General features: G+C 43.9%; 1 protein-coding gene across 1 annotated transcript; it reads left to right on the plus strand.

Moving 5' to 3' along the window:
* Positions 1-24,217: 24,217 nt before the first annotated feature.
* Positions 24,218-217,688, plus strand: LOC126190738 (UDP-glycosyltransferase UGT5-like). Its single transcript, XM_049931231.1, has 7 exons — positions 24,218-24,296; positions 52,161-52,416; positions 91,535-91,789; positions 100,864-101,184; positions 115,347-115,569; positions 130,267-130,486; positions 216,974-217,688. Exons 2-7 carry the CDS (start codon positions 52,174-52,176, stop codon positions 217,260-217,262), a joined length of 1,551 nt encoding a protein of 516 aa, XP_049787188.1. The 5' UTR covers positions 24,218-24,296; positions 52,161-52,173; the 3' UTR covers positions 217,263-217,688.
* The last annotated feature ends 43,426 nt before the right edge of the window (positions 217,689-261,114 follow it).

Raw genomic sequence — 261,114 nt, forward strand, 5'->3', positions numbered from 1 at the left:
GCCTTTATACTGGAAGAGTTCCCGTGAAAAAAGGTGGAAAGTGAACACGGCGAATAATTCATCGGATGTGGATAAAGACCGACACTGCTTCTTCGTAACTTCCTGTGTTTCATAAACGAAGTTGATGGATATTTTCTTTCACTCGGTGCAATTTTTAGCCACAGTATCGGAAATGGATATATAGCCGGAAAAAACGCGAAGAGATTGATTTTCAACTGCTACCGTGTACTATCACCAGACTGGCTACGACGTACATCAACGAATTACCAACAGGAACGTACAACGGATGAGTTGCACGCGCTATAAGTTCACGTCAGTTCAACAAATTATTAATGAAACTCAAAATAGATACAAAATGGAAGCTACAGTGATTAAATCCTTGCATTCCGAAATGTGTATCAACGATAAGGGAATTTTGACAGTCATACATAACGTCTTTTACATTTCGTCTGTTTACGAACTGCATAGCACAAAAAACCACGCAAATCGACCCGCATTTCAAGCAAAGAAATAACGACTACACCGTGTTTCAGTATCTTTGTCTTTCATAATCAGTAATATCGTTGGATGTAACTTCCAACGTCGCTGAGTCCGTTTTAAAGTCGTTTTATGAAAGAGGAGCGGTGCACACTGCATCCGAATTCTGTAGCTTCCAATCTGTGCACTTTCCACTGCTACGGATCTTACCTGAAACCGTGTGCAACATATCACTTACCTTTCCGTACTCGTGCCAAGGCACGTAGTACGGCTTCCGCTTCGCCTCGGGCACAGCGACAGGAACACTTCCGACGCGCTCCGACATCTTGAAGCAGATGAAAGGGTGCGTTTCCGCGGATATGATCTTAGCGATCGTCAACTGTCATTCATTGTTGCGTGTGCCGTCTCTTCTGCAATATCGATCGATGTTATTGTTTCTGGAGGATTAGAGGCGAGCCGTCACACGGACTGCATGCCCATGAATAGCGCCTGTAATCATTTCAGAGTGTTAAACCGGAGTGGAGATTTTCGCACGTGACATGCTAAACCCTCATACTTCCACTCAGGAAGTATTTAAGGCTTCTTTTACGTTGTTTGTCTGAGTTGTTTATGGGAATAACTAACCACACCCGTTAGCAAAATGTGAGCTTCGTCGTTAATTGACATCCAAATATAATATGTGTGTCGAAAAATGAAAGTAACTTTGAAGTAAATAGGGTCGATCTAAAATCGTTACCAGTATCCGAAAAATTATTAGTTGTCTTCTGGCCGACGCGTTAAACAGCATGTAATATTTAATAGAACCATATATATAAATTGCTTTCTATCCGATCTTTACATTTTAAAAAGATAGTTTCTGGATAACTGAAACTGTTCATTCGAAAACTTATTTTTTTGGTTGTAACCACGTATTTTATCTCACTTATTTGATGTTTTTCCTTTGAGAATGCTATATGCCTCCATCATCACCTAGAAAGAGACGCACGGCTTACGAATAGTTTGAGGTAAAGCCATGAAACTTAGTTTTTGAAATGATTTTCACTCAAAACAGTAAGTGACCAGAAAGAGGTATCAAATAAATTTTATATGTAAATCAAATTCTGAGTAAAAAGTAACAATAATTCCACTTTTCCTTTCACATGGGAAACGCACCGTACTCTAAAAGTTTCTACTAATCATTCTACAAACGACGACCTAGAGGTGAAGATAATAAGTACAATCATTCCCGTTAGAATATCCAGTTAGTTTAGCAGGGGATACAACCCGTCGGCTTTGACCAATGACGTCAGAATTGCCCAGAGAGCATGTATTACAAAGATGAAAGAGCTGAGAAGAATGTTCAGAAACAAAGGAATGTAAGAGAGAAAAACTGTACTTCACATATATATAAGGGCCAGACGCATTTTCACGTTAACGATATCGCGCGTTTGTATCTTAGTATTTCTCCGCAAAATACAATGAAAAGAAATGAATGAAATATATTACTATCAAAGGATACATCGCATTACATATATGTCAGTTGTATCTCGAAACTCTTTAGAACCGTATTGCTTAAGTTCAGTACGGGATACAAGTTCAGCGTACGTCGATTTCTTAGTTTCAACTAGCATTGCTGTCCTGTTGTTCACTTGAACTATGTATCCCCTGCTTCACTAAACCGTAAAGGAAACACCGGATACAAATTAAAGGCTCACTTGAAGTGTGTTGCTTAAGTACAGTACGGAATATGAGTTTGTCGTAAGTCGATTTCTTCGTTTTCGCTAGCATTACTGTCCTGTTCTTCACTTGAACGATGTATCCTCCGCTTCAGTAAACGGAAAGTGGAACACGGGATACAAATTGTAGATGTGTTGTTTATTTCGTCTCTGCTATTACTAACAGTCCTTTCTTACGTACATATCAGTACTACTGATGACAGAAGGACCTACGTATGTAATATATGTATACCAGACTTCCGTTGACCTCTATATATGTACACTCGTAACGAAAAGGTGGAAAAAGACGTAAGTTACATTTGCAACCTGTACCATAACTGAACTACACGGAGACAAGAAGACGACACATGTAGAATTTGTATCCCATACTTCACTATGGGGTACAGTTTTCTTGTTGCCTTGGACGCTAATAGTATCCCATTCGTTACTTGAGCTATACAGCTATACGCAACATTTGTATCTTGCTCGCCAATTGACATATATAGTGTCGGTGTAAAGGCGAAGTGAAGGACGGGATACAAATTTCGGTTGTGTCAGGGGTTTCGCCTGTGATATAGTAAGTACACATTCGAAAATGTCGTACTGATGCTAGTGCTGGGAAACGAAAGAAGATCGACAGCTGAGAAATTTCTATTACGAACTTCACAACACGAAAATACACATATTTGTGGAATAAAACAGTGAAATATGTCAAAATAGTGAAATACAGTGAAAGAAGCAAATGGAAAAGTGAACTTACCGTGTGCATGGAAATATTGAGACCTATAAAAGAAAATGGATTTTCTGAATGTATCACAATACACTGAACCTAAAGATAATTTTTTTCTATGTCTGACCCATATGTACTTGTAAATATCTAGTTTAATGTTATTGAAAAATGTAAAATATGTATATGTATTACCAAACAATGTAATGTAAATGTATAGGTACATGTTTCACAGACATTTTTTTATATCTATGTAAATATGTAACAGAAAACTGTACTCAATGTGAAGTGATATTTGTTATGTTTTGTGCTCTCTGTTGTGAACGAACATTTTGTTTTGCAATGAACCATGTATGAACAAGTTTTATGCAAATTTTTAAAAAATGGTTCACTGAGCTCATGATGGGACACTATAGGTGACGTGATTCGCAAAACCATCGCACACTTTTCGACGAAACGACGACACAATATCCAAGAGACAACATACACCTTTCTTAAGACGAAATATGGAGATTATTGAGTAGATTTAACACGGACTGGTCAGTATGGAACCACTCACACCATGAATTCCTACCCAGACGAAACCACATTTTAACTACGTCTTCCAAAGCACGCTTCATTGCGAGATTCTTGATCTCCAACTTATTTCTTCAAGAACTTTCGTCTCAATGTAAACAAAACGTGTAACACGTGACATTTATTTTAAAGTTCAAACTGCAAAGACTTAAGCACAGTATAAACCTTTACTAACAAGTGACATTCTAAAGAGAATATGTTCACATATCTCTGAATATGCACAAAACCATTAATTAATTTTATTTATTGAATGAACATGTGTAATAACATTTTGAAGTGAAAGAAAACAATGGACTATATGTCCAACAATTTTTAGAAAGTAACAGCACAAGTGAATACGAACTGTGAAATTTGTTACAGTCTCTGTAGAACTGTTATATAATAGTGATAGCCTTACGCGGATTGGCAGTGATAGCACTGAGCCAGTGCACTGGACTTTGGTTCCCGGGTTCATTACCGCTCGAAATCAAATTTTCTTATTTTTTCTTTTCACTTTCATTTATCTTCTATGTAAATATTACTTATGTATTTGTATAGATGTATGATATTTATGATATTATATGTATGTTGAATCTGTGAAACATGATACGTAATAACTCATGATTCATGACATGACAAATAAAGAAAATACGTCAACAAATTGCTCAGCTGGAGGTGGTACACCTTTGCCTTCGCAATTTGGGGGGCAATTTAAGGAACCATTTGAACTCGAGCACAGACAATATTTAATTTACTGCACTTAGAGTATATGAATCGATATTTTAAGACAAGAGAAAGCAAAATAAAGGAATTAACACCGCTCTCTTGTCGCAGCCAGTAGACATCAGCACACTCTGATGTCATTCGTTGTCTTAGAAGGACATAATATTTTGTGCGGCTCCACGGTTAGCCATATTGGTATTTATTAGCAGAAAAGAGGCGCAGAATTAATAAGTCGCTCTCATTTGTGAATGATCTGCCATTATTTATCTAGAATTTTACGTAAGTGTCAGTTATCTCGTAATGTACATGTTAAAATGAATATATGTTTTATTTAATCGTATGCTTTTCTTTGTTTTAGTAGTTTTAGTCACTCCATTTTCATGATTGAAGCTGAGGTCAGATAGCAGACTTTGTCCACCAAAAAAAAATATATAATGAGCCCTGGTTACGTTCCGTACATCTTCGGACGTGCGAAGCTCGATAAATTCACGGCGTAAATTTTAATCTCTCAATTACTTACTTATCCAAAACAATAATTACAATTATTATATATTATTATTGCATATTATTAGTATAAATTATTATATTATTACTTTATTTTTTATTTGTTAAAACCCTCTGGATTCCGGATCAGAAGGTGGCATGACGTTTTCCCTCATGAAGTACTACATGTCCAAGCCATTCTCACTACCTTTACATTGACAGTGGCTATCAACACTGTTACAGTGGTTTTCCAAATTTATACAAGCTTACCAATGACCAATTGGGAAACTCATCGCCACCTGGGCTCTCCTCCACTCTAGACATTTTCCAAACAACGCAAGAGTTACAAGGATACAATCTCAGTCAAGGTCCACTCTACTGTGCAAGTCCAATACCAGACAGCCTCATTCATTGCATGCCTCCTTGCAGGTGATGCGATGAGGGCTACAAACATTCTAGGGTTAGCCTGTTTTAATACCTTGGGGTCTGAAGTCAGTAATTCAATTAACTTCTGTAACCTTGGCTGGCCCATCTGCCAACCACATAGTACTGTGCCATGTGTTGCAACCCTTCCAAGATTGCAGGACGTCATGACACCAGCAGCCACTATGGTACCTGGTGGCGCTGTGTTCATCATATGTAGCTCTGCTGTCATCAGCACTGCTTCGCCTCTGCAAGTCACGTGCCACTATCACGTTTGCTGGTACGCTTCTGATGGATGGCTTTGTAGGACCTCGCCCAGTCACTGGCCAAACGGTCGACATAGAAAGTTCACTGTTTATCTTTGTCTGGGCTTAGCCAAAGCCGCACAAGTGGCCTCACAATCAGAGTTACGTTCGCCGAGCGTGCAGTGCCCATCAGTCAGAACCTATGGCCTTGCATATCACGTCCTAACGGTCGAGACATCGTGAATACATCAGCGACAGGACTACATCCATGGCCAGCCGGAGTGGCCGAGCGGTTCTAGGCGCTACAGTCTGGAACCGCGCAACCGCTGTGGTCGCAGGTTCGAATCCTGCATCGGGCATGGATGTGTGTGATGTCCTTAGGTTAGTTAGGTTTAGGTAGTTCTAAGTTCTAGGCGACTGATGACCACAGCAGTTAAGTCCCATAGTGCTCAGAGCCATTTGAACCATTTTGACTACATCCATGTACAAACGTTGCCTGGCTATGTCTGTGCCACCCTGTTACGACGGACAGTGTACTCTTGGGTGTAGCAACTATCCTGTGTACTGTGTATGATGTCAAACTCTCATCAGACCAGAACGTTTAGTTATCTTAATTAGGATGCTGCTTTGCACTGAACTTGCTTGAGGCGTTTTGTTATTAAAGTTGTATTGTTCTTTGGCAACTGGTTGTATCTGTTCATTAGCAGCATGCGGTATCCCCAAAGGAATGTAACAGAGACGGTGAGGATTTCTGGTTTCAAGAATTCGTTCCCAGTGTCTTTGTGTACAATAGGATAGCCTCCATCTCTGCGTTCGTCTGCGCTCCACGCGGTAATTTGCATGTTCCGCTCCACAGTCGGGCGTCGAACAGTTGTTGTTGTTGTTGTTGTGTCTGGCGCTTACCAGATGATGGAAAAATTTGGAAATTTGTGGTAAGGTCTAATGGAACCAAACTGCTGAGGTCATCGGTCCCTAAGCTTACGCACTACTGAATCTAACTTAAACTAACTTACACTAAGAACAACACACACACCCTTGCCCGAGGGAGGCCTCGAACCTCCTGCGGGGTGAGCCGCGCGGGCCGTGACAAGACGCCTCAGACCGCGTGGCTACCCCGCGCGGCATCAGACGATGTATGTAAATCGTTATGTTCCCGGGTATTGTGGCTCATTGGTTGCTTCTGAGTTACTAGCAGTCATTGCATACCTCGTGCTTTCCAGTTCTATTTCTGTTACAGACAGTGCTTTGTGTGAATTACACATACTTGCTACTTCCTCTTCAGTCAGATGTGCCAAACTTTTCATATGTGTGTGCACACTTCTTGCTCTTTCGCGTTCAGTGGTTCCATATCACGTTTCTGTTTATTTTGGCTTTTTTCTGTCTAGTGGATCTACATCTAAATCTACAGTACATAGATACTCCGCAGCCACTGTACGGTGCGTGGCGGAGGGTATCCTGTACCGGTACTAGTCATTTCCTTTCCTGTTCCACTCACAGATAGAGCGAGGGAAAAACGACTGACTATATGACTCCGAATGAGCCCTAATTTCTCGTATCATCTCTTGGTGGTCCTTATGCGCAATATGTTTTGGCGGCAGTAGAATCGTTCGTCAGTCAGCTTCAAATTCAGGTTCTCCAAATTTTCTCAATAATGTTTCTCGAAAAGAATGTTACCTTCCCTCCAGGGATTTCCGTTTGAGTTCGCAAAGCATCTCCGAAACACTTAACGTGTTGTTTGAACCTACCGGTAACAAATCTAGCAGCCCACCTCTGAATTGCTCGATGCCTTCCTTCAATCCGACCCGGTACGGATCCCAAACGCTCGTGAAGTACTCAAGAATAGGTCGCACCAGCATCCAGTACGCATTCTCCTTTACAGGTGAACCACTCTTTCCCAAAATTCTCCCAATGAATCGAAGTCGACTATTCGCCTTCCCTACCACAGTTCTCACATCTCACTCCACCTCACATCGCTTTGCAACGTTAAACGACTTGACTGTGTCATGCAGGACACTAGTAACCCTGTATCCGAACGTTATAGGTTTGATCTTCTTACTCACCTGCATTAACTTATATTTTTCCACATTTAGGATTAGCTGCCTTTCAACACACCAACTTGAAATTTTGTCTAAGTCGTCTTGTATCTTCTAAACTCACTCAACTTCGACGCCTTACCCTATACCACGGCATCATCAGCAAATAACCGCAGACTGCTGCCAATCCTGACTGCCAAATCATTTATAGAGGACAACAGAGGTCTTATCACACTTCCCTGGGGCAGTCCTGACGAAACCCTTGTCTATGATAAACACTCTCCATCAAGGGCAACATACTTTGTTCTATTATTTAAAAGTCTTTGAGCCACTCACACATCTGTGAACTTATTCCATATGCTCGTACGTTCGTTAGCAGGCTGCAGTGGAGCACCTTGTCAAATGCTTTCCGGAAATCTAAAAATATGGAAACTGCCTGTTCCCCCTCATCCATAGTTCTCAGTATATCATGTGAGAAAAGGGCAGGCTGAGTCTCGCACTAGCGATTCTTACTAAAACCATGCTGATTCGTGGACAAAAGCTTCTCAGTCTCAAGAAAGTTTACTATATTTGAACTGAGAATATGTTTAACGTTTCTGCAGCAAACAGAAGTTACGGATATTGGTCTGTAATTTTGCGGGTCCGTTCTTTTATCCTTCTTATCCTTCTCCTGTGAGAATGATATCTTGAACATGAAATTTAAAACTTTGGCTTCCGTTTTGCTATTTTCAATTGCAACACAAGGGCCGGCCGTAGTGGCCGTGCGGTTCTGGGTGCTACAGTCTGGAGCCGAGCGACTGCTCCGGTAGCAGGTTCGGATCCTGCCTCGGGCATGGATGTGTGTTATGTCCTTAGGTTAGTTAGGTTTCATTAGTTCTAGGCGACTGATGACCTCAGAAGTTAAGTCGCATAGTGCTCAGAGCCATTTGAACCATTTTGCAACACAAGACTGGTCAACAAGAGAGCTCTTCTTCATCCAACGTTTCACAGTCTACAACCCTTCGAAGCTTTTATTTTGTCTGTAGATGCTTCGGAGTACCGCTTGGGAGCAGTTCTGTCCCATGAGGTTGATAAGATGGAATGTCCCTTTACGTTCACCTCCAAGACACTAACGCAACTGCAATGTAATTGCAGCCAAATAGAGAAGAAAGCAGTGGCTTTTATCTTCACCATGAAGAAGTTCCACAATTACGATTACTGCAGACATTTTACTCTGTTAACTGGCTGTAAACACCTTCTGCCATCTTCAAGGCCAATTCTAAACAGAACAGTGCATTGTCTCCAATGATAGGCGTTGTTCCTGTCATGGTGTACTTACGACTTACAGTAAAGATCCACAAAGCAACACACCAATATCGACATCTTCTCAGGACCACTCCTTGGACAGTATCTGGAGTTCATTTCAGCACCAGAGGCCTCTGTTTCCTTATGGACACTGATGCAGAACAGGGAGTGACCAAATCCGCGTGGATTCAGCAGTCGTCACCTGCTGATCTCTAGATGATCCAATCATCTTGGTTATAATTCGAGTGGTGAGTCATGGTTGGCCAGTGGACTGCAGAAAACTGGACCTCTCTAAAGTGTAAGCCTACTGATATCAATGAAATGAATCATCCACTCTCAGTCACATCCTGTTGCCTTAGAATGACAATATTCACACCTGAGTGGTGATTCCACAAGCCCTCAGACATCGCATCCTGACACTTCTCCACAAAGGTCAGTGGGGAATCGTCCTGACCAAACGACTGGCTCACCAACATTTATATTGGAGAGGTACTGACAACAATACTTCCAAAATGGTTGCAGCATGCACTAACTGTCAGTGATATTTTGCATGGTTGGACAAATCATCGTCAGTATAGTCTTGTCCCCACGTAGACTTTGTTGGCACTTTCCTGGAATACTTCTGATTAATTTTCATTGATGCAGTCAGCAGTTTCTTGCATGTGTCTCGAATGTCTTTGAGAGCCTTGGCGAAAATAGTCCAAGCGCTGACTTCCATTTTTGCAGTGAAGAGACTCCTGGAAGCCATCGTGACAGATAATGGCGCCGGGTTTACATCCGCTGAATTTGTCATACCTTCTTCAGAAAATGGCTCATTTGTGTGCTCTTGGCACCCTTCCACCGAGCGTCAAATAGTCTTCTGGAGAGTTTTGTCCACATGTTCAGGATAACAATAGCCAAGCTGCACCAGGACCATGCATTGGATGAGGAGCTCACGTTTCTCTTAGCCTCCTGCCGCTTCTTCCCACAAGGTGGATATAATCTGGCTAAGAAACAACATGGCAGGCTGCATCGATCACAAGCCACAATTATTCATGCAAACTGCCCTTTGTCCCCCTTCCCGATGATTGTGTGGCCACCAATACTCTGTGTAGGACGAGGTGCTTGTCTTCTCCAGTTCTCCAAGTGTCGCGTACATTGGATGCCAGCAACGCTCGAAGTAGAAGTCTAAGGTGGTTCCTGATGCCAAAGACACGTAAACTTGTCCCCCACAGCACATTGACCCCTTGGACCGAAAATTTTTCACAGCTTTTTGTTCCATAATCGGACACCTTGACCCACAGCACGATTGGCAGCAACATCCAGCCGTCATTGGAACAGGCTGTGAGGTCAGGTGCCAACGACATCAGCACTCCTACGACCCATTTGACCTGACCCATGGGTGTTGACAGCAGCGCTCTGAGTTCGCAAGTTCTGCAGTTCGCTGGCAAGGACATCATCGCTCCCTGGAACTTTGAGATGTGCCGCACCCTCTCGCTCGTCGTAATGGGGGGAGAGGGGGGGGGAGGAGAGGGAGACTATATTTTGGCGCCGTTGACCTTCTCAAGCAGTCATAGAACATTAAGCGTGTAGCCAACGCAGGAAAGCTGCAGGGGCGGCCCCTCCAGCAGACCACGGCCAGAAGGTTTTGTGCACTTACTCGGCCTGCAGGTAGCAGCCTGATCGCGACAAGAGGTCGCTGGCCCCAAGGACCCACTTTCCTCTGTGGGGTCTTGTGGCTGCGATAAACCCAGCTGTATGCAGGCGCCTTCATTGTGTATAGGCCAGCACCCGTGCTGTGCCAGGCAGTTCATTCCTAACGAGCTCTCTGGGCCAAGTGGCGACGACAGCAGCGGTTCATCAGTCAGTCTCAGCCAGAAACCATCAGCAGCTCCAACGCTGTATGCCAGCCAGCAGCCTCATCTGCATGAAGCAGCCAGTGGCATCGCAAGGCTTCGCCGAGACAGCGCCTCTGCACTGGGGACAATGTATTGGCCATTGTTGTGATACATGTTACTAACTTTTTCACTACAGAGTGAGACGAGAAATTAACTTTGATATTTATTGGTGCCATAAGTGCAACAAACAGTGATTGTGCCATCCAAGTGGAGCTCTGACTTAACCGTATATTGTCAATGTAAAAACTTATTCCAAGGAGGAGATTTGAGTTCACATGTTTACTAATAAACTTGTTTACTTGGACTATATTCTTATTGCGCCTCCAGCGGTGTAGTAAATATTAGTTCTCCAGGAATTCGCCAAACCCAAACCCCTCTATCGGGTTGCCACAAGACACACCGTGATAAGTCACGCCGGATCACTCGTTTCCAGCCGCCTACTGTCCCGTGGCGGTTCTCTCGGTACTCTGCTTCCAGCGTCGCTCAGCACTGGTTGGTTGGTTGGTTGGTTTGGGGAAGGAGACCAGACAGCGTGGTCATCGGTCTCATCGGATTAGGGAAGAAAGTCGGCCGTGCCCTTTCAGAGGAACCATCCCGGCATTTGCCTGCAGTGGTTTAGGGAAATCACGGAAAACCTAAATCAGGATGGCCGGACGCGGGATTGAACCGTCGTCCTCCCGAATGCGAGTCCAGTGTCTAACCACTGCGCCACCCCGCTCGGTCGCTCAGCACTGAACACACAAATATGTGGCTTATGGTAGACCATTGTACCCCATTGCTTTTAACAACCTACACGCAGTCATTGTGCCAGGTGGAAACTGGTAGCACTTTGGAACTCGCTACTTATTCCTTCCGCTGATTTCACGCTGTACCATGATTGTACTTAGTCACCAATGTACACTACTGGCCATTAAAATTGCTACACCAAGAAGAAATGCAGATGATAAACGGGTATTCATTGGACAAATATATTATACTAGAACTGACATGTGATTACATTTTCACGCAATTTGGGTGCATAGATCCTGAGAAATCAGTACCCAGAACAACCACCGCTGGCCGTAATAACGGCCTTCATACGCCTAGGCATTGAGTCAACCAGAGCTTGGATGGCGTGTACAGGTACAGCTGCCCATGCAGCTTCAACACGGTACTACAGTTCATCAAGAGTAGTGACTGGCGTATTGTGAAGAGCCAGTTGCTCGGCCACCATTGACCAGACGTTTTCAGTTGGTGAGAGATCTGGAGAATGTGCTGGCCAGGGCAACAGTCGAATATTTTCTGTATCCAGAAAGGCCCGTACAGGACCTGCAACATGCAGTCATGCTGAAATGTAGGGTTCAGCAGGGATCGAATGAAGGGTAGAGCCACGGGTCGTAACACATCTGAAATGTAACGTCCACTGTTCAAAGTGCCGTCAGTGCGAATAAGAGGTGACCGAGACGTGTAGCCAATGGCACCCCATACCATCACGCAGGGTGATACGCCAGTATGGCGATTACGAATACACGGTTCCAATATGCGTTCATCGCGATGTCGCCAAACACGGATGCGACCATCATGATGCTGTAAACAGAACCTGGATTCTTCCGAAAAAAAGACGTTTTGCCATTCGTGCACCCAGGTTCGTCGTTGAGTACACCATCGCATGCGTTCCTGTCTGTGATGCAGCGTCAAGGGTAACCGCAGCCATGGTCTCCGAGCGATAGTCCATGCTGCTGCAAACGTCGTCGAACTGTTCGAGCAGATGGTTGTTGTCTTGCAAACGTCCCCATCTCAGCGATCGAGACGTGGCTGAACGATCCATTACAGCCATGCGGATAAGATGCCTGTCATCTCGACTGCTAGTGATACGAGGCCGATGGGATCCAGCACGGCGTTCTGTATTACCCTCCTGAACCCACCAATTCCATATTCTGCTAACATTCATTGGATCTCGACCAACGCGAGCAGCAATGTCGCGATACGATAAACCGCAATCGCGATAGGCTACAGTCCGACCTTTATCAAAGTCGGAAACTTGATAGTATACATTTTTCCTCCTTACACGAGACATCACAACAACATTTCACCAGGCTACGCCGGTCAACTGCTGTTTATGTAGGAGAAATCGGTTGGAAACTTTCCTCGTGTCAGCACATTTCAGATGTTGCCACCGGCGCCAACCTTGTGTGAATGCTCTGAAAAGCTAATCATTTGCATATCACAGCATCTTCTTCCTGTCGGTTAAATTTCGCGTCTGTAGCACGTCATCTTCGTGGTGTAGCTGTTTTAATGGCCAGTAGTGTAAGTCAGTTTCTGGTGTTGTGGGTAAGCAGTTCACCTAGTCGAGTAATGACCAAACTGGTTACTCATCAATAGCTAGATATAACATGATCGTGTGACAGGATACAGTCACGTTTCAGCTCAAAGTATCACATATTGTCATCTCGCAGTGAATGCGAATAGTGATAACGGAAAGTGATCGGAACGTAAAATCACAGGAAGGTATGACAGCTTGTTGTAAACGTCGTTAATTTTACTCACAGTGACAATGAGATGGTTATTAAATTGCTGACACAGAAGCCAATGCAAGGCGCAAGCAAACGTAGACAAACAGAAGTAACACAGTGGTGTGCAATGAAAGGAGGGAGTGGAGCAAGATTCAAGTATCTGCCCCAAAGCACAATACGTAAAACGCGTACAATATATATTTCGTTTATGATATAGATAAATGTGTTATTTGAGAGCAACTTCTGTGATATTATGAACGATGTAAGGAAATACCATTTTTGCCACAATTTTACAGCTTTTTTCGCACAGAAGTAACTTCCAGGCTAGCAAGGAAACTGAGAAAAACTGTTCTATCTATGGGATGTCCGCCCCTGCTAGCTGAGTGGTCAGCGCGACGGAATGTCGTACCTAACGGCCCGGGTTCGATTCCCGGTTGGCTCGGAGATGTTCTCCGCTCAGGGACTGGGTGTTGTGTTGTCCTTATAATCATCATCTCATCCCCATCGACACGCAAGTCGCCGAAGTGGCGTCAACTCGAAAGACTTGCACCAGGCGACTGGTCTACCCGACAGGAGGTCCTAGCCACACGCATTTCCATATGTCTATGGGATTTGGTTTTAAAAGGTGTCACAACGAATGAGTTATTAATTGCGCTCGAGAGAACATACTTGCGAAAAAGGGAATATTTGACAAAGAAATGAAACATTAGAATTAAAGGGCTCAGTGATTTATGTAGATAAACAGCGGATTCATACACTCTATACTGTGAATAAATTTTACAGTGTGACAATGTGCAAATATAATTTGAAAAAACACTGCCAGGCAATGTTTAGTTGTTGTGGGTGGACACTTTTGTTTCGTCTTCTCTTCTATAAGAGAAATACTTGGGACTATCGTGTTGAATGGACAGAAAAAATTGAAAATACGTAGAGTCAAAGAAGCCAAACTTTTGACGTTAATGAAGGTGTACAAACTTTCTCATCTTTGTTCCACTGACTAAATTTTGTAAGTCATGGTTCTCTCTCTACGAACTACCGCCGTACCGTCGAGACCTAAACCCCACACAACAGGTCTGGAATCTTCTTAGAATATCTAGTTGCAATACGTCAAGCATCTCACTCTCTAACCTGACAAAATATCGGTTGAAGCTTTTGCTGCAAGTAAGTAAGTGCCGTCCGTCAACTAGCCTGGTGCAATCTTTTGATGTAAAACGCTACTTCGGCGAATTTCTCTGCTTTCATATTCAAGCAGCTTCTCCGTTGGAATCAGAAGGCAGAGGTGACCTCCTTCCAGAGGTTTCCACTAGTGAAAAATCTGAGGTGGTCACTGGGAATCAAACCCTGGACCTTAAAGTTACCAGCCAAAACAACCACCTGCTACACTATGTAATGTTAGCTTTTACTGTTATGACAATAGCCCAAAAGACTATGTAATATGCCAAATAAATATGTGATGACTAATGTAGGAGAGATCCTTTAATGGGCAACGAAACTTAACATACGATAAAATCAGTCGACATACATTCAAACAGAGAGTCAGCATTGTCATCTATGAATGAAACATCAGACAACAAACTGAGAGCCACAACTCAGCATGCTAGCAACATCTCTGAGCAAGCTAGTTTTTCAGATACTGCCAACAACTTATCATGAAAAGCCAAGGTGAGTGGTACTGTATGCCCTGTTTCCATTCTTGTTATTAACAGATACTTCATTCAGTGGCTGGTAGCATACAGCATTGGAGCATATTTGTGTTCAGTGCTTTGTCATAAATCAAAATGTCTAAAATAATATTAAAATGGAGGTTCATCCTACTTTTCTGCTGAAAGCTTTCACAAAAATATGAGAGAATAATGGAAAACCTATTTTTTATTATAAACTTTGAAACCTGAATCCCATTGTCACTGACTATTTCGACTTAACAAGTGAAAAAATAAAATATTCTCATATAAAGTGCTAATATCTGAGCTGAAAAATATACCTTACCTATCACACCAGTTAAGTTTGCAAGAATGTATAGATGATTCATATGAGAAACATGGACATTTTCTCACTACTCTCACAAATAGTTTCTTCCCATTGTAGCTATCAGGCAGGTTGAAACTCATATAGGGACTTCCAGAAATACCACCTTGGTTCAGTGTCAGGCCACTTAGAGCACTGCAAGTTTATCAGATCATCATTTTGTTTTCTTATTAGGTGGTTTAAAGTCAACTACATTTGTTTTGTCTCGTAGAAAATAAAATCTGGTTTCATTGCACTGTGTTCCTAATTGCTGCTTGTAGTGTGTACTACACTCTTTGAACTGCACTGTAAATCTGTTGTTCATATCCTGCTTTGTTTTTGTGCACATCTGTAATACTGGGTGGAGTAAATGATCCCATATTTGTCTTTGTTTCATATACAACAAAAGCTAGTTTTTTATGGTGTTCTGAACAGTCATGAATATTTGTTCCTCTCTACAAATCTGTTTGTGAATTGCTCAGTTTAAATGTATTATTACTATTTCGCTCACATTCTACTTTATTTTTGTTTTCATTCATTTTTCGTATTTGCTCGCATTTAATGAAAAACTCCATGTTATCAGCTTTTGACAGACTTTCTATTCAACTTTATTATACGTTATCATGCAAAGAGTATGTAATTATGATTTGAATACTGTTGCTTCATGCCACTGAGTATGCTTTATAGTATTAGTGACTAAGTCTGACAAAATATGCTAATACGGAGCTCCCCAACAAGAGTGAGAAAGTACAAAAACATGATGTGAAGACAATTAAAGTACAGTACAACGAAATTCAGTCAATAAGCCCACACATGGATTTGTAGGCAGAAACAAATGTACTTACAATGCAACTGAAACAGTGCAATACACCAAGAATGTGCACCAGGAACACAATGCATTAAACCATCTTCTGTATCATGTTACGTTACATGATTTTTTGGTTTCGATATGTGCTAAAACGTGATTATTTCCAGCTGATAACTGCCACACTTCCGAAAAATCAATATTATATTTTACAAATAAATAATGAAAAGGGGACCACAACGTCACTTACAAAATTTTACATGAGTTATGACACATTAATCTTTGTTTTTGATATGTCGCTGAATGAAAATGACGAGTGCAATAACATTATAAGTAAAATTAAAAATTACGATGGAAAGTGCATAGTGTGAGAAAAATCAGTACTTATTGTGATAATAATTGTCTGGCATGCTATATTATTAAAAAATGTTGATGAAAGAAGAAGCGCGAACACGGGAAAATATGAAGGTGAACTTGTGTGTGCAGCACTAACAACTAAGACTGAACATTTGCAAGAAAATGGGACGTCTTACCACTGCTGTTGTGAAAAACGCGCCGACAAAGGAATAATGAGTGTAAAATGCGAAACAGTTTACCACTATAAAAGTGCAAACGTAAATTCAAAACGAATGACTTGGTACTGTTTGAATTGCTGTAAAGACGAAAAGCACAAACATTTAAACAGCCAAGACACTAAAGACGATATTATACCATTTCTATTATATGAAATTTGTGGGTTAAAACTAAAAAGCGATGAACTTAAACAACAGAAAATAGAAAATTTTACTAGTAATAATACAGGCGACAGGACCAATGAACATTGTTGAAAATGCCAGAAAACTGTGAGAAGTGGTTCTGAGTGCACAGAATATGGAAACGTATTTCATTTTCGACGTGGAAAAGTATATTCCTCACTAAAGGGAGAGGAGACAACCATAAAAAACTGGAACTGTGATAAATGTAGGTCGAAAACTATTAGGCCTAAAATATGTAACATACCCAATTATAATGGACCTGAAGATAATGAAATTCACACAATCACATCTGAAGCCAAACACACAAAGTAGAACAACATGGATTGCTTCACAAATAGCGCAGATATATTTAAATTATCGAATAAAAACCACAGAAAAGAATCTTGCAGATTTTATGGTGCCTGTTATGAAATTGAGTAAAAGAAACAATGAATCAAATGCAACACATAAACAGCAAGATGGATCACAGAGTCAACAAATACCGAGAGAAAAGACAACATTCATCCGAATCTACTCTGATGGTTTTGGAATAGAGATGGCTACAAAAACGAAGACCCTGACAACTCAAAAAAACATTAAAATTGAACGCATAATGAAACCTGGAGCAAGATTCAACCAGATCCTCACCAACACTGAAGATTGCAGTAATCTGACAACGAGTGACCTTGTAGTTCTTATAGGTGGTTCCATTGATGTATACCATAATGGTACAGCTGCAGCAACAACAGCTATGAAGACAACACTGGGCAAGTTAACTAATACAAATGTTATATTATTTAAAATACCTCATCGTCATAATTTAATTAAAACATCATGTGTAAACAGAGAAATAACCAAAGCTAACAAGTATTTTGAAACAATTTGCAAACATTTTAAAAATGTAATGCTGTTAGATATTAAGGAATGTATCAGTTGTAACCATCAATGCTCTGACAATTTAACTGCTCAAGAACTTGTCATACAAGACATGATCAAGGCCTAAGTGGTTTAGGAAAGACACCATTGGCCCAAAAAATATGTAGTATGGTAAATAAAAAATTATCTTGCATCACCAATTTGGAACATATGTATCAAAACTCAGAACCAGATCAAGGAAATGTATAAGGCTGACCATGCCTGAAATGCATCAGACTTGGTCAAAACAAAGAGCTTCAGATCACAATACAAAAAGCACACTTGAAGTAAATAATCAGCCTAAGCCCAACATAAGCAATGTACCACCTTGCAGCAAAACTGAATTACTTTTGTTACATATAAATGTACAGTCCCTAAAAAACAAAGTCAGTGAACTACAGTACTGGCTGGAGGAAATTCAGTGTGGCACTCTCTATGTGAACCAACATTGGATTAAAAGTGAGGAAATAAGCCTATTTGTACCATTTGGCTACTCACTGGCAACAAGCTACTGTAGACCAAATAATACCCATGGTGGTGTGTCCATTTATATCAACAAAAACTTGAATCTAAAATATTCAATCATAGACTCACAAGTCTGTCGGTTGAAGGACTATTCGAAGCATCTGCCTTGGTTATACACACTCAGAAAAGCATTATTGCAACAGTTTACCAACCACCAGCTTCTGATGACTCTCTGAATTAATCTTACTGACTACCAAATACAAGCAGTATAAAACATTTATCACGGGAGACATTAATATAGATGTAAGAGTAAAGAGAAAAACTGTGGTATACATCCTAAATATCTTGAGATCAATGAATTACGACTGCTTAAATGAAAAACCGACGAGAATGGAGGCATGCCTTGACAATATAATTAGCAATGTGTGTAGGAATCAAGTAGAGTGGGATACCATCAAATTAGGACTATCTGTCCATGATGGGATATGGCTCAAAATTGGAAAGCTGACACTTGATGATACCAGGATGCTAACTATATAGAGAGCTCTCAAGGAAGAGAACATCAAAGTAATGAGAAATGAACTGAGTAGAATAGAATGGGCTAGACTGCTAACCATTGACAAAGATATAAATGAAAGCTTTTCTGTATTCATATCCAATATAAAAAATACATTATACAGTAACTGCCCTCTAAGTACTGAGAGATGTAACTGTAGCAATATGCATAAATCACAACACACAAAAGAATGATACACCCTGCACCTCAATAAAATTAGAATCCTTCTACTCATGCTGTAGGGCAAAATTGAAGGCAGTCAGAAAACAAGAATAGATATATAAACTTAAGAAAAAATATACAAATCTGAAATTTAAGCAGCAAAAATGAAAGCAAATGAGGAGTATATTTTAAATTCTAAAAACAAATGTAAAGCTGTCTGGAACATAGTTAAAAGTGAGATAAACATGGGGAAAGAAAATATTCGGTAACCTAATTAATTGCAACACTCTCAACAAACACTTCATAAATTCGGTAAATGCCCATGTACCAAAAAGTGACGATTTAACTGATGCAGAACCTTTCTTTCGCAATCCGAGAATAAAATAGATAAAAGATTTAACTGGAGTAGAACAACTGCTACAGATATAAATAACTCTTTAAGTGAGTTGAACAACTCTAGAACAAGAGACTAGTATGGATTCAGTAACTTTGTAATAAAGGCTATAATTAAGGAAATTAGAACTCCTCTACTCTCCAATATCAGTTGTTCCTATACTGGCTAAAATCATAGAGAGCTGCTCACACACACAGATTTACATGTATTTTGAGAACAATAAATTAGTTAATGACAGCCAATTTGGATTTAGAACTAATCAGTCAACCAAAAAGGCCATTAAAAGCCTGATCCAAAAACGCTTTTCAAAGGAAACTGACCACCTGTGCTGCACTCAAAGACTTAAGCAAAGCATTTGATTTAGTATCACATGAGATAATTGTTAAAAAAATTAGAATATTATGGTATTGCAGACAAACCACTTAATTTGATTAATTCATACCTAAATAATAGGCAACAGTTAGTGTATGTGAACAATGAAAGGTCAGAGCTAATGAAAATTAAGAGAGGAATTCCACAGGCCTCTCTTCTTGGACCCTTCCTCATTATTATCTATCTTAATGGTTCTCAAACTATAGAACCTGCAAAAATGTTTTATATGCTGATGATATTACCATGATCTACACAGGTGAGAGTATGCAAGACGTGTTAAACAAAAATAATGAACTTTTTGAAAAATGGAGGGTGTGGTGTCTTGCTAACCAGTCACGTACGAACAACACAAAAGCAGAGGAAATTTATTTTAATCTGAAGGTACAGAAAGCAGAGAATCACAGTGTCAAACTATTGGGACTAAAAATATACCAAAGGCTCTCATGGGATGACCATATAAGCTATCTGACAGGCAAACTTCACGTGTAATATTTCTGCTGTATAAACTAACATATTCTGTCAGTAAAAGTTTATTGATGCTTTACTACTATGCATTCTTTCAGCCACAGCTACTGTATGGTATTCTGTTATGGGATAATTCACCAGGCACAAACTGTGTATTCAAATGGCAAAAAAAAAAGCAATTAGATGTATACAAGGACTGGGTCTAAGATAAACCTGTAAGGAGCACTTCAGTATATTAAACATAATGACACTCCCAAGTCTCTTAATATACATAAAAGAAAATATACAACAACTTACACAGAGAATGAATTTACATTTGCACAGAACCTGAAAAAACTGCATGCTTGACATACCGTATTCTAGGCTGTCACTGACACACAAGTCAGAAACACCTAAGTCTAGAGTTATATAATAAACTGACACAATCCATCAAAACCCTCACCATCTTTAAATTTAAGGAGGTATAAGACACATGGCTCAAAAATAAAGCATACTACTCAATTGATGAATATCTTGGAAGTAATTTGGAAGGAATGTATAACCAATGAAATAATGTAACTATCATTAACTAAATGTGTAAAACTGTATAATTAATTCTTGAATGTAAACTGTATAATGATTATTGCTGAAACTGTCTGATTAGTAATAAGTTTATGTATTTATATGCATATGTAAAATGATGATGTGAGTAAAATGTATAAAATATTAATTACTAAAAAGATGTATGTATATGTATGCATAATGTATAATGTAAAAATTACTAACAATGATACTTTTATGAAATATGTAAAATGTATTTTGACAAAGCCAATTGCATGGTAAACATATATTGACATTTCTCAGGTATGATACTTTGAAAGGTCACGATAGCCTTTCAGTTTCCAGGTATGCGCTTTACTACTAGACTAATAGGCCCACCCTCGAAGAATAAATGAAAAATATTATTATCTGATTCGCTTATTTCGAATTAAAATTCAGATTTTTGCGCCATATTTTCTAGTATTCCAAGTTCACTGCTAGACCACTTGGAGCACTGCTGTCATTCTCTGGTTTCATATCTTATTTCGTGATCTGTGGTAACGATTTCATTGCTGTTGTTCTTCAAAGTTCTTTAAGTTTCAAGAATATTTATTGTGAAGTCAAAGTTAATTCCAGTTATTCCACTTTTGGAGATTTCGTCCTTTTAAGGGTGAAATATCTTACATTTTGTGTTGTTTGTGGCTATTTCATTTTAACAGGAATTTAGGAATATTTGGGGTAAAAGTGAACTTAATTGGTAACCCATATTATTTACAGTAGGTGCCACTCAGCTCTATGACCTACCTACCTCAAATTCCTCTCGAATGTAATCCATATAATTTTAGCTTACTATATTAATCCCACACAATGTTAATTTTGAGATGTTTAATAAAACGCAAACTGGTAATATTGTACAGGTTATCATTGAATTATATGTTATTTATATTTGACTTTTCAGAGTTAGCAATATAAACTAATTACCCAAAAATTTATAAACTAATTATCCACAAATTTTTGACATTACACCTTAACTTTTTTGTTTGAAAAAGTAAAAATCAGGTAAAACACCAAACAAAATTTAATTATTTCACTGCATGTAGCTGATGAACCACAAAAACTTATTTTCCCATCATCTTCATCATCTCATGAATTTATTGACTCATTTTCATTCTGAGAGCGTTGTCATTGTTGCTGCTGCTCTTGTGTTTGTTGATCTGTTGCTTGTCTACCCTGTAGTTTGTATGGTGTAGGCATTTTGCTCCTCAACCCAGCATAAAATTTTCAATGTTCTTCAGCTAAAAATGGGCACAGTTTCCTCAGGTCTTTCAGCTTAGCTTTCTTGATTGGTAGGTGTACTGGTGGAGAGGCACATTGTGGGTATCTTGCCTTTCTTTGCAATGTTTACTTCTTTGTATTTTTCTATTTGTGGATTGCAGAGCAGTGTTTTCCTCGTAAGTGTTGGGTAATCATGATGCATGCAGCCTCTTGTATTCTCAGTGTTGTTATCAGTGTCTTTCTTCCTAAATATTAGATAGTTCTTCGAATTTTCAGAGGACACAAAGTAATCCTGGTCCATCTGTTACACATGAAAATGCTGTTTCTTCTTGCACGTTTCTCCTAATGTGTACCAACCTTCTGGTGTATATAAAACAGGTATTTTCCATTTCTTCTTTTGTAATTTGTATGTCATGGTCACAAGATAAAAATGTATGCCCAGGCACAGAAAATTTGCATTCTGCTGTATGGAGTAATATCCATACTTGAAAAACATAATACCAAAAAGATATCACATTGATATTTTTGTTTTGGCCTCCACAAGATTCTGACCAAGCGATCAAGTGTTTAGCTTCTGGTAACCCTTCTAATTCTTTTAGATATGAGTATAAACATGATAGTGCTTTTTGTGATCCCTGATCAGCAGTACCTTCTGACCACATATGCATGTCAGATTTTCCTTTAGAATCAAGGGCTCCAAGATTTCGTGCCACAACCGCCAGGAATAAAATGCAGCACTAGTAAATGTGTGGAGTTAGTAGACTTTGCTGCATATCAGATGCTACTGTGTAAAGTGTTTCACTTCCAGCAGCATTCTCAAAAACTATTTTCATTTATACTTGGGCTTTTTCAGCTTCCTGAAGGTGCAGCTCTTTATCTCGTAGGCTGTTCCTTTTCTCTATTTCTGATTTAGTATGTCTTACAGTCATTTCTAGAACATCACACTGCTTATATGTATCGAGACTAGATTCACCAAAAGGTGAATTAAATTATGTTATGAAATGTGTCTGAAGAAGTTGAATGTTGTTGGTTCATGTCTGCTGCCAGTACAACTCTCCATATATAAGTCATATAGCTTTCTTTCAGAGTGTTATAGACACAGATACTTTCTAATAGGATTATGTCTCCTTGTGTAATGACTCTTGTATTTGGGTGTTCTGTTAATCATATCATGAATAATATTCCTCCATTCTTCAGATACCTTGTATGTCATGACTGGTGTTTCCCCCTCTTGTCTTCTGTTGGGGTTCCATTCACTTTCATCATATCAGTTGTAAAATTAATTTTTGCTATTTTAATTTCAAGAACACTGGCTAGTGCTTGTTTACAAATTGTAATGTTTTGCACACTTACAATTAGGCTACATATCGTACACTGATAGGTGTTTTTTGTTCACTAGCTTTATAATGCCTCTTTGGTCGCTAAAGAGTAATGCATTTAGAGAGAAATAATCTCTGAGCAAGTCACATTGGGATCGTTGTAATATTAAGATGTGATATTGGACCTCACATGTCCTTGAATGTTCTGGAAGCATTTCTTTGAGCAGTTACATAGCTTAGTCAACTGACTTCGTAGCAGCTGAGGAGAGCTCCGCCTGCCATCCTAAGGGAACCATGGGTCTGATTATGGTTGTGTAAAAATAACCGAAACCGGTTACCTATATCATTGAAACATAAATGGTGTGATCAAGACTGAACTTTAGTCAAAATATAATAATCTATAGATCACTGTTTCCCAAAAATGTTTACCAAAATTGTACCATTTAATTCACCTTGTGACATTACATGCCTCCTACAAAGTACCTAAAAATTTAAAAGTTTTTTGCTGTAATATCCCTGCATACTTTCATATGAGACCAAGTGAACAGAATCATTAAAGTAGTTTCAAGATTTTGTTGAAAACTGAGCAACAAAAATTACTTTCTGCAGCTAGCACGAGATGGCTGTCGCTTCAAACTTGTATCTAGAGGATACTACTTAGAGAGCTGTGATGTCCTGATTATTTTTCACGAAAGCAGTTTTTGAGGATCCTTCTAATACTAATTATTCTATCTTGAACAATCTTAAGTTACGTCGTCTCTGCAAAAAATGACTTTAATTCTTCGTTTCAATCAAAATCACCATAGTATTGCCTGAGATGGTTTGGAAAATGTTGCAAGCTTTTCTGTGCAACTTGTTCAAAAACGAGTTCTTCTTATTTAAACAGACTCATGAAATTGTATGACACTAAAGCAGAAATTCACTTAAATAACGATCATATTTAGGCTGTATTGGACTCGAACCATATCGACACTGGAAGATTTAAAGAGAAAAGGTCCGATAGAAGAAATGAACAAATTTTATGGGAGTGCACTAGGTTGTAGGTATTTTATGTTATTAAATAAGTGAAATAATACGTCGTTTTTATTATAATTATACCCGCTAAATCTAGCTTTTTTTTCTGAGATTTTTAGAGTATTTTAGGGGTAATTCCGAAAAAACTAGAGTAAAACCAAAATCCTAAGTGGCAACTGGTAAATTCCGCAGAGCAACAGGTGTGAAGTTGGTAGCAAGAAGAAGTGTTTTTGTTTACGTTCCTGTGTTTACTTTACACTCTCACCGAGAAACAAGATCTGTGGGTAAGAGAAATTTAGCTTGGTGATATGCAGTGTTCGTAACAGAAGAAATTTTTATGAATCCTAGAATAAAGTCATCGTTACATTTTTCTTTACTGCATCGAACAACAAATATATCAGCTAATTTTGGAGATGGATGATATCAATAGTCTTTTCGCCGGGTGATGCCGGTTACCAAATAACAGCAATCGTATTTCTGCGTGAAATAACGATAGTATTTTTTTTTAAGTACTGTGTGATAATGTAAAGAAATATTGCGATAACTGTTGCTAAAGTTGAATTGTCAGAGAACGCGATCAAAGTTCAAACTGTAATGCAAAAAAGCTATTTGAATCTATTAACTTTCTTGCGTAATAGTTTGTCAGTGTTCATGCAAAAATCAAGTCATATAGTGCAGAACCAACTTTGGTAGCAAGCTGGGAATTCTTTGATTTTGATGTTGAACATTGGTGTTTTTCCCTAATTTCCGTAATTGCTAATAATTAACGTTCGCAGCAGAAAATTCCGTGTAACCCTTTCTTCAAACTGCAACTGGATTGTGGTAGGAGTGTAAATTATACAACAGAAATTATTATTCTGAGTGGTTTGCAACATTCTTGCTGTAGCTGCCTATTAAATGGATAATGCGTGACAGCATCTCTAGATCAAGGTTTTGATGATCCGCTCTGTAGTGTAGTTGGTTGTTAGTGGAAAGTTTGGTTCCTCAGGTTGTTTGTCTAGCAGTTTCTGTTCACCTTGTTCATCATATTTTTTGTGTTTTATTATGTTGTCTTTATATGATCAGTACCTGTTGTGATGTACTTTCTAGGTACTGATAATTTACACATTATTTATATAGCAACATTGTGTATATGGCTTAATTTAAAAACAGTTTGAACAGTTTTTAGTGATAGTAGTTTCCTGTTTATAAATATCTACAAAGTGTGTTTCTCCTCAGCTGGTTATTCATTTTGACAGGGAAGGCTGCTTCTTGTGTTATGATTAACAATTTTTACTATGCATTCACACTCCACTCATTCAAACTGGTAAAGAGTACATGTTAGGTGTTTTGAAAATATGTTTTTTAGCACCTATGTGTGTGTGAATATAATCTGTTTTAGTGACACTGAGTGACATTTTATTAACAGTGTGGTGTTAATCTTATATGGCATCTTAATAAACAGTAGTCAATAATATTATGCATTGTGTGTCGGAGTCTGTCCATGTTTTGTGGATTGTTTAGGATAATTGTGTATGTACTCAGAGAGCTACACTCTTAGCATATGATGCTTTTTACAAGACCAGTGCACACTAGCAGCAGGATGTCATGTTATTGGTGTTACAGACATGAACAACAGTTTAAAAAATGCAGAACTTTGCTATTGGATTGAGAAAAACCATTCTCTTCACATTCTTATGTGCAAGGCTTACCTTTTAGTGTATGCGCATAAAATGTGCACTTGTTGGTTAAAGTTAAGTATTTTATGCTCTCTCTTCTTAGATATTTGTTGTTGTGACAAACTAATCTGTTGTGTAGCCTAGGGTCTAGCTGAGAGTTGAGAGTTGGCAAAGGCAACGAATGTCAAAGCAAAATGTCTGGCTGTGGTATCAAATTGACCTGTGCTGAAAGCTAATGTTTACATCCATGCCATGTTGTAAAATACAAGAGGGTTCCAGTACGTAACTATTACCATCCTTCATACACTGCTGTTCACAATTTTGAAATACTATATGTTGATTTAGGATGACAGCTGCAGTGTGAAACTGCAAAAGCCAGGATGGATTAAACATTCACTTGCCCATTATCAGCTTTACTACTGTCTTTAACTGACCAGTAGGTTTTTTTACTGGGAAATGTTCAAATTACTGATACCACCCACCTGCTGTGATCGTTATAACAAAGCGGCGAACATAAACCACTCACCAAAGTTCAGCTTGCATAAAATAAACATCATCACAAAAATGATTAGGCTATTCTATCTCGGTTTGCACATGTCATCACACCCTGCATCATCATTTTTTTCATGTGCCATATCCAATGTTTGTTATTGGTAAGTTCAGCTCCTCCTTGTACTGAATTGTTTAATGCTGCCTAAGATGACATAATTTGTTCTCAGAATTTCTGTAGCTGTTTACTCTTTCTGAATGTAACACCAGTTAAGATTAGTGAAACTATATGGTTTTATATACAAGATGACTTTAAATCCAACTAAGCAATAATAAATATTCACAGATTCTGCTGAATCATTATGCGCAGTAAAAGTGTAGTTGCGTAATGCTCTGTCTTTACGGATTTACTTCATCTGAGTAGGAAAATAGGGAAATACGGAAGCGTCCGATCCCGCCCGTCTGCTTTGACCCATGACGTCACAAATATGGCGGAAACAACCATAAACCACTTTTCCAATATGGCGCATATAAAGTCGGTACGTACACATTATGAGAATGAAAATACATCGAAAAACAAACACACACACTTTTCACAAAAAGCCTAATGACACTAATGGGACAAGCGCGGGAAATGGGGTGTTTTTGTGTGGGGGCAAACTAAATATAAACAAATTTAGACACCCACCCCCATACAAACCACACAAAACGACGAAAAAAACCATCATCACAAAACTCCACAAATACCACTAAACACAATATCATATGGAATCGGATACTTTCCTTGACCTATATAGCTCAATAGCAGCTCCCGATCCCATAAGTTAGGATCAAACACTTCCCTTGGCCTATATAGCTCAAAAACATCTCTCGACACCAATATCAACATACACAGCCACACACTGGGATCGAACACTTCCCTTGACCTGCGCACTGTTAATTTTATCCGTCATATCCATTCGTGAACAAACAATAACAGCTTAATTTTACTAAAATTACCACACGATGTACAGCGAACAACACTAAATTAACCTTCACACAAAATCGTTAACTCACTGAAATGAATTACACTACAAACACAGCCGACACTCGAACAATTCTGGATAATGAGCAAAAGCAAACTGAGGCCATTACACCACACAAACGAAAACCCTGAACATACCACCAGAGAGCACAACAAACCACAACACGACGAAATCTACAAACACGCCACGCTCACAAACCTAACTCCGCGCCGTCATGACGTCACACGCGACAACAGCCTTACGACACGGGTCAAAGCAGACGCGTGGGATCGGACGCTTCTGTCGACCCGAAAATAGAAATAATTTCCAGTGTCAGTAATGTTTCATACATTTTGAAAAACTTTAGTTTCTTTTCTTCAAGAGTATGTCTTCTAGAAAGACAGAATTATTGAACAGTAAATGAACATCCTGCAATCTAATGTTAAAAAACACTGCTTTTAAATCTGTGGAAATATTTTTGGCAATGTTGACAAACAGGAAGCTTGTTCAAACATCACTTTGAAATGAATGTAGTACTTGGCTGATTTTCGGAGAAGAATTCATAAGCGCATCTGAGAAAGCATTCATTCACACTCTTTTAAAATTATATTACCTTACGCACAGATAGAGTATAGTGATTTAACAATAGTCAGTTGCTAATACCCTTCATTAAATTACTTTCAAGTAGCTACTTTCATCAGTACATGCTAGTCTTGACTTGTTTCATATCTTTCAAGATGAAAATCATGGCACTGCTAGTCATATATTCTAAGTGTGAAGCTGTGGAACCCTACTGACACTCCATTTTAAGATTAAAGGGATAAAAATTTAGTGTTAGTCTGTGTTTGCAACCACAATAGAGATATGATAGTGTCAGGATTTCAGTAACAGGCATCTGCGTGGAGGTTAAGAAGGGACACCTGCCCCCTTCTGGAATCTTGATACAGCCTTCTTATTTATTACATAATTTGCTCAAATTTCTAGCAGTCTTTTGTAGCTCCACTAAACTGCAGATTTAACACAGCAAGTGATGATATGAAACATTGCAGCCTCAGCACCAATTGTATATATATTGGGTTTTCTTAGTTGACAGGAAATTATGGTTGCATCTGCAGTTTTGATGCTGACTTGCAGTCAAGATGGTACAAGCCTTCTCACCAGACCGTGACAAAATAAAGTCTTCAACCTTTTTCTGTTACTTCCTTGTCCAGGCCCTACAAAGCTTCAGAAAGGAGCCAGTCCGTGACACCCTGGCACACAGATTCCGCCACCAATTCTGAAGACAGAAATATTGCAGCAGTATAAGTGCCAGTCATCTGTCCCAAGGTCACATGACTACACCTCCTCCGCCTAATGCAGAGCGTAATCACAATAGTAGTTTACCATCTGTCTTTGGAAAACGAAAACCCATTATGGCCTGTTGATGAAGTCAGTTCTACACAACAGAGCTGTTTTAGTACATTCAGAAGAACGCAGCATACAGCCGTGCCGTCTGGCAGGTGTGCACATCTGTACTTTATCCCAAATGCATCAGTTGGAATTTTCTGTTGTGGAAAATAGGGGGAAAAGTGCAAAATTTCAGGATTGAAAACATGTTCATTCCAGGAGTGCGGATTCTTCTCAAAGTCTATGTATCTAACACAGTGCCACATAAAGTAACAAAATTACAAATTCTGTATTTCAGTTGGCATGCTGGACAACAACTGGAGAAAAAAAGGGAGTACCTTGGTCCAGTCCTTGGCTGCTGAAAGTTGATTCTATCACCCAATTTGAGGATGACTTCATGATGTTCCTACATGCATCTACTCCTATATTGGCCCTGGGGTAAACTGTGCTAAACCAACCGAGAAGAATGTAGCTTCTAAAACAAATTTTGTTCCATGTCAGTTACAACAGTTGACACTAAAAAATAGAAATCATGAAAGTAGTACAATGAACCCTTAATGTGAACATACGTGAAGTTTTATAAGCAAACAAAGTGTTACAGGTGGTCTTTTTTAAAATGTATGCCCTGTTCACCACTTCATGTGGTTTTAATATAGCAGCATTTTTGTTGATATCCAGCAGAATTTTCTCAATCATTCTGATTTTTTCTCCTATTTCAAATGTTTCAACGTAACATTATCAGAATACGAATAAATAATTTTTGCGAGTATTTTCTAGCTATATTTGATAGGCCATTGGATGCCTTGGATTTAATTATCTGAGGACATGGCATCCATATTCATTTTAATTACAGAAAAAGATTTACTTTGAATGTGCTTTTGAAATATTCTTACCATTTAGGTACCGAAGTGATCTACCTTGACAATACTAAGAATATTATGAAGAGAATAGATTGCTGCTCACCATCAAGATGACACATTGAGTTGCAGACAGGCACATTGAAAATGCTGTTCATTTCAGGGCATCATAGCCCTTCATCACTCAGTGCCACCCCATACTGGAACAACTGAACCACATTCTTCATGATGGCTTTGTTACCCAAGATCCTTCCCACCCACTTTAAGTGGTGGTGTGTCACCCAACAAATCTCCACAACATCCTGGTCAGTCTCTGTGCCAGTCACAGTCCAAACTCCTCACCACAGGGATCATATCCTTGTAGAATACCCAGGTCCAAGACCTGACCAGAACACCCACCCAGCACTTCCTATTCCAATCCTGTCACATGTTTATTGTACCCCATCAGAGGTCATGCCACCTGTGAAAGCAGCCATGTTATTTACCAGCTCTGCTGCAATCATTGCACAGCTTTTTATATTGGCATGACTACCAACCAGCTGTCCATCAGGATGAATGACCACCACCAAACTGTGGCAAAGAGCGAAGTGGACCACCCTGTGGCAAAACATACAGCTGAATATTACATGCTTGATTTCAATGGGTGCTTCACAACCCAGGCCATCTGGAACCTTCCCTCCACCACCAGCTTTTCTGAAATTTGCAAATGGGAGCTATCCTTACAACACATTCACCACTCCCAAAGTTGTTCCAGCCTTAACGTTGGGTAACCACTGTCCCCACACTGTCTGCCCAACAGTTTACATTCTCCCTGTCCTATCATCTCCTTCCTGTTCATGTCCCCTCATACTTGTGTGCCCCCCCCCCCCCCCCCCCTGCCATTACTCCATCTGTCTTTCCTATTCCCTGCTCATCTCCATTTCTGTTTACCATCGCCCCCCCCCCCCCAATCTTGTACCCCCCCACTTCCATCGCCCCCCCCCCCTCATAACACGCAGCTGCACAGCTTCCTAAAGCTGCACCTAGCTGTCTTGTCATGCCTCCGTCTTGTATTCTCTGCCATGCAGCACTCTTCTCAACTCCCACCCATACCCTGTTATCCCTCTGCCATTGCACCATCTGTCTTTCCCATTCCCTGCTCGTCTCCATTTCTGTTTCCCATCCCCCCCCCCCAATCCTGTACCCCCCCCCCCCCCCACTCCCATCCCCCCACTCCCATCCCCCCACCCCCTCGTAAGACACAGCTGCACAGCTTCCTGAAGCTGCACCTAGCTGTCTTGTCATGCCTCCGTCTTGTATTCTCTGCCGTACAGCACTCTTCTCAACTCCCACCCATACCCTGTTATCCCTTCCCTGCCCCACTCCATATTGCTGTTTTCGTTCAGTGTGGCAGTTGCATTCTGATCTGTGCTGCCAGAGATGTTGGTCATGGGTGCACCAGTTGTGCTTGCTTGTGTAAATGTGTGTTTATTTTCTTTTCTGGAGAAAACTTTGGCCAAAAGTCAAATGTGTAATAGTCTTTCCATTGTGCCTGCCAGCAACTCGTCTTTACAATGAATAGGAATCTATCCTTGTCCTAATATTGTTGACTCTTCAACTTGGAGTTTCCATTGTTTAAAAATAACAAGTAGATAACTATCAATCTTTTGAGAAACAGTAAGTTTTATGTACTTGGGCATGACATGTTTTTAGACCTATCGAATCAGTTATTTCAAAACTGACAAATTTGAAATTTTGCCACCACTTTGAAGAACTTCTGCAGACACCCATGGTTTTAGTGTTTTATTATTGGAATCATCCAGTGAGAGAAAGAAAGATGACAAATTCCCAGAACATAAGAAAATGACAAATTCCCAGAGCATAAGAAATCAGGGGAATGTAATTTTGCTTCAGATGTCACTTAAATGGTGTATGGTTTACAAGATTAATGGAGATAGTCTTCTAGACAGTGGTATTTTAGAAGGTGTTGGAGCAAGAAATAGATAGTTACACATATTTCATAGTTAATGGTATAGTCCATGTGTAACTCAGTTTCAGGGAGTGGGACACTGGCTTCATGTTCAGGACGACTGTAGTTTTAAGTCCTCATCCATCCATATAGGTCTAGGTTTTCTGTGCTTTCCTGAAATAACTTAATGCAGATTCCAGGGTGGTTCAGTTTGAAGGGAATAGCTGATTTGCTTCTTTATCCTTACCCATTCTAGCTTGTGCTCTGACTTTAATGAGTTTGGTGGTAATGGAATGTGAAACCCTAATCTTCTTTCCTTTTATGTGTATTTCGCCATAAGTGACTGGAAGTTTATGAAGCATTTGATAACTCTTACACTTCCCTATTAATATTTGATAGTTGCTTTGAAAACTTTTCTTTAAAAGTACCAGAGCCAAAAATATTTTGTTTGATAAGCAATGATTATGAGTAACGAAGGACTATTTGCAAATAAAGACTATTATGGAAAATGCTCTACGAGCTGAATTATCTGTTTGTCCCTTCAGTTTATTCCACATCTCCCAGCTACTTCTCTCCTGAAATTTTTTGTTGTGCGCAGCAAATCTTTCTCTACAAGATAAATTATTACAGAAATACCTTTCGGAGATGGAGATCCAGTTTGACTCTTGATTTACCACAAAGTTTTAATCAATCAGGTTCTCAGAAAAAAATTGTCAATGTAAGCAGGTTTTTTTTGTTTTTTGTTTGTTTGTTTGTTTTTCCCTGCACTAGGGCAGAATTGTGATATTTTAGCATATGTAATACTTGAGCAACACATATTTTCTCACCTGTAGGTCAATTTATTTTTCCATAAGCTTTCGTCCTTCTGTTTTATACATCTAAAGCTGATACGTGAACATCTGTGTTTGTTGTTACTGGAGACTTGTTGCATCTGTATGAGTTAATTGTTTATGATCTGATGGGTTTAACCAAAAAAAAAGAAAAAAAAAGCCCAACAGTTGTAGCAGTAGTGCATATTGCACCCAGCAATTACAGAGTGGAAGTACAATGCCTTATTTGTTTGTGCTGTAGCCTTGTATGGAAGTGAAACATGGATGATAATCAGTTCAGACAAAAGAAACTTTTGTAACACAGTGCAGCAGAAGAATGCTGAAGATTAGATGAGTAGGTCATGCACCTAATGAGTAGGTACAGAATAAAATTGGTGATAAAAAAAAGTTGCATAATCTGACTAAAAGAAAGGATTGTTTGATGGGACACAACTTCAGATGATGAGAGATCACCAATTTAGTGTTGGAGGGAAGTGTGTGTGGTAGAGGGGCAGGGGAGAGGGGGTGGGGATAAAATTTGTAGATGGAGACCAAGTGATAAATACCATAAGCAGGTTCAAAAGGATGTAGGTTGCAGTAGTTATTCAGAGAGATCAAGAGGCCGCTCACTGTGTAGAGTAGTGTGGAGAGCTGCATCAGACCAGTCTTTGGAATGAAGACTGCAGCTATCCATGAGAGTCTTCAGTAGTATGTGGTACACATGAAGAAATTTGAAACTTCCTGGCAGATTAAAATTGTGTGCCAGACCAAGACTTGAACTCTGCTAGTTCTGCAAGGTTTGCAGAAGAGCTTCTGTGAAGTTTGGAAGGTAGGAGATGAGGTACTGGCGGAACTGGAGCTGTGAGGATGGGTCGTGAATCGTGCTTGGGTAGCTGAGATGGTAGTGCACTTGCCCGCAAAAGGCAAGGTCCTGAGTCTCGGTCCAGCACACAGTTTTAATCTGCCAGTAAGTTTCATATCAGCGCTCGCTCCACTGCAAATTCTCATTCTGGATGTAGAAATTTGTTAATTCTGTTCCTTACCAAACAGCAGCAATTATCAATGCTGTGTGCAGTTTTACACAGCTGTGATTGGCATGGTGTCTCATGGGGATGACCAATTTTTTGTCCAGCATACTTGTTATTTTTATGGACCAAAGTAAGGATAGAAGAAAGCACATCCAGCAGGTGGTAGTTTCTAGTACTGTGTACATGCACCATAACGTCTCATGTTCAGTATATCCATATTTTATCTAGCATATATTAAACAATGTGCTGTCATTATGTTAAGAGATTTGTATGTCATTTCTGTAGGACTCTTGGTGCTTATTGTAACATGCATCTGAGTGCTGTATTCCACCATCTGGACATAAACTTCACTCCTGAGTAATTTCAGCAAAGCACTATTCTCTGCTGCAAATGAGAGTGGAAGAGAACTGAGCAAGAATAAAGTAAGAACAATCTGATGTCACTGCTTCTTAATTTACACAATAAAAAAATATGTGAACAAGTCTGGAGCATTGACAGTTTGCATCTCATACCCATAAGTGATTTTGTTGTTGGGAAATAGCTACATATTTGTTTATTTTATAAACAAAACAGTCTAGATCACTTTTTTGTTAAACATTTATCACTGTTCTCCACCAGATGTGACTATCTGCAAATGTAAAACTAAAAAAGTTTCTGTTACAACTGGCATCAGGTGCTGTGAGTCAGTACAACAATTTTCAAAAACTTCGTGTGACTTGTAACAGCAGCTACATAAAGATGAGGAATTTGGTTGCAGGAGGCAGTGCTTATCTTGTCATACCTTGCAAGAGGTAACTAAGGATGCATTGTTGGTACACATGATTGCCCAACTGGTTGTATTGTGGAAGTTACATGTGTATCTGAGGCAACTACAAAAACAAGAAGATATCAACAGGAAGACAAAGAAGGTCTTCATACTCACAACAAAAAGCAGAGAAGTGTAAAGCAAGTACAATAGACCAATATCGAGACATTTTATGTGCCACTGTGTAGAATCCATTCATCTTAGTACAGAAGTAGCTTCAGTTCCCAGTAAGTGTGATTATGGTATGGCAGTCTCCATCACCACAAGCCTTCAAGTACACAGGAAATTACATCTCATCATTAAAAAGCATCAATAGTGTTTGGCCTTTAATACCTCACAGCTGGCAAGGACTTTGGAGATTTGATGCTATGGTGCAGCAAAGTCTTTTTGTTCAGGCAAGGGTGACAGATTATCTTTGTCAGAACCAAAGAACAAGCACAATTCTCCAAATGGCATTGCTGAGCCAGCCAAAAGGTGAAAGATCAAAGCAGGAGTGGGAGAATTGGGTGAAGTTTCATTTAAGGACATGGACGAATGCACTCACTTAGAAGATGGTATGGTTCCATCCAGTTAATCTCTTTATCAAGCAGAGGAAGTGCACACCATTATGCCCAATAATAACAGCATGAACAAATCCAAAAATTGAATAGGCAATAAGAAGTACTGGTGTTGTAATGAACCATAAAGGCTTCAGACTTAAATCCTTTCAAGCCCATTTGAGCTTTGACGCTTCAGGTCCGGCTGATGTGTCAGGAACACACTCAAAAGATTCTTGGCAATTATGTTTTTGCCATGAGAGAGAACATGAGGCAAAGTCAATGTATTTTTAGTTCCCGCATCTTCTGCATCTCAAAGAACCAACAAAGTGTTGGGCAATGAGGGATGATGGACTTCACATTAAAAATCAAGTAAGCCTTTCTCTTCTAAATTCCATCATTTGTATAACTGACATTTACTCAGATGACTGCAGTACCGTTCATATCCCTCAGATCACTACAGTCCTGGAAAAGGTGGTCCTCATGTATAAAAGAGAGAGGATGTAATTTATTTTCAATTTTTTCTTGTACTTTTCTTTCATTTGTAATTGCTCTGTAATTATGGGCTGTTAAATCCCATCAAAAAAGACTCTTTTTCTTATCGTTCTTATATCTTTATGCAATATAGAAAATATTATTCTTTACATGGTCATTTTATTTTATAATTAGATATTTCATCTCAGTGTATGACATCCAAGGAGATGCAAGGTTTCTTGCTCCAACCTGAATAGTACAACTTTATCAAATACATAAAACAGGCATTTGATTTCTGGAGAAATATCTTTCAACAAGTTACTTTCATGAAATATTTACTGCAAAACAATTTTCAGCTTTGAAAGCATATAAATATGACTTTCTCCCCTCTTAAGATGGCATTGAAATTTAAAAAAAAAGTAGTGTGTGTAAAACAAATATCTGACAAACTTGTTATCAGGTGCATGTGCCAAGCTTCACGTCATTATGTGATGAAAGACTATGGACGTAAAAAAGTACAGTATATTATGTGAAAGGACAACTTGAAAAATGAGGAACGTCTACCATTAATTATGGCTTTATCTCTCCATAGCAAAAGCAGCTCAGTATGGAGGCTGGGAAAAGTACATATAATGTGGTGGGCTTTTATTAATGAATTATCTGTGTGGTAGACCCACTTGGAAATTACTGTCATCACAGGTGCACTTTTTCTTTCTTGAAAACAAATTCTGGCATGTCAGAACATGCTCCATTAACATGTCTACAATCAAGTATCATATGGAAAAAGCTGCACAAATGTCCAGTCATGTTTTGGTAAGACTTCAGAGAGGTGCAAAGATTGGCACCTGGCTTTAAATCTATAGAAATGTAAAATTGTGTGTTTCACAAAATGCAGGAAAGTAATTTCCTGTGAATGCAACATCAACGATTCACTGTTGGAATCAATTGACTCATATCAATTCCTGGGTGTAATAACTTGGATGGTCATGAAATGGAATGAATACTGAGGCTCAGTAGTAGGTAAGGCACATGCCAAGCTTTTCGTAACTCATAGGATACTGGGAAAATACAATCAGGTGCTTAAAAAATTGCTGGTGTATCCCATCTTAGAGTATTGTTCACGTGTCTGGAATCCCTATCAGATCACTGAAATGTATTCAGAGAAGGGCTGCATGAAAGGTCACAGATTTGTTTGACTTACAGGAGAGCGTCACGGAAATTCTGGAAAACCTGAATAGGCCTGTGGTTGACGATAGACCCTAGGTACCCACTGAATGCATATTTACTACATTTCAAGAAGCCCTATTAAGTGTAGAGTCTACAAACATACCTCAGTCCCCTCTGTATTATTCTTGTATGAAGTGTGTAGACAACAGTACACTAAATGATGTTGTGAGAACAGAGACATTTTAGTTGTCAATCTTTCCACACTCTACATGCAATCAGAATGGGGCAAAACTCTAACATGCAGTACAATATTTGAAGCACCTGCTGCGCACTTCACTGTGGCTTGCAGAGTATGTATGTCGATGTAAATTTAGAATATTAGTCTAACATCTTTTGGCAAAATTTACACTTGTCTTATGTGAGTTGTGCCTAATGTAAGTTAGGAAAACAAACTCCCAGCAGTTGTCTTGTAAATGAGACCACTACATTCCCTTTAATTGGTTTCACATATTTTTGATGTGAGTCTCACAAAGGATTCTGTATCCCTCTAACCTTCCTGTGATCTCAAAAATGAGTTTCCTGATGTAAGCTATACCCGTGCAGAGTCTGAAATACCTTATTCTGTAACACCACTCTCAATATCTTATCTATCCAGTACTTCAGAAACAGGCCAAAATATCTACATAAACAGTTTATTAAGAGCATGACCTGTTCTTAAAAAATAGAATATTGTCATAAATAATCATACTGCATCATCTTTACAATACATTGCTGCTAGAAATGCTCTGTTATCCTAAGTCAGATGTGTTTGTTGGCATTATTTCTTAGTGCCTGGTGTTGTCAGCATCCCATGACTGTACCATGAATAACAGCACACTGAACTCAGAAAAAATGGAATGTGATCAGGAAAATGCTATAAATTGTGTTAGCAAGCAATAAACACATTTAATAGTGGGAGGCATGTTCCACTGAGAAAAGATGTAACATTTCATGGAGGATATGTTTTGCTTGAGGATGATTATCCTTATATTCAGAGCTGTAGAAACTGTTGTATGAAAGTTTTGGATGATATTGTGTGCTTTCTTATAGAAAGCTGTATCATGCATATCTGTGTGGAAACTATGCTCACTTATTTCATAATTATGAATATGGTTGTTAGTAAACAGGTCAGGTGCCTGCCAAAATATGTAGACAAAAGTGTCAAAATTTTAAGTTGCTTGAAAACTCCTTTTGGCTTTCTTCGTGAGTTGGGGCGGTGGTATTTTCATACTTATAATACAATAGAAATGAACCCAGTATATCAGTGGGCATTGTACATTCTGTGTTTCTATAGGGCCTGTTGGGGGTAAAACAGGTATAAAAATAACCCATTTTTAACTTTGACATCTTGTAGTAAAGTCCGTTGAACTTTTTTAAAAATGATTCCACTTACCAGTATGACCTTTCAGAATAGTGGCATGTATGTTACTGGTTAATTAACCATTTAGTTATTAGATGGCTACCATTTTTATTTTATACCTGTTTTACCCCGTGATGGGGCAAATAGGTATAGTATCCCTTTTCAATAGTAAAACTTACTTTTAACAAGTGCTATACCTATTCTACCCCACTATATGTGTAAGGTACACTATGTGATCAAAAGTATCCGCACACCTGGCTGAAAATGACTTACAAGTTCATGGTGCCCTCCATAGGTAGTGCTGGAATTCAATATGGTGTTGGCCCACCCTTAGCCTTGATGACAGCTTCCACTCTCACAGGCATACATTCAACCAGGTTCGGTGTTCCAAAACATCCCAAAGGTGTTCTATAGGATTCAGGTCAGGACTCTGGGCAAACCAGTCAATTACAGGGATGTTATTGTCGTGTAACCACTCCGCCACAGGCCGTGCATTATGAACAGGTCTCGATCATGTCGAAAGATGCAGTCGCCATCCCCAAATTGCTCTTCAACAGTGGGAAGCAAGAAGGTGCTTAAAACATCAATGCAGGCCTGGGCTGTGATAATGCCATGCAAAACAAGAGGTGCAGGCCCCCTCCATGGAAAACTCGACCACACCATAACACCACCACCTCAATTTTACTGTTGGCACTACACACACCGGAAGATGATGTTCACTGGGCATTCGCCATTCCCACACACTGCCATTGGATCGCCTCAATGCGTACCGTGATTCATCACTCCTCACAACATTTTTCCACTGTTCAGTCATCCACTGTTTACAGTCCTTACACCAAGTGAGGCGTTGTTTGGCATTTACCGGCATGATGTGTGGCTTATGAGCAGAAGCTCGACCGTGAAATCCAAGTTTTCGCACCTCCCACCTAACTGTCATAGTACTTGCAATGGATCCTTGATGCAGTTTGGAATTCCTGTGAGATGGTCTGGATAGATGTCTACTTATTACACATTACGACCCTCTTCAACTGTTGGCAGTATCTGTCAGTCAACAGACGAGGTTGGCCTGTACGCTTTTGTGTGTACCTGTCCCTTCACATTTTCACTTCATTATCTCATTGGAAACAGTGGACCTGGGGATGTTTAGGAGTGTGGGAATCTCACATACAGACATATGACACAAGTGACACCCAATCACCTGACCACGTTTGAAGTCCGTGAGTTCCACAGAGTGTCCCATTGTGCTCTCTCACGATGTCTAATGACTACTGAGGTGGTTGTTGTGGAATACCTGGCAGTATGTGGCAGCACAATGCACCTAATATGAAAAACGTATGTTTTGGGGGGTTTCTGGATACTTTTGATCACATAGTGTAGGTGTAACAAGAAATAAATATACATTAGGACATACTATTGAAAATTATTGAAAAATATTATACTGTGAATTGTGCAAATATAAACATGAGCTGATTTCTAATCAGAGTCATTCTCACAGAAACACTTCACACAAACTTGAAAAATCTTCCATTGTAATCAGGAATAGGAAATATGACAGCAATTTGACCCACATCAACCCATTCAATGTCATCTTTGTCTGGCAAAATGTAATGTTCAGCTTCTCCTTTGCATTTAGTGAAATATTTAATGGAGTTTTTTTTATTATGAAGGTTCTGAGTAGTTGTTTGTCCTCGTAATTTACTGTTTTACCACATTAAAACTGGTAATGGATACATACACATGACCCTGCTTTCATCTCACTGACTGAGCTGGAAAGGTTAGGCCCATCGTCTTCAGCTTTGATTTACTTGTGTTCAAACAGTTTCTTGGCTTCTTTAGAAGTTCTTTTCTTCCTTTAAACAGGATCAGTCATCTCTTGTTTGATTTTTTTTGCCCAAAAATGTAGACTTAAGGGACCATTGGTTTTTCTTTCTTTCCTCCTCCCTTTCTTCTTCTTTTAATCTTTGTTCAACTTCTTGTTTGGTCAGGACTTTGCCACAACTTCCTTGAACTCTTCTTCTCTATCCCCTAGAACTCATCAATGCAGTTTTAACATCTGAAGACAGTTTTGGTGATATTGTATCCAAAATAGCTTGTCTTAGTTTCTCTATTGGTGAAGGAATAATTTCACCTAGGCCTACTCCAGAACTTGGATTAGGAATATCAGGTGATGATATTCATTTGGGCTGTACTTTGCTAGTTATAGGCATATCTTGTTGGACTGAAACAATCCTTTTTTACAGAACAGATGTATCTACAGGAAAGATACCAGAGCCTTTAAAACCACCAATGATTGTGTTCGGGTTAATGATCTTATTACAAGTTTGTTCAAAAAGCTTGGAAAAATAGTTTTGTCTACATTTTTGAGACATGACTCATGATACCATGTCTTTGGAATATCTGTCGATGTACCTTTCATTGGCCCACATACAGCGACATACAAAAGCTGAAGTGTATGAGAGGGATGCGGAGGAACACATAGAATAATAATTTCATTTCCCTAGGTGTATGGGTTACATTATAAGTGAAATGACTCCCATGGCCATCAAAGAGTCTGAGAACTGGTTTTTCAAGGGTTTTTTACCTGGCTGACAAAAACAATGAGTCATTTCTCAAAAATGTAGTCCCACACCTAGCCTGAGTCAGTAACACCACATAGTGCACCATTTGGTACTCCTTGTACCCATGTGTTCTGCAAATCTCCTAGTCCTTTAAAAACAACACAAGGGGAAAAGAATTCAGCGAATGCACTACCTATGAACAGAACACTATATTGAAGTCTCCCAGCACTTCCTGATGTTGAATAGGTTACCGTTGCTCTTGGTGGGACAAACACCTTACTTTCAGTAGGTTCCATGCCTAGGCCAGTTCCATCAAGGTTGAAAATCCTTTGTGTGTGGTTTGCTGAAATGTTGTGCTGTAGAATTTTCTTATATAATTTTTTAAAAAAATTGTCTGCTACAAAAGTAGACAGTTATCACTAGTTCATGTATTCACCTTGAGAGTTCCCCTTGTCTTTTATTTTTATTTATTTATTTGTTTTTTTTTTTCGAAAGTTACTATCAAGTCAGAGCCTAGTGTATCATTCTTAAATGGTGTCCTCCTACCCACAGACTGTATGCATCTATGCACCATAAATAGTAAATCTTTTCTGTCTGATGGATACCCACATACAGAAATTCTTCTATATACTTTTCTTCTTGTTTTGATAGGACTTGTTTTCCTAGAGCCTTGAACTTAGGAAGATTTTTACACCAATGCCTTAATGTTTCATAAGGCATTTTGTGTTTTTTTTTTACTGCGGCAGAAACTGTGCTCCCATTTCTATCTTCATCTGTAGCTTGTGCTATTGCATCTGCATCATACGAGGGTGGTTTGAAAAGTTTACCACGAGAAATCAGCGCTAGTACAATGAGTTGTTCACAATATATTCATTGGAATGTTGCCTGTAACCACGTGCCACTTCAGTGCTCTTGGAAGAGAGCTGTGACAGTGACGTGGCTCTGTTGTTGTTCCCATGTAGTGATTTGTGAAGATGGAAAAAAAATCGAGATTTGAGCAGCGATTAAGTACTTCATAAAGAAAGGTATGAAAGCAATGGGCATCCATGCCGATTTCCAGAATACACTGGGAGACTCTGCTCCTTCATATTCAACTGTTGCCAAGTGGACAAATGAAAGAGCTTAGATGATGATCCGCACAGTGGTAGGCCAGAATGTATCACTACTCCAGAAATCACTACAAAAGCGCACAAAATAGTCATGGAGTATCACTGATTGAAAGTGCGTGAAATTGCTCTCACTTGGCAGATGTCATCTGAAAGGGTATATCACATTTTAACTGAAGAATTAGAAATTGAGTGCCACAACTTTTGATGCACGTCAGCACACTTGCTGTCGCTTTGGCAAAATTAGACGAACTAAGGTATGAATTGTTGCCACACCCACCTTATTCACCTGATATGGCTCCATCAGACTTCCATCTTCCCAAAACTGAAAAGATTGAACGAAGATTCATTTCAAACGAAGAATTGATAGCTGAAGTTGACAACTATTTTGCAGGTCTGGAGGAAACCAATTTTCGAGATGGGATTAGGCACTTGAACATCTTTGGATCAAGTGCATTAATGTACAAGGAGACTACATTGAAACATAAAAAAAGTTTCAGTGATGTAACTGAGAACTTTCCTCACCATCCTTGTATATAAGAGGTTTCTTCTTTACATATGTACGAGGCATGGTCTGAAAGAAAAAGTGAGGTTAGTTTTTGGTTAAACACACACTGTACGCATTTTACTCCATGTTTTTAAATCATAAACATTATAAAAACTTTACAAAATTGTACCTCTAAACTAATATAAACTTAAAATAGATATATGTAATGTGTACATACCTGAATTTTAATCTTCAGTTCTTGCAGGTTAACTGTAAACAATGATTTGAAATAGTTTTGTTTATTCTTTTAGTTGTAAAAACAAAGCAAAAAAATATTTATTGCAACTTATAAGTGTTGCCAACATAACTTCAGTATAATATAAAATGATTATGCACATGTATGAAAATTTTTTCACATACATGTTATTAACAGTAAAGGATATATTTAAAAAAAAATATTGTTTATATGTGTTTTACCCCACTGCACCCATTTTACCCTCATAGACACTAGATATTTTGTTGTTCTTAGAAAGTGTAAGAACCCAGTTTGTGTTGAGGGCATGAGCTGGTTTTGCGTAATGGATCGGTTCCATTACGGCTGTCCTGGAAAAGCAAAAATGCGACAATTCTGACATCCTGCAATGGACAGAAATCAACAATCTGTAACAGTGGTTTTGTGGATGAATTCTGTCTGTGAGTATTTGTGTAGATTTCTGTGACTGGTATTTCCCTCTGTTCATGGAAATAGTTTATGCAGAAGAAATGGTAGTGAATATGGCCACGAGGAGAACTACTCCAGTTTGACACTTGAATAACACTATGTCACTTAGATGAATGAAATATTTTGGAGCAAGCAAGCTGATGCAGTGGTCAGCAACAATGAGGTCCAGGATTAGATTTTCTGTAGTTTCCATAAACACATTAAGGTTAATACTGGGATGAATTATTTGTGAGGACACAACCCATCCTGTGTTTCATTCTTACCATATACCAGCTTGTTCCTTTTTCTAATAATCTCAGTAGAATGCTAATCTGAAGCTTTCCTTCATATTTAAAACAGGTTGGTGTCAAATCGACTATAATATTGGTGGTGTCTCATATTTGGAGGCTGCATATTCCTGTTACCTCAGTAACTGAAATACTTTTATATGTATATGGGCTTGAGGCTTTCCTGCCTGGTACACTAATTGCTTAAGAGGCAAGACTCATGTGGGGCATTCCATCTTTAGCATATTTCAGGCAGAGGCCTTCTCACAGGTACCATGTCAAGGATGAGATGTTTGAATATAAATTCATGCAAAAATTGATATCATCAAAATCAACTGCCATAAGCAACAACGTGTGGACAACACCATATTAACATGTGTGCATCCATAACATTGAGGATCTTCTCCTTGGTGTGTGATACAGAAGCAGTGGTGCAACACAAATCTTTGTGTTAAGCTCATGCTACAGCACACAGACAGTGAACACTGTACGTTTAGAAACACCAGTAAGAGTGCTTATAGGGGAAGCAGTCACAGTACATGCCAATGCATGTTGATAGCAAGTAATAAATGTTTGATAAAGCATCAGTGGATGGTTATATTTTTACATCAGTCTACATTACACAAATTGAGCCACACTAAGATGCTCTTGAAGAGGGTGGGTTTGCCTTAGACCATGCTTGAATTGGTGTTTGTGAGTAAAACGTACATGTTGAGTGCAGTACTTCACATGTCATGGATTCCATGCCATTAGAAATTGCTAGCATCACCTGCGTATTGGTAGAACTACATATAACTAGAGATAAGATCCAAATTTTTTATGGACAGGGTATTTTTGTAGTTTTTAGTGAAGTATATGGTGTGATTATATGCGAAACAGTGACGCTGTGCATCAGATGGGAATTGTATCCAGATACCTGACTCTTGTGGACAGTGAGTTACAAGTTATGTTACTCCAGAACATCTCACTTACTCAGAGTTTCAGTTTGCTACAGGAGCATCCCAACTACACAGCAGCACAGTGAAGAAATAGCATGGACCTCAGAAGAAAAGTTTGGGTTCAGATTTTTGGATTCATCAAGGTGTGCAAGGTCAGCAACGATACTGGACAGCCTCCATAGGTTCTGTTAAAATAAGAGAAAGGTTACTGATGTAGCAAATCATTTGTTAACAGTACTTACATTGCTAAAAAAAAAATTAGCATGTTGCTCATAAGAGGCAAATATTTTGTCTTAGATTTCCACTGCAGCTTTGACTCAACCGGAAAATTCAGGTTTCCTGTGGTAGCACTAAATCTCTTGCTTGTACAAAGTTGCAGAGAGTTTCTTCTCCTGTAACTTCATCTCATTTCCTTAAACTGTGTTTCTCAGCTAACACAAAATGGAACATTTATATATTGTCATAGGAATGATCCATTAATTCAGTTCTTCAAAATCTGAATTGATTAAGTTAGTGTAATGACTTAAGTGAAGGATCTGCATTTTCTTCAGGCCTGTGATTATTGAGCTAAATATTTCATGTCACAGATTGGTAATGTTAACAGTATAAGGAAAAGCACAACAAAAAGATATTTACAGATTGGCTGTCAGTCAAAGCTTTTTTCAGGAAACACACACACACACACACACACACACACACACACACACACACATGACCACAATCTCGGCAGCTTGGTGATGTGCACGTGAGGTGAACATGGTTTTTGTGTGTGTGTATGTGTGTGTGTGTGTGTGTGTGTGTGTGTGTGTGTGTGTGTCTCTTTCTGATGAAGGCTTTGGCTGAAAGCTAATGTGTAAGTCTCTTTTCATTGTTCCTGCCTGCAACTTAATATGTCATCTTTATGGTAAGCAGATATCCTATCTTTTCCTTATATTGTTGATATTCCAACCTTGAGTTTCCATTGTTCGATTTGAACTGACGTCACATTAAAATTTTGACCCGTGACAAAGAAAACAAAATTTAACTTTCAGAGCAAAAGTGTCACTCATGTATCAAAGTACCAGTTGAAATGATAATTATGAAGCTAATTGTGCCACAGAAATTTCCACACTGCCTTGTGTTGCAGTTATTAATGGTGGTATTGCGGCCAGAGATTTTGTCACTGTCATCCGAAACCTGATTTTTAAGATCAGAAATTTCCACTCTAAAATGTTTGCTATGATCTGACAGTCAATCTTTAATGTCACTGTTCTTCTTTTTTTTTCTTCAGTCATTTGTATTCAGTGAGCAATTTTCATGTCTGGAGAATATATTTTGGGGAAATGCTTTATACATCTAAAGCCCATGTGTAATTTCCTAATTCGAATAAAGCTTTTTGTCTCTATACTTCTTCTGCAACTGTTCATTGTATGTTTTTTTTTTAAATTAAATGCTCTCATTGGTAATTATGGTGTAGTGTTTTTCTAACTACCAGTTTTGACTCAGTCATGAGTCATTCTCAAGTGTTTGTCCTGTATATGACATGGTGTTGTCCTTAACCTAAACATGTTGTGCATTCGAGAATGCCTGTAACTCAAGTGACATGTGATAAGAACCAAATATTACAGGAGTTCAAAGAAATTGTGATTGTTATTGATATATAATGGGAATGATACTTTGTTAAATAGTAATGAAGATGGCACACCTGTTAGCATTAAAATACATGATTCTGACAGTACAAAAGCAAATATGTTGACCCGTTTGGATACGTAGAAAATATCAGATCACTTGGAAAGATCTTGCACCAGTACCTGTAGTGATGTGGGTCGAGCAAATGCCCAAACTCTGGGCATTTATAAAAAAAAAGTACTTTTTAAAGTTTTTACTGCTAGAATGTACAGTCAGTTACGACTGACTTAGCCGCTGCAGCGCGCCTATATATATTTACTAGACTATGTTGCGCGAAAATCAAGTTTGTGATTGCGCAATGCTGTGTTATTCTTATGGAGGTTTACCGGAAGTTCTTGACTGATAAGAGAATATCAACGAAAATCGAGAATCAAGTGCAGCAACAGAGTCTCTAGTATTACTAGGACTCTGTTGCACTTAAATCATTAAAATAAGGGCTGGGACAATACTCCAACATTAGAGGTTAGTAAATGTTTACATTTAAACATATGTATGTCATTCAGAGCCTTTATTGCGAAGAATGAAAGGAAAGAAGAGAGAAGCACGTTTTTTTACTAACATTCCAACTTGCTGTACCAAGGAAAGGCTTCTTATTTTTACCAATTCTACTCTTCTCCCTCCCTTGCTCCCCCCCCCCCCCTTTCTCTCTCTCTCTCTCTCTCTCTCTCTCTCTCTCTCTATTTTTGGTTCAAATGGCTCTGAGCACTATGGGACTCAACTGCTGTGGTCATCAGTCCCCTAGAACTTAGAACTAATTAAACCTAACTAACCTAAGGACGTCACACACATCCATGCCCGAGGCAGGATTCGAACCTGCGACCGTAGCAGCAGCTTGGCTCCGGACTGGAGCGCCTAGAACCGCACGACCACCGCGGCCGGCTCTCTCTATTTTTCTGTCTGTCTCTTGCATGTGCACACCATCCACACAAACACCGCATGAACAGCTATGTAGTGATAAGACAGTATAAAAAATAAGAAAACATTGTCCTTAGGTCATCACTTTGTGATGTAATGCAGTATACAATTTATCTCAAATCTCTGATTGCTACCAAAGATTGATTGATTATTGATAGCAGAATTATTACCGAATGTATTAAACAGGTGGCATGCATTTCGTGATAATAATGGTATTCTTAAACGTTAAACTGTTTACAGTGAAAAAACAAAACAAAAATTCTTTATTATCAGATGCAGCAACATTTGAGACAGTCTATAGTTTTCTATTCTACTCCTTTCTTTATCTGCTTTTGCATGACTACACTGTTGACAAGATAAAATGAGAACACTAATATAAAAAAGATTTAATAACAAAGAATCAATGCCCATGGAGGTGGAATTGTTGAATTTCGATACTAGTCAATTCCTAGAGAATTGGGACAATTCTTGGACTCGTGGAATCAGAATCAGCACATGACTCATCCCTAATTAAAATCATTATGGATAAACTTTTTTACTCTTAATTTTTTTACACTAGTATAGTATAAGTAAAAATACTACCTACAGGCTTCCTATTTAATATAAACTATACTTTAATTAAGAATTAATTTGAAACTTGTGTTTTGTTTTATTTTTTTATTATGTACTGTCCAATGAGCTTACCTCATTAAAAATGTACAGTTATGTATGTTTACAGTCCAATTTATTTCCCCTAATAACACTTCCCTAACCCTCAAGCAGCTTTTTCAGCTTGGTTACCAAACCACTACAGAAGCAGTGTTGCAAAACACCTTTTCCAATACAGAATATCAGTTTAATTTTTTTTATAAGTACTGCTTTTCAATTCAGCATTTAAAATGCATAAATGCCTAGGCTTTTATGAGTTTTGGGTGCCCAGCATAAATGTCTGGGCATTTGGCCCAACTTATAAATGCCTAAACATTTTGCATCACTAAGTAGCAGTACAGAGCTCTAGTACATGTAAAGGAAATGCAATTCCTAACCATTAGAACAGGAAACATCATTCTATTATTTAAAAAGAGTGCAGGAATTAGTACACCAATAGCAGACACATAACTGTAACATCCATGGACTGAAACTGTGTGAGTCCACCATTCTGGATAAAATAAAGAAAGCTGTTGAATCTACATTTAAACAGCAGCAGTGTAGTTTCTGATCTCAAAGATTAACTACCGACCTCATTTTTCCTCAAGAATTTTCCTTGAAATTTACTAGGAGCAAAATAAAACATTTTTTTTCTGGATATAGAGAAAGTCTGTGGCCATATACTGCTTAGGCATATATGGAAATGTCTGTAGCATCAGTAAGTTCTTGATAAAATTATCAATCATCACACAAGTTGGGTAATTATGGGTTGAAACAAAGAGCTGTATGCAGATTCAAATTTGGATGCCAGGTTGGTAGAAAACAAAGAGAAGAATCCAACAAGGCAGTTGTGCTTCGTCGTGCCTATTCTTCATCATAATGGATAAAGTTTTAAAAGCAATCAGAAGAAGAAAAATTCCATGCCATAGATATAGTTTGGTTTGTACCTTCACTTTTGTCTCCCCCAAAATCATTACATTTTCAGGAAGAACTTCATAATTGTGGGGCAGAAATGAAAGTACAAACTAGTGTAGGTCTTCGGCATCAGTAATTCACAAAATAGGTCTTAAATCAGCAAAACAAAGACAGACTGTTTGGTATTGTGTAGGACCTCTTCAACAGTCCATTTAAGAATTCAAGATGGGTGTTGCCAATTGGCATCAGGTAAACAAGCAACAACTGTGGAAGTACAAGAAAAGCTGAAGGCATCTTATCTGCAACTGTTCTAGAGTGTTGCATTTCAGTAAATATGAAATCTTGTTGTCTCTGACACATGGCTCAGTCACTTGCTCATGTTAAGTGGCTAAATGAAATCACTCTTAAATGATAACAAAGCAATGGTTTCCATTTTATGGTATGCTGTGTGACAAGACGTACACAGATAGAGATGAAATAAAGGTAATTCTGTATTTTGTGTCATAGTCCCCTATTGAATTATGTATCACTTGGAGAATAGAATGAGAATCACTTTGATGGGTAAGTTATGCATATTGTCAGATACAGATGCATTTGGTAATTTCTGGTTCACCCTTCTTACTGAATATGATAGTGTTGGCATTTCAATTGTTAAGCATACATGGCTAGAGAGAGTACAAGATTTTATCATCTCGTCATCACTGAAGTTACACAATATGGCCTATAACTTCATCTGATTGTATTTTATTATTACTTCTCACAGCAATTTAACAAAATGTGGCCGGCCACTGTGGCCGAGCGGTTCTAGGTGCTTCAGTCCGGAACCACGCGACTGCTATGGTCGCAGGTTCGAATCCTGCCTCGGGCATGTATGTGTGTGATGTCCTTAGGTTAGTTCAGTAGTTCTAAGTCTAGGGGCTGATGACTTCAGAAGTTAAGTCCCATAGTGCTTAGAGGCATTTGAACCATTTGAACAAAGTGTGGTATCAGTAGTAAATAGCCCTGTCAGAGAAGACCAAAAAACTTTAAAAGTGGGGGAAAAAGTTGGTGTAGTTTCGTCATGATCAAGATACTAAAAATCCTGACTAGTAGTGTGTGAGCATAGGGATGGGGATGTACGTAAAGGTGGCTTGTTGAGGATTCTCCTGAATGTCTCAGAAACCACAGCATCTAGCAAAAATATTTCCCAGTAAAATATTACAATGCATTAAATTCCCTACAAAAAAGGTCCTATTAATTTTTTCCTCAAAGGTTAATAGTTTATACATTTTGGTGGATGGAAAAAATGCAGATTATGAAAAGCAGTGTTTCAGTGGCATGAAACTGATGTTTATTGTGAACAAATATGAGGTTCATCCAGAAACTAAGTTCTAATTGGGTCCAGAAATTGCACGACTTGTCGGGCAGGAATGTGCACGGGCAGGAGTAAAGAGGAGGTGTGTGGGAATAATGAAGTGAAATTTGTCTTGTGATGGCAGTGGTAACTGCACAGTGTTAGGATAAAATGACTACTCTGATATTGTCTCCCACAAACTGCAACATTCCTGCAGTTCTCAGATTTTTGCATGGTCAGAACCAACTTCCAGCTGATGCCCATTTCCGATTGCGCCACATGTATGGACATGACAGTATGAGCAACAGTATGGTCAGATGATGGTGCAGGCTATTTATTGAATGACGAACCAATATTCATGACAAGGACTGTAGTGCTTGACAGTCACTGGGGACACCAGAACTAATGGAAAGTATGCAGTGAGCAATTTGCAGAACTGGCACTCGACAATTTCAGAGCTCTCTTCAATTCCCCCAAGATGTATATATTTATGTGGTGTCTGTTCTCTTGGACATGTAAGCAGCAGACCAGGGCTCAAATCCTGGTTCAGCACAAACTTTAAACTTACCCCATTGATTTAGATCAATGCCCACTCGCAGCCAATGTCTGTAATTCATTTGTGTCCCTCCAGATATCTTGCTCACAACTGCACAAAACTGTCTCCTGGTGGCTTGGTTGATGTAAAATGTGTGCAATATGCGTGCGAAGGAAACAAAGAGGTGATGATAAAACTAAACATATGACCTCAGCACTGACATTCATACAGTGGTACGCAGAGAAAGGTGACGAGCTTCTCAACTATATTGTCACTGGTGATGAAACATGGGTGTCACATGCCAGACCAGAAACAAAACTTGTTCACCTGTGAAGACCAAATTCAAGCAGGCACACACTGTGAAAAAATTACATCCACTCTCTTCAGAGTTCGACCTGGTGTCCTGTGCGAGTTTTTACAGCAATGGGAGACCGTAAATGGTGATCGGTATTGTCAGACATTGAAAAATCGGAGGAGGTTGAACCAGAACAAGAGACATGGGATATAGACAAGTGACAGTATTCTTGTGCATGACAATGCAAGACCCCATACAGCCAACTCCACATGAAATGTATTGAATCAGTTAGGATGTGAGATATTGGACCATTCATCCATCCTACAGCCCAGATCTTTCTCCAAGTGATTTTCTTCTCTTCCATCTCATGAAGCGTTTTCTGTCAAGAAAATCTTTCCACAACAACACTGAGATGCATATTAAAGTGGCTTTATGGCTCTAAACATTGGCGATGGACTCCTATGATGTGGACATACAACTGATGGTGCAACGTTATGACAAATGCCTCAACAATATGGTGACCATTGGGAAGTAGTCAGTGAATGTATGTGAATATTGGTTGGTTAGTTGATTTGGAGGGAGGGGTCATATAGTGAGGTCATCAATCCCATCGGATTAGGGAAGGATGTTGGCCACACCCTTTCAAAAGAACCATGCCGGCATTTGCCTGAAGCGATTTAGAGAAATCACGGAAAGCCTAAATCAGGATGGCCGGACGCAGGTTTGAACTGTCGTCCTCCCAGATGGATTTGCTAACCACTGCACCACCTCACTTGGTATGAAAATATTCCAATCAATATTTCTTTCTTAGTTAATTCATTAGAACATAAGTTCTGGATACACCACACATTGTATGTATGCATGTATGTATGTATTAAACTGGGAACCTAGAAACGACGGAGAGGATTTGTTCCGCTGTAGCCCTCACTGGTTCTCAACCCCACAAGAGGCCACAGCAGTCCACCCACCCCACTGCCACCCCACACTGAACCCAGGGTTACTGTGCGGTTCGGCCCCAAGTGGACTCCCCAGGAACATCTCGTACCAGATGAATGTAACCCCAGATGTTTGCGTGGTAAAATAATTATGGTGTACGCGTATGTGGAAACAGTGTTTGCACAGCAATTGCCGATACAGTGTAACTGAGGTGGAATAAGGGGAACCAGCCCACATTCGCCGAGGTAGCGGGAAAACTGCCTTGAAAACCATCCACAGACTGGACCTCAACACTAACCTGATGAGCGAATTCGTGCTGAGGACCAGAACGCCTTCCCGCTCAGGAAGCAGCGCTTTAGACCGCGTGGCTATCCGGGTGGGCCCAGTCACATTAATGTGACCACCACATGTGTTAGACGTCAACGTCCACACAGGAGGTGGCAGCACTAGCAGTGGAGAGTATATGAAGCATATCGGTGGACACGGAAAAGAGTGCAGTTGTTGTAATGTGGAACTGGAACGATTTATCTGATGTCCAAAAGGGTATGAACATGGTTTTCAGGCCGAGGGTGGAAGCATTTCTGAAATGGCTAAGTTTGTAAACTGTCCGCCTCATGCATACTCAAAGTATACTGTGCATGGGAAAGTGGCACTATCTGAAGCCAGCACAGTGACAACTATGGTGTACCATGGGCCACGATAAAAACAACAAGAAAAAATGTTTAAATTTTATTTCAAGTTTTTGGAACAAAGTTTCCGAAACGATTTTATCTGACATGCATGATTTTACTCAAAAAAAAAAAAAATAAATACTGGAAGTAAGCCTAAAGACGTAAATATAAGTAACTATGCGTTCAAACTGCGTGGATTTTGCGCTTGATTGGTTTGTATCCCCTTTTACAGTATCATGCCGCGCGGGATAAGCCGAGCGGTCTGAGGCGCTGCAGTCATGGACTGTGCGGCTGGTCCCGGCGGAGGTTCGAGTCCTCCCTCGGGCATGGGTGTGTGTGTTTGTCCTTAGGATAATTGAGCTTAAGTAGTGTGTAAGCTTAGGGACTGATGACCTTAGCAGTTAAGTCCCATAAGATTTCACACACAACATTTTTAGTATCATGCCAAAGGTGAATGCTTCAGCGCCACCATATCACGTAGGAACAATCTGAAATGTGGAGCACAACAAACACCATTCACTTGGCGTGGCTAACACGTAGATTCACTGTTCCTGCTGAGAAACATGGAATTATGCATTACGATGGATTGTACAGCAACTGTTTTGTGTTCATTGCAGGTGGGAGCTCGCCATGCGCCACCTTTCGCTGCTCGCCGTCGCCCTGCTGGGTGGGCTGGGCTCGCAGGGTGCCAACATCCTGGCACCCCTCTGGTTCTCGGCCCCCAGTCACTTCGTCATGTTCGACCGTCTGTTGTCGGCGCTGGCGGAGAAGGGCCACAACGTGACGGTGCTCAGCTACTTCCCAAGGAAGGCACCTCTGCACAACTACCACGACATTGCGCTGCACAGGGACGAATGGCCCCACCTCAGGGGAGTGAGTGTCTCGCTGCAGCCTAACGAATTTAAGGGTTTTTACAAAATGGTGTACTACACCAGTAAAATATTTTAAAATTTTTATTGGCATTTAAGAGCATACGTGCATGTTTGTAGCTGAGTGGTCAATGTGACTGACACTCATGCAGGGAACCCGTTGGGGATCCCTGTGATTGAGAAGTAGCGCCTCCGCGGTCAACCTGCCTCAGTCGGCTGCCTCAAAAGTTTTTGAGTATTGTAGTAGGATTATCGAGAATAATAAATGAGTAAATTGTGACTGCAAAGTGCATATTGTCTGTTTAATCATCTGCAATAAAAGAAACAAATGTCTTATCAGTTATTCATAATAGCTTATGTTGATTGTATTGAAAATTATAATATGTTAATCAGTGTACATGGCAGTTATCTTACACACTCTGAACTGGCGTCAGCGGTTTCACTGTTGAATAGTTACTGCCTTACCATGTGGAGCGTTACTAGTATCCACGTGGTTACGCCACCTACAAGTATGGAGTTAAGTAATTAGCCACATTATTCCTCTCGTTAAATTAGACAAAGTGATTAGTCATCATATTCTTTCGTTAAATTGCCCCAGTCTCATCTACATATTGGCCTTCTCCCTTCGGGGAGAGAATTTTCTAGGATAATGATAATATCTCTGTCCATAAAAAGGAATTGTAGCGATATTTTCAGGTGAAGGACGCTGGGCTGGAAGCCGTCTTCAAAACACTGTAGATGTGCTTGTGGCGATATGACGAGTTGTAATGGCAAAATAAGCTGTGAGTTGAAAAGAGGGGGCCAGGGGAGGGATACGTGTTCAATCAATATTTCGAGGTAAAACACACGCTGGGTTGCTCTTATATATCTGGTAAGAGCTTATCTTACGTTAACTGCGCCCCATTGTAAGAATTTAGCACTGAGTGCTCTGTATAGCGACTTGTGAAGTCGGCGGCGTTGTGTTGAATCAGAAACTGAACCGACGCACATGCAGGCGCAACGGCAGTGGACCTGTCCTTATTGGCAACATAACATCAGTTATTATTCAAGTTACTGTATAAAATGTGTGAGAGACTGCAGACATCTTCGCACTTCCCACACAATCCCGAAGATATTAAAAGAAGATAAATGCGACAACTACGTCAGGATCATCTCGACAGCTCAGGCTTCTAACTCGCGGACCAGAATAATGAACAAAACAATGGAAAATAAAATTAAGAATCTGTTAGAAGGCCGTTAATCTGGCTTTAAAAATGAGAAAGCGCCAGGCATTAACAGCTGCTAATGTAAGCAAAACATGAGAAAATGAAGGTATTTCATAGGATTTGTCCACCCATCGAAAGCGCTCGACAATTTAATGTGGTGACAGATGTTTGAAATCTACAGAAAAAGGTTATACACAATAGAGAAAGATGGATGGTGCCCAGTATGTTAAGAATGAAGAGGGAGCAGTAAAAATGGGAGAAAAAAAGCAGTGCTCGGAATGCAATCATTCTCCTCTAACGTTCTACCTGTATACTGAATAAGCCATAAAGGAAATAGAAACTACACTACTGGCCATTAAAATTGCTACACCAAGAAGAAATGCAGATGATAAACGGGTATTCATTGGACAAATATATTATACTAGAACTGACATGTGATTACATTTTCGCGGAATTTGGGTACATAGATCCTGAGAAATCAGTACCCAGAGCAACCACCTCTGGCCGTAATAACGCCTCGATACGCCTGGGCATTGAGTCAAACAGGACTTTGATGGCGTGTACAGGTACAGCTGCCCATGCAGCTTCAACACGATACCACAGTTCATCAAGAGCAGTGACTGGTGTATTGTGACGAGCCAGTTGCTCGGCCACCATTGACCAGACGTTTTCAGTTCGTGAGAGATCTGGAGAATGTGCTGGCCAGGGCAGCAGTCGAACATTTTCTGTATCCAGAAAAGGCCAGTACAGGACCTGCAACATGCAGTCGTGCATTATCCTGCTGAAATGTAGGGTTTTGCAGGGATCGAAGGAAGAGTAGACCCACAGGTCGTAACACGTCTGAAATGTAACGTCCACTGTTCAAAGTGCCATCAATGCGAACGAGAGTTAACCGAGACACCCTATACCATCACGCTGGGTGATACACCAGTATGGCGATGACGAATACACGCTTCCAATGTGCGTTCACCGCGATGTCGCCAAACATGGATGCGACCATCATGATGCTGTAAACAGAACCTCGATTCATCCGAAAAAATGTTTTGCCATTCGTGTACCCAGGTTCGTCGTTGAGTACACCATCGTAGGCGCTCCTGTCTGTGATACAGCGTCAAGGGTAACTGCAGCCATGGTCTCCGAGTTGATAGTCCGTGCTGCTGCAAACGTCGTCGAACTGTTGGTGCAGATGGTTGTTGTCTTGCAAACGTCCCCATCAGTTGACTCAGGGATCGAGACGTGGCTGCACGATCCGTTACAGCCATGAAGATAAGATGATGTCATCTCGACTGCTAGTGATACGAGGCCGTTGCGATCCAGCACGGCGTTCCGTATTACCCTCATGAACCCGCCGATTCCATATTCTGCTAAGAGTCATTGGATCTCGACCAACGCGAGCAGCAATGTCGCGATACGATAAATCGCAATCGCGATAGGCTACAATCCGACCTTTATCAAAGTAAGAAACGTGATGGTACGCATTTCTCCTCCTTACACGAGGCGTCACAACAACGTATCACCAGGCAACGCCGGTCAACTGCTGTTTGTGTATGAGAAATCGGTTGGAAACTTTCCTCACGTCAGCACGTTGTAGGTGTCGCCACCGGCGCCAACCTTGTGTGAATACTGTGAAAAGCTAATTATTTGTATATCACAGCATCTTCTTCCTGTCGGTTAAATTTCGCGTCTGTAGCACGTCATCTTCGTGGTGTAGAAATTTTAATGGCCAGTAGTGTAGGTTCATAAGTCTTATTAAAGTCAAGGTGAAAGGATATCAAAGCATAATATTGGCTGATGGCATTGCTGTCCTGCCTGAAATTGAGGGCAATTTAGAAGACTGTTGAAAAGAGTGAACTATCTCCTCAGTACAGAATATTCATCTTGGATGGACTAAAATGTGACGAAAGTATCGAGTTTACACAAAAATGAGATTAACGACAAACTTCACGTAAAATTTGGTTACCAGCTTGTTAGACAAAATTAAGAAAGTCTATTAACGTGGAAGCAACATAACGAATGATACACGAAGCAAGGAACATATACTGACGGAAAAAAATCACAATATCAAGGAAGAGTTGAGCGACAGAAACAGAAGTTGGTAGGCGTGTTTCTACATGTGAAAGATGATGATTGTTCAAATGTCGTGCCAGTCCCATAAGAATGGCGCTAGTAGCGCCACTGTGAAGATGCAAACAGCTTTGCGTTTTAAATACACGCTGCAACGGTCGTGAGCGTTAGTTACCGTTGAGATCGGACGTGGTGAGTTGATGTTACTAAAGAATCCCTTAAGACGACATAGACGCCATCATCAAAAACTGAGTGAGCATGAACGAGGTCGTGTAATAGGGCTACGAGAAGCTGGATGTTCCTTCTGTGATACACCAGGAAGAATTGACAGAAATGCAGCCACTGTACGTGACTGCTGGCAGCAGTGTTCACTAGAATGTACGGTCGCAAGTACACTGGACTCCAGACGGCCACGTGGCCCTGCCAAGAGGGAAGACCACCTTGTTTGGTTTATGGCTCCGGCATGTGGTACTACGTCTGCAGCACAATTTGAGGAGGAGTTGGCACCACAGTGATACAAGGAACTGTTACAAATAGGTTACTTCAAGGACAGCTTCGGATAGACATCCTGTAGCGTACATTCCACTGACCCCAAACCACTGCCATTTGGGACTTCAGTGGTGTCGAGTGATAGCTCTTTGGAGGAAGGGGTGGAGGTCTGTTGTGTTTTATGATGAAAGCTGGTTCTGCCTCGGTGCCAGTGATGGCCGTGTGTTGGTTAGGAGCAACCATGTTGAAGGCCTACCACCAACCTCTCTGCATACTAGACACACTGGACCTACACCTCGAGTTATGCTGTGGGTTGTGATGTCATATGACAGCAGGAGCACTTTCGTGGGTATCCCACAGACCCTGACTGCAAATTTGTACATCAGTCTAGTGATTCAATCTGTTGTGCTGTCATTCATAAACAGCATTACAGGGGGTGTTTTGCAACAGGATAATGCTCGCCCGCATACCGCTTTTGTAACCCAGAGTGTCGATGTGTTGCCTTGGTCGGTCTCTAGTCGAGCACTTCGTCGGACGACAACTCCAGCGTCATCCACAAAAAGCAGGAACCGCCCCTGGATTGACCAACAAGGTGAAATAGACAAGGAACTCAATCCCATAACCTGACATCAGGCACATGTACAACACAATACATGCACGTTTGCGCATGGTTATTAATGTACAAGCATTTCACATTTGAAATGGCTTATCTCGCGCTTACATTAACCTGTGAACTTGCAGTGTCAATCATTTAAATTTTTACCTAGACAAAACGTATTCCCAAGGTTTCATTACTGTACGTTAATTATTTTTCGAACTTGCAAGTTTTTCCCGTCAGTGTATAAGAAGCAGATCAGCACAGGGAAAGAGGGAAACAAGTCTACTAATGTCAAACTTTGGCCATAGTTTGAGGAAGACATTTCTGAAAATGTACATTTGGAGTGCAGCATTGTATGGAAGTCGCCCATGGAACGTCGGAAAACCGCAATGAAAGAGGAACGAAAAGTAAGAGATTTGGTGTTACATAAGGATACTTAGTCGACTGATAAGAGAAGTTCCCTGCAGGATATTGTTCTGACCTGGGTCACATTGTGTGTAGGAGGTCGGGAACAGTCACGGACGATTCTAGGTGTCGGTCAAGGGGGGGGGGGGCTAATGGGTGAAGGGGAGGGGGTTTGGGGGAATAGAATATCGCTTAACAAAAGGAGAGTTGGGGTCCTCCACCGGCAAATTGGTAAAATTTGGTTTTGGTTAAAGTATTTTTTGGTAACTGTTTTGGAGTTCAGGGTAAAAAATGTTTATTAATAAATAATAAAACTTCCATTTTAAGTCAAATGATATTTATTGGTTTAGATAGTAAGCTGTTTGCCGCTCTTATTATTTTCGTAAAATGTGTCTGAAATGTATTGCAACCTATATTTGCTACATAATTATAAAAAATTATCGAATCTGTTGGAGTAATATAGTCGCTGATTGCTAAAGTCATTTTATCCAGTGTAATGTGATACTCGATTGTGGGGGGGGGGGGGGGGGGACGTCGCGCTATAGCCCCCATGTCTCCCCCTTGCCACAGCCCCTGGGTACAGTATGCGAGTGAGTGGAGCAGTTTACACCTGGAGACGTCGGTGACGCAGTGGTATTATTTCTTAAGTTGAGTTTACAGAGTCATAAACTGGCTGGCCGGCCGGAGTAGCCGTGCGGTTGTAAGCGCTATAGTCTGGAGCCGGGCGACCGCTCCGGTCGCAGGTTCGAATCCTACCTCGGTCATGGATGTGTGTGATGTCCTTAGGTTAGTTAGGTTTAATTAGTTCTAAGTTCTAGGCGACTGAAGACCTTAGAAGTTAAGTCGCATAGTTCTCAGAGCCATTTTTTTGTCTCACGGCGTCGGTCGGCAGCCGGGCTCAAGCGCGGTCCATGAATAAGTTTTGCTGCCTCGTCAGTGAGCCGTGACGTCGCAGGTCAGACAGCCACGTTTATATAGGGTGGGGCCCCTCCACGCCCACACCGACGTGGTGAACAAAGCAAAAGTTCTACTGTCACCTCCGTATATCGTGTTAGTTTTCGAATCAGGAGTCACAGGATGCGGGCTGTGATGTTGTCCATGCGTCTGGGTAGGATTACTCATTGGCATGGTCCATCAGGAGACGGAAAGTGAACGAAAGCGATCGAAGGGTAGCGGTTTGTAAGAGCAGAGGGGAAAAAAGTGCCAAGGCAAGAGCCAATGGAAAAAAAACCTCTGCGCCAGTGGGAGGGGTAGTAAGGGGAGTAGCGGCTTGCTGGCTGCGACAGTGCATGCAAGGTGAGGTTACGTTAGTGCGAGGCATCGTGCATCGTTACCTTTGTCGCTGCGGCTGCTCGTGGTAGATGGGTCAGTCCGGGTGCTGCAGCTGGGCTCCTGTGAATTCTCCTGGGCCTGCCGCAGCGGCTGCGTCCCTGTAACAGTCCGAGGTCCTCATACATTAGTGGGCGATCGGCCATAGGTCAGCTCACAGTGTAGGGTGTGTGTGTGTGGCTGGTTTGCGTGTTGTGTACAATACGGCTTCCCTACGAGTGCCTGTTTTTCGGCGGGTCGAGCATCTGGGGTTGCCAGTAGTAGCTGTTTGCAGGGGCGTAGAGAGCCCAGTTGCGTGCTGCTGTACGGACGGGAAGTTGACCCCCACGTGCACGTTCTGCAGCACGGTGCGGCTGCCGCCTCAGCGCGCTTGTAGACAGCTCCTCACACACCCAGGCGAAGACAGCCGGCTGTGGTCCAGGATGTGAGTTGTTGTGGAGACTGGATCCCAGATCATCCGTTGTTGTGTAATGACAGAGACCGAATTAGGCGATGAGAAATGTGCTAATTCGAGATGGATTGTGTACATCAGTTGTGTTAACAGTGTTTCACGGCACAGACTGTAGTTCAACGAATTCCACACTATGTGCACTTTAGAATTAACGTATTTGCGGCAGCGAAAGAAAGTGACAGAGAGAATAAACTCTTGAGTAGGCGATGCTACTCTTTGCTGATGTAGCATCCTTGACTCTGGATTAATAATACTTTTTACTATGCCTGGAGATACTGCAGTATAAACACGTTGTCGGACCGGATCCAGTTGTATTGTTGCAGGACAGCCATTAGTTAGATAATTAAGTTCATTTAAACACTGAAGGGTAATATCTTGTGAAAAGAGATACGAAAGTAGTTGTTTTGTCAAAGAGAACTATCGTGCAAATAAATATTTTGTCAAAGGTGAGTAGTTTCATCATTTTAATAACACTGGAAATTTGTGCTTCAAGTTGGCATACACGCAAAATTAGACATTCGTCACTGCGACTTTGTGAATGTTACACTACTGGCCATTAAAATTACTACACCACGAAGATCACGTACTACAGACGCGAAATTTAACCGACAAGAATAAGATGCTGTGATGTGCAAGTGATCAGCTTTTCAGAGCATTCACACAAGGTTGGCGCCGGTGGCGACACCTACAACGTACTCACATGAGGGAAGTTTCCAACCGATTTCTCATACACAAACAGCAGTTGACCGGCGTTGCCTGGTGAAATGTTGTGATGCCTCGTGTAAGGAGGAGGAATGCGTACCATCACGTTTCCGACTTTGATAAAGGTCGGATTGTAGCTTATCGCGATTGCGGTTTATCGTATCGCGACATTGCTGCTCGCGTTGGTCGAGGGCCAATGACTGTTAGCAGAATATGGAATCGGTAGGTTCAGGAGGGTAATACGTAACGCCGTGCTAGATCCCAACGGCCTCGTATCACTAGCAGTCGAGATGACAGGCATCTTATCTGCATGGCTCTAACGGATCGGCGGCCGGAGTGGCCGAGCGGTTAAAGGCGCTACAGTCTGGAACCGCACGACCGCTACGGTCGCAGGTTCGAATCCTGCCTCGGGCATGGATGTGTGTGATGTCCTTAGGTTAATTAGGTTTAAGTGGTTCTAAGTTCTAGGGGACTTATGACCACAGCAGTTGAGTCCCATAGTGCTCAGAGCTATTTTTTTCTAACGGATCGTGCAGCCACGTCTCGTCCCCTGAGTCAACAGATGGGGACGTTTGCAAGACAACAACCATCTACACGAACAGTTCGACGACGTTTGTAGCAGCATGGACTATCAACTCGGAGACCATGGCTGCGGTTATCCTTGACGCTGCATCACAGACAGGAGCGCCTGCGATGGTCTACTCATCGACGAACCTGGGTGCACGAATGGCAAAACGTCATTTTGTCGGATGAATCCAGGTTCTGTTCACAGCATCATGATGGTCGCATCCATGTTTGGCGACATCGCGGTGAACGCACATTGGAAGCGTGTATTCGTCATCGCCATAGTGGCGTATCACTCGGCGTGATGGTATGGGGTGCCATTGGTTACACGTCTCGGTCACCTCTTGTTCGCATTGACGGCACTTTGAATAGTGGACGTTACATTTCAGATGTGTTACGACCCGTGGCTCTACCCTTCATTCGATCCCTGCGAAACCCTACATTTCAGCAGGATAATGCACGACCGCATGTTGCAGGGCCAGAAAATGTTCGACTGCTGCCCTGGCCAGCACGTTATTCAGATCTCTAACCAATTGAAAACGTCTGGTCAATGGTGGCCGAGCAACTGGCTCGCCACAATACGCCAGTCACTACTCTTGATGAACTGTGGTATCGTGTTGAATGGGCAGCTGTATCTGTACACATCATCCAAGCTCTGTTTGACTCAATGCCCAGGCGTATCAAGGCCGTTATTACGGCCAGAGATGGTTGTTGTGGGTACTGATTTCTCAGGATCTATGCACCCAAATTGCGTGAAAATGTAATCACATGTCAGTTCTAGTATAATATATTTGTTCAATGAATATCCGTTTATCATCTGCATTTCTTCCTGATGTAGTACACGTAATTTTAATAGCCAGTAGTGTAGTTTGTGCTTGCAAGCGGTCTGGTTCCGTCACAATAGGCAAAGCTTTGGAAATTTGTGGTAACTTCTTATGGGACCAAACTGCTGAGGTCACCGGTCCCTAGGCTTATACACTAATTAATCTAACTTAAACTAACTAACGCTAAGGACAACACACACACCCATGCCAGAGGGAGGACTTGAAACTCCGACGGGAGGGGCCGCGCGAACCGCGATAAGGCGCCTCGGACCTCGCGGCTACCCCGCGCGGCTCACAGTAGGCCATCTTGGTATTGTAACAGTAATTTACTAATATTTTCTTCCACAAAAACTAAGACGACCACATTCATATATCCTAGTGTGTGCTGCGAGTGCAGGTGACCACGGATGTCTAACGTGAGAAATAAATAAGCTTTTCAGGAGAGTGGCGTCCAACAGCAGAGATGCTGAGAGGAGAGGCTACAGCTTTGTAATGCTATCATTTGATCATTACAGCGAGTGTACGAAGCTACATCATACAAGCGGACCTACGAAACATAGCCGTAACTGGACAGTCCTGAAAGCTTAGATCCATTTAAAGACACTCTTAACGAGAAAATTTTCTTTGTGAAGCACATTAACGTTTAACTTAACATTCAAGTAACATTCATTCCAAATTTAACATTTCAAGTTTAATATTGATTGAACTAAATCGCAGTTTAGTTTTCTCTCCCCTTTATTTTTCTGTTGCCATATAAAAAAGTGGCGACTGTGACAGGACCTCCCTTCTTCCAACTTCTAGACCTTCGAGATCCTCATCTTCCCTTGCCAACCATCGTGCAGCTTTGCCAACGGCACCTTCGACTCCCACCAATGAGATCAAGAATCGCATTTTGATCATCCTTAGTTACATCCAACTCTCATAGTACATATGAAAGGGCACTGACGAATGCTATAAAAATTTATCTGATTAAGTAAGGACAATTATTGTAATGTAATACCGATATGTCTGTAACTGTTATTTCAAAGTTAACTACTCTTTCAATTTAAAGTTGTGTGGCTTACCAATCATTTAAACTTATCAGCTAATAATCTTGTAAATTCATACGATGGTGACTGGTTTGGAGACGGACAAGCAGAATGTTGGTGGGTCTTTCTCCGTGTTTTTCAAGGTTTTCTGGTGAGGTCAGAAATGGGTCAAATGGCTCTGAGCACTATGGGACTTAACTTCTGAGGTCATCAGTCCCCTAGAACTTAGAACTACTTAAACCTAGCGAACCTAATGACATCACACACATCCATGCCCGAGGCAGGATTCGAACCTGCGACCGTAGCGGTCGCGCGGTTCCAGACTGTAGCGCCTAGAACCGCTCGGCCACTTCGGCCGGCCTTTCTGGTGAGGCTTGCCCAAATGGGAGGGCCTTAAAGTTAAACTGCCATGGCAAAACTGGTTGTTCTATCGTACCCAAACAGCTGGTTTAGTCAGCCTTACCGTATGGTAGCTTGTTGTTTTATGCTACCTTTAGTGATTGTACCCCCCATGAACCATGGACCTTGCCTTTGGTGGGGAGGCTTGCGTGCCTCAGCGATACAGATGGCCGTACCGTAGGTGCAACCACAACGGAGGGGTATCTGTTGAGAGGCCAGACAAACATGTGGTTCCTGAAGAGGGGCAGCAGCCTTTTCAGTAGTTGCAGGGGCAACAGTCTGGATGATTGGCTGATCTGGCCTTGTAACATTAACCAAAACGGCCTTGCTGTGCTGGTACTGCGAACGGCTGAAAGCAAGGGGAAACTACGGCCGTAATTTTTCCCGAGGACATGCAGCTCTACTGAATGATTAAATGATGATGGCGTCCTCTTGGGTAAAATATTCCGGAGGTAAAATAGTCCCCCATTCGGATCTCCGGGCGGGGACTACTCAGGAGGACGTCGTTATCAGGAGAAAGAAAACTGGCGTTCTACGGATCGGAGCGTGGAATGTCAGATCCCTTAATCGGGCAGGTAGGTTAGAAAATTTAAAAAGGGAAATGGATAGGTTAAAGTTAGATATAGTGGGAATTAGTGAAGTTCGGTGGCAGGAGGAACAAGACTTTTGGTCAGGTGATTACAGGGTTATAAATACAAAATCAAATAGGGGTAATGCAGGAGTAGGTTTAATAATGAATAAAAAAATAGGAGTGCGGGTTAGCTACTACAAACAGCATAGTGAACGCATTATTGTGGCCACGATAGACACAAAGCCCATGCCTACTACAGTAGTACAAGTTTATATGCCAACTACCTCTGCAGATGATGAAGAAATAGATGAAATGTATGACGAGATAAAAGAAATTATTCAGGTAGTGAAGGGAGACGAAAATTTAATAGTCATGGGTGACTGGAATTCGTCAGTAGGAAAAGGGAGAGAAGGAAACATAGTAGGTGAATATGGATTGGGGGGAAGGAATGAAAGAGGAAGCCGCCTTGTAGAATTTTGCACAGAGCATAACCTAATCATAGCCAACACTTGGTTCAAGAATCATAAAAGAAGGTTGTATACCTGGAAGAATCCTGGAGATACTAAAAGGTATCAGATAGATTATATAATGGTAAGACAGAGATTTAGGAACCAGGTTTTAAATTGTAAGACATTTCCTGGGGCAGATGTGGATTCTGACCACAATCTATTGGTTATGAACTGCAGATTGAAACTGAAGAAACTGCAAAAAGGTGGGAATTTAAGGAGATGGGACCTGGATAAACTGAAAGAACCAGAGGTTGTAGAGAGTTTCAGGGAGAGCATAAGGGAAGGATTGACAGGAATGGGGGAAAGAAATACAGTAGAAGAAGAATGGGTAGCTCTGAGGGATGAAGTAGTGAAGGCAGCAGAGGATCAAATAGGTAAAAAGACGAGGGCTAATAGAAATCCTTGGGTAACAGAAGAAATATTGAATTTAATTGATGAAAGGAGAAAATATAAAAATGCAGTAAATGAAGCAGACAAAAAGGAATACAAACGTCTCAAAAATGATATCGACAGGAAGTGCAAAATGGCTAAGCAGGGATGGCTAGAGGACAAATGTAAGGATGTAGAGGCTTGTCTCACTAGGGGTAAGATAGATACTGCCTACAGGAAAATTAAAGAGACCTTTGGAGAGAAGAGAACCACTTGTATGAATATCAAGAGCTCAGATGGCAACCCAGTTCTAAGCAAAGAAGGGAAGGCAGAAAGGTGGAAGGAGTATATAGAGGGTTTATACAAGGGCGATGTACTTGAGGACAATATTATGGAAATGGAAGAGGATGTAGATGAAGACGAAATGGGAGATAAGATACTGCGTGAAGAGTTTGACAGAGCACTGAAAGACCTGAGTCGAAACAAGGCCCCGGGAGTAGACAACATTCCATTTGAACTACTGATGGCCTCGGGAGAGCCAGTCATGAAAAAACTCTACCATCTGGTGAGCACGATGTATGAGACAGGCGAAATACCCTCAGACTTCAAGAAGAATATAATAATTCCAATCCCAAAGAAAACAGGTGTTGACAGATGTGAAAATTACCGAACTATCAGTTTAATAAGTCACAGCTGCAAAATACTGACGCGAACTCTTTACAGACGAATGGAAAAACTGGTAGAAGCCGACCTCGGGGAAGATCAGTTTGGATTCCGTAGAAATGTTGGAACACGTGAGGCAATACTGACCGTACGACTTATCTTAGAAGAAAGATTAAGAAAAGACAAACCTACGTTTCTAGCATTTGTAGACTTAGAGAAAGCTTTTGACAATGTTAACTGGAATACTCTCTTTCAAATTCTTAAGGTGGCAGGGGTAAAATACAGGGAGCGAAAGGCTATTTACAGTTTGTATAGAAACCAGATAGCAGTTATAAGAGTCGAGGGGCATGAAAGGGAAGCAGTGGTTGGGAAAGGAGTAAGACAGGGTTGTAGCCTCTCCCCGATGTTATTCAATCTGTATATTGAGCAAGCAGTAAAGGAAACAAAAGAAAAATTCGGAGTAGGTATTAAAATTCATGGAGAAGAAATAAAAACTTTGAGGTTCGCCGATGACATTGTAATCCTGTCAGAGACAGCAAAGGACTTGGAAGAGCAGTTGAACGGAATGGACAGTGTCTTGAAAGGAGGATATAAGATGAACATCAACAAAAGCAAAACGAGGATAATGGAATGTAGTCAAATTAAGTCGGGTGATGCTGAGGGAATTAGATTAGGAAATGAGACACTTAAAGTAGTAAAGGAGTTTTGCTATTTAGGGAGTAAAATAACCGATGATGGTCGAAGTAGAGAGGATATAAAATGTAGACTGGCAATGGCAAGGAAAGCGTTTCTCAAGAAGAGGAATTTGTTAACATCGAGTATAGATTTAAGTGTCAGGAAGTCATTTCTGAAAGTATTTGTATGGAGTGTAGCCATGTATGGAAGTGAAACATGGACGATAACTAGTTTGGACAAGAAGAGAATAGAAGCTTTCGAAATGTGGTGCTACAGAAGAATGCTGAAGATAAGGTGGGTAGATCACGTAACTAATGAGGAGGTACTGAATAGGATTGGGGAGAAGAGAAGTTTGTGGCACAACTTGACTAGAAGAAGGGATCGGTTGGTAGGACATGTTTTGAGGCATCAAGGGATCACAAATTTAGCATTGGAGGGCAGTGTGGAGGGTAAAAATCGTAGAGGGAGACCAAGAGATGAATACACTAAGCAGATTCAGAAGGATGTAGGTTGCAGTAGATACTGGGAGATGAAGAAGCTTGCACAGGATAGAGTGGCATGGAGAGCTGCATCAGACCAGTCTCAGGACTGAAGACCACAACAACAACAACAACAATAGTGATTGTACCTGCTGCTATTGTGTTCTTTGCAGCATTTGATGCTGAGTACATTCCATGCTTGTATTTAGTCGACCTTAGTAGTAGTGAAATCAAATCTCAGAATTTTAATGGATCGACCAAGACTGTAGCAAATATTCACTAGTTGTTCTGGGGGCTGTATGAATGCGCCACGCCTGGCCAGTGTGGAGCTGACGTCTTGCGGATTATCTGAGATGTCACTCGTTGGAGGAGGGCTGGCCACCCACCAGTCTTCTCCTCAGCTATGATGTTCCAGTAGACTCCAACAGCAGACCGCTGTTGTCGTACGCATTAGGTGGGCTGCGTCTCGCTGTTGAAGTCAGCAAACAAGTAGCAGGCAGACCATTGTCGATGAGCGTGTCGTGGTTTCACCCAGACTAAATAGACTGCCATTCCCTCTGGTTCTAGCAGCATGGACAATGTGGCAGCATGACTGGATGTATTTGTGCTCCAAGAGCTACTTTATTTAAGAGCTCGATCGCACGCCTGTGACACGAGAGCTCTGGGTGTGTGATCACATTTGCCCTCATTTATTGGTCTCCTCTGCGCCCCTTGTCTCGCTGCAGTATTTCAGTAATCATTCTGGGTAACCACACTCGGGTATTTTTGCAACGTTTGGCTACTGCAGTGACGCTCTGGTGCAAATGTTACAAAGTGTTACTTCATACTACCCTGATATGTAGTGCTGCGGCATTTGTGTTTATGCTTTTTTTGCATGAAGGTTGTGTGGCAATGTTCGCCTGGTGCCCTGATGTCCGTCACTTTGGTGATGTATGTTGTTGATATTCCACTTGGCATACCAACTCCGAATTAGCCTTGCTCTTCCCTGAGCTCATTGGGTAGAACATTAAAAAATTTAAGCATGTAAGACAAACTTATTCTGCAGCATAACAGTACGGAAAAAATGAATTAGAAGAAAGGATATGATGATATTGCGTAATATATTAAGACGTGGATAAATAACACTCGGCACCAGAGAGAACTTTACTGACCAACAATCATAGCGGAAGACAGAGATTCCTGCTAGCATTCCTGTCAGTCGTGTGCTGTGAAAAGCATACGAGAAACACAGTGTGTATTTTGATGTAATCGAGCTACAGTTGACATAATATGCAAGTCCAGGAAAATGGAAGAGGAAAGAACCTTCTCCTTTGTATGGTCGTCACAGATATCTTCAAAGAAGTTGATACTCTTGATAGACAGACGCTTTGTGGAATATTAGCTTCAGTTTCATGTCTCGTGAAATAACATGTGGTGACACACGTGACACACGATAACATGAATGGTGCTGTTCCTTCAGAAGGTAGGCCTGTTGAGTGTTTGAGTGTCACAAAAGGGATGAAACAAGAATGAGTAGTGGCAATAAATTTCATTCTATTTCTCTTCTATAACGATGCTTCATTTTCTGAAGGGAATGCTTTGGTCTGGCGTTGAAATACACTCCTGGAAATAGAAAAAAGAACACATTGACACCGGTGTGTCAGACCCACCATACTTGCTCCGGACACTGCGAGAGGGCTGTACAAGCAATGATCACACGCACGGCACAGCGGACACACCAGGAACCGCGGTGTTGGCCGTCGAATGGCGCTAGCTGCGCAGCATTTGTGCACCGCCGCCGTCAGTGTCAGCCAGTTTGCCGTGGCATACGGAGCTCCATCGCACTCTTTAACACTGGTAGCATGCCGCGACAGCGTGCACGTGAACCGTATGTGCAGTTGACGGACTTTGAGCGAGGGCGTATAGTGGGCATGCGGGAGGCCGGGTGGACGTACCGCCGAATTGCTCAACACGTGGGGCGTGAGGTCTCCACAGTACATCGATGTTGTCGCCAGTGGTCGGCGGAAGGTGCACGTGCCCGTCGACCTGGGACCGGACCGCAGCGACGCACGGATGCACGCCAAGACCGTAGGATCCTACGCAGTGCCGTAGGGGACCGCACCGCCACTTCCCAGCAAATTAGGGACACTGTTGCTCCTGGGGTATCGGCGAGGACCATTCGCAACCGTCTCCATGAAGCTGGGCTACGGTCCCGCACACCGTTAGGCCGTCTTCCGCTCACGCCCCAACATCGTGCAGCCCGCCTCCAGTGGTGTCGCGACAGGCGTGAATGGAGGGACGAATGGAGACGTGTCGTCTTCAGCGATGAGAGTCGCTTCTGCCTTGGTGCCAATGATGGTCGTATGCGTGTTTGGCGCCGTGCAGGTGAGCGCCACAATCAGGACTGCATACGACCGAGGCACACAGGGCCAACACCCGGCATCATGGTGTGGGGAGCGATCTCCTACACTGGCCGTACACCACTGGTGATCGTCGAGGGGACACTGAATAGTGCACGGTACATCCAAACCGTCATCGAACCCATCGTTCTACCATTCCTAGACCGGCAAGGGAACTTGCTGTTCCAACAGGACAATGCACGTCCGCATGTATCCCGTGCCACCCAACGTGCTCTAGAAGGTGTAAGTCAACTACCCTGGCCAGCAAGATCTCCGGATCTGTCCCCCATTGAGCATGTTTGGGACTGGATGAAGCGTCGTCTCACGCGGTCTGCACGTCCAGCACGAACGCTGGTCTAACTGAGGCGCCAGGTGGAAATGGCATGGCAAGCCGTTCCACAGGACTACATCCAGCATCTCTACGATCGTCTCCATGGGAGAATAGCAGCCGGCATTGCTGCGAAAGGTGGATATACACTGTACTAGTGCCGACATTGTGCATGCTCTGTTGCCTGTGTCTATGTGCCTGTGGTTCTGTCAGTGTGACCATGTGATGTATCTGACCCCAGGAATGTGTCAATAAAGTTTCCCCTTCCTGGGACAATGAATTCACGGTGTTCTTATTTCAATTTCCAGGAGTGTAGAATTCGGGACTGGTAGGTTGGTTATTTATCTTCAGTACTTAATTCCAAAATATTTGTAACATCTACACGGTCCTGTCACATTAATGTGACCAGTGCCTGTGTTCGGTGTAAATGGGCAATAACCGCACACCAGCAGGTGGCAGCACTAGCAGTGAAGGGTATATAAAGCATTTTGGGGGATTTGGGAAACAGTGCATTCATTGTTGTAAAACGGAAACAGAGCATTTGATGTGTTGCCCAAATGGCATGATAATTGGCATTCGGGTCAAGGGTGGAAGGATTTCTGAAATGGCTAAGTTTGTAAAGTGGTCATGTGCCACCGTGATTGAGTATACTGTGCATGGCTAAATTGTCCTATTCAAAACTGGCGCGAAGGCAACTTTGGTGCACCATGGGCCACTGATGACAGGCGTCAATGACGACTGTGGAGATTTGTATGGACGAACAGACATGTAACTGTTGAGCAACTGACCAGCCAGATGCTACCAACAATGTATCCTGAAGATGACCATAGTGCTGCTGTGGTGTAATGTTCAGCATTTCTGCCTAGTAAGCAAGAAGACACGACTTCGAGCCCCAGCTGTGGCACAAATTTTAATTCATATTTTCAGCATCCAACATTATCGTAGATAAAGATGAGACTTCATTGTCTCGGGGAAAATTTAATTATAAGATCAATACGTTCAGCGAATGTTGCTGCAAAGGGGCCTTCACACCAGGCACGTGCTTCATGCACCCATGCCGAATGTTGTTCTCGGTAACGGAGGCTGGAATCTGCACACCAATACCGCAGCTGGACGTCTACTGTGCGGTGAGAGGTGGGCTTTTCAGGTGAATCATGTCCTATGATCCATTGGACAGATGGCCGTTGGCGTCTGAAAACAAAGACCCTGAGACAATCGCCAGAAGCGTCCTGGCTGGAGTAGGGAGTTGTTGGTCTGGGGAGTGTTTTTGTGGCTTTTCCAGGGCGATATCATAATTCTGAAAGCACAGTCGACCAACACATATATGCACCTATCCTTGGGGCCATGTCCATCGCTACATGAAGTTTGTTTTTCTTCAGCACAATGGTATCTACCAGCAGGACAATGCAATTTGTCACACAGCTCGCAGTGCATGTGCCTGGTCCAAAGAGCATCAGGATTAAGTACTCCCCTGGCCGCCAGGCTCCCTGGATTTAAACCTAACAGAGAATCTGTAGGACCACCTCGATCAGGCTGGCCACAGCACTGGAACCGACGTCGCTCCACACCCGTGTCACTAGCTACCAGAATCTCACTAATTCTATTCCTGCACGTCTGGCAGTGGTCCGCACTGCAAATGATGGTTATTCATGTTGTGGCGTATCAAGACAGCCACGCCACTCGGAAGTAGCCGAAATGCACGCGTTACACACGCCGGCTGGCGTGATGTCTGAAACAGGATAGGTAATGAATGCTATAAAGAAAAGTACGTAGCTTCTTTAATACTTAACTTTAATCCATCATTTGTATACAGTATTCTTGATGATACAAGTGAGACTCTCTCTATAAATAGTTAATGGCGCCTTGCTAGGTCGTAGCCATGGACTTAGCTGAAGGCTATTCTAACTATCTCTCGGCAAATGAGAGAAAGGCTTCGTCAGTGTAGTCCCTAGCAAAGTCGTCGTACAACTGGGCGAGTGCTAGTACGTCTCTCTAGACCTGCCGTGTGGCGGCGCTCGGTCTGCAATTACTGACAGTGGCGACACGCGGGTCCGACATGTACTAATGGACCGCGGCCGATTTAAAGCTACCACCTAGCAAGTGTGGTGTCTGGCGATGACACCACAATTCAGCCTTCTGACAAGTGGTCACACCTGTGTGATTTAACAGTACGTTACTGAGCATGATAACATTGTTTTCAAAAATGGTTCAAATGGCTCTGAGTACTATGGGACTTAACTTCTGAGGTCATCAGTCCCCTAGAACTAAGAACTGCTTTAACCTAACTAACCTAAGGACATCGCACATATCCATGCCCGAGGCAGGATTCGAACCTGCGACCGTAGCGGTCGCGCGGTTCCAGACTGTAGCGCCTAGAACCGCTCGGCCACTCCGGCCGGCTAACATTGTTTTGCTAAATCCAGAAGTGGCCCTCCAAACGTTGAGGACATTCAAAATTTCGATCGTTTCCCTTATCTCGATAGGAAGCTATCACCAAATATAGTGTTGATGCTGAAATTCAGTATCCCCTGAAATGTGCTTGTCTGTTTCAATCGGCTCTGAAAAAGGGCTTTCAGCAGCAACGGCATTAATACTCAAACCAAAATTGTTTTATGAATGAACTTCTCGCTCTGCAGCGGACTGTACTCTTATTTGAAACTTCCTGGCACATGAAAACTGTGTGCCGGACCGAGACTCGAACCGGGACCTTCGCGTTTCACGGACATGTGCTCCACCAACTGAGCTTCCCAAGCAAGACTCACGAGTCGTCCTCACAGCTTTACTTCAACCAGTACCTCATCTCCTACACTGCAGACTTATATTACATATTCATCAGTGGCTACGAAATTGACTGCTCACAGCTGACATCTGGCATTACTTGACTTTGTCCTCTGTGATGTGGCATCGCTAGAGTTCTCACGCTCATTCTTCCGCACAAATCCATGCGATGCTAGTGATGCGCGAGACAATTTAAGTGACTCATTAGACCTCTGATTAGCAAGGAAACGTTTATGGGCGGACCCGCCTCAGTTCTCAGCACTGTTAGACTAGTAAAACAGTAGTAATAGAGGTAACCGGCCTCTCCCTGATTCGGCAGACGAAGTGAAAGTAGCCACCACTCCAATGCCAATGAAGAGTGCCATTTAGAAATTTACCTGCAGTAAGTCGTCGTCCACCATGAGCTAACTGTTGCGGACGTGGTGCGGCAACCGCGCAAAAATATCAGACATGGGCAGCGGTTGAACTGTCCTGCAGAGCACACCCATGAGGAGCACCTTGCGCCGCGGTGATGCGACAAAGCGGACGCTATCAGTTGTTTGCTATTTTGGTGTGAAGTGGACGCGGTTTGCTGTTTGAGTTGCAAATTACACCTACATTTACACACTTTAATCGAACATTATGGGTTAGTTTTGACTACTCATCTGCAGTGCCTTACATGTCTTCTATATTTTTTCTATATTCATCACACTAACTAGAAATTTTGTCTAAGTCATCTTGTGTCCTTCTACAGTCACTCAACGACGAAACCTTCCGATACACCACAGCAATGTCAGCAAAAACACCCGCAGACCGCTGCTTACCCCGTCCACCGGATCATTCATGTATATAGAAAATGACAGCGGTCCTATCACACTTCTTTGGGGCACTCCTGATGATTCCCTTGTCTCCGATGAACACTCGCCATCGAGGACAACACACTGGGTTCTGTTGCTTAAGAAGTCTTCGAGCCACCCAAGCACCTGGGAGCCTATTCCGTACGTTTGTACCTTTGCTAACAGTCGGTAGTGTGGCACTATCTCAAATGTTTAACTCAAATATAGGAATATGGAATCCGCCTCTTGCGATTCATCCGTGGTTCGCAGAATCTAATGTGAGAAAAGGTCAAGCTGAGTTTCGCACGAACGATGCTTTCTACAACTGTCCTAATTTGTGGACAGAAACCTTTCTCTCTCAAGAAAATTTTGTTGTATTCGAACTGAGAATATGTTCAAGAATCCTGCAGCAAACCGATCTTCAAGATATTGGTCTGTAATTTTGCGGGTCCGGTATTTACCTTTCTTGTATAGGCCTACAGGGGTCACCTCCGCTTTTTCCCAGTTGCTTGGGCCTGTGCTCTCCGCGAGAGATTCGCGATAAATGCAAGCTAAGTAAGGGGATTATGCTGTAGGGTACTGTTTGTAAAAACAAATTGGGATTCCCATGGACGAACTCGGAAAAATTCTCAGTTCGTTACATTTGTGAAACAGTATTAATAATGGTAGCCAGCGTGCCAGAGAGCCAGGAGATAATATCTGAAATGTTGATCAGTCATGTTCAAGAACGTTATGTACGTCTACATCTACACGCTGCAACCCACTGTGAAGTGCATGAGAGAAGGTACGTCCCATTGTATCAGGTTTTAGAGCCTTTTCCTGTTCACTCACGTATTTTGCGCAGGGCAGCTTTTTCCGCTGACTGCAAATACCACGCAATCTTATGAGGGCCAATCAAATGGGACACTAATTTTATATGAATTATTATCTGTCTTGGCAAGCAGTTTAATCAAAGGCATATTCGGTATTTTGGCAGTCAAGCGGCAAGTCTAGCGTTGTAGCATTAAGTTTGAAGTGGACACATTTAGCTTGTTGTGAGCCTACATAACTTCTAATCAGTCTTTGATCAGGGAGAACGATCTAGGTTTCGTAGTAAAATAATTGGAGTGTTCTGGTGGCAATTCGTCCACCATTATCGGGTTTAGCTCCTCGCATCGTGTTCAACATGAGCCTATTTATTTGAAAAATAAAATTCAGGCTATCTAAAAAGCTAAATCGTTCTCTTCCACTAAATCTGAATTTAAGATGTTGTTGGGACTTTCTCCAATGAACATACCAACAGTGAAAGTTATATAGGTCTTTTTAGGTTATTTTACATTTAACCTTTTTCTGCTCACCCGACTCAGACTTAGAACGTAAATGTTTAACATTCAGAATTTTTTCTAGCAAACACATCAAGGTGGCTCTGAGGTTCCCATCGGCGTTTAACACCTTATTCTTCTCCCGTCTTTTACTTCTAAAAGTATCACTTCCTCTTACTCTATTCACGTCACCTTGAGGTTAGCGACACCGCCCCCTTACATGTCCTATTTGTCCACACCTGAAACAGTTTATGCTTCCTGCAAACACTGTCCATTTACCTTGCATTCCAGTCGACAAATCGATACCCTCAACCCTTCTGCTGTGCACAAATCCATCGCACCCCCAGCCCATTCACATCTTGACATTTCTGCATGTAATCCTCTTAAAAAACGTCGAGCACCCTCTGCTCAGCTTCTTGCAAAATAATTTTATTGATTGCAGCATCCTGTCCTAATTCACAGGTACATCCATTAATTTTCCGTATCCTATCCGAAAACTGTTCCACAGTTTCTGTATTTCTGTTAGTTATTACCCCTAATTGTCACTGCCACTATTTAGTTTCGGATATCACTCAATTAACCCTCCTTTAAATTCCCTGAATGTTGTGGCTCCCTGAAAAGCTTGTTTGTACCGTACGTAAGTTTTAGCTTCCCCTGTCAGACTCAGTTTTGTAACGCTCAATAATTCGTTATCAGAACATTATTCCACCTCATCCAGATTTCCAAAGTCTCACCAAAAGTCCTGCACATCCTCGGTTGCCTTTCCAGAAAAAGGAACAATTAAACTTGCGACTGATTAATCTAAACGTCTTTGTGATGATCACAGTTCTAGCAACCTACGCATTTCTGTATTATCCTCTGTCAATTGACCTACATTTTCTAACAATACGCATATTGCTTCTGGCTCTGAGACACCTAAAATCAGTGGTTCTGTCAACGCTTTGTCCTTGACAACACTCATTTTGAGAACTAACATACACAAGACAAAAAAATACATTAACTTAATTCTTACGTCTAATCATCCTGCATTGGCTAGCCATATGCCCCCAACGAGTACATGTATAACAGTTTACTGGAATTGATTCTGTACATGGCGCTGAGAGGCCCTCGAAGTTACACTGTGCACATCTGTCAGTCACTAACCAATTGTGACTTCCATTACCTCTAAAACTAGACGAATCCACTGGTTTTCTATTTGCAATGAATTTAATTTATAAAAAGCATGACCATCACACCTTTTCTCCCTGACTAAAATACAATCAAAATTTTTTGCCTCATCATACTGTAGGTTGTAGGTCGCTCTAAGAAGGCGGCGTAAATATCTGGCACCAGTATTAGATGACTCATGGGTTGTCACCTGTGGAGAGTGAAATGAGATGTCAGGACAATAGTAGATTTGTTTACTTAACTTCTTCATCCTGGCCCTGCACAACGTATAGGGCCGAGCATGGCATCAGTCGAATATCACTGTCAGCAGCATCTCTGGCAGCGACCATGATGACAACGTGGCAACACAGGTGGTGGTACCATTGAGGTGGCTGTGACCTCCCCCCAGCAAGCGGGCAGCTCTCTCCTCCAGTGGCCAATGCTATGATGACTCGGGGCAGGCCGCCCCATACTGCATTCCGGGATCTTTCTCTGGGTGTCACAGGCTCACGATGTAAGGTTTCATACTGAGACGAGAATGGCTGAGTACTTAAACGTACTCTAAACTCTTCCGTTGTAGCAAATGAGAAAAGGCTTCCATACTTCTGTTAGCGCATTGGAGTATCGGCTGTCGCTATACTGCGCCCAACTACGAGGTGCATTCAAGTTCTAAGGCTTCCGATTTTTTTTCTAATTAACTACTCACCCGAAATCGATGAAACTGGCGTTACTTCTCGACGTAATCGCCCTGCAGACGTACACATTTTTCACAACGCTGACGCCATGATTCCATGGCAGCGGCGAAGGCTTCTTTACGAGTCTGTTTTGACCACTGGAAAATCGCTGAGGCAATAGCAGCACGGCTGGTGAATGTGCGGCCACGGAGAGTGTCTTTCATTGTTGGAAAAAAGCCAAAAGTCACTAGGAGCCAGGTCAGGTGAGTAGGGAGCATGAGGAATTACTTCAAAGTTGTTATCACGAAGAAACTGTTGCGTAACGTTAGCTCGATGTGCGGGTGCATTGTCTTGGTGAAACAGGAGACGCGCAGCCCTCCCAGGACGTTTTTGTTGCAGTGTAGAAAGGAATTTGTTCTTCAAAACATTTTCGTAGGATGCACCTGTTACCGTAGCGCCCTTTGGAACGCAATGGGTAAGGATTACGCCCTCGCTGTCCCAGAACATGGACACCATCATTTTTTCAGCACTGGCGGTTACCCGAAATTTTTTTGGTGGCGGTGAATCTGTGTGCTTCCATTGAGCTGACTGGCGCTTTGTTTCTGGATTGAAAAATGGCATCCACGTCTCATCCATTGTCACAACCGACGAAAAGAAAGTCCCATTCATGCTGTCATTGCGCGTCAACATTGCTTGGCAACATGCCACACGGGCAGCCATGTGGTCGTCCGTCAGCATTCGTGGCACCCACCTGGATGACACTGTTCGCATTTTCAGGTCGTCATGCAGGCTTGTGTGCACAGAACCCACAGAAATGCCAACTCTGGAGGCGATCTGTTCAACAGTCATTCGGCAATCCCCCAAAACAATTCTCTCCACTTTCTCGATCATGTCGTCAGACCGGCTTGTGCGAGCCCGAGGTTGTTTGGGTTTGTTGTCACACGTTGTTCTGCCTTCATTCAACTGTTGCACCCACGAATGCACTTTCGACACATCCATAACTCCATCACCACATGTCTCCTTCAACTGTCAATGAATTTCAATTGGTTTCTCACCACGCAAATTCAGAAAACGAATGGTTCAAAATGGTTCAAATGGCTCTGAGCACTATGGGACTCAACATCTTAGGTCATAAGTCCCCTAGAACTACTTAAACCTAACTAACCTAAGGACATCACACACACCCATGCCTGAGGCAGGATTTGAACCTGCGACCGTAGCAGTCCCGCGGTTCCGGACTGCAGCGCCAGAACCGCTAGACCACCGCGGCCGGCTTAGAAAACGAATGATTGCACGCTGTTCAAGTAAGGAAAACGTCGCCATTTTAAGTATTTAAAACAGTTCTTATTCTCGCCGCTGGCGGTAAAATTCCATTTGCCGTATGGTGCTGCCATCTCTGGGACATATTGACAATGAACGCGGCCTCATTTTAAAACAATGCGCATGTTTCTATCTTTTTCCAGTCCGGAGAAAAAAAATCGGAGGTCTTAGAACTTGAATGCACCTCGTAGTTCTGTTTCGCAACACCTGCCGGCTGTGTTTTGCTTCACAACGCATAACACACTTGCCTGTCTGCGGCTGGCTCTGTTGCAACTGACTTCCGCTCTGGAGTACTTTTTGACCAAACCCTACAGGACAGAATGGCGCGGTTGTTCTAGAGTTCCCACATTGCTTGCACCCACTGGGGATGCCTTACTCCCTGTATTTTGTGATTTTTGCCCAGTGGGGACACAAGTTCGTCTCTATAGCAAATATTATGTGTTCCCAATTGTTTGTTCCAAATTAATTGCTCGTACTGTTCGTAATTCATTTGTGTGTGTGTGATCGTAATGGAATGAATTTTGCTCTACAGCTCAGATATCGTCCGTCTATCCATGTTCATGTCTCACAGGATTGCTTCGAGTTCAACAACATGTCGCTGTTTGTTTTTACAGTGAACGTCATTGAAATCCCACAAATACCTTTGCAAGACAAAGATGTCAAAAAAGCGAACAGTTTGCTCCATTCCCCACTTCATATGTAACTTTGCTAAGAACTATTAGGTTCGTGTCACCAAATTTGGAAGAAGCCGAAACTATTTAGTTTCGTCAGCAAATTGAGCAGTTACCAGCCGCGCGTGCGCAGTGGCCTGAAGTGCAGATTCGGAACTTGGTTTCGTATCCGAGTGTCGTCATGTTAACGAGTCGTAACGGATGCCAAAATTATTGTCATCTGAACAATTTGTAACAATGAAAGAGCAAACGTTGGTGACTGGTCTTACCAAGACTGGCCTCTAATGAGAATGACAACAAACCTAAACAGGGCACTTATAGCGAACGACGAAAATATTCACTTAACTAACCATTTGCTTGATTTGCCCTGTATTGTTAACGGCTTGCTGTCCATAGAAGACGCAGCTCTAGGTTCAAAGCCTTAGCAATTTCATTAGTTAATTTTAATAATTCTGTACTCCCTTCTGCAGTTTGAATGTGCTCTGCACACTTAATAACGTCCAGGATTTTAGACTACAATATCTTTGCGGCCGGTTGCAGCAGAGAATTGTACTTGTCTATAAAACATAAAGCCAGTACTAATGTACTTTGTCCAGCTGCGGATACCACTGGGTTAGGTACTTTTCTTATCCTAGAATTCCATATCTGAGAAAGCTTTTCAAAAACTTCTGCAATTTCGACAATATGTTCCTTAAACATCGAAATACTTTTGTATTTATGAGACCACCTTGTCTCACACAGCAATGGTATTTTCGGTGCATATTTTTGACGGAAAACTGATTGCCTGAAAAAAATTACCGTCTCTTGCAGTTAGGAACATTATTTAAGTCGGTTACTACAAGATTTAATTTGCAGCAGGCGCAGTGAAAATATAAACCCTTTTTATGTGTTCCTTTTAATATTTTTTTGGACACCGCCATCCTTTGCCGTCATTGTAACACATCCGTCGTAGTCCTGTCCCACGCATCGATTTTTAATGCATTCATCTGCTATCGTTTGGCCATGCATTTTTTCTAACTCTTCAAAATTCATAAATTCTTCCTTAATCTTTTTACCGTTTCATAGTAATATCTAAGACATATTGATAATTGCTCCTTTTCAGATATATCCGCTGATTCATTAGCCAAAATGCTGTAGACACTTGCGGCTTTGACATTACGGACTAATTTTTCTCTCATTAGCACTCCACATGTGTTTAAAAGCTCATCTTATATATTTCGAGACGTATATTGAGCAAATGTCATCACCAAAATCAATTTTTAGTTTAAGCAAATACGCTGTCATCTTTTTATTTTCCTCCCAAAGGCAAATCATGTCTTGCAAAAATTAATTGTATTGACTACAGATTGTCTTGCATTTCTGTCATCTTCAAAAATTTTTACGTGATGTGTTTTCATATCAACCTGTACTTTATTTTTCTTTGCCTTGCCAAAGAGACTGAGAGATAAAGACGACTCTCCGTGCCACTGTCTGTCTGAATGTGCTTTACAGTAATTGAGTATATCCTTTGTGAATGGTCAGACAATTAGAGATCCTCATACACCAGGTTCAAGTTTCGGTGGAAATGTAACGCAAAAAACACAAAACGTTCCTTTCAATCTCTCTGACTAACCAAGCTTGTACATTCCTAGCCAAGTTTGATTAAATTTGCGTTTCAAATAGCGTAGCATCACCAGCAAAATCATAATTTTCTGGAGATACGCAGCCCTGCTTTAACATATCTATTCGCTTTTTGGTAGTCATTACAAAAGATCGTCCATTTTCATGACAGTTATCTCCAGTTTCTAGAATGAATGTAGATACAGATGTACGAGATTCGGAAACTACTTCGCCAATAATATTACCAGAATTAAGGGTACCTGTTCAGATTCTTCTTGTGAGTTCAGCAGTGAGTTACACAAGTTTTTATTACTATTGTGTCTTGGAGGATCAGAGTAACACTGTGTAACAGGCGTTGGATCCATCTTACTAGATTTACTGCCACTTGGATCATGCGCTTTTCTAGTTCTTTTTTTTTTTTGTTTTGTGCTACAAAAATAAAGAAAGAAGCCTACGAATCATGTTTCAATTATAGTCTGGCCAGCGAAACCTGGCTTAATTAATAAATTAATTTTCTAACGATTTTCGTAAAAACCAATAAATTGATACATGTAATATGTGTTGTACAAATTTGTCAGCAACTTTTATGGATCAAATAACGATTTAAATCACGAAATACGCTTGAATAAGTATCAAGATAATCTTTAATCAAGTTATTATTCATAGATAGAAAAAAATATTATGAAAAAAGACAGATGGACAAAAACGAAATTTTATCAAATTTAGCATGAAGAACACATCTACCAACGTATACAGTCTGACATTAAAAAGGGACGTTTGAATTGTATGGTGTTTACGTTCGTAAAAACGCGGGGTTCAGCTTTCTTTCGTTGGTCAGACTATAGAGAAATTGCAAAGTTTTTACGTAGGTAAAATCAGTTCTAGCTGCATAATCGATATGATGACCACAATTTTCATAATATGAAGTACCTTCCTACATAGCCTACACCTACACCTTTTAGGCACAAAATACTAAAATTACTACTAAAAACTGTCCTTCGTTATTCAACGTCACACTCTTTATTATTATTTATCAAACCGTGCGTATCACAACACAATATTAACCTGACATTTTAATTCAGTGTGATATGGGCATTGAATGTTTTTCATCACCTACGTCTGGCTCCTTCAAAACATGCCAAAACATGTCAAATAACTGCCAGCCTCTTGCTAATCCAACCCAATCCCACCGTTTTGAAACTCGCAGTTTAGTACACGGGCGCTCGACCAGATTCGGCAATCTTGCTTGCTTGCTTGCTCGATGACAGTAGGTACATAGGCATGTGAAATCCTTTGTGTGTGTGTGTGGGGGGGGGGGGGGAGCCTGCGGGCAGATGCTCTCCCCGTGCCTTCCCTTCCCCTTGGTACGTCCATGTGCCAGTATTTACGAGGTGCCCCAGGAGGAATGGCCACTTTTCAGGAATATGACGAAAACGATGCTCTATTACGAATGGTTTCTGAGACATAACATATTTAATTTGCGTTGTTATTTATTTTATGTACACACATATAAAAATTTTGCATCACCTCTGTTCCGAGAGTTCCGGAACCTGTACAGAAAATTGGAATAGAGATCAACATAAACGTCATTTCCGCCCTTTTTATTGCTCATGAAAACAACACATTGTATGTTGTACCACCATACAGCGAGACCTTCAGAGTTGGTGGTCCAGGCTGCTGTACACACCGGTACCTCTAATACCCAGTAGCACGTCCTCTTAAATTGGTGCATCCCTGTAGTCGTCGTGGCATCCTAGCCACAATTCATCAAGGCACTGTTAGTCCAGATTGTCCCACTCCTCAACGGCGATTCAGCGTAGATCCCGCAGAGTGGTTGGTGGGTGACGTTGTCCATAAACTGCCCTTTTCATTCTATTCCTGATATGTTCGATAGGGTTCATGTCTGGAGAACATGCTAGCCACTCTAGTCGAGCGATGTCGTTATCCTGAAGGAAGTCACTCACAAGATGTGCACGATGGGAGCGCCTCACCAATATGCTGCCGATATGGTTGCATTATCGGTCGAAGGACGGCATTCACGTAGCGTACAGCCGTTACGGCGCCTTCCATGACCACCAGCGGTGTACGTCGGCCCCACATAATGCCACCCCAAAACGTCAGGGAACCTCCACCTTGCTGCACAGTGTGTCTAAGGCGTTCAGCCTCACAGGGTTGCCTCCAAACACGTCTCCGATGACTGTCTAGTTGAAAGCATACGTGACACTCATCGGTGAAGAGAACGTGATGAGCGGTCCATTCGGCATGTTGTTGGGCCTATCTGTACCGCGCTGCGTGATGTCGTAGTTGCAAAGATGGACCTCGCCATGGACGCCGGGAGTGAAGTTGCGCATCATGCAGCCTATTGCGCACAGTTTGAGTCGTAACACAACGTTCTGCGCCTGCACGAAAAGCATTATGCATCATGGTGGCGTTGCTGTCAGGGTTCGTCCGAGCCAGAATCCACAGGTAGCAGTCATCCACTGCAGTAGTAGCCCTTGGGCGGCCTGAGCGAGGGGATGTCATCGACAATTCCTGCCTCTCTGTATCTCCTCCATGTCCGAACAATATCGTTCACTCCGATACGCCTGGACACTTCCCTTGTTAAGAGCCCTTCCTGGCACAAAATAACAATGCGGACGCGATCGAACCGCGGTATTGACCGTCTAGGCATGGTTGAACTACAGAACTACAGACAACACGAGCCGTGTACCTCCTTCCTAGTGGAATGACTGGAACTGATCGGCTGTCGGATCCCCTCCGTCTAATAGGCGCCGCTCATGCATGATTGTTCATATCTTTGGGCGGGTTTAGTGACATCTCTGAACAGTCACAGGGGCTGTGATCCAATATCCACAGTGAACGTCTGTCTTCAGGAGTTCAGGGAACCGGGGTAATGCAAAACATTTTTCGATGTGTGTATTATTCAGTACATTGTCGGGTTTATACATGCACGTATGTACAATTATCAGCGCACAATACAACATGGGCTTTACGACGTGTCATTTGAAAAATACGTATTTTTAACGCATTCACGTCCAAACGTTATAGTCCACATTATTTTATAGCTGATGTACAGTCTTTACAAGAATTGTTCGAATACCCCACCGTCAAATCCAATGCACTGCATTTGTGCACTCTTTCGGGAACATGTTGTGTCGCTGGTCTGAGTGCCTCTGCACGTTCCCTGAGAGGACCAAGCAGTTCACCTCGTGTATATACACTATGTGATCAAAAGTATCCGGACACCTCCCAAAACATACGTTTTTCGTATTAGGTACATTGTGTTGCCACCTACTGCCAGATACTCCATATGACGTCAGTAGTCATCAGACATCGTGAGAGAGCAGAATGGGGCGCTCCGCGGAACTCACGGACTTGGAACGTGGTCAGGTGATTGAGTGTGTGTCGTACGTCTGTGCGCGAGGTTTTCACACTCCCAAACATCCCTAGGTCCACTGTTTCCGATATCATAGTTAAGTGGATACGTGAAGGGACACGTACAGCACAATACTTACAGGCCGACCTCATCTGTTGACTGACAGAGACCGCCGACGGTAGAAGAGAGTCGTAATGTGTAATAGCCAGACATCTATACAGACCATCACATAGGAATTGTAAACTGCATCAGTATCCACTGCAAGTACTATGACAGATAGGCGGGAGGTGATAAAACTTTGATTTGATGGTCGAGCGTCTGCTCATAATCCACACATCACGCCGGTAAATGCAAATGACACCTCGCTTGCTGTAAGGAGCGTAAACATTGGACGATCGAACAGTGGAAAAACGTTGTGTGGAATGACGAATCACTATGCACAATGTGGCGATCCGATCGCAGAGTGTGGATATGGCAAATGCCCAGTGAACGGCATTTGCCAGCGTGTGTAGCCAGTAAAGTTCGGAGGCGGTGGTATTATGGCGTGGTCGTGTTTTTCATTGAGGGGGCGTGCACCCCTTGTTCTTTTGCGTGGCACTATCACAGCACAGGCCTACACTGATGTTTTAAGCACCTTCTTGCTTCTCACTGTTGAAGAGAAATTCGAGGATGGCGACTGCGTCTTTCAACAGGATCGAGCACCTGTTCATAGTGCATGGCCTGTGGAGGAGTGGTTGTTGTTTTTGTTGTGGTCTTCAGTCCTGAGACTGGTTTGATGCAGCTCTCCATGCTACTCTATCCTGTGCAAGCTTCTTCATCTCCCAGTACCTACTGCAGCCTACATCCTTCTGAATCTGCTTAGTGTATTCATCTCTTGGTCTCCCTCTACGATTGTTACCCTCCACGCTGCCTTGCAGTACTAAATTGATGATCCCTTGATGCCTCAGAACATGTCCTACCAACTGATCCCTTCTTCTAGTCCAGTTGTACCGCAAACTCCTCTTCTCCTCAATTATATTCAATACCTCCTCATTAGTTATGTGATCTACCCATCTAATCTTCAGCATTCTTTTGTAGCACCACATTTCGAAAGCTTCTATTCTCTTCTTGTCCAAACTGTTTATCGTCCATGTTTCACTTCCATACATGGCTACACTCCATACAAATACTTTCAGAAACGACTTCCTGACACTTAAATCTATACTCGATGTTAACAAATTTCTCTTCTTCAGAAACGCTTTCCTTGCCATTGCCAGTCTACATTTTATGTCCTCTCTACTTCGACCATCATCAGTTATTTTGCTCCCCAAATAGCAAAACTCCTTTACTACTTTAAGTGTCTCATTTCCTAATGTAATTCCCTCAGCATCACCTGATTTAATTCGACTACATTCCATTATCCTCGTTTTGCTTTTGTTGATGTTCATCTTATACCCTCCTTTCAAGACACTGTCCATTTAGTTCAACTGCTCTTCCTAGTCCTTTGCTGTCTCTGACAGAATTACAATGTCATCGGCGAACCTCAAAGTTTTTTTTTCTTATCCATGGATTTTAATTCCTACTCCGAACTTTTCTTTTGTTTCCTTTACTGCTTGCTCAATATACAGATTGAATAGCATCGGGGAGAGGCTACAACCCTGTCTCATTCCCTTCCCAACCACTGCTTCCCTTTCATGTCAATCGACTCTTGTAACTGCCATCTGCTTTCTGTACAAATTGTAAATAGCCTTTCGCTCCCTGTATTTTACCCCTGCCACCTTCAGAATTTGAAAGAGAGTATTCCAGTCAACGTTGTCAAAATCTTTCTCTAAGTCTACAAATGCTAGAAACGTAGGTTTGCCTTTCCTTAATCTTTGTTCTAAGATAAGTCGTAGGGTCAGTATTGCCTCACGTGTTCCAACATTTCTACGGAATCCAAGGTGATCTTCCCCGAGGTCGGCTTCTACCAGTTTTTCCATTCGTCTGTAAAGAATTAGCGTTAGTATTTTGCAGCTGTGACTTGTTAAACTGATAGTTACACGACAGTAACATCCCTGTATGGACTGACCTGCACAGAGTCCTTACCTGAATCCTATAGAACACCTTTGGGATGTTTTGGAACGCCGCCTTCGTGCCAGGCCTCACCGCACGACATCGATACCTCTCCTCTGTGCATCACTCCCGGAAGAATGGGCTGCCATTCTGCAAAAATCCTTCCAGCACGTGATTGAACGTGTGTCTGCGAGAGTGGAAGCTGTTATTAAGGCCAAGGGCGGACAAACACCATATTTAATTCCAGCATTGCCGATGGAGGACGCCACGAACTTGTAAGTGATTTTCTATCGGGTGTCCGTATACTTTTGATCACATAGTGTACCTTAGACTTCGTCCACGGAACACGGATACAGTTGTAGGCTGCCCATGTAACGGCATACAGGGGCAAAAAAAGTTTGATTTTCAATATTTTGTGTAACTAGTGATCGAATTTAAAACTATAAAATGTTGACATAATGAGTCGTCATGGGTTATGATCGTATGTGAATGGTTCAACATAGCAATCAAGTGCGAGTATTGGAGTATTACGTCAAGTGCGAGTGTTAGAGTATTACGTCTGGACTATATTCATCCCTTATTTAAAAATGACAGCACCTACTGACTTCCGACGTACTTTACGCATAATTTCAAACTTTTACGAAACATTTTCTCTCTGGCACCACCCACAAAACAGCGAAAGGAAAAGTTTATCGCTTGCTACATTTTTCGCTTTTCGTGCAGTGGAACTGCCGCATCGGGCGTGACGTTTTAATTTGTTTCTTTTTTACTACGAACTCTGTTCGCAATACTTCTGGCACACAGTACCCAAATATAGCACTGAATATACCTATGAAATAAAGATTCCGGAGATATGGGGTCACAAACATTGAGATACTTGAAAAACTAACTTTTGTTTGAAAAAGACCGCAAATTATCCTGAATATAGTGTTCCAGTGTTTGATAATGAGAGCACTTACAGACTTAAGACAGTCCTGAAACATAATTTCAAACCTTTTCAAAACTTTTCTCGCTTACGTGCGTAACGTCAAATATTTAACAGAACTTGGAAGCTGTTTATACATGGGAGTTCGTTTCTTTGAAGAGGGGTTTACTCGTGATCAGTAAATCGACAAGTCCGTAGGCTCTGAACAGAGGACCGGAAAAACAAGGCACCACACACACACAACTGAGCCGGCCATTTCTAAAGGCCCTCGTAAACGATCAAACAGTTTGTAAAACTTCGCTGTGTTTGCCAAGTATTTGAGCGTGAACATTGCTGTTTGAGGTGTTGGAGATGAATTTTGGGTGACGGAAAATTTGACAAGGTGCAGACGTTGTTTGTGTTAATGTTCCGCCGCATAAGTTTAGTGAAAAACAGTTTTATTACAATTTATCTCAATGCATCGCGAGTTTCCACAACTATGGAAACTGCAATTAAGGATGAAAACAAAACAGCCCTGGTAATTAACAAAATGGGAGAGGTTTTACGTCGTTCTTAGCCATATATTACACAGGAGGAGGTTAAGAAGAAAATCAATCTTCTATGCACAACATACAACCGGGAGGCCAATTAAATTAAAAAAAAAAAAAAATCAAAGCTCTCCGGTTCCTCAGCGCGCGATCTAGGGTATATGTTCCCATGTTGTGTACCTTAATGAAGTGCCATTAAAGGGCTAAGAAGAAGAGAATAAATTTTCACGTATTTTTGTCTTCTTTTTCAACGGCAGGAAGAAGTCACTCTAAACAAGTTTTTAAAAGTTTCATTGTGCACTCTTAGAAAGTTGATGTAATCATCATGTTCCAAGTGTAACACTTCCTTTAACAGATTTTCTTGCATATACTTCTCTCTAATCTCAAACCATTCCTGGACCAGCGTTCTTCCTCTTCTTTTTCTTTAAACACAGTGCCAGACTCAGTGCTACGAATATTTTATCTGCGTTTGTAGCTTTGCCCTCTAGTGCCAGAAGAACAGCATACATGAACAGAGTCTACTCAAAAGTCACGTTAAGTTGACAATCTTTGTTGGTGCGTGTACATCCTTGTTTGAAAAATTCGAGGCAACGTAAAAGCGAATTTGACGAACAAGTTTGATAGTTTAGTAAGCCTTGCGCAGCTCAGCGGGCGAGAACCTCGCCTGCTCGAACGAAAGGGGTGCAAGTTATTTTGCACAAGTTCTACATGGACAGCTCTTTCTTTCTAGCTTTTTAGTTCATACTAAAGTCACCATTGCTAGGTAAGAATGAATGGGAAATTTAAATTCATATTTCCTATTTTTAGATCAGAAGCTTGAGGTAGTTTTAAAAGAGTTAGCACCAACTTAAAAGATACACCATGAAACCGTGAATATTATGAAACAAGGTTATTGTGGAATTGGTCCAAGGCAGCTCTTTCTGAAGCAAATAGGTTTAATGAGTTAATTAAACTATTGGCTTTATTAGACACTACACTGAAAAAAATCATCTTTTTTTACAATAAATCGCTAAGTTCTATGAAAAAAATAAGTAAAAAATTGGCTTGGTTTGTAGCTTAATCATCTTCTGTGTCTGGGTAACCTCGATAGCAGCGCATCCGTCGAAATTTTCTGAAAAAGTAGTCTACACCATAGTTGCGTTTCACACACTTTAACTGCACTTGGATGCTGTGTAAACCCCTGTTTACAGCCAATTCGATTCTCATGTCCTTTAATTACGGTAAAGATAAAGGAGTAGCCACATACTAAACTCAGTTAATGACCCATAATATTGTTCGAATGCTGTAACCTAATCATACCTTAATCAATCAGAATTGTTCACATGTGGCGAATAAATCATTAACACAGTCATTGTACAAGTCACTCATTACATTGTCCTTCCAAGCAGACAATCGTATCAGAATGATAAAGTATCGGTTTTGAAAACAATGTCGTTCATGACCTACCTCCATTCTTGATAACTATTTTTGAAGTATAACATCGTCCATGATAATAATTACATATCCAGAAACCAATTAATCAATTAAAATAGTCACTAAAATATTTAATAATCTCCCAGAAGCGAAATTTAGGTAAAACGTGGTACATTTTCTGACTTTTAATCTGTACCAAATTGACTGCCATACATTTCCCCATATGCACACACACCGATGTAGGTCCATTCAGAACTCATCGCTGACGGAACTCCAGCTGAAGTAACATGGATTCCAGTTTGCTACTTACATAACTATTATTGTTTGCCAGTTTTTCGCAATTTACAATTAAAGATTTACATTTCTGAGTAACTGAACAGAAAACACATATTCTTTTAAAGATGAACTTTTCAGATACGGTAATAATTTCTGTAGAGTTACACTGGCTAGTTTGCCTAAATATGGGACTCTATTTTGGTAACGCTGTTTTACCCACCGATGTTAATTGCTTCCAAATTAATTGAGCCCATGTGCTACTAAGGTATCTTCGGTACTGGTTACTTGAATACTTTATGTATTTATACAGCTTCTTGGCTTACTTTAGCACGAAGTTATTAACCGTGTATACACTCCTGGAAATGGAAAAAAGAACACATTGACACCGGTGTGTCAGACCCACCATACTTGCTCCGGACACTGCGAGAGGGCTGTACAAGCAATGATCACACGCACGGTACAGCGGACACACCAGGAACCGCGGTGTTGGCCGTCGAATGGCGCTAGCTGCGCAGCATTTGTGCACCGCCGCCGTCAGTGTCAGCCAGTTTGCCGTGGCATACGTAGTTCCATCGCAGTCTTTAACACTGGTAGCATGCCGCGACAGCGTGGACGTGAACCGTATGTGCAGTTGACGGACTTTGAGCGAGGGCGTATAGTGGGCATGCGGGAGGCCGGGTGGACGTACCGCCGAATTGCTCAACACGTGGGGCATGAAGTCTCCACAGTACATCGATGTTGTCGCCAGTGGTCGGCGGAAGGTGCACGTGCCCGTCGACCTGGGACCGGACCGCAGCGACGCACGGATGCACGCCAAGACCGTAGGATCCTACGCAGTGCCGTAGGGGACCGCACCGCCACTTCCCAGCAAATTAGGGACACTGTTGCTCCTGGGGTATCGGCGAGGACCATTCGCAACCGTCTCCATGAAGCTGGGCTACGGTCCAGCACACCGTTAGGCCGTCTTCCGCTCACGCCCCAACATCGTGCAGCCCGCCTCCAGTGGTGTCGCGACAGGCGTGAATGGAGGGACGAATGGAGACGTGTCGTCTTCAGCGATGAGAGTCGCTTCTGCCTTGGTGCCAATGATGGTCGTATGCGTGTTTGGCGCCGTGCAGGTGAGCGCCACAATCAGGACTGCATACGACCGAGGCACACAGGGCCAACACCCGGCATCATGGTGTGGGGAGCGATCTCCTACACTGGCCGTACACCACTGGTGATCGTCGAGGGGACACTGAATAGTGCACGGTACATCCAAACCGTCATCGAACCCATCGTTCTACCATTCCTAGACCGGAAAGGGAACTTGCTGTTCCAACAGGACAATGCACGTCCGCATGTATCCCGTGCCACCCAACGTGCTCTAGAAGGTGTAAGTCAACTACCCTGGCCAGCAAGATCTCCGGATCTGTCCCCCATTGAGCATGTTTGGGACTGGATGAAGCGTCGTCTCACGGGGTCTGCACGTCCAGCACGAACGCTGGTCCAACTGAGGCGCCAGGTGGAAATGGCATGGCAAGCCGTTCCACAGGACTACATCCAGCATCTCTACGATCGTCTCCATGGGAGAATAGTAGCCTGCAGTGCTGCGAAAGGTGGATATACACTGTACTAGTGCCGACATTGTGCATGCTCTGTTGCCTGTGTCTATGTGCCTGTGGTTCTGTCACTGTGATCATGTGATGTATCTGACCCCAGGAATGTGTCAATAAAGTTTCCCCTTCCTGGGACGATGAATTCACGGTGTTCTTATTTCAATTTCCAGGAGTGTATGTTTACATACGAACAATAATGACAAAACTTGAAATTAGTGATATTTTGTAATTAATATGATTTTTAGGCAAACCAACTAGCTCGATACATTTCTGGTAATCAAAACAACGGAACTGGTAAGAAATTGAATAGTGTCAATATTTCATATTTCTAGGTGCTGGGCACATGTTATACACTGATGAGTGAAAACATGACCACATGCTTAGTAGATTGTTTGTCTGTCATTGGAACGAAGTCCATCACTGATTCTGCGTATTAGGGATCCGACAGTTTGTTGATAGGTTTGTGGAGGTTTATGGTATTAGATGCGTACGCACAGGTTATGTAATTCCCTTAAATAACGGGCCGCTGATTTGCGTTCGCGATTATGACACCCAATAGCGACCCAGATCGATTCCATAGGATTTACATCAGGCAAATTTTGTCGCCGAGACATCAACGTGAGTTCACTATAATGCTTCTCAATCCACTGTAGAACGGTTCTGGCTCCGAGGCACGGACAATTACACTGCTGAGAGATGACATCGCTGTTGGGGAAGACATTAAGCACGAAGGGATGCAGGTGGTTCGCAGTTGTCTGCGTGTCTTTGTTTACAACCACAGATCCCACACAAGTGCAGGAGAATGTCTCCCATCGCATAATGCTGCTCCCACCAGCCTGCGACCGTGACGCGCTGCGCGTTTCACCTCGATGACGGTGTTCATGGAAACGGCCATCGACCTTGTGTAGCATAAGTGTGATTCACCCGAAGCGCCAAGTTTCCATTGCTCGACGGTCGAATCAAGATGGTCCTGTGCCCACTGCAGTCGTAACTGATGATGATGTTGGGTCAATATGTGAACACGTGGGGGTGGTCTGCTGCGGAACGCTATGTGCAACAATGTAGAATGAACGGTGTGATCCGAAACATTTTTGCGAGCAGCAGCACTGTGCTTTTTCGGCACAGATGCCACGGATCACCATCTATCCTACTTTACAGAGCAGATAAGCCTCTGAACGCCACGTTCTATGAAGAGTGGTGGACGTTCAACTATTTAGCGCCTAGTGGTAGTTTAACTGTCCTTCTGCCTCTTTGCGTAGATGCTAACGACAGTAGCGCGTGATCATTCGACCAGCGTAGCCGTTTTCGGGATACTCGTTCACAGGCTCTGCGTAATAATAAACTGCTCTTTGTGAAAGTCGCTTATCTCAACGGATTTCCCCACCTGCAGCCCATATCTCAGCCAGGGTTATCCCCCATCCGTGTTTGCTCCGCTTACATACTGGGTGATCAACAAGTCAGTATAAATTTGAAAACTTAATAACCACAGAATAATGTATATAGAGAAATAAAAATTGACACATATGCTTGTAATGACATGTGGTTTTATTAGAACCAAAAACAAACAAAGTATTGCTAGACGCGTGAAAGATCTCTTGCGCGCATCGTTTGGTGATGATCGTGTGCTCCGCCGCGACTTTCGTCATGCTTGGCCTCCGAGGTCCCCAGACCTCAGTCCGTGCGATTATTGGCTTTGGGGTTACCTGAAGTCGCAAGTGTATCGTGATCGACCGACATCTCTAGGGATGCTGAAAGACAACATCCTACGCCAATGCCTCACCATAACTCCGGGCCTGCTTTACAGTGCTGCTCACAACATTATTCCTCGACTACAGCTATTGTTGAGGAATGATGGTGGACATATTGAGCATTTCCTGTAAAGAACATCATCTTTGCTTTGTCTTACTTTGTTATGCTAATTACTGCTATTCTGATCAGATGAAACGTCATCTGTCGGACATTTTTCGAACTTTTGTATTTTTTTGGTTCTAATAAAACCCCATGTCATTCCAAGCATGTGTGTCAATTTGTACCTCTCTATCTACATTATTCCGCGATTTATTCAGTTTTCAAATTTATACTGACTTTTTGATCACCCAGTAGTTTTGTTACCGCGTCACGTGCCCGCAACACCACCAGGCGACATCCAACGCCGCGGTGGGCAGTGGTCATAATGTTTTAGACTTGTCAGTGTATAATATCGAATATATCACAGAATTTGCGGAAAAAAGTAATAATTTTTGGGGAAGAGAAACATCAGAGACGGAAAGAATCCACCTCCTGTGTCACAGTTTACTTTAGCTCTTGACCCTGCTATCCAGTTTTCACCTGATGCACAACACAACAGAGTGCTGACCTCATCGTCAAGTACAGACTCGGGTCTAGCCGGCCGGTGTGGCCGTGCGTTTCTAAGCGCGTCAGTTTGGAACCGCGTGACCGCTACGGTCGCAGGTTCGACCCTGCCTCGGGCATGGATGTGTGTGATGTCCTTAGGTTAGTTAGGTTTAAGTAGTTCTAAGTTCTAGGGGACTGATGACCTCAGTCGTTAAGTCCCATAGTGCTCAGAGCCATTTTTGAAGACTCGGGTCTGTTGAGCGTTTATTCAGCCCCTGTCACTAACAAAACCTCATTTTCTCGCCCAGGAATCACCGGACATGATCCCTGCGCTGCGGTCCATAGTGCGGGGCTACGCCTCCAGCTGGCTGGGCAACGTGGAAGGCTGCAGGGAGGCGCTGTCGCAGCCCCAGACGCGGCAGCTGGTGCGTTCTGGCGACCGCTACGACCTGGTCATCACCGACATCCACTTCACAGACTGCACGGCTGCCTTCGCTCACCACCTGGGCGCGCCGCTAATCAACGTCGCCACCAGCTTCCCCTTCTCCTGGACACACGACAGGGTGAGTCATTTCAGATTTACACACCGATGAGTCAAAGCATTAGGACCACCTGTGTAATAATAAGTTGGTCCAGTATACAAACACAATACAGCAGCGATTCTGCTTGGTATGGATTCTGCACGTCCTTGACAGGTTTCCAGAAGTTTGTGTCACCAGGTGTCTACACACAAGTCAAGCAGTTCCCACAAATTACGCGATGGTGGTTTTGTGGACACTCAGTTGGCTCCCGATATGTGTTCCAATGGGTACAGACCAGACACGTGTACTGCGCAAGACATCAGTATGAGTTCACTATAATGTTCCTCATACCACTGTAGCATGATTCTGACCTTGTAACACGGGCAGTTATCCTACACCATTGTAGTGGGGACTTCAAGCAAGAAGCGATGCACGTGGCCCGCAATAATGTTCATACAGTTCACTGCTGTCATGATGCTATCGATTACCACCACCAGATCCCACGAAAGGCCAACTCAATGTACCCCATAGCATGATTCTACCCTCATCGGCCAGCACCTGTGGAGTGGTTGATGCTTCGTGCAGCTATTCACCTGGATGACGGCGTGTAAATACCCAACCATCAACCTGTTCTAACAAGAAATGCGATTTATTCGACAGGTGACACGTTGCTATTGTTCCACAGAGAAAAATCAGTGATACTGTGCTCACTGAAATCGTAACTGACGATGTTATGGGGTCAATAGAGGGACACACAGGGGTTGTGCGATGTGGAGCTCCGTGTTCAACAATAGCCTCAGAACGGTATGCCCCGAAACACTTGTGTCTTCGCCAGCACTGTGTTCTGTCGCCAGATGTGTCACAGATCGCGGAGTGGCCGTGAGGTTCTAGGCGCCACAGTCTGGAACCGAGCGACCGATACGGTCGCATGTTCGAATCCTGACTCGGGCATGGATGTGTGTGATGTCCTTAGGTTGTTTAGGTTTAATTAGTTCTAAGTTCTAGGCGACTGATGACCTTAGAAGTTAAGTCGCATAGTGCTCAGAGCCATTTGAACCATTTGAACAGATCGCTGCCTACTCTAGGTTACACAGTGTGGGATCCTCCGTCCTCTACGTTTTGTGATGGGGCATGGACGTCCAATACCATACAGTCTACGCGTCTTTTCACCATCCTTTAACTACTTTCTATAGGTGCTCACGACAGTAGTACGCAAACAGCCTTTTCAGATATTTTCGTTTCCAGCCGCAGCAATGTGCCCTTTGTCAAAATTACTTGCATCAGTGGATTTCCACATTTGCCTCCCGTATCTTCGCTATAATGACTGCCCATTCGTCTGTCTTCCGCATAAATTCCTTCCTTACTGTGCCACGTGTCCGCAACACCACCTGAGGCATTCAGCCCTGCGTAGGACAGGGGTCACAATGTTTTGGCTTGTCAGTGTATTTCCCTTCAGTTTTCTGGCTGTCATGGTGAGTAAACTACGTACGCCTTAGGAAAAAATTCTAGTACTTTTTAACCTTTCAGAGCTTCATCTGAGACCGTCACTTAGCAAATGGTCAATATATCAAATCTGAATACACATCAACACTAAAATTTGTGTAGAATTGTAGCACCCCCTAAAAGTAGCCCAAATGAATTGAAAATTGGATTATGTAAAGGAACCAAAATGTACAGTTGGTCGTCTAACTCAACCAGTACACTTGGTGACAAATATATAAATGTGGCAGAAAGAGAACGCTCTGTTATTATAAGGTAGTTTCCTTGCAAATGGCAACTATACAAATTCAACGCATGGCGAAACAGTGTAAAGCAACTGCTAAGGGGAAAATACATGACGACACAGTTAGCAACAATTTACATTGAGTTATTAACCCTTTGAGTACCAGTAAGCCAGTACTTTATTCTACATCTACATCTACATGGATACTCTGCAGATCACATATAAGTGCCTGGCAGATGGTTCATTGAACCACCTTCACAATTCTCTATTATTCCACTCTCGTATAGTGCGCCGAAAGAACGAACACCTATATCTTTCCGTACGAGCTCTATTATTATTGAACTACTAGTGCCTTTGGCATCAAACCACTGATAGTGTTGAAAGAGAGAAACATCTAGTGGTACACTGAGGTACTTCTACGAATTTATGCATTGTGGCTACCATTTATGGTTATCAAAACAACAGCCCCTCCCCAGCCCCTGCTAGTTGATTATAGGAGACTGTGACGTGCGGTTCTTTTTGTAATGACCATATTGAGGAGATCATTGACAGTAAAAGTAAGTATATCTCGCCCGCCCGCTTAGCCGTACGGTATAACGCGCTGCTTCCCGAGCGGGAAGGCGTGCCGGTCCCCGGCATGAATCCACCAGGCGGATTAATACTGAGGTCCGGTGTGCCGGCCAGCCTGTGGATTGTTTCTAAGGCAGTTGTCCATCTACCTCCGTGAATGCGGGCTGGTTCTCCTCAGTTACACTGTCAGCGATTGCTGCACAAGCACTGTCTCCACGTACGCGTACACCACAATTACTCTACCACGCAAACATTGGGGTTACACTTGTCTGGAATGAGACGTTTCCGGGGGGGGGGGGGGGGGAGTCCTCTGGGGTCCGAACTGCACAATAACCCTGGGGGTCGGTGTGGGGCGGCGGTGGGGCGGGTGGACAACTGTGGCCTGTTGTGGGGTTGTGAACCACTGGGGGCTGTGGCAGGGGAAAGCCTTTCCGTCGTTTCTAGGTCCCCAGTTCAATACTCCATACACAATACACAAGTATATCTTGAGCTTTTATAATGTAATTTATGTTGGTAATATTGCTTGGAGTGGCTTCAAATGAAATCACTGTAGTAGTATGTAGTTTTAATACAAAATGTAGTAAATTTTACGACCATTTTTGCTTGTTATGTAGAACTACAATTTCTTTTAAGCATTTTGAGATGTGGGATTTTCTTTAGTAAAAATTTGAATTTGCTTGAAGATGTATCACATAAAGTAGTGACTGATTGAAAACTGTATGTCCTATTGGTTCCAAAGTGAAACCACCTCCTAAAAATTCTTGGTCGTTTACATTTTGGCAATTTCTTATTGTATTCGTTTCTTATTATTAAAAAAAAAAAAGATTACTTCTATGGAAAATTTTAAAACCTTGTCTTTTCATATTGTTGAGACTCAAAGGGACAATAGAAGTTTTACAGTATTTCACTGGGGTATGAAGATTGTGCATGGTAACATATGTTGATTAACGAAAACATTATGACCACGTCCCACCGCGATCTTGGATGCCGCCCGGTGGGGTCGCGGGTATGTGACGCAGTAACAAAAGTACATAAGCAGAGCAGTCACAAACGGGGGATCATCCTACTGAAGGTACGGGCTGCAAATGGGGAAATCCATTGAGATAAGCGACTTTCACAAAGGTCAGATTATTATTATACAGAGCCTGTGAAAGAGTACCTCGAGAATGGCGAATCTGGTCGAATGATCACGTGCTTCTGTCGTGAGCATTTGCAAAAAGATGTAGAAAGACACTGAAACTACCACTAGACGTTAAATGGTTGGACATCCACGACTCTTCACAGAACGTGGTGTTCATAGTCTTGTCTGCTCTGTAAAGTGGGGTGGTTGGTGATCTGTGGCACCAGCACAACGCTGGTGCCCGCACAAGTGTTTCAGAGCACACCGTTCATCGTAAGTTGTTGGATATGGAGCTTCTCAGCATCCCACCCTATGTGTTCACATGTTGGTCCAACAACGTCGTCAGTAACGATTGCAGTGGGCACAGGACCATCTGGATTCGACTGCCGATCAATGGAAACATGTCGGCTTTTTGGGTGAATCACATTTTTGTTACTCTAGGTCTATGGCCTCATCGAGGTGAACGGTGACTCGAAACGTGCAATGCGCCACAGACGCAGGCTGGTAGGAGCAGTATTATACTATGGGAGACTTTCTCCTGCGCTTACATGGGATCTTTGGTAGTAATTGAAGACACACTGACAACTGAGAACCACTTGCATCCTTTCATGCTTGATGTCTTCCCTGAAAGTGATGTCATCTATCAGCAGTGTAATTGTCCATGTCTCGGAGCCAGAATCGTGGTACAGTGGTTTGAGGACCATTATAGCGAACTCACGTTGTCTCAGTGACCAAATTCGCCTGATGTAAATCTTATGGAACTCATCCTAAATTACACGATCTGTGCGTAGACATCTAATGCCACAATCTCCTCAAACATACCAGCAATCTGTTGGATCCCTGGTTCACGGAATCAGTAATGTACTTCACTCCAAGGACAGACAAATAGCCGGCCGGAGTGGCCGTGCGGTTCTAGACGCTACAATCTGGAACCGTGTGACCGCTACGGTCGCAGGTTCGAATCCTGCCTCGGGCATGGATGTGTGTGATGTCCTTAGGTTAGTTAGGTTTAAGTAGTACTAAGTTCTAGGGGACTGATGACCACAGCAGTTAAGTCCCATAGTGCTCAGAGCCATTTGAACCATTTTGAACAGACAAATACGTTAATGGTTAGGTGGTCATAATGTTTTGGCTGATTAATGCAGTTCAACGTTCACTTGCACTGATCTGTATTCAAACATCGGTATAGTCGAAAATCCAGTGTATGTTTAACACCACTTGAATAATGTCCAGTTTGGTTCTCCTTGGTGGCATCTGCAGATGAGTCCTGAGATGCTCGCAGAGACACTGACCTGATACACCTTGACAATTGCCCAGCTACTGTCTTGAGGTACTTTCCGCTCTGTGCCACCTTATATTCAAGTTTGCTGGATGACTGTCCATTTATGAAGTATTTGTTTAATGTAAGGCGGTTGCATAGCATACTCCTTGTCAGGTGCGCTGTATGTGGAGTGTAAACTTAACTATGTTGGGCCTGATGCTCTTCTTTATACGCTGTGACCCATATACACTCCTGGAAATGGAAAAAAGAACACATTGACACCGGTGTGTCAGACCCACCATACTTGCTCCGGACACTGCGAGAGGGCTGTACAAGCAATGATCACACGCACGGCACAGCGGACACACCAGGAACCGCGGTGTTGGCCGTCGAATGGCGCTAGCTGCGCAGCATTTGTACACCGCAGCCGTCCGTGTCAGCCAGTTTGCCGTGGCATACGGAGCTCCATCGCAGTCTTTAACACTGGTAGCATGCCGCGACAGCGTGGACGTGAACCGTATGTGCAGTTGACGGACTTTGAGCGAGGGCGTATAGTGGGCATGCGGGAGGCCGGGTGGACGTACCGCCGAATTGCTCAACACGTGGGGCGTGAGGTCTCCACAGTACATCGATGTTGTCGCCAGTGGTCGGCGGAAGGTGCACGTGCCCGTCGACCTGGGACCGGACCGCAGCGACGCACGGATGCACGCCAAGACCGTAGGATCCTACGCAGTGCCGTAGGGGACCGCACCGCCACTTCCCAGCAAATTAGGGACACTGTTGCTCCTGGGGTATCGGCGAGGACCATTCGCAACCGTCTCCATGAAGCTGGGCTACGGTCCCGCACACCATTAGGCCGTCTTCCGCTCACGCCCCAACATCGTGCAGCCCGCCTCCAGTGGTGTCGCGACAGGCGTGAATGGAGGGACGAATGGAGACGTGTCGTCTTCAGCGATGAGAGTCGCTTCTGCCTTGGTGCCAATGATGGTCGTATGCATGTTTGGCGCCGTGCAGGTGAGCGCCACAATCAGGACTGCATACGACCGAGGCACACAGGACCAACACCCGGCATCATGGTGTGGGGAGCGATCTCCTACACTGGCCGTACACCACTGGTGATCGTCGAGGGGACACTGAATAGTGCACGGTACATCCAAACCGTCATCGAACCCATCGTTCTACCATTCCTAGACCGGCAAGGGAACTTGCTGTTCCAACAGGACAATGCACGTCCACATGTATCCCGTGCCACCCAACGTGCTCTAGAAGGTGTAAGTCAACTACCCTGGCCAGCAAGATCTCCGGATCAGTCCCCCATTGAGCATGTTTGGGACTGGATGAAGCGTCGTCTCACGCGGTCTGCACGTCCAGCACGAACGCTGGTCCAACTGAGGCGCCAGGTGGAAATGGCATGGCAAGCCGTTCCACAGGACTACATCCAGCATCTCTACGATCGTCTCCATGGGAGAATAGCAGCCTGCATTGCTGCGAAAGGTGGATATACACTGTATTAGTGCCGACATTGTGCATGCTCTGTTGCCTGTGTCTATGTGCCTGTGGTTCTGTCAGTGTGATCATGTGATGTATCTGACCCGAGGAATGTGTCAATAAAGTTTCCCCTTCCTGGGACAATGAATTCACGGTGTTCTTATTTCAATTTCCAGGAGTGTATTATGGAGGACACAGCGGCTAGGAAGGTCAATGCTACACCAAGATAATTGAACAAAATCAGATGAAGTGGCAACATGAAAAGCCAATGCCAGTAGACATGATCAATGGCAAAGTCTTGCGAATGGTTTGAATGCAACAGAATGACTGATCTCTGGATAATGGGCTCATCAAAAGTATATTGGATATTTTATATGCTTGTATTACACAGTTTTCATAAGAATCTTATGGAGAGAAATGTATTGGACCAAGAAGTGGAACCATAGAATGGGACACCTGCCATCTGGGTCAGATGATCATGATGAATTGTACAACTGCACTCTCATAGTTGGTTCAGTGCTGCGAAACTGTAGCAGCTGTGATGATGCATGTTTTGACCTGATCAATAGAAGGGGTTCATGTCCAGAAATTGTCTGTACTATATGGCCACAGAATGAGATGACTGCTATCGTGTCCAGATTGTTGTGGTGAACTCCACAGCTTCTCATTCAGTTTTGGCCGTTTGCTGGAGCACTGGAATTTTGATCTGATAGGCGGAAGAGAGCCAGGCAGAGAAACGACCGCTCCATGTAATCATAATATGGGGTGGATGTCTTCTTATTCACATCTCCATGACGAACTGTACAGCTCCACCCACAGTTTTGGTTGGGTGTGGAACCCATCTAGTTCAACAGTTTGCACTGTCTGCTGTGAATTTCATTGCCTTATTCGAAGACTGACGATTACATCAGCTTCCCTGGGCTGCATACTCACATCACATTCTAGCTCTGCAACGTGTTTCTCACAGTCTCCTACCGTCCATGGTTTATGCTTGATTGACTTGCTGGTAAACTGCATGGAGGGAGATTTCCCAGAAACGTAGCCAGGTTTTCCTTGATTCTTTGGTATGATGTTAAGAGACTGATTGGGCTCTCATCCTCCGTTGAGTCTTAAAGTCAGAGATCATGTAAACTTGTGCAATCCTGATGGCTGATCTGTTGCCCTGTTTTTAACCTCCAAGTGAGGTGGTGTAATTGTAAAAATACTTGACTTGTATATCTGAGGAGTACACCGCTGATAGGAGAATGCTTTTTTTTGCACTCCAGATCACCTGACCTATCACACATTGAGTGAGATGGGCGCTCCTTGGATCCAAGTCAGACCTATGTCTATTAGCTGTGCTCACGGATTTGGGATTAGGAAGTAAGGCTACAGCTTTAAACGTCTTGTGAAGTCCATCGCGAGACCTGTGGTTGTCCTCATAAGTTCGACGCCCTGTGCAGAAGGTGTGAAGTATTCAGCATTGTAATTGACAGATGCACTGATTTATTCTACAAGATCACAGTGCAGCATTTGAAATAGCTCATAAGCTGTCCATGACAAGTCAAATTTCTTTAGTGTCCAAAACAGGACAAGATCGTTTAACTAGAATGTCGAAGGTTTCAAAACCAGATTACTATATGCAGTAGCAGAGTCCTTCACTGAACTAATGCTGTACGTATCCAAGTCTACAGGTAACAGCAGGTTTCCTCGAGGTGAAGCTACTGGCTGCTTGATGGTCTGAAGTGTTCTTGGATGGCTGAAGCCAGTCCCTATTAGAGATCAGAAATGAAGCAGTTATGAGTCCAATGTTGAGGAATGCAAGAAATCAAGATGCCACTTTTACGTCAATGTTATCCTGGCTTTCTTACTTCCTCCTTTAGTCCCCTGAGTATGACGAGTCTGGCAATGATGGCACTATGGTCACTTTCTGTTCTTCGACTTGTTCCCCTTATTAAAATGTGCAGGAGTGTAGGATTGGATTGGATTGTTCGGGGAAGGAGACCAGACAGCGAGGTCATCGGTCTCATCGGATTAGGAAAGGAATGGGAAGTAAGTCGGCCGTGCCCTTTCAAAGGAACCATCCCGGCATTTGCCTGAAGTGATTTAGGGAAATCACGGAAAACCTAAATCAGGATGGCCGGACGCGGGATTGAACCGTCGTCCTCCCGAATGCGAGTCCAGTGTGCTAGCCACTGCGCCACCTCGCTCGGTGCAGGAGTGTAAAGCCATCATCCAGCACAGAAGTTAAGTGCACGATCTTGCTGTGATTGTTAGCACTGACAGGGCGGAAATCACTAAGTCTCTGGATAAGATGGCCTCTAATGAAGCTGTCTTTTGTAAGACTTTGAAGATTGTAAGTCCAAAATTATGTGATGCTATATATACCGTTGAAAATTTGCTCCATAAGAGTGAGAGTGATGTATGGAAGAAGTTCAATGCTGTATTCCAGACTTCAGATGGAAAATATAAAAAAGTTGTCCAGTGCAAACAGTAAGGTTGTATTCTTGTTTAATAAATTTACAGCACACTTTGAAAAATTTTTTACTCACACACACAAGTTGTCATAGTCCATTTGTACCTGTAAATAGACTCTAGTCATAAGTTTTTATTTAAATGGGCAGTGGTGGATATTGTTGAGCATCCAACCATAAAAAGACGGTGAGTTTGAAGATGATGCCGTAGAGTCCAATGAAAAGTAAAAAGCAAATTTAACGAACCCATTTCTGATCTCTAGTCCCTATACACTAGCCATACGCTGTAGTTTAGGGCACCACTCATCATGTTGCAAGTGGTTTTTAGCATCAGTCACACTGTATGTCAGCAGCTGTGCAGTCTCAATACTGAAGTCTCAGTTGCCATCACGCTGAGATACAAGAAGGTGTCTAATTCAGTTGCTCCTGAGTGTATTTTGCTTGTGAAATATGGAAACTGTGATGTGAACTACTGTGAGAAATGTTTTTTTGCCAGAACAGGTGGGGAACCCAGACCACCCAGCGTACACGGAGTTGTTCAATTCAGACGCCATTGCACCATTCACATTCTGGCAGCGTCTGAAGCACTCACTGGCATATGTTTACACACGTCTGGGCTACCGCTGGTTGTCGGACAGGCAGGTGGACGCCTTGGTGCATGGCGTCTTCGGTCCAGGAGTGCCGCCTACGCACCAGATTGTGCGCAACGCCAGCCTTGTGCTGCTCAACACCCACTGGAGCATCGACCAAGTCATCCCCAGGGTGCCCGCCCTCATAGAAGTTGCTGGTCTACATGTTGGAGAGCCCAAACCTCTGCCACAGGTGGGTAACATGGTGTGGCATTCACTTCTGGGGGATGAGCTCCTTTTCTGATCAGAATTATTTGCTTCAAGTTACTCTTGATGGGCCAGTGTATGGGCAACTGAAAGAACGCAGGTCATCCAGTTCAGTACCATTAGCATATTCCAACTTGTATTAACCTGTTATACCACCAGAGAATAATGTGGAGGGTAGATAATTCTAAAGTGTGCATACTGATGGGAAAAAAAATATAAGAACCATATAGTGGATCAGCTAAAGCATTTATGTTTGGCTAATTTTGCCAGAGGAATAATTACCAACTTGGGGAATATCAAAGCCAGTAATTTAACGCATTTTTCCATATTTCCATGAACTGATTCCTTAGAGAATAATACCCAAGGATAACAAATCACTAAGGCAAGAACTATTCATTGCACAGAAGGAAGTAATGAGAATAATGTGATGGGTTCATATCATACACCTAGCATGCATCTCTTTAAGCAACTGGGAATATTAACCACATCCGCACAGTACCTTTATTCACATTAGAAATTTGTCTTCAGCAATTCATCTGACTTTGAAAAATATAGGAACATTCACAAGTACAACACTAGAAGGAAATATGTGCTGTGTCACCCTTTAATGAACTTAACTTTGGCACAAAAATGGCTGAAATATGCAGCTATAAAACTCGTTGATGATATGTCCATGGAAATAACATGTATGCAGATAGAAAGTATTTTCAGATGTAGATTAAAGATGAATCTCCTTAACCACTTGTTGTATACCACAGAGGAATTCTTGAGTGTAAATTATTTTTAATGTTTAAAGAAAGAGCTATATAAATTTTTTAGTCATTTATGTGCATGTGCATATGTTCCATATGGTAATGTTTATCATCAGTATGATCTAGAAGTACATAACTAACTAACTACTTAACTAATTAACTAACTAACTACCCAAAACAGGTTCCTGTGGCTCCAGCCAGTGTATCTGGGTGCACATAAGCTCTAGCAACTCCTGGTCTCAGATATGATAACATCTGTTCAAACTGTGTTCATTCACAAAATGCACTAAATTTCTTATGAAGGTCAGTTGTGTATTACTTGGTACTCTCTGGACAACAATGACCTCAGACACTTGTCATCCACAGTCAGTTTTTGAGAAGTGTAGATGGATTAGTGTTATTGATTTAGCTTTATTGCATTATTAAACAGTTTTTAAGAGTTCCTGATTCCATTTCTACTAAAGAAATTTTGCTTTTAATTCCTCAGAATGGTGTTTCTGTAGACATAGCATATTTGATACACTGGACAACTGACAGTAGATACCATTTTACTCTGTTCATTTGTAGTTCCAAAACCATTTTCAGTGTTCTGACAGGGGAAATGTAATCATATAACATTCAGAAAGTCGGGAAAAGGCAGTGACAACTTGTGCAAAATTATACCAGTGTGCCAGTGTACTACAATGTGGTGTCCTATAGCCTTTTGACTTACAGTGGTGGTACTTACAGCTAAATTGAATATATTAACCCTTTAACTGCTATTATCCCATTTGCAGATTGACTAAAATACAGCGTTTAGTTCAAGGTTATTTCATTTTAGTTTTAATTTTACATCCGTTTTCCCAGTCCCTTCACTAATCAGGTAACACAAAAATAAATGCAGGATGAAGGAAAATAATTTTACAGTTTATGAGTTAATTTTACATATTTCAATTCAGTTCTGTGACGCCATGTTCAATCACATCCCAGATGTGTTTGATCGGGTTCAGATCTGGCGAGTTGGGGGACCGCCACATCAGGTGGAACGCGCCGCTGTGTTCCTCGAACCACTCTGTCACACCCCTGGCCTTACGACGCTGCCTTCTGGAAACATGATTGTCAAGAAGGGGTGTACGTGGTCTGCAACCAGTGTACGATACTCATTGGCCGTTATGGTGCTTTGCACGAGCTTCACGCGTCCCACAGATTCCCACGTGGATGTTCCCCAGAGCATAATGGAGCCGCTGCCAGCTTGTCTCCGTCCCGTAATACAGGTGTCAAGGAGCTGTCCCCCTGGAAGACGACGGATTCTCGCCATCCAGTCGGCGCAAATATCCAGTGCCGATATCGTGGTGTTAATATTGGGACACGCGTGGGTCGGCAGCTGCAGAGGACCTTCGTTAGGAATGTTCGGTTCGCTACGTGTCCAGAAACGCTTGTACTTTGCCCAGCATTAAAGTCTGATGTTAGTTCCGCTACAAGGCGCCGCCTCTCCTGTTCTACGAGGTGCATTCAAGTTCTAAGGCCTCCGATTTTTTTTCTAATTAACTACTCACCCAAAATCGATGAAACTGGCGTTACTTCTCGACGTAATCGCCCTGCAGACGTACACATTTTTCACAACGCTGACGCCATGATTCCATGGCAGCGGCGAAGGCTTCTTTAGGAGTCTGTTTCGACCACTGGAAAATCGCTGAGGCAATAGCAGCACGGCTGGTGAATGTGCGGCCACGGAGAGTGTCTTTTATTGTTGGAAAAAAGCCAAAAGTCACTAGGAGCCAGGTCAGGTGAGTAGGGAGCATGAGGAATCACTTCAAAGCTGTTATCACGAAGAAACTGTTGCTGACGTTAGCTCGATGTGCGGGTGTGTTGTCTTGGTGAAACAGCACACGTGCAGCCCTTCCCGGACGTTTTTGTTGCAGTGCAGGAAGGAATTTGTTCTTCAAAACATTTTCGTAGGATGCACCTATTACCGTAGTGCCCTTTGGAACGCAATGGGTAAGGATTACGCCCTCGCTGTCCCAGAACATGGACACCATCATTTGTTCAGCACTGGCGGTTACCCGAAATTTTTTTGGTGGCGTTGAATCTGTGTGCTTCCATTGAGCTGACTGGCGCTTTGTTTCTGGATTGAAAAATGGCATCCACGTCTCATCCATTGTCACAACCGACGAAAAGAAAGTCCCATTCATGCTGTCGTTGCGCGTCAACATTGCTTGGCAACATGCCACACGGGCAGCCATGTGGTCGTCCGTCAGCATTCGTGGCACCCACCTGGATGACACTGTTCGCATTTTCAGGTCGTCATGCAGGATTGTGTGCACAGAACCCACAGAAATGCCAACACTGGAGGCGATCTGTTCAACAGTCATTCGGCGATCCCCCGAAACAATTCTCTCCACTTTCTCGATCATGTCGTCCGACTGGATTGTGTGAGCCCGAGGTTGTTTCGGTTTGTTGTCACACGATGTTCTGCCTTCATTAAACTGTCGCACCCACGAACGCACTTTCGACACATCCATAACTCCATCACCACATGTCTCCTTCAACTGTCGATGAATTTCAATTGGTTTCACACCACGCAAATTCAGAAAACGAATGATTGCACGCTGTTCAAGTAAGGAAAACGTCGTCATTTTAAGTATTTAAAACAGTTCTCATTCTCGCCGCTGGCGGTAAAATTCCATCTGCCGTATGGTGCTGCCATCTCTGGGACGTATTGACAATGAACGCGGCCTCATTTTAAAACAATGCGCATGTTTCTATCTCTTTCCAGTCCGGAGAAAAAAAATCGGAGGCCTTAGAACTTGAATGCACCCCGTAGCATTCTGCCGAGTGTGCGACGTCCGACATCTGTAATGAGGAGTTGCCGCTCAACTTCACGACGTTTGTACGTGGTGTCACCTTAGCTTCGCCACATACTTAACACACTCACCACAGCACTTCTCGAACACCCGACAAGTCGTGCCGTTTTCGAAATTCTCGTGCCGAGCCTCCAGGCCATCTCAGTCTGCCCTCGGTAAAACTAACCTCCCCATCGCACCCCCCTCAGATTTAAGTTATAAGTTGGCACAGTGGATAGGCCTTGAAAAACTGAACACAGATCAATGGAGAAAACAGGAAGATGATGTGTGGAACTGTGGAAAAAATAAGCAAAATATACAAACTGAGTAGCCCATGCGCAAGATAAGCATCATCAAGGATCATGCGAACTCAGGAGCGTGGTGGTCTCGTGGTTAGCGTGTGCAACTGTGGAATGAGAGGTCCTTGGTTCAAGTCTTCCCTTGAATGAAAAATTTACTTCTTTTATTTTCGCAATGTTATGATCTGTTGGTTCGTTCATTGACGTCTCTGTTCACTGTAATAAGTTCAGTGTCTGTGTTTTGTGACCGCACCGCATAAGCGTGCGATTAGTAGACGAAAGGACCTGCCGATTCCTCCACAGGAAAACACGTCTGATATATTCTGTACGACACTGCTGACGGCATGTGCGTCACATGACATGAATATGTTGTCGATCCACCTAACTTGTACACTTGGCGAATGGGTAAAAAGATTCTTCTACCTTGCCCGATTTAGGTTTTCCTGTGGATGTGATAATCACTCCCAAAAAAGTGATGAAAAAATAAGAGTTTGTCACGTAAACTGCAACAAATGAATGCAACAGTTTCACAGTCGCACAGTTTTCCCTGTACTTTGTCAAAACATATGTTTTTAACGTTTTCAAATTTTTCGGTTTAGGTGTAGCGTCGCCATACTACGGCGCAGTTACCTCACATCAGACGGACGGACGGACAGATAATAATTGTCTGAAAATAAAAAACTTTTCACTCGAAGGTAGTCTTGAACCAAGGACCTCTCGTTCCACAGCTGCTCACGCTAACCACGGGACCACGGCGCTCCTGAGCTCACATGTCCTTGATATTGCTTATCATGCGCATAGACTACTCAATTTCTATATTTTGCTTGTTTTTTCCTCAGTTCCACACAACATCTTCCTGTTTTCTCGATTGATCTGTGTTCAGTTTTTCAAGGCCTATCCACTGTGTCAACTTATAGCTACATCTGAGGGGGGTGCGATGGGGAGGGTCCCTTTTAAGAAAGGTCGCGCGCCTCCCCCATTCTACACACGGACTGCTGATACTACATGTACCGTTAACATTTATTACTAGCAGTCATTCGTCGGCAGGTAACACTCCCATCGCCTGCACGGGTTCATATCGAAAGTAGGTCGGTGGTCATAATGTTCTGGCTGAACAGTGGACATGCAGTATTACAGGTATTGTAATGGAACATGTTGTAAATAAATTAAAAAAAAACAACACACTCAAATTTTCACGAAAGCAAGCGACATTCATTGCTTCAGTGAAAACATTGCCAAGTCCACTTCGGTCAGTTAAACACTGCCGACCAGCGAGCTACTGAGCTCCAAATCCAAATTTTTTGTTCCTCTCTATTGAGCATCTGCACGATTGCTAAAGTGCAACACTCGTCTAGAAAAGCCAGAAAGGCTGAACTCGAAATGAAATTCACTCAAGGGAACACACATTCGGATTGTTTCAATTTTCTGTACCGCAAGGAAGAACTGGGTTGATCGCAAAGGCTCAGCTTCTCGCGACTTAAGAAATACACTACCACAACGCCACTCCTGCCCCAGAGGGCACACGACTTTACTCGCCACGAAGGCTGGCGGCCTACCCCTCTAATTTGCGAGCGTCCAAAATGCTTTCCGAAATTATTTGGCCTTTACGCAACCCATCTAATCAGAATCTGGAGGAAAGTATAGGCATTTTCATTGGCCATTTGCAGCTCCCAATAATAGAGCTTTTGTGAGGTGGTGCTTCCGGAGGACTTTTACAAGTGCTTTTGCAATAGGCGCTGCAGAATACTGATCACCATGTGATGTGAAGCTACAAGCGTTTATTCCAGCCATGTAGGCGCCGGCCAAAATTCATTTGGGAGGACTAGGGAAAGACGGACCCGTCGCCACCAGGCTGGAGAAAACTTTGCGCCAGATACTGGCAGTGGTGGAAACTATGACCACCTCACCAGCGCACAGGCGAGGCCTGGAAATGATAAACCATTGGTAAGAAATGTAGTCACCACATTCGTAATTCTATTATGGATTTTCTTCAGAGACTCAGCAATATCGGGCTAAATAGTACGGATGTGCTCTTTTGTTTTGACGTGGTATCATTATATACCAGTGTAGCTTTAAACCGCTCTTTATCTCTTATCAGCCAACATTTTGATAAGAACATTACGGCCTTATTTGAACATGTGCGTTTGTTATCTTACTTTCAGTTTAATGGTGACTTTTACCAGCAGATTGACAGAGTTGCTATGGTAAGCCCCCTCTTCCCTCTGGTAGATAATTTGTTCATGGAAGACTTCGAGGACAACGCACTGGACTCAGCAAGTTGTTCTGCTACCGTGTAATCATACAAAAAAGTGTCTTTCTGTTCACATATAGGCAATATGTTACATTTATTTACACTCCTGGAAATGGAAAAAAGAACACATTGACACCGGTGTGTCAGACCCACCATACTTGCTCCGGACACTGCGAGAGGGCTGTACAAGCAATGATCACACGCACGGCACAGCGGACACACCAGGAACCGCGGTGTTGGCCGTCGAATGGCGCTAGCTGCGCAGCATTTGTGCACCGCCACCGTCAGTGTCAGCCAGTTTGCCGTGGCATACGGAGCTCCATCGCAGTCTTTAACGCTGGTAGCATGCCGCGACAGCGTGGACGTGAACCGTATGTGCAGTTGACGGACTTTGAGCGAGGGCGTATAGTGGGCATGCGGGAGGCCGGGTGGACGTACCGCCGAATTGCTCAACACGTGGGGCGTGAGGTCTCCACAGTACATCGATGTTGTCGCCAGTGGTCGGCGGAAGGTGCACGTGCCCGTCGACCTGGGACCGGACCGCAGCGACGCACCGATGCACGCCAAGACCGTAGGATCCTACGCAGTGCCGTAGGGGACCGCACCGCCACTTCCCAGCAAATTAGGGACACTGTTGCTCCTGGGGTATCGGCGAGGACCATTCGCAACCGTCTCCATGAAGCTGGGCTACGGTCCCGCACACCGTTAGGCCGTCTTCCGCTCACGCCCCAACATCGTGCAGCCCGCCTCCAGTGGTGTCGCGACAGGCATGAATGGAGGGACGAATGGAGACGTGTCGTCTTCAGCGATGAGAGTCGCTTCTGCCTTGGTGCCAATGATGGTCGTATGCGTATTTGGCGCCGTGCAGTTGAGCGCCACAATCAGGACTGCATACGACCGAGGCACACAGGGCCAACACCCGGCATCATGGTGTGGGGAGCGATCTCCTACACTGGCCGTACACCACTGGTGATCGTCGAGGGGACACTGAATAGTGCACGGTACATCCAAACCGTCATCGAACCCATCGTTCTACCATTCCTAGACTGGCAAGGGAACTTGCTGTTCCAACAAGTCAATGCACGTCCGCATGTATCCCGTGCCACCCAACGTGCTCTAGAAGGTGTAAGTCAACTACCCTGGCCAGCAAAATCTCCGGATCTGTCCCCCATTGAGCATGTTTGGGACTGGATGAAGCGTCGTCTCACGCGGTCTGCACGTCCAGCACGAACGCTGGTCCAACTGAGGCGCCAGGTGGAAATGGCATGGCAAGCCGTTCCACAGGACTACATCCAGCATCTCTACGATCGTCTCCATGGGAGAATAGCAGCCTGCATTGCTGCGAAAGGTGGATATACGCTGTACTAGTGCCGACATTGTGCATGCTCTGTTGCCTGTCTATGTGCCTGTGGTTCTGTCAGTGTGATCATGTGATGTATCTGACCCCAGGAATGTGTCAATAAAGTTTCCCCTTCCTGGGACAATGAATTCACGGTGTTCTTATTTCAATTTCCAGGAGTGTATGTTGAACGTGAACTGCCAATCCTCCGCACGTCATATTGCATGTTGTTAAAATTTTCCTGCGTTGCGACTTCTCTGATTAGTTCAGCCTCACCGAGGAAAAGCCTAGTGGAACTCCAGAGGTCGCCCACTTGGTCATTTTTATATACTGTGAAAAGTAATGTTCCTATCACAACCCCTTGCGGCCGCCGGAAGTTACTTTCATTGTGAAGATTCATTTCCTTTGAGAATGACGTGACTTGTTCTGTGTGCTAGACTCTTCAAACCAATCACAAAGCTGGTCTGTTACTCCACACGGTTTTATTTAGTTGATTAGGCGGGGAACTATATCGAATGCTTTACGGAAGTCAAGGAACTCGTCATGAACCGGGGCGCCAGTATGTGTTGATTTCTGGGTCTCGTGGGCGAATAGGGTGAGCTGAGTTTTCCAAGACCATTGTTTCCGACTCATATGTTAATCCCTGCAGAGGAGGTTTTCGGTCCCCAGAAATTTCATGATATGAAAGCATAAAACATCTTCCCAAATTCTACAATAGACAAAAGCCACAGATAGGCGTCTATAGCTGTTCGGCGACACTTCTTGGAAACGGGAATGAGCTACGCTTTTGTCCAACAGTTTGGAATATTTTGCTTCTCCAGTGCCCTACGGTAGTCTGCTACTGGAAGACGAACGAGTTCTTTCGCATAATCTTTGTCGACTGGTATTGGTATCTCGTCAGGTACAGTGGCCTTTTCTCTGTTGAGCTATTTTATTCTGTGCCTGGCGACCTCAGCTTGCAGGTGAAATAAATTAATAAGTTAATAAAAATAAATAAAACTACGCTGATGTGTCTAACGCTTCCAGGTACAGTCTAAAAAGTGAAGTCCATAAAATAAATACCTTTCCTAAGACAAGGTGGCAGCTTGTCTCCAGTTCTCTTAAGCTGTGTATTACAATAAATTGTAAGAATTTGGAAATAAAATTTAAAACAATATCACGTATCTCCAGTGAAACTGGGAAGTAAAAAACAGTGTATCGACATAAGCGTCTGCAAGGGTAGGGGGTGGGTGGAAGTGAACTGCCAGGCATTTGCAGATGATTTTATTGTACTGCCTGAAAATCTAGCAGATGCAGAAATACAAGACAGTCTCTAGGAAGAGACAAACAGTAAAGCTGATTTAGGAATTTCTGTGGCGGAAAACAAATTTATTAAAAACATAAAAAATGCACCGCTACCAGAATTTTTACAGACAGGCCGTGGTCAGTCAGAATGGTTCAAATATCAGGAAGAGATGAGTCAAGAAAATGGGTTATTTTCATAAATGAAAGAGGGTACAAAATGTATAGAGCGTAACGATCACAAAAAAAAAAAAAATATTTGCAATAAAAAGTTCGTATCAAGAAAAGCAAAGAATCCGGAATGTCTCTACGCAAGTGAATGCCTATCGCTCAGGTATAAATTAGACAGAAATAGAGGAAGAATCGAATAATTTAGATCTAATAAGAATCGTGGAAAACGGGCAACAAAAAGCTAAGAAAAATAACAGAAACAAGACTGACATTAGTTGGACTTTATACAGTGTGAATGACAATAGACTGACAAAACGTTATTTTGAACTATCACTGGGAAAAGAAATTAACAAGCAACAAAGTCACAGCAGCTAAAAATATTGAGAGATACACGAAATATTAGAAGAAGCAGATACTTTAGAGAGGAAAATGTTAGGTGTAGAAGGAGACCAAGGCAGGAGCAGTCAGACAACGAATCCGAAGTGCTCTGAAGAATGGAAAACAGATGTGGTGAAAGGGTGTAAGGCTCTTGAAGGAAAATAGGACAAAAGAGAAGCGACTGGAACTTTCACGTGGGCCATTGTTCGCCAACACGGAATAAATAAATAAATATCCAGTCGACTGTTGCACACGTCCGATAGTTTCACTAAGTTACACCAATAGAATGTTTGACTCTACTGGTGAGTTACATGGTGAGAAGCTTGCTTTGATCTGTATTGTATAAATGAAATTTTTGTCGAAATATGGCTGTCAATGAACAATACTTGAAGTTTTCTGATCAAGGCTTCAGACAAGAGTAATCATATTAGTCATATTATCATTTGACACAGTTTAACTTAGATCCGTTTAGACGTTTGCTACCGTATTACTTATTCATTCAAACCTCTGACGCTTCAGGTATTTATATTTTGGCTAACATAGATAAATGACCTAACCTGCTCTGCATGAAACAGTATCTGCTTTGCTGCATACTCATTTCATAAAAATGCCTGTTTACATACCCATCAGTTAAATTCCGGGCGATCCATTCGTCCATTTCCAATATTCCACACTCTCGACCAACCTGCATCTAAATACTTATTTGGGCCGTGTTGTTTGACACGGATCCCCTTTTACAGACTTATCCTAAAAATTAATGACCGTATACCTATCCTTACCACAACAAATGTGTATCTACTGAATAACACCAAGTCGCCACCAATTCCAGTTACTTACAAAATAATGTTAAGTTTCATTTAGTAGAACGTAGGTAAAGTGTCTTAGAGAAAACCTAGGACCTTATTCACTTCATGAGAGTAGGACAATACCTGTTCACTTTTATTTTGCCTTAGTTCATCCATAATTTTAAAGCATTCAGCGGTACCTAACTGAAATAGTAATAAATATGACCCCATATAAAGAATTTTAATTTCGAAGCATGGTGTTCACTTTTTTTTCTGTACCTGGTGAACGTGTTTCTTAACACCACGGTGTGAATACAGTCGTTTAATCTTCTTGGTAGCTGAGTATGCTAGCAAATAACTGATTTAGATCTGAACTGCCCCCATCCATTCTGGTGGTTCGTTGTTTGTGTAAGGTGTCATAGCAAGCGTAATATGTCATGTTCAGTGTACTGTGTAACCATTTGGGTTACTGTCAATCTCATTTTATTGATACACCAGCATGATATCCTGCATGGCGTGTGGAATTCAGTAGTCTCGTCATCGCTTACGTCACAGAATTAACGTCTTCGTAGCACGCCAACAAAACTTTACTTGCTGCTGCGAGAAATAACTTGCACCGCATCTCTTGTTGTAGTTTTTCTCATTTTCGTTATTATGCGTGTTATTAAGTTGAAAGTATGAAGTGTTTGTATTTGAGTAAACTTTAGTCCAGCAAAATAACATAAAAATGTGGCTCTGCCCCATACTTCTACTTGCATAATATTGTGGCTACAAATTACTCCATGCATTTCATGAACATAACAATTTTCAGAGGGTACTGTACTGTAATAAACATCATAAGTCCGAGCTACTTCAGCCACATGGTATGTGTCATTCCTCACGTGCCTCTTTACTGCGTTTAATTCCTTTTCCGTTTTTCCTGTCTCATCATTAAGATGAGTTTAGACATTTTCTTGTCGTTTATGCACATCTTGTGTCAAGACTTTCAGGATTTGTTCTAATTCATCTATAACAGCTTGTGCTGAAGTGCTGATTATACTACCGTACAATACAGTCTAACGGATCTATTACTTGTTGTGAAGCAGCTTAGTTGTAAATAGTTCACAGATGGTATTGGCGCGCCGCTGAACATCATAAAATACTTCTGTGTGAAACAAATGCAAGACACAACTGAAACTGCATGTGCTTAGAAACGTTAACTGCCGTCTTGCGGTTCTTTTGAAAAAACGCATTGTGGCTACGTACTAAATAAAAAAAATATATATACAGCTAATTTTTCGAAATTTAAATCTCAACTAAGAAGATTTTACTGCTGCCGAAGCCCGGACTAGTACTACGGCTGAATGAGCAATGTATATTGGCTTACCTTATGTTGTAGACATTAGCAATGACGTCTTCACAACAATTTATGAGTTATAATTTCACCTTTTTTGTGCCTTTTTCTTGATTTTATTATTTTAACATGAATTTAGTTCTCTTTTTAAAACATATTTTTCACCCTTTCAGAACTCACAGATCAGATTAACTTCACACGTACGAGTCATCAGCAGGTAGAAACACACACGTTTTGAAACAAAATTACATATACGTCATATTAATTAACTATTTCAACTGTCCTACGAGCGGTCGCCAGTTTAACTCTACTGGAGAGTTAAACTCACGCTGAATAGAACATCTTCAATTTGAATGAAATATTTTATGTTTCTGAAGTAACTGGCTTGGTTCCTTATTTTAGCCACCGTGCCAGCTTCGAATATCTAAAGTGAACCAGTAATGATGGGTAAACACACATTGCCCAAATCGGTTATTCGCCTTCACACCATCAGATTTACCCGCATTTCCACTGTAAAACATGTCAGTAACATGGGTATTAGTCGTACAGAATTAAAGAATATGACACAATGTTTGAACAAAAATGAATAATTATTCTCACTTAAAGAAACTTCCATCGATGCAGGTGTCTTGACAGATGGCCTATAGGAGGAGAAAAGATGGAGATGGAAATGACAAGTGAAGTATGTCAGACAAAAGACGGATATTGCTTTAAAAAAAAAAGTCATTTACTGAACTGATTACCGAGCGAGGCGACACAGTGGTTAGCACATTGGACTCGTATTCCGGAGGACGACGGTTCAAACCCGCCTCCGGAAATCCTGATTTAGCTTATCCATTATTTCCCAAAATCGTTTTTGGCAACTGCCGGGATGGTTCCTTTGAAAGGGCACGGCCGACTTCCTTCCCCATCCTTCCCTAATCCGATGGGACCGATGACCTCTCTGTTTGGTCCCCCCGCCCAAATCAACCAATCTGAACTGATTACTCAGGACTTTACGCATAATGACTGTATGTTTCATATACGTGAGTCTTTTCCTCATCATAAATAACACGCTTTATAGTCAGTCAATGTATTTTTTTGCACTAAAAAGTAGTTTTTTCGAAGAAAGGAAAAAATAAAATTACTAATATGTTGTTATATACACCACTGGCCATTAAAATTGCTACACCACGAAGATGACGTGCTACAGAAGCGAAATTTAACCGACAGGAAGAAGATGCTGTGATATGCAAATGATTAGCTTTTCAGAGCATTCGCACAAGGCTGGCACCGGTGGCGACACCTACAACGTGCTGACATGAGGAAAGTTTCCAACCGATTTCTCATACACAAACACCAGTTGACCGGCGTTGCCTGGTGAAACGTTGTTGTGATGCCTCGTGTAAGGAGGAGAAATGCGTACCATCACGTTTCCTACTTTGACAGAGGTCGGATTGTGGCCTATCGCGATTGCGGTTTATCGTATCGCGACATTGCTGCTCGCGTTGGTCGCCATACAATGACTGTTGGCAGAATATGGAATCGTTGGGTTCAGGAGGGTAATACGGATCGCCGTGCTGGATCCCAACGGCCTCGTAGCACTAGCAGTCGACATGACAGGCATCTTATCTGCATGGCTGTAACGGATCGTGCAGCCACGTCTCGATCCCTGAGTAACAGATGGGGACGTTTGCAAGACAACAACCATCTGCACGAGCAGTTCGACGAAGTTTGCAGCAGCATGGACTGTCAGCTCGGAGACCATGGCTGCGGTTACCCTTGACGCTGCATCATAGACAGGAGCGCCTGCGATGGTGTAGTCAACGACGAACCTGGGTGCACGAATGGCAAAACGTCATTTTTTCGGGTGAATGCAGGACCTGTTTACAGCATTATGATGGTCGCATCCGTGTTTGGCGACATCGCGGTGAACGCACATTGGAAGCGAGTATTCGTCATCGCCATAGTGGCGTATCACACGGTGTGATGGTATGGGGTGCCATTGGTTACACGTCTCGGTCACCTCTTGTTCGCATTGACGGCACTTTGAACAGTGGACGTTACATTTCAGATGTGTTACGACCCGTGGCTGTACCCTTCATTCGATCCCTGCGAAACCCTACACTTCAGCAGGGTAATGCACGACTGCATGTTGTTGGTACTGTACGGGCGTCTGTGGATACAGAAAATGTTCGACTGCTGCCCTGGGCAACACATTCTCCATATCTCTCACCAATTGAAAACGTGTGGTCAATGGTGGCCGAGCAACTGGCTCGTCACAATACGTCAGTTACTACTCTTGATGAACTGTGGTATCGTGTTGAATGGGCAGCTGTACCTGTACACGCCATCCAAGCTCTGTTTGACTCAATGCCCAGTCGTATCAAGGCCGTCATTACGGCCAGAGGTGGTTGTTCTGGGTACTGATTTCTCAGGATCTATGCACCCAAATAGCGTGAAAATGTAATCACATGTCAGTTCTGGTATAATATATTTGTCCAATGAATACCCGTTTATCATCTTCATTTCTTCTTGGTGCAGCAATTTTAATGGCCAGTAGTGTATGACAGCATGTTTTCTTTAATAGCAGTCGCTACCATACGCAGACTCTGGACTATAGGTATAAGGTATATGACGTTTTAGATTGTCTGCCGCAGTACCTTAGTGAGCAGATCTTTGTTGTACCTATAACACTGATTCTACTCAGCTTCGGGTGTGAACAAGTGCTCCACTGATAATGCTGTTGCTGTTGTAGGAAATTCAGAAATTCATGGACGGCAGCCCGGGAGGCGTGGTGTACTTCAGTCTCGGCACCAAGATCCGTGCGGATTGGTTCTCTCCAGAGAAGTTGCAGGCGGTGCTGGACACGTTCTCCAGGCTGGAGCAGCGCGTGCTCTGGAAGGTGGACGCCTCCGGCCTGCCACCGCTGCCGGACAACGTCAGAGCGACCGCGTGGCTGCCGCAGAACGACGTGCTCAGTGAGTCAGCTGTTGATCTGCGCTTCACAATATCAGGGCTGTCTTCTAAGTTCTTATCCTAAATCATGAAGTAGGAACTTCACTGGTGTACACTGATGAGCCACTACATTATGACCAGCAGCTTAATAGCTTGTTTGGCGGTCTTTGGAACGAACTACTGATTCTGTGTATCCAAGATCCAACAATTTGTTGATATGTTTGCGGAGAAATTCGGCATTAGTTGTCTACGGACGGGTCATGTAATTCGCGTAAATAATGGATGCCGATTTGTGGACGCGGTGATGGCGCTCCGATAGCGACCAATATGGATCCCATAGGATTTACATAAGGTGAATTTGGTATAAAATTTTGTCGATGTGTATACTACACAGACTGATTCCCATAACAGAAGAACTGATTGGGGACTACCAATGTGGTTTCCGCACTAACAGATCCACTTTGGATCACTTATTCACATTGAGACAAATAACTGAGAAGGCATGGGAATTTAATGTAGATATCCATATTCTATTTATAGACTTCAAGAAGGCCTATGATAGCATACACCGACAGACACTCTTAAACACCATGAAAGAATTTGAAATACCATTAAAATTAATCAAATTAGTTAAAATGTGTTTGGAAGAAACCATATGCAAAGTTAAGACACCTGCAGGAGAGACGGAAAATTTTAAGGTGTACACTGGACTGAGACAAGGGGATGCCATCTCACCTATTCTATTTAATATTATCTTAGAGAAGATTGATAGAGAATTCACCAAAACTAATCCACAAGGGATCCAACTGCAGGGACAGAACATTACTAGACTTGCTTATGCAGATGATGTAGCCTTAATAAACACTTCAAAAGCTGAATTAATCAGGATGTTGCAAAATTATTACAAAATAGCTGAGAAAGCTGGACTTCATGTGAATGAAGAAAAGACAGAATATCTAGTCATAAGTAAAAAACTCCAAAAGAATACACCACTGACCGTAAATGGTCTCACTTTCAAGGCAGTTGACCACTTCAAGTACTTAGGGAGTCTTTTTAGCAGAGACAATAAGCAGAAATAGAAATAGACGCCCGTCTAGCAGCATCTAATAGAACTTTTTACAGCTGTATCAAAATTTTAAGGATGAGATCACTTAGTACTGAATTCAAAATCCGTTTTTATCAGTCAACTATTGTACCAGTAGCATTATATGGATGTGAAGCTATTACATTCAGGAAAAAAGATGAAGAAAAACTGTTGATATTTAAAAGAAAAATACTAAGAAAAATATTTGGACCAATCTTCGATGAAAATGTCATGGAGTGGAGGATAAGGAAAAATGAAGAACTACGGGAGCTGTACAAACATAGTACCATTGTGGAAATGTTAAAGAAGAGAAGACTGAACTGGGCTGGTCATGTAGCAAGGATGCCGGAGAACAGACTACCCAAAATAGCATCCACTAAGAAATTAGAAGGAAAGAGAAGAAGAGGAAGACCTCGAATTAGGTGGATGGAGAATATCCGGGAAGATGCAGCTAGGATGGGCATCAACTCTGATTGGACAACAATTTCCCTGGATAGAAATAATTGGAAGAGGCTCGTAGAGCAGGTGTATGGTCGATAAGGCCTTAGCCACGTGTAAAGTAAAAAAAAAGTAAAGTAAGAATTTGGTCGCCAAGACGTCAATAGGAGTTCTCTACAATGCTCGTCAAACCACTGTAGAACGGTGCTAGCTCCGAGGCTTGGACAGTTACATTGCATCAGCCTCGGGGAAGACATCAAGCCTGAAGAGATGCCGATGGTTCAAGGCTGTCAGCGTGTCTTCGATTACTGCCACATGTCGCATGCAGTAGCACGGGAATGTCTCCCACAGCGTAATAGTGCTCCCACCAGCCTGCGTCCGTGGCGCGCAGTGCGTCTCAAGCCGCCATTCGCATCGATAACGGCGTTTGTGGAGACGACCATCGACCTAGTGTAGCAAAAATCGCGATTCACCCAAGGAGCCGACACGTTTCCATTGATCGACCGTCGAAGCTCAATGGTCCTGTGTGCACTGCAGTTGTAACTGATGATGTCTTTGGGTCAACATGTGAACACATAGGGATGGTCTGCTGTGAAGCTCCGTGTTCAACGAAGTACGATGAACGGCGCGTTGCGAAATACAGGGTTATTACAAATGATTGAAGCGATTTCACAGCTCTACAATAACTTTATTATTTGAGATATTTTCACAATGCTTTGCACACACATACAAAAACTCAAAAAGTTTTTTTAGGCATTCACAAATGTTCGATATGTGCCCCTTTAGTGATTCGACAGACATCAAGCCGATAATCAAGTTCCTCTCACACTCGGTGCAGCATGTCCCCATCAATGAGTTCGAAAGCATTGTTGATGCGAGCTCGCAGTTCTGGCACGTTTCTTGGTAGAGGAGGTTTAAACACTGAATCTTTCACATCACTATGCATGAAACTTGCCCGCACTCGTTCAACCGTTTCTTCGCTCACTGCAGGCCGACCCGTTGATTTCCCCTTACAGAGGCATCCAGAAGCTTTAAACTGTGTATACCATCGCCGAATGGAGTTAGCAGTTGGTGTATCTTTGTTGAACTTCGTCCTGAAGTGTCGTTGCACTGTTATGACTGACTGATGTGAGTGCATTTCAAGCACGACATACGCTTTCTCGGCTCCTGTCGTCATTTTGTCTCACTGCGCTCTCGAGCGCTCTGGTGGCAGAAACCTGAAGTGCGGCTTCAGCCGAACAAAACTTTATGAGTTTTTCTACGTATCTGTAGTGTGTCGTGACCATATGTCAATGAATGGAGCTACAATGAATTTATGAAATCGCTTCAATCATTTGTAATAGCCCTGTATTTGTTTGTGCACCAGCATTGCGCCCTTTCGCCGGAGACGCCAGGGATCACCATCTGTCCTACTTTACAGAGTTAGCAATCTTCCGAACCGCACTTGCTGTGGAGAGCTGTGGGCGTCAAAACCATTTACCGGCTAGTTGTAGTGTCACTGTCCTTATGCCTCTTTCCGTGGATGCTCGCGACAGTAACACGTGACCATTCGGCCAGTTTCACCGTTTCCTGGATACTCGTTCACGGGCTTTGCTTAATAATAATCTGCCTTTGTCAAAATCGCTTATGTCAGTGGATTTCCCCGTTTGCAGCCCACATCTTGGCTAGGGTGATCCCCCCCCCCCCCCACCCTGTCCGTGTCTGCTCTGTCTACATACTTTTGTTACCGTGTCACGTGCCCACAACGCCACAAGGCGGTATCCAATGTCTCTAGGCAGTCGTCGTAATGTTATCAGTGTAAATAATTTCATTTGAAAAACTGAATTATACAGTACTGGTTTTCCGCAATCAAATTTATTTTATAGTTCGTTGTGGACCTGATTTTGCCTTTTTAGAAAATCCTTAGACAGCTTGAAAGTAAACAGACAGTCCACCCAATATCAATGAGAATTAACAGCTATTAAAAGACAGTTTTTCGAAAGATATGCGATCTTATATCACTAAGTATCTGTACGTAATATATAGGCATACTAAAACACACAAAAAATCTACAAACAAACAAATCTTATGGCATATTATACCCGAAGATTGAAAGTATGAGAATGTACATGCCGCAACAGAAGTTAAGTGAATATTTGGGCTCAGACTACTCTGTTACATGGACTGTATGGGAAAACTGTGGTGAAAAATGTGGTGAACAGGCAAAAAAAGGAGACGGGAGTCAAAGGGGAAGGAAGGATCAGTACAGTGTGGGAAGTCGCGAACCGCTATACTGTTTATGATTAGCATGTTATCTTATGGTGGGGAAAATACTAACTGGCTGGTACTACTTTAGCAAGGATGAATAATGGAACTGTATTCGAACATGGAGGATTAAGTCATGGGTCTGCCACTCTTCTTTACTGATGCCAGAGTTCCAGGTAATGTTAGTTTTCTACCTTTGTTTGGTCTGTGGGGGACATAACATCTATATCATAAGAATAACATTAATTTGAGGCATGCTCAGCAAGGTGGAATCTTTATTTTTCAGTCACCAGCTTCTTTCATGTTCAATCAGTCTACCAGTTATAGCCCTAACTGACTGACATACATATAATTTGCCACACAAATTAAAGGGTATCCTGTGGATTCTACTTTGTTCTGAAGATGGAAATTTTTTTTTCATTTCTTTACAGAGAGTGGGAAACGAGTATTTCTGGTACAGAAATCTGCTGTATTGATCCTGGATTTTAGTTTGCAGCTAAGTACTGTCTCTTCCGTCTACTTACTGCGTTATGCGTTAGGGTAGGACTGTAACACTTACTACCGGTTTAATCTTAAACAGTCTGAAGATGGTCTAAAAAGCTGAACGCTGGTTCCAAACCAACCATAAAATAAATATTATTATGGAACATAAATACTATGTACTTCCGCTTTCAGTATGTCTATGTTTTTCTGATCACCAATAGAATACTGCATAAGCAATTTTATTGTTTCCCAAAATATTTGTGTTTGAAATCTATGTATTTCTCCGGGCGGTGGAACCTATTCTGGCAACATATTTTCGACCCGCATATTGGTACCTCAAAACCATAGAGCTTCCCACGATCATGGTTCAGATGGTTCAAATGGCTCTGAGCACTATGGGACTTAACATATTAGGTCATCAGTCCCCTATAACTTAGAACTACTTAAACCTAACTAACCTAAGGACATCACACACATCCATGCCCGAGGCAGGATTCGAACCTGCGACCGTAGCGGTCGCGCGGTTCCATACTGAAGCGCCTAGAACCGCTCGGCCACTTCGGCAGGCTCGCGATCATGAAAATCATCAACCGCACAGTGTTTTGTTTTACAATACGGAACGAAAAGAAGTCGGTAGGGGATAAATCAGGGCCATGCAGGCAGTGAGACATTCGTTGGATGTTTTCCTCCGTCAAATAAGCAGATCGTGCCGTCTGACACCTGTGATTGTCAAGATGAAGTATGAAGCATAGTGTCGCAGGTTGTTTTTCCCGGTTTCATTCTTGTTGTAAACAACTTCTTGTATAGCATTCAGCACTGACTGTCCTTCGATCCTCTACGGGATATGCAATGTAGCTAAAGAAACAGACAAACATCTCTCTTGAAAGTGCTTCAAAAACAAACCACTTTTGTTCGCTTCGGTTCATCTTGGAACACACCCGATCAGTTAAGTACTCCTCAGTGCCGGCTCTAATGAATATACACTCTCTGATCAGTGTCCGGACAGCCCTGTGTACTGCGGAATTGATCACCAGATGACGCGAGAAGTGGACTCACCAGTATGAAAGGAGGCGGGGACAGTTTGTTGTGTTACCAGTAGAGGAACAGTAACAGCAGGGCGGATCGATCAGTGGGGCTCAGAGGCGACGTCCACCTTCCAAGTCAGAGTTACAGATCCATTGAGGACATTTTAACCCTTCTAAAGGTGACCAAAGCGACTGCTGGTGGTGTGATCGTGAAGAGTAAACGTGAAAGGACAGCCTCATGTACTAACGGTTAGGGGTCGCCGACCGTTGCCGAGAGGAACAGCAAAAAATCGCATGAAATCAACGGAAGGATTCACTCGTGAGTTCCAAAGTGTACCAGCAGTCCGGCTACCACAATGACTGTGCGCAGGGAGTTAAAAAGAAGGGCTTAAGTTCCTCATTAACCACAAGTTTCTGTGGTCAGCGCTGGCGGCACTTGATGTGAAGTAAGGAGCGACGGCACTGGTCGGTGGATGACTTGAGTGGTTTGGAGCGATTCATCACGCTATGCTCTGTGACAGCCAGGTGGAACTGTTTGTGTTTGGTGGAAGCCTGAAGAAACTTACCTGCCATTATGTGTAGTGCGAGTAGTGAAGTGCAGAAGAGCCGTTACGATATGGTGTTCTTTGTGGTTGTGGTGCGGTCCCCTTATTGCGCTAAATTCGGAAAGGTTTGAAAACATTTTACAGCACAGTATACTGCATCGGTATACGAATGGTTCGGGGACGATCATGCATTGTATCACCGCGACAGTGCACCCTGTCATAAGGCATGACCAAATCGACTGTTGGTGGTGTGATTGTGAAGAGTAGACAGCAACCAAGACGAAGCAGACCTCATGTAGTTCATGACAATAACATTTCTCAAATGGAATGGCCTGCCCAAAGTCCCGACCTGAATCCTTTTGGGATGAGTCAGAGCGTCGACTTCGCTCCAGACCCCATCGTCCGACTTCAGTACTTTAATTGGTTTCTGCTCTTTGCGAAGTGTGGGCCGCCATTCTTCACAGACACTGAGGCACCTTACTGAAAGTGTGCCCAGCAGAGTTCAAGCCGTCATAAATGCGAAGCCCATAGTGATGTCCAGTCATACACTATGTGACCCCCAAAAACATACGTTTTTCATATTAGGTGGAGTGTCCTGCCACCTAATGCCACCTACTGCGACCTCAGTAGTCATTAGAAATCATGGAAGAGCAGAATGGGGCGCTTCGCGGTACTCACGGACTTCGAACGTGGTCGGGGGATTGGGTGTCACTTGTGCCATACGTCTATAAGCGAGATTTTCACACTCCTAAACACCCCTAGGTTCATTGTTTCCGATGTGATAGTGAAGTGGAAACGTGAAGGGACACGTACAGTACAAATGAGTACTGGCCGACCTTGTCTGTTGAATGTGTAATAGCCAGACATCTATCCAGACCACCACACAGTAATTCCATACTGCATCAGGACCCACTGCAAGTACTACGACATTTAGGCAGGAGATGAGAAAACTTGGATTTCATGGTCGAGGGGCTGCTCATATGCCACACATCACGCCGGTAAATTCCAAAAAGACGCCTCGCTTGATGTAAGGAGCGTAAACATTGGACGATTGAACAGCGGAAAAACGTTGTGTGGTGTGACGAATCACGCTACACAATGTGGCGATCCGACGGCAGGGTGTGGGTATGGCGAATGCCCGGTGAACGTCATCTGTCAGCGTCTGTAGTGCCAAGAGTAAAATTCGGAGGCGGTGGTGTTATGGTGTGGCCGTGTTTTTCATGGAGGGGGCTTGCACCCCTTGTTTTGCGTGGCACTATCACAGCACAGGCTTACACTGATGTTGTAAACACCTTCTGGCTTCCCACTGTTGAAAAGCAATTCGGCGATGGCTATTGCAACTTTCAACACGATCGAGCACCCGTTCATAACGCACGGCACCACCATAACATCTCTGTAATGGACTGGCCTGCACAGAGTCCTGACCTGAATCCCATAGAACACCTTTGGGGTGTTTTGAAACGCCGACGTCATGCCAGGTCTGATCGACCGACATCGATACCTCTCCTCAGTACAGCTCTGCCTGAAGAATGGGCTGCTACTCCCCAAGAAACCTTCCAGCACCTGATTGAACGCATGCCTGCGACAGTGGAAGCTGTCATCAAGGCTAAGGGTGGGCCAACACCAAACTGAATTCCAGCGTTACCGATGGAGGGCGCCACGAACTTGTAAGTCATTTTCAGCCAGGTTTTCGGATACTTTTGATCACATAGTGTAGGCGTCCTCATACTTTTGATCAGATAGTGTATGTTGGATAAACAAACATTCAAACATTAACAAATGTAGTTTTTGTTTTTCAGTCATTTAAAATCGCCTGAAATATGTTGTCTCGCGGATCTGGAACTCTACAGGTGGCTAGACTTCTGTAAACAAAACAACGAAGGACAGGTTACCTCAGGTTCCACTCCGTAAACTGTTAGTTCGTAGTTCCACTGCCCTGAGCGGTGACTGAAGTGTAAGGTTACTACCATCGTGGCAGAACATAAAGATGGCCTCAGCCAGAACTTACTTAATCGTAGTTTATTCGAAACTGCTTGATGCTGTCATTTCTCCACCAGTTTACAATTCGCTATATTTCAGATATTGATGGTTGAAGCTGATGAGTTTAGAATAAAACAGACTGTAACGTAGCTAATTATTCCGAGTTGTCACCTTGCATTGGCCTGGAGCCGGAAGGGGAGGAGATGTCGGTTCTCAGGCTCGCACAGCTGACACTGGCTACTGGGCAGGGCGAGCTGTGTGCTTGCCTACGCTGTGTGCAGCACGTGACACATAGTCTCTATGAATCTGAAGAAGTTCCTGTGGTGTCACCGCCAGACACCACACTTGCTAGGTGGTAGCCTTTAAATCGGCCGCGGTCCGTTAGTATGCGTCGGACCCGCGTGTCGCCACTATCAGTGATTGCAGACCGAGCGCCGCCACACGGCAGGTCTAGAGAGACTTCCTAGCACTCGCCCCAGTTGTACAGCCGACTTTGCTAGCGATGGTTCACTGACAAAATACGCTCTCATTTGCCGAGACGATAGTTAGCATAGCCTTCAGCTACGTCATTTGCTACGACCTAGCAAGGCGCCATTACCAGTTACTATTGATGCTGTAAAACATGTACCGACAAGAGCGATGTTCACCATTTATGGATTAAAGTTAAGTATTCCACAGCTACGTCCTTTTTTGCTAGTCTCATTTCCTTGACCTGTTCCAGACCTCACGCCAGCCTGCGTGAGCTAAAACGCGTGCCTTTCGGCTTCCTCTCATAGTGGGTTGGCTCTCTTGCCAATCCACAACCAGTTCCATTAAGTGTTAATCGATCTTTTTCATACTTAGTATACCAAATTCTATGGATAACTTAACTAAACGGCTAAAATTTCAAATTAATAACTTCAATTCTTTCGGAGATATAAATTATTACCTGAAACACATAATAACCGTGCTGGCATTGTAAAACCGAGGTAGGTTCTGTAATGTATTCAAATGGCTCCAAGCACTATGGGACTTAACATCGGAGGTCATCAGTCCCCTAGAATTAGAACTGCTTAAACCTAACTAACCTAAGGACAGCACACACATCCATGCCCGAGGCAGGATTCGAACCTGCAGCAGCGCGGTTCCGGACTGAAGCGCCTAGAACCGCTCGGTCACAGCGGCCGGCTGTAATGTATTCACCAGTAGTATCACTGAAACTACAACAAATAAGATACGTTCATGTAATCTAATTTTCTGGAATTTTCTTTAGTTTCATTGCCACAGATTTCTGACGTAGTTGAAAGTATGTTGGAAAATTATTATTTTGTTTTGGTTTGGTTGTGTGGGTGTTTTGGAGAGAGTGAGAGAGTGAATGGAGGATATACGTGAAGTGAGAATGTGATATTTTATCAAAGCTGCGTAAATGTAAGCGTGAGAATTTTGTTGTGTAATAGGGGAATTGTGATGTACGTCCGAGCGAGCTTGATTTTGTGAAAGGCAGGCAGAAGAGGCTTTGGATATTAAATTTAATAGTAATTTGTTTTGTGGAAAGGAATCGTATTTTGTTTTCATTAAATTTTATTTAATTTCAGAATTTCCGTATTTGTAGTCTACATTACATGTGATAATCTGAGCAGCTAATATTAGAAATACCGCGAATATAGAAGTGATCGAGGTGATCGGATTGAATGCTTAGCATAACAGCCCGTAGGAATTCAGGATTTCCCGCGCGTTTCATTATAATCTATGAGTCGAAATAGGCGTTCGGGAGCCGTCTTCTGGTAGACACCTATGTTAAATCGCGCTGATCAAATTTGTATCAAAATGAAGAAATCCGCGCTTTTGATTGGTTCTCGGGTAGTTAATGAAAAGTGACTACAGTGTTGAGTACTTTCTGAAAGTTTAAGTAGCTGAATTTAGGTGATATTTGCTTGGGAAGATTTCGTGTCGTACATAAAGTGCACGTGGCGTGTTTCGTGCAGATTACGAGACACTATGGGGAGCACTTCTGTACAAGAAGACTGCTGAACGACGGACTCTGTTAAGCCGCAAATACTCGTGGGTCAGTGACCGTTTAAAACGTTTAAAATATCGCGTCGGACTGAATACCTTCTGTCTGCTTTTGGGTGCGGACTTGTTAGGCAGTAACATTCCATAATTAGCGTCGGGATATTAAATACGGACTTGATAGCCATTTTTATTATTTTAGAGACAATAAACCAACTAAAAGGAAATTTTAGACATTTTTTTCAAACGAGTCATGTTACAATCCCGAACACCCGATAGTTTAACTGACTTCCATCTGCTGCCCATGGTTCAAATGGTTCAAATGGCTCTAAGCACTATGGGACTTAACATCTGAGGTCATCAGTCCCTTAACTTAGAACTACTTAAAACTAACTAACCTAAGGACACCACAAACATCCATTCCCGAGGCAGGATTCGTACCTGCGACCGCAGCAGCAGCGCGGTTCCGGACTGCAGCGCCTAGAACCGCTCGGCCACAGTGGCCGGCGCTGCCCATGGACTGGAGTTATGTGGCCTTTGCGTGGTTGGTATTTAGTCGTATTTTGTCAACGCTGCTTTTGTCGGCCAAACCAATATCCACCATCGCAGAGTGAAGAGACAGACAACCTGAAGCCTGTCCAGGTAGGTGGACAGATTGTTTAAAGGATGGTGAGAGAGCAACCCGGCTCGCCGCAAGACATGTTGCTCGTTGCGTATTGTAATGTTATGTGTGCCTCACTGTTTTTTTTCTTTTTAACTAATTTGTGCCTGATTTTATTCCGAGAAGCTCAGTAATGTATGCAGATACCGTAAATGTAAATGTGATTCAAAAAGTACTTGAAGTGAAGTGGCCGGCTGGTGTGGCCGAGCGGTTCTAGGCGCTACAGTCTGGAACCGCGCGACTGCAACGATCGCAGGTTCGAATCCTGCCTCGGGCATGGATGTGTGTGATGTTCTTAGATTAGTTAGGTTTAAGTAGTTCTAAGTTCTAGGGGACTGATGACCTCAGATGTTAAGTCCCATAGTGCTCAGAGCCATTTGAACCATTTGATGTGAAGTGAAGCGCAGCTGGACAGCAACAAACTCTTCAGCGCGCAAACCCCGCAACGATAGTAATTGTGAATCTTTGAGTATGGACTTAAAAAAGAAAGACAATTGATTTATTAAAAAGAAAGAGGACTGTTAATCTGTATCTTGTGGAAAGAGGACGTGTTGTTAGGCCGTCGCTGAGAACGTATTGTTACATTTAATGAAAATTGATATTTTAGTGATAAAACCGAGTAAAGTATGTGTAAGAGTTGCCAAACATTTATGTATACAAATTTTCTGGAAGTGAAGAATAGAAATATCTTGTTTTTGGAAAAGGAGGTGAACTTCATTGCCGTTGCCGTCTATCAATCGACAGAATTGTAAGTATACAAAGTTAACTAGAATACAGGAAAAGAAATGCATTCTCTATCGTTTTCATTCAATAAGTAACAACCTCTCTTAATTTCTTAATTACAGTAATTGGATTATTTTCTTGTACAATAATAAGGTGCTCAACTCCACTGACTAATTTTGATGTAGTAGGACGTGTAGTTTGAAGGAAGTTTGTTCTCACGAAAAGCAGATTTCTGTTTGATCGTATTTACTTACAACAGTGGTCCCTTAGGTATGAATAGGTACGAAAACTTGGCCTCAAAGCTATCCGCAATACGGCCAAGTAACTAACAGAGTCGTATTTTAAACCTTAAAGAGCAATAACTTCCTCCAAATTGTAATACGTCACCAACTGGTGCAGAAGCTGATCATTCAAGGAGGCAGCGACCAAAATTCAGGTACCAGTTAAGACTTAAAGTAAAAACCTCAATAAAAAATCAATGCTTCTCTCTTTCTCCAAACACATATACTGGGTGACAAGTATTTAAAGCGACAAACTCTGGGAGGTTGTAGGGGACATCAAAACAAATATTTTTCCCTAATGCCATTTTTTCCTATGGGGTTATTTAAACCAGTGGAGGCCGTATTACGCTCTTCAGTTGTTAGAGGCCGCATTACGATCTTCAGTTGTTAGAGGCCATAGTACGCTCTTCAGTTGTAGGCAACTGCTGTCCACCAGTGTACTAGTGCATTGTCTCTCTTTACTAATGGAGCGATACACCTGGAGTGAGTACACTGATATGGTTGGTGCGTACTACGTAGCGCACCACAACGGACGACCTGCACAGCGGGTTTGTCAACAACAATATCCTAATCGCCGTATACGACCTTTGATTCTGTGTACCAGCGTCTGCGTGAGACCGGGTCATTTAGCAGATTACCTGGACAGGGGCGCCGTCGCACGGTAAGAACGCTGCAATTTGAGGAAGCTGTATTGAAGCATGTGGAGCAGGATCCTTCAATCAGCACTCGTGCAATTGCACATAACATGGGGACGAATCAGACGAATGTAAGAACAGTCCTTCGAGAGCAATTGTTACGTCCATTTCACTTACAGCGTGTCCACAAGCTGGAACCAGTTGATTATCCACCCAGAGCACAGTTTTCGCAGTGGTACCTGGAACAGTGTGAAATGCATCCTACATATCCATCCTCTGTGTTGTTTACCGATGAAGCAACGTTCGGGCGTGATGGAGTCTTCAACATGCACAATTCGTATGTTTGGAGTGAGGATAACCTTCATGCCACAGTTAATAGCGCTCATCAAGTGCGGTTGTTCGTTAATGTGTGGGTCGGTGTTGTTGGGGACTGTTTAATTGGGCCGTATCTGATACCTAGGCCATTAAATGGCAGTCACTATTACAATTTTCTCGCTAGAGCATTGCCAGAATTGCTGGAAGACGTCCCGCTCCCTACAAGACAACGCATATGGTTCCAACATGACGGGGCGCGGCACATTTCAGTCGTCGTGTGCGTCGATTCCTGGACCGACGGTTCCCAGAAACGTGGACTGGCAGAGCTGGTGCTGTACCATGGCCTGCTCGATACCCAGATATGTCCCTTCTGGACTTTTTTGTGTGGTTAAAGATGGCGCACCCTTGCTTACGCAACTCCTGTTGCATCAGAAGAGGATCTGGTTGCCCGGATAGTAGCAGCAGCAGGAACAATTCTCGATACTCTTGGGGTTTTTGCCCGTGCCAGATAGAACATGATCCGACAGTGTAACCTTTGTTTACGTGTAAATGGAGGCATTTTTGAAAATCTACTGTAATTGAAATTGAGTTGTGTTAATGTGTTGTCTCTTGGTCATAAAAAATGGAAAAGTGTTCGTTGGTTTAATTAATTTGCCACCAAAGAAATCTTCCTCTACCGGCTTAAATACTTCTCATAGGAAAAAATGACATTAGGGAAAAATACACTCCTGGAAATTGAAATAAGAACACCGTGAATTCATTGTCCCAGGAAGGGGAAACTTTATTGACACATTCCTGGGGTCAGATGCATCACATGATCACACTGACAGAACCACAGGCACATAGACACAGGCAACAGAGCATGCACAATGTCGGCACTAGTACAGTGTATATCCACCTTTCGCAGCAATGCAGGCTGCTATTCTCCCATGGAGACGATCGTAGAGATGCTGGATGTAGTCCTGTGGAACGGCTTGCCATGCCATTTCCACCTGGCGCCTCAGTTGGACCAGCGTTCGTGCTGGACGTGCAGACCGCGTGAGACGACGCTTCATCCAGTCCCAAACATGCTCAATGGGGGACAGATCCGGAGATCTTGCTGGCCGGGGTAGTTGACTTACACCTTCTAGAGCACGTTGGGTGGCACGGGATACATGCGGACGTGCATTGTCCTGTTGGAACAGCAAGTTCCCTTGCCGGTCTAGGAATGGTAGAACGATGGGTTCGATGACGGTTTGGAGGTACCGTGCACTATTCAGTGTCCCCTCGACGATCACCAGTGGTGTACGGCCAGTGTAGGAGATCGCTCCCCACACCATGATGCCGGGTGTTGGCCCTGTGTGCCTCGGTCGTATGCAGTCCTGATTGTGGCGCTCACCTGCACGGCGCCAAACATGCATACGACCATCATTGGCACCAAGGCAGAAGCGACTCTCATCGCTGAAGACGACACGTCTCCATTCGTCCCTCCATTCACGCCTGTCGCGACACCACTGGAGGCGGGCTGCACGATGTTGGGGCGTGAGCGGAAGACGGCCTAACGGTGTGCGGGACCGTAGCCCAGCTTCATGGAGACGGTTGCGAATGGTCCTCGCCGATACCCCAGGAGCAACAGTGTCCCTAATTTGCTGGGAAGTGGCGGTGCGGTCCCCTACGGCACTGCGTAGGATCCTACGGTCTTGGCGTGCATCCGTGCGTCGCTGCGGTCCGGTCCCAGGTCGACGGGCACGTGCACCTTCCGCCGACCACTGGCGACATCATCGATGTACTGTGGAGACCTCACGCCCCACGTGTTGAGCAATTCGGCGGTACGTCCACCCGGCCTCCCGCATGCCCACTATACGCCCTCGCTCAAAGTCCGTCAACTGCACATACGGTTCACGTCCACGCTGTCGCGGCATGCTACCAGTGTTAAAGACTGCGATGGAACTCCGTATGCCACGGCAAACTGGCTGACACTGACGGCGGCGGTGCACAAATGCTGCGCAGCTAGCGCCATTCGACGGCCAACACCGCGGTTCCTGGTGTGTCCGCTGTGCCGTGCGTGTGATCATTGCTTGTACAGCCCTCTCGCAGTGTCCGGAGCAAGTATGGTGGGTCTGACACACCGGTGTCAATGTGTTCTTTTTTCCATTTCCAGGAGTGTATTTGTTTTGATGTCCCCTACAACCTCCCAGAGTTTGTCCGTTTAAATACTTTTGACGGTGTATAAATATTCACATTATTAAGACAAAAGTCATTTTACAGTGTTGTTAATAATGAAACAAGTGAAGTGAAAGTGACAACTGCCCAGCGGTGTGCTGCCCCTGTGTTCCAGACCACCCTAACGCGCGTGTTTTCATCACTCACGGCGGTCAGATGAGCATGGTGGAGGCGACGATGGCCGCCGTGCCGGTGCTGGCCATCCCGTTCGGCGGCGACCAGGTGGCCAACGCGGCGAGGGCGGCCAGGAGGGGCACCGGCCTCCTTCTGGAGTACCAGGACCTCACGCACGACACGTTCAGCAGCGCCCTGGACGCGCTGCTCCACGATGACAGGTACGTCAGCGCGCGGACGGCTGCTAACCGCTTACGGTTGACAGTGCGGTATTACACGTCTGCTACGTTTCTGAAGAGCAGTCCATCATTGTGTTTGCCCCCGAAGAGTATACGGCCACGGTCGCTTGCAGTTACGCGTGTAAATTTTATCTATTTAGCGTATGGCTCATAACATCACAGTAAAAAATTACAGAAACAACATGATTAAAAAAAAAAGAATCACATATGTATAAACAGAGCAATAAATAACAGTTTGTATATAAGGACACCACCAATTGTAAATTTACACTCAGAGAAGAGCAATCACAAACAAACGTCCAGCTTAGATAATACAGGGTGTTACAAAAGGGTACGGCCAAACTTTAAGGAAACATTCCTCACACACAAAGAAAGAAAATATGTTACGTGGAAATGTGTCCGGAAACGCTTACTCTCCACGTTAGAGCTCATTTTATTTCTTCTCTTCAAATCACATTAATCATGGAATGGAAACACACAGCAACAGTACGTACCAGTGTGACTTCAAACACTTTGTTACAGGAAATGTTCAATATGTCCTCCGTTAGCGAGGATACATGCATCCACCCTCCGTCGCATGGAATCCCTGATGCGCTGATGGAGCCCTGGAGAATGGTGTATTGTATCACAGCCGTCCACAATACGAGCACGAAGAGTCTCTACATTTGGTACCGGGTTGCGTAGATAAGAACTTTCAAATGCCCCCATAAATGAAAGTCAAGAGGGTTGAGGTCAGGAGAGCGTGGAGGCCATGGAACTGGTCCGCCTCTACCAATCCATCGGTCACCAAATCTGTTGTTGAGAAGCGTAAGAACACTTCGACTGAAATGTGCAGGAGCTCCATCGTGCATGGACCACATGTTGTGTCGTACTTGTAAAGGCACATGTTCTAGCAGCACAGGTAGAGTATCCAGTATGAAATCATGATAACGTGCTCCATTGAGCGTAGGTGGAAGAACATGGGGCCCAATCAAGACATCACCAACAATGCCTGCCCAAACGTTCACAGAAAATCTGTGTTGATGACGTGATTGTACGATTGCGTGCGGATTCTCGTCAGCCCACACATGTTGATTGTCAAAATTTACAATTTGATCACGTAGGAATGAAGCCTCATCCGTAAAGAGAACATTTGCACTGAAATGAGGATTGACACATTGTTGGATGAACCATTCGCAGAAGTGTACCCGTGGAGGCCAATCAGCTGCTGATAGTGCCTGCACACGCTGTACATGGTACGGAAACAACTGGTTCTCCCGTAGCACTCTCCATACAGTGACGTGGTCAGCGTTACCTTGTACAGCAGCAACTTCTCTGACGCTGACATTAGGGTTATCGTCGACTGCACGAAGAATTGCCTCGTCCATTGCAGGTGTCCTCGTCGTTCTAGGTCTTCCCCAGTCGCGAGTAATAGGCTGGAATGTTCCGTGCTCCCTAAGACGCCGATCAATTGCTTCGAACGTCTTCCTGTCGGGACACCTTCGTTATGGAAATCTGTCTCGATACAAACGTACCGCGCCACGGCTATTGCCCCGTGCCAATCCATACATCAAATGGACATCTGCCAACTCCGCAATTGTAAACATTGCACTGACTGCAAAACCACGTTCGTGATGAACACTAACCTATTGATGCCACGTACTGATGTGCTTGATGTTAGTACTGTAGAGCAATGAGTCGCATGTCAACACAAGCACTAAAGTCAACATTACCTTCCTTCAATTTGGCCTACTGGCGGTGAATCGAGGAAGTACAGTACATACTGACGAAACTAAAATGAGCTCTAACATGGAAATTAAGCGTTTCCGGACACATGTCCACATAACATCTTTCCTTTATTTGTGTGTGAGGAATGTTTCCTGAAAGTTTGGCCGTACTTTTTTGTAACACCCTGTATATAGTCGATTGCCTCTTGGGTCGCCATTAGGAAATCCTGTGGGTCACCCTCATATGACCTTAGTAGGCATTCCTGCACGATGTGTTGGACCGTCTGTCTCTCAGCGCCACAGTCGCAAGCGACCGAAGGGAGTTTACCCCATCTGTGTAAGGAGTCGGCACATCTCCCACTGTTGGTTCTGATGCGATTAAGAGTCGACCAAACTTTGCGAGGGCAATGAAATCCTTTTATGCTGTCGCAGTTTACTGCTGTTCTGCTCTCCCATTCCTCTTTCCATCGGTCATTTATTTTAAAGTTGCTTTGGTGCAGCGCCTGTGCGGTCTTTAGTGGAGGATGGCTAGACCGGAGTCGGTTTCCTTGGATGTCGTGAGTGTCTTCATGGATTTGTAATTGAGGGTTGGTCATGATTTTTTGAAATTCTCTAACCAGAGCGTGTTCTCGGCGCAGGTTAGGAGGGGCTATGTTACTGAGAACGGGCAGCCACACTGTAGGAGTTGGCCTGATTGTGCCTGATATAATACGCATTGTTGCATTAAGTTGGCTATCTACCATGTGTGTGTGTTTGCTGTTGAGCCACACTGGGGCACAGTATTCTGCCACTGGATACACGAATCCAAGTGCGGATGTTCTTAAGGTAGATGCTGTGGAGCCCCAAGTGGTGCCACAGAGCTTCTGCAATATGTTGTTGCGTGTTTTAAGTTTCGCTGCAGTTTTCGTCAGGTGTTCTTTGAATGTTAGTGTCCTATCTAGGGTAACCCCAAGATACTTTGGGTGTCTGTTGTGATTTAGGATTTTCCCGTCTAGATATACATGTAGTTCTCTGTTGGCCATTTTGTTGTTCAAATGGAAGGCAGATACTTCCGCCTTTTTAGCACTAGGTTGTAGCCTCCATTTTCTAAAGTACTCGCCGAGAATCCTTAGGTCACTCGTAAGGATATCTTCGGCAGTTTCTATGTTTCTGTGGGCGGTTGCCAGAGCCCAGTCGTCAGCATAACCAAATTTGCGCGATCTGGTTACAGGCATGTCAGCGATGTAAAGGCTGAAAAGAAGGGGCGCAAGGACAGAGCCTTGTGGGAGTCCATTATTGAGTTTCATCTGTTTACTTCTCTCATTCCCCATTATTACTTGGAAGGTTTTATTTGACAACATATCGTCAATGAGGTTAGTTATCTTCTTGCAGGGGACGGCACAGATTAATTTGTACATGAGTCCCTGTTTCCAAGCTGTATCATAGGCTGCTGTTAGGTCTATGAATGCTGCAGCTACTTTATGTTTCTTCTGCAACCCCGCCTCCATATATGTTGTCAGTGATAGGACTTGATCTGTACAGCAGCGATAGGGACGGAATCCTGCTTGTTCGATAGGGATTTATTTGAGTATAGTTTGGCCTATTATGTTGAGGAGCAGTCTTTTTAGTAATTTATAGACCATACTGAGATGGGCAATGGGGCGGTAACTCTCTGGTCTATCGCCTGGTTTACCAGGTTTCAGGACTGCGATGATCTTTGCTCGTTTAAGTCAGGGAGGAATGTTACCCACTTGGAGAATGTCCGTAAAGAACTTAGCCAGCCATTGTTTTGTGCAGGCTCCGACATGTATGAGGAACTCAGGGTAGATACCATCGAAACCCGGAGCTTTGCCTGGTTTAACCTTCTTCAGGGAATTGGTAACCTCCTCGATACGAATATCTGATGAATATTCTGAGTCCATTGCGCGGGTCCTTTTTAATGTTTTTAAGTCCTTCTTCACTTTTGTTGTGTGCTTTCTATCTCGTGCGGCTCCAGACGCAGAAACTATGCGAGATTCAACCTTGTTGGGAGATATTTCGTCCTTTTATGTTCAGGTGGATTTTCGCCTCCAAGTTTACGCAGTAGGGACCAGGCTTGTCGGCTTGACTTTGAAAAGTCAACGCGTGTAAAGCCGTCAGCATACGGACCGTGCATCCGTACGTTGAGCGCTGAGCGTGCCGAGTTTCTGACGTCATGGCGTGGAACAGCACGCTCGGGAATCTTTCTGAACCTGCAGAGCAATATCTGGCATGTCAGATATTCTGAGCGTGCGTCTGAGCGTTGACCAATGAGATGGCACAACCCCACCTATGTCACACGCACGCCGTCTCCCTTCAGTACAGAGTTGTAAGGCGCCATATTGGCATTCATTTCAACCCTATACGTATATATGCCGTTTCTGAGCACCGGAAAATTGAGAATCACTGGAAAACCCGTTGTTAACTGTGTGACTCGTTCCAATAAAATAGTGAGAAACATCGTATTCGTAGCAAAAGAATTATTGTAACTTGCGTATTATGAGAGTAGGCTATTTGAAGGCAGCGACACACTGAAGATCCACCATAAACAACATTGTTCTTGGTCAATTTCTTATAATTAAATTGCAATTAGTAACATATCTACGATTAAGGTTTTCAGCAAGGGGTAACATAATATGTTGAATTACTACGTCTGTGTTGTTGGTTTAGCAAAGCGGCACGGTAACACAGCGTCCTCGGTCAGAGCGTTAGCTACCCTCTATAATAAAAAAAACTGAGTTAATGAATCATCGACCAACTGAAACGGGTGTCTTGCGACGTCTGCCACGAACAGATGTAACGAACGAAAAAAAATAAAATAAGATTTAAAAAAAGCGTAATGAGTAGTGTCACTGTCCTATACTGCAATGTCTTTTAGGGCGGTGGTTTGCGTCTTGACGCTTCCAAATTTTTTTCCTAACATTTGCGTTTTTATTAGGTTCTGATACTTTATTATTAGTTTAATATAAGTATATACTATAATATTTGATGTTATATAAATATAAGTTTGAGGGGTGACTTTGTTCGATTGGCTTAATCGACAGGACAGCTTGCGCTACTTGTTTAAAGATTTTTGCTCCTTTTTCTTTTACGCTGTGTAATTCACATGTTGCAAAGATTCTGCTACTGGGTAGGAACAGTGATCAAGTAAGACTGACCTTGGGGTTTTACTGAAATGTGGGAATGATGAAATATTGTTTATCTTATGCGGAGAAGTATTCCAAATTTGTATCGCACTGTTTGTAATGGAACTTTTATAAGCCTGTGTCCTTATTGATTGGACATGGTACTTTCCTTTTCGTGGACGATGGAGGAAACGTGCGTTTTAATAGAACTAACGTGAGAATTTTACGCGCCCCCGTTGAGTAAACAGCGTGATTTACGAAGTAGAAACATCCCTCAACTGCCGCTGGAGTGCGTTGCGATCGCGTATACCACGTTGGGGCCCACGTACCGTATGCACAAGTCGCACCCTTCCTGAGCGTTCAGCAGCACGTTGAGCTTGGCACGCTCGACGTTAACGTTCGACAGCACGGTCCGTGTGCCGACAGCACCCCAAGCGTACACGTTCGGAACTACAGAGTTGGAGCACATCCGCCGGTTACACGATACCACGATAGACGTGGGATGTTCAAGAAGCGAAAGTCGATGATAGGAAGGTAAAATCATAATTCAGTCATACTGAATATTCCTGAGAGATCGAGGATCTTATTTACTGTCAACGGAAACTCCCAATCGCACCCACGCCCCCCAACCCCCACCCCCAAGTATTTAGTGTAAAATGGCCCAGTGCATTGCCCGTCAAAAACAGAACACAGATCAAGCATGAAAACAGGAAGAAGATTTACTAAATTGGTGATCCCTTGATGCCTCAGAACATGTCCAACCAACCGATCCCTTCTTCTAGTCAAGTTGTGCCACAAACTTCTCTTCTCCCCAATCCTATTCAATACTTCCTCATTAGTTATGTGATCTACCCACCTAATCTTCAGCATTCTTCTGTAGCAGCACATTTCGAAAGCTTCTATTCTCTTCTTGTCCAAACTATTTATCGTCCACGTTTCACTTCAATACATGGCTACACTCCACACAAATACTTTCAGAAACGACTTCCTGACACTTAAATCTATACTCGGTGTTAACAAATTTCTCTTCTTCAGAAACGCTTTCCTTGCCATTGACAGTCTATGTTTTATATCCTCTCTACTTCGACCATCATCAGTTATTTTGCTCCCCAAATAGCAAAACTCTTTTACTACTTTAAGTGTCTCATTTCCTAATCTAATTCCCGCAGCATCACCCGATTTAATTCGACTGCAGTCCATTGTCCTCGTTTTGCTTTTGTTGATGTTCATCTTATATCCCCCTTTCAAGATACTACCCATTCCGTTCAACTGTTCTTCCAAGTCCTTTGCTGTCTCTGACAGAATTACAATGTCATCGGCAAACCTCAAAGTTTTAATTTCTTCTCCATGGGTTTTAATACCTACTCTGAATTTTTCTTTTGTTTCCTTCACTGATTGCTCAATATACAGATTGAATAACATCGGGGAGAGGCTACAACCCTGTCATGAACTCGCGGCGGATCGACATTCGAACGTTAACCCTACTCTACCGCCGGTCCTGTTAGCCGTCCGCGAGGCGTGCATGTACATAGAGACACAGAAAAACAGGGCAAGCGCTCTCCAAATGTGTAGGTGACTGGATACGCCTTGGTTACATTTAGAAGCAATTTTAGAACACAGAACGGTAACTTATGTCGCGGTCGCATGGATGGATCTGACATAAAATCGATCGAAATGCGAAAACTGGTTTACGCATAGATACAAACTGACCTAATATACATCGAAATGCGGTGAAAATGAGAACGTACTTGTTTATCTTCCGGTTCGCAGGGGGGAATTTGTGCATGGTTCAAGTATGCGGCAACAAGAGGAATGCAGGAAAACGATGACATCGAAGCGAATGGAATAAGGAAGGCAGTCAATATTTTCTCGTTGAATTCGTATTATAGTGTATGTCTACTGAGGTAGCAGTGATACACGCGAGTTGAATACTGTATTTGATGCTTTCCAGGAGGACCGAGAATCATTCACGTCTAAACTTACTCACATGTGTTAAATCATAACAGAGGGTGTACGGGATGATCGACTGAGACAGAGCTGCAACTAGGTACGATTCAAACGTTGACTCATTTATTCTAGAGAAAGACAAGTTGGTGAAGGTAGATTTTTTTTCCAGTATTCTATTTGGATTCTTCAGTCACGTGATATAGCCAGCGTTCTAGTCGTATGCGGCTACGTGTTCGGTATGTGGTTTAAACCACTGTCTACTTGCGATCGTTAACGGTGAACCCGTCTGTCATCAGAGGACTTCCATCTCATGTGTGATTAAAGTTGACACATTCCTCTAAACACACTTTGATTTACGCGATCCCGACCCTCTCGCATGCTTGGTGTAAAATCGAGACGTCAGCGTCATAACTAAGTTAGCTGTGGGTATTTGTGGGGGGCTGTAATCATTGTGCACTTACCCGACAGACGGGTGTTTACAGAGTTGGTGACGGGATGATTTGTAATTTTCGCATGTTGAACGCTGCTGTTATGCGTATCTGTTTGATTGTAGGATGTACTGGCTGCTAATAACTATCATTTTTATATAGACCTGATGGAGTAATAGTATTATTTCCGACTCGTGATCTGGTGTGATCATTGGGCACTAGATGTGTCCGCAGGGCTATATTGGGCTCGTATCATAGAAAGGAAAAGTGTTACGATTGGGGTAGAGATAGCTCAGCGTAGGGTGACCGGGGAGAAGGACGTATGTCTGACAGGACGGAAAAGTAAGCGATCTAAGATTATTGCCCGTTTTTAAGTGCTGAACGTTCTAGTCTTAGGAGTGTGTGTGTGTTTATGTTCTCTCTCTCTCTCTCTCTCTCTCTCTCTCTCTCCTACCGGAACCTTCGATGCACCGATCATGGACTCTAGAACAATACTTTACACGCGATAGATTTGATGATTTACTTAAAAATGTATCGAACTACGTTGTGTATAAATATCGCTCAGTTTTTGTTCTTCTTAACTGTAAATCAAGGCACTTTGAGATCTGTTACTATAGATCGATATGGTGTGCTAAGCTCCAAGACTTGGTTACATTTCGAGAAATTTGGTGCACTTGGAGGGTTTAGGAATAGGAAAGCTCTATTCAGTCAAGAGACGTGGAGTGTAGCTGTATTCGTCTGCTCGGTTGAATGATTGGGTAGCGATGTTGCGGGGTAGGTTGGTCAATGCCGAGGTGAGGGTGATCTTTTAACGTAAGGGGACTAGAGAGCTCTGTGACCGCCATACGCAGAGAGATTGATCGAATACTATGCGTGAGGTCTTAGAAATATGTATAGCATTCTCTGGTATAATTTCAAAAAAATGGTTCAAATGGCTCTGAGCACTGTGGGACTGAACATATTAGGTCATCAGTCCCCAAGAACTTAGAACTACTTAAACCTAACTAACCTAAGGACATCACACACATCCATGCCCGAGGCAGGATTCGAACCTGCGACCGTAGCAGTCGCGCGGTTCCGGACTGAGCGCCTAGAACCGCGAGACCACCGCGGCCGGCTGGTATAATTTGATCGTCTTTATGTGTTCGAGAATTAAGTGAGAATGGACATGCTGAGCGGTCATCTGTGAATGTTCGCAGTGATACTTGCAAAGTAGAGGATGTATGGTTTAGCTATGATACTGAAATTAAGAAAACAAGCTGTCACATGATTGGCTAGTGTTGGACTTACTGTAAAATTTTTCGCGATATCAGCTGTGATGGATAATATTACGGTATCGGTGGTGTCTTATCCATCGTGTCTGTGCATTGGGTACGACATAATGATTGACTGACAATGCCTGCTAGGGTTGGGGGGGGGGGGCAAATTTTGATTGATGGACCGCAACTTCCGGTGATCCCGTACTTGTGTGCAAAAATGACCAATCACTAGAAATGGAACACAGAGTTATAAACCATTCGGTCACTGCGACATATGAGTTTAAATGTAGAGGTGGTCAATCACTTTCGAGGGAAGTTGCTACAACGCCAGCAGGCTCTTTTAGTTTCCTTGTGTTGTGGCTGTCCTTTATTTAAAATCATTCAATGTTATGCTATCGACTGTAAGAATATGATTTACAAGGTGCAAGTTATAGTTTCCTGTGAGAGGCCATAAATCAGTCCGTGTTAATGTCTGTTTAGAATCAGAAACTGACTTCGAAGTCGTGGGAGAAAGACGAAATGCTCGGCAGTGTGCAAAAGCGTGTTAGAAAACACTGTTGGAACAAGGGCCAGAGGCAGCTTCTCATTCACTTAGAGTATGGGCGATCAAACTTTAAAGGGGTCTCTGCAGCGTGTGTGTATATTTAATATGATCTTGCTCATATAGGCAACTGTAGTTTGAGGTGTCGGACTTGGTGAGCTGTTAGGAATTCTTGGATAGCTGCACTCTGAGTTATTCGGGGGGAGTATTGTGAATTCCGTTTGACCGCGCTGGAGGTGGATCGCATTGGTGCCTTCGTGACTTTTTCACTGTTTGATGGTATAGGATAAAGATGATAGGGTGTTGAGGATCTGTTGTACTTGTACCTAGTTTGAGGCGTACAACATTGCGCGCATTTCCGGCGAATGGTCAAAACAAGGTCCTGTTGTAGTAACTGAGATCGTTCTGTTTTCAGAAAGGTTGGAGAGGGTAATAGATATGTCTTTCTCCGACTTAAATTGCAGAGATCAGATGAGTGAAGATAAATGCATACTCATCTATGCTTAGAAAGGGAGAATACTTTTTTATTATTAAGTGAGTTTTGACAGGAGTGAATATGATTTTATATATGCGAGTGTTTCAGCGAAGGGTGAATGACGTCGGGTTCGCTGGCTGGGGGCAGACACTATTTACACGTCCTGTTGGAGATGCAAGGGGGAGATAGAGATTGCGCTATTCAGGATCCATTTGTGCACTGTATGTCGTTAGACAATAGCTGGAGAGCAAGTATAGGGTGAACCCACTTCAGCATTCTGGTTCTGGAGGCTGAGTGGACGGCTGTTTAGATGGAAAGCTATGTGGCTTTGACATGCCGCCAGCGGCGCTCGGAAACTCGCTTTGTAAGGCGCTATGGGATTAGTTTGAGCATTTAGTACTTGTTTTGGTGGTTATTGGATTAAGAACTGTAATATTGAAGGTCATGTCCTCAGTGGGACCGCTATGTAATTCAGTAAGTGTGTTTAGGTATTTGAAGATATGTTTCACGAATTGTGATGTTAAGTTGATGGCACAATTTAGCCACCACTGTAAAAAAATAGCAGTCTGCTACTGAAAGAAAGAAAGAAAGGGGTGACCTTGCCCACAGACCTGATGGATGAGTTATTAGATAAGAGCAAGTGGTAGTTGAATGATGCTATGTGTTGGATATAGGAGTCTCCAAACGGCGGGGCGAGATTTTTTTTATGTGGAAATTTATGCAATCTATAGATAGTGATATTCGACCGTTAGTGACAACAGTTAAGAGCGGAAAAATAGGTACAAATCGAGCGCTGGAAGAATGTTGCCGCAATGGTAATTCAATATTTAATTCAAGATGGAGGTTGTAAATATGGACCAGACTTTGAATATTGGTGGGTGTGTGGTATGTGCTTGATGCTCTGTATAAAAGTTTGACTCTTTAATTGCGTTTGGTATTTCTGGGTGTGTGTAAAATTAATTTTACTGTTGAAAATACGAGAAAGATAAGGTGATTGGTGTTTAGATAGAGGCTACGTTTGTGATTCGAAAAGAGGGGATGAGAATGGTAAATTGATTGATGGGCGTGGTTTGTGGGGTGATATATGAGTGCCTGTGGTCTAGGGGTAGCGTCTTTGATTCATAATCAAAAACGTCTTCGGTCCCGGGTTCAATCCCCGCCACTGCCTAAATTTTGATAAATAATCAGCATTGGCGGCCGAAGACGTCCGGCATAAGAAGTCAGCCTCATTCTGCCAACGACCTTGTCAAAGAGGGCGGAGGAGCGGATAGAGGTTCAGGGCACTCTCTTGTGCTAGGGGTGGGAAATTGCCCCTAAAGGCGGAAAAATCAGCAATGATCAACGACATGAGGATGCAGAAGGCAATGGAAACCACAGGACATGTGGCCTGTAATTGAAGAAGTGTCATGATGATCTCTCCATTGGCGAAAGATTCCGGAATAGTCCCCCATTCGGATCTCCGGGAGGGGACTGCCAAGGGCGAGGTTACCGTGAGAAAAAGATTGAATAATCTACGAAAGGATAACGTTCTATGAGTCGGGGCGTGGAATGTCAGAAGCTTGAACGTGGTAGGGAAACTAGAAAATCTGAAAAGGGAAATGCAAAGGCTCAATCTAGATATAGTAGGGGTCAGTGAAGTGAAGTGGAAGGGAGACAAGGATTTCTGGTCAGATGAGTATCGGGTAATATCAACAACAGCAGAAAATAGTATAACAGGTGTAGGATTCGTTATGAATAGGAAGGTAGGGCAGAGGGTGTGTTACTGTGAACAGTTCAGTGACCGGGTTGTTCTAATCAGAATCGACAGCAGACCAACACCGACAACGATAGTTCAGGTATACATGCCGATGTCGCAAGCTGAAGATGAACAGATAGAGAAAGTGTATGAGGATATTGAAAGGGTAATGCAGTATGTAAAGGGGGACGAAAATCTAATAGTCATGGGCGACTGGAATGCAGTTGTAGGGGAAGGAGTAGAAAAAAAGGTTACAGGAAAATATGGGCTTGGGACAAGGAATGAAAGAGGAGAAAGACTAATTGAGTTCTGTAACAAGTTTCAGCTAGTAATAGCGAATACCCTGTTCAAGAATCACAAGAGGAGGAGGTATACTTGGAAAAGGCCGTTAGATACGGGAAGATTTCAATTAAATTACATCATGGTCAGACAGAGATTCCGAAATCAGATACTGGATTGTAAGGCGTACCCAGGAGCAGATATAGACTCAGATCACAATATAGTAGTGATGAAGAGTAGGCTGAAGTTCAAGACATTAGTCAGGAAGAATCAATACGCAAAGAAGTGGGATACGGAAGTACTAAGGAGTGACGAGTTACGTTTGAAGTTCTCTAACGCTATAGATACAGCAATAAGGAATAGCGCAGTAGGCAGTACAGTTGAAGAGAAATGAACATCTCTAAAAAGGGCCATCACAGAAGTTGGGAAGGAAAACATAGGTACAAAGAAGGTAGCTGCGAAGAAACCATGGGTAATAGAAGAAATTCTTCAGTTGATTGATGAAAGAAGGAAGTACAAACATGTTCCGGGAAAATCAGGAATACAGAAATACAAGTCGCTGAGGAATGAAATAAATAGGAAGTGCAGGGAAACTAAGACGAAATGGCTGCAGGAAAAATGCGAAGACATCGAAAAAGATATGATTGTCGGAAGGACAGACTCAGCATACAGGAAAGTCAAAACAACCTTTGGTGACGTTAAAAGCAACGGTGGTAAAATTAAGAGTGCAACGGGAATTCCACTGTTAAATGCAGAGGAGAGAGCAGATAGGTGGAAAGAATACATTGAAAGCCTCTATGAGGGTGAAGATTTGTCTGATGTGGTAGAAGAAGAAACAGGAGTCGATTTAGAAGAGATAGGGGATCCAGTATTAGAATCGGAATTTAAAAGAGCTTTGGACGACTTACGGTCAAATAAGGCAGAAGGGATAGATAACATTCCATCAGAATTTCTAAAACAGGCCCTTCCAGCTCGTCGGCTCCGTTGTGAGCCGCGGAGAGCTCCCTGCACCAGGGAGCCGTGTCGCTCACTGTGGCCATTCAAGTGGGCCCGCACGCCGGCAGGTGGCACGGCAGGCTGAGGCAGGGGGCAAGGCAAGCGTTTTGATGTGCCAGTTGCGTCTTACAAGATCGACAACCTCATACTTTTAGCTCCTAAGATGTGGTGACATGCTACACCAGGAAATACGATGTTCAGGAAATAAATAAGAAACAACTGTTTTATAAGAAATTGAATACTAAATTTATTGGGCCTCTGTAGCTTGACTTTTCTTTTCATTACAAGATCGAAAATATCAGGCGTCAAAGTGTTCACAGCGGTAATGCGGAGGATGGCCTTCATTGTTGCATCCTGAAGAAACGATCGTTCCTTACTTTTTACTCTTTTCATTGCTGAGAAAAACTGCTCACAACAATACGTAGATCCAAACATGCCCATGATCTGAGCAGCATTGTTGTGAAGCTTGGGAAATGTTTTTTGCTGTAATGAACGATACCATCATGACAAATCCAACGTGTTGTAGCACCTGTCTTTCAACAAAGTTGAATTTTGCTAATCAATAATCTCCAAATGAAGTGATGATGACAAGTCATCGGGGGAAACTGAAAAAGGAATGCTGAACACCTTAAGTTCCATTTCCAAACTAGTGAGGTCTCGGAATCGTGTTTCAAACGACGTGATGAGCTGCTTTAACTTTGCTTGGTAATCGCCGAAAGTAGTACCTTCAGGTAGTTTTAAAGAAGCAAGACGATTGAAGAACGTTAAATGTCCATTATTCATATGCCTCTCAAATAAACGTAACTTTTGCATGAACGCTTTGATCTGGTCGTGCATGTCAACTATTAGCTGCCCTTTGCCCTGCAATGACAGATTTAAATTATTTAGATGCATAGTTATGTCAGCTAGGAACGCCAGCTCTGATATCCATTTTATATCTTTCAGAAAACGCATTTATTCCCCTTTCATTTCGAGAAAAAGGGTTATTTCCTCATGAATGGCAAAGAAAACATCAAGAAATTTTCCCCGACTCAGCCAACGAACTGTACTGTGGTAAGGTATATCCCCATACTCCGCTTCCATATCTTTCAGGAATCCTTTGAATTGGCGATGATTCATACCGTGACGCCGCACAAAATTCACACACTTCACGACATCTTTCATTACGCCACCTAGCTCTATTGTTTCAGCGCACAGTGCCTCTTGGTGAATAAAACAATGAAGAGTCAAAATGTCTTTCCCGAATTCGTCCCTGAGTTTATTTTTCAAACGAGAAGCATAACCTTGGTGACACCCGATCGTTTGTGGTGCACCGTCTGTCGCTACAGAATGGAGCTTATCCCACGGCAAATTCATATTGTCCACTGATTCACAAACAGCTTCAAAAATGTCACGTCCTGTTGCGGTGTAATCGAGTGGTACCACATCCAAGAGTTCTTCAGTTACTTGCAGCTCCACGCACAAAAACTGGAAGCTGAGCACAGTCCGATATGTCGGTGCTTTCGTCAAGCACTAGCGAAAATGCAACAAAGCTCTCCGCCTTTTTCCTGAGATGTGTCTCTAAATCCGCTGCCATGTCTAGGATTCGTTGAGACATTGTTTGCTTCGACAGGCAAACCCCTTCAATTGCCTGCACCTCCCTTGGAAACAAACATTCTGCAACGGCTACCATGCACGATTTTACGAGTGGTCCCACCGAAAACGGCTTGCCACTCGTCGCAATGATGTGAGCCACCCTGCAGCTTGCTCGAATTGCAGACTTAGTAGTGTTTTCTCCGCTCTCATTCACCTGAAAATTATAAACGCATTACAGATCACGAACTATGTTGCATGTTTTGATACCCTCCGTATTACGAAACCGTTTTTAAACTTAACGTCTCCTGGTATGTCGTTCTTAAGCCTGGCCACCAGTTCTCTGCGTGCAACGCCTTCTACCTGATCGTAGTGCGCTGCGTGAAGACGTGTATAATGTCGTTGTATATTGTACCTCTTCGCAGAATTAATTACTTTATGACATACAAGACACTGCGGACGACCATCCCTCTCAATGAATAGAAAGGTATCCTCCAATAGAGGTACAGGGCTCCCGCGGCTAATCATACGAGTAGCTGTCATTGAACACGGATTATTGTGTCAGTTGCGGCTGCATGCGGCCAGGGGGCAGTGAGTTCGCTTTCCCCCTCCACGCGGGCTCCGAGCTGCCGCAGTGAGCGCTCCGGAGCGCTCCGGCTCCCTGGAGCTCGGTTTGAACAGCCTGTTCTAAAATCATTGGGGGAAGTGGCAACAAAACGACTATTCACGTTAGTGTGTAGAATATATGAGTCTGGCGATATACCATCTGACTTTCAGAAAAACATCATTCATACAATTCCGAAGACGGCAAGGGCTGACAAGTGCGAGAATTATCGCACAATCAGCTTAACAGCTCATGCATCGAATCTGCTTACAAGGATAATATACAGAAGAATTGAAAAGGAAATTGAGAATGCGCTAGGTGACGATCAGTTTGGCTTTAGGAAAAGTAAAGGGACGAGAGAGGCAATTCTGACGTTACGGCTAATAATGGAAGCAAGGCTAAAGAAAAATCAAGACACTTTCATAGGATTTGTCGACCTGGAAAAAGCGTTCGACAATATAAAATGGTGCAAGCTGATCGAGATTCTGAAAAAAGTAGGGGTAAGCTATAGGGAGAGACGGGTCATATACAATATGTACAACAACCAAGAGGGAATAATAAGAGTGGATGATCAAGAACAAAGTGCTCGTATTAAGAAGGGTGTAAGACAAGGCTGTAGCCTTTCGCCCCTACTCTTCAATCTGTACATCGAGGAAGCAATGATGGAAATAAAAGGAAGGTTCAGGAGTGGAATTAAAATACAAAGTGAAAGGATATGAATGATACGATTCGCTAATGACATTGCTATCCTGAGTGAAAGTGAAGAAGAATTAAATGACCTGCTGAACGGAATGAACAGTCTAATGAGTACACAGTATGGTTTAAGAGTAAATCGGAGAAAGACACAGGTAATGAGAAATAGTAGAAATGAGAACAGCGAGAAACTTAACATCAGGATTGATGGTCACGAAGTCAATGAAGTTAAGGAATTCTGCTGCCTACGTAGTAAAATAACCAATGACGGACGGAGCAAGGAGGACATCAAAAGCAGACTCGCTATGGCAAAAAAGGCATTCCTGGCCAAGAGAAGTCTACTAATATCTAATACCGGCCTTAATTTGAGGAAGAAATTTCTGAGGAGTTTTAAAAAAGTTTTAAAGTAAGAATAATATTGAGAAGATTTTAGATGGTTGGTCACGCGACGAGGCGAGAGCAGGGATGTGTAGTTATGTTTAGTTAAAGGGCCGTGTAATGTCGTGTGAGGAGCAATGCGCAGTGTGCTACAGTGTCATAGGAGGTAAAGACATGTGCTGCTATGATACGTCTAGCGTATGGAGGCTGCGCATTGGAAATATGCTACCTTGATATAAAGTTGACTTTCACCCGCGTTCGGTTGTCGCGGCTCGGGATTGTGACGGATCGCGATCCTGGGCGGACGTGTGTGTGTTCTTTGATCGCTGACGAGCGCGTTGACTGCGCCAACTCACGCTTGTGGAAGCCGAGCGAGGTCTGAAATCAGACGGATGGGTGACTTCACCGTCCTGCGGGCAGGGTATGGAGTGGGGGGGGGGGGGGTACCTGCGCACGTCTGCTGAGTTATTTTGCGAGCGGATCTGCAGGCTCTGCTATGCGGTATTAGGATAGTTTACGAGTACTGAGCGTATCTACACATCTGTGTGAAGAATTATTTAGTAGCAGTTTGCTATAGTGTGTACTGAAATTATGATTGGGTGCGTGTCTGTGGGCTGTGCAACATGGCCCGGGGCACATCTGGGTGGGTTTTTTGTGATAGCGTGATATATATACTGAATGGTTAAATAAGTTGTGCGAAAAAATAGAGTGTTCTCAATGATTACACGCGCCTGCAGTGCAGATCAGAGTGATTGGTTTTCCGTCACCATCTCGGTTGCATGCGAGTAGTAAATGTTTTCCCGGTAGTGTTAATCGTGTGTGTCAATGAGCTATGAGCTATTCTGACAATATATCTTGTGGTAAACCTTCCGGGATGTAAGATCGTGGTCCACGAAACTCTTCAGCTCCTAACGTTTCGTCCAGAGCTGCGCTGGACATCTTCAGAGGGGTGTTTCTCCTCCGGTGAGTCTTGCCGACTCGGCAAGACTCACCGGAGGAGAAACACCCCTCTGATCTCCAGCGCAGCTCTGGACGAAACGTTAGGAGCTGAAGAGTTTCATGGACCACGACCTTACATCCCGGAAGGTTTACCAGAAGATATGTCATCCGGTCGTGAAAGCCTTCATACTATATACTGACAATAGACGCGAAGCCAGGTCCAGACCTGAGACGTCTGTGGTGAACATGAGAATAACAGTGCAGCTTTCACGTGTGTGAGATGAGAGTGCCATTTCTGGTCGGCTGTGAGGAGGGAGCTCTGGGAAGCTGAACTTGAGTGAAGACTCTGGAACGCCCTCCTCCACCGACCGCACGCGCGCGGCCTGGGCATGTCTGGGAGCGTAAGCTAAGGCGCATAGGCGATATCAATTTCTCCGGTGTAAGGCGCGAATGCGACTGTGCTGAGGTCATGTTTGGGGGAGGCCGAGCAGAGACTTTTTGGTCGGTTTAGCAGCTGGGGGTGTTTGGACGCGTCTGTTGGACCATTTTTTTTGCGAGCATGTCTGTGCACTGTGCTGTGCGTTGTTTGGAGAGTTTTTAAGAGTAGATAGAGTAGACTGGAACGCAATAGTAGGAGATAAAGAGGTACAGCCAGCTGTTGGACGCTACGGCCTTGGTAAAAGGAATGATAGAGGAGACCGACTTATAGAATTTTGTAACAGGAATCAACTGATAATATCGAACACGTGGTTTCAACATCACCCCCGTAGAAGATACACCAGGGGATAGAGAACGATACCAAATTGATTACATTCTAGTCAAAAATAGATTTAGAAATCAACTAAAAGACTCTAGAGCATACGCAAGCCCAGATATTGTGAGTGATCACAACATGGTTGTTGCGGAATGCCGACTCAAGTTCAAATGCATAAGGAAGAAAATAGGAAATGGAAAACTGGATATAGGGAAGCTTGGAAACCGTGAGACGCAGAAGGAGTTCCAAGAAAGGGCTAAGGATCTAATTCAACAGCATCCTATAGAGAATGTAGAACAACATTGGGAAAATATGAGAGATGGCCTAATAAAAGCAGCTGAAGAGATAATTGGAAAACAAAAACCTGAAAAGAGGAAGGAGTGGATAACTGATGAAATAATACTTATGTTTGAGGAAAGAAGGAAGCTCAAAAATAATGAAACGGAAGAAGGGAAAACGGCATACCGAGTGCTTAGGAACAAAATAAACAGGAAGTTGAAGCAAGTAAAAGAAAGATTCCTTGAAGACAGATGCAAAGAAGTTGAAGACCTTCTGAAGAAAGGGAACCTTGAATTAGCATACAAAACAGTGAAACGCCTCTTCTCAGGAGGACAAAGGATTAGATGTAATGCCCTAATAAGAGAGGATAATAAGATGGTGTATAATCATGAAGATATAGCACTTACGTGGAAGGAATATCTAGAGAAATTATATGGAGGCAACGTACAAGATGACATGATTGAAAGTGAGGACGAAGTAGATAAAGATGAACTAGGAGACAGCATACTATGGTCTGAATTTGATCAGGCACTACAGGCACTTAAGCACGGAAAAGCACCAGGAATTGACTCATTGCCTGCAGAAATCATCAAAGCAGCTGGAACAGAAATAAAAGATAAATTGTATAAATTAATCTGCCAAATATATGATACTGGAGAGCTGCCTGAGGACTTCAAAAAGTGTATTATTGTTCCATTACCAAAGAAAATGCCAGCAAAATCGTGTGCACAATACGGAACCCTCAGCCTAACATCACATGCATCCAAAATTTTGACGACCATCCTCCTCAGAAGAATTGAAGGGAACGTGGAATGCATGCTCACAGAAGACCAGTTTGGCTTTAGAAGGGGGAGAGGTACGCGGGAAGCCATTATGGCCCTAAGGCTCATAATACAGGGTCCGGCATAAAAAACTCCCCGATTACAAAGTAACGTGCAGCGGACAGTAGAAGGAGCAGAGTGGTGGGGGGCGCGTCGTTAAGTAGCTGCCTACGTGCCGTTTTCAGTGTACGCCATGGCGTGGTCTGGTGAACATCGTGCCTTCGTAGTGGAAGATTTTATTCAAAATGGCGAATCGCCTATTAATACTCAACGTGCTTTTCGCGTTCGCTTTGCGCTCGGACGACGGGACCCTGTTCCCGATAAGAAAACAATTTATTCTTGGGTTGCTAACTTTCGTGAGACAGGTTCCACATTAAAAAGGAAACCACCTGGACGACCACGGACTGCAACAGGCCCCGGAAATGTTGATGCAGTTAGAGCTTCAGTTCAACAATCTCCTCGACGATCCGCTAAAAAGCATGCGGCAGCATTACGGATATCTGATCGAAGTGTGAGAAGAATCTTGCATCGAGATCTTAAAATGCATCCTTACAAACTTGTAACTACGCAGGAACTGAGTGAACGAGACTGTGGTGTCCGTAGTAGGAAAGATGTAATAAGTAGAATAAATCAGGCAAAGATTGCATTCTATAAAAGGAAAGGACTCCTCACATCAAATATGATAAGTCTGTCGTTAAGGAAGCGGTTAATAAAGACCTTTGTTGGGAGTGTGCTTCTCTACGGCAGCGAAACCTGGACACTTGGAGAGGACGAAAGAAGAAGGATTGAAGGATTCGAAATGTGGTGTCTGCGAAGGATGTTAAAAATTCCATGGACGGCCAGGATGACAAATGAAGAAGTCCTGCAGAGAGCGGAGGAAGTTCCAGTTCTTTGGAAGACGGTCAAGAAGAGGAGAGATATATGGATGGGACACATTCTGAGACATGAAAGTCTTCTCCACACTACAATGGAAGGCCTTGTGGAGGGCCAAAGGGCGAGAGGCAGACCTAGAAGAAAATACATAAGCCAGATAATGCAGGACCTAGGATGCGGAAGTTTCACGGAATTTAAGAGGCTGGCCGACAATCGCACTGAATGGAGAGCTGCTGCAAACAATCTTAGGATTGGCAACTTAAGAAGAAGAAGCTCGTCTACCGATATTGTGTACTGCATTATTTAAGAGCAGTTTGCTATTGTGTGGTGAAATTAGGAGTTTTTTACATCTTTGTGGCCTGTGTGAGATGACCACAGTCGGATCAGTGCGGGTGTTTTGTGGTAAATATACTCCACGACTAAATAAAAGGGGCTCCAAATAAATTGAGTGCAGTCCTTCATTACTTCCCCGAGCAGTCTGAGCGGTTTTTACGCAAAAACTGCAATCTGGTCAGACTGTGAGAGAGTCAACAAATAACTGGACAAATTTATCTGTAGATGAGTAACAGGTCTGGATTGGAACGAATATCTTGATGGGTGTGGTTGTGTTGCCAGGTGTAGTGCACTACTGGAGTTCAGAAACTGCCTCATGTCAGCCTTACATATCGAAACCTATGAGAAGTAAAAGTTTCAAAAAGATATGTCGCAAATAAATAAAGTAATCTCGTTACTCCTTCCATCAATCTATGCACTGAAATTATTTCCGGAAATTAGCAGTTGTTTGACTATTTGGACATAATTTATTTGTATTATTTACGAGCGGTTCGCATGTCTGTCGGCTGGGCTATGAGTTATTTTTAACTGTTTACAATTAGCAAGCGTGTGCGTAGAGCATTATAAATGAGTTATGTAGGAGTGTTTTGGAGGTCTGTATGGTGTGGAGCATGTCGGTGTGATACATATACACCATTCCTAAATAAAGCAAATTGGTTCCTCCATCCATGGGCCTAGTGCAGGGTGAGTCCTTTTACCCGAAACGTGTGCGAAGAAGTTGAGTGTTGGTGGCTTAGTTAGGCGGTGATGAGCTTGGTTTGCAACAATTTTCTTAGGTTGGAGGTGGAATCGCCAGTGAGCTTTGTTTAATGGCAGATTTCAAACTTGGCGCTGGTTCCTAGGAGGACGTGGCGGTCGGGTTGCTGAAGTTAGTACAAGTGCCCTTTATTTACAACAATTTTGTTAGGCTGGTAGAGAAAGCAGAAGTGACCTTTCTTTACTGCTAGAATTCAAACTCGGCGCTGGTTCCTAGGAAGAGGTGGCTGTCTGGTCCTCGAAAATCAGTTGAAATTAGTTAGTTGAACACTTTTGCATATTTATATGATATTGTAAACTGAATTATTTAATATGATTAAAAACGAAATGGAATTAAGTATTTACAGAAGACTAGGTCCGTCGCGTGTATGGAGGGTGTGTGACGTAAGCGGGGCAGCGGCGCAGCGATTGTACAGTTATTACGTGCGCGCGATAGAGTGAATTAGCGAGCGTTCTAGTGCGGACCAAACGTGCTGTTATATAGTCATGGCGGATTCCAGTGTAGAGCAAACTTTGCCGCCAAAAGTGTAGCCTGCGATCTCGATCGCACAAGGACACGTGGTGGACGGTGAGTGGTCGGTATCGACAGGTTTGAATGTGCCCAGGAAAACAACTTTGGCGCCAAAAGTGTGGCTGGGAACGGCCGACCGTTGTGTGATTCAGCTCCGAGGCAAACAATTCTGGCGGGAAACGTCCGGAGGCGACGGATACACGCGGAGAGCGGACAAGGGGCCGCTGTGACATCAAACTCGGCAAGTTCCAGCGTGTCCAGCGAAAACATGTTTACACAACATGGGAACAATTGCTGGGCTCGCCCCCCCCCCCCCCCCCCCCCCCAGCACCCAGCAAACTGGCAGTCCAGCGCGGGCAGCCGCCTCACGTGACAGGCGTCGGCAGTGTCTCCGTGCGCTGGCCGTGGGGTGGCGAGGATTTGAACTCATTCAGTTGGAGCGCGGACGTTGTGGCGACTGCACTGTGATATCAAAGATGTGTGTGCTGACTGTGTTGGAGAACAAGTGGTGACCGTACTGCTTGAAATAAAGTCTTCGGCCCCTTCCCCCCTGCAAAATCAAAGGGCGTGACTTACATTACTATAAGTGCATTTTATTATTTGACACGATTATGATAGGCTACCAGTGAAAAAAGATAAGTGATGGAGAAAGTTCGTACGTGTGATCAATTATGGTGTTGGGATTTGAGCTTGTGATAGATTTTTGTTATGGATGTAAGGAAAATGGCTTTCTCGCCGAGAAAATCGGCCATCTTGAATAAATAATAAATGATAATAATAAATAGAAGTATGGTTTTCGAGACATTATCGTGTTGGAATTTGAATTTGGCGCAATTTCCTAGTGGAGGTAGGCCTATGATAATAATTAATAATAATAATAGTAAATGATAATGAATGATAATAAATTATAATGAATGATAATAAATGACGATGAATGATAATGAATGTTAATAAATGATAATGAATAATAATAAACAAAAGTAAGTTTTTGCAGCCATTATCGTGTTGGAATTTGAATTTGGAGGGAATTTTCTAGTGGAGGCAGGTCAATAATAATCAATAATAATAAATGATAATAAATAATAATAAATGATAATAAATAATAAAAAGTGATCATGAATGTTAATAAATGATATCAATAATAATAAATACAAGTATGGTCTTTGCATGCATTATCCTGTTGGAATTCAAACTTCCCACCATTTTTTCTTTTGGAGGCTTAGGTTAGTGGACGTAGCACAATTGGTCTATTTTCCCGCCAAAATTCAAACTTCACACCAGTTTTTCTTGAGGTTAGGTTAGTGGACTTATACAATTGGCCTATTTTCCCGCCAAAATCCGCCATCTTGGATCATGTCATGCGATGTTGCCAAGTCTACATGCCGCCATCATGGGTGACGTCATCGCCGCCATCTTGAATAAATTTGGCAACAATGCAGAGTGCGCTGACACGAACCTTGTCCCACTACTAACGTATGCTCTCTAATCTCAACAGCAAATTTTTACGTGATGCTCAACGCGTCTCTTCTATTGTTTGCCACTGTTGACCGTCTCCACAAATGCTGCCCCGCTACTAAACGATCCCGTGAAGAAACGCGCCGCTCTTCGTTAGATCATCTCTATCTCTCTTATTAATCTAATGCAACAACAGTCCCACGTTGATGAGCAATACTCCAGAATAAGTCGAATGAACGTTTTGCAAGTCACTTCTTTCGTGGAATGAATCACATTTCCAGTAAGGTTCTCACAATGAATTTTAGCCTGGCATCTGCTATTCCTACTGTCCAGTGGTTATAACTAAAGTGCAGCTACTTGTGAAGGACCAATGGGTGCTGTGATTATTGTATGACAGCGAAAGTTGGAAGATATACTGATGCATTAATGCGAAACCAATTTACTCTGGAAAAAATTACTTTCAATTTTGGCCATCAGGTGCAAATCTGGCGCTGTACAGCGTCTCGTCGACATCTCTGGTGCTCATATTGAACAGATTGTGCAAGCGGAGTTTACTAATAAAATCAACATTATGCCCTTTTCACTTGTTTGACATTTTCTGGCAACCTTCTGTTCCTAGTCCATTACATATGGAAACATTTCTATACAGCTTTCTTGCATTGCGACGCCAGATTTGCACCTAGTGGCCAAAATTGGAACTAATTATTCTCTAGCGTAAAACGGTTCGCCTTTAACGCCTTATAGAATATCTACTTAGTATTTCTCCCATACGATTACAGCCCAGACTGGACCTCTGTGAGTACCTGCACTTTATGGCCACCTGGTACTTGTCTTATTTTATCATTCCACTTTAGGTCGCTCCAGATGGTTACTATTAGGTAGTTACTGTTTCCAGTGATATGTCGCCAATATTGTAATGGTGCAATACTGGATTTCTTCGCATATTTACGCGCACTACGCCACACTTATTTACGTTCAGGGTCAAGAGCCGTCTCTTGCACCAGTCAAAAATTCTCAGCAGGTCTTGCTGTTTGCTGTAGTCTTGTGGCGGTGCCAAACTGTAGTATAAACAGCAGCGCCGTCCGCTGATGGTCTCACGTAGCCTGCAGCGTTATGCTCATCAGTAAGATTTGTAAATAGTAGCGGTCCTACAGCATTCCCATGGGGTACTCCCGAAATCATATTTGTCGATTTTATTCCGTCGAAAATGACTTATCCAGATCTGTCTGCAGGGAAGTCCTCTATCCAGTATCATACGATTCTCAGTAAGCTCGTATTTCGTTTACTAAGCTACAGTGCAGAACCGCACAGAATATCTTCCAGATGTCAAGAAACTCTGCAACAGCTCGTTGTCACTGCTAGTGCCACTGCTCCACTGTCCATCCACTTTTTTTCTTTTTTTTTTCTTCATTTCTTTTCATCAGTCTACTGATTGGTTTGATGCGGCCCGCCACGAATTCCTTTCCTGTGCTAACCTCTTCATCTCAGAGCAGCACTTGCAACCTACGTCCTCAATTATTTGCTAGACGTATTCCAATCTCTGTCTTCCTCTACAGTTTTTGCCCTCTACAGCTCCCTCTAGTACCATGGAAGTCATTCCCTCATGTCTTAGCAGATGTCCCATCATCCTGTCCCTTCTCCTTATCAGTGTTTTCCACATATTCCTTTCCTCTCCAATTCTGCGTAGAACCCGCTCATTCCTTACCTTATCAGTCCACCTAATTTTCAACATTCATCTATAGCACCACACCTCAAATGCTTCGATTCTCCTCTGTTCCGCTTTTCCCACAGTCCATGTTTCACTACCATACAATGCTGTACTCCAGACGTACATCCTCAGAAATTTCTTCCTCAAATTAAGGCCGGTATTTGATATTAGTAGACTTCTCTTGGCCAGAAATGCCTTTTTTGCCATAGCGAGTCTGCTTTTGATGTCCTCCTTGCTCCATCCGTCATTGGTTATTTTACTGCCTAGGCAGCAGAATTCCTTAACTTCATTGACTTCGTGACCATCAATCCTGATGTTAAGTTTCTCGCTGTTCTCATTTCTACTACTTCTCAATACCTTCGCCTTTCTCCGATTTACTCTTAAACCATACTGTGTACTCATTAGACTGTTCATTCCGTTCAGCAGATCACTTAATTCTTCTTCACTTTCACTCAGGATAGCAATGTCATTAGCGAATCGTATCGTTGATATCCTTTCACTTTGTATTTTATTTCCACTTCTGAACCTTTCTTTTATTTCCACCATTGCTTCCTCGATGTACAGATTGAAGAGTAGGGGCGAAAGGCTACAGCCTTGTCTTACACCCTTCTTAATACGAGCACTTTGTTCTTGATCGTCCACTCTTATTATTCCCTCTTGGTTGTTGTACATATTGTATATGACCCGTCTCTCCCTATTGCTTACCCCTACTTTTTTCAGGATCTCGATCAGCTTGCACCATTTTATATTGTCGAACGCTTTTTCCAGGTCGACAAATCCTATGAAAGTGTCTTGATTTTTCTTTAGCCCTGCTTCCATTATTAGCCGCAACGTCAGAATTGCCTCTCCCGTCCCTTTACTTTTCCTAAAGCCGAACTGATCGTCACCTAGCGCATTCTCAATTTTCTTTTCAATTCTTCTGTATATTATCCTTGTAAGCAGCTTCGATGCATGAGCTGTTAAGCTGATTGTGCGATAATTCTCGCACTTGCCAGCCCTTGCCGTCTTCGGAATTGTGTGGATGATGCTTTTCTGAAAGTCAGATGGTATATCGCCAGACTCATATATTCTACACACCAACGTGAATAGTCGTTTCGTTGCCACTTCCCCCAATGATTTTAGAAATTCTGATGGAATGTTATGTATCCCTTCTGCCTTATTTGACCGTAAGTCGTCCAAAGCTCTTTTAAATTCCGATTCTAATACTGGATCCCTTATCTCTTCTAAATCGATTCCTGTTTCTTCTTCTATCACATCAGACAAATCCTCACCCTCATAGAGGCTTTCAATGTATTCTTTCCACTTATCTGCTCCCTCATCTGCATTTAACAGTGGAATTCCCGTTGCACTCTTAATTTTACCATCGTTGCTTTTAACGTCACCAAAGGTTGTTTTGATTTTCCTGTATGCTGAGTCTGTCCTTCCGACAATCATACCTTTTTCGATGTCTTCACAATTTTCCTGCAGCCATTTCGTCTTAGTTTCCCTGCACTTCCTATTTATTTCATTCCTCAGCGACTTGTATTTCTGTATTCCTGATTTTCCCGGAACATGTTTGTACTTCCTCCTTTCATCAATCAACTGAAGTATTTCTTCTGTTACCCACGGTTTCTTCGCAGCTACCTTCTTTGTACCTATGTTTTCCTTCCCAACTTCTGTGATGGCTCTTTTTAGAGATGTCCATTCCTCTTCAACTGTACTGCCTACTGCGCTATTCCTTATTGCTGTATCTATAGCGTTAGAGAACTTCAAATGTATCTCGTCATTCCTTAGTACTTCCGTATCCCACTTCTTTGCGTATTGATTCTCCCTGACTAATGTCTTGAACTTCAGCCTACTCTTCATCACTACTACATTCTGATCTGAGTCTATATCTGCTCCTGGGTACGCCTTACAATCCAGTATCTGTTTTGGGAATCTCTGTCTGACCATGATGTAATTTAATTGAAATCTTCCCGTATCTAACGGCCTTTTCCAAGTATACCTCCTCCTCTTGTGATTCTTGATCAGAGTATTCGCTATTACTAGCTGAAACGTGTTACAGAACTCAATTAGTCTTTCTCCTCTTTCATTCCTTGTCCCAAGCCCATATTCTCCTGTAACATTTTTTTCTACTCCTTCCCCTACAACTGCATTCCAGTCGCCCATGACTATTAGGTTTTCGTCTCCCTTAACATACTGCATTACCCTTTCAATATCCTCACACACTTTCTCTATCTGTTCATCTTCAGCTTGCGACATCGACATGTATACCTGAACTATCGTTGTCGGTGTTAGTCTGCTGTCGATTCTGATTAGAACAACCCGCCGGTCACTGAACTGTTCACAGTAACACACCCTCTGCCCTACCTTCCTATTCATAACGAATCCTACACCTGCTATACTATTTTCTGCTGCTGTTGATATTACCCGATACTCATCTGACCAGAAATCCTTGTCTTCCTTCCACTTCACTTCACTGACCCCTACTATATCTAGATTGAGCCTTTGCATTTCCCTTTTCAGATTTTCTAGTTTCCCTACCACGTTCAAGCTTCTGACATTCCATGCCCCGACTCGTAGAACGTTATCCTTTCGTAGATTATTCAATCTTTTTCTCATAGTAACCTCCCCCTTGGCAGTCCCCTCCCGGAGATCCGAATGGGGGACTATTCCGGAATCTTTAGCCAATGGAGAGATCATCATGACACTTCTTCAATTACAGGCCACATGTTCTGTGGATACACGTTACGTGTTTTTAATGCAGTGGTTTCCATTGCCTTCTGCATCCTCATGTCGTTGATCATTGCTGATTCTTCTGCCTTTAGGGGCAATTTCCCACCCCTAGGACAAGAGAGTGCCCTGAACCTCTATCCGCTCCTCCACCCTCTTTGACAAAGCCGTTGGCAGAATGAGGCTGACTTCTTATGCCGGAAGTCTTCGGCCGCCAATGCTGATTATTTATCAAAATTTAGGCAGTGGCGGGGATCGAACCCGGGACCGAAGACGTTTTTGATTATGAATCAAAGACGCTACCCCTATCTAGACCACGGGTATTGCAGACACATTAAGGTGACCTGAATAACCAGCTCTTGCAGTGCGCACCACTGCGAGAGGTGCAGGAGGAGAGTCAACAGAGGTTCTGGAAGGTACCGTGAGGGATGTGGAGTCATGTCGACTCCGGTGCAGTGGTCAGCTGCGCCCACTTTCTTATTTGGTGGTCAGTGACCTGAACAACTGGACCGAGGTCGTCCCACAGATTCTGGATTGGGTTTAAACACGAGGAATTTGGTAACCAGGAGAATACGGCAATCTCATCCACGAGGTCTCCCAGCCACGCGCGCATGATACGGTGGCCGTTGCGCAGTAACCAAGTTTCGTCCAAAGCGCTGGGCGAGTTCATTCGTTTGTTCGGAGGGCTAGGCCGACATATTCGTGCGCTTTCGACCATCGTTCGTGCGCTTTCGGCCGGTTGGCGTCACGCCGCGATGACAGAATCTTTCTCAAACGAATATACAGTAACTCTTAGGTTTAAAAAAAATCTTTTTTGAGTTGCTTAGCTTTATATGTCAGTTTCATGATGACGGTCGCATCATTTCGTTAATGGTCATTGTTATTCTTGCCGCTTTTGTAAAACAGTGCATGAAATTGGAAAAAAAATTGCAGAGAGAAACAGGGATCGCTATGATTCAGCGTTTGGTGCATATTACATAATGTACATGAAATGTTGATTTTTTTCCTTAGACTTGTAACAGGGGACTCTCCAATTTCGAGAAAACTGATCAGATGTAGCACACTCATTCCTGATCTTGCGCACGAGCAATAGAACCAGAAAGAAATATCTGCAACATTCCTCGTATTTCATTATGAAATTAGATTTTGGCAAATGATAGCACACAGAGTTGGGTTGGGTTGTTGGGGGGGCGGGGAGATCAAACAGTGAGGTCATTGGTCTCATCGGATTAAGGAAGGACAGGGAAGGAAGTCGGCCACGCCCTTTCAAATGAATCATCCCGGAATTTCCCTGGAGCGACTTAGGGTTAATCACGGAAAACCTAAATCAGGATGGCCTGAAACAGGATTGAACTGTCGTCCTTTCAAATGCGAGTCTAGTGTGCTAACCACTGCGCCACCTCGCTCTGTGATAGCACACAGAGAAGAGAGTGTTTAGTGCTATGGTTATTATTATCTGCTATGTTATTCCACTAACTACAGACTTTTACGATGACAGAATGTAATTTTTATGGGCCATCGATAATTGATGAAACGATGAACGCTGTGGGTTTTGAAATAACGTAAGTGAAGACATTACACGTTTATTTTTATACTGAGGTTAAGCTGTTTCATAACCTATTGACCTTACTTTTCCTCAGTTCCTCAATAAAATTAATAAACCACTGTTTCAAAATTCTCTCACAGCTGCGTCTGCACAACATGTTAGTGAGGTGACATTGTGTAGAATCCGATGTGTTTTGGCGACAAGAGAAATGTAGGTTTTACTCAAAATTCGCCATTTATGACGCTTCTCTGTAAGTTAGAAATGGTTAAAAAGCCAGGCGAAAATAAATTTCTGTTTTATTTGCATTTTAAGCGGAATTCTCCTTAGATAATAACCTAAGCAGAGGTGACAATAGCTCTTTTCATATTGTCACATGCATATGTGGGCACGAATGGGCTCCACCTAATATTTACAAAAACGTGAGTGTGGGTTTCAGTTGAGAATGGTTCTTCTCCTCCAGGGTTCGGCATTTCCCCTACGTCACTCGCCATTTCCCCTACAGTGCCTGACAGCAACCCCCACGCCTGCCAGCAACCCCCACTGCTGTTGCTCTCCCCATGTGTGTCCTGACGACTGCGCACCTACCAGTCGCTACTCTGCGTGCACTCTACAATGAAAACTGTGTGGCACATTGTGTTATCCTGCTGGTAGATGCCGTCGTGCTAAGGAAAAATAAATTACATGTAGTGGTGGAAATAGTCACAAAGGACAGATTTATACTTGTGTCTCCTAGGGACTGGCACAAAAAGACTCCCCAGACCATAATGCTACCTCCTCTGTCCTGGACCCTTCCGACTATTTTTTCAGGACGTTTTACTTCCAGTCCAATGGAGCATACAACGTGACTGGTCTGCAGCATGTACGCTTGAACCAGGCATCTGCTGCAGAGGCCCATATGCAATCTTCGCTGAACGATCGTTGAGGAGACGATGTTCGTAGCGCTTTTGTTCTTCTGGGTGGTCAGTTGCTCAGCAGTTGCGTGTATACTCGCCTGTAGACATTTCTACAGCCTCGTTCACCCCTCTCATATATGGTCCCTGCTGCACCACAGTTGCCTAGCAGCCAGTTTTGCGTAGCGCCGTTTTACCATGCACAATATAATTCAACAATGGTGACACGCGACAGTTTAAAAAATTACCCACTTCGGAAAAACTTCCACACTTGACTTGAAAACCAATGATCATGTCTTTTCGGACGTCATATAAACCGCTCCATTTCCGCAATACGACAACGCGTGCACTATTTTTCGCGTCCCACCGATACGCTTTATGTACCATCCTCAATTACAAATCCATGAAGGTTCTCACTTTTGTGTTAGCAGAAGAGCCAACACCGTGTTACGAGTGGAGGCCGAAATGCACGCGTTTTAGCTCACGCAGGCTGGCGTGAGGAGGGAAGAACTATACTGACGCGAGGTCTGGAACATGACAAGGAATGAGAATTCAGAAAGCGGACGTAATTAGTTTGATACTCAACTTTAATCCATTAATAATATTATCTGTTCAGAATACATTCTTGAAGTAATTATGGTAACTGAATATGGCGCCTTGCTAGGTCGTAACAAATGACGTAGCTGAAGGCTATGCTAAACTGTCGTTTGTGCAAATGAGAGCGTCTGTAGTCAGTGAACCGTCGCTAGAAAATCTCGGCTGTACAACTGGGGCGGGTGCTAGGGAGTCTCTCTAGACTAGACCTGCCGTGTGGCGGCGCTCGGTCTGCAATCACTGATAGTGGCGACACGCGGGTCCGACGTATACTAACGGACCGCGGCCGATTTAAAGGCTACCACCTAGCAAGTGTGGTCTCTGGCGGTGACACCACACTCACGACATCCAAGGAAACCGACTCCGGTGTAGGCATCCTCCACTAAAGACCGCATAGGCGCTGCACCAAACCAACTTTGAAATAAATGACCCATGGAAAGAGGAATGGGAGAGCAGAACAGCAGTAAACTGCCACATCTTTAGTAAACCAAAAGGATTTGATTGCCCTAGCAAAGTTTGGTCAACTCTTAATCGCATCAGAACCAACTGTGGGAGATGCGCCGACTCCTTACACAGATGGGGTAAACTTCCTTCGCCGGTTGCGACTGTGGCGCTGAGAGACAGACGGTCAAACACATCGTGCAGGAATGCCCACTAAGGGCATAAGAGGGTGACCCACAGGATTTCCTAATGGCGACCCAAGAGGCAATCGACTATATATTATCTAAGCTGGTCGTGTGTTTGATTGCTCTTCTGTTCAAAAAAATGGCTCGGAGCACTATGAGACTTAACATCTGAGGTCATCAGTCCCCTAGAACTTAGAACTAATTAAACCTTACTAACGTAAGGACATCACACACATCCATGCTCGAGGCAGGATTCGAACCTGCGACCGTAGCAGTCGCGCGGTTCCGGACTGAAGCGCGTAGAATCGCTCAGCCACCGCGGCCGGCTTGCTCTTCTGTGAGTATAAATTTACAATTGGCGGTGTCCTTATATACAAACTGTTATTTATTGTTCTGTTTATTCATATGTGATTTTTTAAAATCTTGTTGTTTCTGTAATTTTTACTGTGATGTTATGAGCCATACACTAAATAATAATGTACCATCCTCTGGCGGTCTTCTGTGAGCGGTTATTGCACGAACATGGGCGTGTGACTGCACCGTCTAAAATGACGGTGGTGGACGAAATTTTCACGCCTGACGTTAGCCACCAACGGAAGGGTTGGTTCAAATGGCTCTGAGCACTATGGGACATAACAGCTATGGTCATCAGTCCCCTAGAACTTAGAACTACTTAAACCTAAGGACATCACACATCACACAACACGCAGTCATCACGAGGCAGAGAAAATCCCTGACCCCGCCGGGAATCGAACCCGGGAACCCGGGCGCGGGAAGCAAGAACGCTACCGCACGACCACGAGCTGCGGACCCAACGGAAGGGGAGACGTCGGATTACGTTATGTGATCGAAAGATACCCTGTGTTGAATTTTGAAATTTTGAGCATTTCTGTTCTGTCATAACGCAGTGAGGGAATAAGGCCCTGCTGGCAATCTCTCAGTCCGGTGGAGATGCTATGCTGTGTGTTCGCCCTAGTTTGCTATAGTTGCCTAGTTACAGGGTGTTTCAAAAATGACCGGTATATTTGAAACGGCAATAAAAACTAAACGAGCAGCGATAGAAATACATCGTTTGTTGCAATATGCTTGGGACAACAGTACATTTTCAGGCGGACAAACTTTCGAAATTACAGTAGTTACAATTTTCAACAACAGATTGCGCTGCGGTCTGGGAAACTCTATAGTACGATATTTTCCACATATCCACCATGCGTAGCAATAATATGGCGTAGTCTCTGAATGAAATTACCTGAAACCTTTGACAACGTGTCTGGCGGAATGGCTTCACATGCAGATGAGATGTACTGCTTCAGCTGTTCAATTGTTTCTGGATTCTGGCGGTACACCTGGTCTTTCAAGTGTCCCCACAGAAAGAAGTCACAGGGGTTCATGTCTGGCGAATAGGGAGGCCAATCCACGCCGCCTCCTGTATGTTTCGGATAGCCCAAAGCAATCACACGATCATCGAAATATTCATTCAGGAAATTAAAGACGTCGGCCGTGCGATGTGGCCGGGCACCATCTTGCATAAACCACGAGGTGCTCGCAGTGTCGTCTAAGGCAGTTTGTACCGCCACAAATTCACGAAGAATGTCCAGATAGCGTGATGCTGTAATCGTTTCGGATCTGAAAAATGGGCCAATGATTCCTTTGGAAGAAATGGCGGCCCAGACCAGTACTTTTTGAGGATGCAGGGACGATGGGACTGCAACATGGGGCTTTTCGGTTCCCCATATGCGCCAGTTCTGTTTATTGACGAAGCCGTCCAGGTAAAAATAAGCTTCGTCAGTAAACCAAATGCTGCCCACATGCATATCGCCGTCATCAATCCTGTGCACTATATCGTTAGCGAATGTCTCTCGCGCAGCAATGGTAGCGGCGCTGAGGGGTTGCCGCGTTTGAATTTTGTATGGATAGAGGTGTAAACTCTGGCACATGAGACGATACGTGGACGTTGGCGTCATTTGGACCGCAGCTGCAACACGGCGAACGGAAACCCGAGGCCGCTAATGGATCACCTGCTGCACTAGCTGCACGTTGCCCTCTGTGGTTTCCGTACGCAGTCGCCCTACCTTTCCAGCACGTTCATCCGTCACGTTCCCAGTCCGTTGAAATTTTTCAAACAGATCCTTTATTGTATCGCTTTTCGGTCCTTTGGTTACATTAAACCTCCGTTGAAAACTTCGTCTTGTTGCAACAACACTGTGTTCTAGGCGGTGGAATTCCAACACCAGAAAAATCCTCTGTTCTAAGGAATAAACCATGTTGTCTACAGCACACTTGCACGCCGTGAACAGCACACGCTTACAGCAGAAAGACGACGTACAGAATGGCGCACCCACAGACTTCGTTGTCTTCTATATCTTTCACATCACTTGCAGCGCCATCTGTTGTTGAAAATTGTAACTACTGTAATTTCGAAAGTTTGTCCGCCTGAAAATGTACTGTTGTCCCAAGCATATTGCAACAAACGGTGTATTTCTGTCGCTGCTCGTTTAGTTTTTATTGCCGTTTCAAATATACCGGTCATTTTTGAAACACCCTGTATCTTCGCAAAGATGAAGGCTGTACGCCGTCGCCAAGCTAGTCACGTGACACGCCACTCAAGATGGCGAAGGAGGACGACGACAGCCGTGTGCACTGGGGCTTCGCCGAGACCGTCAGTTCAGGGAGCGCTGCGCTAATTAACGACGTGAGATTCTGAGAAGAAGAGTATCCTAACAAGGCGAAATTCAGGTCTCTCTTTGTGACTCACAATATTACGTCGCTAACCGGAAGGAGTACGGGAAGAACAAGAGAAGGGCAGAGGAAATAAGTGTCCAAGGAATAGAAAAGCAACTGGAATCACTCAACAGAGGAAAGTCCACTGGACCTGACGGGATACCAATTCGATTCTACACAGAGTACGCGAAAGAACTTGCCCCCCTTCTAACAGCCGTGTACCGCAAGTCTCTACAGGAACGGAAGGTTCCAAATGATTGGAAAAGAGCACAGGTAGTCCCAGTCTTCAAGAGGGGTCGTCGAGAAGATGCGCAAAACTATAGACCTGTATCTCTGACGTCGATCTGTTGTAGAATTTTAGAACATGTTTTTTGCTCGAGTATCATGTCGTTTTTGGAAACTCAGAATCTACTATGTAGGAATCAACATGGATTCCGGAAACAGCGATCGTGTGAGACCCAACTCGCTTTATTTGTTCATGAGACCCAGAAAATATTAGATACACTCTCCCAGGTAGATGCTATTTTTCTTGACTTCCGGAAGGCGTTCGATACAGTTCCGCACTGTCGCCTGATAAACAAAGTAAGAGCCTACGGAATATCAGACCAGCTGTGTGGCTGGATTGAAGAGTTTTTAGCAAACAGAACACAGCATGTTGTTATCAACGGAGAGACGTCTACAGACGTTAAAGTAACCTCTGGCGTGCCGCAGGGGAGTGTTATGGGACCATTGCTTTTCACAATATATGTAAATGACCTAGTAGATAGTGTCGGAAGTTCCATGCGGCTTTTCGCGGATGATGCTGTAGTATACAGAGAAGTTGCAGCATTAGAAAATTGTAGCGAAATGCAGGAAGATCTGCAGCGGATAGGCACTTGGTGCATAGAGTGGCAACTGACCCTTAACATAGACAAATGTAATGTATTGCGAATACATAGAAAGAAGGATCCTTTATTGTATGATTATATGATAGCGGAACAAACACTGGTAGCAGTTACTTCTGTAAAATATCTGGGAGTATGCGTGCGGAACGATTTGAAGTGGAATGATCATATAAAATTAATTGTTGGTAAGGCGGGTACCAGGTTGAGATTCATTGGAAGAGTCCTTAGAAAATGTAGTCCATCAACAAAGGAGGTGGCTTACAAAACACTCGTTCGACCTATACTTGAGTATTGCTCATCAGTGTGGGTTCCGTACCAGATCGGGTTGGCGGAGGAGATAGAGAAGATCCAAGGAAGAGCGGCGCGTTTCGTCACAGGATTATTTGGTAACTGTGATACCGTTACGGAGATGTTTAACAAACTCAAGTGGCAGACTCTGCAAGAGAGGCGCTCTGCATCGCGGTGTAGCTTGCTCGCCAGGTTTCGAGAGGGTGCGTTTCTGGATGAGGTATCGAATATATTGCTTCCCCCTACTTATACCTCCCGAGGAGATCACGAATGAAAAATTAGAGAGATTAGGGCGCGCACAGAGGCTTTCAGACAGTCGTGCTTCCCGCGAACCATACGCGACTGGAACAGGAAAGGGAGGTAATGACAGTGGCACGTAAAGTGCCCTCCGCCATACACCGTTGGGTGGCTTGCGGAGTATAAATGTAGATGTAGATGTAGATGTAGAAATCGTGCTCAAGCTGTTGGAGTAAAGTAGTTCTGTTACGAAATTTGGTGTTACGTAAAGCAGACCAGGAAGTCAGTGCTGCAGCACTTATTCTAAACTTATTGCAATGCGCACTACGGAAAGCATCCCGTTGGTAAATGGCTTTCGTGGGACGCGAGTAACTGAAGTAGGCTACTTCTGCAGAGAAAATAATAATATATGTCACAGAAATAAATTATATCCTTGAAAACCTGTTTTAGTCATGGGATTCTAATAGCGATTCAACTTCACTGGTGACACGCCCTACAACGAAAAAGTCACTATGTTAATCCCACGCCCCCTCCAGACTTGTTTAAGCCTGAAACATTTGTAAGGCTGTCGAATGACGTACGTTGGTGATAAAGTTAATGCCATTTTTGATTTTTATCGAATTTGAGCTGTTTCGAAATCTCTGATTTTTAATTTAGCACAAGTGTTTTATTTCTACCATTTTGGGTTTCTATCGAAAGAAGTATGGTAACACTGTATGGATATGATGAGGGCTCCGAAGAGGACCGAGCAGACTATTTGATTTGGCGGGCTTCTGTGTGCATTTTGGACTGTAAAAGCACGTGCACTGCACCAGTACTCAACAAATCTCCCACTTTCTTTTCATTTACTTTTGTATCAGCACAGATAAACACACAACACTGCACTAATAGTGTTCCATAATAGCAGCCTCGTGGCAAAGGGAAGCAATTCTGTAGTACCTCGACGACAAAATTAACCAGAAAACTAATCTGCAATTTCTGCGTTGCCCCAAACCTCGTACCTAGGGTCACTTCAAAAGAAATGCACACAATTTTTTAACCTATCTCTTATTCTACATGTTTGAAAGTTTTACACTGTGTAGATACATCCTTTAGGAACAATATTTTCATTTCTCCACATAGTTTCCATCCCTCTCAACTGCCTTACGCCATCTTGGAACCAGCGCTTATATACCCGCACGGTAAAATTCTGCACCAAAATGTTGGAGCCACTGTTTGGCAGCGTGCACAAGGGAGTCATCATCTTCAAACCTTGTTCCACGAAGAGAGTCTTACAGTTTCCTAAAAAGATGAGTCACATGGAGCCAGGTCAGGACTGTGAGACGGGTGTTTCAGTGTTGCCCATCCGAGTTTTGTGATCGCTTCTATGGTTTTTAGACTGACGTGTGGCCGTGAATTGTCGTGCAACAGCAAAATATCCGGATTTTGCCGATGTGGTCGAACACGACTCAGTCGAGCTTGTCGTCACATATGTATCAGAATTTATGGTGGTTCCACTAGGCATGATGTCCACAAGCAAGAGTCCTTCGAAAAACACCATAGCCATAACTTTTCCATCAGAAGGTGTGGCTTTGAATTTTTTTTCTTGGGTGAATTTGCATGATGCCACTCCATTGATTGCCTCTTCATCTCTGGTGAAAAATGATGGAGTCATGTTTCATCACCTATCACAATTATTACAAGAAATTCATCTCCACCATTCTCGTACTGTTCCAAAAGTTCGTTGCATACCGTTTTTTTTTTGTTTCTTTGTGAGCCACTGTTAACATCCTGGGAACCCACCTGGTACAAACCTTTTTTTAACGCCAACACTTTCAGTATTCTGCAAACACTTCCTTCCCCTATCCGAATGTAGCGTGACAATTCGTTCACTGTGATGCGTCTGTCAGCAGTGACCAATTCGTTAACTCTCGGCACATTGTCTGGAGTGTGTGCAGTACGAGGGCTGCCGCTGTGAGGACAATCCTCAATATTGTCGTGCGCGCTTTCATCACTCAACCTGCTTGCCCACCGACTAACTGTACTGTGAACGACAGCAGCATCTCCATACACCTTTTTCAACCTCTTCTGGGTGTTTCCCTCTGTCTCACTTTCACAGCATAGGAATTCTATGACAGCACGTTGCTTCTGACGAACGCCAAGTTTAGCAGCCATCTTGAAGACATGCTGTGACGGCGCCACTCACGGGAACAAATTGAACTAAGTTTGAAAACAAGCGGGAAGGATGTACCTACACACTGTAAAACTTTCACACATGCAGAATGAAAACTGTATTTTTACGAGGGCAGTTCAATAAGTAATGCAACACATTTTTTTTCTCGGCCAATTTTGGTTGAAAAAACCGGAAATTTCTTGTGGAATATTTTCAAACATTCCCGCTTCGTCTCGTATAGTTTCATTGACTTCCGACAGGTGGCAGCGCTGTATGGAGCTGTTAAAATGGTGTCTGTAACGGATGTGCGTTGCAAACAACGGGCAGTGATCGAGTTTCTTTTGGCGGAAAACCAGGGCATCTCAGATATTCATAGGTGCTTGCAGAATGTCTACGGTGATCTGGCAGTGGACAAAAGCACGGTGAGTCGTTGGGCAAAGCGTGTGTCATCATCGCCGCAAGGTCAAGCAAGACTGTCTGATCTCCCGCGTGCGGGCCGGCCGTGCACAGCTGTGACTCCTGCAGTGGGGGAGCGTGCGAACACACTCGTTCGAGATGATCGACGGATCACCATCAAACAACTCAGTGCTCAACTTGACATCTCTGTTGGTAGTGCTGTCACAATTGTTCACCAGTTGGGATATTCAAAGGTTTGTTCCCGCTGGGTCCCTCGTTGTCTAACCGAACACCATAAAGAGCAAAGGAGAACCATCTGTGCGGAATTGCTTGCTCGTCATGTTGCTGAGGGTGACAATTTCTTGTCAAAGATTGTTACAGACGATGAAACATGAGTTCATCACTTCGAACCTGAAACAAAACGGCAATCAATGGAGTGGCGCCACACCCACTCCCCTACCAAGAAAAAGTTTAAAGCCATACCCTCAGCCAGTAAAGTCATGGTTACAGTCTTCTGGGACGCTGAAGGGGTTATTCTGTTCGATGTCCTTCCCCATGGTCAAACGATCAACTCTGAAGTGTATTGTGCTACTCTTCAGAAATTGAAGAAACGACTTCAGCGTGTTCGTAGGCACAAAAATCTGAACGAACTTCTCCTTCTTCATGACAATGCAAGACCTCACACAAGTCTTCGCACCCGAGAGGAGCTCACAAAACTTCAGTGGACTGTTCTTCCACGTGCACCCTACAGCCCCGATCTCGCACCGTCGGATTCCCATATGTTTGGCCCAATGAAGGACGCAATCCGTGGGAGGCACTACGCGGATGATGAAGAAGTTATTGATGCAGTACGACGTTGGCTCCGACATCGACCAGTGGAATGGTACCGTGCAGGCATACAGGCCCTCATTTCAAGGTGGCGTAAGGCCGTAGCATTGAATGGAGATTACGTTGAAAAATAGTGTTGTGTAGCTAAAAGATTGGGGAATAACCTGGTGTATTTCAATGATGAATAAAACAACCCCTGTTTCAGAAAAAAAGTGTTGCATTACTTATTGAACTGCCCTCGTACAAAAATAGTGTGCATTTCTTTTGGAGTGGCCCTCGTACTTTCCATTAGAATTGTTCATAGTGCGATAGCTAAGGTTACTAGCGCGCAGTTGTATGGTGGCGCTCTACATGGATGTGGCCGTTTCGAGACCAGCTGAAATTACACTGACGGAAAAGAAGTCGCAACGCCAGAATCTTGAATGCAAGCATCCAAACGTGCATGCATTGTGTTGTACACGTGTGGGATGTTAGTTTGTGGGACGGCGTTCCGTGCGTGTTGCACTTGGTCGATCAATACAGGGACGGTTGATGCTGTTCGTGGATGACACTGGGGCTGTCGTCCAATGGTGTCTCCTACGTGCACGATTGCAGACAGATCTGGTGATCGGGCAGGCCAAGGCAACGTGTCGACAATACGTAGAGCACGATGGGTTACAACAGCGGTATGTGGGCGAGCATTACAATATTTGAAAACACCATCCGGAGATCTGTGCATGAGTGGCAGCACAACAGGTCGAATCACCAGACGGACGAACAGATTTGCTGTCAGGGTGCGCTGGATAACCACGAGACTGCTCCTCGTGTCATACAAATTCACACCCCAGATCACAACTCAGGTGTAGGTCCAATGTGTCTAGCAAGCAGACAGGTTGTTTACAGGCCATCAGCTGCTGGCCTCCTTCTAACCAACACCCGGCCATCACTGGCACCGACGCAGATAGCGGAAAACACAACAGATCTCCACCATGCCCTTCAATGTGGTCCCACTTGACACTACTGAAGACGCAAATGACGGTGGTTTGGCGTCAGTTCACTGTACGCTACAGGGCGACTGGATCGGAGCTGTCTTTGAAGTAACCGATGATTTGTAACAGTTCGCTGTGTCACTGTAGTGCCAACTGCTGCTGAAATTGCTGCCGCAGATGCAATACGATGACTCGGAGCCAGAGGCGAGATACGATGGTCTTCCGTCTCAGTAGCGCCCCTTGGCCGTCAGGAGTCCCCTCTTCTTGCCTCCGTGACCACCGCTGCCAGCAGTCGTTGTTCAGTGGCTGTGGCTGTATTCCTGCCAAGTCTTTCAGCAGTATCACAGAAGGAACATCCAGCTCCTCGTAGTCCTACTACACGACCTCGTTCGAAATCTGTGAGGTGCTGATAATGGCGTATTCCTCGCCCTAAAGGCAGTCGTGACTAACATTAGCTCACTACGTCGAACCTCAAATTTAACTTCCGCTTACCACTTTTACAGCTCGTATTTAAAGTAAACCTGATTTATCCTACACCCTTACAGTGACGCTCTTAGCGCCATGCTTATGCCACTGGCGCGAAATTGGAATCGACGCCATCTTCGTGTTGTAAAAAGACGCCTGCCAACTTTCTTTTATATCGCACAACTCATTCTCCGTGTTGCGATTTTTCTTCCGTCATTATAGTTTATTCCCGTTATTTTCCAGCACTGGGAGGAGAGAGAGCGGCGTAAAGTTACTGCTGACAGATGTTTGCGACAATGCTCAGCATTACTTTCCGAAGACCTGTGCAGAATCTCAGGAAGTGCAGGCATGTGACGCAGTAAGGAAAGTGCATAAGCAGAGCTGTGGTACGGGCTGCAAAAGGGGATATCCACTGACAAAAGTGACGCTGGCAAAAAGCAGATTGGGATTAGCCAAGCGGTCTGAGGCGCTGCAGTCATGGAGTGTGCGGCTTGACCCGGCGGAGGTTCGAGTCCTCCCTCGGGCATGGGTGTGTGTTGTTTGTCCTTAGGATAATTTAGGTTAAGTAGTGTGTAAGCTTACGGACTGATGACCTTAGCAGTTAAGTGCCATAAGATTTCACACACATTTGAACATTTCTTTGAAAAAGCAGATTCGTACGGCCCAGAGTATCATGTCGTTTTTGGAAACTCAGAATCTAATATGTAGGAATCAACATGGTTTCCGGAAACAGCGATCGTGTGAGACCCAACTCGCTTTATTTGTTCACGAGACCCAGAAAATATTAGATACACTCTCCCAGGTAGATGCTATTTTTCTTGACTTCCGGAAGGCGTTCGATACAGTTCCGCACTGTCGCCTGATAAACAAAGGAAGAGCCTACGGAATATCAGACCAGCTGTGTGGCTGGATTGAAGAGTTTTTAGCAAACAGAACACAGCATGTTGTTATCAACGGAGAGACATCTACAGACGTTAAAGTAACCTCTGGCGTGCCACAGGGGAGTGTTATGGGACCATTGCTTTTCACAATATATATAAATGACCTAGTAGATAGTGTCGAAAGTTCCATGCGGCTTTTCGCGGATGATGCTGTAGTATACAGAGAAGTTGCAGCATTAGAAAATTGTAGCGAAATGCAGGAAGATCAGCAGCGGATAGGCACTTGGTGCAGGGAGTAGCAACTGACCCTTAACATAGACAAATGTAATGTATTGCGAATACATAGAAAGAAGGATCCTTTATTGTATGATTATATGATAGCGGAAGAAACACTGGTAGCAGTTACTTCCGTAAAATATCTGGGAGTATGCGTGCGGAACGATTTGAAGTGGAATGATCATATAAAATTAATTGTTGGTAAGGCGGGTACCAGGTTGAGATTCATTGGGAGAGTCCTTAGAAAATGTAGTCCATCAACAAAGGACGTGGCTTACAAAACACTCGTTCGACCTATACTTGAGTATTGCTCATCAGTGTGGGATCCGTACCAGATCGGGTTGACGGAGGAGATAGAGAAGATCGAAAGAAGAGCGGCGCGTTTCGTCACAGGGTTATTTGGTAACCGTGATAGCGTTACGGAGATGTTTAACAAACTCAAGTGGCAGGCTCTGCAAGAGAGGCGCTCTGCATCGCGGTGTAGCTTGCTCGCCAGGTTTCGAGAGGGTGCGTTTCTGGATGAGGTATCGAATATATTGCTTTCCCCTACTTATACCTCCCGAGGAGATCACGAATGTAAAATTAGAGAGATTAGAGCGCGCACAGAGACTTTCAGACAGTCGTTCTTCCCGCGAACCATACGCGACTGGAACAGGAAAGGGAGGTAATGACAGTGGCACGTAAAGTGCCCTCCGCCACACACCGTTGGGTGGCTTGCGGAGTATAAATGTAGATGTAGATGTAGCCTCGGAACGAGCATCTCGAAAATGGCGAACATTATCAATTGTTCGCGTGCTACTGTTGTGAATATCTATGGAAAATCGTGGAAGGACAGTAATACCACCAGTAGGAGACAAGCTGTTGGAGGTCCATGAATCAGAGAACGTGAGGCTTGCTCACTCTTTAAAGCACTATAGGCATAGACCTGTGGTAGATATGACAACACGTTACAGTTCTGGTGAAGACAGAAGTCTTTCGTAGCACATCGTTCAGTGTGCATTCTTGAACAAGTGGCTCCACAGCACACGATTATTATGTGTTTACGTGTTTATATCCCTATGTGTTTACTTGTTGACCCAACAATATTGTCAATTACGACTGCAGTGCGCATGTCATCGAGGTTGGACCATGGATAAATGGAAACATTATTGAGGGCCACCTGCATCCATTCATGCTTGACGTCTTTTATTTCATTTGTTCTATGCGGTGGAAAGGACAGCACTTAATAAAGTCGGGTCCCAGGATGCAATAAAAGAAACACATTTAATGGTGAAACATAAATGAACTGTTCATAGTTCTGGCGTGAGACAGCAAACATTAGCCACTTCTTGTAGAATGGTGTTGTTTCACAACCAGATTCGAGCTCTAGGTCCAGCGTCTGGTCGATGTCCTACTGTGACCAGGTCAGTCGAGGTGCAGGCTGGCCACTGGGCCGTTGGCAGAGTGACGGCAGCAGGTGTGATACCAGAGATCCAACCTACGGCGGCTGCAGGGACACTAGAGTGCCTCACTGATAACCTCTTCGTTGAGCCCCCTTTAACTCATACACTGGAAGTGCCAAGCAGGCTGGACCAGCGGCGACATCCTAGGTGGTGTCTGACCGGGTGCAAGTTGCCTGGTCGGGCAACTCACATTCTTTGTAAATGTTAAGTTCTTCCACGCCTACATTTGCATGGTGACCTTTCAAACAGATGTCACCCTTTGATTTGGTTAGACTACTAAATGGAAAGAATACTACTGAAATTGCAGCGATTTACTTTCGCATGGCTTGTTAACTATTTGTAACTTTCAGAGAATCATCGTGAGTGGCGAATTTTCAGTAAATCCTATACATTTCTCTTGTTACCATGACAAATTTTCTTCCGTTGCCAAAACATAGCGCAGTTTACACAATGTCACCTCATTGACGTGCAGTTGCTAGAGACTTCTGAGCCGGCCGCGGTGGTCTAGCGGTTCTAGGCGCTCAGTCGGGAACCGCGCGACTGCTACGGTCGCAGGTTAGAATCCTGCCTCGGGCATGGATGTGTGTGATGTCCTTAGGTTAGTTAGGCTTAAGTAGTTCTAAGTTCTAGAGGACTGATGACCACAGATGTTAAGTCCCATAGTGCTCAGAGCCATTTGAACCATTTACAGACTTCTGAAACAATGGTTCATTAAGCTTATCAAGTGAGGAATGAGGAAAAGTAATGTCAGTAGCTTATGAAAAAACACATCCTCAGTACAAAATAAATGACATTGAAGAACCGAAGAAACTAGTACAGCCGACCGATGTGGCCGAGCGGTTCTAGGCGCTTCAGTCTGAAACCGCGCGACCGCTACGGTCGCAGGTTCGAATCCTGCCGCGGGCATGGATGTGCGTGATGTCCTTAGGTTAGTCAGGTTTAAGTAGTTCTAAGTTCTAGGGGACTAATGACCTCAGATGTTAAGTCCCATAGTGCTCAGAGCCATTTGAACCAAACTAGTAAACCTGCTTAATATCGTGTAGGGCCCCCACAAGCGCGCAGAAACGCCGTAGCACGACGTGGGATGAATTCCATTAATGTCTGAAGTAGTGCTGAACGGGACTGACATCATGAATCCTGCAGGACTGCCCATAAATCCGAGATCTCTTCTGAAAAGCACGTTGCAAAGAATCCCAGATATGCTCAATAATGTTCATGTCTGGGGAGTTTGGTGGCCAGTAGGTGGTACGACAGGCTACGTACGTATCACCTGCGAGAGCCGTACGTAGACGTATCAGGGGCCCCATATCACTCCAACTGCACACGCCCCATACCATTACAGAGCCTCAACCAGCTTGAACAGTCCCCTCCTGACGTGCAGGTTCCATGGATTCATCAGGTTGTCTCCATACCCGTACACGTCCATCTGCTCGTACAATTTGAAACGAGGCTCGTCCGACTAGACAACATGTTTCCAGTCATCAATAGTCCAATGTCGGTGTTGAGGGGCCCAGGCGAGGAGTGCTGTGCATTCATCAGAATACACGAGAGGGCATTCGGCTCCGAAAGCCCATATCAGTGATGTTTCATTGAATGGTTCGCACGCTGGCCCAGCATTGAAATCTGCAGCAGTTTGCAGAAGGGTTGCACTTGTGCCACGTTGAATGATTCTCTTCAGTAGCCGTTGGTCTTGTTCTTGTACAATCTTTTTCTGACAGCACAGCGTTGTCGGAGATTTGATGTTTTACCGGATTCCTGGTATACACGGTACACTCGTGAAATGGCCGTACGCAAAAATCCCCACTTCATCGCTACGTCGGAGGTGCTGTGTCCCGTCGCTCGTGCACCAACTATAACACCACGTTGAAACTCACTTAAATCTTGATAACCTGCCTTTGTAGCAGCAATAGCCGATCTAACAATTGCGCCCGACACTTGTCTTATATGGGCGTTGGTGACCGCAGTGCTGTAGTCTGTCTTTTTCCATATCTCTGTATTTGAAAACGCACTCCTGTACCAGTTTCTTTGGCGCTTCAGTGTGTAATGTCTTCATTCATGTATTTCCGAACCCATAGCATTTCTCGTTTCACCAGTTAGTGACTGGCCTTAAAAGTTACGTTCTTTCATCGAAAAAGTCTGTAGTTAGCGGAATAACATAGTTGGTAATGAAGTTCAGCGTAATAACTCTCCACTTCGCACGCTGTCAGTTGCAAAAATCTCATTTTGGTGTCTCAAACAGTTTATGAAACATGAGGAATGTTGTGGATATTTCACTACGACTTTATCGCTTGTGTGGAGCGGTGGCAAATGAGTGTGCTACATCAGATCAATTTGCTCGGGATTGGTGACGGATAGAGATCTCCAATCAAGTGTAAAGAAAAATTCAATATATTAGCTAAATTTCATACGCAGCAACGTATTATATAATTGTGGTGTCACCGCCAGACACCACACTTGCTAAGTGGTAGCTTTAAATCGGCCGCGGTCCATTAGTACATGTCGGACCCGCGTGTCGCCACTGTCAGTAATTGCAGACCGAGCGCCACCACACGGCAGGTCTAGAGAGACGTACTAGGACTCGACCCCAGTTGTACGACAACGTTGCTAGCGGCTACACTGACGAAGCCTTTCTCTCATTTGCCGAGAGATAGTTAGAATAGCCTTCAGCTAAGTCCATGGCTACGACATAGCAAGGCGCCATTAACCATATCTAGAGAGAGTCTCACTTGTATCATCAAGAATGCTGTATACAAATGATGGATTAAAGTTAAGTATTAAAGAAGCTACGTACTTTTCTTTATAGCATTCATAACGTAACCTGTTTCAGACTTCACGCCCGTCTGCGTTAGATTATAGCGTGCATTTCGGCCTCCTCTATCTACAAGGTGTTGGCACATTTGCCAACACATCAGTAATATACACCAAACGGAAAATAATAGCCACAGCTGTTTCTCGTTGCAAACTTTTTCCAATTTCGCTTAGTGTCTTACTTCCGTGTAGATATCATAATACAATGATCATTAACGAAATGATGACCACTTCATCATGAACTTGACATATAAAGCTAAAAGCAACACAAAAATAATTTTTTTTACCCAATAGTTTCTGTAAAATCGTTTGAGAAAGACTGCAGGCGCACGCCTCGGTTCTGCCATCGGCGACCGGCCGGAAGGTGGCTGGCACTGTCGGCCTCCCCATACAAACAAACGAGTGATCTCGCCCAGCACTTTGGACTAAAATTGGTCACTGCGCATCAGCCAGCTTATCCTGCGCGGAGTCCAGCTAATGGAAGACCAGAGCTCGAACCAGCGGTGGCTGCCAGTACAATACGGTGCCGACAGACTCATCCAGTCTGCTGTCTAGGTTGCAGACCAACTGGGATCGTTGGAACTGCTGCTGGCGAACGCTGCTGACATATACGTTTCTGAGAGCAGTCGCCGTTGAGCCCAAAGCGTGAGCGAATGCTGTCGGCTAGAGTTCTCTCAGCGTCCTAAATACACTCCTGGAAATTGAAATAAGAACACCGTGAATTCATTGTCCCAGGAAGGGGAAACTTTATTGACACATTCCTGGGGTCAGATACATCACATGATCACACTGACAGAACCACAGGCACATAGACACAGGCAACAGAGCATGCACAATGTCGGCACTAGTACAGTGTATATCCACCTTTCGTAGCAATGCAGGCTGCTATTCTCCCATGGAGACGATCGTAGAGATGCTGGATGTAGTCCTGTGGAACGGCTTGCCATGCCATTTCCACCTGGCGCCTCAGTTGGACCAGCGTTCGTGCTGGACGTGCAGACCGCGTGAGACGACGCTTCATCCAGCCCCAAACATGCTCAATGGGGGACAGATCCGGAGATCTTGCTGGCCAGGGTAGTTGACTTACACCTTCTAGAGCACGTTGGGTGGCACGGGATACATGCGGACGTGCATTGTCCTGTTGGAACAGCAAGTTCCCTTGCCGGTCTAGGAACGGTAGAACGATGGGTTCGATGACGGTTTAGATGTACCGTGCACTATTCACTGTCCCCTCGACGATCACCAGTGGTGTACGGCCAGTGTAGGAGATCGCTCCCCACACCATGATGCCAGGTGTTGGCCCTGTGTGCCTCGGTCGTATGCAGTCCTGATTGTGGCGCTCACCTGCACGGCGCCAAACACGCATACGACCATCATTGGCACCAAGGCAGAAGCGACTCTCATCGCTGAAGACGACACGTCTCCATTCGTCCCTCCATTCACGCCTGTCGCGACACCACTGGAGGCGGGCTGCACGATGTTGGGGCGTGAGCGGAAGACGGCCTAACGGTGTGCGGGACCGTAGCCCAGCTTCATGGAGACGGTTGCGAATGGTCCTTGCCGATACCCCAGGAGCAACAGTGTCCCTAATTTGCTGGGAAGTGGCGGTGCGGTCCCCTACGGCACTGCGTAGGATCCTACGGTCTTGGCGTGCATCCGTGCGTCGCTGCGGTCCGGTCCCAGGTCGACGGGCACGTGCACCTTCCGCCGACCACAGGCGACAACATCGATGTACTGTGGAGACCTCACGCCCCACGTGTTGAGCAATTCGGCGGTACGTCCACCCGGCCTTCCGCATGCCCACTATACGCCCTCGCTCAAAGTCCGTCAACTGCACATACGGTGCACGTCCACGCTGTCGCGGCATGCTACCAGTGTTAAAGACTGCGATGGAGCTCCGTATGCCACGGCAAACTGGCTGACACTGACGGCGGCGGTGCACAAATGCTGCGCAGCTAGCGCCATTCGACGGCCAACACCGCGGTTCCTGGTGTGTCCGCTGTGCCGTGCGTGTGATCATTGCTTGTAAAGCCCTCTCGCAGTGTCCTGAGCAAGTATGGTGGGTCTGACACACCGGTGTCAATGTGTTCTTTTTTCCATTTCCAGGAGTGTAGTTCGGTGGAAGAGTTCCTGTGAGGTGTTCAAATGGTTCAGATGGTTCAAATGGCTCGAAGCACTATGGGAATTAACATGTGAGGTCATCAGTCCCCTAGACTTCATCATCATCATCATCAGTCAATTCAATCATTAAATGATGTGGCCTCTTCGAGTCGTAGAGGTAGGCTTTCAGCAGTCTTCTCCAAGTGGGACGGTCTTAGGCAGTTTTCTGCCAGGTGTTACCAGCGATCTTCTTGATGCCTTTGTCCCATCTGTCTGGTGGTCTTCCGCTAGGCCTCCGGTGCTCTCTCGGACTCCAGTACTAGCTTTGTCCATCTGTTGTCTTTTCTTCTTGCGACGTGGCCAGCTCACTGCCATTTCAAGGACCCTACTGTCTCTAAGATGTCATTAACCTTCGTCACAGACCGGATGTCATCTGCCCTTTTCCTATCCTTTCTTGTATAGCCCAGCATTGATCTCTCCTTGGCTCTCTGTGCTGTCCTAAGTTTTCCTTTTGTAAATGAGTTCAGTGTCCATGTCTCACAGCCATACGTCATCACAGGAAGAATGCATTGATCAAATACTGCTTTCTTCAGATTTACTGGCATTTTTGATCCGAATGATGTCGAATTCTTCCCAAATGCTTGCAAGCCAAGCTTGATGCGTCGATAGATTTCTGGCCTTATGTCTCCCTTCATATTTATAATCTGGCCAAGGTAGACATATTCACTGACCTCTTCTAATGAATGTCCTTGACTTTCACATCTCCAGCTGGGACCCACTTGTTGGACATTACTTTTGTTTTGGAAAGGTTCATGTTCAAGCCAACTAGCTGATATTCCGATGCAAGATCTGTAACTAAATTTTGGAGCTCTGCGAAGTCTTTGGCCAGTAAGGCAATATCATCAGCAAATCTCAAGTTGGTAAGCCTTCTTCCATTAATTTTCTTACCTTCCCAGCTCAGCCATTTCCAATACAGCAGAGAACAGTTTTGGGGAGATAGGATCGGCTTGCTTGACACCCTTCATGATGCGGAATTCTTTTGATTCGCCGATGTTAACATAAGCTGAAGAATTCTCGTAGATTTTCCTGAGCACTTCAGTGTATGCTAGACTTAAACCTAAGGACATCACACACATCCGTGTATGCTAGACTTAAACCTAAGGACATCACACACATCCGTGCTCGAGGCAGGATGCAAACCTGCGACCTTAGCAGCAGCGCGGTTCCGCACTGAAGCTCCTAGAACCGCTCGGCCACAGCGGCCAGCTCTGTAAGGTGTCGCGTGACTCGCAGCGCCGAGGTTGGATGCGCGCGCCGCCGTCGGGCTATGCAGATGCTTCTAGTGGATTTCGCTGGAATATGGCGTGTACACAGAGCTGTGTACACGTGTTTCTGTGAACACAGATCGGCCGATGGCTGTTGTAGTCCGCCAGTATTGTTAGGCACGCCGTGTGTTCGGCCAGAATTGGCATCGCCCGAGTGGGGCTGGCTTTGGCAAATGAAGCCAGGAGTGCTTGAGCTCACTGGCTGCGGCTGTACATACTGACAGTGTCACAGCGATGTCTTTGCCATCTGTGACAGCATTTCCAGCAGAATAACTTTCTCTGTCACAAGCTCCAGTTCGTGATATAATGTTTTGGGGAGCACAGTAATGAACTGTCGTTCTTCACTCGGCCACCAAATTTGAAACAGATGATATGCTTCTGGGACGCTGTCTGGCACAATCTCCGTGCCCCCATACCACTGACGCGTAATTTACACGAACTGCGTGACCTATACGTAGACACCCGGTGCCACATACCTCCGGAAACCTATCAAGGACTTCTCGAATTCATGACACGCAGAATCGCTGCTTCGTTGCGCTGCAAAAGTTAACCAGCATACTACACTCCTGGAAATGGAAAAAAGAACACATTGACACCGGTGTGTCAGACCCACCTTACTTGCTCCGGACACTGCGAGAGGGCTGTACAAGCAATGATCACACGCACGGCACAGCGGACACACCAGGAACCGCGGTGTTGGCCGTCGAATGGCGCTAGCTGCGCAGCATTTGTGCACCGCCGCCGTCAGTGTCAGCCAGTTTGCCGTGGCATACGGAGCTCCATCGCAGTCTTTAACACTGGTAGCATGCCGCGACAGCGTGGACGTGAACCGTAAGTGCAGTTGACGGACTTTGAGCGAGGGCGTATAGTGGGCATGCGGGAGGCCGGGTGGACGTACCGCCGAATTGCTCAACACGTGGGGCGTGAGGTCTCCACAGTACATCGATGTTGTCGCCTGTGGTCGGCGGAAGGTGCACGTGCCCGTCGACCTGGGACCGGACCGCAGCGACGCACGGATGCACGCCAAGACCGTAGGATCCTACGCAGTGCCGTAGGGAACCGCATCGCCACTTCCCAGCAAATTAGGGACACTGTTGCTCCTGGGGTATCGGCGAGGACCATTCGCAACCGTCTCCATGAAGCTGGGCTACGGTCCCGCACACCGTTAGGCCGTCTTCCGCTCACGCCCCAACATCGTGCAGCCCGCCTCCAGTGGTGTCGCGACAGGCGTGAATGGAGGGACGAATGGAGACGTGTCGTCTTCAGCGATGAGAGTCGCTTCTGCCTTGGTGCCAATGATGGTCGTATGCGTGTTTGGCGCCGTGCAGGTGAGCGCCACAATCAGGACTGCATACGACCGAGGCACACAGGGCCAACACCCGGCATCATGGTGTGGGGAGCGATCTCCTACACCGGCCGTACACCACGGGTGATCGTCGAGGGGACACTGAATAGTGCACGGTACATCCAAACCGTCATCGAACCCATCGTTCTACCATTCCTAGACCGGCAAGGGAACTTGCTGTTCCAACAGGACAATGCACGTCCGCATGTATCCCGTGCCACCCAACGTGCTCTAGAAGGTGTAAGTCAACTATCCTGGCCAGCAAGATCTCCGGATCTGTCCCCCATTGAGCATGTTTGGGACTGGCGTCGTCTCACGCGGTCTGCACGTCCAGCACGAACGCTGGTCCAACTGAGGCGCCAGGTGGAAATGGCATGGCAAGCCGTTCCACAGGACTACATCCAGCATCTCTACGATCGTCTCCATGGGAGAATAGCAGCCTGCATTGCTGCGAAAGGTGGATATACACTGTACTAGTGCCGACATTGTGCATGCTCTGTTGCCTGTGTCTATGTGCCTGTGGTTCTGTCAGTGTGATCATGTGATGTATCTGACCCCAGGAATGTGTCAATAAAGTTTCCCCTTCCTGGGACAATGAATTCACGGTGTTCTTATTTCAATTTCCAGGAGTGTATTAAGCAGGTTGTATTGAAAATTTGTGGTAAGGTCTTATGGGGCCAAACTGCTGAGATCATCGGTCCCTATGCCTACACACTACTTAACCTAACTTAAACTAACTTACGCTATGGACAACACACACACCCATGCCTGAGGGAGGACTCGAACCTCCGAAGGGGAAAGCCGCACGGACCGTGACAAGGCGACCTAGACCGCGCGGCTACCCCGCGCCGCTAAGCAGGTTGTCTTAATGTTTTGCCTCAGCCGTGTATCTAGTCTATCCACCTTAATTCTTCCATACATGTACCTTTAGATTCTAGGTCGTCGTTACTGATCCTCATAACTGATGCCTCAACACGTTACGTAAACGTATGGGATCTTTCAATCTCTTTTTGTTTTACAGTTATTTATGTTGAAGGTCAACTGCTAATCTTCACACGGGATGCCGCTATTCATCAAGTATCTTGCATTTCGTAACAATTTCCGAACGATTTCGCCTTCCTGTACACAATTAGTCGTTTTCGAACAGCCTCGTAGCACTACTGAAGTCGTTGACACGGCCATAGCGTTACAGACGTCGTTCACACGCTCATATCGTGACCCTGTCACGCTACGTTGAGGTATGCTGCGTGTCACTCTATCTTGTAACGAACACTTATTGTGATTAGTACGACACCCTGGCTCCTAAACCTGACTGACGTCATGGAGCAATGGTTTGAGAACTGGTAGCAGGCCGAGCTCCACAACAAGCGACGTGGCGCAGTAGCTGGCACGCTGGACTCGCATTCGAGAGGACGACTGTTCATATCCGCGTCCGGCCGTCTACACTACTGGCCATTAAAATTGCTACACCAAGAAGAAATGCAGATGGTAAACGGGTATTCATTGGACAAATATATTGTACTAGAACTGACATGTGATTACATTTTCACGCAATTTGGGTGCATGGATCCTGAGAAATCACTACCCAGAACAACCACCTCTGGCCGTAATAACAAGCCTTGATACGCCTAGGCATTGAGTCAAACAGAGCTTGCATGGCGTGTACAGGTACAGCTGCCCGTGCAGCTTCAACACGATACCACAGTTCATCAAGAGTAGTGACTGGCGTATTGTGACGAGCCAGTTGCTCGGCCACCATTGACCACACGTTTTCAGTTGGTGAGAGATCTAGAGAATGTGCTGGCCAGGGCAGCAGTCGAACATTTTCTGTATCCAGAAAGGCCCGTACAGGACCTGCAACTTGCGATCGTGCATTATCCTGCTGAAATGTAGGGTTTCGCCGGGATCGATTGAAGGGTAGAGCCACGGGTCGTAACACATCTGAAATGTAACGTCCACTGTTCAAAGCGCCGTCAATGTGAACAAGAGGTGACCGAGACGTATAACCAATGGCACCCCATACGATCATTCCGGGTGATACGCCAGTATGGCGATGGCGAATATACGCTTCCAATGTGCGTTCACCGCGATGTCGCCAAACACGGATGCGACCATCATGATGCTGTAAACAGAACCTGGATTCATCCGAAAAAATGACGTTTGGCCATTCGTGCACCCAGGTTCGTCGTTGAGTACACCATCGCGGGCGGTCCTGTCTGTGATGCAGCGTCAAGGGTAACTGCAGCCATGGTCTCCGAGTTGTAGTCCATGCTGCTGCAAACATCGTCGAACTGTTGGTGCAGATGGTTGTTGTCTTGCAAACGGCCCCATCTGTTGACTCAGGGATCGAGACGTGGCTGCACGATCCGTTACAGCCATGCGGATTAGAGGCCTGTCATCTCCACTGCTAGTGATACGAGTCCGTTGGGATCCAGCACGGCGTTCCGTAATATCCTCCTGAACCCACCGATTCCATATTCTGCTAACAGTCATTGGATCTCGACCAGCGCGAGCAGCCATGTCGCGATACGATAAACCGCAATCGCGATAGGCTACAATCCGACTTTTATCAAAGTCGGAAACGTGATGGTACGCATTTCTCCTCCTTACACGAGGCATCACAACAATGTTTCACCAGGCAACGGCGGTCAACTGCTGTTTGTGTATTAGAAATCGGTTGGAAACTTTCCTCATGTCAGCACGTTGTAGGTGTCGCCACCGGCGCCAACTTTGTTTGAATGCTCTGAAAAGCTAATCATTTGCATATCACAGCATCTTCTTCCTGTCGGTTAAATTTCGCGTCTGTAGCACGTCATCTTCGTGGTGCAGCACTTTTAATGGTCAGTAGTGTAGACCCAGGTTTTCCGTGATTTCTCCAAATCGCTTAAGGCAGCGTCCAGGATGGTCTCTTCGCCATCCTTGAGCAATCGGAGCTTGTGTTCCGTCTCTAATGACCGCGATGTCGACGGGGAATTAAACCCTCTTCACTCTATTCTTCCTTGCGAGATTCCCAGTTGAGAAACCGCATCGTAAACCCTCTCGTGCGGAGAATATTTCGCGCCCTGTCGCTGATGTTCGAGTACAAGTGCCCTATTACAGTGACCTGACAGAAGTACTGATTTTATTGTTATTCGTAGCTGTCAAAGGTAATAATATTTTAATTCCGTTATAGTTTGGACTTTGAACAGACGACTTTTAACTTGGAATTGAAAAAAATGGTTTAAATGGCTCAGAGCACTATAGGACTTAACATCAGAGGTTATCAGTCTCCTAGACTTAGAACTACTTAAACCTAACTAACCTGAGGACATCACACGCGTCCACGCCCGAGGCAGGATTCGAACCTGGGGCCGTAGCAGCAGCGCGGTTCCGGACTAAGGCGCCTAGAACCGCTCGGCCAAAACGGCCGGCAGGAATTGAAACTGTGCAGAAGTGTTATATCCTACACAGTGACCTGGTGAAATATGTTGTGACTTGGCAAGACAGCCAAGCCACTATGATTGGTAGCCGAAAGGCACGCGTTTAAGCTCACGCAGGCTGGCTTGTGGTCTGGAACAGTTAAGGGAATTTATAGTAGCAAAGAACGTAAGTAATTACTGGAATACTTAACTTTAATTCATAATTGGTGAACATCGGTCTGACGGTACATGCATCACAAGATAAATAGCAAATGGTAATGGCGCCTTGCTAGCTCGCAGCACATGACGTAGCTGAAGGCTATGCTAACTATCGTCTCGGCAAATGAGAGCGTAATTTGTCAGTGAACCATCGCTAGCAAAGTCGGCTGTACAACTGGGGCGAGTGCTAGGAAGTGTCTCTAGACCTGCCGTGTGGCGGCGCTCGGTCTGCAATCACTGACAGTGGCGACACGCGGGTCCGACGTATACTAACGGACCGCGGCCGATTTAAAGGCTACCACCTAGCAAGTGTGGTGTCTGGCAGTGACACCACAAAATATAGGTATGAATCCACAAATTTCAAAGAATTCGCCGCTCTTGTGATCTTATTTACCACTTTGTCAGTTACATCAGACAGTTACAGTTTGACACAGATCCTTCTATTCAGCTGCTCATTTTGTAGAGTCAGTCTGAAACTTGGTTTGGCGCAGCTATCCACACTAGTTTAGCCTGTGCAGGCATTCTCATCTCTCTCTCAGCAACCTACGTCCACATGAAAGTGCTTTACTCTTCCACCTACCCTACTCCATTTCCTTGATTTCTCAGGATATCACAATTCCCTGGTTTCTCAGTATATGCCCTATCAAGGAACCCCTTCTTTTAGTCGTGCCACAGATTTCTTTTTTCTCCATTTCTCTTCAGTATATGTTCATTATTTATTCGATCTACCCATCTCATCTTCCTCATCTTCAGCGTTCTTCCGTTCAACAACATTTCAAAAATTCCTGTTTATCCTTGTATGAACTACTGCTAATCCACGTTTCATTTCCGTAGAAGGCTACACTCCAGGCAGATTCCTTCAAAAAAGATTTTCTAACACATAAATTTACATTCCATGTTAACGAATTTCTATATTTCAGAAAAGATTTTTTTTCTATTGCCATTATGTATTTTATGAAAACTCATCTGATACTTTTAGCGTCTTATTTCCTGATCTAGTTCCTTCATTTTACATTTATTCTTGCTTAAAGTTACGAGGCTTTATAAACTGAAGAGTGAAAAAACTGTTGGAGGGAGCATAGCTTTATTTGCATGAATATATTTTCATTTCCAGTTTTCATTTAGTGTCGTTAGAGAATAGAATCTTCGACGGTTTCGAAGAATAAGATTACACCTCTGATTTACAGAAAAGATCTGTAGCTGATTTAAGGGGAGAATGCGCATTAATTATATTTTTTCGCCTGATCGTTGAACGATATACACTCCTGGAGATTGAAATAAGAACACCGTGAATTCATTGTCCCAGGAAGGGGAAACTTTATTGACACATTCCTGGGGTCAGATACATCACATGATCACACTGACAGAACCACAGGCACATAGACACAGGCAACAGAGCATGCACAATGTCGGCACTAGTACAGTGTATATCCACCTTTCGCAGCAATGCAGGCTGCTATTCTCCCATGGAGACGATCGTAGAGATGCTGGATGTAGTCCTGTGGAACGGCTTGCCATGCCATTTCCACCTGGCGCCTCAGTTGGACCAGCGTTCGTGCTGGACGTGCAGACCGCGTGAGACGACGCTTCATCCAGTCCCAAACATGCTCAATGGGGGACAGATCCGGAGATCTTGCTGGCCAGGGTAGTTGACTTACGCCTTCTAGAGCACGTTGGGTGGCACGGGATACATGCGGACGTGCATTGTCCTGTTGGAACAGCAAGTTCCCTTGCCGGTCTAGGAATGGTAGAACGATGGGTTAGATGACGGTTTGGATGTACCGTGCACTATTCAGTGTCCCCTCGACGATCACCAGTGGTGTACGGCCAGTGTAGGAGATCGCTCCCCACACCATGATGCCGGGTGTTGGCCCTGTGTGCCTCGGTCGTATGCAGTCCTGATTGTGGCGCTCACCTGCACGGCGCCAAACACGCATACGACCATCATTGGCACCAAGGCAGAAGCGACTCTCATCGCTGAAGACGACACGTCTCCATTCGTCCCTCCATTCACGCCTGTCGCGACACCACTGGAGGCGGGCTGCACGATGTTGGAGCGTGAGCGGAAGTCGGCCTAACGGTGTGCGGGACCGTAGCCCAGCTTCATGGAGACGGTTGCGAATGGTCCTCGCCGATACCCCAGGAGCAACAGTGTCCCTAATTTGCTGGGAAGTGGCGGTGCGGTCCCCTACGGCACTGCGTAGGATCCTACGGTCTTGGCGTGCATCCGTGCGTCGCTGCGGTCCGGTCCCAGGTCGACGGGCACGTGCACCTTCTGCCGACCACTGGCGACAACATCGATGTACTGTGGAGACCTCACGCCCCACGTGTTGAGCAATTCGGCGGTACGTCCACCCGGCCTCCAGCATGCCCACTATACGCCCTCGCTCAAAGTCCGTCAACTGCACATACGGTTCACGTCCACGCTGTCGCGGCATGCTACCAGTGTTAAAGACTGCGATGGAGCTCCGTATGCCACGGCAAACTGGCTGACACTGACGGCGGCGGTGCACAAATGCTGCGCAGCTAGCGCCATTCGACGGCCAACACCGCGGTTCCTGGTGTGTCCGCTGTGCCGTGCGTGTGATCATTGCTTGTACAGCCCTCTCGCAGTGTCCGGAGCAAGTATGGTCGGTCTGACACACCGGTGTCAATGTGTTCTTTTTTCCATTTCCAGGAGTGTAGATAGAGAAGCTCTCCCGCCAAAAAAAGCAAAAATTGGTGAGCGTAAGGAAGGGCTGAAGGAGAGCCAGGGTGCTGAATATTTCCAAATATTACACGGTAGGCATTAGACTGATGCAGCCTATAGTGCTACAAGCGCCCTTCTACCCTCAACCGCCAGTGTCTCAATAATCTACTACGAAACGCACGTAACGTCTGCTTTCAGCTCTTCGTTTGTTACGCCTCAGCACTAAATTCATGTCTGATGTCTAACGGAACCACTTTTTCATAATCCCATGACATTCTTTTTTCCCGTTTGTAGTTCGGTTTCAAAAGCGCTCCGTACGTCTGTCGCAGCACCACGCAGAAAGATCCTACTCAGCTACACACCCGAATGCACAGACTGGATTTTTAGCTTTACGAGGTAGGATGAAAACTTGCCTACGACTACGAAAGTCGTAATGAAGCTATAATAAATGTAAAAGAAGTATTCAAAACACTGCCTTACCTAACGATAAAACATTATAATCAAAACAAGATACGTTTGAAACACTGTGGAAGTGTTACAGTGTACTTAACTTTCTCTCTGAATTCTGAACAATGACTTGAGAAGAAATTAGAATATCATGTCCAAAGTAAGATGTTTCCCATCTACACATAACACTACCGGCTACAACTAAATTAGCAGTACACCTATAATGTTACCAGGATTGTAAATGGTTCAAATGGCTCTGAGCACTATGGGACTCAACTGCTGAGGTCATTAGTCCCCTAGAACTTAGAACTAGTTAAACCTAACTATACTAAGGACATCACAAACATCCATGCCCGAGGCAGGATTCGAACCTGCGACCGTAGCGGTCTTGCGGTTCCAGACTGCAGCGCCTTTAACCGCACGGCCACTTCGGTCGGCCCAGGATTGTAATTTGACTGTGATCGCGTGTATACTAGTTAAGATATCGGACTATTTTCGTTTCTCTAAAGATTTCTGTTGAATTGAAGCAATCGCAGAAAAAACTGGAATCGAATCATTGTTCTATAAGTAATCAGGTAAGCTATAATTACGTAAAACGGAAACGGTAACCAGCATAATGAGGCAGAATTGTACCATGTACTAGCACGGCCCATAAAAAAAGTTAACCATGGGAATGACTTTTCTTGATACTGAAGTATTGTTTTACTTATTAGATACAAAGCAGTAGCGCTACACAGGAAGAGTATTAATACGTTTAGGCAACAACTGGCTCTCAGTAACGCTTACTATCTGTACATTACAGTAGGCCTCTAATGACCATTATAGGTAAATGATTACTAATGATGAAGAACTACGAACGTGTACAAGGCGTTCTTTTGTCAGTTTAATTATTGGAAATTATTACCATTGAAGTCGCTTTCAAGTAATTGCATCATTTGTACTGAGCATTATTCGTATTCTAAAGGAGCATTCACTTCCTTATACTTTTTAGCTCAAATGTGACATGTGGTACCTTGATCTGGTGTAGTTTGAATAATTGTAGTTAATTCCTTATAATCGCACACAGATGTTAGAGTGAAAGTTGTACTTCTCGATTACTGTTCTTGTAATATGACATTTAAAGCCGGCTCAGCTATTATCTGAGGACCCAGAAACTAATCTATCAGTAGACTCAGATCGAGGCTGAGTACTTCAGTCGCGACACAACGAGGAACACTGTAAACTGCATAATACATGAAATTATGAACACTGTTATTTCCATAAAAAGAGTCTTTGAACTGAATACTTTAAATCTTCTCTTAATAATCGTAGTTTGATGAAACTTTATTTAATCTGTAATGAAAACTACATGGAGTATTTAGAAACGCTTACTCACTAAATAATTATGTAGTTTACTGCTTCACAAAGTTTATTAACTTTTGTTAAGGAAGGTAATTTCTTTTCAATTCAATAAAGTACGATACTCGGAAATATCTTAGCACTTGGGATAGGACCCTGTCTAGGCAAACGACTAAGGATAAAATACGTGTCCTCAACACAAAGTTTGCAGAACAGAAACTTATTATTGAAAAATAAACCACATAACTGGTCCATGCAATTTTACAGTACTCAACTGGTAATTTGAGTGGTGGCAATGTCGATCTATTCAAAAAAAGACGGTGAAAGTATCCAAGGCTGTTGCTGTGCAACTATCACTGAAAATTCTCTTCTTAGCATCAGAGTTTCGTAGTACAGAGTCAGCCAAAGTATGCAGTGAATAATAAGCCAAATTACGTCCACGTTGTCCAGATTGTATTATACACACATAAAAAAAATTGTGCATCAGTCCGGTTCCCAGAACTCCTGAAGATTGACGTTGACTGTGATTATTGTATCATAGGCACAATCCCTTTGACTGTTCAGATATGTCACTAAACCCACCCAAAGATGTTAACAACCATGCATGAGCAGCACCTATTAGACGGAGGGAGTTCAACAGCCGATCAGTTCCAGTCATTCCTCTAGGAAGGAGGTACACCCCTCGTCTGTAGTTCAACCATGCCTAGACGGTCAACACCGCGGTTCGATCGCGACCACATTGTTACTTTGTGGCTCTCAACAAGGGAAGTGTCCAGGCGTCTCGGAGTGAACCAAAGCGATGTTGTTCGGACATGGACGAGATACAGAGCGACAGGAGCTGTCGATAACATGCCTCGCCCAGGCCGCCTAAGGGCTACTACTGCAGTGGATGACCGCTATCTACGGATTATGGCTCGGAGGAACCCTGACAGCAACGCCACCATATTGAATAATGTTTTTGGTGCAGCCACAGGACGTCGTGTTACGACTCAAACGTGCGCAGTAGGCTGCATGATGCGCAACTTCACTCCCAACGTTCATGGCGAGGTCCATCTTTGCAACCAGGACACCGTGCAGCCTAAAACATGCGCTCGCTTTCAAACTCACTGATTTGACAGTACGGTTCGCACATACATCTGTGAGGCATCACACTCTGATCCAATACCTTCGGTGTACAGCGACAACGAGAGGCGCAGACTTGTTTTACCGGTACGTGGTGTTGTACCGCGATATCGATATTGACCTCGGTTCCGCTGTCCGACATGGTGCAAATACCAGTCAATTCTGCAGAACATACTCATGCACATGTCATGTGAATATGAACGTCCTATCTCTAGTCGTCCAAGCTTTTCTGTTTTTTTTCTGAACATGAGTATATTTACGAGTAAACAAGTTCCTCTAACCATATAATGTCTTTGGCATGACTTTGAAGTGCACAATGAGCTGATAAACGATTATCATCATGTGCAGAAACGACATTACTTGCCGGTTCCAGTCGTAAATGAAGTTGTCAAAAGTCACGGGAAGGCCTGTCTAATTTTAATATGTGCCATGAATGACGCCCGAATGTTGCTACTAGATGCGGTATATGGTAGTCTGTTATCGTAGCTATGTAGTGAACGTGTTAAGCGACTTTGAACGTTGAATGACAGTCGTAGCATATCGGAGAATGCACAACAAATCCGATGTCAACAGCGCCTTCAGCATCACAGTGAAAATGCAAACGGCGACCACAAGTGTTTGACGAAGAGACGCCACCTCGCCTTCGAAGAAGCCATGCGAGGAGAACGGCGGTCTGATGTCTGTCCCGTCGTCGCCGGTTTGGATGTGGGACGTCAGGAAGCTATTTCTGGCAGAACTGTACGGAGACAGCTGCAGCGGTTTAATTCAGTAGTTGATGACTGGACGTCAGATCCACTGCCTTCCCATGACGTTTGCCAGTCAGTGCGTAACACTAATATCGATATTACCTATAATTTTCTTATCTAAAAATGTTCAAATGTGTGTGAAATCTTATGGGACTTATCAGCTAAGGTCATCAGTCCCTAACCTTACACACTACTTACCCTAAATTATCCTAAGGACAAACACATACACCCATGCCCGAGGGAGGACTCGAACTTCCGCCGGGACCAGCTGTACAGCCCATGACTGCAGCGCCATAGACCGCTCGACTAATCCCGCACGGCTTTTCTTATCCAACTTCTTTGTCTGGTTTCACTTAATGTGACTTCTTTGCAACCATGCTGTTGGATGTAACATTCATGTAAATTCTTTATGCATTGTTTATGATAATTTATGTAAATTTTAATTAATGTATGAATGTACTCGTAATTTCAAAAGTAGTTGTAGTAAAAGTTCATGCATTGGGCATGTACAGGGTGTTTCAAAAATGACCGGTATATTTGAAACGGCAATAAAAACTAAACGAGCAGCGATAGAAATACACCGTTTGTTGCAATATGCTTGGGACAACAGTACATTTTCAGGCGGACAAACTTTCGAAATTACAGTAGTTACAATTTTCAACAACAGATGGCGCTGCAAGTGATGTGAAAGATATAGAAGACAAGGCAGTCTGTGGGTGCGCCATTCTGTACGTCGTCTTTCTGCTGTAAGCGTGTGCTGTTCACAACGTGCAAGTGTGCTGTAGACAACATGGTTTATTCCTTAGAACAGAGGATTTTTCTGGTGTTGGAATTCCACCGCCTAGAACACAGTGTTGTTGCAACAAGACGAAGTTTTCAACGGAGGTTTAATGTAACCAAAGGACCGAAAAGCGATACAATAAAGGATCTCTTTGAAAAATTTCAACGGACTGGGAACGTGACGGATGAACGTGCTGGAAAGGTAGGGCGACCGCGTACGGCAACCACAGAGGGCAACGCGCAGCTAGTGATCCAACAGCGGCCTCGGGTTTCCGTTCGCCGTGTTGCAGCTGCGGTCCAAATGACGCCAACGTCCACGTATCGTCTCATGCGCCAGAGTTTACACCTCTATCCATACAAAATTCAAACGCGGCAACCCCTCAGCGCCGCTACCATTGCTGCACGAGAGACATTCGCTAACGATATAGTGCACAGGATTGATGACGGCGATATGCATGTGGGTAGCATTTGGTTTACTGACGAAGCTTATTTTTACCTGGACGGCTTCGTCAATAAACAGAACTGGTGCATATGGTTAACCGAAAAGCCCCATGTTGCAGTCCCATCGTCCCTGCATCCTCAAAAAGTACTGTTCTGGGCCGCCATTTCTTCCAAAGGAATCATTGGCCCATTTTTCAGATCCGAAACGATTACTGCATCACGCTATCTGGACATTCTTCGTGAATTTGTGGCGGTACAAACTGCCTTAGACGGCACTGCGAACACCTCGTGGTTTATGCAAGATGGTGCCCGGCCACATCGCACGGCCGACGTCTTTAATTTCCTGAATGAATATTTCGATGATCGTGTGATTGCTTTGGGCTATCTGAAACATACAGGAGGCGGCGTGGATTGGCCTCCCTATTCGCCAGACATGAACCCCTGTGACTTCTTTCTGTGGGGACACGTGAAAGACCAGGTGTACCGCCAGAATCCAGAAACAATTGAACAGCTGAAGCAGTACATCTCATCTGCATGTGAAGCCATTCCGCCAGACACGTTGTCAAAGGTTTCGGGTAATTTCATTCAGAGACTACGCCATATTATTGCTACGCATGGTGGATATGTGGAAAATATCGTACTATAGAGTTTCCCAGATCGCAGCGCCATCTGTTGTTGACAATTGTAACTACTGTCATTTCGAAAGTTTGTCTGCCTGAAAATGTACTGTTGTCCCGAGCATAGTGCAACAAACGGTGTATTTCTATCGCTGCTCGTTTAGTTTTTATTGCCGTTTCAAATATACCGGTCATTTTTGAAACACCCTGTATGTTTGTAACTACGTAAAACATGGACGGAACCCCCTCTGCAACGAAACTGGCTTCGCGGGAATGGGAAAGGTGGATCTCGTGAACGAACTGTGAGGCTCCTTGGTGGCATGAGCCAGTCGTCGGCTAATAGGCGAAGTGTTCGCATTTCTTGAACTGAACGAGGCAAGGGGAGCAGCAAGATTATACACACATCAAAAAAAGTTTTGCATCACCTCGGTTCCGAGAGTTCCGGAACCTGTACAGGAAATTGGAACAGAGATCAACATAAAAATCATTTCCGCCCTTTTTAGTGCTCATGAAAACCACACATTGCGTGTTGTACCACCATACAACGAGACCTTCAGACGTAGTGGTCTAGATTGTTGTACACAACGATACCTCTAATACTCAGTAGCACGTCCTCTCGCATTAATGCATGCCTGTATTCGTCCTGGCGTACTATCCACAAGTTCATCGAGGCACTGTTGGTCCAGATAGTCCCACTCCTCAACGGCGACTCAGCGTAGATCCCTCAGAGTGGTTGGTGGGTCACGTCGTCCATAAACAGCACTTTGCAATCTATCCCAGGCATGTTCGACAGGGTTCATGTCTGGAGAACATCCTGGCCACTCTAGCCGAGCGAAGTCGTTATCCTGAATGAAGTCATTCACACTATGTGGGGGCGCGAATTGTTGTCCATGCAGACGAATGCCTCGCCAATATGCTGCCGATAGTGCTATCGGTCGGAGGATGGCATTCACGTATCGTACAGCCGTTACGGCGCCTTCCATGACCACCAGCGGCGTACGTCGGCCCCACATAATGCCACCCCAAAACAGCAGGAAACCTCCATTGCTGCACTCGCTGGACAGTGTATGTAAGGCCTTCAGTCTGACGCGGTTGCCTCCAAACACGTCTCCAACGATTGTCTGGTTGAAGGCATAAGCGACACTCATCGGTGAAGAGAACGTGATGGGAATCCTGAGCATCTACACAAGAATGCCTCACGCCCCGTCCTCACAGCTGTACTTCCGCCAGTACCTCGTCTCCTACGTTCCAAACTTTACAGAAGCTCTCCTGCGAACCTTGCAGAACTAGCACTCCTGAAAGAAAGGATATTGAGGAGACATGGCTTAGCTACAGCCTGGGGGATGTTTCCAGAATGAGATTTTCACTCTACCGAGGAGTGTGCGCTGATATGAAACTTCCTGGCAGATTAAAACTGCGTGCCCGACCGAGACTCGAACTCGGGACCTTTACCTTTCGCGGCCAAGTGCTCTATCAACTGAGATACCCAGGCACGATTCACGCCCCGTCCTCACAGCTGTACTTCTGCTAGTACCTCGTCTCCTACCTTCCAAACTTTACAGAAGCTCTCCTGCGAACCTTACAGTACTAGCACTCCTGAAAGAAAGGATATTGTGGGGACATGGCTTAGCCACAGCCATGGATATGTTTCCAGAATGAGGTTTTCACTCTGCAGCGGCCAGAAAGACTGGCAGCTTTAAACAACGACACGTTTTGGGCGGAAATGAAAGCAAATCGCTGTCAGACAACCAAGGAACTGTCAAATACTTTTACCTAACTTGGTTGACCATCGCAGAACGTTTCCATCAAAAAATGAAATGAGCGTATGGTATCGTTGGCCGGGCGGTCCCAACCGTGGAAGTTCGGCGACCAAGTGCAGCCTTATTTCAGTCGACGCCACATTGGGCGAGTTGCGCGCCGGTGATGAGGATGGAACGATGATGAGGACAACACAACGCCCAGCCCCCGAGCGGAGAAAATCTGCAACTCGGCTGGCGAGCACGTTACCACCCAGCTAAGCAGTCGGACACATTTGCAGCAGACTGGTAGAGAAAGGCAAAGCTTCAATTAGCTGTTTCAGCCTCACAATACACAACCGTTTTTGATTTCTTGATCACTGGAAATTACAAATCGGTGCTCTACGATAATCCAAAACGCAAAATGCAGTGGCTCTCTCCGAATGAATGTTGGGTGGTCTATTCGCAGGGTCGTCCATTTTGAAGTGCTGACACCTGGACAAACTCTGAATGCAGACCTTTACTGTGAAAAAGTGGATCGAGTAAATCAGTCTCTGATTGAAAAGTGCCCAGCGATTGTCATCAGAAAAGGTGTCATTATGCAGCACGATAATGCAAGATTGCAGTGCGCAAGGCGAACCCAGGAAAAAATTAATGAATTGGGGTCCAAGGTATCACCTCAGCCACAACACTTGCCAGATTTCTATTTATTCCGATCGGTACAACATTTCCCAAGCGCAAAAAATCTGAAATTGTAGATGATGGCCAAAATGCCATCTCCAGATATTTTACTCAAAAACCTGTTGAATTTTATCGATCTGGCACTAAAAATTTGCACGCTAGACGGTAAAAGGTTGTTGATATCGACAGTGATAACATCACTGATTAAAAATAAAACTTGGTAACGATATATTATTTGAATTTTATGTAAGAAGTGACAATACCTTTCAGGTCCCTAATAGATAAGAAAGGAAGAAAAAACTGGAGAAAATTTATTACCTTGAAGTGGTCATGGTTGTCATCATCTTAGGGCTCAAACGACACGCAAATATTAAAAAACTCCTTGCAAGTTGAATATACGTCGGAAAAATTATTGTAATATCTCTTTATATTCGATGAATTATTCTGATACAATTCTACCCTTGAATGACGTTTACTAATTTTCTATCTTCGTACTCGCAGAATCCATGCGAAAAGTAGTTCATACAATAGCTATGCCATGAGCGCATAAGTATTCTTTGTAGTACTCTCTCTGGTGGTTGTTAGAAAAAAAAAAAAAAGAAGAAAGGGAGCTTCCGAGATTGTCTTCGTACCGATTAGCATGAGCTTGGTTTGGAAGAACTGTAATTTGATTATTGAGATTTATCACAGAAGATAACTAATACGAACTGTACGATTAAAAAGGAAATATTATATATTGCTCCTTCAAAAAAAAAGGTGTGTATGAGACATTTGGGAATTAATGATATTTATCGATATATTGCGTAGTTGTTAATCAGAAGGGACTTCCGAAAGACTGGATACGAACCTGCATTTAATAATCCAAGAGCTCCATTACTTCTTCGGAAGGTTAAACTTCATCAAAGCCAAATATCCGCTTGATCTGAGGTTTCCCGACTGATTATACAACGCTCCCAGAATTACGAGGCATTTTATTTGTACAGATTAGCAGACTGCCGCAAAACACGAGCCTGCAAAGAAGAAGAATCATCGCCTGATTTCATTCTAACAAGTAAAATTTCAGAATCATTTTGGAGTGACTGAGCTATGACTGTGTTTCCTATCATGAATGATTGATTGCTCGAACGAATTGAGAGCTACAGAATTACGTAGATAGGAGGAAAAATTACATTATCTTGTCACATCTAGAAGCTCCATGCAATAAAAGAACTTCTATCAAAATCCATGTCCCACATTTCGAACTTCCTTGCAATGGTTAAGAAATCTTACTTGAATTAAAACTTAACGCAAATTTAAAACTGCTTTCTCTTTGATGTGTGTAATTTAGCGAAACCTGTCTCAATAGCGAAGCGCCTCCGGAACCGAACATCGGGCCGGCACGGTAGCTCAGCATGTTCGGCCAGAGGGCAGTCGGCCTCTAGCTGTGGTGAGGCGCGCACGCCTTGTTTGCGTCCCGCCTGTTGTGCTGGCTGCTAGTGAGCGCGCGTTTGTTTACTTCCGCGTAGCGCCTTGTCACAGAGTCCCACTTCATTGACCATCATGGCGTTCCATTACCGCCACGCCACAATTAAATTAACTTTTCCATTAGATCACGAACGACTGAAGGCGTATGGAGCTGAACGTTTTATACCGGATGAAACGCGTCTCCCGCCACAAGCCGCAGCCCGAATCCGTACTCCAAATCCTCAGTACTACTGTGCACATAAAGCTGGCGAATGACGAGCTGTGTGCCGAAGTTGTGCAGCGCCACGCTAACGCTCTCAAGTTTCGATACTCTGGCACATAGGGACTGTCGTGGTTGATCGCGCTGGTTTTGGCCTCCAAACGTTGCGGGTTTTCGAACTCCCGTTTGAAGCACCGTCGGACGCTGTGGCGGCTGCTTTTAAACCTTACGGCAACGTCGTCAGTCACGTAGCTGAAATGTGAAGGCGTTCGAAAGGTACTGTACCCTCAGTGGTGTCCGTCAGATTAGAAACTGAACTACGGATGTAACCTCCCCCTCACTTATCGACCTTATTGACAGTGAAAAATTAAACCGCGTGTACCTAATGGAAATTTGGGAAAAGCAATCGTCACCGAAGTTAATCTGTCGATAAAGAGGGAGGAAAGGGTTACATCTAAATGAAAGGAAAAATGCTAATGAAAAGGGGTAAAGTTAATAAAGAAAGTAAATGTGCGGCCGTTACGTTAACAATTAACTAGCGGTAAATAGATATTTGAGATTTGGGGGAAATTACGGTCGCCAGTCCTAAGGACAATTACTATAATAACTGAAAAAGAAAGGTTATTACACATATAATTAGCACTAGAAGCGTGGCAACTGAAGGTTGACACATGCAGTGTGAAAACTGAAAGTTTTTCAGAAGTAATAAATTTCGCTACACTCTGACTTAATATAGCAAAAGAATTAATAAAACAGGAAAATCGAAAGTTAATTTAGTGACTGAAGTTAATTTAGTGAGCTTTCTTTCTGAAGCACATCGAAGTTCAGTAAAATACGGTTAGTCTTGGGCTACCTCAACAATCATTTCAAAAGCTACTTGAATCTACGCAATTTAGAAATAAGAGATTTAACTTTGAACTTGAATTAAATGATTCTGAACAATTACAATAGTAAAATTTAGTACGTACCAAGCTGAGCTGCAGTCACAGGTATGCTAAAATACGGTAACAAAACTCGCACTCTTAATTCGTGCTTGTGTAATCTAAATATTGTAGCCAGCTATGAAAACTTTAACTGAACTTTGAAATTAAAGCAGTGAAATGCTATATTATTATTTTAATGCTGGCGTTTGAATTTCAACGACACTCGGGTTCATTCCGGAAAAGGAAGGGACCCTGCTTGGTAATGCAATTGGGACAATGAGTAACAAATGTTCATGCTAAGTTGCTGTAATTATAGTTACGAAAATGGTACAGTTTGAAAAGCTGAGGTCTGCCATACAGTTCTAAAACTTTACGTGCTTCCAGTCTTCCTTGTTGGTTGATTGTTGAAGCCGTCGATCGAGGAGGTGGCGACAGTCACTCATTGTCGGCCGTCGCTGTTGCAGAAGCTGGATGTTGGCGCGCCTTCTTCTCGACACGGTCACCAGACGAAACGGGCTCTTGATGTGCGCCAGCTAATGCTTCCCGTCCGCGACACAATGTCAGAAACTATCATCGCAAGTCGAGCGCAATTACATGCTGCCAAACCCCGAAAGCGCGGCAACTCGCGGGAGCTTCACACAACACACCTGCTCCACTCGCTACTCCAGCCAGACTCCCTCTGCTCTGCCCGCGCTCCACGCGGCAGAGTTAACACTACCAAAGATCCTACGCACTTTGATTCTTCACACGACCTATCGATGTAATCGTTCGATAGCAGTTTTCCCTAGGCAAGACCCAGCGTAAAAATACAAATAATATTTACGAAACAAACCAATTATACATCGACATAAATGCATAAATATATATATATACAAATAGTAAAACAATTACAATATGTAAAGACACAGAAACGTCATATATTCAGGTAACAAAAATAAGGAAAAAAATTATAGTACAATAGATGGAAATAGGAGGATATGCATTTCCTGCGTTACACGGAGACACATTTCTTCTTACTTGGTTATTGCAGGCTGCAGGGCTGTCGTCACGTGCGATGGACAGCTGCGCACCTGTTCAGATTGAGGCCAGAAAGGCCTTGTCCGTTCTGAATGTTTCCGACGTAGACTGGTTCGGACGACGATTGGATACCTCGCTCCTCCTGCGGCGCCCACTATGTTACCTCTGTCTTATGCGTCTGCGTCGGTGCTGCCAGCTACGCCCCCTCCGAATCAGTCGGTACCCGTGTCGGCTCCTCTCGACAACGCGATGCGCGTTTCGCCTGTCTCTCCTACACCCCTGCCGGAGGCAGTGCAAATGAGCGACGGCCGTCAGCAGGAACAAGCTGTCAGTCCCAACCCCGTGGTTGTTGATCATGGAGCTGTAGATTTTCCGCCTTTCTGCCATCTGGCCACATGTCGGACGATAGCCGCCCGCCATCCGACACGGAACAGCAATTTAGGTAGCAACGGTCGCCAAGGAAACGGAAGAGACAACGTCATACCCCTTCTGATGACTGGGTCCATCGGAAGTCTCTACTGATGTTGCGCTGACGCGCTGACACCTGACGATGCGACTTCCTTCCCTGTCTCCACCTCCAATCACGTCCAGCTCTGGACACCGACCTTCCCCCACCTGCGTCTGATGCGATTGCCTCCCTTTCTGTGCCTGACGCTACCTGTGGGCGCACCTCTGAAAATGTTTCACTGAACCGGCTCAGTGACACTTCTGGCTCCTGGGCGGACGACGTCGAACCAATTTCAGATGGTTACTCGATGGTTTCCTCGTTCCCATCCACAAGCCTCGGGGTACCTCACAGATATGTGATTACCGCCCCTTGACATTACTCAACAGGGAGACAAAGACCTTTAATTGACTGTTATTTGCCCAGCTTAAACGGACAGCTCAGTACGTGGTTTCCCCCGATCAAATTTCTTTGGGAGGTACCAATAACATCTGGACTGCCCTCTGCCACTATCAGGACATAATCGCTGTTGCTCGCGATCGTCGTATGCCCTGAGTTTTGGCAGGCCTTGACTTCAGCCATTCGTTCGATCGAGTCGATCACGACTTCCTGGAAGGGGTGTTCCACAATATGGGCTACACTGCTACTACCGTCGACGTCGTAATGCGTCTCCTACGTAGATCCATCTAACTCCTCCCATCTCGATCCATCGATCAGTGTGTCAAGGCTGTCCGCTCTCTGCACTGTTCTATGCATTCGCCATGGAACCGATGCTATGTGGCCTCTCTGGGATGTTTCTTGGTGACCATGTATTCAACTGCACTGTTTATGCAGACGATATCGTCATCGTTCTTCATAGCGGTGCTGATGTCAGGGAGTCACTGGCATCGGTAACCACCTACGGCGAAGCTTCTGGTAGCTGCCTTAACATCCGCAAATCGAGCGCCATGGCCTTAGCCAGGGGCGGTTTAGGTCTGTATCATGTGCCTGACAGAGCGGCAGCCCTGTTCATTGGCTCTCACGTGACGTGGCGCCGTAGTCCTACATGCCTTACCAGCCTATTTCTGGAGGCCCTTTCACCACGCTCTCTCTGTGCACCTGTCCAACTTTCGGCAGTCCCGTCGCCCTTCTTTTACTTCCGCCACTTTTTCCTTGAACTGAGCTACGTCCGTACTGTGATATTGCCGGCGCGACTGACATCCAAGAAGGCAATCTGTGCTTTCCTTCAGCAGCACAGGTCACTAAATGTTGTTGAGGGGAAACTTCCCCACGTCGACTGGATGTCATTTGGCTATGTGTGTGCGCTCATTATCTTGACACTGACGTCCAGTCTGCATGGTACCTTACTGTCAATGGTAAGCAAGTGCACCGGTCACGTCTTAACAGGATTCACCTTTCAGACGCCCCTTTGTGTGTCGACTGTGATGTTATGGACACAGACGAGCACCGCGTGGTGTGCAGATAGGCGAGATGTGTCTGGTTCTTGGTGCCACAGGTGTTGTCGACTGTTGGTCTTTGCAGATACGGAATACTTACTACAAGCGAAGACGAAATCTGTGAGGTGGATTCGTGGACACGCAGCACAATTTTTCTCCAATTTCCTCTGCAGTGTCTTCCTTGACCCACCCCAAAGCTGGGACGTTCCTGTCATGAAGAGTTCAGCCCCGCCTCTTCCACACTTAGAACCAATATATTCACTGGTCAACGGAATGTTCTTCTCGGAAAAACTATAAGCTGGTAGTCTCAATTGGTTTGACGACTTACTGCGCCCTCCTCTTCGCGTGACGCCGGTTTCCTGATATTCTCAGTGGTATTAATGACAAAAATAAATAAATAAAAATATAAAAGAACAAACAGAAAAATAAATAACGATATTCATTGTACCACTACTGCATAATCCCTAAGCTTCCCTTGGTTCCTGGAGGGTGGGAACGGGACGTGGTTGCCAGGCTTCGGGTTGTAACCCCTGCCCAATTTGTCCCCACCTTTCTCTTTGGGCGCCAGGAAGATTCCCTTGAAGAAAGAAAAAAAAAGCTGCTTGCCTTGCCCTCTTGTAATAAAGAAACTGAGTGAAGTATTCAACAGTGAGCTTGAAGGGCTGTCATCTGACATCTGTCCAGAGCAAATGATTACAACAATTACAAAGAACAAGAGAGGAAGAAAAGGGTTGCTATCACATGCTGCGCGGTTGTGCACAACTCGGAGGTAAGCTTTCTCGAACCCTGATGGGGGGTGACATATTGACTGCAAGTATATGGCCGGTAAGGTGAGGAAAGGTGGTGGTGTGAAGTTTCCGTTGGTGGTCTTCGAGAGCAGTTGGCTGTGTGCCCCCTGTGGGTCGAGTAGTTAGAATAGGTTTGAGGTATCCCTGCTTGTCGTAAGAGGCGACTAAAAGGAGTCTCACACTTTTCGGCCCTATAACTTCAAGTCCCATTTTATGGTTTGACCTGCCTGTTTCCAAATTCTACTAAAGTGCTGGCCATATGGGGAAGGAAGCCTTACGTGGTGCGTGAGTTATCTATAGTGCCTCTAAATTCGATCACCTGAACTTCTTGTTATGGCTTTGCATCTCCGCCTGCAATTCAACTACACTCCTGGAAATCGAAAAAAGAACACATTGACACCGGTGTGTCAGACCCACCATACTTGCTCCGGACACTGCGAGAGGGCTGTACAAGCAATGATCACACGCACGGCACAGCGGACACACCAGGAACCGCGGTGTTGGCCGTCGAATGGCGTTAGCTGCGCAGTATTTGTGCACCGCCGCCGTCAGTGTCAGCCAGTTTGCCGTGGCATACGGAGCTCCATCGCAGTCTTTAACACTGGTAGCATGCCGCGACAGCGTGGACGTGAACCGTATGTGCAGTTGACGGACTTTGAGCGAGGGCGTATAGTGGGCATGCGGGAGGCCGGGTGGACGTACCGCCGAATTGCTCAACACGTGGGGCGTGAGGTCTCCACAGTACATCGATGTTGTCGCCAGTGGTCGGCGGAAGGTGCACGTGCCCGTCGACCTGGGACCGGACCGCAGCGACGCACGGATGCACGCCAAGACCGTAGGATCCTACGCAGTGCCGTAGGGGACCGCACCGCCACTTCCCAGCAAATTAGGGACACTGTTGCTCCTGGGGTATCGGCGAGGACCATTCGCAACCGTCTCCATGAAGCTGGGCTACGGTCCCGCACACCGTTAGCCCGTCTTCCGCTCACGCCCCAACATCGTGCAGCCCGCCTCCAGTGGTGTCGCGACAGGCGTGAATGGAGGGACGAATGGAGACGTGTCGTCTTCAGCGATGAGAGTCGCTTCTGCCTTGGTGCCAATGATGGTCGTATGCGTGTTTGGCGCCGTGCAGGTGAGCGCCACAATCAGGACTGCATACGACCGAGGCACACAGGGCCAACACCCGGCATCATGGTGTGGGGAGCGATCTCCTACACTGGCCGTACACCACTGGTGATCGTCGAGGGGACACTGCATAGTGCACGGTACATCCAAACCGTCATCGAACCCATCGTTCTACCATTCCTAGACCGGAAAGGGAACTTGCTGTTCCAACAGGACAATGCACTTCCGCATGTATCCCGTGCCACCCAACGTGCTCTAGGAGGTGTAAGTCAACTACCCTGGCCAGCAAGATCTCCGGATCTGTCCCCCATTGAGCATGTTTGGGACTGGATGAAGCGTCGTCTCACGCGGTCTGCACGTCCAGCACGAACGCTGGTCCAACTGAGGCGCCAGGTGGAAATGGCATGGCAAGCCGTTCCACAGGACTACATCCAGCATCTCTACGATCGTCTCCATGGGAGAATAGCAGCCTGCATTGCTGCGAAAGGTGGATATACACTGTACTAGTGCCGACATTGTGCATGCTCTGTTGCCTGTGTCTATGTGCCTGTGGTTCTGTCAGTGTGATCATGTGATGTATCTGACCCCAGGAATGTGTCAATAAAGTTTCCCCTTCCTGGGACAATGAATTCACGGTGTTCTTATTTCAATTTCCAGGAGTGTATTTGGGCGAGGACACTCTCAGCAATATGTCATCTTCTTCCATTGTCTCCTGTCCTCTTTCGCCCCCATGACTGTTGGATTTCTCTGCGCCCAATATCCAGCACGGTAGCCAGTCCATTGTGGTGCGGCTGTCACCATTTGGTGCCCATGGGGAGAGCCCCTGATTGGAGTGGGTGGCATCAGGGCAGATGACCCACAATGAAGCAGACTAAGTCATCTCTTGCTGATGACCATACGGCGCCAGCAGTCTCTAAGAAAGGCAAGATCGAGTACAATGCTGACAGATATGACCCTAAATCGCTTCCCTCCCTCGCTACACCTTGGGAGGAACATAGTGCGACAGAAAGAAGAGAGCCATATTCACCTCGATATTTAGTCTGTAGCAGAATGGACGGGGACTCCTTTTTATCTATGAAGCCTCAGTCTTTTGTTGAACATCTTGAGGATAAGTTTGGGGATGTGACAGCACTGTCCAAGATGAGAAGCAGTGCAGTCTCGATTCAGACAGCATCCCCAGCCCAATACCAGGCGTTACTCGCTTGTGACTGGCTGACTGAATTTACTGTTTGTCACTCCCCATAAAAGCCTCAGCATGGTACAGGGGATTATTTTCCATTGTGACCTCCTCTAGCAGTCTGACGACGAACTCCGCGCCATTCTAGAACGGCAGGGTGTTCATTTCATCAGGCGCATGTACAGGGGACTCAAAGACAACAGGGTTGCTACCGGTGCTTTCATCTTGGCCTTTGAGTTTGATTAATTGCCTGAAAAGGTCAAGGTGATGGTTTACCGCTGTGACGTTAAACCATACGTTCCTCCCTCTATGCGGTGCGTTAAGTGCTGGAAATTAGGGCACATGTCTTCCCACTGCACTTCCAAGGCCATATGTCGAGACTGCAGACGTCCACTGCATCCAGATACTCCCTGTGCGCCTCCTCACACTTACATCAGCTGTGGAGAGCAGCACTCCCCCTGCTCGCCAGACTGCACAGTACTCCAAAAGGAGCAGAAAATCATGCAGTACAAGACCCTGGACCAATTGACTTACCAAGAGGCTAAACGTAAATTTGAACAATTACACTCCATTCGGTTGATGTCCACATACGTTGCAGCTACATTACCATCGCCATTCTGTGCCACAAACAGTGGGCCCTCCCTGCCTCCAGAATACATCCGCCCCTTTGGTGGTAGGGGGAAAATCTCCTTCCATTGCTCCCAAAGTACCTTCTTTGGGAGCAAGGCCGCCCTAAATGCAGGGGACATTGGTCCTCTCCCCCCAGCCAGGGAAGCAACAGCCTCCTCTAGCTCCTCTCATGTGGAAGGGGTCATTTGGGACCCTCTCTCCCAAAATCTACACTAATGCCACAGCAGAACTCGCTAGTGGCTAAAGGAGCCAAAAGTTGCTGGACAAAGAACTTCACAGTATTTCTCTGTGCCAGAAGCCCTCCCAGCAAGCCCCTAAAGAATGGCGAGAGTGCAAGCAAACAAGGAAGTCTGCTAAGAAAAAGGACTCTCTGGTGCCCCAACACCACTATTCCCTACTAATTCTGCATGTGTGGATGAGGTGGAGATCTCAGCATCCCCTGAGGACCTGGATCTCACTGATATCTCATCCACAATAGGAATGGATACAAGTACTCAATCGGTGACAGCAGGTGACCCTGAGGCGTAACCTGCCTCCATGCATGCTTCATGCCTTCCCAGCCTCATGATAATGTCATCCACCAGTGGAACTGCTGCGGTTTTCTCCACCATCTGGCTGAGCTATGGCAACTGTTAAGCTTTACACCTGCTTTATGCACTGCCTTCCAGGAAACCTGGTTCCCAGCAATGCGGACCCCTGTCCTTCGTGACTATAGGGGATATTACAAGAACTTTAGCGACTATAATAGAGTGTTAGGTGGAGTTTGTGTCTATGTCCTGAACTCGGTATGCAGTGAAAATGTGTCCCTTGAAACCCCTCTTAGAGCTGTGACTGTCAGGATTAGAACGACTCAGGAAATAACTGTCTGCAATATATATCTTCCTCCAGATGGTACAGTATCCCTGAATGTATTGGCTGCACTGGTTCATCAATTCCCTAAACCTTTCCTATTTTTGGTAGATTTTAACGCCCATAACACCTTGTGGGGTAGCACTGTGCTTACTGGCCAAGGTAGAGATGTCGAAACTTTCCTGTCTCAACTCGACCTCTGCCTATTAATTACTGTGGCCCCCACACTTTTCAGTGTGGCTCATGGCACTTACTCAGCCATTGATTTATCCCTCTGCAGGCAAGGACTTCTCCCATGTCAACTGAAAAGCCCATGGTGACTTGTTTGGTAGTGACCACTTTCCCATCTTTCTGTCACTCCCCCAGTGCTGGACATCTACCAAGATAGGCTTTAAACAAAGCAGACTGGGACGCTTTCACCTCTGTTGTCACCGTTGAATCTCCCCCACATGGTACCATCGATGTGGTAGTTGAGCAGGTCACTAGAACGATCGTTTCTGCGGCGGAAAACGGGATCCCTTGTTCTTTATGGTGCCCCTGGTGGAAATCAGTACCTTGGTGGTCGCCGGAAATATCTTGAGTCCATTAAAGAGCGTCGGCGAGCTCTACAGTGACATAAGCGGCGCCCTTCCTTAGATCACCCAATTGATTTTAAACGGTTACGTGCCACATTCGCCAGCTTATAAAAAGACGGAAACACGAGTGTTGGGAGAGGTACGTCTCGACCATTCGGTGCTATACATCACCTTCCCAAGTCTGCACGAAGAGCGGACGTGTTTGTGGGTACCAGACCCCGCCAGGTGTTACTGGCATTAACATCAATTGCGTGCTATCTAGCGACGCAAACGCAATTTCCAAGCACTTTGCTGAGCACTATGCTCGAGCCTCCGCATCAGGGAATTACCCCCCAACATTTCTCACTCCCAAACAGCGGATCGAAATGAAAGCCCTCTCGTTCACTGAACGTCACAGTGAACCCTATAATGTTCCATTTACAGAGTGGGAGCTTCTCAGCATCCTTACACGCTGTCCCGACACAGCTCCTGGGCCAGATCAGATCCACAGTCAGATGATCAAACATCCCTCGTGCGACTGCAAACGACACCTCCTCGTCATCTTCACCCGGATCTGATGCAATGGCGTTTTTCCATCGCAATGGCGGGAGAGAACCATAATTCCAGAGCTCAAACCGGTAAAAACCCGCTTGATGTGGATAGCTATCGGCCCGTCAGCCTCACCAACGTTCTTTGTAAGCTCTTAGGACGCATAGTAAGTCGGTGGTTGTGTTGGGTCCTGGAGTCACGTGGTCTACTGACTCCATGCCAGGGCGGTTTCCGCCAGGGTCGCTCTGCCATTGATAACTTAGTTTCCCTCAAATCTGCCATCCGAACAGCCTTTTCCAGACGCCAGCACCTGCATGCCATCTTTTTTGATTTACGAAAAGCTTACGACACGAGCTGGCGGCATCATATCCTTGCCACATTATACGAGTGGGGTCTCTGGGGCCCGCTCCCGATTTTTATCCAAAATTTCCTGTCACTCCATACTTTCTGTGTCCAAGTTGGTGCCCCCACCCCCTCCATAGATCCCCCCATATCTAGGAGAATGGAGTCCCGCAGGGTTCTGTATTAAGGGTATCTCTATTTTTAGTGGCCATTAATGGTCTAGCAGCAGCTGTTGGGCTGTCGGTCTCACACGACTTCTAAATTTCGCACTGCTCCTCCAGTACTGGTGTTGCCAAGCGGCGCCTACAGAGCGCCATCCACAAGGCGCAGTCATGGGCTCTAGCCCGCGGCTTCCAGTTTTCAGCCGCGAAGCCGTGTGTCATGCACTTCTGTCGGCATCATAACTTTCATCCGGAACCAGAACTTTGCCTTAATGACGATCCACTCACGGCAGTGGAGACATACCGATTCTTAGAACTCGTTTTCCATGCCCGATGGACTTGGCTTCCTCACCTTCGTCAGCTGAAGTGGAAGTGCTGGCAGCACCTCAATGCCCTCCGCTGCCTGAGCAACACCAACTGGCGTGCAGATCGCTCTACGCTGCTGCAGCTCTACAGAGCCCTTGTTCAATCCCGCCTTGACTATGGGGCCTGGTTTATGGTTCGGCGGCGCCCTCCGCGTTGCGTTTACTCGACCCAGTGCACCACTGTGGCGTTCGACTGGCAACAGGAGCTTTAAGGACGAGTCCGGTATCCAGCGTCCTGGTGGAGGTCGGAGTCCCTCCATTGATGGTTAGGTGTGCACAACTGCTCGTCAATTACGCTGCTCACATTCGTAGTTCTCCTGAGCATCCGAATTACCGACTCCTTTTCCCATCCACAGCGTTTCATCTCCAGTATCAGAGGCCCAGGTCAGGGCGTACGATTGCATTTCGTGTCCAATCTCTTCTGTATCTGATCTGTATCCTGAGCTGTTCCCCATTATGGATTAAAATGGTCCACCCTCTATATTAGGGCAGAAGGGCCAATGACTTATTTGAAAAATTTACTCATTTTTTTTTACGTTTGAAATTTCTTAGCTGACAGTTCCATTGGAAAAAAATAGTAATTTTTCTTAATTTTTAACATTTTTATGCACCGACAGCAACTGATATTGTTTAAATAAGAATATACAGCTTACAGTTGCAGGTTAACTTTATCGTCTACCTAGGTTTAAACGTTAGTAATAACGTCTTCTTCAGAACATATAATATTATTTAAATGTTTGCCTAAAACAAGCCATGTCCTAAGTCAACTTTATAATTTTTCTATCTTTTTCAAGAACAAAGAACATGAAACCGACCCATCGTCTGTGGATCTTGGAACCTGCAAGGTTGCTAAAATCGGCTTTGATTGTGGTAGAAAGCGTGTGTTTATTGTTGTTGTCTTCCTCCGAACACTGGATTACTGCAGCTCTCTACGTTACTCTCCTCTATGCATGTCTCTTCATCTCTAGATAAACACATCCATTTGAAGCTGTCTTTTGCGAGTGGCCTCCATCTAGAATTTTTACCCCTACTCTCCTCTCCATCATGAATTAACTACCACGTGATGCTTCTGGGTTATGCGCTATCAACCTATTTTTAGCCACATTTCGCTCCAAATTGATTCAGTATCTCCTCATCAGAGATCCAATCTACCAATCCAATATTCAGCATTCTTCATAAATACAACATTCCAAAACCTATTATCTTCTTGCTTGTACAGTATACCGTCTACGTTTTTTTTTCACGTAAGGCAGCATTCGAATCAAATACACAGCTGAAAAGAATTAGGGGAACATGAGTTTTGGCGTCTGCCATGCTTTGCTGAACAGTGACTGAGGACTGGCTATGTTACCAAATTATACCTTTATCAAGTACACAAAGAAACATCATTCTGTCATCGATCGTTTACATAAAAAGAAATGAAATGTCCGACAGGTGTTGAGAACAAAGTGGAAACAATCATTCATTCCTTCAGCCTGGGTACTTTTCATTGGACTTTGAGAGCTTCAATAACGCGTATGCCCTCCGCAAGCGTTTATCACTGCCGGAAACCTACGTGGCGTGCTGCGTATAATTCTACAGAAGTCACCCTATGGTATCGGTTCCCATTCTTCAATGAGAGCCCGTGAGAGTTCTTGCAGAACCGGTGATGGAACAGTACGACCGCGAACACGTCTGTCAAGCATGTCCTACATATGCGCAACGGTATTTAGGTCGGAACTTACTGCCACCCACTCCATTATTCCAATGTCCAGGCTTCGCAAGACATCTCACCTGACCGTATGCAGCATCCACCACATAGCTCAACACCATCGGTTCGGTGTACTGCCTGGAGGTGAGGCGACCATGGGCAATGACAACGACATGTGGCTGTCAACACTGAAGCCTCCCCACAACATCACAGAACCTGGTACCGCTCATCACGGGTCTCCGCACACAATCACGGGCAGCACCTTACGTCGGAGAATATTTGGACTCGTTTGTGAACAGCACGTTTCGCCAGTGACGAAGCTGCCAGTTGACGTGGGAACGGCAGAACTGAAGGCGAGCTGCAAGATGTCGTGTCAAGTGGGCTACTCGAACAGGACGCCTGGGCTGGGTCGTATGGCCCTTTCTGGTAATCTGATCCTCACAGTGTGATCGGACACGGCAGCTGTAGTGGCCCTTCTGAGATCGTCTTGCAGTGCTCTGGCGGTATCCCTGCGATCCTGCAAGGCTTAGATGTCCGAATATCGGTCTTCACGAGTGGTCATAATGCGTCGTCGACCTTGTCCAACACCCGTTCTGTACTGGCCTGTCTCCCTGTAGCGTGACGACAACCTATGGATGACAGGTGAAGAGGCACTGACATTTGCAGGAACGCAACGGAATGTCTATCCTTTCTGGATCAAACAGACTGTTCTTGCAACTTGCATTGGATTAAGTTTACATTGCATGCGATTGGTTGTGTACAACGTCCACGAATGACAACTGTCATCTGCGTACCTCACTAGTGAACACTGGGACATCGGTACTCACTTCCTTCTGACAGGTCGCCTGTCTCAGGTAGTGCATGACACAGCCAATAAATGGCTATTGGCAAATGACATTAATTGTTTCATACATTGAAAGCGAAGGTCTCAAGACATGCAAGAAGACCACAGGTACCGCCTGTGTCAAAATAAATTTAACGTACAGGACGTTGGTTCATGTGTTAATTCTTTTGAACAGTGTACTTCCAGAAAACACTTCCCAGCAATTTGATTTATATTACATGTGAATATATTTCCTTTCAGCAGGAAAGATTTTGTTGCTCATGCCAGTCTACATTTTATATCCTCCTGCCACTGTCAGATATTTTTCTGCCCAAATAGTAAAACTGTCTACTACTTAAGCTTTTCACTACCTAATCTAATTATTTATACATCACCTGGTTTAATTCAACTGCATTCTTGTTTTACGTTTTATGAAATTTTACGTTCTGACCTCTTTGCGGGAGAATGTATTCCATTCAACATAGCTTCCACATCATTAGATATCTCTAACGGGATTACGATGTCACTGGCAAATCGTAAAGTTTTCATTTCTTCTCATGGCGAGTTAATTCACTTCAATTGTTTTAATCCATGCCAACTAACATTCGTTAAAGACAGTTCTCTGCAGAGTAGGGGATTCCAGGTCTTTCGTCAGGGGAAGAAGAGCAGATGGTGCATACAAAGAGCCCCTTCCCTCAAGGCAAAGTGCTCGCTCCTGTACTTCTAAATATTTACATGAGTGATCAGCCCATCACAGGACACACCAGATATTTGATCTATGCTGATGATACAGAAGTGGCTGCTCAAGGGAAGACATTCGAAGAGGTGGAAGAAAAATTGCCTTCATCGTTGGATGCTCTTGGCCTTTACTGTGAGGGAAATCATCGAAGATATTTTGTGCTTTTCACTTACGGAATAGAGAAGATCGGTACGAATTGGACGTCATATGGCCTGGCAAACGACTTCAATATCTGTGTGTCTGGATGTTACTCTTGAACGCATAGTGTCTTTCAAAAACATTGCCCCAACACCAGGATGAAGATCAGTGCAAGGAAAAATATTTTGAGAAAGCTTGCAAGCAAGGTCCTGTGAAGCTAGCCGTGACGTCCTGAGAACTTCTGCTCTTGCTTTGTGTGACAACTGCAAAATACGTCTAACCTGGGTCGAGTGCACCTGCTCACTCCAAGCAGCTTGACACCACGGATAGTAACGAGACTGTCCGAATCCTGTCAGACTGTGCGAGGGACATTTCATAAACAACGAACACAATTTTTTCTTACATGTTTATTTGTTTCTATGTCTCTTTACAGTCCTTCAGTATAGTCTCCCTGCTTCTCTGACTGAATCTCAATGTCTCGGAAGCTCTATTATTCCATCCAGGACACCACTTCCGCTCATCGGTCGAATGGTTCGGGTAACGGTGGTTGAACGCTCTTGCAGAGAAAGATAACGATGTCCTCACGTGGGTTTATTCAACTTCGGCAACAAGTCGAAGTCTGACTGACTTACGTCTGGGATTTAGGGAGGATGCGGCAACACTTCCCATCCGCATTCGCGCGGTTTTGGGGCTACAACTTTGCCGCTATGCGGGCAAGCATTGTGATGGGGAATGAGTGGCCCAGCCTCGGCCAAATGAGGCTGGGTTTTGTGCATTTTTCTGCACAGGTTTTGCATGAAGTTACTACGATGATACACTGCTGTGACACATGGGACTCGATCTCTCGTGGTGATTCCTTGGTGATCATAAGCAAAGAGCTTTGCTAGAGCTTTGATTAAGCGCGTCAGAATGTTTTTGGGCGTGGAGAATCTGAAGCTCTCCACTCATTGGACTGTGATTTCAACTCCGGTTTAAAGTCTCCAATCCACGTTTCATCGATAGCGGCAATTCGACCCCAGAATCCTTGACCTTCACTATCAAATCGTTGCTAAACAACGTTGCGATGTCCAGGCGTTTCTGCTTCTCTTCAGCAGTCAAACAGTGTAGGACCCATCTCGCAGAAATTTTTCTCTTCTTCAAATCATTTGTCAGAATAAGGAACACTTATGTTGGGAGATTCCCTGTTTCTTCAGAGAGTTCATCACAAGTCATACTGCGTTCTTCTTCAAGAGCACCTGCCACAAGTTTCACACTTCGTTCATCTATTGACGTCTTTGACCTTCCGAGTCTAGGATTATCTTCTATGCTCACACGACTACCACGAAAACGATTAACCCAGCGTGAAACTGTACTACTGTCCCATGTGGAACTTCACTTAACGCACTGTGGATTTCTATCGGGGTTTTGCCGCGTAAAGTTACGATCTTGATGTACAACATCTGGTCTGCAACAGTAACAGTATCCGAGTCCACTGCAGCGTTCATTTCCACCTCTCGCCAGTTTTATGTTGGAGTACACAGCGGAAAAACGAAACCACATGCCTCTTCTTCAAGCTCTCAAATACATCTGAAGTAATTTTCATTGTTGTTGCAACAAACAATCCACAGTAATATCAACATGTGCATAATTTATAAAATGTCGCTCGTATGAAGCCAATTTCGGTCCACAAACGTTTCCTGATTGTTGGAATAGTTCTCCCCGCTAACGAAAAGCGTTGCTGCTGATGCAGAGAGAGTGACGGAAATCAAAGACCCCGTCCTGTACTGCATGATCATCAATCTGCAGTCTGTCAGCTCAAAATCTAGAGAGCTTCATCGCTAGGACCCAATGGCTGGAGGGAACACTAAAGTCCAACGACGTCACGGGATGGAAGAGTAACTTGCCACCGGATATCCCTGCAAAGGAAGAGCTAACTGCAGGGCGCGATCACCCTACTCCGTTTGAAGATCACTCAGTCATCTTCTTGTGGCCGTCTTCCGCTGCAAAATCAGCAGCCTTCCAACTGATGGAGACGTGCCCGATGAGCGTGGAACTACACAAGATTCGGGCCACTTGCTCATATGACTCTAATGGAACAACCTTGCAGAAGGTAGGACTTGGCCGAAGCAAATAACAAGTCCGTCACAGTTATAGCATTGTGGAAATGCTGAGTGAACACAGTAATGTATGAATGAATTCCTTTTCCAAATTTATCATTAGTTTCCTTCACTGCTAGATCGATGTGGAGAGTGAATAACTCTGGAGGGAGTAGATCGGCTAGTAAGTTAGTTAATGTTTCTAGATGATATGAACGTTTTTTTTTTAATAGAATTGCTGTTGACAAGAGTACTTTCAGTGGATGGCTACATGCTGGCCATTTACAAATTCCTAAATTACACCCTGACCTGAATTTAACATTGATGAACAGATTATTTTCATGGACCTTGCCGTTGGTGGGGAGGCTTGCGTGCCTCAGCGATACAGATGGCCGTACCGTAGGTACAACCACAACGGAGGGGTATCTGTTGAGAGGCCAGACAAACGTGTGGTTCCTGAAGAGGGGCAGCAGCCTTTTCAGTAGTTGCAAGGGCAACAGTCTGGATGATTGACTGATCTGGCCTTGTAACAATAACCAAAACGGCCTTGCTGTGCTGGTACTGCGAACGGCTGAAAGCAAGGGGAAACTACGGCCGTAATCTTTCCCGAGGGCATGCAGCTTTACTGTATGATTAAATGATGATGGCGTCCTCTTGGGTAAAATATTCCGGAGGTAAAATAGTCCCCCATTCGGATCTCCGGGCGGGGACTACTCAAGAGGATGTCGTTATCAGGAGAAAGAAAACTGGCGTCCTACGGATCGGAGCGTGGAATGTCAGATCCCTTAATCGGGCAGGTAGGTTAGAAAATTTAAAAAGGGAAATGGATAGGTTAAAGTTAGATATAGTGGGAATTAGTGCAGTTCGGTGGCAGGAGGAACAAGACTTCTGGTCAGGTGATCACAGGGTTATAAATACAAAATCAAATAGGGGTAATGCAGGAGTAGGTTTAATAATGAATAGGAAAATAGGAAAGCGGATAAGCTACTACAAACAGCATAGTGAACGCATTATTGTGGCCAAGATAGACACGAAGCCCACGCCTACTACAGTAGTACAAGTTTATATGCCAACTAGCTCTGCAGATGACGAAGAAATTGAAGAAATGTATGATGATATAAAAGAAATTATTCAGATAGTGAAGGGAGACGAAAATTTAATAGTCATGGGTGACTGGAATTCGAGTGTAGGAAAAGGGAGAGAAGGAAACGTAGTAGGTGAATATGGATTGGGGCTAAGAAATGAAAGAGGAAGCCGCCTGGTAGAATTTTGCACAGAGCACAACTTAATTATAGCTAACACTTGGTTTAAGAATCATGATAGAAGGTTGTATACATGGAAGACCCCTGGAGATACTAAAAGGTATCAGATAGATTATATAATGGTAAGACAGAGATTTAGGAACCAGGTTTTAAATTGTAAGACATTTCCAGGGGCAGATGTGGACTCTGACCACAATCTATTTGTTATGACCTGTAGATTAAAACTGAAGAAACTGCAAAAAGGTGGGAATTTAAGGAGATGGGACCTGGATAAACTGAAAGAACCACAGGTTGTACAGAGTTTTAGGGAGAGCATAAGGGAACAATTGACAGGAATGGGGGAAAGAAACACAGTAGAAGAAGAATGGGTAGCTTTGAGGGATGAAGTAGTGAAAGCAGCAGAGGATCAAGTAGGTAAAAAGATCAGGGCTCTTAGAAATCCTTGGGTAACAGAAGAAATATTGAATTTAATTGATGAAAGGAGAAAATATAAAAATGCAGTTAATGAAGCAGGCAAAAAGGAATACAAACGTCTCAAAAATGAGATCGACAGGAAGTGCAAAATGGCTAAGCAGGGATGGCTAGAGGACAAATGTAAGGATGTAGAGGCTTATCTCACTAGGGGTAAGATAGATACTGCCTACAGGAAAATTAAAGAGACCTTTGGAGATAAGAGAACCACTCGTATGAACATCAAGAGCTCAGATGGAAACCCAGTTCTAAGCAAAGAAGGGAAAACAGAAAGGTGGAAGGAGTATATAGAGGGTCTATACAAGGGCGATGTACTTGAGGACAATATTATGGAAATGGAAGAGGATGTAGATGAAGATGAAATGGGAGATACGATACTGCGTGAAGAGTTTGACAGAGCACTGAAAGACCTGAGTCGAAACAAGGCCCCCGGAGTAGACAACATTCCATTGGAATTACTGACGGCCTTGGGAGAGCCAGTCCTGACAAAACTCTACCATCTGGTGAGCAAGATGTATGAAACAGGCGAAATACCCTCAGACTTCAAGAAGAATATAATAATTCCAATCCCAAAGAAAGCAGGTGTTGACAGATGTGAAAATTACCGAACAATCAGTTTAATAAGCCACAGCTGCAAAATACTAACACGAATTCTTTACAGACGAATGGAAAAACTAGTAGAAGCCGACCTCGGGGAAGACCAGTTTGGATTCCGTAGAAATACTGGAACACGTGAGGCAATACTGACCTTACGACTTATCTTAGAAGAAAGATTAAGGAAAGGCAAACCTACATTTCTAGCATTTGTAGACTTAGAGAAAGCTTTTGACAATGTTGACTGGAATACTCTCTTTCAAATTCTAAAGGTGGCAGGGGTAAAATACAGGGAGCGAAAGGCTATTTACAATTTGTACAGAAACCAGATGGCAGTTATAAGAGTCGAGGGACATGAAAGGGAAGCAGTGGTTGGGAAGGGAGTAAGACAGGGTTGTAGCCTCTCCCCGATGTTATTCAATCTGTATATCGAGCAAGCAGTAAAGGAAACAAAAGAGAAATTCGGAGTAGGTATTAAAATCCATGGAGAAGAAATAAAAACCTTGAGGTTTGCCGATGACATTGCAATTCTGTCAGAGACAGCAAAGGACCTGGAAGTGCAGTTGAACGGAATGGACAGTGTCTTGAAAGGAGGATATAAGATGAACATCAACAAAAGCAAAACGAGGATAATGGAATGTAGTCGAATTAAGTCGGGTGATGCTGAGGGAATTAGATTAGGAAATGAGACACTTAAAGTAGTAAAGGAGTTTTGCTATTTGGGGAGCAAAATAACTGATGATGGTCGAAGTAGAGAGGATATAAAATGTAGACTGGCAATGGCAAGGAAAGCGTTTCTGAAGAAGAGAAATTTGTTAACATCGAGTATAGATTTAAGTGTCAGGAAGTCATTTCTGAAAGTATTTGTATGGAGTGTAGCCATGTATGGAAGTGAAACATGGACGGTAAATAGTTTGGACAAGAAGAGAATAGAAGCTTTCGAAATGTGGTGCTACAGAAGAATGCTGAAGATTAGATGGGTAGATCACATAACTAATGAGGAAGTATTGAATAGGATTGGAGAGAAGAGAAGTTTGTGGCACAACTTGACCAGAAGAAGGGATCGGTTAGTAGGACATGTTCTGAGGCATCAAGGGATCACCAATTTAGTATTGGAGGGCAGCGTGGAGGGTAAAAATCGTAGGGGGAGACCAAGAGATGAATACATTAAGCAGATTCAGAAGGATGTAGGTTGCAGTAGGTACTGGGAGATGAAGAAGCTTGCACAGGATAGAGTAGCATGGAGAGCTGCATCAAACCAGTCTCAGGACTGAAGACCACAACAACAACAACACTTAAAACTAATTTTTCTTCATTTAATAGTCTCCCAGTTATTTTTAATAAAAAATCGTCTATGGAGAAGGAGGAGTTGTCAAGCAGAAATTATTTTAGATTATATTTAAAACTTGCATTTCTATCTGTTAGATATTTTATGTAATGGGAAAATGATCAAAACATTTTTGATGCACATTGAACTCCTTTCTGAGACACGGACAGCTTTAGTAATGGGTAATAACGGTTATTTTTTATTCTATCATTGTAGATGAGGATATTTTTGATATTATTGTGATAGATTATTTCTGACGAAGTTCATAAGTGAATGTACCTATTGTGAAGGAGCTATTAAAATTTCGAACTCCTTCAAGAGATACCTGAAAGATAGCTGTGGCAAACAGCACTTATTATTCTTACTGCTAGCTTCTCTGCAATCAGTACTTCCTTTCTAAAGTATAAGTTTCACCAAAAAATTATCCCACTGATTAGAAATATATAAGATATTTTAGGCGGCTGACACGTTTGTTTCTAAGATGAGGGATTATGTGAGGAGTAGAAGTAGCAGAACTGAATTGTTTAAGCAGATCAGTAATATGTTTCTTGCACTTCAAGTTTTCATCAGTATAAACATACAAGAATTTGGTACATTCTGTCCTGTTTACTTTCTTCTGTTTATGTGCTACGTTTGTTGGTATGGTTTGTACAGAACTGTCTATAGCATGTTTTCTCAAAATTAAGTGAGAGTCCTTTTTCAAGGGATCTCTCAATACACCATTAGCAATCTCTTCTGTTTTTTTTCATTCTGAGCGGTTTTTTGCGACACTAGTATTGTCTGTAAAAAGACCAGTTGTGCTTCATGAGCATTAAGAGGAAGGTTATTCACATAGGAGTGGACCCAAAAGTGAACCCTGTGGGACTTACTTCATGATTTCTCCCCAGTCACTAAAATTTTCTTTGTTTCCAACAGTGTTTGAATTATTCAGGACAAAGTTTTGCTTTCTTTTCGTTGAGTATTAATCGAAACAGATGTTTGTAAAGCCAACAGTTGCACAGGACATTAGATTTTTTTAATAGTATAACATTATTTATACAGTCAGTCGCCTTGGACAGATCAAAAAAAATTGCACTAGGCATGTTTTGTTGTTTAAGGATTCTAATATTTGATGAGTAAATGTATAAATAACGTTTTCAGCCGACCAGCCCTTCTGAGATCAAAATGTCATGTACTAACTGAATAGTTTGTACTTAACTGTTTCTCTCGAGTGTGTTACTTTTGGTACTATTTTGGAAAAAGGTCAGAGACATTGTCTCATTCCTTTTCTTATTATTGCATCCCCTTTATTCCTGTCGACTCATAGTTGTTAGAGAGGAAGTGATCAAATATTACCGAAGTACTGGCAAGAATGCGGTAGGTGGTTGACGAAAGATGGTATTGGCACTGTTTTCTGAAGTGATGGTAATATATGACGTACGATGTCGATGGATACCGCACACTGTATGGGTGTTTTCTTCTTAGGTATCGTGAGCGCGCCAAACAAGTGTCCCAGCTGTTCCGGGACCGACCACGACCTCCGATGGAAGAGGCGATCTACTGGGTGGAGTACGTCATCAGGCACCGAGGGGCGCCGCACCTGAGGTCTGCGGCGCTGGACCTGGCCTGGTACCAGTACCTGCTGCTAGACGTCGCTGCCTTCGTAGTGGCGGCGGTCGTCTTCTCTGTGGCGCTGCTCTTCTTTGGTGCACGGGCGCTGCTGAGGTGCTGCTCGCCGAGAAGGGTCCCAGCTAACAAAAAGAAGACCAAATGACTTTGCGAACAGCTGCGCAAGTTGTAACAAATGTGTGAAGCCAAGGTGGTCTACTCTGCAAGTCACATCTGATAAAGGGACATAATTAAGGGGAACATGACTACTGTACACTGAAAAACAAGCATCTTTGGATGGCGTCTTTGTACATTCTGGCAGCCTCAAATAACGTAATTCTATTTTGACCAATTGTTGCACTCATTATCAGTGGAATGTTTGGCGCTTCATACATATGCGACTATCAAACCACAGCATCGACATTAGCTAGGAGACTGAATTGTGAATTTACCTTCAAAACCTTTTCTTAAGAATTTAATTTATTTACTAGCGATTCATCAAGAAGATTAACACATTTAATCACACTATGTGAGCGTTTAAGTAGTTGCCGGTGGGTAACTGATGAAAACAAATTAGATTTCTTTCAACAAATGGAACATTTTATTCCTAAAAGCCTTTTTAAAAAAAAAAACAGATTTAAAATTATAATCAGAAAGCACCCTCTAAATATCGAGTTACAATTTATTCAGAGGCAGAAAGAACAAATTTTTGACAGTATGAGCTTTCGGGGTGAGATCCTTGCCGCACCCTTTTGACACGGCCGTAGTCACGACCGCTCACAACAACCTCTAAAAAACTACACTGGTGCAAATCTGCAACACACTAGATCACTTTAAACTAAAAATTTTAACAACTCACACAAGCACATAAACTATACACCCTGTAGGAGGGATGGAAATGGTACAAAACACTAAAATTAAAAGATTAACTTGCCACCGAAGGTGCAACTTTATTATTTTTTTTTAAAAAGGTCTTACAGTGGAAGGGTGGCAACTTTATATACTAAAATGATTATTTAAAAGCCCATGAAATGCAGTCTTACATAAAATATACAAGGTTTGCCAAACATGCTCTACATTACACATATACTGCCTCTCAAGATGATAGGCAAGATAAACACATATTTCAGGAATTCGGCCGTGGCCGTTACGCTTCAAGCAATAAATTTGTTAACATTGAATCCGACAAACATGACAGAGGCAGCTATTAACGTACAGCAGATCGACAGACAGACAGACAGACAGACACTAACTTCCTAACAAATGCGGACGGCAGACAGACGAGCTAGCTGGGGACGAGAGACTGACCAAGAAAACAAGTAGAATTTAACAAGTAAATGAAACAACATATCACGAATCACTTAACTTCTAATAAACTGCGATGTCTGGCGAAGACCTGGCGCAGCATCACCAAAACGTTCTCCCGAACCGTCCGCTTCCAGCCGCGCCGATCTCCCGTCTCACGGCGTCGCAGCTCGTGCCGGCCAGACCGATGTCGTGGGTTGACTCCTGTTGCTCTCCTGTCGGCTGCGAAGGCACTACCCCTCGCTATAAGGCGCGGCCCACTGGACAGACGTGGCGACCTCACATGCGCCGACGCTCAAGACAGACAAGTCATCTTGTGTCTCAGTGCGCGACCGACCAACCGATCGATCCAACCGCCAACGACCATTGCCTGAACAAACTCGAGCAGACTGGCGGCCTAACACATACTAGCACTCCGGACGACAGACAGACACTGACTGCCCCACACTAACCCGGCTGACCAACTGACCCAGACTCCCCTTATAGCGCCCCTTAAATGCACGTGAACGGGCAACCTTTCTCCTTTTCCACCAGAGGGAGACACCAAAGCTGCGATTGCCACAGAGGCGCCACCGCCATAAACGGAGGGCGACTGCTTTACACAACGCACTGCGGCGCGCTCTTCAAAAAAGCAATTTTTACCACGGCTCACGTAAGTTTCTTCGTTTTGCTGTCCTTATCCCGTATCATAACGGATCGGAATATTAATCTAGGCTGGGCAGTGATTGTGGTAGAGGCGGGCCACGTGTCCTTTGTGCCACCACCCTTCCCTTCCCTCTACCACCGCCGTCCCCTCCTCGGCCGCCCACTCTCACCTCTCCCCGTCTCCACCCATCCCGCGACGGAATCTGGGTACTCCACCTATTTGCGCCGCGCGGAGTGGCCGAGCGGTTTGAGGCGCCATGTCACTGATTGCGCGGCCCCCCCGCCGAAGGTTCAAGTCTTCCCTCGGGCACGGATGTGTGTGTTATTATTAGCATAAGTTAGTTTAAGTAGTGGTACGTCTAGGGACCGATGACCTCAGCAGTTTGGTCCCTTAGAAATTCATACGCATTTTTCCATCTATCTGAGTCTAGTGTTATTCTGTGTGAAAGTGTGAACGTTTTAGAAATGCTTGCGAATCGTGTAATGGTGGTGGGACTTGCGTACCATACTGGTATTCGCCTACTCGAATGTGGGAAACCAATCATGTGGACAGAATAATCTACTTCATCTTTTTCTGTAACCTTGAATACTTAAATAACAAAACAAACTTTAAAAATAAACTGGTTTTATGCACTTTAGCACCGTCAGTGATGAGTAAAATTACAGGCTATAGTAATCCACCAATATTAGGAAGTATTGTTTCCATCATACACATTCTTTTGAATATAAGGTGCTTTTTAAGTTATTTCTTTGAAATGAAAATTCGAAACAAATAAATGTGCTAACAGAAATAATGCCACTTTGCTATGCCAGAATATATTCAATATAATTACCAGAAGATGTGGTCCATTGGGCAAGTCATTGAGCACATTTTTGCGATGAGCGCCATTCAGATCTCCATAGGGTATTCTAATTTACGAGTAGGTTTTCTGTACGTCTCCTACACTATCCTGATATTGTTTCTAGAACCAGAGCTCGCCACATTTCTTTTCTTTTCCCCTTCTATAGACCAGTGGGTCCCAACAGGTGGTCCGCGGACCCCTAGAGTTCCGCGAGCTATGCCAGAGGGGTCCGCAAGATGCTATAAATATATTAAATATATTTCGTATGATAACAGATTTTTTGTTTTGGCCGCTTCCTACATAAGCAGAGCTTTAGCGAACGCTATCTTCTGCGTCTAGCGTCTTCCTAGAGCCAACTGACACTAGCACACTCTAGCGCAAAACTAGAATTAGATCGAGGCAAGTAGTTCTGCTGTATGCCTTAGACTGCGCGCGCTGCTTCTTTGCAGCTGACAACTGACAGTCACTTTACACAGAAACTCCCATTTCAGACGACAATCGGCCATTACTTTTTTAAGGAGTTTGTTATACTAAACACCCAGATTTGAAGACAAAGATTTTGAGGAATAATCGAAAATTTAACAATAACAATGATGGCTACATTGAAAAAGTTTTAAGCTCAATATTTTTTCAGTAATGAATGTCAATGTTTTTTCTAAGTACCAAAAATAGAAAACGTATAAAAAGACTAGTAATTTGGCTTTTTTAGGTACTTGATACTGTGATATGACACGGTACCAATCATGCTCGATGAGGGGGTCCTCGAGAAAATTTTGTTGGGAACCCGTGCTTTAGAATAATGGAACATAAACGTAGATCCGCGCGGGGTAGCAGTGTGGTCTGAAGCGCCTTGCCGCGGTTCGCGCGGCTACCCCGTCGAAGGGTTGAGTCCTCCCTCGGGCATGGATGTGTGTGTTGTCCTTAGCGCAGTTAGTTTAAGTTAGATTCAGCTGTGTCTAAGCCTAGGGACCGAGCAGTTTGGTCCCATGGGAACTCATCACCAATTTACAAATTTCCATAAATGTAGAGCTTGCCTGTCTGGTGCAGGACTGTTCTTTTCCTTCTTCTTCTGCCTCCTCCTTCTCCTCACATACTCGCGTTACATAGGTGCGACTTTCCCAGGTTTGGGCACCATTTGCTTCGTTCTGACGTGACGGTGATTTACGAAGCTGGAAGTAGATACTGCTTGCAGTGTTCGTGGATACGAAACGCTGTACAGGTTTTTTTGTTCTCAGGCATCATGAGCGCGCCAAAAAAAAAAAAACATCCCAGCTTACGTTGGAGCAGACCATATGATTCGTGCTCTTTTGGAGAGTTGCCAGCGAGGTGTACCGGAGGCGTGTTTCTCCCGCTCCTAAATGTAGTTATGGAAAGGGTTTTCTGCATGACGTCACCTGCGTGAGACGTTTCTGTGCCATCCCAGGGCGCATTCTGTAATCTCATATAAACATATGATACATTCGAACTACCCCCTGTATATTCATTAATGACATTATCCTTAATGGTCACTCCACATAACCGTCACACATGGCCATCTCCATGGAATTCGAATATCATATGCGGCTGTAGCTCTCTCATCTTTTATTGCTGATCCTAGATATTTGAATCTGTAGTTCTGTCGAGTTCCATATGATCATCTATTAAATTGGCTCTAATGGTGACGAGATTACGCAGCACAAATTCTGTTTTAGTGCCACCGATATGCATGTCACAATTTTAGAATTCCTCTCTGCACAGCTCCACGATTTCTTGAATTTGTTGCTCGTCTTCTGACGTCGTCACGTTGTCAGCATAAAAAGAATTCCAAAAGGTGGCCTTTTGTATCGAGCTAGATAAGATAATTCATCTGCCGTAAGGTGCTTGAAGACGGAACAGTTCTGCTGCATGTCGGATTTAACCATGTGAGCAGCCAGTGTCTTTTTCAACTTGAGACAACTGAATTCTTGGAAAACGTCGAATTCTACGAAATAATGTTCAAGAGGAAAGGTTAATATTAGTAAAGGGGATATCTGTGTGTGCTACAACTGGTCACCTCACACCCATTCCTCCTGCGTGGGAGACGTCAACTTTGTACACGGAGGTGACAAAAATCATGGGACAACGATATGCACATATAGGTGGTGGTACTGTCGCACACAAAGTACAGGATGATTCAAAAAGAATACCACAACTTTAGGAATTTAAAACTCTGCAACGACAAAAGGCAGAGCTAAGTCTATCTGTCGGCGAATTAAGGGAGCTATAAAGTTTCATTTAGTTGTACATTTGTTCGCTTGAGGCGCTGTTGACTAGGCGTCAGCGTCAGTTGATGGTAAGATGGGGACCGGTCAACAGAAAGCTTTTTGTGTTATTGAGTACGGCAGAAGTGAATCGACGACAGTTGCTCAGCGTGCATTTCGAACGAAGTATGGTGTTAAACCTCCTGATAGGTGGTGTATTAAACGTTGGTATAAACAGTTTACAGAGAATGGGTGTTTGTGCAAAGGGAAAAGTTCTGGACGGCCGAGAACGAGTGGAGAAAATGTAGCACGCATCCAGCAAGCATTTGTTCGCAGCCCAGGAAAATCGACTCGCAGAGCTAGCAGAGAGCTGCAAATTCCACAATCAACTGTATGGAGAGTCCTACGAAAAAGGTTAGTTATGAAACCTTATCGTCTGAAATTGGTTCAAGCACAAGCGATGGATAGGCCGCCAGGCAGCCCGTGACAGAGCACTTCATCACTGGCCTCCAAGAAGCCCTGATCTTACCCCCTGCGATTTTTTCTTATGGGAGTATGCTAAGGATATGGTGTTTCGGCCACCTCTCCCAGCCACCATTGATGATTTGAAACGAGAAATAACAGCAGCTATCCAAACTGTTACGCCTGATATGCTACAGAGAGTGTGGAACGAGTTGGAGTATCGGGTTGATATTGCTCGAGTGTCTGGAGGGGGCCATATTGAACATCTCTGAACTTGTTTTTGAGTGAAAAAAAACCTTTTTAAATACTCTTTGTAATGATGTATAACAGAAGGTTATATTATGTTTCTTTCATTAAATACACATTTTTAAAGTTGTGGTATTCTTTTTGAATCACCCTGTATAAAAGGGCAGAGCATTGGCGGAGCTGTCATTTGTACTCAGGTGATTCAGGTGAAAAGGTGTCCGACGTGATTCTGGCCGCACGATGGGCATCAACAGATCTTGAGCGCGGAATGATAGTTGGAGCTAGACGCATGGCACATCCCGCTGCGGAAATCGTTAAGGAATCCAACATTTCGAGAACCAAAATGTCAAGAGTCTGCCGAGAATACCGAATTTCAGGCATCACCCCTCACCTCTGACAACGCAGTGGCCGACGGCCTTCACTTAATAAGAGAGAGCAGAGGCGTTTGCGTGAAGTTGTCAGGGCTAACAGACAAGAAACACTGAAGTAGCCGCGCGTGGTGGCCGTGCGGTTAGAGGCGCCATGTCATGCACTGCGCGGCCCCTTCCGCCGGAGGTTCAAAAATGGCTCTGAGCAATATGGGACTCAACTGCTGTGGTCATAAGCCCCTAGAACTTAGATCTACTTAAACCTAACTAACCTAAGGACAGCACACAACACCCAGCCATCACGAGGCAGAGAAAATCCCTGACCCCGCCGGGAATCGAACCCGGGAATACGGGTTTGGGAAGCGAGAACGCTACCGCACGACCACGAGATGCAGGCGCCGGAGGTTCGAGTCCTTCCTCGGGCATGGTTATGTGTGTTGTTCTTAGCATAGTAGTGTGTAAGTCTAGGAACCGATGACCTCAGCAGTTTGGTCCCTTAAGAACTCACACACACTTCAACATTTGAACCGGGTGAAGTAACAGCATAAATCAATGTGGGATGTACAACGAACGTATCCGCTAGAGCAATGCGGCGAAATTTGGCGTTAATGGTCTATAGCAGCAGATGACCGACGAAATACCTTCGCTAACAGCACGACATCGCCTGAACTGCCTCGCCTGTGCCCGTGACCGTGTCGATTGGACCGTAGACGACCGGAAATCCGTGGCCTGGTCACACGAGTCCCGATTTCAGTTGGTAACAGCTGATGGTAGGATTCGAGCGTGGCGCAGACCCAACGAAACCGTGGACTCAAAGTTGTCAACAAGACACTGTGCAACCTGTTGGCGGCTCCATTATGGTGTGGGTTGTGTTTACGTGCAATGGACTGGCTTCTCTGCTACAACTTAACCGATCATTGACTGGAAATGGTTATATTCAGCTATATGGAGGGCAACTGCAGGCATACATGAATTTCGTGTTCCCAAACAACGATGAAGTATTTATGGATGACACTACGCCCTATGAGCGACTTACTTGAAGAACACTGTGGACAATTCGAGCAAATGATTTGGTCACCCAGATCGCCCGATTTGGTACACAATCGAGAGGTCAGTTTGCGCACAAGATCTTGCACTGACAACACTTTCACAGTTATGGACGGCAATAAAAGCAGCACGGCTCAGTATTTCTGCACGGGACTTCCAACAACTTATGGAGTTCATGCCTCGTTGAGTTGCTCGACTAGGCTGGAGAAAAAGAGGTCCGTCAGGATCTTAGGAGGCATCACATGACTTCTGTCACGGCGGTGTATTTTCAAATGTTAACCTCCATTTTTGTTGCATATTCGGATTCCACACCAAATACACGTACAGTTTCTTCAAACCATTGTTTTCCATTCGCGGTAGATGGCGCTGTATTTGACAAATCTCAAGCGTGCTTGTTTCCGCAATTAAGAACCGACGCATTTGATTCTATATATCATTGAGGATGTAAATGTAAATCTTTGTGTTCTAACGTTTGGCTTAGGGTCAGAATTATAAAAATTAAACGTTCCCATCTGAAAACACGAGGTTGACCTCGCCCACGCAGGAGGGATGGGTAGGAAGTGGCGAGTTGTATCAGAGACAGATACCCTCTTTAAAATTATTAACTTCTCAAATAATTTTTTTCCCTATAATGCATATTTTTCGAGATATTTAGCTGCCCCAAGTTAAAACAAGCACCCTGTATACAAACTGTGGCGGGAATCATGTTCGTGCAACTTCCTGGTAGATTAAAACTGTGTGCCAGACCGAGACTCGAACTCGTGCCTTTGCCTTTTGCGGGGAAGTGGTCTACCATCTGAGCCACCCAAGTACGACCCACGACCCGTCCTCACAGCTCCAATTCCGCCAGTACGTCGTCTACTACCTTCCAAACTTCTCAGAAGCTCTCCTCCGAACCTTGCAGAACTAGAACTCCTGGAAGAACGGATATTGCTGAGAAATGGCTTAGCCACAGCCTGTGGGATGTTTACAGAATGAAATTTTCACTCTGCAGCGGCACGTTGCCACCACAGCTCAGACGTGACGTATACTCGACAACGATTCGCACAAAGTGTTGAAAAGTATATATTGAGAAACTTGCGGTATAGCCGTATCAAGGAAGTAGCTACGAACAAGTTAACTCCCCATCGCACCCCCCTCAGATTTAATGGTAAGATGGGACAATTAGGAGCCCGTCAACAAGTGAGTACAGATCAAGCGTGAAAACAGGAAGAAGGTGAACTCAACTGTGGAAAAAGAAGCAAAATAGAAACAGTGAACGGTCCGAGCTCAAGATGTGGAACCAACGAATTTGAATAGCCATGCCGTCGTGGTTATGTGGCCACGGTGTTGGGCTGTAAAGGTGGAAATCCGTGTTCAGATTTCCCTTGTGCTCCATATTTTTCTTTTTCACAAAATTATGGGCCGGCCGGAGTGGCCGAGCGGTTCTAGGCGCTTCAGTCTGGTACCGCACGACCGCTACGGTCGCAGGTTCCAATCCTGCCTCTGGCATGGATGTGTGTGATGTCCTTACGTTAGTTAGGTTTAAGTAGTTCTAAGTTCTATGGGACTGATGACCTCAGATGTTAAGTCCCATAGTGCTCAGAGCCATTTGAATTTGAACCACAAAATTAATGAACTCGCCACCTGATCACTGACTTGCCTGTTCTCTGTGTTCAAATTTGTGTTTGTGTCGTGACGTAGCATCTGTTTGCACAGTGATGTGTAAGGAAAGGGACCTCCAGACGTACGTACCTCCTATTTGTTCAACACAAGTACTTGTTATGGCCCTTGCGTTCCATTTGCGGAGTTTCGACTCTTAACTTGGGGCAGGAGGGAGATTTGGACACGGATCTCCCGCTTTTCAGTCCAAAACGGTGATCACACAACCATGACGCCGTGGTTCTTGCAATTCGCTCGATGTCGCACAGCTTGGAGCATTTGCTTCTTTTTTCACAGTTTAGTACACCTTCCCCCTGTTTTCATGCTTGATCTGTGTTCGGTTTTTAACAGGCTGACCACTGGTCCACTTTACCACTAAACTGAGGTGGGTGCGATGGGGAGTTTCCCTTGTAAGTAGCCGCTGCTCTCACTGAAACCGAAGCGGCCGCCTTCAGTTTGCTGTATAAAGTAGCAGTGCTGCTGTTACACGCAAAGAAGGAGCCGACCCTGGTGGCTCCTCCATACAGAGCTACGGCCAACCAGCAGCGACATCAGGTGTCACTGCCACTGTCTCTGCCAAAGAACGATGCTCAGAGTTTTTCGCCCTGTCGACAGCAAGCATATTAGCCACTGGGTACAATCTCAGTTTATGTAAAAACTCCACCGTGTCCTTTCCAAAAGGAGCGAATCCGGCATTTACCACGGATATGAATGAAACCCTCAATCTGGATGGCCTTAAGGAGACCTGAACTACTGTACTAATTAATACGAGTCTGCTGTATGGGACACTTCGGTACCACTACACCCCCAGCACTTGGTCACTCGAACTGATGGGCCGCAACATCAGAGTGCTGTAACATGACGTCGCAGTTGGCTGTCGTTTTCCAATTGACCCCCGCCGTCTGAACAACGTTTTCTGTGCCTAGCGCTTGTGGTGAAAGAAGTTTAAAAGAAAAAAACGAAAACCCTTAACAAACCATGAAGACCACGCGATAGTCGACGGACCGCCGTGTCATCCTCAGATATTCATCATCGGATGCTGTATGGAGGGACAGCTCTCCCAGGTGTTGTCGCATTCCGACCCTGGAGCCGCTACCACACCCGACCGGGCACCTCCTCAATTGGCCTCGCGAGGCTGAGTACAATCTGGTCCAGTCCTCTCTCCAAGGAAAAATCCGTGGCAGTGCCGGGAATGGAACTCGGGTACACCGCGTGAGCATGTAAGAAGATATTCAAAGTAATTTAAGATATCTGAGCTTCACCATCAGCAACAGCAAATTTTTAGAGGTAATTTTTTGTATATTTCTATAAACGATGGCCTTCAAGACTAGCAAAATTACTAGGTGACCGAGAGGGAGTTATGATAGCCATCTGCAAAGTTTCACACTTAAACTGGCATATACGCGACAAGATACCCGACCTGTGCTGAAATGCCTCTTTCAGTCGTTTTGTAATTTATTGGAAGTATGAGTGTTACCTGAAAAGTAATGCCACGAATTTGTTTTCTGTTCACAATATCGGTTGAGGTATTACAAGTCATGCATATAACTCGGACGCCCACTTTGCTAAGGCAAGTTGCAACCCTGTGCCTCTAGAGGGCACCATACTGTAACTTGCAACATGGTACTGTATAGCATAACTACACTATGTGATCAAAAACATCCAGACACCTGGCTGAAAATGACTTACAAGTTCGTGGCGCCCTCCATCGGTAATGCTGGAATTCAGTACGGTGTTGTCCCACCCTTGATGATAGCTTCCACTCTCGCAGGCATACGTTCAGTCAGGTGCAGGAAGGTTTCTTGGTGAATGGCAGCCCCTTCTTCACGGGGTGCTGCACTGAGGAAAGGTATCGATGTCGGTCGGTGAGGCTTGCCACAAAGTCGGCGTTCCAAATATCCAGAGGCGTTCTATAGGATTCAGGTCAGAACTCTGTGCACGCCAGTCCAGTAAAGGGATGTTGCTGTCGTAAAACCACTCCACCACAGGCCGTGCACTATGAACATTTGCTCGAACTTGTTGAAAGATGCAGTCGCCATCCCCGAATTGCTCTTCAACAGTGGGAAGCAAGAAGGTGCTCAAAACAATGTAGGCCTGTGCTGTGATAGTGCCACGCAAAACAACAAGGGGTGCAAGGCCCTCCATGAAAACCAGGACCACACCATAACACCACCGCCTCTGAGTTTTGCCGTTGGCACTACACGTGCTGGTAGATGACGTTCACCGGGCATTCGCCATACCCACACCCTTCTATCGGATCGCCACGTTGTGTACGTGATTCGTCACTCCACATAACGTTTTCCCACTGTTCAGTCGTCCAATGTTTACGCTCCTTACACCAAGCGAGGCGTCATTTGGCATTTACCGGCGTGATGTGTGGCTTATGAACAGCCGCTCGACCATGAAATTCAAGCTTTGTCACCTCCCGCCTACCTGTCATAGTACTTTCAGGGGATCCTGATCCAGTCTGGAATTTCTATGTGATGGTCTGGATAGATGTCTGCCTATTACACATTACGACCATCTTCAACTGTTGGCAGTCTCTGTCAGTCAACAGACGAGGTTGGCCTGTACGCTTTTGTGCTGTATGTGTCCCTTCACGTTTCCACTTCACTATCACATCGGAAACAGTGTACCTAAGTATGTTTAGGAGTGTGGAAATTTCGCTTACAGATGTATGACCCAAGTGATACCCAATAACCTGAGCACGTTCGAAGTTCGTGAGTTCTGCTGAGCGCCCCATTCTGCTCTTTCATGATGTCTAATGACTACTGAAGTCTCTGATATGGAGTAAGTGGCAGTAGGTGGCAGCACAATGCACCTAATATGAAAATCGTATGTTTGTGGGAGTGTCCGGATACTTTTGATCACATAGTGTATGTCGTGCTGCAAACGAATTTTGAATTTGAAGAGATCGTCCATACATGGAGTTCCATCTCCTTCAGCATTACAATGCCACTGATCATGCGACATATAGTCCAGACTTAGCTGCAGCCTATTTTAATCTCTTGCCAGAACTCACGAACACCTTCGAGTACTTAATTTTGATGATGATGAAGCAGTGCAAGCAGACGTGTTCGTCAACAAAGTTAAACATTCTACATTGACAGTATCAACAAACTAGTCTCTTGATGAGATAAATGTGTTCGTAGCCAGTATGAATAGAGTTTGTTTTCATTAAAAAGCTTTAAGAATTTTCACAAAAGAAATTCTGAGGTATTACTTTCCAATCCGCCCTCGTACATACATGTACAAGAAGCAGGCTCTCACATCTGAATAAAATGAATAAAATGATTATTTCTGTATCATTGCGTTATATGTTAATAGGTGTATTCAAGTGATTTAGGATATACACTATTTTTGATCTTTCTGTCTTGTGCACAAACAATTTAAAAGAGCAGGCACATACGAGGGTGAGTCAAATGAAAACCTTAAATATTTTTTAAAAATATTATTTATTGTGCAGAAGTGGTACAAAGCTGTATCACTTTTCAACATAATCTCCCCCACGCTCAATGCAAGTCCTCCAGCGCTTACAATGTGTATAAATTCCTTTAGAGAAAAATTCTCATGCACTGCGTGGCGTACCTCTTCGTCAGAACGGAACTTCTTTCCTCCCATTGCGTCTTTGAGTGGTCCAAACATATGTACATCAATTGGGGCAAGGTCTGTTGAGTGTGGCGGATGAGGAAGACACTCAAAATGCAGGTCTGTGATTGTTACAACTGTTGTATGGGCAGTGTGGTCTTGCACTGTCATGTTGCAAAAGGACACATGCTGACAGCAATCCACGTCGCTTTGATTTGATTGAGGCTGCAGATGATTTTTTTAGGAGATCTGTGTATGATTCACTGGTGACAGTGGTCCCTATAGGCATGTAATGCTCCAAAATGACGCCTTTTTAGTCCCAAAAGAGAGTCAGCATAACCTTCCCTGCTGATGGTTCTGTTCGAAACTTCTTTGGTTTTGATGATGAGGAATGGCTCCGTTCCTTGCTCGCTCTCTTCGTTTCCGGTTGGTGGAAGTGAACAGAGGTTTCGTCCCCAGTAACGATTCTTGCAAGGAAGCCATCACCTTCTCGCTCAAAGAGGCGAAGAAGTTCTTCGAAAGCATCAACACGTCGTTCTCTCATCTCAGGAGTCAGCTGCCGTGGCACCCTTCTTGCAGACACTTTGTGAAACTGGAGCACATCATGCACAGTGTGGTGTGCCGACCCATGACTAATCTGTAAACATGCTGCAATGCTATTCAGTGTCACTCGGCGGTTTTCCTTCACTATGGCTTCAACTGCTGCAATGTTCTGTGGAGTCACAACTCGTTGTGCCTGACCTGGACGAGGAGCATCTTCCACTGAAGTCACACCACTTGCGAACTTCCTACTCCATTCGTAGACTTGCTGCTGTGGCAAACATGCATCACCGTACTGAACCTTCATTCGTCGATGAATTTCAATAGGTTTCACACCTTCCCTACGCAAAAACCGAATAACAGAACGCTGTTCTTCCCTGGTGCAAGTCGCAAGTGGGGCGGCCATCTCTATACTGATACTGCGACAGTATGTGTGCATCAGCACTATGCTGCCAGCTACAGGCCATTCTGCGCACTATTTTTAGCACGCTCACCAACTTACAGGATAACAGCGCGAAATTTCGATTTGTTATTACAAATTTAAGGTTTTCATTTGACTCAGCCTCGTATTTTGTAAACAGCAAAAGTGGTAGAACAAACGAGGAACGTAACGTAGCAATTTTGTATAATTATTACGCAAATGCTTGCAGCAAGTTAAATAAAAGTAATGGCCTGTCCGTTTCAAGTATAAGGTTCATTAGGAGGTAAGTACAGCTGTGTAAAAAATTTTCCGTTGTTTGCAGTAACATGCAATGTTAAAATGTCAGCTCTTTTTCACGAGGGAAACAGCAATATGAACGGCCAAGACTGTATGTTCCTTTTTTTTAAACAGTTTTGTGAAACTGATGGGTGTAATATTAACTTGCGTCTACTTTCGATCCAATATTTACTTCTGTTTTGGATTAAAATAAAGAGAAAACGCTGATGATGATATAGCATCAGCGAAAGACGCGGGAATAAGTTTAGAGAAACAAAAGGTTGTATTTTGCTCGAAGCAGAATTCTCAAAATACACTCCTGGAAATGGAAAAAAGAACACATTGACACCGGTGTGTCAGACCCACCATACTTGCTCCGGACACTGCGAGAGGGCTGTACAAGCAATGATCACACGCACGGCACAGCGGACACACCAGGAACCGCGGTGTTGGCCGTCGAATGGCACTAGCTGCGCAGCATTTGTGCACCGCCGCCGTCAGTGTCAGCCAGTTTGCCGTGGCATACGGAGCTCCATCGCAGTCTTTAACACTGGTAGCATGCCGCGACAGCGTGGACGTGAACCGTATGTGCAGTTGACGGACTTTGAGCGAGGGCGTATAGTGGGCATGCGGGAGGCCGGGTGGACGTACTGCCGAATTGCTCAACACGTGGGGCGTGAGGTCTCCACAGTACATCGATGTTGTCGCCAGTGGTCGGCGGAAGGTGCACGTGCCCGTCGACCTGGGACCGGACCGCAGCGACGCACGGATGCACGCCAAGACCGTAGGATCCTACGCAGTGCCGTAGGGGACCGCACCGCCACTTCCCAGCAAATTAGGGACACTGTTGCTCCTGGGGTATCGGCGAGGACCATTCGCAACCGTCTCCATGAAGCTGGGCTACGGTCCCGCACACCGTTAGGCCGTCTTCCGCTCACGCCCCAACATCGTGCAGCCCGCCTCCAGTGGTGTCGCGACAGGCGTGAATGGAGGGACGAATGGAGACGTGTCGTCTTCAGCGATGAGAGTCGCTTCTGCCTTGGTGCCAATGATGGTCGTATGCGTGTTTGGCGCCGTGCAGGTGAGCGCCACAATCAGGACTGCATACGACCGAGGCACACAGGGCCAACACCCGGCATCATGGTGTGGGGAGCGATCTCCTACACTGGCCGTACACCACTGGTGATCGTCGAGGGGACACTGAATAGTGCACGGTACATCCAAACCGTCATCGAACCCATCGTTCTACCATTCCTAGACCGGCAAGGGAACTTGCTGTTCCAACAGGACAATGCACGTCCGCATGTATCCCGTGCCACCCAACGTGATCTAGAAGGTGTAAGTCAACTACCCTGGCCAGCAAGATCTCCGGATCTGTCCCCCATTGAGCATGTTTGGGACTGGATGAAGCGTCATCTCACGCGGTCTGCACGTCCAGCACGAACGCTGGTCCAACTGAGGCGCCAGGTGGAAATGGCATGGCAAGCCGTTCCACAGGACTACATCCAGCATCTCTACGATCGTCTCCATGGGAGAATAGCAGCCTGCATTGCTGCGAAAGGTGGATAAACACTGTACTAGTGCCGACATTGTGCATGCTCTGTTGCCTGTGTCTATGTGCCTGTGGTTCTGTCAGTGTGATCATGTGATGTATCTGACCCCAGGAATGTGTCAATAAAGTTTCCACTTCCTGGGACAATGAATTCACGGTGTTCTTATTTCAATTTCCAGGAGAGTATATATATAGTGATTCTGTAGTATGATCTCACACCGAACGAGCATGCGGCTCCATATACCTCTGGCGCCATACTGTGAGCAGCAATCACCAGTCGTAGAGGTGTGTATCGAGTAGGGGATAGAAGTTCTAACCTGTACGTACGATGGAATTGTGAGTTATGCCGTTGGAGGGCGGAGGGAGGGTGGCCAAGAGGTGGGGTGGAGGTAGCGTAGGCTTCACCTCTCTTATCATTGCAGCGACTACATAAACGGGATTTATATCGCGATTCGTACTGGCTCACTACAAATAGAAAAGTGGGGCATAAGGATAAAGGACGCTCTAATGTTTGATGTAAACCATATTGTTATACCACACATCTGCTGATGTCTGCTAATGGTCTGAACTGCTGCCATACAACTACATTTCCAATGCACGGCAGAACTATTTCTTCCTAACTGTTGGCAGCTACTCAAGAAGACGCACAGGGTAACCCCAACTCGCATTTGTAAATATGACGGGCGTCAAGTGAGTAATGCAACACCTTTTTTTTCTCGGTCAGTTTCGGTTGAGCCGGCCGGAGTGGCCGTGCGGTTCTAGGCGCTACAGTCTGTTCGAATCCTGCCTCGGGCATGGATGTGTGTGATGTCCTTAGGTTAGTTAGGTTTAATTAGTTCTAAGTTCTAGGCGACTGATGACCTCAGAAGTTAAGTCACATAGTGCTCAGAGCCATTTGAACCATTTGAACCAGTTTCGGTTGAAAAATGCAGAATTCGATATGGGGTAGTGCGGAATATTTCCGCTTTAGCCTCAATAGTTTCATGAAGTTCCGGTAGGTGGCAGTGCTATACATAGCCTTCAAAAAAGCGTCTGCAGTGGAGATGCATTCTAAGCATAGAGGTGTCGCCGATGTTTATGGGCGTTTACTGTCTACGGATATCTGGCAGTGAATAAAAGCATGGTGAGTCGGTGAGCGAGGCCTCTGTCCGCATCAGAACGAGGTTACACAAACCTGTCCGATCTGCCGCATGCTGGCCGGCCGGACAGAGCTGTGGCACCTGCGATGTTGGTACGTGTGGACACTCTCATCGTGACAGACGGATCACAATCGAATACCTCGCTGTTCAACTGGGCGTCTTTGTTGGTATTGCTGGCACACTCGTCCAGCTGTTGGAGTACACAAAGGTGTGCGCCCACTGTACTCCTCGCGGCCTAACAGAAGACCATAAAGTGCAACGAAGGCCCATCTGCACAGAACTGCTTGTGCGTTATTTGAACTCACATTAGCGTCGCCCTGTGTCCCTCGCTTTGGTACCCTTGTCTTTCGCAACTTATTGCTTGTCGTTCTTAAGCAGTATAGTCGAGGGACAAATACTTCCTAGGTACCTCTCACATATAGCCTCTGTCTTCTGTGTACTTTCTGCTGCAACCAGAAGAGTAGCCTACCTGGTCTGGAATGGACAATAACTGTGTGTCCACCTGTGATGTGGAGAGTGCGCAAAATAACTTGGTCTGAACCTGCGCAGACGTAGTTGTATGGGAGAGGACAGAGGTAATGGTGGGGGGTTCTAGTGCGAGTGACCACTTTGCATTAGGGAGGCGAAGGTGTCATAGACATATCTTGTAAGATACAGCTAGCAAGTCTGTGAATGATCATAGTAACAGTATGTCAGTATGATCAATAATTTAACAAGACAACTATAGATAATCAGAAATACACTGTTTTACAGGGCTAAACTGAAATTGCAACAGAAGGAGAGATTATTGTCGCATTACTTTTGCTTTCAATGGAGCATCGTCGTTGTCAGGTTTCAATGTCTACATTTATTTCGTTACCATGTTGAAATTCGCTTTTCTGCCAAATTGGATGGTAGTGCTGGTGCAGATCGGGGAAAATTCTGAAACAATGTATTAGTAAACAAAGAAAGTCAGGTAGAAAGCTTATGAAAAGCTCATTCTCAGTATATAAACAAATCTGTAGTTTCTTCATTTGTGTTGTTGCAAACTCATACTAATTCTCATTTGACCAGCTATTAGTGGCACTGAACAGAATTACATCACTTCATTGAAAATGTGTGTCGTTACCTGTGTTCCTGAATAGATAAGAAAGTTTTCCTCGTTGACAATATGGCAAAATACTCTCCTCTTTGTGTACTATCATTTGGAAGGAACTTGTTTGGGTATCTCAAACCATTTATGATTTACAAGGGATGTGATGAATATTTCACTTTCACAACACTGTTCATGCACATGAGCAGAAGTGGATGCGCTACATACCATCCATTTGCTCGAGATTGAAGATGAATATAGATCTCCTACCAAGCTTAAAGAAAAATTCAGAGTTAGCTGCATTTCATACACAGAAACGTATGACCTAACATGCACTAAATGCAAACTCATAGCAATTCCTAATTTTAGGTTTGTTTGGATGGCCATTTTTTGCAGCAACGGTTTAATCAGTTATAAGTGGTTCCTTTGTTTTCTTGCTTTATGCAATTAATTAAAGAGAATTTCATTCCAGACACATTTCGCTTTGTAAATAAAAGCAAACCACATCTGGTGTAAAACTCTCTTATTTATTTTCAGTTAAGTTAACACAGAGAAACCAATAACAATTGATCCCTATTTTTCATTGTAGACTACTCTGATTTCGTGTGATGGGATATTTAATTCAAAATATGACACTAACTATTATCATTAACGAAACGATAGGCAGTTCTCTATGAAGCTGGCGAATGAGGCAATTAAGATGCCAAAAAGTAATTTTTTTGCCAAATAATTTGTTTAACATCGTGTGAGAAAGACTGCAGAGCACCTGGCACGTGCAAGCCGCCGTTTCCGCAGTGAAGAGTTGGCCACTAGCCACGATGAAGTCAGGTAAAGGATGTTTCGTTCACAAAGGACGAACTGCACAGCTTAGACCGTCAGTAGTATTTTGTAGTACCCGTAGATGATGTATTGGTGGGAGTCACATCTGTAGCTAATTAATGAAAGAAATCACGTGAACTGCCTGTCACTCTTTCCCTACAAGAAAATAAAAGTAAAGTCACTTGCCAATCATCTGTATGCTGACCGTAGAGACACCAAACCTGTTTTCCTACTACAGGTGTTTCAGTTGCCAGAATGAATGACGTAAAGAACGAGGCGGAAGGAGGAAACTACAGACCAATAACAGACAGAAACTTTCGAGTAAATCTACTGGGTGTTTGTTTTAACTTGAAACAACCAAATTTCTCGAAAACGGCGTATCTACAAAAAAATTTTCTAGTTTAAAAGTTAATAGTAGTAAATCTGTCGGTGCTACAACTGGCCGCCTCCCAACCACGCCTCCTGCCTGTACGAGGTCGACTTATAACACTACCGTCTGCTACAGATATACGCTACTGGCCATTAAAATTGCTACACCACGAAGATGACGTGCTACAGACGCAAAACTTTACCGACAGGAAGAAGATGCTGTGATATGCAAATGATTGGCTTTTCAGAGCATTCACACGAGGTTGGCGCCGGTAGCGACACCTACAACGTGCTGACATGAGGAAAGTTTCCAACCGATTTCTCATACACAAACAGCAGTTGACCGACGTTGCTTGGTGAAACGTTGTTGTGATGCCTCGCGTAAGGCGGAGAAATGCGTACCATCACGTTTCCGACTTTGTTAAAGGTCGGATTGTAGCCTATGGCGATTGTGGTTTATCGTATTGCGACATTGCTGCTCGCGTTGGTCGAGATCCAATTACTGTTAGCAGAATATGGAATCGGTGGGTTCAGGAGGGTAATACGGAACGCCGTGCTGGGTCCCATCTTATCCGCATGGCTGTGCAGCCACGTCTCGATCCCTGAGTCAACAGATGGGGACGTTTGCAAGTCAACAACCGTCTGCACGAACAGTTCGACGGCGTTTGCAGCAGCATGGACTATCAGATCGAGGACCATAGCCGCGGTTACCCTTGACGCTGCATCACAGACAGGAGAGCCCGCGATGGTGTACTCAACGACGAACCTGTGTGCACGAATGGCAAAACGTCATTTTTTCGGATGAATCCAGGTTCTGTTTACAGCATCATGATGGTCGCATCCGTGTTTGGCGACATCGCGGTGAACGCACATTGGAAGCGTCTATTCGTCATCGCCATACTTACATATCACCCGGTGTGATGGTATGGGGTGCCATTGGTTACACGTCTCGGTCATCTCTTGTTCGTATTGACGGCACTTTGAACAGTGGACGTTACATTTCAGATGTGTTACGACCTGTGGCTATACCCTTCATTCGATCCCTGCGAAACCCTACACTGGAGCAGGATAATGCACGATCGCATGTTGCAGGTCCTGTGAGGGCCTTTCTGGATACAGAAAATGTTCGACTGCTGCCCTGGGCAGCACATTCTCCAGATCTCTCACCAATTGAAAAGGTGTGGTCAATGGTGGCCGAGCAACTGGCTCGTCACAATACACCAGTCACTACTCTTAATGAACTGTGGTATCGTGTTGAAGCTGCATGGGCAGCTGTACCTGCACACACCATTCAAGCTCTGTTTGACTCAATGCCCAGGCTTATCAAAGCCGTTATTACGGCCAGAGGTGGTTGATCTGAGTATTGATTTCTCAGGATCTATGCACGCAAATTGCGTGAAAATGTAATAACATGTCAGTCTTAGTATACTATATTTGTCCAATGAATACCCGTTTATCATCTGCATTTCTTCTTGGTGTAGCAATTTTAATGGCCAGTAGTGTACCATAACCTCTAAGCTGGAGGCAGTTCGTATAATGAAATTATTGTTGTTAAACCTATTATGGTGTAAAGTAACAGTGCCATGTTGAGTTGACCGTCTTGTACCTAACGTAAGTGGCTTATCGGAAGAGAAACTCAAAATTACGTAAGTATTTAAACAGTAACAAACAATATCTTACCTATTGCGACTGTTCAGAGAATAAAGAAAGCGCTCGCCAGCCTAATTAGTCATAAGAATGAGTGACATTCGTGTTCAAGAAACTGAAAATAACTAACTACAATGGCAAACATAGCATATAATTTGTCACATGAGAGTGCAATTAACTCTGGTACCTGCATATGTTTACGTTAAGGTTGGAGCTCACAGTTAGAGCCGAACAAACTACTTGCATAAATATAACAGATAACGATACACACTATTACCTTCAGGACTTAGTCAAACTGAATGGTCTCAATAACATTACGACTATATTCATTGTAGAATCATAAATTGGACATAGGTTCGGTATTACTGTTCAAACATTTTCCTATCTGACTAAAAATTGTAAATGTAGTTCACTGCAAAATTATGAACTGGGCATTAAGTATCTCTCAACTAAATATTTTGCTATTTATAATGAAAGTTAAATGTATTTCACTAACAAATACTTTCTCAATGGCCTTTGGATAAAAGAAGTTACTGTTTTCATAGATAGTGGTCTTTCTATTAATCGTTATTTTGCTTGAGCACAATAGACAAACTGTGCGTCTTGTTACGCTATTAATAAGCACTTTCAGTACACAAGAGGAACGCAATACTGTACAGAACTTGACAGGAATAGCAAGAGTAATTGAAACTTTCTATAATTAAGTAACTTTGTGCATTTGAACTTCTTTCAATTTGGGGGGGGGGGGGCTTAATCTTGACCACTGTAGTAGATCAAATTAAACGCACTTTCATTACATTAGTGAAACAACCACTTAGCAAGCATGAACATGTAACTCTCAACAGTTGCAGTTCTGAACTTTTACTGCAGTTTAAACACAAAATTGAGATATTTGTAACATCCTTTCAACAAACAATACTAATTTTAGCACACTCTTTTACCACATTAACTTTAATATGCTTTCAAAAAAGGAAACTCGGTAAGCACTTTAGCATGGGAGGGACCACAAGTGGATATGTGACTGCGGATAAATCACGGTAGGTACAAGAGTTCAGTTATAATTTACCTTATATTTGAGCACACTGAAAAATCCAATGAGCTGATCCTTCACTGTACAATTATACTATTTCCTGGTCCCTTTTCAGTGATTGCGCAATGTGGTGACGAGTACATGTCGTCGGATGGAAATGCAAATAGACAAGCTGGACTCTGTAATTTCTTGGTGGCGAAGATAGATATTAATTTCAGAGTACTGTCAGCATATTACTCCATCCATCCGAGTCTCTGACGCGTATTAAAACGGCACTAAAAGCCCCTGTCGGCACCAGCACAAATCACAACCTTTACACGAGCTGTTAGCGGTTCTGCTGCTCGTCTCCGACTGACTCTTGGTTCCGCCTTTCTCTCCATGCAAACCACATTTTGCGTGCGCTACACGATTCCGTTCCCGAGGGGAACCACACCACCTTTTACACACGAAATAATTAAGAATCCTAAGTGAAGGTCAGCAGTTTACATAACAGTAAACAATCACTTTAAACAAAACATATCGTTTGCACATATTGGTAGTTCTACACAAAATTATTTAAATGAGATTATGCAATTTTAAAGATAACCAAAGAGATTATATGAGAAAGACAAAACATATCATTTGCTCATATTACAGAGATTACACTTCCTACACTCTAAAAGACATTAAAGTTTTTAACAGAGAAAAGAATAAACACTCTCATGGTATTGATTCAATCCAACAACATTTACAGCCGGCCGAAGTGGCCGAGCGGTTCTAGGCGTTACAGTCTGGAACCGCGCGACCGCTACGGTCGCAGGTTCGAATCCTGCCTCGGGCATGGATGTGTGTGATGTCCTTAGGTTAGTTAGGTTTAAGTAGTTCTAAGTTCTAGGGGACTGACGACCTCAGCAGTTAAGTTCCATAGTGCTCAGAGCCATTTGAACCATTTGAACAACATTTTCAGAAACTCAACGATATAATATTCAGTAAAACAAATGGCAAAATAAATCAGCAGAGCGTCAGAGCTATGATGTTACAAATTTTGTATTTTCAAATAGGAACTTCCAGTTTTTATTGCATATCACATTCTGAGCCAAAAAATATGCGCTGTTTACTCAAACCATTGTATTTTATTCGTGGTAGATGGCGCTGTAATGAACAAATATCAAATGTGCGTGTTTTTGAAATTATGAACCGACGCATTTGATTTTACATTTCATTTACCATGCAAATGTAAACCTTTGTATTCTACTGGTTGATATTTATGTTCGAAATTTACTTTAGTGTTGCTAATTTCATTGTACAGTACAATATGGCTAGTAATTTCAGCGTCTGTTAGCAACTACGTTTAGTGTGACCCAGTTTACGAGTTTTTTTTAATATTTTAATAAAAGAATGTGTGGCATTGTCTTGTTAAGTATGGTTAACGAAAACACTACATCTATGAATCTTTGTTCTCGTCTGAACGCAACTGAGACTCAAAATATTATCACATTAATTGAATCATCTCCCCACACAGATACAGGAATTTGTAACTAAAGAAAAATTTGTAATGCAACGTAAAGGCATCAGCTAAATTCTTAAATGAATGGAAATGAAACCGCTTGTGACTGAGATGTAAAATATATATTGTTCAATAAGCAAGTCTAGGATGAAGGAAAAAAGCTTATTTTGTTTAGTTAAGCAATTATTTGTGAAATTTGCATTCATAACTATGTTTGCTAAATAAAAGGTAAAGATGTGGAGGTGGTGACGCGAAATAACTATATCGCAACGTAAAAACGGAAGTGCATTTCACGTACCAGTGTTGAGATGTGAAGGCGGGGGCAATTTCACTCACAAAAGGAGTCACTTTACCTAGAGAATTGTGCCCAATCGAGTAGAATAGCCTGCTATACCCGCACACCCATAACATTCACTGAATCGACGCGACGTGTTAAGCACCGGTCACCCTGACAGCATTGAGCGATTCAAACTGTGGCACGACCGGCGAGCTAGCTGTCAACTCAATTGTTGTCGGTATATTATGACACCTTCATTGTTAACATTCTACGACCGGTACGAAGTGTCCCAAACTTGACAAAGTGATGCAAGCGATGCACAGAGACAGTATATACTGTGCCTGTGTTTAGTTACTCCTAGACTGGTCTATGACTAATAAAAACTATTAAAATAACTGTCTACAGTATTCTGCAAATAAAGTGTGTAGCAAAACTGTTATGGTCTTACTGTAATGCTACGGCCTCAAGTTGAGAATTTCTCATACGTATTGGGTGGGTGCGTAAGTACGTAACGTTTTCTCATAAGGTTAATAAACACAACAGTTACACATAACAGAGACTTTAATCATCAATAATATATTATCCTTTACTATTTATAACAGTCTGCCAACGCTGGGGTAACTTTTCAATTCCGCGACTGTAGCCATCTCGTGGTTCTGAGCGAAGAATTCGTCGACCTATATTCGGAACGCATTTTCATGTGGAAAGGACGTTCTTTGAAGGTTGTTCGCTAGAGAGCGGAAAAAGTGAAAATTTGAGCGCGCAATATCATGTGAATAAAGTAGGTGCGGAATGACTTCCCAATCCAACTCCTGTAGAGTGTTTTTTGTCAGTCTAGCAGAATGCGAGAGGGCATTATCGTCGAATAACATCACTTCACACATTCTTCCTGGTCGGTGTTCCTGGACTGCATCTGCAAGACGACTCAGATGTTGACAATAAATATCAGCAGTGACGGTTACAACTCAGGGAGGCAATTCGTAGTACGCCACACCGTCGCTGTTACACCAGATGCATAACTTATCTTTTGTGGGGCAGCGCAGGTCTTTGTATGGGAAGTTGCTGCTTTGTTTGGGCTCACCCACTCCTTTCTTATGAAATCATAAAGTCACCATTTCTCAGCAACAGTAACCAGGGTCGTCTTTAACCTATTGGAGGCCCTGGGCACATTAGGATAATGAGGCCCCAGTGACCCTGACAGGACACTGTTTTGTTAGGATAGAAAAGAAAGTAGATAAGCGAAGTTCTAGATATATTTTTATTTCTTTACAGTCACATTAAATGAATAGGTAATATAATTCACAAAAGTAACTCTTTTAGCGCAAACAGGTCAGTGCTTAAAAATCTATGTTGATTGAAGAGGTACCCTTCTAGATTTGAGATGGACAAAATCGTTAATCACTTCTTCATTATGTATATTTTTTAGCATATCACATTCTGTGGACATCAGCGATAAACTGGTTAATCTCTCTTGAAGCACTGTACTTCTTAATTCATTTTTTATTCTCTTCAATTTGGAAAAGGTGCGTTCTGCACTGCAGTTGGTTACCATTATGCTTTAAAAGATTCTCAATGCGATTGCTATACGTGGAAATGTGTCTTCAATTTTGTATTCTTTCAAAAGATGATGTATTTCCAATATACTATTAGTTCCCCCATTTTTACTATGAACAGTTTTCAAGTATTCTGTTAAATGCAGACATTCTGTCCCCAACTCTTGCTCGTTAACATCTTCATAATAAATTCCAGCAAATTCTTTGCAACATTGTCTCAGCTCTTCGGAATTCAGAATTTTCAAGCGAAAAATAAACCACTGCTCTCACACGAACTGAATCGCTGTTTTAGATGACGGCTCAGAGTATCAATTACAAAAAGGAAGGTTTCTACTTTGAATTTATCTTTTTATTCAGTTGGAATGACGGTGCAGAGCCATCATAAAAACTCTGTCGTAAGCTTCTACGTTATAAAATTACCAAATATGCAGAACCAGTCGCAAATTCACGTTTTATTTATTAACTTTTGCAAATCTATTTCAGCTGATTAACAGCCATCATCGGTGCTACAAATACAAGAATGAAAATAATTAATAACAGAGACCAAGTGAATAAATGTACATAAAGCAACGTAAACCAATTAAATGTATATAGACGCATTAAACCATTTAAAATGAACATACAAATTTACCTTTCAACCAATATGTGCCCTGAGTAGTAATACTGCCTTAAGCAGAGGTCAAACATAAAGTGATACATCGAGAATTGACTATGACAACGAGAAACCATAAGGGGGCGCTACAAATGGTTTAATGCGTCTATATACGTTTAACTGGTTTACGTTGCTTTATGTACATTTATTCATTTGGTCTCTGTTATTAATTATTTTTATTCTTGTATTTGTAGCACCGATGATGGCTGTTAATCTGTTGAAATCGATTTGCAAAATTGAATAAATAAAACATGATTTTAGCGACTGGTTTGCATATTTGGTAATTTTGTGGTTTACGGTTGCTGCATGACTTGGGAACCACATGGAGCCCACCATTTATAATCTTCTACGTTATGTTTTTTGAGATAGGTCCTTGTAATCAGATTCCGGGCTTCCTTCGAGGCGGACGATTCGAAGTCATCAAATTTATCCATGAGGTTAATGACAAAATCATGAAGTGAAGCGAATAAATTAGTTGCAAGGTGCAGTGTTACTGTTTCTGTGTGAAGATAAATACTTGTTTTGTCTGTTCTTTCCAATACATAACTCTGAATTTCCGTTAGTATAATAAATTTCTAACTTTCCCATTTTTAAGGACAGACTAAGGGCTTCGTCTCTAGTTTCTCTTTCCTGTTCTATCTCTCCTGCGATGGACGTAAAAGTTTCTATAATTTCTTTACAACGTTAATGCAAGGTGCTTACTGCATCGGCTCGGGTTGACCATCTGTTTTGCGAAAGACTTTTAACAGCTTTTTTTGATCCTAAATGCTCTGTCAGTATATTCCATCGGTGGGTAGAACTTGACGAAAAGTTGTACACTTTCTGAACCATTTCAAAAAACTTTGTTGCCTCTAACACACACTCAGTAGCTTGGACACCTACCAAGTTTAGTGAATGTCCTGTACATGGTACAAAGGTGGCAAATTTACATTTCTCCTTGATTCTTGCTTGTAGATCAGTATACTTTCCCGACATATTTGAAGCATTGTCCTAGCTTTGTGCTGTGCAATTTTTATGGGAATTTCATTATTATCTAAAGAATTCAAGACGGTTTTCGCTAAATACTCGGTTTTATCGTCTTTAATAGGTATAAATTTCACGAATCTTTGAACAGGAACACATGAGACAGAACGGGCCTTCTATCAACACAATGGAAAAATATTTTGCTAATTTAACTTCATTTATAATTTTTTTAGGCTCTGTTTTCCCATTACATCAATAAACTCATTACAGATATTCGTTGATAAGTAAGTATTACCTTGTCGAGGATTCCCAAATTTTTGTAAGTGATCTAAAAGAAATGGATCGAATTCACTCAATAATTCAACACATCCCAAATAATTTCCATTGTTGAGTGATCCTAGGATTTCATTGTCACCGCGAAATGGAAGGGCTCCCGATGCCAAAAAGTTTACAACAGCTACAATCCGTTTAAGTACATTTCTCCAGTAATCCTCTCCTTTTTGATGTTGAGATAATCAGTATATATCTGTTCTACTAACCGGCTTTACTTTGTGCCAGATAAGTCATCATAGATTGCCTAAGTGCTGGGCTGTTACCATGTGTTAAAATTATGTCATTACTGTGCTTCTAATCACCACATCCACTCGGAGAGCATAGATTTACATCAGAAAGGTTAAATAATAAGCATGAAAAACAAGTTCAGAGTTTTTGGAAGGCGAGTACTACAACCATTTTCTTGCGACGCTTTCATTGTTCTTTAATTTGCGAATAAATAATGCTTTGTTGAAATACCTATTTACTAGAATGAGATTTTCACTCTGCAGCGAAGTGTGCGCTGATATGAAACTTCCTGGCAGATTACAACTGTGTGCCCGACCGAGACTCGAACTCGGGACCTTTGCCTTTCGGGGGCAAGTGCTCTACCATCTGAGCTACCGAAGCACGACTCACGCCCGGTGCTCACAGCTTTACTTCTGCCAGTACCTCGTCTCCTACATTCCAAACTTAACAGAAGCTCTCCTGCGTGAGTCGTGCTTCGGTAGCTCAGATGGTAGAGCACTTGCCCGCGAAAGGCAAAGGTCCCGAGTTCGAGTCCCGGTCGGGCACACAGTTTTAATCTGCCAGGAAGTTTCACCTATTTACTAATTTATTACCATCTTTGTAGATTCTGGATGCCGCGGAAAAGTCGGAATACTTAATTTGGAAATATACAGGTCCCTCATTAATGAAAATTTTGGGATTTCCTTCCGTAAAATTTTCATGAAAATAGTCAGCGGGATCGTGTGATATTGCTTCTGGGTTGAAAAATTGTTGTTCAACTGACACAGTTGTCGATGTTGGTGAAGTCACCGAAGTTGCACATTCGTCCTAGGGACGGTCGCTTTCTGATTCAATCTCTTTTCCTAAATTGGTAGAAATCTGAAATTTGTGTAGAACATGAACATTCAGAAATTCCCGCAATTTGTGATCGACACGACTCATCATGTGGAAAATTTATTATTTGATTGCTACTTAGAGAAGTTCCTCCAGTAGTAGTAGTAGTAAAATATGCTGTTAGTTTTGCTAACTTTTCAATTACTTCATTCTGATGTGCAGCTTTTTTCCTTTTTGCAGATCCTCTAAGGATATAATCTGCTCGACATTTTATATTGTAATTCAGTATTTACTTTTACACCGAAAATAGCCCCTAATGCAAAACAAAACGGACAAACGACGATTTAATCAAAGAATACCGTAGAACACAGTCAGTAACAACTACAAATAAAACAAACATGACAACACTGCAGACAAATATAGGGGAATTCTCGATCGTCGAGTCGTTTTATTTAAGTCGGTAGGTCAGTTTAATTTTACGACGCTATTCGCTCCGTGCAGAACTATGCACTGCGAAAAGCTAATAACCAAGTAGGTATTGTAATCATTCATTATCGTTCGTTTTTTTTCGGAATACAGATGTTTTTCGATAATAAATATCGGTTATCATTTGGTTGTCTGTTCACGTGCCAACTGATGACGAGAAAGCAGCACTGCACACATGGCCACACGCTGATTTTTGTACTTTTGGCTTGTGGATCATTATGTACTAATGCGATCCTCCTTAAAACGAAAAAATTACTTTCTTGCCGTGCTCTGTTCAGTGGCAATACCCCCATAAACGGTGCAAATGGTCCTGGTTGCCTCCGCTGCTCTCACCCCTCTACTGAACTCAAAAAGAAGAATACTTTGAAAATTTTCAAATTTCCTGACATGGTATTCCATTTGCTCTGATTATTGCCAGCATCATATTTAAAGTACCAGGGAAGCAGGTTGCTAGCCTTACTTGCCCCGGATTGAGTGCCAAATAGGAGGAAAAAAGTTAGAACAGGTGGACGGTTTCAAGTACTTAGGATGCATATTCTCACAGGATGGCAACATAGTGAAAGAACTGGAAGCGGGGTGTAGCAAAGCTAATGCAGTGAGCGCTCAGCTACGATCTACTCTCTTCTGCAAGAAGGAAGTCAGTACCAAGACTAAGTTATCTGTGCACCGTTCAATCTTTCGACCAACTTTGTTGTATGGGAGCGAAGGCTGGGTGGATTCAGGTTAACTTACCAACAAGGTTGAGGTTACGGATATGGAAGTAGCTAGGATGATTGCAGGTACTAGTAGATGGGAACAATGGCAGGAGGGTGTCCACAATGAGGAAATCAAAGAAAAACTGGGAATGAACTCTATAGATGTAGCAGTCAGGGCGAACAGGCTTAGATGGTGGGGTCATGTTACACGCATGGGAGAAGCAAGGTTACCCAAGAGACTCATGGATTCAGCAGTAGAGGGTAGGAGGAGTCGGGGCAGACCGAGGAGAAGGTACCTGGATTCGGTTAAGAATGATTTTGAAGTAATAGGTATAACATCAGAAGAGGCACCAATGTTAGCACTGAATAGGGGATCATGGAGGAACTGTATAAGGGGGGCTATGCTCCAGACTGAACGCTGACAGGCATAATTAATCAGTCTTAAATGATGATGATGATGATGATGATGATGATGGTATTCCATTTTCTAGCGTCCACATCTCTACTCATTATCTCCAAGTAACGAAATGACAACATGTAAACTCAAATAGCAACAGTGAAGTACAAATACAAAAGTAAATAAATCCATAGTAACCGAAATACCAACATGCAAAACAAAAACGCTACGAACTTAAACACTAACCAAATAAATCCGGATGCAAGCAACAACGGTTATTACCAGATGAAGAGAAAATAAATTAACTGTACCCTAGTATTAAGTTTTTTTTTACTGTCGCACATGTAGGTATTTCGTGAGCGCAACTATTCTAATACGAGTCTGACTACTTTTTCATGTAATCCACCGAATACAAACGTCGCCATAACGTGTATGGAATCCTCACCTGAGAGGCATCTGGTTCACTAATTCCCTTGTCTGCAGTCCTGCACCTGGTCCGTCGCCTGGAATACCCATCCATGTCACCAGTCCTATCCACAATGAGGCTCTTAATTAAAACACTGATAAACAATATAACTGATTTAATTGTATCCGAACATTTTAAGAGGGGTAGGACGTGAAAAGGGCCGACTTGGAGCAGTAGAGGCACCACAGGACATTTTAATTTTCATTGTCTGTAGTTTTACAAATAAATTCATAAAACTTTGTCAGCATACGCAGGAAAGATTCACAATTCGCAATCATAGCACTGGAAGTTCAAGAACATAATAAAATAATTTTTTTACATGTGAAATTTCATCATTTTTTCACTTACTTTTGGCTGCATTTGTTGCTATAGGTACACTTTTCTTCATAAGTAAGAGAGATTCTTACATGAATTTTGCACAGTATACAAACCATACTTACGGGTTTATGAAACTCTAGAATTTATTTAATTTATGAAAAAATGAATGAGCTGTTACATTTTAAACTTCATGTTAAAAAATCAAATTTTATAATTATTAATCTCAATTTTTACCACAGTTTTTAATACATTTGGAAGATTCTAGAGTTTCATACACCTGTAAGTATAGTTTGTATGCTGTGCAAAATTACAGAAGAATCTCAATTACTTAAGAAGAACAGTATACCTATAGCAAGAAATGTAGGCGACAGTAAGCGAAAAAATGATGAAATTTTACATCTAAAAAGAATTTATTTTGTTATGTATAATCACTTTTGCAACACTCAAGTAACGTTCGAACGTCGGTGTCAACCTTTAGAACAGAAATGCGTCGATTTTTACTTAGAAAAACAGGCACACTTGATATTTGTCGATTACAGTGCAATCTGTCACGAATGGTAAAAAATGGTTTGATAATCCGAATATGCAATAAAAATTCGGGATTCCCATTTGAAAATACAAAGGTGACACCTTCCACTCGTGAGGGGTGGCTTTTTGTCCTACGATGCGTCGTTTTCAAGATATTTGGTTGTCTCAAAACAAACACACTGTACGCTGGGTATCCGAGGAGGAGTGGTCAACATTCAAGAATATAACAGGAGCGATCATTCGAAGCAAATAAGTCTAGTAAACAAGAGCTCTGTAATACAAACCTCAACAGCTATGAGCATTTGTTGACCTTCAGTACTGTGAAGAAAATCTCTTTTATTGAATGCACTTTGATTTCCATATTTTGAAAGGTGGCAGCAGGACCAAAACAAGGCAAAAAGTCCAGTGTATTTACTGGACTTTCTTGCCTCCTACGATCGTTGTGATCGTCCCTGTCGTATGACTGCGTACTGACCATTCTACCAAGGACACGCAGTATATTGTCCATTGAAACAAATTAAATGAAAAATATTCTTCCAGAATGAGATTTTCACTCTGCAGCGGAGTGTGCGCTGATATGAAACTTCCTGGCAGATTAAAACTGTGTGCCCGACCGAAACTCGAACTCGGGACCTTCGCCTTTCGCGGGCAAGTGCTCTACCAACTGAGCTACCGAACTTCTGCCAGTATCTCGTCTCCTACCTTCCAAACTTTACAGAAGCTCTCCTGCGAACCTTGCAGAACTAGCACTCCTGAAAGAAAGGATATTGCGGAGACATCTGCCAGGAAGTTTCATATCAGCGCACACTCCGCTGCAGAGTGGAAATCTCATTCTGAAAACATCCCCCAGGCTGTGGCTAAGCCATGTCTCCGCAATATCCTTTCTTTCAGGAGTGCTAGTTCTGCAAGGTTCGCAGGAGAGCTTCTGTAAAGTTTGGAAGGTAGGAGACGAGGTACTGGCAGACGTAAAGCTGTGAGTACCGTGCTTCGGTAGCTCAGTTGGTAGAGCACTTGCCCGCGAAAGGCAAAGGTCCCGAGTTCGAGTCTCGGTCGGGCACACAGTTTTAATCTGCCAGGAAGTTTCAAAATTATTCTTGTTACGCAATTGAAACGAAGTCAGTCCACAGTTGTGGATTACTTGGCACACAGCCGTCTTGCTATAGGATAAAAAAATAAAAAACAACAACATAGAAATACATTTTTCCTGTGTTCCCAACTTCAGTAGTGGTACCCTGGTACGACGACAATGTGCTGTTATAAAGGAATCAAACACAATTTTGTGTAACGTTTTTAATGACGTCATGTGTACGCGAATGATACATTGTGATTCGTTTTTGGACAGGTGTTTAGGGAAGGAAATGGATTAATGAATAGTAAATACAAGAAGCTATTTAAAAAAGACGTACTGCTGTCCACGTCTTTTGACGAGCAATTTTATAAGAAAGGCGATCATGCTTGTTAATGCTTGACAACATTTGCTTGAAATATTTTTTATTTCACTCTGGACAAGAAGTTTCCAGAGGTCGCCAAAATGAGTGGTACACCTTGTACATAACTAACCGTATGTGCACGCTGCAGTTATTTCATACATGAAGTCGTCGTTTTACGAAATGCCGGTAGAAACAGAAGAGGAGTAGTTCTGGAGGGCGCCACCTAGTTATCTCATCGTACAACAGAATACAGGAGGGATATCTAAGAAAATGTGTAAAAATTTTATTCACAGTTGTAATACGTACAGTGAGGCCGACCGTAACTTACAATAGTTGCGTTGTTGTTGCTTGAGTAGTAAGACGTTTACGTCAGTAAGCAACAAACAACCAACTCGGACTATAAGGAAGTCTCAAAGTACTCTTCTTATGATTCTCACAAATCCGCTTGATTTGAACTATTATTCCTTTAGGACAGATTGTATTTGCAATTCTGTTCCCCACGGCCAGACAGGAGACTGGGCTGAAGGCGATAATGTTTACTAGAGTGTAAACAATCTTGTCATGCTGTAGTGACACTCTACCTGGTGCTGCTACCTAGTCGCCGTTTTCGGAATCGTTATTGGCAGACTCTCTACAATTGTAGAGTAGTGAGGTTGCAGTCCGAAAGTTTTCATCTAGGAAATAACAGTTTTTAAACCTTGGTAAGTGTTCATATTTCACTGGGATAATAATTCCAACTACCGTGAACCCAACTGTAGTAAGTACAGGGCTATTACAAATGATTGAAGCGATTTCATAAATTCACTGTAGCTCCATTCATTAACATATGGTCACGACACACTACAGATACGTAGAAAAACTCATAAAGTTTTGTTCGGTTGAAGCCGCACTTCAGGTTTCTGCCGCCAGAGCGCTCGAGAGCGCAGTGAGACAAAATGGCGACAGGAGCCGAGAAAGCGTATGTCGTTCTTGAAATGCACTCACATCAGTCAGTCATAACAGTGCAACGACACTTCAGGACGAAGTTCAACAACGATCCACCAACTGCTAACTCCATTCGGCGATGGTATGCGCAGTTTAAAGCTTCTGGATGCCTCTGTAAGAGGAAATCAACGGGTTGGCCTGCAGTGAACGAAGAAACGGTTGACCCCTTTTTCTTCTGCGAAAAAAACGTTACAGGACACGTGTATCTGGACATGCTGGAAAATTGGCTCATGCACAACTGGAGACCGACAGCGCAGACTTCATCGTTCAACAGGATGGTGCTCCACCGCACTTCCATCATGATGTTCGGCATTTCTTAAACAGGAGATTGGAAAACCGATGGATCGGTCGTGGTGGAGATCATGATCAGCTATTCATGTCATGGCCTCCACGCTCTCCCGACCTAACCCCATGCGATTTCTTTCTGTGGGGTTATGTGAAAGATTCAGTGTTTAAACCTCCTCTACCAAGAAACGTGCCAGAACTGCGAGCTCGCATCGACGATGCTTTCGAACTCATTGATGGGGACATGCTGCACCCGAGTGTGGGAGGAACTTGATTATCGGCTTGATGTCTGCCGAATCACTAAAGGGGCACATATCGAACATTTGTGAATGCCTAAAAAAACTTTTTGAGTTTTTGTATGTGTGTGCAAAGCATTGTGAAAATATCTCAAATAATAAAGTTATTGTAGAGTTGTGAAATCGCTTCAATCATTTGTAATATCCCTGTACATATTCAACACTATATTTGCTTTTATTGCAGAATACTTCGTAAGTTTGTATGAATGATTAAAAAAATATCGGTAGCTGTAGGGGTAATAGCTGTAACTGACATGAGGTAATGCTGGTCAGTTTTTTTCCCGATTAGCATTACCACACCTTGACACATCTCATCCGTCTGTGTTTCAGACGTTTACAAATCGCATTAGAACAGCTGATAAAACTGTGTGGACCTAGGAACAATTACAGCCGGATATGAAAACTGTTAATGAATCGCCGGCCGGTGTGGCCAAGCGGTTAAAGGCGCTTCAGTCTGGAACCGCGCGACCGCTACGGTCGCAGGTTCGAATCCTGCCTCGGGCATGGATGTGTGTGATGTCCTTAGGTTAGTTAGGTTTAAGTAGTTCTAAGTTCTAGGGGACTGATGACCTCAGATGTTAAGTCCCATAGTGCTCAGAGCCATTTGAACCATTTGTTAATGAATCATCTCTTATTAGCAACTAAGGAAGACTTCAAAATATTAAAGGTTGCGTTTCAAAGATAACGTGGTCTTCTCTTAAAATGTAAGACCCATTTCACGGTCGCCGATATTCTACATGTATATTCGTACTTCGCAAGCTAAGATACAGTACAAGTGGGACATTATCCACATTGATCAGCCACGATATTATGACCACCGACCTACTATCGACATAAACCCGTCCGGGCGATAACTTCGTCGCCTAGAGAGGAATGACTGCTAGTCAGACATACGCGCGATGCACGTAATCAGTGGGTATGCTGTCCAGGTGTGGAATGGGGAACGCGCGCGATCTACACTCCTGGAAATTGAAATAAGAACACCGTGAATTCATGGTCCCAGGAAGGGGAAACTTTATTGACACATTCCTGAGGTCAGATACATCACATGATCACACAGACAGAACCACAGGCACATAGACACAGGCAACAGAGCATGCACAATGTCGGCACTAGTACAGTGTATATCCACCTTTCGCAGCAATGCAGGCTGCTATTCTCCCATGGAGACGATCGTAGAGATGCTGGATGTAGTCCTGTGGAACGGCTTGCCATGCCATTTCCACCTGGCGCCTCAGTTGGACCAGCGTTCGTGCTGGACGTGCAGACCGCGTGAGACGACGCTTCATCCAGTCCCAAACATGCTCAATGGGGGACAGATCCGGAGATCTTGCTGGCCAGGGTAGTTGACTTACACCTTCTAGAGCACGTTGGGTGGCACGGGATACATGCGGACGTGCATTGTCCTGTTGGAACAGCAAGTTCCCTTGCCGGTCTAGGAATGGTAGAACGATGGGTTCGATGACGGTTTGGATGTACCGTGCACTATTCAGTGTCCCCTCGACGATCACCAGTGGTGTACGGCCAGTGTAGGAGATCGCTCCCCACACCATGATGCCGGGTGTTGGCCCTGTGTGCCTCGGTCGTATGCAGTCCTGATTGTGGCGCTCACCTGCACGGCGCCAAACACGCATACGACCATCATTGGCACCAAGGCAGAAGCGACTCTCATCGCTGAAGACGACACGTCTCCATTCGTCCCTCCATTCACGCCTGTCGCGACACCACTGGAGGCGGGCTGCACGATGTTGGGGCGTTAGCGGAAGACGGCCTAACGGTGTGCGGGACCGTAGCCCAGCTTCATGGAGACGGTTGCGAATGGTCCTCGCCGATACCCCAGGAGCAACAGCGTCCCTAATTTGCTGGGAAGTGGCGGTGCGGTCCCCTACGGCACTGCGTAGGATCCTACGGTCTTGGCGTGCATCCGTGCGTCGCTGCGGTCCGGTCCCAGGTCGACGGGCACGTGCACCTTCCGCCGACCACTGGCGACAACATCGATGTACTGTGGAGACCTCACGCCCCACGTGTTGAGCAATTCGGCGGTACGTCCACCCGGCCTCCCGCATGCCCACTATACGCCCTCGCTCAAAGTCCGTCAACTGCACATACGGTTCACGTCCACGCTGTCGCGGCATGCTACCAGTGTTAAAGACTGCGATGGAGCTCCGTATGCCACGGCAAACTGGCTGACACTGACGGCGGCGGTGCACAAATGCTGCGCAGCTAGCGCCATTCGACGGCCAACACCGTGGTTCCTGGTGTGTCCGCTGTGCCGTGCGTGTGATCATTGCTTGTACAGCCCTCTCGCAGTGTCCGGAGCAAGTATGGTGGGTCTGACACACCGGTGTCAATGTGTTCTTTTTTCCATTTCCAGGAGTGTATATGAGTTTGACCGTGGGAAGATTGTGACGGTCCAGAGGCTCGGCACAAGCATTTTGGAAACTACACGACGTGTCGGGTGTTCGAGGAGTGGTGTGGTGAGTGTCTTCACCGCGTGAAGAAACGAATGTGAAACCACTTCCAGACGTCGTAGGGTTGGGTGGTCACTCCTTATTACAGATGTCGAACGTCGTAGGCTGGGCAGACTGGTAACCCAGGACAGGCGGCGCACTGTGGCGGATCTGGCATCAGACTTTATAATGCTGGGCAGAGTAAAAGTGTGTCTGAACACACAGTGCACCGAACAGTCCTAACCTTGGGTTTCCGCAGTCGATGCCCCACGCATGTGCCAATGTTAACACATCACATCGCTAACTACGGCTGCAACTGAAATGGGCACGTGACCATCGGCACTGGACGTTGGCACCATGGCAGAGCGTTGCATGGTCTAATGAATCCCGTTATCTTCTTCATAATGCTGGGGAGTGTGCGAATCTGTCGTCTTCCTGGGGAACAGCTTCTTGACACCTGTACTGTGGGGCGAAGACAAGCTGGCAGCGGATTCATTATGCTCTGGGGAGCACTTACATGGGCATCTATGGGTCCAGTGGAGCTCGAGCAAAGCCCCTTGAGTGCCAAACAATATCGTACACTGGTTGCAGACTACGTTCACAAACCGCAAGGTCTGGGCCATCCTGACACGGTTCGCGTGGCTCCTCCCGTCGGAGGTTCGAGTCCTCCCTCGGGCATGGGTGTGTGTGTGTGTGTGTGTGTTGTCCGTAGCGTAAGAAAATGTTCAAATGTGTGTGAAATCGTATGGGACTTAACTGCTAAGGTCATCAGTCCCTAACCTTACATACTACTTAACCTAAATTATCCTAAGGACGAACACACACACCCATGCCCGAGGGAGGACTCGAAGCTCCGCCAGGACCAGCCGCGCAGTCCACGAGTGCAGCAGTGGTTAACACACTGGACTCGCATTCGGGAGGACGACGGTTCAATCCCGTCTCCGGCCATCCTGATTTAGGTTTTCCGTGATTTCCCTAAGTCGTTTCAGGAAAATGCCGGGATGGTTCCTTTGAAAGGGCACGGCCGATTTCCTTCCCAATCCTTCCCTAACCCGAGCTTGCGCTCCGTCTCTAATGACCTCGTTGTCGACGGGACGTTAAACACTAACCACCACCACTTAAGTGCAGCGCCCTAGACCGCTCGGCTAATCCCGCCTGGCCGTAGCGTAAGTTAGTTTAAGTTACAGTAAGTAGTGTGTAAGCTTAGGGACCGATGGACTCAGCAGTTTGGTCCCATAAGATCTTACCACCACGTACATCCCTTCGTGACGATCACATTTCGAGACGGCAAGGGCAGTTTTCAACAAGATAATGCACCACAGCACAAGGCCGGGAGTGTGATGGATTGATTCAAGGAACACAGTGGCGAGTTCCAGTTGATGAGCTGGCTCCCAAACTTGCCATATCGGAACCTGACCGAACACATCTGTGATGTGATTAAACGTGACGTCAGAGCTCATCGCCTCGCTTCCCGGAATTTACGGGAATTTAAGGTCACTTGCGTGTGCAGATATAGTGCCAACTCCCTCCAGCGGTCTACCAAGGCCTTATTGTTTCCATACCACGACTCTTCGCCGCTGTTATGCCTGCCAAAGGTGGACATACCTGTTGTTAGGTACGTGGTCATAATATTTTGGCTGATCAGTGTAAACAAGCGTTGATTTCTTATACCTTGTCTTCGTGGTCCCTATGCGAGATGGCAGTAGACACTAGGACCGTTTTGTAGTCAGTCACAGATGTATCGGTTCTAAAACTTTCTCAATAATAATAATAATAATAATAATAATAATGGCGTGTGACGAGGACCTCCCGTCGGGCAGACCGCTCGCCTGGTGCAAGTCTTTCGATTTGACACCACTTCGGCGACTAGGCCGTCGATGGGGATGAAATGATGATGATAGAGCTTCGCGAAAAGAACGCTGTCTTCCCTCCGGGGATTCCCAGCTGAGTTCACGCAGCATATCCATAATAGTCACGTGTTGATCGAACATACCGGTAAAAAATCTAACAAATGGCTCTGAGCACTATGCGACTTAACTTCTGAGGTCATCAGTCGCCTAGAACTTAGAACTAATTAAACCTAACTAACCTAAGGACATCACACACATCCATGCCCGAGGCAGGATTCGAACCTGCGACCGGAGCGGTCGGTCGGTTCCAGACGGCAGCGCCTAGAACCGCACGGCCAATCCAGGCGGCCAAAAATCTAACAGCCCAAGAATGTGTAAATAACTGATATCTACTCTTTCAGTCCTGAAACATTAACAGTGATTTCCCAATTGCCATTGATGATTCTGTCAACATCTCATTTAGGCTTAATAACGCACCACTAGTAATATCTAAATCCCAACTAGATCACTTTAGACTAGTCTCTTGTCTCAAGTGAAGTTCTAAAAAAAATAACCCAGTTGCTGTCTTGCAGTACCAATAGAAGTAGTTTCACCATTGTTTGATTGCAGCACTTGGGTATAAAAAGTAACTCAACCTAAAATCAAAATTGAGAAGAGGGGTTAGGGGAACTTACCACGAAGAATCAGTTTGGCTCAGCTTCTGACTTTTTATGCGGGAGAAATGCCGTGTCAAACCAGGCGTATCTGACAGTGACGATTCAGAAGAAAATGTGGCAGTTTGTTTTTGCTTTGAAGAGTTGGAATATGCGGAGAAATATTATTTCAGCGCATGTTTTGCAGAATGTGGGCCCATCCAGCATGTAGCCGATTTGACAGTGCTTGATGGTTACTGATGTGACTCATGCGATAGGACACAAAGACGTCATATCACAAATGCGCTCTTTCGGTTGAAGTCCACGTCAACGAAACTGTGTTGGGCGTAGTAGCAACGTCGTTGGTTTTATAGCACCATGACACAGTCAGTCACACGCACAGAAGAATTTCATTAAAATTAAATCTGATAGAAAAGTTTTTTCTTACATCACGTTGCATAACTTGATGATTTAGTAATAATAATATTGTAGCCTACCGTGTAAAATAAAGTAGTTTAACGGCATTACCTAAGTGATGTAATGAACATGACGTTGAATGGTACTGAATGCCATTACCACAAGATGTGGGTTATGCCACTCTACGATTCACATTTATCAATTCTTTTTTACTGGTACAATTAACAAGAAATATTTGAAAGTTCTGCTTTAACGACAACACGATTCTTTACGTAAATGAAGTGCGATCATCAAAATATCTTTCCATTTATAAGAATAATATCGATGTTCCAGGAGTGACCACCATTTCCGAGTCTTCCCTACTGACAGTTAATGTGAACGTTTCCTCTGACGTCGCTGTCAGTATCGCTTTGCGAAGCTGTGTGACGTTCAGTGTTAACATCAAACTGATAAAAAATTTGCCGGCGATACAGTCTGGAACCGCGTTGCTGCTAAGGTCGCAGGTTCGAATCCTGCCTCGGGAAGTGTGATGTCCTTAGGTTTAAGTAGTTCTAAGCCTAAGGGACTTAGTTCTAAGCCTAAGGGACTGATGACTTCAGATGTTAAGTCCCATAGTGCTTAGAGCCATTTGAACCATTTTCTGATAAAAACTTTTGAGGAAATTAATAATTGCCTCTTAAACATTTTTAGTACGACACAACAGTTCTAAAGATCAGTGTAACCGCTTTGCAGACGTTATAAAGGGAACAGAAAGTTTGAACCAATGAATCCCTCCCCTTTTCAACAGACAGATGATCTGAATGCTACGAGATGATTTATCACAGAAATGTGCATCACTTGCTGTGTAAGAGAGGAATTAGTCAAAAATAAATAAAGATACAAAGGGCGTTCAATTTTCCAACCCATTTTCCTGCGTCATAAGGGCTTTATGGGGTTTGGCATTGCCATTGTGTAGTCTGACGAAATGATCCTGAAGCTGTGGTCTGTGGGTCTTGATGGCACGTCGCAGGTTGTCCAATGATAAACAGTAACGGTCCCGGTTAATTGTGGAGCCAGGTTCCAAAAAGTCAATGAAAATGACACCACACTAAACCCAGAAGAAGGAGGCCATCACCTTTCAGCCTGCTGTTCGTGAAAGTCTTGGTTTCTTCTTGCGAGGGGAATCCGGATGACGCCCTCCATGGATTGGGATTTGTTCTCAGGTTCGGACAAAAACATCCATGTTTCATTCTGGGTAATGACGTCGTCAAAAAACTGCTTCCATTCTTCATGAGACCCTCGCACACGTTCTTCCTCTTCGTTTTCAGTTCTCTTGTCAGTAATCTAGGCACCCAACGCGCACAGATTTCTCTGCACCCCAGTCACTGTACCAGTGATACCACACTACCCAATGACAAACGAGTCGTCTCAGCAAGTTGTCGTGTCGCCACACATTTGTCATTTTGGATGATTTGATCAATGTTCTCCTTATTCACATCACTCGCTGCCGTCGATGGTCTACCGCATCGTGGGTCCTCCAGTAGAGAGAAATCACCTTCTTTAACCCTCTACAACCGCCGCTGGATACTGCTGCTATCTACGGTGTCCTCCCCATAAACAGGGAGGAACATCCTGTGAGTAGGTGTGGCAGAGTCATCGCCGGCCTTGAAGAGGAACTACGTCATTGACCGTTGTCGCAACTTGACATCTGCTTCACGGTCCATTATGGCTCAACTGTAAATAAAGGAAAATTCTTTTATATTCCAAGTATGTTCACAAAAACTTTCACGCTCCTCCTGCAAAAAATAAAATTAGAGTCGACAGTGTAAAACTTTTTGAACTCCCTTTGTATAAGCCAGTTATTGCATGAAATCAGTAAGTTAAACCAAGGTTAATTAAACCGGAATGACCCATTGGGAGTTGCATTCCCCTATCTCGTGTCAGATTTCGAAGGTCCTCGTCCAGGTCTTACCGTTGTGAGAAGTTTAAGAAAATTATCGCTCGATTATACTATGGGAAAAGACAATGTCGTGCTCTAATTTGCGAACTATGGCAAAATAAAACGTCATTGTGTGAAACGAAGCTTTGTTTCACTCCTACGCCCCAAACGCTCGAATTGATAGTAGACTGTTGGTAAGGCTGTAGCATTCAGTGCAATTTTATTCTGATTTTATATCCTATTTATGATCAATTATAAAAATTTTGCAGCAGACGCCTATCAGAACATTAAATGGAGAAAACCGTGCTCGGAGATGTACGTTTTTTCACACTTCATCTGTGCATGGTAATTTTTGGAAAGAAGAAAATCTTATAAAATAGCTGTTGGGGCTAGCAATGCTCAGTCACAGCTTCTGTTAAAGAAGTACACTCGTCCCTTTATAGGAGGGACGTTTCATATTGATTTACGCTTTACTTTTTCCCATCATTCACGGTGCGCCGTTTGACCCGTCATTACAGTTGCAAGTATGTAGTACTCTGGCCTAACTTTAGGTGCCAGGACAGTCACTGCACAATACACCCAACTTTGCAACTGCTGTCATTACGCGAACAATCAAGGACTGCGCTGGACAACGTAGTTTCTGTGGAAGAAGTGTATAACTCGGATCACAAAACAATTGTTTTTCTCCTGAATGGTATTTAGTTCACTATTTACTTTATCATTCTAAAATATCTCGTTTGTACGAAGCATGTATCACATAATAGCAGTATAGCAGTGTGGAGTAGTCCGTAGTTGTCGGCTTTGCTGTTCAATGTTGATCGCAGGGAAGGGTCTCAACAACGCGTAATATTCCGAAGCGGCTGGAGCCGTTGCGTAGCATTCTTTCGGTGGAAGCTGTCGATAACGTCTTTTGTTCATCCGTAATCGTGTGCTCTGTAATAGAGGGAAAATTGAATAGTGCGCTATATTTTGTGAGTGCTTAGTTTACACTACAAGAAGGGAACGATTGCAAAGTTCTTGAGGGAGCTACCTACTTATCGACAGCTCGAGCTCTGGAAGAGACAAACATCATCGCCTGAGGTATGAGGTGGTGATTTTAATCACACCGTTGTGCATTAACTATGTAATTATAGTTAGCTTAAAGTGGGTGATTTTACTTAAATGCTCACTTAGAGGGGAAGTAATACAGATTCAAGCTTTGTGGTGGACATTAGGGTCGAGAGGAATTGGCGATACAGAACGTCAGCTTTGACAATGCCGTAATGGTAACGACTGCCGTGACGTCAGTCCTGTCCGCCGCTCGTGGTCTCGCGGTAGCGTTCTCGCTTCCCGAGCACGGGGTCCCGGGTTCGATTCCCGGCGGGTCAGGGATTTTCACCTGCCTCGAGATGACTGGGTGTTTTTGTTGTCCTCATCATTTCATCATCATCCAGGAATGTGGCGCAATTGGACTGAGCAAAGATTGGGTAATTGTACGGGCGCTGATAACCACGCTGTTGAGCGCCCCACGAACCAAACATCATCATCATCATCATCACGTCAGTCCTTGGCACGTAGTTTTGACTGCAATTCTTTGTAGCGTTATTTGTTGACATATTTTCGATGGTTACGATGAAAACAGTACTTTTAATGTTTTCTGTGCATGAAAAAAGAATTACTGTCGGGAGCTAACAATATTTCGTCAGTCTATCAGTTTTTGTTTCGTTTACGACAGATATAGTTTTTAATTGGCAGAGTTTGTCGTGTCCCCTTTATAAATAAAATGATTTTTTTAAAATAAATGGTTAAAGTTCTTTTTGGGCTAACTGTTTCGATTCACTATTGATACATACATATTATTTTAACTGCGCGCTACAGTTTCTGCATAGTTCAAGTATGTTTTTCGACTTCAGTGTCGGTCTCTTTACAATACATGTCTTATATTTAGCTCTTATTGTTTATCGGATTTCCCACTAGAGCTGATGTGATTTTTTTCGATACTACGTTTTAATTCCGATAAATTAACGTTCTTTATGTGATAACCTTTTCGGTTTACTACTAATATTTACGTATACTTGAATAGCTAAAGCGTATAATTCGATGCTAGCTTTGATTTATTTACGATGACTGGCTTTTTTTTTTTTTTTTTTTTTTTTTTAAGGTACAATGTATCGAGGTATCCATACAGCTGTAGAGCTATTTTTGTGTTATTCGATTTGGTTGCACTCTGAAAAATAATTAAAGTTAATTTAGTGATAATCAGTTTCCACAATGCACAGTTTAGCTGTCATGTACGACGGGTAAAAGCGCACTTAGGTTGTCGGCGGCTTTGTCCTGCGTGCTGAAGTCGGTAGCTGCATGCGCTGTAAATGAATAAACAAGATGGCGGAACCTCTGAGAAAATACTTCTCGATAAATGTCGTCGAGTTGTGGAGTGTATGAAATTTCTTGGCGGCATAATAGAATACATTGTGCGGTATGTTGTCATGTAAAACGAAATATTCCGTTTAATTTGAACTACCCGTTAGATTTCTGCATATTCATAACATTGAAAATCGGAACATTTCGAAAATACATCACAAAGTTTTCGAAACGATCACGGTGCTATGCTACAGATGAGACCGTCACCACAGCCACTTTTCCTACAGTCACATTTGTTTCTCCGCCAACTCATAAACAAAACGATAGTATTGGAATACGTAACAATATTCCCAGAAATTCCAAGAAACATACGGTACAAGAAATACGTTACAGAGTACGAAAACCAGTAACCAATTTTATAATCCATAACACTCGGATCAATGATCATCGATCTCACGCTGTACATGCCGAAAACTAAAGTAACCGATTCGTATCTCCTCGCGAAACAAGTCATTAGATTCAGCGATTCTCATTGGCTACTGCATACTATCACCAGTTTGGCTACGACCAACAGAAAAGAATTGCCAGCAGCAGCACACAGGGGTAGAGCAGCTGATACTGCAAGTGCGCTTTAACCGTATTTTCCGATACCAGTTATGATTTGTTTGTGAAAAGTAATTTTTTAGCGTGTAGTGTGTGTCGTGATGCCCACTACAGTTGATCCATAGTCACTAAGTCACTGGTCAAAGCCGATGGCTTGTATCGCAAGTTCCTCTTTATCCGGCCTTCGAGGGAGATCGGAACACGTAGTTCGATAAAAGGAGTATCAGTTAAAGACGAAGTAACGATTTAGATTCACAATCCTAACCACGGTTTCAAATTTTCATGCAGTTGGACAAATCGGTTAAGTGATTTGCTGACTTGCATCTTGAATATGTGACAGTGCACGTGTACCGGATTCAGAGTTTATCGCCTGCCACTCGAATACAGTTG

This window comes from Schistocerca cancellata, chromosome 6 (genome assembly GCF_023864275.1).
Source record: "Schistocerca cancellata isolate TAMUIC-IGC-003103 chromosome 6, iqSchCanc2.1, whole genome shotgun sequence".
In the NCBI taxonomy this organism is placed as follows: domain Eukaryota; kingdom Metazoa; phylum Arthropoda; class Insecta; order Orthoptera; family Acrididae; genus Schistocerca; species Schistocerca cancellata.

Bases quoted from the DNA above. Each gene is read 5' to 3' on its own strand.
- LOC126190738 (XM_049931231.1), top strand. From the start codon at position 52,174: ATGCGCCACCTTTCGCTGCTCGCCGTCGCCCTGCTGGGTGGGCTGGGC. The intron at 52,417-91,534 runs GTGAGTGTCTCG...TTTCTCGCCCAG, and splicing joins AATGGCCCCACCTCAGGGGA to GAATCACCGGACATGATCCC. The intron at 130,487-216,973 runs GTACGTCAGCGC...TTTTCTTCTTAG, and splicing joins GCGCTGCTCCACGATGACAG to GTATCGTGAGCGCGCCAAAC.